Source organism: Myxocyprinus asiaticus, chromosome 47, assembly GCF_019703515.2.
Source record: "Myxocyprinus asiaticus isolate MX2 ecotype Aquarium Trade chromosome 47, UBuf_Myxa_2, whole genome shotgun sequence".
NCBI classification, from domain to species: Eukaryota; Metazoa; Chordata; class Actinopteri; order Cypriniformes; family Catostomidae; genus Myxocyprinus; species Myxocyprinus asiaticus.
The window spans coordinates 2,521,854-2,732,214 of NC_059390.1; the positions used below are offsets into that span (position 1 = coordinate 2,521,854).

Below are 210,361 nucleotides of genomic sequence, written 5' to 3' on the forward strand. Positions count from 1 at the left end.
CACTACAGTATTCTAGAATCACATGGTACACTGCAGACACTTTAAATACTCATTCTTACTCCATAACCCTTCTGCTAAGACACTCCCAAAGGAGGGTGCCGGTGTCTCCGCATGTGTTTTAGCTCTACGCTCGCGTCAGTCGACCAAAGACACACTCGCTGCCGTGTTAAGGTGGACTCCAATACGAAACTGTCTCTCAGAGCAGCTCTTGATGACATGTTGCAAATCTCACGTATAGGAAAGGTTGATTATGGAAACACTAAGCAAGTTCTAGATCATCAAGTGCATCAGCACGACAGTAGGCTCATTATGAGAATGTGAATAAGAGTATTTTGCTGTTTTTAGAGGGAGAATGTATCAGGTGCGGCGTCTGCCTTCCTTTGCATCACTGTGTCTTACAGGCAAATGTGATTTTATCATTAGAAGTAAGCTTGAATATTCATAAAGGTTTCCAAACAAAGGACAAATCTGTTTACTGCAGACTGTTCTAGACATCCCATTTATATTGTAAAATTTATTGTACGCTCTAATTGAATTATCATCATGTTATTTTCTACCTTTTTGAGAGAGAGTGTGCAAATATAGGAACATTTACGTGTATAAAACATTGTTTAGTTTTAGAAACAAACGAGTGCCTTTGAAGTAATCGTAAAAATCTAGAGTATTTGCCAAATCCTTTTTTAAAGGACGCAAGCAATTGAGTGATTGATTCAAATATCCCTCAAATGAGTCGGGTTTCTTTCAGAAAAGATGCATTTTGTGCGAGAGGTTACATTCCTATGCGAGTATGCCACAATTTATGGACATTGTACAGCAACTAGTTTTGATATTTGCATTTGATATATTGGGTATTGATTATCACTTTAGTAAAAATTTTTGTATTTTAAAAAAAGACAAAATATTGTGTATTTTCTGATATGTACACTGTTACATCCTCTGCCATCAGTGCCAACTGTTTTTGTAGCATGGCAAAAAATTATTAAAAAACAAAAAACAAAACTTCGGTCTGTTTTTATTGTTTGAAATCAGATAAATAAGTTTGTATTCAGTTTCTACACTCAAGCACTGATCTTTCCTGTGAAATAAAATTATTTTACACATTGTGCAACAGATGCATGGAGATGACAAGCAAATATAAGTGTGTAGTTGACAAACAACATGACCGTGAACCTTTTTTCACAGTCAACATCTAGATTTTCGGTACATTATACGTAACATGAATCATATATACAGTTGTGCTCAAAGGTTTGCAATTGTGAAATTTTGCATTGATTTTGAAAATTTGACTGATTATGCAAATAATGTGTCTTTTATTTAAGGATAGTGATCATATGAAGCCATTTATTATCACATAGTTGTTTGGCTCCTTTTTAAATCATAATGGTAACAGAAATCACCCAAATGGCCCTGATCAAAAGTTTACATACTCTTGGATGTTTGGCCTTGTTACAGACACACAAGGTGACACACACAGGTTTAAATGGCAATTAAAGGTTAATTTCCCACACCTGTGGCTTTTTAAATTGCAGTTAGTGTCTGTGTATAAATAATGAGTTTGTTAGCTCTCACGTGGATGCACTGAGCAGGCTAGATACTGAGCCATGGGGAGCAGAAAAGAACTGTCAAAAGACCTGCGTAACAAGGTAATGGAACTTTATAAAGATGGAAAAGGATATAAAAAGATATCCAAAGCCTTGAAAATGCCAGTCAGTACTGTTCAATCACTTATTAAGAAGTGGAAAATTCGGGGATCTCTTGATACCAAGCCAAGGTCAGGTAGACCAAGAAAGATTTCAGCCACAACTGCCAGAAGAATTGTTCAGGATACAAAGAAAAACCCACAGGTAACCTCAGGAGAAATACAGGCTGCTCTGGAAAAAGATGGTGTGGTTGTTTCAAGGAGCACAATACGACGATACTTGTGACGATACTAAATGAGCTGCATGGTCGAGTTGCCAGAAAGAAGCCTTTACTGCGCCAGTGCCACAAAAAAGCCCAGTTACAATATGCCTGACAACACCTTGACATGCCTCACAGCTTCTGGCACACTGTAATTTGGAGTGACGAGACCAAAATAGAGCTTTATTGTCACAACCATAAGTGCTATGTTTGGAGAGGGGTCAACAAGGCCTATAGTGAAAATAATACCATCTCCACTGTGAAGCATGGTGGTGGCTCACTGATGTTTTGGGGGGATGTGAGCTCTAAAGGCACGGGGAATCTTGTGAAAATTGATGGCAAGATGAATGCAGCATGTTATCAGAAAATACTGGCAGACAATTTGCATTCTTCTGCACGAAAGCTGCACATGGGACGCTCTTGGACTTTCCAGCACGATAATGACCCTAAACACAAGGCCAAATTGACCCTCCAGTGGTTACAGCAGAAAAAGGTGAAGGTTCTGGAGTGGCCATCACGGTCTCCTGACCTTAATATCATCGAGCCACTCTGGGGAGATCTCAAACGTGCAGTTCATGCAAGATGACCAAAGTCTTTGCATGACCTGGAGGCATTTTGTCAAGACGATTGGGCAGCTATACCACCTGCAAGAATTTGGGGCCTCATAGACAACTATTACAAAAGACTGCACGCTGTCATTGATGCTAAAGGGGGCAATACACAGTATTAAGAACTAAGGGTATGCAGACTTCTGAACAGGGATCATTTCATTTTTTTCTTTGTTGCCATGTTTTGTTTTATGATTGTGCCATTCTGTTATAATCTACAGTTGAATATGAATCCCAAAAGAAATCAAAGAAATGTGTTTTGCCTGCTCACTCATGTTTTCTTTAAAAATGGTACATATATTACCAATTCTCCAAGGGTATGCAAACTTTTGAGCACAACTGTACAAATTAATGGATTACTCTCTAAATATTAATCCATGGCATTCTACAATTTGGTTGATTTGATGTGGAATAACCCTTTTTTGTTTTTTTGCACAACTCAGTTACGTAGTCCTGTTGAGTGTATTTTAAACTAATTAAAGTACAAATACTCTTTCCATTAAAACAAAGCCATAACTGCATGTATAATAATTATACAAGAGCAATTGTTTGAAATATTTTTAAGACACACACATCATTTCAACTATACAATTACACTAAAAGTAAAACTGCTATCTTTCAAGAAATCAGTTAGGTAACCCCAAAACACTCACTTACCTTAAGTACATCTATTGAGCAATCCATAGAACAGCTTCTATCAGAGCCAAACAGGTGTTTAGAGTTATCCTTGTTATATCAGATGCCAAATGGACATTTTCAAGACTCACCAACAGAGGGAAGTGTCTCACACTAAATGAAAGCACAACTTGTAGAAAACATTTCATGACTGTATCATTGCTTTAATATTAATGGTATACATGTTTAAACCCATTTGTTATGCTTATATGTAACAAACTAACTCACAGCAACTATAACTGATTGTTTAATAAATGTTTATTAGTAAAATGAATTCACTTTTTTATCTAAATGAAATGCTACATGGTCCATGCCTATTATTTAACAACTAATCTTAAAGTATGAAACTATGCATTGTTTAAAAATTCGCCAAACTGGTCTCCAAGCTAATGACGTTTTAAACCGATCTGTTGCAAAGCATCTGATACAGTGTCTCACCGGTTATTGTTGTGCACCAGAGGCTGCAGTTCACTTGAATATTCTGTGTCGCCTCCTGATGTGTTTTGTTTGTAAGTGGCAGGAGTCAGATCAGAGCAGAGGCTCATGCAGTGCTCATTATCTCTGTACACTGTTACTCTGGCTGTGTGATGATCAGTGCTCGGCTCTGATCATGTGTTTCTGCCTTCATTTCTCCTGGTTTCTCAGTGTCTTTGGCTTTCATGCTGTGAGAATGATGTGGGGTGATTTGAAGCTGGACTTCTGTATTACTGACACACCAGCAATGGCAGTGTGTGAAACAGGGATGAAACTAGAAACTAACATGATGCAAGTACTGAAATGGATTTTTAAATTAGACTGTAAATGCGGCATATTGGTGAATTAATAATAGAACTGATCATCTAAATATTTAGAATTAAAAACACAAACTGCACGTTAAAAAATACCACAAATAGTTCATATAATACATATCTTTATATATATATATTGATTTAGGATCTAATACAATCTAAGATCTAATAAAATAAAACTCTTTTTATTATTATAGGACAATATTTACCCATGGCATCAGAATTTTGGGCCATTTTTAAAAATGCTGTGTCCTCTTTTTATTTAAAATACTTTCAATTGATTAAAATATGTTTCAAATTAATTAATTAAGGCTGTCACCTTTGTGAATTTGTATTAGGCTTGGAATAAAATTCTAGGATATATTTAAAAATTAAAAAATAAAATAATATTAAAAAACAGGGAATTCATTACAGGGGCATTTTTTGGATTTCGGGAGCATTTTTGTCACTTTCAGTGGCACTTTTGGTCCTAGCCCCCATTCATTTCTGACCATAATCCAAACATATTTAATAGTATTCATTTAATCTACAAAATACAATGAAATCTCACATAAGGAGTTTAGATTTCTGCGGATTGGATTTACTTGTTAAAAATGAATGTCTCGGCTTCTTTAGAGCAGTTACAATGAGGATCAGTCTGCAGTTTGACTGGCACAGTTACATCGTCTTTTGCCACTCTTAAGAAACACCAAACACGCCCTTTCTGAACTCTCAGGACCTCAGTATCTGTCACCTGGCAACCATCCTGTTGCTTGGATACAACATGCCTCTCCTTATTTCCTCAGGATCAAACGGGTTCCGAGAGAACTGATGCATGTGAGTGACGCCGGCTACACCGCACACGTCAAACGACACGGCAAAAGCACACAAACCCAAATCTATTAAGACAACGTCAATATTAGTCTTACAATAGGTCATGAGGAATTACGCATTCATCCCATAATATTCTCACAATATTGAACTAACTTACTTTTTCTCCTTCAAAATTCAGATTTCAGTTTGTGGCCTTACGATTTGAGCCTGCTAGATGATAACACGGGCAAAACTCTGTATTGTTTTAAAGCAGTTCATGAGCAATGAAGCTGCCGACTGTCTGATAATCTTTTTGTTTCCAGTAAATGTGTGATATCATTTATTCTGCCAGCACAAGGACATTTGCTCTTCTTTATAGCACAATGTCAGCCGTTATCAGGGGGAGTGCTTGATATACAGATCATATACTAAGCAGAGAATGTGGTGTAAAGTTTGCCTCCCATGATAATAGATAGTCCACGGAAGCCCATTATGAGTCCGATTCAGCCTGCAAGCCCAGATCATTTGCATACAAATAGTGTTCCTCAACAGAGATGAATGAGACGTCCAGATGCCCAGCGAGCCCACAGAACGTGCCCAGGGTAGACACCTTCATGAAGGTTAAATTTACACACTGGGGAAAAGCCTACTTAGTGTGCATGCAAGTGGACACATATACATTTTTCATGAACATCATCTGAGTTTAGTGTGTTAACAGTGAACAAATGATTCAGTTCAGCTTCTGTTCCAAAAACTTGTGAACTGCCTACATGAGACAGACGGCATCACCACATCAAAGGAAGGCAGCAACACTATATTGCCCTCTAAGATACTTTGTTTTGGCCAAATTAAAGAAGCCACTAGAACACCCTAGTAACCATATAGCAACATACCATAACTACTCAGAACACCTTAGCAACCACCTTGCATCCACACACAAAACCTTAGCAACCACCCAGAACACCCTAGTAACTGCATAGCAATGTAGCCTTCTAAAAACCACAAGGAACAACTTAGCAACCACCTAGCAACCACCCACAAACACCTAAACAAACACCTAGCATCCACCCACACAAAAACCTAGTAACTACCCTGAACATCCTAGCAACCATATAGCAATGTACTAAAACCCACTCAGAACATCTTAGCAGCCACCCACAAAAGCCTAGTAACCTTATTACAATGTACTAAAACCACTCAGAACATCTTAGCAACCACCTAGTAACCACATAGCAACCACCCACAAACACCTAAACAAACACCTAGCAACCTCCCACAAAAACCTAGTAACCACCCTGAACATCCTAGCAACCATATAGCAATGTGCTAAAAACTATTCAAATACCTTAGCAACCACCCACAATACCCTAGTAACCGTATTGCAATGTACTAAAAACACTGAGAACATCTTTGCAACCACATAGCATCCACCCACAATCACCTTAATAACCACCTAGCAACCACCCACAAAAACCTAGTAACCACCCAGAACACCCTAGTAACCACATATAAATGTGCTAAATCCACTCAGAACACCTAGCAACCACCTAGCAACCAACCACTAAAACCCTCGTAACCACCCAGAAACACCCTTATAACTGCATAGCAATGTGCTAAAACCAATTAGAACACCTAAGCAACAACCAACAAAACTCTAGTAACAGTATTGCAATGGACTACCACTGAGAACGTCTTTGCAATCACCTAGCAACCACCCAGAAAAAACTAGCAACAACCCAAAAACACCCTAGTAACGACATAAAAATATGTTAAAAACTACCCAGAACACCTTAGCAACCACCCACAAAACCCTAGAAACCATATTGCAAAGCTCTAAAACACTCAGACAATCTTAGCAACCTCCTGCAAAACCCTAGTAACCACCCAGAGGACCATAGTAACTACATAGCAACATACCAAAACCACTCAGAACACCTTAGAAAGCACCCACAAAACCCAGTAGCCATCTTACAATGTACTAAAACCACTGAGAACATCTTAGCAACTACCCACAAAAGCCTAGAAACCACCCAGAACACCCTAGTAACCACAAAAACATTTTCTAAAACCACTCAGAACACCTTAAAGCCACCAACAAAACCCTTATAACAGTATTGCATAGCACTAAAAACTACCGAGAACATTTTAGCATCCACCTAGCAACCACCTACAAAACCCAAGTAAGCACCCAGAAGTAGTAAGAGTTTATAACTGTATAGCAATGAGCTAAAACCACACAGAACACCTTAGCAACCACCTGGCAAACACCCACAACACCTTAACAGAGTTGCTACCTATGTAGAGCATTCCAAATCAGTGACTTGTGAGGTTCCATGACAGTTAGTATGCTACCTTAGAAGGCACCTGCCTGTGTAGACAGCAGCTAGATGCAAACTGCCTGAGCAATTGGCAAAATGTCCACATGTATGTTTTTATCAATAAGTTTCTCTCTTCCCCATGCGAGCAGATAACAAGAATGAAGCCTGATTGTAATGCTCGAGCAACAGCAATTCGTTCAGGTGCTCGGTCACGCGTTGGATAAAGACAGAATCCCTCCAGGGCCGATTTACAGGGAAATAAACCACACCACAACAAAAACACAAGTGAGAGTTAGACAAGAGAGAACCGCCAGCAGGGACTGAAGAGACTTAATCATGTTAGCGGAGAAAAATCACCTCAGAGGACAACTTGTTTTGGAGCTTTAACTCAGTGCTTCACAACTGGTTTTGCTTCAGGATCCAGATTTTACTTTGGACATCAATTGGCGACCCAACACAGTACAAAACTGTACTTGTCTAAAGTACATTTGAATGTATACATATCGGTGTTGGGTAAACATGTAATCTAATAACGTTTTTTAGTAAGTATTGTAACACATTACATTGTAAATTCAAGTATCAGATGACTGGCTTTTAATTAAGTTACAAGGGGTTATACATATTTCTCAATAGCATTATTTATGTAGAATACATTTAAAACATGAATTATGTTCAAATGTTTGTCTGTTTGCGTATCTAAGACAGTTGAAGAGTCACTAATGAGTCAGTAATGACTAGTATGTGACAAAGAACAAGAAGGAAATTAGTAAAATTTTGAATTTCAAGGAATTCGTTAATAAGCGGAAAATAAACTTTTCTGTGAAAAGTGTTTAAGAAAGTAACTTAAAAGTAAAATAATTAGTAATGTGGTTACTTTTTCCAATGAAGTCATGAACAGTGTGATCTGATTACAATTTGAGAGTAATAATTAATCATTTGTAGTGGACTACTTATTTAAGTAACTAACCCAAAAATAAAATATTACAATGAACTGCATAGGCCCAACAATATGGCAAAATGATTAACATGGCATTGGATGAATAATAATAAAAAAGACTTTTAACTTTTACATTGTATTTTTTATATTGTTTTTAATCTACGTTTACTTCATGCACTTGTTTTATGCACATTGTGGTCAGGACACAACCTGTTCATGTTGGCCAAGTTACAAAAAAAAAAAAAAAATAACAGTTGTATTTAGCATTGCTTTTTTCCCCCTCAATCAGAACAGACCTGCATTTAATTTTTGGGTCACGACCCACCAGCTGAAAACCACAGATTTAAACAACAGTTGTACAGCAGTAAACGCTGACAGAGAGGAGGCCCCTCGCTCTCTCTCTCTCTCTCTCTTCCTGCAGGCTTTTACTCCTGAGAACGATTTTCTTTCCGCCCCCTGTTCTTTTTATAGCCTGCTATTTTTAGCCCTGCTGGGGGAGTGAGGGGGTTTCCTCCAATTGCTTATCAACCGCGAGCAGACGCGTGATGGATTTCCTTCCGCCGGAGAGAAAACTCATTTCTGACATCACAGGTCCAGCTCTGGCCTGGAGGATCTGGCGTCTGTGTGATGTGGGTTTATCCCAAATATAATCTCTGAAGTGGCTTTGTTCTTTTTAGCTGGCTGAGAGGGCTTTTTGTCTCCGGGCTGCTTATAGACCAAATAGTCCACCAGAGAAAAGTTGGATAATTAAATGAGAACAGAATTCATACTCCTGAGCATGTTTGGGGAATAACTAGTGAAAGGCACATGATGATTTACCGCCTGATGGTTGTGAGTGTATTAACGCTCAGTAGAACGCCACCAAATCGGATAAGGCCCACAAATGGCATCATGGATGGAGATATATGGTTCCTATGGCAACAGATGAGGGATCTGTGTGTTGTGGTACCTTGAAAATGTTTGAAAGCAGTTCTGGAGGCAGCGGAACCCAAAAGCATCTTGTTGGATTTCACAGTGAATAAAAAGAGGGACCGATTGTAAATTACCATTTATTACGCACTGGGTCTCTCTCTGTTTAACTGAAGTTCGACCAGTTTGGTAGACCAGCTTTCCCAGTACAAAAAGCTGCACTAAATAAGCCTAGACCAGCATGGAAACTCAACTCTTTACAGCTGGTACTATCATCTCAGATCTAATAACAATGCCTGGCACAAGTATGGCTACTTCTCAGTGTGTCTGAACTTTTGATTTAAACGCTTCTGTAATACCGTCATTCTTCTGAAGAGTTTAAAGTTCCCTCTGTATGGCGAAAAAGAAGATGAGTAGGGAGAGATATAAAGGGTGATTTTCTCTGGTTTATACAGTCTGCGCAGAAGTCTCAGAGAACCAGAAAATCTGGACTCAGATGTAGATTAATTTCCTTCTCTGTCTCCCTTTCTGTGTGTGTGCATGCAACAGGATCATTCTTTCATTTTTCAAATAAATTGCCCATAATCCGTACAGCTCGTGTGTTAAACATTAATTGGTTCATTAGTGAAACATTTCCGAGCTGAAATGACACATTAATTCTTTCTGATCTAGTCAAGCGAAACACTTTAGTCTCTTGTGTGACTAAACGGAAGCTGCAAACGTGAGGTGGAAAGAGATACAATGGCTGTTTGGAGTAGAATAATAGTATGCATACTACATACTTCCTTCAATAATCACATTAGAAATAGAAGGTTAAATTGCACACATTGTATAGAGGGATACAGTATTCCACATAGTGTGCTCTGGTTGTATACTGCACACTTTTGTTCTATGCATAAAAACAAAATTGCATGCAGTGCACAGTATTCAATACATTCTGTGAAAATAGTATAGTATGCCTTTTTGACATCACATGAGGTATTTGTCACAGACATCCTGTTAAACGAGTGTTAAGTTCAGTACAAAAATATGAACTTTTTTTTTTTTTTAGGACAGATGCCACTCTTATAATTTTTTTGGTTTGCGCCCATAAATTAAAAAATAAAAGAAAGAGAAAATAATGATATAAGATGAAGTTCTTTTCATTTGTAAAGTATTTAATTTGCTGGATTATCCAAATATAGGCATTAGCACATGATTATTTGATATATAATAGGGCTGTGAATCGGTTAAAGATTTTAACTAATTAATTGCACAGTTTTCTGTGATTAATCATGATTAAATTATGGTACATGATACAACAAATATTAAAAAATCATCATAAATATATTTACTTTATACTTCATCTCAAAGAACTTTCAAAAATTATTTATTTAAATATGTACACAGTAAAATGTTCAGTTTTTTTTTTTTTTTTTTTTTGCAGATAGAGTTAATTAGACACATTTTCACAGGTATTAATCTTTGATACAAGTATATGTATATACATGCCATAAAATCAGTAGACATGTTGTAATTACAATTTGGGGGAAATCTTCTGGTGTTTTCCAGTGGACTTTTTAAATGATAGGATCAAATGGGCAGATTCAATTCATATCAAACTTTATTGGCAAGAGGAACTTAAGTGCATTGCCAATGCATCATTATATACTATACATATTGAATGCTGAAGTTTAATTTTCTGAAGTTTAAAATCTCACAACTATTATTTTCTCTGGCAGCCATTCAGTCTCTACGAGTATATTTGGCTGCAGTTTGCTGAACATCGAGGTCCTTCTCCGTCTGTTTTGCGTACACACCGGGTCTTACTCGGGCGGTTTCACTTTAGAAACTGGTTCAGATGAAAATGAGTGAGCGTTTTCGGGTGATGCGAAGAGATATAGCAGCTTGCCCGTATCTCTTGCACACCTGGTTCACCACTTGCGGGTGAAGTCTCCATTCTCTGTACTGTAAATCCGCTCCTGTGTTTATAATGCTCGGGACATGCGTCACGCGTAATGAATAAGCGTGCACTGCTCTACAAAATAAAAAAGTAAAAAATAACAGATACTGCATTAATTGCATATTTTATTTTATTTTCTTTTTACGTGTTAGGGTAAACAAAAAATATCAATTGCAGAAATTAACGTGTTAAATATACCAGCTCTAATACAGAGCCTATAATAAATGTTTTCTTTACATTTTAAGCAGAAATAAGTAGAAGGTAATTTTGTGAAATATACCATTACTGTCATATGAAATTACTCATACTCTAATAAAATTTTCGTCATTCCATCCACCTCAACAGAGTCTCATGACAACTCATAATGCTTTGCACGAGATGGCGAAATCGTAAGATATTGTACGACTTGGTTATCACAAAAAGATATGACTTTTAGTCCCATTTAGAATAATCAACAAGCATAATTTCAAATCGATGAAATATAGGCATCAAATTCCTCTTAAAATATGGTTAGGGATTCATTGGTTTGTTTATTTTTCTCTCAGGGAGTTAAAGTCGTACATTTGATTTCCCCACTTCGTACTAACTATTCTGACTTGCCACATATGCAGTACATTGGCATTAATTTGAAAATAACGAGGAATATTTCTTAAAAGCACACTGAATATCAAAGCTAAAGATGCTGAAGTATCGATACTTCCGATACTGATGCTGTATCGAGAATATCGACCCTTACATAAAAATATTGATTCTTATTTTATTTTTTTAAACTAGTGATTTTATTAATTAGTTACCATAAAATAAATGCATATCATAAACTTTGAAGTGAAAAAAAAATATATATATATATTAGCAAATAGTTGTGTAGAACATTTCACCTTCTGCTCATCTTAACACAGATAAATGCTAATTTCTTAAGTTAATTAAAATATAGATGTGACATGTGATGTTCTGTAACTGTTAATAAATGATAAATGAAATATAGAAGTCTAACAAGTTTGTGCTTAGGCCTACAAAATGTTATACCAAGAATTGGCAAACAAAACAAAACAAAAAAATCAATAGAATTATCGGTGTCTGTGATATTGGCCTTGATAGAACTTGGTATTGGGTCGAAAAGGAATTGGATCATTTCTTAGATTTAATCACCAAATATTTGAGGAACGTCCCCCATGTAGATCTATCCCGACAGTCATGTACATTAACTCTGAATTAAAGTATGTACTTGAGTGATGCTCTCAGCAGCATTAGTGTGCAAGCGTACGTCTCATTTCAGCAGCCGAGAGTAATGGATCTGCTCTGCCACTGAGATATCCAACATTTAAAATGTCTTAAAAACTCTTCAATAATGTAAAGCGCTCGCTCTCTGAGCCAGAAGTGGAAAATCCAAAGTGACAAATTATGTAAAGTAACACACATGGTGCATTTTTTAGCTTTTGACTGACTGCATCACTATGGCAACCGACCACCATAATAGGCCATGACTTATAGAAGCGTGAAATGAGACATATATTGAGTTTTTAATGCGATATTGGACACATATATGCACATTAACACTATCACACAGACATGTATAAGTATATAATATATAAGTAACTTGAAAGAATTCAGTTCACAGTTCACCATAGGAATCATCACAGCCCTCTCTAATGCTCTATAATGTATAATTATGTAATGCATAGTCTGAAAATGTAAATCCAAAACAGAATCAAACAATACAATAGTATCTACAGTATATCAAAGCACCAAATCTAATACCATAACTGAACCATTTTCACAAGGAAAACATACCATTTTGGATTTACCCATTATCTGTTAAACATTTCATAAACATAAACGACAATATTTCTAATATTTATAGTGTCTACTCAAAGTCAAGCTGTAACTGTGGCAACAAACACTATTATTAATTCAAAACACATTCATTTGTTTACCAATCACCAAAAACTGACAAAATCTAGGATGGCAGTGTACCACCCAGCTTATTTACAAGTCAGTGAAAGTAATATATTACTGTTGAGCTGCACTACCAAAAACTGAATCTGTTTCATCATAGATGTTGACTCATATTGAGGATCTGTCTGACTGTAAATGCTCTATATGACTTAAATATGAAGGTTAAACACCATACACACATTTTCAGGCAGAGCATGAAAAATTCTGCAGAGAGACTTGTGTAATAATTTCTGAGCGATGGTACAAAAAATCTTTGAATCGATTATTTAAAACATGTATATTTGAATCAGTATGAACTGATTCACGTAATAAACAGCCATTTTAATTTAAACATCTTTACTAAAACATTTTATTACACAAAAAGGTGCGCAGAAGAGCAGTGCTGAAACACGACTCACATAAAGTGTTCTTCCATAAATTGCTTGCAGTTTTAAGTTTCAACCACAGATGTCGCTAGAGAGCACAAAGTTCCGTAGTGCAGCTTTAATAAACAGCAATATACTAATATATTTAATATATCACCCTGACTTAGCAGGGAAAGTAGAAAATAGCTTTGTGTTTAATAACCCGAGTCAGTGTGTCAGCGTGTATGAATGAATAATAATGCTGCAACTAAACACAAGGATAAATGAGGGAGAACAACTTTCATTTTCTCTGCCAGTTTCATTTCATAAACTCTACCAAGCATTCAATGTCACCGCGTGACCTCTATCCCGATAATGACAGCAATCAGACGTGATCCTATAACAGCTGATGCAGGACCAGGCTAACCTTCCACACACAAGCACAAAGAGTGATTTCAGATTCCTCATGCACGACCGAATCGCCACATTTGCTTTAAAGAGCTGCGAGAGACTCAATGGGACTGTAAAATAATGACAGCACACCAAGTAATGAGTCAGATCACTGTCAAATGAGAAAATTAAAAAGGAATTATAATTGATATCACTCAGCTAATGCCAGCCATAGATGGGAATCTGTAAGGAAAATAGAGTCATTTTCAACCATTTCTGGTTTCGTTCTAATGAAATGGTCTTATAATGATTTGCTTAAATTTATAATGCAAAAATGGGTGTAAAATACATCAAATGAAATTTTAATTTAGATATAACAATGAGCTATGGTTTTCCAGCGTAATGCCCAGTGGCGGCATTTTTGCAGAATTTTGGAGAATTTACTTCTGCATTAGACACTTACCTGATGACAGCTATTTCATAAAGTGGTGGGGACAAAGTTGGGGAAGGCAAGAATAGTAGGGACATGTCCCACCCGTAAATTACACCTATGACTTTTTCTATATTCACACAACCGAGCCAATTCAGTAAATTATAGATAAATTATTCCAAATTATTTTTAACTGTTTTCGATGTTTTACGGTATTCATGTATCTTAAAGGGATAGTTCACCCAAAAATGAAAATTCTCTCATCATTTACTCACCCTCATGCCATTCCAGATGTGTATGCCTTTCTTTCTTCAGCAGAACACAAACAAAGATTTTTAGAAGAATATCTCAGGCCTGTAGGTCCAGATAATGCAAATGAATGGCAATCAGACCTTTGCAGCTTCAAAAATAACATAAATGAAAAATTTGAAGGAATCCTTAAGACTCCAGATATTAAATCCATATCTTCAGAACAAATGAAAATGTAAGTCCTTTTTTTACTCTAAATCTCCACTTTCACTTTCACATCTGAAAGTGAAAGTTAAAGCGGAGATTTAGAGTAAAAAAAGAACTTATATTGTTTTGTTTCTCACCCACACCTATTCTATCACTTCAGAAGATATGGATTTAAACACTGGAGTCATGTGGATTACTTTTATATTTCATTTATGTGATTTTCAGAGCTACTGTACAAAGGTCTGATCACCATTCACTTGCATTGTATGGACCTACAGAGCTGAGATATTCCTTAAAAATCTTCATTTGTGTTCTGCTGAAGAAAGAAAGTCATACATATCTGGAATGGCATGAGGGTGAGTAAATGATTAGAGAATTTTCATTTTTGGGTGAACTATCCCTTTAAGGAACTTTCACGGTTACCTTAAAGCCAGTGCAAATAGAAAGTCAAAGGTTGACTCTTGTGCGCTGAGATAAGAGAAACTGAGTTCATGTTTTGATTAGGTTTGTGGTGTGCTGTGATTGTGTCTCTATGTGTGTGTTTAGAAAGAGAAAGTCCTGTATTCTATACTGTCTTATCTTGCATACATTGGAAGGGTTTGTTGCAGATGCAACCACATCATTTTATGGTGCTTCTATGACACTTTCAGCTCATGTTTTGTCTCGTTTCCTGCTCTTCAGGAATCGTGATTTATGCAAAAGGGGAAAAAAGTATTTGTTGTTGTAGTGTTTCACCAGGAAACTGCACGAAACGTATAACGAGCCACGTAAAAATCATTTTGCAAAAATGTAGGTAAAGTATCGTGATTCTGTGAGATCAGGTTCAATAAGTAAGACTGATATATTTCACTTAAAAGGAATAGTTAATCTAAAAATGACTACTGTCTATGCTGTTTACTGTTATTTTTTAAGAGTCTTCATGCATAGCATAGTGACTAGTGGCTGTCAAGCACCAAAAAGTATCAAAAACACTGTAAATGTACCGTAACAGTAGTCCAAACAAATCATTCTCTATATATGAACATAGTATTCTGAAGTCAACAGATGGAAATTAGGTTGTTATTCACTGAAAATCTTCCCCTCTGCTCTCAAATCCCATTCGTGAATTTTCCAACATAACAACACACAAATATCGACATGTTGCTTTAAATTCATGTACTGTTAAATCAACCCCATTCGGCTGAATTACTAACAAGTGCTATCCCCCATTAGACATTTTGCATCAATTCAAATGTGTTTGCCTTTTCCCATGGTGCTACTGATGGCATGTTGTGCATGTTGTCTAAAATATTTTTTGGGGGGATTTGAGTTAGGGGGTATATGCATTTACATTTATGCATTGGGCAGATGCTTTTATCCAAAGCGACTTACAGTGTATTCAGTGTATACATTTGATCAGTTTGTGTGTTCCCTGAGAATCAAACCCTTGATCTTGGCATTGCTAGCGCCATGCTCTTCCGGTTGAGCTACAGGAAATACCGGTATGCATTTCTGTTGACTCTTACATTATTAACAACTAAAAAAAATAAAAATAAAAATAAAAAAAGACTCTCTTTTGTTGCTATTCTGTGGGCATTTCACCCAGAATCGGGAGCTCACATATGCTCATAAACAAAAACAAAACAACAACTTCAATAGGTGCTCCATCAGCAAGTCTTCTTGTGACGAGGAGGAGGGTGTGGCCGGGCCGTGAGGATGCACGCCTCGTGCTGAGTTGCCTAATCAACAGGAGGGAGATAAAGGAAGAGTCGGGGACGCCAGAGAGTGAAAGAGACACACACGTGGCCGCTCTGTGTGTGTTTTATGTTGCTGTGTTTTTAGTTTGATGTTGTGTTCTAATTAAAGTCTCATTGAATGTGGATTCAGCTCCTGCATCCTCCTTTCCCGAACTGTTACACTTCTCTTTTATCTTCATATCGTCATAGTAACCAGCTACTCACTAAGCACAATAATGTGAAATCTAAAGCCTGGATTGAGTTCATTTTTTATTTTCCATTCAACTGACTGCTTTGAAAAGACTGTGACACCATCACTAAACCCAACCCATAAAGGTTAACACACACACACACACACACACACTTCCTCTCCCTGGTTGTCATAGCGCTCCAAGGAGTGTTTTTGAAGGACACTGCTGAATTTAATGGTCACAGGTGGAGTGTAAGTGTATCTATTTGTATATCTCCAAGGATTTCTAAGAGAAACATCTGAGATGTTGTTGATGCATACTCCAGCACTGGGACGCCACTTTCAATAAAACACACGATGTCATGGCTCCGGTGAGTCAGTTTGTTTTGTTGTTTTTTCTCCCTCATGTCTCGCAGGCACTGCCAACATGCATGATTAGTGTTTCCATGGGAACATTGATTGTTCCCAGGGGAACGCTGATCATGCCACTAATTAGCGTGCTTGCAGCACCTGTTTCTCCACTGATTCACTCCCTACTTATGCCCTTTGTGTTCTCAGTATCTTTGCTAGGTTGTTGTTTGATGTGAAGTAACTTACTTCACGCTTTCTGCCTAGTTGGTCCTGTCTCGTGTTTGGTTGCCCGTCTCTGCCTGTGTGTCAGGCGTGTGGTTGCCTTCCAGTTTGCTGCACGCTTGTTCCCTGCGCTCACAAGTCTTCAACGGAGGACTCCTCGTCTCTGCCCGCATGTCGGTAGAGTGATTGCCTTCAGGTCTGCTGGCCGTTGTTCTCTGCACCTCACTACGCTTTAACGGAGGATCCCTACGAATCTGCTTCTGACTTCCGCAACGCACACACTCACAAACGCACTATTCATGGATTTGCCCATTGCTCGGCCACAGAGCGCACACATCCTCAAACTCCTCCCCGCAACTGCAGCCAGTGCTGGCATTCTCAGTCTTTGCCAGCACAGTGGAAGTTGATATTTATTGTTAATAAATCCTTTGAACTGTTCCTCTGCTCTTGGGTCTCTTTGTCTCGCTCTCTGACACACGATCGTAATGAAAACTCCTGCTCAAGAACTGGAGAATTTACTTCTACATTAGACACTTAGCTGATGACAGCTATTTCATAAAGTGGTGGGGACAAATTTGGGGAAGGCAAGTATAGTAGGGACATGTCCCACCCATAAATTACACCTATGACTTTTTCTATATTCTATTGTATATTTTTCTATATTCACACAACAGAGCCTATTCAGTAAATCATAGATAATTCCAAATTATTTTTTAACTGTTTTTGATGCTGTTTTATCATTAAAAAAATCTTTGTTTTATGGTATTCATGTATCTTAAAGGGACAGTTCACCCAAAAATGGAAATTATCTCATTTACTCACCCTCATGCCATCCCAGATGTGTATGACTTTCTTTCTTCAGGAGAACACAAAGATTTTTAGAAGAATATCTCAGGCCTGTAGGTCCTCACAATGCAAATTAATGGCAATCAGACATTTGCAGCTTCAAAAATAACATAAATGAACAATTTGAAGGAATCCTTAAGACTCCAATTTTTAAATCCATACCTTCTGAAGCGATATAGTAGGTGTGGGTGTAAACACAAAAGAAAATATAAGACCTTTTTTTACTCTAAATCTCCACTTTCACTTTCACATCTGAAAGTGAAAGTTGAAGTGGAGATTTAGAGTAAAAAAAGGACTTATATTGTTTTGTTTCTCACCCACACCTATTCTATCACTTCAGAAGATATGGATTTAAACACTGGAGTCGATTACTTTTATGTTTCCTTTATGTGATTTTTCAGAGCTACTGTACAAAGGTCTGGTCACCATTCAGTTGCATTGTATGGACCTATAGAGCTGAGATATTCTTCTAAAAATCTTCATTTGTGTTCTGCTGAAGAAAGAAAGTCATACACATCTGAGATAGCATGAGGGTGAGTAAATGATTTAATATGATGATTAAAATTTTTGGGTGAACTATCCCTTTAAGTAACTTTCACGGTTACCTTAAAGCCAGTGCAAATAGAAAGTCAAAGGTTGACTCTTGTGCGCTGAGATAAGAAAAACTGAGTTCATGGAGTGATCAGTTTTGATTAGGTATGTGGTGTGCTGCGGTGATTGTGTCTCTATGTGGGTGTTTAGAAAGAGAGTGTCTTGCAGTCATCTATACTGCCTTATCTCGCATGCACTGGAAGGTCAAACGTGCTCAGAAACCAAACAAACAAGTGCTTGGCTCAAACTCATAATGACCTTCATGGTATCTGACAGCGATTTCTCCCTGTCGGGTGTTCAGGGGTGGACAGGTGCTGAGGTGTGTGTTCTCTGGGGTTGGTTAAGACTTGGCAGGGTGCTGGGGGTATCCCTATCACCTTAATACAGCCTGACACACACACTTCAGGACGAGTAACGTGCTGAAATGCAATACTTTTTTCATATCCCTTATGCTAAGTATAACAGTGATGCTTGTCTTAACAAACATCACTAAATAGCATTCTTTTAAAAAAAATATATAATGCCTCTTCTTAAATGAAACTGACCTTAAATTCTGTACAAGCTCTGATTTTGACCGATAAGCGTGGTGTCGTGTCTAAGTTCTCAGTTCTGCATTCAAGCAGGCACAGAAATATCGAATGGATTCACATTGTGATTCTGCATATGGTACTGATGAACTAATAAACTCTGGAATCATGTGGCTGTAGCGCTGTGTTTGCACAGAGAAACGTCGTGCAGCAGAGGTTTGGGTGCGTTAAACTCATCTGTCCCGATTCTCTTTGCTATAAAAAGAAGGTGTTAATGACAGCGAGAGTGGAGGCAAGGCAGATGGCATCCTCCTCACGAATGGCTCCTCCGTATGGCACTGCTGAAAATGGTGCCGTTAGGATGGTATCAACAGAGGAGCTGAGACGAGACCAACACAGTGATAATACATGGCTACAAACTGACCTCAGTGAAGATCTAATGACATTTAATGGTGGACAAATGTGTTGAAACTATATTTACGCTAGTGACAGGTGATCTGCACATTTTGTAACAAATATGCCAGCAAAAAAGTTATTTAGTCAAAGTGACAAAATGTAAAAATATATGTACACAATGTGTGTTATATGCATAATAAATGCATAAAATTATATATATTGCAAAATATAATAAAGCTTATTTTTAGGACTACCAAAATTAGTTGCAATGTGACATTCTTTTCATATTTCCCCAAAATTCTCAGAAAAAAAAAAGCAAAAGCAATAAATAAATAAATAAATAATAAAATAAATTATATATATATATATATATATATATATATATATATATTATTTTTTTTTTCGTTATTTATTTATCTATTTATTTTTTGCTTTGCTTTACATTATTATTATTTTTTTTTATCTTTTTCACACCAAAAGTGATTGTGTCGCTTTAGAAGACATTAATTTAACCTCTAGAGTCGTATCGATGACATTTATGCTGACTGTCTGTGATTTTTGGAGCTTCAAAAGAGAATTCTCCATTCACTTGCATTTTAAGGACCTACTGAGCTAAGAAATGTTTCTATTTGTCTTCAAATGTGTTCTGCTGAAGAAAGAAGGTCAAGCACACTTGGGATATCATGAGGGTGAGTAAATAATGGGAGCATTTTCATTTTTGGGTGAACTATCCCTTTAACAGGTTTTGTGAGATTCACTAAAGGAGACTGGGAAATGTCACAAGCTGGAGTCAAACTGTGTCGTCCACAAGAGCACCACAGCTCAACATGAAATGTAAAACTACACGTACACACTACCCATGTGACTTTAATTTTTTGTCTCCTGCATACAGACCAAAATGCAACATCAAGCAGTTGGATTTTATTAAATAAGCAGTTTGTAATTTTTAAAGCTGATCTGATGTAATATATGACTGCTTTATTTTTAACTGACAGTTCAACACTCGTTTGTGCTCAGTCATGACGAACGATCAGTCTTTGATTTCTCTCGCTGTTGAGACTGATTGTTTAGATCTCGAGTGATGTTATTTTCAGTGGTGCTATTTTCTCTCTTAACACTCCTCATCAAAAACCCTTCAATCCTGATAAATGTGTGTGTGTGTGTGTGTGTGTGTGTGTGTGATTTATACAACACTAAAAGAGGGACACACAATTTTTCATAACTGTCATCACAATGGCGTGTGAATGAGTGAAGCATTGTTCTGTATGACCCCATTGATTGGGACGGTTCACACATTCAGTGTACTATGACACCACATTCTGCCTGTCACACTCACTCTTCTTCATATTACACATGTTGTTGTCTTTTAACCACACCAGAGTATGAGGGCATTGCTGCATTTATTGTACATTTATTGTTCAGAATAGCACACCATACTAATTGTACTATTTCTGCATTATAGAATGTGCAGTATACTGTGCACAGTATGCAGATTTTGCATACTGCAGCTAATGTTTCACATACTATATAAAAAGTGTAGAAGGTATACTGTGTATAAGGTGCAGTATGCAGTACACTAGTAGCATATCTCATTAAACATACACAAATCTCTCTCTGACCTCAGAACATGCCGGCATGATCTTGCAGCACCTTGCTTAAAGGACAGAATATGTATTTATAATCATTGGTGTTTGCCTACAGTACCTAAATGTATATTTAAGATGGACATGTGCAGCGGATATTCTATGGATCTGCAAATGCTGCGCATTGTACATGCACAATCTGTTGCAAAAAGCCAGAGAAGGGAAAGCAGAGGTATGAAAGGGTGTCTTCATGTGGACTCATGCCAAACACATTAAGTCATTTAACAGTGTTCTTACATGCGGCAGCAGCCAATAGAGATGCAGGATTCAGTGCAGATCTATCTAGCGCTCTCAATAAGTAATGACTGTCAACACACACACACACACACACACACACACACACACACACGAGCCAACAGCCAGTAGATGCAAAATGCAAATGTAGAGACTGAATGTTCACGTTTCACTAAAAATAATCATATTTTTTATTTATTTATTTTTTGTCCTTTTACCAGATGAATCTAATGAAAACAAGTCCAGGTCATATTTCACCCTCAAATAAAAAAAGACAAATAAGAAACTATATTTCATAAAGAAAATTTAATATAATGCATAATTTTTAGGACCATTAAGATGTTTTGTGTGACTTTATTACATTACAATTAAAATAACCCAAAATTCTCATTAATCGCACATCTGAACATTTTATTTATTTTTAAAATTCCCATTATTCTTTTATTACAAATAAAGTAATACAGATTTTTTTATGTATAAATACTTTAAATTAAAACTTTTAATTGATTATTAATTAAATTAGACTTCAATTACTGTAAAGTTTATACATTTTAAAGTTGAAAATTATTCATTTTTATTTATAATTATTAAAAATTACACAATGTACTGTATAATTTATAATAAATAAAATTTATTCAAATACTTTTTTCACATTTAAGTTATGAGAATTAATTTTATTGCATTACGATAACAAGAATTTGAGGGGTTTGCATTCATATTTAATACTAGCTTACCACCTACAAAATACTAATTTTAATTTTAAAATTAAATATTAAATAATTAAATTAAATAATACAATATTAATTGAAATAATAGGCATTATTCTATAATAAATGTTTGTAGTATAACAGTAGTATGCTATATTGATGCAGTGTGAAATCCAAATACAGAAACACTGTATGTTTACATTTGACTAAAATAATCATTTTTTTTATCAAATTTTATTTTGATCCTTTTATCAGATGTCCATATTTTACCCTAAAAGCAATACAAAAAATAAATAAAAGTATACGTAATAAAATATATAATAAATATACATAAATAAACATTAATTTCAAGATTTCCCCAAAATTAGTGTAATGCATCAACATTTTTTTTTTTTTTTTTAATTCCTTCAATCTCAAGTAATTTTTATATGTATAAATACTTACGTCAAATAAAAAAAATTCTAAGTATTACAGTTATGAGAATGTGTTTAATTGTCATAAAAGTAATGTCATAATGCAAAAATCTTAATGGTCTTTAAACAATTGGCTTCTTTTTCTTAATGCAAAATATAATTTATTTTGCTTTCTTTGAATTTTCAGGAGAAATATGACCTAGACATGTTTTTGACAGGTTTTGTGAATTCAGGCAACATTATCTTTGTAAATGTACTTTGTTCTCTATTGTTTCTTTCTAGAGCTATTTCAGCTTCAGGAATAGGTCAATGATCTCAGTCTTTGTCATTCCATTTTTTTTCTTATTTTGCACCATGCCAAAAGCTGGAAAAAGCTGGAATAAGAAAGAGGACACATCTAAAATGAACGCCCCTGTGTGTTTACCCCCTGTGCCAATGTGATGGATGCAGTGCTACAGGTCTTGTGTGAAGACATTGCAGACGTCTGCTTGAGAATTCTGCCGGAAAGGACGAACACATATTTGCAGTCTGTGAGAGTGCCGGCAGTGAAAACATGCTGCTTTTTCTCTCTTTGAATCTCTTTCTCTCAACTCACACATCCACAGCGAGCAGGAGCGACAGTTAAAGTATTCAAGAAGCTTCATGAAAGTTTCAGAGTAAGTCTGTTAAGGAGAGAAGCTCTTACTGAACCAGATATTCTGTCGCAGCACAATAGTAATGACTTCATGAATTTCTTTAATGATAAAATTGAAATCATCAGAATTAAAATTGGAACTATGCATTCATCTGTCACAGTACCTCAGAAAACCGTGTCTCATAATTTTCCTCACAAGCAACTTCAATCCTTCACTGTCATAGGTCATGAAGAGCTAAAAATACTTATCAAAAAATCAAAAGCCACAACATATATGTTAGATCCAATACCAACTAAGCTCTTAAAAGAGGTACTCCCTGTAATCTCAGAACCTCTTCTTAATATTATTAACTTCTCGCTATCCTTAGGACATGTCTCAAGAAACTTTAAAATGGCAGTTATGAAACCACTTATTAAGAAGCCACAGCTTGTGAGTCGCATGGCGCCATGCGAGGTTTGGACGTGTGAACGGCAAGCTCTACGCACTTTGCTAGTTTTAATACTTTTTGTGTCATAAACTGGTGAGATTCGATACACCCGGATTCTTAACTGTTCTAGGAAGACAATATGTCAAAGAATTCAAAATCCTTGGGCTCTGGAGATATTAAAAGACACTTATGTGCTCAAGCTGAAGCCCGGGAGTCAATTTGGACGGTGAAGTGAAAGAAATTCGGCATCAATTGATGAACGTGTCAATAATGCTGACGAAGGTCGTTGCTGACTTGGAGGATCTTGCTGTAATACGTCGATCGATCAATGCCATGGAGACGAAATTCACTGGGATGGATACAAGAGTGGCGGATGTTGAGAAACGGATAGATTATCTGGAGTCATCGTAGAAGGAATTAGCTGCTAACCCGCTAACAACCAAAGCAGACTTGGAACATGTCTGGGAAAAGTTGGAAGACCTTGAGAATCGTAACCGGCGAAACAACATCCAAATTGTTGGAATTCCTGAGGACGAAGAAGGCCATTTTTTTTTGTTCTGGGGGATGTTCAGGGTTTGATTGTTGCACCAATGTTGGAATGTGGTCTTTATAATTTTATTTTTGACAATCTATTTTTTCTAATATGTCAAAATGTCAAATGTTAATATGAGCGGATTGTCTCTCTCCAAGTGGAATGTGAATAGGTTGGGGCACCCCATAAAAAGAAGGAAGGTTATTTCTTTTCTTAAACATAAGAAATATGATATAGTGTTTCTCCAAGAAAATTTGGGAAGATATGGGGTGGGTATGTTTCTTTAGTGCTGGCTCAAGTAAGAGCAGGGGAGTCATTACATTGATAAATAAGCATCTACAATTCAAATGTCTCAAACAGATTAAAGATAAATTAGGAAGAGTTATTATTGTTTTAGCAGAAATTCAGGGGCAAAGGTTGATTTTGGCTAATATTTACACACCTAACGCTGATGATCAGGGCTTTTTTGTAGATCTTCAAGGGATGTTGCAAGCCGCTGGCACCCCTCATGATATAATATTGGGAGGAGATTTTAATCTTTTGATGGACTCAGTCCTTAATCATAGTGAAACAAAACTGTGCAAGCCCCCTAGAGCAACAGTGACGCTTCAAAGGATGTGTAAATATCTTGGTCTTACAGATATCTGGAGACTTTTGAACCCATCTGGTAGGGACTATACATTTTTTTCATCAGTTCATAAGATTTATTCTAGAATAGATTTTTTTTTTATATCTAAGTCCCTCATTTCATCTGTTGTTGATTGCTCAATTGGAAACATTTTAGTCTCAGATCACGCCCTGGTGAGTTTAGAGGTGTTGCCACATACGGAGGAAAAGAAATCATATAGTTGGCGCTTTAATGTGTCCCTTTTGCAAAATCCTGAATTCCAACAAATGTTAAAGGCCGAAATCAGTGTTTATATGGAGACCAACTGGTCCTCAGTATCTTCGGTGGGCATGGCTTGGGAGGCCCTTAAGGCGGTTCTTAAGGGTCGGATCATACAGTTTGCCTCATTCATCAAAAAATCCTATGCACGAGAAATCGTGGAGTTGGAAGGGAACGGCTTTTCAGCCGGGCGCCTTTCAGTGGCCCAAACAGGGCATCAAGTATTTGGGTATTTTATTCCCAGCAAATTTGTGTGCTTTAGTTAGAGTTAATTTTTGAGCGATGTGGGCAGGTGGGCTTCATTACATTTATCTATGATTGGGAAGGTTAATGTTATTAAAATGAATTGTATTCCAACATTCAACTACCTGCTACAGTCTTTCCCTATAGATGTGCCCCTCTCTTATTTCAAGCAATTTGATAGTATAGCGAAGTCCTTCATTTGGAATGGTAAACGTCCCAGATTACATTTCAGTAAGATGCATAGGCCGATTGACAAAGGTGGGCTAGGCCTACCCAAGATTTGTTTTATTATTATGCATTCGGCTCATTCAGACATTTGGCTCTTTGGTCGCTTCCACCTGAGAGAGCCCCTCCCTGGTTGTGCATTGAAAAGGAAGTTCTTGCCCCATTTCGCAATTGCATAGATAAGTTAAATTACACCCTGTTATCTCACATTTGCACTCGGTATGGACAAAAGTGTCCAGAGTGTTTAATTCTGACATTTATTTAAATGTTGCCTGGGGGTTAAGTATTGATTCTGTTTGTACATGTTTTGCTGTTCTTTGTTTAATATACGAATCAATAAAAAAAAAAAAAAATTAATCACAAAAAACAAACACCAAAAAAAAAAAAAAAAAAGAAAAAAAAAAGAAGCAACAGCTTGGTCCTGAAGAATTGGCTAACTACAGACTGATTTATAATCTCTCGTTTATGTCGAAAATACTAGAAAAGGTAGTGTCCTCCCAACTATGTTCATTTCTACAGAGAAATAGTATATATGAACAATTTCAGTCAGGATTTAGGCCCCATCACAGTACAGAGACTTCACTTATCAGAGTTACTAATGACTTGCTCTTCACATCTGACTGTGGCTGCATTTCTCATCTAGTGCTTTTAGATCTTACTGCTGCATTCGACACGATAGATCACAATATTCTCTTGAATAGGCTGGAGAGTTATGTTGGCATTTGTGGACTTGCATTAGCATGGTTTAGGTCCTATTTAGCAGACTGCTACCACTTTGTCTTTGTAAATGAGGAATTGTCAAATCAAACACAAGTTAAGTATGGAGTGCCACAGGGATCAGTTTTAGGGCCTCTGCTTTTCTCCTTATATATGCTTCCCCAGGGAGATATTATCAGGAATCATGGAATAAGTTTCCACTGTTATGCCGACGATACCCAACTTTATATTTCTGAGAAACCCAAGGAAAATTCACAATTCTCCAAATTAGCAGAGTCTATCAATGGAATCAAAGATTGGATGGCCAGATATCTCCTTCTACTCAATTCCGACAAAACAGAGGTACTAATTATTGGATCAAAAACCTCTAAAAAAAGCTGCTAAAATATAATTTGACTCTCAATGGATGTACTGTTACATCGTCTTCAACAGCAAAGAACTTAGGTGTTATATTTGATACCAATCTGTCCTTCGAAAATTACATTTCCAGTGTTTGTAGAGCAGCATTTTTTCACCTCTATACCAAATAATGCAAGTTACGATCTGTTGCTGATGCCGAAAAACTAATTAATGCGTTCATGACCTCAAGACTATGTAATTGTAATGCATTTCTGGGAGGATGTCCAGCAAGTTCAATAAATAAACTTCAATTAATTCAAAATGCAGCTGCCAGAGTGCTGACTAGAACCAAGAAATATGATCATATTAGCCCCATTTTATCATCGTTACACTGGCTACCTGTTAAATTTCGTATTAATTGTAAAATTCTGTTAACTACATACAAAACTTTGAATGGTCTTGCACCACAGTACTTAAGTGACCTTCTGACACACTATATTCCATCATGTTCATTACGATCACATATTGGCCTGTTAATAGTTCCTAGAATATCAAAATCCACAAAAGGAGGTAGATCCTTTTCCTGTTTGGCTCCTAAACTAAAAGCTGCTTTGAAACAATGTGTGTTGTGAAAAGCGCTATACAAATAAAAATTACTTGACTTATAAAACTCACATGTTGAGAGAGCAGAAGTAAGTTCTACTCTTTTCCTCAACAGACATTAGTTAATGTAGAGATGACGTGAGTTTGGTTCTCAAACCTAGTGAGCTGCCTACCAAGACAGCACTTTAAGGCATCACAAGCATGCTCCCAATGCAAAGGCTTTTCCAAATAGATATGTCTTTATGTCTTTGACTGTTGTGCAGAATCTCTCTGCTTTATTAGCGTCTTACGTAGGAGTGCCGTGTTATTAAGTCATCATGTCAAATTAAAAACAACTTAGACTTTAAAAAACTAAAACTTACATACAACATCTTTTGTGTTCCACGGAAAAACAAGAATGAATGTGACCTCACCTTCTTTTAGAGAAACAGGTGATCTCTCAGAAAAGTTGAGTGATGGGATCTTTGCAGATATCTCTGGAATGTTTCCTCACAGTCACTGGGCCAGGATGAGTGCTTACAGAACCAAGAAGTCGTTTACATTTAGCTGAGGGGCATACATCTAGATCAAACTCTTTCAGAAGACACAGAACATGTCAAATTCATCCTGAGAGAGGGAATATGGAATATCACTGCTTGATTTGCCTGATAAAAGACCTTGTTAGACCACTTCAGGAACACATCACACATCTGACTTCCTGTATCATTCTGCAGTGCACCCAATTTAGTTAAAGGTCACTTTAACCAAAACCCAAAATACAGCTAAAGAGAGATCAATCTTTCTTTTCTTTCTATCTATCTATCATCAGTCTGTCTGTCTGTCTGTCTATCTATCTGTCTATCGTCAGACTGTTCATCCGTCCATCTATCTATTTATCTTTCTAACTGTTTGTCTATCTATCTATGTCTATTTATCTTTCTGTCAGTCTGTCTAACTGTCTGCCTGCCTATTTATCTTTCTGTCTGTCTGTCCATCTATCTATCTTTCTGTCTGTCTGTCTGTCTATCTGTTTGTCCGTCCATCCATCCATCTATCTATTTATCTTTCTATCTTTATGTCTGTTTATCTTTCTGCATGTCTGTCTGTCTGTCTATCTATATATCTTTCTATCTATCTGTCTGTCTGTCTGTCTATTTATCCTTCTGTCTGTCTGTCTGTCTGTCTATCTAACTGTCTGTCTGTCCGTCTGTCTATCTTTCTGCCTGTCTATTTGTCTGTCTGTCTGTCTATCTGTCTGTCTGTATGTCTGTATAACTGTCTGTCTGTCTATTTATCCTTCTGTCTGTCTGTCTGTGTCTATCTATCTATCTATCTATCTATCTATCTATCTATCTATCATCTATCTAACTGTCTGTCCATCTGTCTGTCTGTCTGTCTATCTGTCAGTCTGTCTATCTGTCTGTATAACTGTCTGTCTGTCTATTTATCCTTCTATCTGTCTGTCTGTCTATCTATCTATATGTTTATCCGTCCATCCATCCATCTATCTATTTAACTTTCTATCTGTATGTCTGTTTATCTTTCTGCATGTCTGTCTGTCTGTCTTTCTGTCTATCCGTCTGTCCAGCCGTCTATCTATTTATCTGTCTGTCTGTCTGTCTGTCTGTCCGTTTCTCTGTCCGTCCATCCATCCATCTATCTATCTTTATGTCTGTCTTTCTGTCTATCTGTATATCTATCTTTCTGCCTGTCTATTTGTCTGTCTGTCTGTATATCTATCTTTCTGCCTGTCTATTTGTCTGTCTATCAGTCTGTCTATCTGTCTGTATAACTGTCTGTCTGTCTGTTTATCCTTCTGTCTGTCTGTCTATCTAACTGTCTGTCTGTCCGTCTATCTATCTTTCTGCCTGTCTATTTGTCTGTCTGTCTGTCTATCTATCCGTATAACTGTCTGTCTGTCTATTTAACCTTCTGCCTGTCTATCTGTCTATCTATCTGTTTGTCCATCCATCCATCCATCTATCTATTTATCTTTCTATCTGTATGTCTGTTTATCTTTCTGCATGTCTGTCTGTCTTTCTGTCTGTCTATCTGTCTGTCTGTCCGTCTGTCCAGCCGTCTATCTGTTTATCTTTCTATCTGTCTATCTATCTGTCTGTTTGTCGGTCTGTCTGTCTGTCTATCTGTCTATCTGTCTGTATAACTGTCTGTCTGTCTATCTGTCTATCTATCCATCCATATATTTGGTGAAGATTATTGCTTTGGTACTCATTTTGACTACAGGGTTTTTCCAAGGAGAAAAAATCTACTGTCGCTGCTAGTTGATATTACAGTTATTTTTATTTATTTTGTATTCGCTTGGTACTGTTTTTACAAGTAAGTGGTACAATTTCAAAACTGTTAGTACCAATATCACAACAGATCATCAAAAATTCAGTTTCTTTCAAATATTTCATCATATTTTCAATTGACTAAGTACAAAACACAAAATCCCAAAGTAGCGTTTTCACCACACCATATAAGTGTCTCATCTAAGTATACCTTTAATTGAAAGTAACTGCCTTTCATAATCCTATTAACATTAACTTTTCATTTGCATCTGTTCTTGTTCAGTTTAATACATCTGTCTTTCATTTGATCCAACTGATCTTAATGGTTAATCACTTAATCATTTGGTATATATATAGATTTTCAACTGGTTTGACTATTGTATGTGTTTGTAAAATGTCAACAGTAAATCACATGTTCAGAACAGGAAAACACAATTAATTTGTTACAATATTGCCAATATTTCATATGTGACCACTATTGTTTAGAGTATGTACAATATGCATTCAGTGTATGAACATTTGCAGTTTGACAACATAGTGCAGGATAGACTGCAAGGAAGAGGAACCAAACAATGAATTTGTATACTGGAGGCCAGTCGGAGAGGTCACAGGGGTGGGCATCAGAGGGAGGAAAAGGGCAGGAACAGGTGAGCCCAGTGACATCTGAGCCATCAATATCCACTATGTGATTCAGTAAACATAGGCCTAACTGCTGTAAAGCAAATTAAAGGACTGTGACAAATTTGAGTCTCTCTCATGCAAGCCACTTTGGTTACTAAAAGCGTCTGCTAAATGACTAAAAGTAAATGTATTACTCACTCCAATCTGAAAAGGTAAACTGTCAGTTCATTCATACTGTACTGTAAGAGTACGGTACAGTGTGGTACAACAAAAGACATTACAGTGTACATTACTGTACTAGTTACACAATTCTTACAGTATCATGTATTGACAACTTACTCTGTACTGTCAGAATTGACAGAGAACGTCATACTGTCTCTTCATTGATCACATCTTTTGATCACTCATTGGGTTGATGTTACAGGCACTATGAATTTACAGTAATGTCAATTTGGTCAGGCAATGTAAGTGTATTTCCTAATGTGACTTTACAACTGTAAAAAAAATGTATTTACCTGTAACATCTTAAAGGTTAATTTGAATCATGTATCTAGCATTGTTTGCTACAGAATGAACAGACTGATAAAATGACTAAATTGAAAGAAGATCACTGTGTTGTGTTTGGTTTGTCACTATAATCTTGTGTTCTGAAACAGTGCATGTATGAAAGGAAACATGTACAACCCGAATGAAAACTTGTTAGCAGGTTTTTAAAGAATGATTAGCTTTGTTACAAGCGTGATCAGTTTGGTGTTTTGTACTAATAGTTTTGAAAATGTACCACTTGCATGTGAAAATAGTACCAGAGCGATTAAAAAAAACATCTCTCTCTCTCTCTCTCTCTCTCTCTCTCTCTCTCTCTCTCTCTCTCTCTCTCTCTCTCTCTCTCTCTCTCTCTCTCTCTCTCTCTCTCTCTCTCTCTCTCTCTCTCTCTCTCTCTCTCTCTCTCTCTCTCTCTCTCTGTTCTGGGTGATTGTGGTCAGATAGGATCTAACATGGCAATTAGTTCTGGATTTGCCATGACTGAAAAAGAGAAACACTTGCAGAAACTCTCGAGCTGTAATTAGACACACATTTATCCACTGGCAGACTCACCAGCTGCAATGCTAACTAAAATGCAAAATCTCCCATTAACTTAATATTAAAAACATTCATTTAGAGTCAGTCAGGCTTAAGTGTGACTTTTGGCAAACCCAGGGCAGCCGTTTTGTTCTGGTTTGACGCCTGTGACACAACAGACTTTGTATCAGATGAGATTCCAGCTTATGTTGTGTTGAATGATCCATGTTTTTGTTTGCACAGTAATACAGTTATTAAAATCAAGGTTCTCAATCTAGCAAAAATAACATCTGTTTCCTTAATGGACATAATGGACATTCATTTTTGGCCTGTTACTTTTACTCTGTACACATGGGACACTAAACACTCCCCGTAAATCAGTCTGATTCATGCATCTGACCATACTGTCCTCTAGCGTGATGGTGGCAGGGACGGGGAGGTCATGTATGCAGCCCGCTGCGTAATTGCACGTGGAATAATAAAGCGATAAACGCTGATAAAAATAATGAATCTGGCCTATCAGAGCAGCTGAACAAAGCTAATTAAAGTCGTTACCCAGAAGGCTGGGCACGGCAGAGGACAAACATGTTTCTAATGGAACAAACTTCTACCCAATCTAATTACGGACTCAGTCCACTTTGACTCCATCAAAGGACGTTGCTCTAAATCCTTAATGAATGACCTCGGGTCTATAAGCCGAATGGCCACTTCATTTGCATGTGCTTTGTGTTTTGACGTGAAAGGAGAAATTTCTGCACGATTAACATTAAAGAACACGCCAATGCATCCAGCTTAGTCAGTTTATTGTCTTACTTTTGGCACTGGTGCTAATTTAAAATCAATAAAATGTCAATTGATTCCTTAAGAGTATTCAATGCGACTGTGACTGTTATCTTTGCATAAATACAAAGAGATAAAATGTGTGTTTGAGGGGGGGGGGGGGTTGGCCTGGCCCACCCAATCATGAACTTGGCCCACCTTGAGAACTACACCTACACCCACCCCTCCAACTGTTCGGCCCACCCAGCGGGTCCTATGGCCCACCTTACATCTTAGAGCTGGATCCAGGTCTGATTTGATCTAATATTTAATCATTTTTTAAATGTTGCAAATGTATTTATCTCATGAGTATCCTGGAAATTATCACATTTATTTTGAGACAGAATACTTATTTATCATTTTAAATTTTGTTCAAGGTGATTATTTCAAAACATTTTCAATAACTGTGCAATAAGAAAAGGACTGTATTTAGGGTAAAAAGCCCCCCATAAAACACATTGTTTTTCTTAAGATGGTGAGAATAGATTTGTTATGAAGAATGTTCAAAGTGGGCACAATGGAGATAAATATATTATAGAATACTTGAGATGCAATGAAATGTCAAATGTGATTTAAATATACAAGAAATAATGCATTATCCTATTTGTTACTCAAAAAAGCTCTTGCTGTCTCAAAAGTATTTGTTTTAGTTGACAAATTGTGCCCTGTAACTATTGCTCCGGTATCTACATGATATATACAGGACTCGAGATGAGGGGGGATGTGAGGGGATGACATCCCCCTTGTTGCAGGAAATACTAAAAAGCATCCCCCTTGTAAAACCACCATCCCCTTTAGATCAATTGTGTCATGTATTACTTAGAACTAATCATGCAAGTAAAATCTAAAATGTTCAATGTTTGATAAATAACAGACTTTAAATAACAGCGATTTGACGGTCAGAATTATATTTCGACATGTGTAAGGTTGCCAGATTTCTATAGGTGAAATCCCCCAATTAGATCCTGACACTTGTACAGTTTGGAAATATTCTGCCAGTGTGACGCTTTAGTCATGCAATCTGGCAATCTGGCAATCTTGAGCGTGCGAGTTCTCTTTCCACTGCAAAAAGACGTGTTTTTTTTTGCTTTTTTAAAACACTGGCAAACAGGTATGTCAGAGTTTGATTTGTCCTTCCTAGTGTTCACATGAAAGTACGCCACTGAAGGTAATGCAAGTTTTCAAAAGTTTCACGCACTTTCAAAAATGGCCAAGAGAGGGCCCTGGGTAGCTCAGCGAGTAAAGACACTGACTACCATCCTTGGAGTTGTGAGTTCGAATCCAGGGTGTGCTGAGTGACTCCTGCCAGGTCTCCTAAGCAACCAAATTGGCCTGGTTGCTAAGGAGGGTAGAGTCACATGGGGTAACCTCCTTGTGGTCGCTATAATGTGGTTCTCGCTCTCGGTGGGGTGTGTGGTGAGTTGTGCGTGGATGCCGCGGAGAATAGCGTGAAGCCTCCACACATGCAATGTCTCCGCAGTAACGCACTCAACAAGCCACGTGATAAAATGCGCAGATTGACGGTCTCAGACGCCGAGGCAACTGAGATTTGTCCTCCGCCACCCGGATTGAGGCGAGTCACTACGCCAACATGAGGACTTAGAGCGCATTGGGAATTGGGCATTCCAAATTGGGGAGAAAAGGGGAGAAAAAAAAATCTCCTAGAGAATATTATATTTACTTAATATTATTTAATACTATATTATATATATATTTATATATATTTACTAGTTCAGTTATTGGAGTAGAAAATGTGTGTATGTGACAGTGGGTGACCGATCTAGAAAAAACCCTTTTTCCTGATCATGGGTGCCAGCAGGATTTCATCTGAGGGTACGCACAGAAATCTGCCTTGTACAACCTTATATCTAAGGGGGGTCCAGGGGCATGCTCCCCCGTGAGAATTTGTTTGCAAAAACAACACCAAAGCATTCAATTCTGGTGACTTTGAGTAAGCATTCATGTAACTATTGGCTAAAGCATTTCTTCCAGTAACCGTTCAGAACAAAAAAGCAAAACGCACCACAATGAATAGAGCAGAATGCAGGTGTCTCGAGATGCGTTTTTATCAGTTGAAGTTCTTTTTTAACTTAAAGCAGCTTCTAAAAATGCAGCGCTCCCGTGAGAGATCCTGAAAACACAGTGAAATGTGACGCAGTTGTCAAAAGACATCCATCTAGCGAGTGTTTACATAGAAAACGATTGAAAAACAGCGTTAGCGGACGCAAAAACACGTTCCGTTTGAACAGCCCCTTGTGCGCATGACACAGCACTAGCTGAAGTTACCTCTCAAAAAGACAGACTTTTTTCTCAGTTGATTGTAGGTAAGTTTCCACTGTATCCAGCGCTGTTTGTTCTCTGTATACGTAAATATCCCGATGCAGTTTTCCTGTACGAGAAACCGTTCCAAATGATTTGTGAGAGAGCGGTCCGAACGGATTGTACTGAATCACGATTCGATTCAGACAGTTTTGTAAGCCCGTTTGGCCAATTCACTGAAAAGAACAGACTCAAAAGAATTATTCATTCGCAAACTGGTCATTGCTAGTTCTTTTAAACAGCCACGGGACACACTTCATGACTGATGAAATATTCTGAGAGTAAATATTTCTCATGTCAGTCGGAGCGCTGATGGTACACACAGTGTTCTTGATCATAACGTGGATTCTTTAAAAAAATAAAATAAAAATCATCATAAAATACAATAACGGAGGGTAACGGAGGGATTTTATGTCTTGCAATCATGACTTTATCTCACAATTGCAACTACATTTCTCACAATTGTGACTTTATTTTTCAGAATATGATGTTCTAAACGTAAATTTGGGAGGAGCTTGATCATCTAATCCTATCAATCATCATTTCAATGATATAAGCAACAATGATGCTCGCTCCAGCAACAGTTCTTCCGGCATTCTTCTTCCTCCCCATCTCCACCGGTATTTCTATAATCTAGATTCACCAAAATGAGTATTATTGTAACGTTCTTATCTATCATTTCATCGCTTAATCAGCTATTCGGAAACTTGCCCGAGCAGAATCTGCCACTCGAACCCTCCGTACACTGGACATCCCACCAAATCCATTTACCTTTATGGCAATTATTATATAAGCAATCGAACTCGTGAATGCAACTTTATTTCTTATGACTGACTATTTCTCATAATTGCAACTTTATATCTTGAAATTGTGACTATATATTTCTCTCATAATTGCAACTTTATATCTTGCAATTGCAACTTTATTTCTCGTAATTTATAGTTAATTTCCTTCAATTGTGACTTTATTTTTCGTAACTTCGAATGTATTTCTCATAATTGCTTTATTTTATAAATTTATAACTTTATTTTTCGTAATTGCAAATTCTCACAATTGCGACTGTTTCTCATAATTGCAACTAGAAATCTCACAATTACGACTTTATTTCTCATAATTTATAATTTATTTCTCATAATTGCAAATTGATACAGTATATTGCAATTGCAACTTTATATCTCAGTACAACTACATTTCTCACAGTTGCAACTTTCCAACAATCGCAACTTTATTTCACATAATTACAACTACATTTCTCACAAATTGCGCCTTTATTTTTTATAATTGCTAATTTATTTTTTGTATTTGCGGCTCTCATAATTGCGACTTTATATCCTGCAATTGCAACTTTATTTCTTGTAATTTATAGTTAACTTCTTTCAATTGTGACTATTTTTCATAACTTCGACTGTATTTCTCATCATTGCGACTTTATTTTTCATAATTGCAAATTCTCACAATTGCGACTTTCTCATAATTGCAACTAGAAATCTCACAATTACAACTTTATTTCTCGTAATTGAGACTTTATCATAATTGCGAATTTATACAGTATATTGCAATTGCAACTTTATATCTCACAAGTACAACTACATTTCTCACAGTTGTGACTTTATTTTTTATAACTGCGACTTTCCAACAATTGCAACTTTATTTCTCATAACTGCAACTTTCTTGCAGTTGCAACTTTCTATCTCACAATTGCAACTACATTTCTCAAAATTGCAACTTTATTTTTTATAATTGCAAATTTATTTTTCGTATTTGCGGCTTCCTCATAATTGCGACTTTATATCTTGCAATTGCAACTTTATTTCTAGTAATTTATAGTTAACTTCTTTCAATTGTGACTTTATTTTTCGTAACCGACTGTATTTCTCATAATTGCGACTTTCTATCTTGCAATTGCAACTTTATTTTTCATAATTGCAAATTCTCACAGTTGTGACTATTTCTCATGATTGCAACTAGAAATCTCACAATTACAACTTTATTTCTCGTAATTTATTATTTATTTCTCATAATTGAGACTTTATCATAATTGTAAATTTATACAGTATATTGCAATTGCAACTTTATATCTCAGAAGTACAACTACATTTCTCACAGTTGCGACTTTATTTTTTATAACTGCGACTTTCCAACAATTGCAACTTTCTGTCTCACAGTTGCAACTACATTTCTCAAACACATGCTCTTTTCTTATCTATTGTGAATTAATATCTCACAAATGCAACGTTATTTTTGTAATTGCGGCTTTATTTCTAAAAATTGCAACTTTATTTTTCATAATTCAATACACAGAGAGCAAACAAGCATTGACCAATTTTAGGAAATAAAGGGTATTGAAACTCGTTATTTCCATCTTCGTTACATATTATATAGTTTTATTTCCTTAAATCAGGAAGAGAATGCATTAAAACCGATACAATATCTTTTGAAAGTATCTAATATTTTTAGAAGCAAATTTAAAGATTTAGCATTTCATATCAAGATTTTCAGATTGTGTTTAGAACAAAACATTAAAATTAATCCAGATTCACTATTGTAAACTCTATTTAAGATCTTGTTGCTATCTAAATTCTTTACTGCTGTCATAATCAGGTATAATGATATGATTTCTGGGCCTTTTGGAGCAGATTATCTGGCTTTTTGTAATGTGTTTTGTCACCTAATTCCAACAATACAACTGTTGTTTTGCTATAAACACATTAGCAGTTTGATGCTAGGTTGCTTCTTCAGGCACAGTGAGTCAAAATCAGTTGCCTGCAGTGGTCAACGCACAGACAGATGGCGAACCGACAGACTGCTAATGTTGCCGGTGTTTTCTTCTATTTGAGACAGAGCGTAAACAAGCAGAGCCATTTTGAGATCAACAGAAGGTTTAGACAGCTCTGATTCTCTCTCTGTTTTCTAAGACATGTCTGGGAAGTCTTTAGTTGCTGACAGAAGAAAAAAAGAGGCTAAATCTGTAATATGACAGACATATTTAATACTTAACGTCCTCTGGAACAATCTCTGAAAATAATACGTGCCTCTTCATTGTACTCTGACTGTCCACCTATTTAAAGGGATAATTCACTCAAAAATGAAATTCTGCATTCATTTACTCACCCTCACGTCGTTCCAAACTTTCTTTCTTCAGTGGAACACAAAAGAGCTGTATATTTTGTATCGAAGTAAGCTACAGTTTGAAGATTCTTCCCCGACACTGGCTTGATATGTAAGATTTTAGTGTGTCAAAACCACTAACAATGGTGCTTTGATCCTGCCATGGAAAAATACAAATAAAAAAAGGTAATTCTGACTTTATGGGCCCTATTTTAAGACCGCTTGCGCTAAGTGCAGTGCTTAGCCATAAGTCATAAGCACAAAGTCAGTGGGCATTGGCCATGAAGTTTTGGTATTTTCATGCAAGCAAGTGCTAGGTCTAGGCGCAAGTGGGTTTGGTGAAATTGCGCAATGTGCTAATGGGCTGGGTCAAGTGCAATTTAATTCGGAGGTTCGTCTCCTATTATAGTCCATTCCCATAAGCACCAGCGATTTAAACAATGGGCACAAAAATTGCACTTAGAATTAGTACTTTCACAAAAATTGGAAAAGACGTAGCGCACCGCACGGTCATTGAGCGTAGTGCTGCGCTTAGTGCGGCCATGAAAATAGAGCCCATCATCTCAAAATTGTGACTTTATATCTCATAATTGCGAGCATATATCTTGCAATTGTGACTCTATGTCTTGTAATTTCAACTTTATTTCTCATAATTGTTATTATATTTTTCAATTTCGACTTTATTTCTCATATTTGTGACTTTAAATCAAGCAACAGCGACTTTATAACTTGCAAATGTGACTTTATTTCTCACCATTGCAACTATTTCTCGTAACTGCAAAAACGGCATTTCTCATTAATGTGACTATATCTCGCACTTTTGACTTTATATCTCACGACTGCGACTATACTGTATATCTCGCAATTTTGACTTTATATCTCACGACTGCGACTATACCGTATATCTCGCAATTTTGACTTTATATCTCACGACTGTGACTATACCGTATATCTCGCAATTTTGACTTTATATCTCACGACTGCGACTATACCGTATATCTCGCAATTTTGACTTTATTTCTCACGACTGCGACTATACGTATATCTCGCAATTTTGACTTTCTCACGACTGCGACTATACCGTATACCTCGCAATTTTTACTATCTCACGACTGCGACTATACTGTATATCTCGCAATTTTGACTTTATATCTCACGACTATGACTATACCGTATATCTTGCAATTTTGACTTTATACTGTATCTCACGACTGCGACTATACCGTATATCTCGCAATTTTGACTTTACATCTCACGACTGCGACTATACCGTATATCTCACAACTGCGGCTATACCGTATATCTCACAACTGCGACTATACCGTATATCTCACAATTTTGACTTTATATCTCACAACTGCGACTATACCGTATATCTCACAATTTTGACTTTACATCTCATGACTGCGACTATACCGTATATCTCACAACTGCGACTATACCGTATATCTCACAATTTTGACTTTATATCTCACAACTGCGACTATACCGTATATCTCACAATTTTGACTTTATATCTCACAAATGTGACTATACCATATTGCAATTTTGACTTTATATCTCACAACTGCAACTATACTGTATATCTCGCAATTTTGCATTTCTCGTAATTGCGACTTCATGTCTTGCAATTGTGACTTTATATCTCATAATCGTACGTTTTTAGTTTTCAGTTTCGACTTTGTTTTTCTTAAATGTAACTTTATTTTTCATAATTGTGAATTTATTTCTCATTATATCTCATAATCGTACGTTTTTAGTTTTCAGTTTCGACTTTGTTTTTCTTAAATGTAACTTTATTTTTCATAATTGTGAATTTATTTCTCATTAATTGCGAATTTGTCTAGCAATTGCAACTACATTTCTCACAACCGCATCTTTGTCATATTTGCTGCTTTATATTTTGCAACTGCAACTACATTTTATTTTGCATAATTGTGACTTTATATAGCCTGTAAATACTAGAAAATAAAGTTGCAATTGTGAGATATAATGTCAGAATTAAATTTTTTGGGAGATCAAGGCACCATACTAAACAGAATTCACCAAACTAAACAAATGAAAGAAGGTAGGTGCCAAAACATTCAAGTCTTTGCATATGAATTGTAAGTGAATAATTCAGCAGAACTCTTTTGCTGAAATGCACAATTAATTAGCCATATTAACCATGGTATAGTTATCTCCACATCACATACTGGCACTCAATTACAGATTGATTTGCACACAGCTCACTGTATTCTCCAAGGACCTGGAGTTATAGTGTCATTAAAGGAATCTATCACTGTTAAAGTGGAAAATTTGTTTTTGTCCTCAGGCTAATGCTATTGATCACTTGAATCTAAGTGCTTTATATGGTGTGGAGGTGTATAAAGTGGTTTTATTACATTAATTACATGTCTTTATAATATCCATAAAGCACTCCACAGGATGGATAAGGGCCATTATTTTCTGTTCATGCCATTCTGCTCTTATTTGTATTCATTCTTGTCGTTTATGTGGATTAGAATGTGTCGAGTTTGCCGACTGAAATCCTCGAAGGGTTTCAAACATTTTTGAACATGAGCAGATGTAAGAACAAATCTGTTTGATTACAGTAATTAGAGTCAATACTGTATCTCAGTTCTGTTTTTAAACCAGTATTGAGACACAAGGTACAATATCCTGATTATTTATAAATGGTTTGTGTGCCAGTCAGTATTGAATCAAATTCCTATTCAACATACTGCACAGTCAATACAACACAATTCAAATTCCAACTCATGAATTGAAAAGGAATCAATTCTTAAATTCTGAATTTTGCTTAACCCTGGTGTTGCACGAACACAAACAATTTCTTCATCATTACATTGCTTGCTGTAATGAACCAGGCCGTCTCATAGCAACGGATGTAGGTTGCCGAGTGAGCAGAGGACAGTGCAAGGATCCAACTGAGTTTCTTATGGACAGCTTTGTGTGAGGAACAGATCGATTTCAGCTGTTATTCAGTGAAAATCTTGCCCTCAGCCGCAGCTCTTAAATCTCATTTGTGTTCACTTATATTCAAATATGGTGTCAAGACTCGTCACTCCAGGTTTCACATTAATGACACCAAACATCATTGGTTCTTGCATATGTTGTTTAAAATCACAACATTTCATGTTTGAATATTGAGATGCACAAATTAGATTTTTTTGTCTTGTTTGCTGTCAAATTATCTAAACATACTTTTTTATTATTGTTCTTTTTTTTAATATATACATATATATACCCTTTTATCCCAATTTGGAATGCCCAATTCCCACTACTTAGTCAGTCCTCGTGGTGGCGCGGTTACTCACCTCAATCCGGGTGGCGGAGGACAAGTCTCAGTTGCCTCCGCTTCCGAGACTGTCAATTCGCGCGTCTTATCACGTGACTCGTTGTGCATTACAACGCGGAGACTCACAGCATGTGGAGGCTCATGCTACTCTCCGCAATCCACGCACAACTTACCACACGCCCCATTGAGAGTGAGAACCCCTAATCGCCACCATGAGGAGTTTACCCCATGTGACTCTACCCTCCCAAGCAACCGTGCCAATTTGGTTGCTTAGGAGACCTGGCTGGAGTCACTCAGCACACCCTGGATTCAAACTCGCAACTCCAGGGGTGTTGGTCAGCGTCAATACTCGCTGAGCTACCCAGGCACCCTTATCTAAGCATTCTTAAAACAAGATAAATTTAGAAAAAAGGGAAAACAAGTTTATTTTTCTTACACTATTGGCAAATAGTTTTTTCTTGTTTAAAGCATAAACTCCACCAAATTTTTTTAGGTTCCCCTGAAAATAAGACTTAATACCTTTTGTCATTCTGCTTCTCAAGTATTTTTATTATTTTTTCATATATATTGTTTAAATATTTTTACTGACAAAATATAAGAAAATGTTTTTTTGCAGAGTGTATCATTCTCCAAAACGTCTTGATATCATATGACAATGAAACATTTGGAGTAACATGAGCATGCGTTAATGATAACAACCTTTTCATTTTAAGGTGAACTATTCCTATAACCAGGGTTATACATGTAACAGCATTACGTATTTAAAATACAAAATATAAGTAACTGTATTCCACTACAGTTACAATTTAAATCATTGGTAATTACAATACAGTTACATTCAAACAGTATTTTGATTACCGAAGAGATTACTTTGCATTTTATTGTCATTTGTTTCATTTAATATTTAGTCCTTTCAGATGGAAAACATTTATACATATAAATGATGCGATCCAAAGTGCATTTGAACAGCGGTGAAACACTTTCTTATGATGTGTTACATTCATACGAGCAGACAGAGAAGTAAGTTTGAAGTAAGTTTGGAGCAGAAGAAATAGAAATAAACCTTGTGTAAATTGTCAGCTTTATGCTAAGCTAAAATGCTATTTCTAGCCATTTTACATGCACACGTTACCAGACACGATCATATTTTTTTATCAAGAAAATTCACGTTTGATCATAATACATTTTTTTCTAGTAAGATCTTTGATATTAGGGCAAAAATCGTATTCTTGATGATAATTTTTGTATTGTTTTCCTGTAAAAATATCTAAAAATCCTTAAAACAAGATCATTTTGATTAATCTTGTTTTAGAAACAACACTGCATATGATATTTCGGTTTTTCAGAGAATGTATTTTTAACATGTGTATTTTGTCTTACTGTACTGGCAGAGTTTTTATAGTCAAAACAAGTGAAAAAAAATCTACCAGTGCTGAAGAAGTAATCCAAAGTATTTAGATTACATTACTGACCTTGAGTAATCTAACGGAATATGTTACAAATGACATTTTACAGCATGTATTCTGTAATCTGTAGTGGAATACATTTCAGAAGTAACCCTCCCAACCCTGTCTATAATATGCTATACTGTCCTAAATAACACAAGATTTGTCAATAAACACTCCAAATAGACTGTTGGGAGTGCTGTTAAAAAGAGAGACTCAAATTAAACATCTGAAGACGTTTTTTGTTTTCATTGAGAAATATGAAAGCATTCTGGAAGCTCTATTAAAGTTCTTCTAGACATTTTAGTGTGAATCTGTACACATTTTCAGAATTGGCTTTCTTTCAATTCATAAGTTAGAATTTGAATTGATTTGGCCACACCCCACAGGAAGTTGAATTGGGATGATTGGACATGGAATTTAACGAATTGCAATTCAAAAAAAATTCAACAGTTATTAATTTACGTATCCTATTTATTTCCCCATTTATTTATTTTTTTTTACTTATCAGACATACTATTTCTCATATTAATATAAGACTATTAATCTAATATTTATCTAATATCTAACTAATTAAAATTAACAGCAATCACAACACCAATAGTTTTCAGATAACTAAAATGTAAACATCGAGTAAATTCGAGCTTTCTGGGAAATAAAGCACACTTCCACCATGGTACATAAAAGGAAAATGTAATGCAGTGAAATAAGTGCAACTCAAACCTCTATAGGTGGCATTTCAAACGTTCTTTATTATATTCGATTATGTGCAGGCTTATTACAGTATTCATATGTCATGGGGCCATGACTTAAAATCTGCCATCATGGTAACAATTAAAGGAATATTCCGGGTTCAATACAAGTTAAGCTCAGTAGACAGCATTTGTGTCATAATGTTGATTACCACAAAAATTACTTTCGACTCATCCCTTCTTTTCTTTAAAAAGCACAAGTCGATGTTCCAGTGAGACACTTACAATGGAAGTCAATGGGGCCAATTTTTGGAGTGTTTAAAGGCAGAAATGTGACGCTTATAATTGTATAAAATTCCTTAAAATAACTTGTGCATTATTTGAGCTGTAAAGTTGTTTAAATTGCCATTTTTACAGTCATTTTAGGGTTTGTTGACATTACATTGTTATGGCAATGAAGTTGTAAAATTGGCTATAACTTTACACTTATGTGGTTAGTAAGTGATTTTATCACAGTAAAATCATGTTAACACACATATTGTTTATGTCTTGTGTCTATACTTTTGAAACAGTGAGTATTTTAATGTTTACAGATTGACCCCATTGACTTCCATTGTAAGTGTCTCACTGGAACACACATTTGTGCTTTTTGTAAAGAAAAGGAGGAACGAGTCAAAAGTAATTTCTGTGGTAATTAATATTAAATGCTGTCGATTGAGCTTAACTCGTACTGAACCCAGAATATTCCTTTAAAGAGACTGAATTAATTCCATCATATGACAACTAAATCCTTCTTTCTTAATCAAATCACATTCAATTAAACGTTTTATTAAAATCTAAACATCACAACGGCTATATGAATTTCTTTCCATTTTATTTCTACTAATTAAACTGGCATTCTTACATCAATTCTGAATGTGCACAAATACAACCCTGCTTTGAAAAGCATATTCCTCTGTTGCCTGTAGGGATGCGGTCTGTAGTCAGGTAAGCGTCTGTTTTTACTACAGCCACATAAATGTGTCATTCATTGAGAGATGTGAATCATGACTGATATTGCAGAACAATTCACAGTGTAGCTGAAGCATCATATCAGATTTCCATTTGTGAGCAATCAAACGGCAATAGTACAACCTCCTACACACACACACTTGTTTTTATATTATTGTGGGGAATCTCCATAGACTTCCATGCATTTTATGGATTTTATACAGATCTAATGATTTCTATCCCCTAAACCTAACCCTCACAGAAACCTTTTTGCATTTTTACATTTTCAAAAAAACATTGTTTAGTATGTTTAATAAGCCATTTCCCTCTTGGGCACCGCTGGCTGGGCCCCACAAGGTAGGTGATCTGAGGTTTTACTATCCTTGTGGGGACATTTGGTCCCCACAATGTAATATAAACATGTACACACACACACACACACACACACACACACACACACACACACACACACACACACACACACACACACACACACACACACACACACACACACACACACACACACACACACACACACACACACACACACACACACACACACACACACACACCCACCCACCCGTCTGAATGGCTGTATTTGGTTTGGAGGGTAATTAAGCTGTGTTCTGTTGAAACTTCATTAGAGTTTATCCACACACACTGTCAGACTGCATTGAGTGAGATGTGTGTCTCGCACCCTTTAAAAGAGGCTGCATGCAGTGCTGTCAACGTGTCCCACATGTCTGTCTGAATCCGTCTCACAGCGCAAACAACTCTAATTCTCCTCGGCATTAAAGACCCTGTAAAACCTACAGTAAATTAGAGTTTTGTGGCTTTAAGTCCATGTGTATAAGCTTTGAGGGCATCCTAAGCTGACAAAACAAGCTATATAGCAGATATACACTTTGATTTTTAACAACTTATATATTTTGTAATATACTCTAGACTCTCCCCTTTATACATCAACAAAACAAAAGATTTTGAAGAAACTCGTGCAGCAGTTATCCTACTGTTTATAGCACATGTTGTATTGTCAATGCAAGCGTTTCTCACTTGGTATGCAAGAGTTGGTGATTGTGCAGATGCTGTGCTCCCTTCAGATGCATGTGTGTAGATCAGACAGTAGTTCATGAAGGGACTCTGTGATGCAATATTCATACCCTTCAGTTCAGCCATCTCAGAAGCGGGTTTGTGCACAGACCGAGTAGTTGTTATGGATACAGCAACTCCCTGGTCGCTATGGATACAAGCTCATGGGAGGTCTGCGGCCTAAAAAATACAAACTCACCCCCTGCTGTTTTGTTTCCCCACCATGGCAATGGTGCGCGTGGTGATGCGACAGAGGAAGACCTACATGGAGCTGTGTTGTTGCATATAAACTTTTGATGCATGTGAAAACATATGCATGGTTTAAGCTAAACTTCTATTCATATCTATCCATGTGACAGAAAAACCACAAATGAGATCTTTAATATCTCCGATGTTTCTCCTAGCTTACAATAAGGTTAAACGGACAGCAAATGGACACTTTTGCTGAAGACATACATGTGTCTCTTCTCAAGTATCAGAAGAGATCTGAACAGCTGTGCTCAGAACTGCAAACCAAAAACAAGCCAAATGTCAGGTCAAGAGATGCATTGTGTTTTCAAACAAAGAAAAGCAAGCTTGTTGTGTGTGTTTTTTTTTTTTTTTTTAACAAGGTTAATATGTTTATCTGACTGTCTCACATTGCATTGAACTGTACAGATTCTTCAGACGTCATCTTTACATCGTGACCACGGGTCTTTGCATGCACTACAAAAGGCAGACAAATGACTCCACAATACATGTTCACTCGCAGCACTGACACATACTGCACAGAGTGAATGTACAAATACACCGCTGGACTACAGAGACTGACAGTGTACTCTTTAAGAGACACAAAAATACAAGATCTAAATTCAAAAATATATACCTTTACATTGTTATCTATGTTGAAATGATGCCCTGACTTTATAAAGCAGCAGATAATATTAACTTAGAGAAGAATACTGTCCATTTAAGTTCTGTGGGTGGAGGGAAAAACACACACACACACACACACACACACACACACACACTAATCTCATGAAACCAGTCAAAACATGTCCACGTCATATTTTACCATAAAATTTGTATTAATGGAAGTATTTTTATTTAAATAGTAAATTAATCAAATTTTAGGACCGTACCGTTTTTTTTTGTTGTGCTGCGACATTATTTTGCTAAACACAAAATTAAGTAAATTAAGAACAATCTCACCAATTCAGTGTAAGAAAAATAAAAAGTAATTCTCATTACTGTATTCACATTAATGTGAACATAGCTGAAATTATTTAAACTGTGAAGTTTTTATACATCATGGTTGTATTTGTTGTTTAGCCTTTATTTTGTTAATTATTTTTTTACTATAACATTTTCTACTTTAATAAAATAAAATGATCACAGTATTACAGAAATAAGACAACTAATAAAAAAAATCAATATTGAGAATGACAGAAAACACAAAAGTAAAACAAATTTACACATTACAGTATTTGTGGGGAAAAAAGTCCAATGACCGATATGCAGGACTTATTTTAATGTGATGTGTGATGCATAACCGTTATCGGACACATTAACACAGTTGATATAAATAATCTGTATTAGTTACAATTACACATTTTTTTAATCGTAAAACAACAAATATTATGGTCAATTTTAAACTATTCGTCTTGTGTCTTAAAATGTTAAAGGGATAGTTCATCCAAATATGAAAAATTCTCTCATCATTTACTCACCCTCATGCCATACCAGGTCAGTCAATAATTAAGTCCTTTTTTACTATAAATCTCCACTTTCACTTTCAAAATATGATAGAATGTGAAAGTGAAAGTGGAGATTTATAGTAAAAAAGTACTTATATTGTTCTGTTTCTCACTCACACCTATCATATCACTTCTGAAGACATGGATTTAACCATTGGAGTATTATGGATTACTTTTTTGCTGCCTTTATGTGCTTTTTGGAGCTTCAAAAGTCTGATCACATCCACTTGCATGTTAAGGACATACTGAGCTGAGATATTTTTCTTTTGTATATGACTTTCTTTCTGCTGAAGAAAGTCATATACTGTACATCTGGGATGGCATGAGGGTGAGTAAACGATGATTTTAAATTTTTGGGTGAACTATCCTTTTACGGGATTGCTTAAAAGGCTCTATGATAGCTGACTAGTTAACTGAAATAATCAAACATTATAAGGAAATTGAAAACTGTAAATACATCTCAGCAATCACGGAGTCCAGTTGTTAAGGCATGTTGTGATAATATAATTAAATCACCATTATTAATAAAAATACGATAACTGGTAAAGCAAAAAATCTTAAATATTGGTACACCCAATTTTATCCGTCAATCTCTACTTATTTGTTTTGAAAACAGTATCATATGCAAAAATACTTAATGGTCCTAAAATATGGCCATTCATTTCCTAGGACCTTCATTTTCTTCATGCAAAATAATAAAAAACAAAATTGATTTTGGGGTGAAATATGACCCAGTCATGTGTTGACAGGTTTTGAGAGATACGCGCGCACACACACACACACACACACACACACACACACACACACACACGACACACACGCTCTAATCTCTCCATGGCTGAAGGTACAGAAAATTTCTAATTAGAGCGAACGTGTCAGCAGAGCAGAGCTGCAGCACGGGTTTGTTCTGCGAAGCTCTGCTGCGCATCTGTCATGCACTGAACTCAAATCACAGTGTGAATCGGTGCAGCTTTTGTTTTACATCGTTATTGCACATCACATCTGATTGTTGCACTAGGCAGATATTCCAGGAAACGGGGATGAGAGAGAGAGAACAGTAAAAAGCAACACACATCGTTAACACTTTACAATAAGGTTTCATTCGTTAACATTAGTTAATGCATTAGGTATCATGAACTAACAACTAACAACTAGCAGCATTTGTTAATCTTTGTTAACGTTAGTTAATAAAAATTCAATTGCTCAATCTTAGTTCATGTTAGTTCATAGTGCATTAACTAATGTTAACATATACAGTTGAAGTCAGAAGTTTACATACACTTAGTTAAACTCATTTTTTAACCACTCCACAGATTTCATGTTAACAAACTATAGTTTTGGCAAGTCGTTTAGGACATCTACTTTGTGCATGACATGAGTAATTTTTCCAACAATTGTTCCAGACAGATTGTTTCACTTTTAATTGACTATATCACAATTCCAGTGGGTCAGAAGTTTACATACACTAACTTAACTGCGCCTTTAAGCAGCTTGGAAAATTCCAGAATATTATGTCAAGCCTTTAGACAATTAGCTTCTGATAGGAGGTGTACTGAATTGGAGGTGTACCTGTGGATGTATTTTAAGGCCTACCTTCAAACTCAGTGCCTCTTTGCTTGACATCATGGGAAAAATCAAAAGAAATCAGCCAAGACCTCCACAAGTCTGGTTCATTCTTGGGAGCAATTTCCAAATGCCTGAAGGTACCACGTTCATCTGTACAAACAATAGTACGCAAGTATAAACACCATGGGACCATGCAGCCATCATACCACTCAGGAAGGAGACGCATTCTGTCTCCTAGAGATGAACGTAGTCTGGAGCGAAAAGTGCAAATCAATCCCAGAACAACAGCAAAGGACCTTGTGAAGATGCTGGAGGAAACAAGTATCTATATCCACAGTAAAACGAGTCCTATATCGACATAACCTGAAAGGCTCTTCAGCAAGGAAGAAGCCACTGCTCCAGAACTGCCATATAAAAGCCAGACTACAGTTTGTAAGTGCACATGGGGACAAAGATCTTACTTTTTGGAGAAATGTCCTCTGGTCTGATGAAACAAAAATTGAACTGTTTGGCCATAATGACCATCGTTATGTTTGGAGGAAAAAGGGTGATGCTTGCAAGCCGAAGAACACCATCCCAACCGTGAAGCATGGGGGTGGCAGCATCATGTTGTGGGGGTGCTTTGCTGCAGGAGGGACTGGTGCACTTCACAAAATAGATGGCATCATGAGGAAGGAAAATTATGTGGATATATTGAAGCAACATCTCAAGACATCAGCCAGGAAGTTAAAGCTCGGTCGCAAATGGGTCTTCCAGATGGACAATGACCCCAAGCATACCTCCAAAGTTGTGGCAAAATGGCTTAAGGACAACAAAGTCAAGGTATTGGAGTGGCCATCACAAAGACCTGACCTCAATCCGATAGAAACTTTGTGGGCAGAACTGAAAAAGCGTGTGCGAGCAACGAGGCCTACAAACCTGACTCAGTTACACCAGTTCTGTCTGGAGGAATGGGACAAAATTCCAGCAACTTATTGTGAGAAGCTTGTGGAAGGATACCCAAAACGTTTGTCCCAAGTTAAACAATTTAAAGGCAATGCTACCAAATACTAACAAAGTGTATGTAAACTTCTGACTTCAACAGCACAACTTTTGATTGAAAAAATGTGTTAGTATATTTTGAAATTAACGTTAACCAAGATAAACGCTGTAAAAGTGTTGTTTATTGCAAGTTCACGTTAACTAATGTTGTTAACTAATGTTAACAAATGAAACCTTATTATAAAATGTTACCCACACATTTAAAGACCCCACGAAATCAAAATGAGAGTACATCAACACAGGAAAGAAAACCTTAAATCATTCATGAGGTCTTAAAATGTACCATTTCAAATCAACATCCCCAAATATACACTCATCCACACACACAACGCACAGACGGCAATGAATCCATCAGAGATACTAAAGGAAATAAAAGCATGATTGACTGAATGTCACATTTATTAAACTTAGCATTGTTTACTCTCTCTCTACTCTGTAGTTCAGTATAGTTGATACACTAATACTTCATTTTAAAACACTTTGTGCCTCTACACATCATTAATACACTTATTGCAACAACAGAGGCCTTGGAAAGGGGTTCGAGGGGGTGTTGCTACCTGACACAGAGGGGAAGCCACAGGTGGGATGTGTGCATTCTTTATACAGATGCAACATTTAAATGGAGAGCCGACTTCAATTTTAAGCAGGAAACATTTCACTATCCATAGAGAGATTTTTTTTTTTTCTGGCTCCTGGCTTTAGTCCTCTTCCATACGGAATAAACGGAAAGTTCCAAAGGCCGTGAGCAGTCCGATCAAACGAGATGTCCATAAGAGCGTCCACTTTCAGAACTGTCCTATCACAGGCTTATTCTGTTCCACACTGTCCAATCCAATTCATCAAATCCATCCGAGTCTCTGCTGGCCCCGCCTTCGCCGTCTCTGGCCGATATAAACTGTACGTCAGCCAGCGGTGACACAGTAACTGCGAATGCAATAACATCCTGTGCATCAGTATTGTGAAACACTGAAATCACACAACAGCTTTTGAAAAAATATTTACAGACAAAAAAGAACATCGGTTAACAGGGTAATCTCTCGAAAACCATAGAGAAACGTCCAATTTAACACCCCTCCCACCCAAGTAAATAATTATATTTTATATATATATATATATATATATACACACACACACACACACACATATATATATATATATATATATATTGCATAAAAGAAAGGCTATTTTAAGACTTTCATGTCAATTATTATTTTCCCTCCTAATGTAATGCCTAATGTAATGCAAAAAATATATAATGTAATATTTAAATTGAAAATCACATTTGTAAAGTACTATTGTAATACAGTTATCTAATTTAGGCTGATCTTATATATAAAATAATAATAATAATAATAATTGTGTCCGGGTGGTTTTCATTACTGTTTTACAGTAATTATAATTTTTTTTTTTTTCAGAAAACAGTCTTGAAATTTAGGGGATTTAACACACCTCCCACCCTAAAAAATAAGTAATATTGCACATAAGATTATACCATTAAACCCCCCCCCCATTCTCATCACTGTAATGCTGCAAAAAATAAAGGTATATATATATATATATATATATATATATAGTATATATATATATATATATATATATATACACAGTTATTAAAATTTCTCATTTATAAACATACACCATGGTAATATTTGTTGTACTGCCTTTGCTGATTTTATTAAATTTTTTTATAATTGTGTCAGAATCATCCTTTCTGGACAAAAGATTTTATTTCATTTTATAAATATGAAATACTTGTGATTTAATTTTAATGAGATATAATGCAAATGAGATATTTTTCCATTGCAGTAATGAAAATTAGGGGGAAATGTGCTTAATTGTCATAAAAATAATATTGCAAAAAAAATAAAAAATAATAAAAAAAAATAAATAAAAATCTTTATTTTCTTTATGCAAACATTTTTCTTTTGATTTTGCCAATGTTTCTCAGTGAGATTCACCCTAACTTCATACTTCTCTAAATGTACATCTCTCAGTCATGTAATATAGATATTTCTACCTTCTATTCATACATTTACAACCAAACGTACAAGACATGCACAGTGAAGAAATAGCATTTCACAATTAAACATACAGTGCTCTTTATCAATGTGAAACATTTCAGGTAACATACAGTGCAGGGTGTGGACGCAAAGTGGTAAATGAAGTTTATGCCAAGGATGCGTGACAAAAATCTCCCTACACCAGTTGCTTAGCAACCTCCCCTGTTTCCAGATTCACTCACATGATGCTTAGGACAAAAATCTGAGATGTATCTCTATTAAAACATACAGTACAGTTTATAACACTGATATACAATGTATTGCACAGTTAAAAGTGTACAGAGGATGCAGATGAATGACTCAGGTGAGTTGTTTGTCTGTATAGTTAATAATGAATGATGCATTGTCTCAGCTCAGAGCATGTCTTCAAGCATGAATAGAAATGTATGACGTATTTATGTACAACAGAGTGAGTTAAAAGTCAACATGAAATTAAAATTGACCCTATTAAATTTCTTAATGTGTGTTCCTGGTCTTCCTTTGCTCCATTCTGGTATATAATATCCACTTTTCAGGATACAATCAATTCCCAACAGATAAAACTAAGACCTGCTGTTTATGTTTTCTCAAACATCCTGTTTTATTCTAAAAATGTGTCACATAATGAAAGTAAAATGCGAATGGCATTTCATGTTGACTTTGAAAAAAATGTCTGAATCGTGCTTAAGAATTAACTAACGCTGATTACGGATTGAACAAACTCAAATAATTTTGGCCAATCAGAGTCATTCTCTCTCCCCAGCGACATCACACAGCACGAGAGCATTACCTGTAAGTCTCGTGTGGGCCGTCCCCTCCCCTTAAGACAGAACGTTCCCCTCTGCTCGGCTGAACCCCGTGAACAAAACCTCTGAGCAGTTATCTGTGTGTATACAACCAGTGTCATGATGCTGTTTCAGTATGTGCCAAGAGAAAAGGGTGGAAGCAGACGAAAGCCATGCATCAAACAAAAGTGGGCAGTTCGCGTGTTCTCCACGAATGCACACGTGTTCTCCACAATGCACACACAATCCTTTGATTTGTAGTTGCAGGTGGAGACAGATGGGCCCATGCACACATGAACAGTGAGGTAGCAACACAGCAGGTCCATCAAAAATAAACACGTAGCCCCAAAAACATGCACATTTATACAGCAAACAAACAGACAAACAATTAAATTCAACCAGACAGTGTACAGACACATCAGCTCAAACTTGTCTTGTATTTGGAAGCACATGCCAAATATACCTCATGTTAGCTACCTCTACTCTCCTCGAGTATGTTTTCTGTCTATTTAGAGTGCTTCATACTCCAGGGACCCAGTCCAAAGTCTTTATGCTGGGCACTAGGAGGCAATTATGCGTAAGAGCGACTCATTTACACAGAATATGAGAAATCCACATGATGGGCCCTATTTTAAGAGGGCTTGCTCCAAGCGCTGCACTATGCTTTAAGTCATCAGTGCAAGGTCAGTGGGCCTGGCCAAGAAGTTTTCATATTTTTGTGCAATTTTCGAGCAAGTGGGTTTGGCGAAATTTCATGCACAAAGTGCTGTTTAATCCTGAGGTTCTTCTTCGGTTATTGCACCGTCTGCATCCTATTATATAGCCATTCCTTGTCAAACACCAACGATATAAACAAAGACAGCACATTTATAAGAAGTTGGTAGTGGAAATGGACTGAATGTAGTGAATTCGAAGAATAGAAATACTGTACAGTGTTACTATGACAGTGACATGCTCCTTATAGAAGCATAGAAAATGTGATTCTCGTCAGGATTTGCATGTACGTTTCGTTAAATTAAAGAGAATTTAAGTATTATTAATCTTTTATCTACTGACACACAAATCATGGCTAGTATTAACAGTGATTGTATCGGCACGCATTTTATAATTTATTTATTGAAACACAGAAAAAAAAAAAGGTAGCCAAACAATTGTCTAAATTCGAATTACACTTCAAACAAAACAAAAATATAATCTAAATAACTAAGTGGTAAAAAAATCATATCAAATCCAAACGATTTACTTTCTCCAACTCCTTGGAGGACTAAAAAATCTTGCAGTGACTTAAAAATTACTCTAAGACAACAGGTGGAAAATTACTAGTACAAATTAGATCATAAATGCAATTGTAAATATAAACACAATAATAATAATTATAATAATAATTGAAAAATAAACCATGACCTATAGATATTTGACACAAATCTAATAAATTCTTGTTTCATAAAACAGCTACAACAGTGATTGTCAGGGACATAATTTGATGTTCCGCTATATTTTCAGAGTTTGAACATGAACTTTATCACCACCTGCTGGTGGAATCTCCAAACTGCAAATGCAGGAACTGAGTTTAGACTTTGCGCTGAAAATATACCTGCTCATGAAACGTTTTAGCCAGTGACCTATTTCTCAGGAAAATAGCAAATTGCGCTTTGTGCCACTTCATTAACACACAATACACACATAGTTTGCATGCATACACCCACAGATAGCGCAAACACTCACACTCACGGCCACTTGCACTAGCAAGAAAATTGCGCTTAGAATAAGCGCACTCTCAAAAATATCTCCACTGATGTAGCTCATGATCTTTGCGCACTCACGGAATTATAACCCTTTGTTTCTTATTATAAAATGTCTTATTTCACTCTGCACACACACACACACACACACACACACACACACACACATACATACATATACATATATATATATATATATATATATATATGTATGTGTGTCCCGATACCATTTTTTTGAGAACAAGTACCGACACTTCCTTTTTGGCACTCGCCGATACTGTTTTTTTTTTTTTTTTTTTTAATTCCATATCAACAGTTTATTTAAAATTTTTATCACCAAAATGGTGTCTGAATACATGAATTAATTGAAACTTGAGTCTAATGAAAACCGAACATTTAATTTTAACATAATATTCTATTATTTTTATCAAGAGAAGTGCTTTTATACAGAACTTCATAGAACAATCCAAAATACAAAATTGTTGAGTTTTTGTCAAATAAAATGCTGAAAAACAGAGCATCACAGATGTGAGATATTGCTTAAATATTATACATTTACTATTTATTTATTATTACTATTATTATTAGTAGTAGTATTACAGTGAATACTACACAACTATACAGTAGTGATATATTTGTATCATACTTTTTTCCATTTAAATGGGGCTTTTATTTTGGCGGAAGCTTTTATTTTGGAGTGAGGCCCTTTTCATTTCTGTGTGTTTTTGAGGGTAGCTTCTCACTTCCGGAAAAGCAGGTCGCTATGTGACCCAATGTGCTTATTAAACTGCAAAAGGCTGCTTTTTAACTAAATATGTAGTTTGTATGTGTCTCGTGCAACAAAGTTAATTAGCGCTCTGCTCACTGTCATCCACTGCAAACAGAGTGCGCGATGCTCATGATGGCGTTTTCCATAAATGAGCCAAAAAGCTCTAAAATGTACGAGCAATTCGCATGAGCACACATCTGGCTCCACATATTCACAAGCGCTCACATTTGAAGAATGCAACACATGCAAACTAATTATAAGTAAACGTATTTATCTCATTAAAATGCAACCAGTTTAATAATCACACTAGAACATGGACACATAAGGAAGCACATTTATATAGTAAATGTGTATAGTAATCGCTAAATTGACAGGGAAGAGGTTAAAGTATAACCCCACCCACTATAGGTGGGTCTTTACAGTACATTTGGCTATATGAATAAGTGGGCGTGGCCTCAGGGGATTGATGGGATTGGGGAACGGGAGCGGTGTATCGAACAGGGCGACGTCACTGGAGAGAGATGCGGAGTGTTACCCGCCAAACCCGCTATGTTGTTTAAGCTTCTGGGATTGAGAGCACAAAGACAACACAAAACACAGAAAAACGTCTCAGGGACACAACCACAGGGGTGTTAGCCAAGACAGGCGAGCTGAGGCAGAGCGCTACAATTACCATGCGCACATATACTGTAGTCTATCAGACAATATCACATTCACTAGTGTCCAGCAATCAGAATGTGAAAGATTTAAAAACAGTTTTTAAACATGTCTAAAACATTTATAATAAAGGTTTACATGGGTTTATCTAGCTGTACTTCATTTAACAGTTAAAAAGAAAAATCTAGAAAGGGTTTTCTTGACATTTTGATCACTGAACACATTTTTTGTGTAACTGAATCAAATTGCTCAAGTTGTAATATCACTTTGCAAACACAATGATCAATATAAAAAGAGGGCATTTTAATATTTTAAACAAATTATCTATGATAACTTCTATCTTAAGAAACTAAACCACAACAGCTCTAATCATGATGATGATGATGATGATGATGATATTGAAAAAATATATCAAGATATTTTACAAAAGGCCAGACTGGATGGAAATAGCAACTAAAACTGTACAAAAGGTTTTTGTTTTTGTTTTTTTTTTACAAAAAAAAAGTTTCAAATACTTCCTCTTATGTAACTTTCTCTTTATTTGGAACTTGACAATGGTCAAAGTAAAAAAAAATAAAAACTAAATTCAAAATAAAAACCAAAAAACCCAACTTGGCTTTTAAATCATTCTTAACATAATGCTACATTTCACATTATGCCACATTTCAGTCACATACTGTATGTTGTTGACCATTATTATTATTATTATTATTATTATTTTCCTCAAGAAACTCAAGATCTTCCCAAATCAATGCAACAAAGAAAATAACGCATAAAAAATCCAAACAAACACTTGATGACTGAATTAATGCGGAGCACATCTTTTGCCTTTCATAATATTCTTTTGCATGCTTCATTTTGAGGAGGAAACAAATTGCTTGTATTACGAATGATTATCATCGCGCAACAATTTGCATATTATATTTTTCTGCTCTGTGTTGGCTTTTGTGAGCCTACACCACAGATGTTGCACCTGTTTTAATATGAAGCTCCTCTTCATTTTCTTGACTTGTTTGGGAGTCATCCCGTTCTGTGGAGATGTTTTTCTCAGGTACGAAATGATTGAGTGCGTGCGAGTGATCCTGCTCTGTGCTCTCTTGTAAATATCGGGAACCTTGACTCGTGCGCACTGAGATAGCGCACGCAACACTCACGTGAAACACAGATGAGTGTGTCAGATGAGAAGCATAATAAGTGCTTACGAAGCGCCGAACACAAGATGAATGTCATTGAATTTGGTTGGGCGGCCGCCAAAATTTTATTCATGTCTTTTTGAAAGACTGTCCACTGATAGATAAGCCACTGGACATTTAAATATCGTGATATACACAATATAGCAAAATCTCTATCGATTGACACTTTATATTGTCGCCATGATATACAGCATGTTGTCATATCGCCAAGCCCTAATTTAGTGTGACATTTTCATTGGAAAAGTCATAGATTAGCATGTGAAAGACCAATAAGCGTGTTTTAGCTAGTGTTGACCTTCTATGCCTTTTAGTGCTGGCTGTGGTGAGGGGACATCCGGCAGTGACAGAGCAAACACGACCCCTAGTGCCACTGAGCGGGACCACATTTAGTCTCCCAGGAGGGTTATTAGCCTAGCATGTGTGTCTCAAACCGTACAGACATGTGGCCACAGGCGCTAACATCTGTCTTGTCATGAGGTCAAACTGGTTAAGTATTCATGGTTTGTGGATAGAGTTTGGTCTTTAGGTCTTTAGTTTAGAGAATAACAGACTAGCATGAAGTCCTTTGCAACTAATAATCACAAATATAAAATATAATCTCATTAAAATCTTCTGAACAGTTAAAGTTGTCTTCATTTCCATCCAGAAGTGAATGCTGATGTCAATGGAAGATGATGATATTCGCTGGGCTAACAGTTACGACAGTATACTTTACCGTAGCGTAGCTTAGCTTGTCTTTGTTTTGAATGAATTAATGAGATGAGGTTCGAGTTTTAGAAAGTGCGACTTGTCGTTTAGGCACTGGAATGGTCATTAGGGGATCTGATTGGATGTTTATGCAGAATGGAGGGCTCTGATTGGCCGAGAACAATATACCTGTTTTACGCATAGCTGAGTCTGCTGTGCAAGTATAATCGCTGGCGGCCAACAGGAAGCACGTCCCTTCAGTATGACGGTCTTGTTCACGCATGCTAGAATGACGCATGGGTATCCGTTCCTCTGGAGACATTGTGATGTCACTTCCTGCGCTGCAGTCTCCTGACAACACTGGGGAGGAAGAAGAGAGTGTGTGAAAAACATCATCTTGTTATATAGGTCTTGGGGTGGTGTGACCATTATCTTACAGTAGTAGCTACACATAGGCATTTTGAGACATATAAAACAAAAATCATATATGGGTGTTTCTTCCATTTCGGCCACTTAGCACTGCAGATTTCTAGAAAGAAAATTCTCCTTGAAATACTTTTGACACTCTCTTGTTTTATTTCATATAAATATATTATGGAAAAAAAATGTAATGATCGGTTTACAAAAGAATTGCGCTTTTCTAACTATTTTTCCTCATGACTTATTAATTCTGACTTTTGGACAACCAACTTTCATGTGTCTTCTTTCAAAAAATAGAGTTTGTATTTTCAGGCTTGTGGTCAAAACAAGGGGCAAAGGTTAACAGGTTAATTTGCCTACTAACAATGTCCAACGGTGTGCTGGGAATTTACATGACTTTTCCTGTGATGCATGAACACACAGTGTCATTTCCAGCACATCTCAAATTCTGTAAATTCTGTGCTGGAAATGACGCTGATGGAAATTACATGTGACCTTTTTTTTTTTTTTTTTTTTTTAAATAAAATGGCCAACTACTTTGTCTTGCTGAGGCTAATTTCAGTTCTAGCATTTTATGTATACTAAATACACAGAATTAAATATTTTCACACTTTTTGCATAATTTGGCAAAATTACAGCTTGATTAGAAATGATGCCCATTAAAACACTTTGCTCAAGTGATATTAACCTCGATTAATTTGTTTTTCTTTTTTCAAACAAATCTCATTTTCATCTCATGCATGTTTTTCACTGACCCTTTTGTGCACTTGATTAACAAGTACAGTATTTCCCATTAATTACCTAGACTGTGGTGGCCCCCCTGCAGTACACGTGCATGCTCAAACACACACACACACACACACACACACACACACACACACACACACACACAGAGGAAGCAATTATCTAACGTTTACGTTATAACCAGCGGCTCTGACAACATAACTAATTCAGCATCTGAGGAGCAAGTTCAACACAGGAAACCAATTTTGCTTCATTTCTTTGATGGCTTAATGTGTTTGATTAAATTACTAATAGAGCACAAAATTGTTTACAAGAACACAAAGTTCTTCATAGATCTAGCCTCTTAATTTTGCACTCAAAATGCACAGGATTGGATGCATTTAACTTTAAAATGTATAAAGTTTTCTTACGGGGGAGCATGCCCCCGGACCCCCCGAGAGGGTCCGAGGTCCACCCACCACAACCTCACAAAATCCTGTATAGGTAAAAAATTGTTTGGTGTGGGGGAAATTATATCACAAATGAGGGACAGACATAGTTTTTGAAAAACTGATAGAAAACATTTTCACACAATAAACATTGATATGTTTTGTTTATTTCACTCTTTGTTTAGATGATCATAATTTTAAGTGTATGTTTATAGTTTAATATTAAAAGTTTGTTTCTGGGACAAGATTAAAACATTAAAATCTATACATAAAAGATGTTTGAAAAGTACCAAAAATAAATGATCAAGGCCTGGTAAAAAGTTTCCAATTCAGTTTTAATGTGACCTTCATATATATATATATATATATATATATATATATATATATATATATATATATATATATATATATATATATATATATAAAGCTGAAATCTGCTCATTTTAAATAAATTAAACACCTGGGCCATGAAAGTGCCCAAAGATGAATAACACCCAATAAATAAAGAGGTAATGTCTATCTTTGGATGATCAGATTAACTAAATGCTGTACAAATTAAAGGTTCATCAACTCATTTCACTATTTTCTCTTTTTAATTGGAGCTTGATGAATTCAAATCAAAATATAAGATAATTTATAACAAATAATTGACAAATATGGCATCAGTGCAAAACAGCCTCACATTATATGGTATAACACTTGAATGTAAATCAATAGACTCAAAAGAGTCAAAAAAAACAACTTTTAATTCAGATATATGATGATTAATTTTTCTAAAATTGCTGATAAACACACGACTGTAACTGGACATCAATTGAATTCTTTATTAATGCGGCAAGTTGCAACGCTGCTCAGCAACTGTAAACAACTAAACTTTGATTTCCTTTTTTCCCCAAGTTCTTCCTCATCTGGATTTCAGCTTTATTCATTACATTACTCCATGTTTCTTCATCACTCTCAAATGTAAATAACGAAAAGCTGTCCTGCCACACAAATAAATCTACCGCCGGCCTTATTTAGGCCACAGCCCAGCTAGAGACAAGAGGTGAGAGGTCAATCTGAGGACCAAAATAGGATGGAAATTAGGTCGATAGAATGAGTCATCAAAACCGCCGTGTGAGCTGGAGGTGTGTGTGTGTGTGTGTGAGAGGGAGTGAGAAGGAAAGCTCGAAAGAACAGCTGTGTTGGGACTGTGTGAGTTCCCTTGTGTGTGTGATCTTAAAGACATTTTTGTATCTAGGAATGTTTGTGATTTATCATTGTCTGCTTTAATGCTTTCCATCCTTAAGGGTTTGAGCTCATTTCCCAAAAGCATACAGCAAAATATCATCATTAGTTCACCTTGAAATTCAGTCATCGATTAAGGCCCTAGCACACTTGTGAAGTGATTCTTCGTTCTTTGTTCAGAGCCAAAAACAAGTTCGAAATAGCCGAGCAACAACATACTGTTTGTGAACATTCAGACAACGGCCACACTGCAGTGGGAGGCGTTTAGAGGAGCATTTAAGACTACATGTAAGAGACTACATATAAAACATCAAGTAATACGACATTAAAATGTGTTATCAATGACTTCATGCATCAGTAAAGAAGCTGTTTTAACTTCTCGATGATGATTTAAAGTAATATATATGCAGTAGATAATGTGTAATTTGTAATGTTTACCTTTTGGATTCATGGCGCTAATGTGCTAAAATGCTATCCGAGGCCATAATATGCACCAATTACAGTCTGTTTTTGTAATTTATGATGACACTGATACTACTGCAAAGATGGCTGTATAAAGGAGTGTTAATGGGTAGAATACAGACAAAAGAATGATGATTACAGGCATATTTTAGTTTGGGCAGATGTGTGAATGGCTTTTGGCTGCAGATGACACATGAGTGAATGGGCACTTAAGATTATTTGAGCAGATTTGATTCCATTTGTAGACAATTTAAGCAATAAAAAAATTGCATGACATGGTCTTGGAAAATGTCTATGCGAATGATTGTACAGATGTAGGTAAATTTGCACCAGCTCGCTCATGACTGTTCTTAACTGACTGAACGGGAATTCGTTGTCAGCCTCAAAGTAGGTGGAGTTCCAGGTCACACCTACCGATGACATGGACCAATGGTTTTCCTGAAAGTTCGCCCTGGCAAGCTGTTACAAACCACCAAAACGACCTCAAAAATACCTTCGTTTTGGCCTGATTTTGTTCTTAATGGCATCGCTCACATTCTTTCTTCGATTTAGTAGGAAGTGTGCAGGGGGCTTTATTCAACCTCATGTTGTCATGGGTGAACTAACTCTTTTATAAAATATGTATTTACATGAGCATGTTTGCAATTTTCTTAATAACTAAATGTATTAACTGTCACAGTACTTTCTGTTCATAGTAAACAACATTTTGAATGGCTAATGACAGCAATAATCAACCATGAAAACACAATCATTGCATGACTGGACTTTTTTTTACTTTAAATGATTTCACACTAATTGAAGTCGAGTAACTATTTGCAAGTGTCCCAAAAATGTACCTTAAGCAGAAATAAATGTACCAAAAATATTGATGACATCATCTTGCACCGCACATATTTTTGTCAAATCGAATGCTCAAATTGAGCAACAGTGATGATGCATTTCTGCGTTATAAGCATAAATCCTGCAAACTGTATTATTTATTATTTTGTGTTCATTTATAACATTATACTTTGTATTTATTTACCCAGTAATAATTACAGCAATAACAAATAAACTACAGGTGCGATAGGGTTTAAAATACAGAGTAAACTCATCATCTTTCTTTCTTCAGTCCACCACTTGCTGATTTTTTTTCTTTTAGAGAAAATGCAAATGCAAAAATTATATTTGCTATGGTCTCCCATTCACTGCTGTAGAAGTTTATCTCGCTATGCTTTATTTCCGCGTTCCAAACCAGGAAATGTGGAAAAAGGTGCATTCATGGTTCACAGATGTGATGTAATTAAAGCCTATTGGCCATTCCAAAAAAATGGGACAAAAAGGCAAAAAAAATAAATAAAAATAAAATACAAATAAATAAATAAATAAAAAAAGAATAGCACAGATGGAACTCGCTCCACCTCTTGCCCAAAATTACCAAAAATAGTAGTCATCCCTACACTCTAGACACTGACGTCTAATACATCTAATAAAGGCTACCTTTACTCAAATCAACTGCAGTTTCATATTCTCACTGTAGTCTCTACACAAGATTATGTCAGACTGATATATTCCACTGGCATCCGCTCCATCTTCAAGGTTTGAATGCTCCTGAATGCATCACACCCTTATCTCCGTGGCAACAGGCGAACAGCAAGCGAGCTGTGCTAGATCTGTGCCCTCCCCTATTCTCAGCTCTCTGAGGAATTTCTCAAATGCCATCAGCTTTTACCCTGTAGGAAAAAAAAAAACTCACATAACCCACGCTTTTCCTAATTGAATGGAATAGATAGCACAGCTTTCAGTTCTTGGGTGAATCACTTTTTGACACTAACATGAAATTAGCAATTGTAGAAATAATGACTGCTTCCAAATAGGTTTCTCAAACACTCCTACCACCCCTTCCAACCAACCCTGACCACCATTGTTAGGACAAACAGGTAGCCCTGCCCCAAAATCAAGCTATTGGTTGAGACAGAAGTTGATATGTCACTCCCCTTAATCAAACAATGTTCTGTGCTACAGTGTTTATGGGTGAATCTCACGAAAATATAAAGTCCAGGACACATTTCACTGCAAAATCATGAGAAAACAAAATAAGAAATTATGTGACAATATAATAAGTTAAGCACATGCCTACCTGTTTTACTAGTTCTTTTTATGAATTATTCGCATTTGTAATTCTAATTTCTCTCTCATTATTGTAATATTAGTATTATAGAAAAAATTACAGCATTAAAGGCAGCAAAACAAATACCACAATATATAAATCATTTACAGTTTAAATAAAAATAATAATAATAATAATAATAATAAAAAATTATTATTATTTAATTATAACAATAATAATAAGAATTATTATTATTATTATTTAATAATTATTATTATTATAATCATCATTATTATTATTTTGCATAATAATTAGGGCTGGGCTAGATATAATATATTAATGATATAATAGTGATTATATTTTTTTTGCATAACTTTAATCCTCAAAATTATAATAATTACGTATCATTATAATGATATTCAACTTGACTGAATCCCACAATAATAATTCAGTATCTCTAGAATTTACTAGAAAGGTGCCAAAAACCAAAAACATCCAGTGAGCGGCAGTTCTCTGGTTTAAAATGTCTTGTTGATGAGAGAGGTCAACAGAGAATGGCCAGACTGGTTAGAACTGACAAAGTCTACGGTAACTCAGATAACCACTCTGTACAATTGTGGTGAGAAGACCATCTCTGAATGATATTCTGAGATGCGGGTTGGCACTGTTTTGGCAGCACATGGGGGACCTACACAATATTAGGCAGGTGGTTTTAATGTTATGGCTGATCGGTGCATATTGAATATTGTCAATAGGCTAAAAAAAGTGGAGATTTTTTCTAGCCATATTGCCCAGACCTAATTATACAGTCTTACTGACAATGATATTTTTGCAATCCAGTAATGAGAATTTGGGGATAACGTGCTTAATTGTCATGAAAATAATGTCACAAAGCACACTTTTCAAAGTTAGTGAAAAAAAAAAAAAAATCTTTTTGATTCTCACCTGAGCGATGACGCTCCAGTCCTCTGCTCTGGCCCAGGCACAGTTCTCCCTGCGTGCTGTTACAGGCTGTACTGAGGTCAGTTTTGCAGTATGATGGGGATCCTGTCTGCACAGCCTGTGGGATGTGTTTCTTTCTCTTCTTGGGAAGCTTCTGTTTGGCCATGGCTAATGAGTAATACATGCCAAAGTTATTCACAATGACCGGCACTGGCATGGCTATCGTCAGCACGCCCGCGAGGGCGCACAGCGCACCAACCAACATGCCAGACCATGTCTGAGGGTACATGTCTCCATAACCCAAAGTCGTCATGGTGACCACTGCCCACCAGAAGCCAATGGGGATGTTCTTGAACATGGTGTGGTGGCTGGCCGTCGGGTCGTTAGGACTGGCCCCGATCCGCTCGGCGTAGTAGATCATGGTGGCGAAGATGAGGACTCCCAAAGCGAGGAAGATGATGAGTAGTAGAAATTCATTGGTGCTGGCACGCAGAGTGTGTCCTAGCACTCGTAGGCCCACAAAGTGACGTGTCAGCTTGAAGATCCTCAAAATACGCACAAACCGTACCACACGCAAGAACCCCAAAACATCTTTTGCCGCTTTGGAGGAGAGTCCGCTCAAGCCCACCTCCAAGTAGAAAGGAAGAATTGCCACAAAGTCAATGATGTTCAAGACGCTTTTCACAAACTCCAACTTGTCGGGACTGAACGTTACGCGCACCAGGAACTCGAAGGTGAACCAGAGAACGCAAACTCCCTCAACGTAGGTGAGCGCTGGATCCGTTTCGATCTCGTACTGCTGGCTCAGATCTGTGAAACTGTCGTTCCGAAAGACGTCCGTTTTGTTGATGATGGTGTTAAAGGCCTCGTGGGTCTCCAGGCAGAAGGTTGTGATGGAAACCAGGATGAAGAACAAAGAGGCGAATGCAATAAACTGGAAAGAGAAAGAAAGAAAACAGTGCAGTTTCACACAATGCCTTGCACAGACACTATATTTAAAAGGTCCACTAGTTTAGTTTGAAAGGGGACAGCATCCATTAGCAACTATTTGTAGCCTGCAAGCATTCAAACTGTAATTCAAATGTCCATTTGTATTTGTTTTTATTTGTCGAGTCCTAAAACAGCAGTGTTTTCATGGACACAGTGAAGTGAAAATGTTGAATATCTCAGTGAAAGCTTATTCACTTTGCCAAGAAGTGATAGATAAGCTACTTTGAAACTCTAGCAACAAGCTACTCAAGTAGTTTAACTACAGTCAAGCTACCCTTTTGAGAAAGTAGTTAGCTACACAGCAAACTACCAATAAAAAAGTGGCTTGCTAAATATATTGAAGCTATTTGAGTATCTGGCACAAAAAAATGAGGATCTCAGTTTGGGTGACAGCACTGAACAGCAGCTTAGATTTATTTACACTAACCATCAACTGACAAATGCACAAAATTTACACAAAATACCACAGAACATCAGGAGCTGAGTGGGGAGGGTACCGGCCGAAGTAGATGCACGCCGGAACCGCAACCTCAGAATTGGAGCACGCGTCATGGCCAATGGGCAAGGATGCCATGCTGTGTTCCTCTCACACTCCCTTAGGGAGGACAGGCCAACCAGAAGTCACCGCCCCTCGCGCCCCAGAACCAAAGGAGGATCCCGCTGATTCCTGGACCATCCTTTGGACACTCCCCATCCTTCACAAAGCCCTGTTTCACCGCAAGGACGGCAGATTCCCATTTTATTTGGACACTACTTCTCCATAGACACTTTTATTCCCTCTTTTGGACATTTATGTTTATTATTGTGTTCAATAAATGTCTCTCCGAGGGGGGCCTGGGTAGCTCAGTGGTAAAATACGCTGGCTACCACCCCTGGAGTTCGCTAGCTCGCTAGTTCGAATCCCAGGGTGTGCTGAGTGACTCAGCCAGGTCTCCTAAGCAACCAACTTGGCCCGGTTGCTAGGGAGGGTAGAGTCACATGGGGTAACCTCCTCGTGGTCGCTATAATGTGGTTCGTTCTCGGTGGGGCGCGTGGTGAGTTGAGCGTGGTTGCCGCGGTGGATGGCGTGAAGCCTCCACACGCGCTATGTCTCCGTGGCAACATGCTCAACAAGCCACGTGATAAGATGCGTGGGTTGACGGTCTCAGATGCGGAGGCAACTGGGATTCATGCTCCGCCACCCGGATTGAGGCGAATCAATACGCGACCACGAGGACTTAAAAGCACATTAGGAATTGAGCATTCCAAATTGGGAGAAAAAGGGAAAAAAAAATAAAAAAATGCCTCTCCGAGGCCTGACGCCACACCCTGTCTGTCTCTTGCTCACCCCGCCATAACACTAAACACCGGCAACAGACAAATCCACAAAATTTTACTCTAAATACACAGAATTTATACTGAATATACTGAATTTACTCCAAATACACAGAATTAACACTAAATACTGCCAACAGACAAATCCACAAAATTTACTCTAAATACACAGAAATTACACTAAATACACAGAATTTATTCACTAAACTCCAGATGTACAAATACACCAGATGTACACTAAATGCACAATATTTACACTAATTAAATTTTTTACACTAAATACGGCCAGACAAATACACAATTAAACACTAAATTCCCAAATTTACTCTAAATACACATACTTTATTCACTAAATGCCTCTAACAGACAAATCCATAAATTGTGCACTAGATACACAGAATTTACACGAAACACCAACAGACAAATTCACAAAATGTACACTAAATAAAAGATTACACTAAATACTGCCAACATACAAATACAAAAAATGTACACTAAATACTGCCAGATAAATGCACAAAATGTACACGAAATAAAAAAATGACTCAAAATACCGCCAGACAAACACAAAATTAAATACTAAATACACAGAATTAACACTAAATACACCGAATTTACACTAAATAACACCAGACAAACACAAAAAAACTAAATACTGCCAAAAGACAAATACACCAGATGTACAATAAATGCAAAACATTTGCACTAATAAAAAAAATTACACTAAATACCGCCAGACAAATATACACTAAACACCAACAGACAAATACACAGAATTTACACTAAATACATAGAATGTACACTAAATACACAGAATGTACACTAAATACCGCCAACAGACAAATACACAGAATTTACACTAAATACACAGAATGTACACTAAATACCACCAACAGACAAATACACAGAATTTACACTAAATACATAGAATTTACACTAAATACCACCAACAGACAAATACACAAATGTACACTAAATACACAGAATTTACACTAAATACCACCAACAGACAAATACACAGAATTTACACTAAATACCGCCAACAGACAAATACACAATGTACACTAAATACACAGAATTTACACTAAATACCACCAACAGACAAATACACAGAATTTACACTAAATACCACCAACAGACAAATACAGAATTTACACTAAATACCACCAACAGACAAATACACAGAATTTACACTAAATACCGCCAACAGACAAATACACAATGTACACTAAATACACAAAATTTACACTAAATACCACCAACAGACAAATACACAGAATTTACACTAAATACCACCAACAGACAAATACACAGAATGTACACTAAATACACAGAATTTACACTAAATACCGCCAACAGACAAATACACAAATTGTACACTAAATACCACCAACAGACAAATACACAAATTGTACACTAAATACACAGAATTTACACTAAATACCACCAACAGACAAATACACAAATTGTACACTAAATATACAGAATTTACACTAAATACCACCAACAGACAAATACACAAAATGTACACTAAATACACAGAATTTACACTAAATACCGCCAACAGACAAATACACAAATTGTACACTAAATACCACCAACAGACAAATACACAAATTGTACACTAAATACACAGAATTTACACTAAATACCACCAACAGACAAATACACAAATTGTACACTAAATACACAGAATTTACACTAAATACCACCAACAGACAAATACACAAAATGTACACTAAATACACAGAATTTACACTAAATACCGCCAGACAAATATACAGAATTTACACTAAACACAAACAGACAAACACAAAATGTACACTAAATATAGAATTTACATTAAATACCACCAACAGACAAATACACAAAATGTACACTAAATACACAGAATGTACACTAAATACACAGAATTTACACTAAACACCAGACAAATACACAAAGTTTACACTTAAAACACAAAATGTCCTCTAAATACACAGTTTATACAAAATACCACCAAAAGTCACAATTTTAATTTTAAATATTATATAATATTTAGTACAATTATTGTAAAAACATAATTTTGTTTAAAGCACCAAAAAATAAATAAATAGTAAAATGTTGCAAATCAGTAAATCTTTTTAACCAGTTCATTTAAATAAATGACCAGAATGAACAGATTCACTAAAATGAAACGTTCCAATGCTTCATATGACAGACAGAGGGATTATTTTATAAAAATGCATTTGATAATTGCTTCAGACAACACAACAGTAATCCAATAAGTTTTGTCACACTACACGCTACTCAGAAAAAAAGTCGCTTGCAATCACGCTACTAACGAATGCAGTTAGGCTAGTTTGTTACTCCTCAACACTGTTGCAAAGATAATGTGAAAGACATCTAAACAAACAGCATAGTCTTTCAGTGCCTTGGCTGGTCATCACTGTGTTATATTTTATGTCAATAAAGGATGGCAAATGAATGAGTCAGACTTCATAGCAGCTGCATTCAGCCCACACAACAGCACTAAAGCCCTGTCTGTCAACACATCACCTTAATGTTGACACACTTATTCTGAAAGCACAAATCAAAACAAGAGCCACGGGCCGCCATTCAATGACAAACATAACACACTCTGGTATTACAGAATAACTAAAATTACTCCGTTATGTTACAGAAGTTATTATACTCATTTCTCAAGCTTTTGGACTGGCATGTGGAAAACGGCATATAAATGTCTTAATGGGATAGTTCCTCCCAAAATGAAAATTCTGTCAAATGAATACACTGCTAAAGGCAATAGCAGTCACTAAAAAATGTGAAAAGTCAACCGAGCAGGATGGAGTGTGCCTCCTCAAGATAATGTCTCAAAGGGACCCGATTATCGCTTTTACTTGCTCTTTGTTTTAGCATCCTAATGAGGCTCCTCTGGAGGGTTTTAATCACCACAAAGCCAATAGAAATTATCAGGACCAAAGCATTATGGGATCAAACAATGAAAACAACATCCATGCGTACTATAATAGGGTCTTTGTGTAGGTCTACCGAGCATGCAACACATTTGTAAGCAGTATCTAATGATCTTGTCATCCACTTCTGGTTTTAAAAGTCTCCCATCAACACACAGCTGGCAGTACAGCTAATGTAGGGTTAAGTACTGTAGGTAGTGATCACTATGGGGTCTTGGATCATAATCGTAGTAACCTTGCTTTTTTTTTTTTTTTTAATGACATCATAACCCAGCTTGACTTTATTTCTGACTATGCATGTAAGGGAATGAGTCATGTGTGTTTGAAGGGATGCTGTCAGCGGTATTGATGTTCAAGGGGCTTTCTGTGGTTATAAGTAGGATTTATACTCCTTATTTAAATCTGTGGAAAATAGATTAAAAGTGAACTCTCCTTGCACTCCCCAAAGTATGTGCATGTGTGTTTGAAGTGCTATAGATAGCGACTTCTTTGCAACAAGCAGTCATTTTAATAAAAGCTTAAAAATTACTGATTTATTTAAGCTGTATTTACCCGAGATGGGCATTATGAATTCGGCTACGTGTGTTTGTGATTGTGTTTGGCAGTGACTGAAGGTCACCTATGGATAATTCTCTAAGAAACCCATGACTAACTAACTGCACACTTTCTCACAGATCATTGGAGATACATAATCAGAGCAAAAAACGAACACTCTACAAACGCCAAATGAGAGTGATAATGTTTTTTAAGAATTTCAACATTCAACATGAGGATTATGGCTACCTGATGCTGCAACCTGCAATGTTTGCAGAAAATAAAAAAGCAAACAAATTGCTATGTCAAAGGGACAGCAAAATACATTTATACTAGGGCATCGATTTTTACATTTTTAGAAGAATATGTGAGTGTTGCTTGCTTGTGCAAAGATGTTGTCCAAGATATTAGGGTGTTGTGGGTAACCAGGACGTTGATATGCGGTTGTTAAGGTGTTCCAGGTGTTAAGGTGTGTTGCCGCACAATTTGAGATATTGTTCATGTCTTTAGCACAAACGGTGCAGGATGAATACTTGGGATTCAAAGTTTGTTCAAGTCCCTTACCCTAAATATGAGCAATAGCGATGTTTGCCTTAATGCAACAAATATATAAAATAATGCAAAGTACAGTTTCATGGCTGGCAAGAAATATGAATTTTCTAAATTCACTCGCCATTGTCAGGTGTTGACTTTGGAACACTGTTGGCTTGAATTAGTGAGGTGTGTGTGGTTGAACGAGCCGATTTGCTAATCTTCCTGAAGTTGACCAATCAGGAGACAACGGAAACCACAAGAACAAACTAGCTGAACTTTGAGCAGCGAGTCCTGTACGATGTGTCATGCATGGTCTACTATGACAGGGCAATTAAAGAAGATATTTTACAGTGGATCGCTCAAGAGTGGAGTGCATTTTAGCTACTAGCAATGCTGTTTGTGATTTATACACTTTTTAGGTCTTGAGACACACTTGTAAGAATTGACATTCTTTTTTACCTGTAAATGGTGTCTAAAAAAACGTGGCATTTCTGCACGAAATGGTGAAAAACAGCTTGATGCCACGCAATGGTCAAAGACGTCCGTCTAGTGCATCTCTACATAGAAAAACAATGGGAAAAGTGCGTAGATGGACACAGAAATGTGTTCGGTGTCAATGGCCCCTTTAGCAACAAAAGCTATACAAACTCATATTCAAAGGTGGCAGTGAAATAAAACGCCAGTCAAACTGCACTCGACTTCTTCAACATAAACACATGAATGCCCCAAATTATAAATAGATTAAATCTGTCATCTAGTCTCACAGTAATCCCATGTACGCCCTGTCACGTCTGATTTTACACCCGAACCAACACCAGTGTAGTCATCGCTTTATTTGGAATCCATTATGCAGTTTCATTCCCGAGTTTACGAGATGATGCTGCAACGTTGTTTTTCACCATCACTTAAATATTATCACTGACAGCCACACACACACACACACACACACAACCGCGCAACAGAGTCATTATCCGACTAATGTGACTCGAAGTTCACGCTCTTGAGCGGTCTGGGTGTCAGCCCTTTGGAGAGAAAACGATGAATGTCACTTGAAGGGTAGAAGCGTTTTGTTAATTAATCATATCTACAGGTGTGTACAAGTCTCCCTTCAACAGCAGGAGCAGGGAGTCATTTCACACAAACATTACACACTTGCACTCTCTGCATGGATGAACTTATGTAGATCACTCACACACACACACACACACACACACACAGACACAAAGAGAGACTGTGGCTCCATAAGTTTGTGAGCTGCCTTGTTGTCTACTGCCTATATAGGCAGCTGTCATCTAAGTTAGATCACCATTAGCATTCCCGCTCATCTCAATGGCTGTTGCTTGGCTGAAGCATGCAGCCCCTGAAATGGTTTGGTTTGGAACAGCATTTGCAATGTGCTTATGATGCCTTAAAATGCTGCCTTTGTAGGCAGCTCACTAGTTTTAGAACAGATCCTGCATGTGTGTTGGCATCTAAGTGTGCAATCTGGTTTTTCTATAGCAGTGTGGTATGTTTTAGACAGTCATCTTGGATTGGAGAGAAGCACCACCGCCCGTATGAACTCACATTACAGTGACATCACAACATCATATTAAGTTTTCAGAGCTGCCTTTAAAATGAAAGCATGCTAAATGCATTTCTCTTTCTGTGCGATTGTGTGTTGCGTCTCTTCTCTGTGTTTCTAGCACACAGAGATCATCACCATCACGCTGTGAATGTGATTGTGTGATTGCGCTGATGGGCAAAAGCGAGAGGGAAACAGCAAACAGAGGTTTTAATATGCAAACAAAAACAGAGTTAGATCAGAATGACATGCTAAAGTTACACTAGGGGTTAAACTATATATTGAATATTTACACTATTTTCGTGATATAAAATTAAGCAATATTCCAAGTATTGCACAAGTTTTGAAGACAAGATTCCCAAGTAAATCCTGGCAAGTTTATATGCTTACAGAAGGCGGTATCATCTCATGACTATAGCAGGTATGAGAGCATTAAGATGAAGGCCACGTCGTTAATTTTGCTACGTTTACGCCTCTCATGCACACTAGAATGATGTTTTTCTCCAACGAGCATTTTGAAAGTGCACTCAATTATCGCATACTTTGGAAAACGGAGGTCCAGCTCACTGTACTTTGATTATAGCATTGCTACATTCAAAAATAAGTAAATAAATGGTCATTAAATATTGATTTGAAATTAATTATGTGAGAAGAAAGAGCGTGGAGAGATACGAGAGACATGAAACTAGCAGGGAGATTTTCAAGAAACCGGTCTAGAAAATGTCCTGATCATATTTAATCCCAAATCGACACAGAAAAAGATATAAAATTGTATTTTGCATCAAGAAAATCAAGCTTACATTTAGGACCATTTTTGTGCACATTTTACCCCACAATTCTCATTAACATAATGCATCCAGACAATTTACGTTTACTATTTCCATTGTTTTCAAGTATGATTCTCATTACTGTAACGGTCATTTACTGTATAACACTAGAAAAGATGCTGTTGTACACTGATGTTAACGATTTAAGTAACGTCATTTTTTCATGTTGTGGTAATGAGAATAAAAACTATAATCTTTTATAACATTAAGTGGTAAAATGTCTATAACTGTCATTAAAATAATGTCACAATGCAACATCTTAATAGCCTTAAAACTTGGCTTCATTTTCCATATGCAAAATATATTATCTCAGTCGTTTAGTTTAATTTTGAAGTATACAGTAATTGGACCAGGATGTTTTCTTGACAGGGTTTATGAGACAGCACAGCTATATAGGAGGTCAGTTGTCTGGGACGATGGTCAATTTTACAGTTTAGCGTTCATTCTACCAAAATATGTGACCACAGAATGCCACGACTGACCAATAAGAATCACGTATTCCAGAGAGCTGTGCAATTATTTTTTGTGAGATGATAACAGGACACCTCTCACTGAATTAAACATGCAATTCATTGAGGTCATGTGACAACAATGTAGCATACACTACTGTTTAAAATAATTATCGTTCCATACTGAATACTGTTTCACATACTATTTTGAACAAGTAAGAATTATGCTAGTATTGCACTCCGAATCTACTACATCTCCTGTCAAACTCCCCAATTCTGTCTCCCAGCAAGTCCGATGTGATCTCTTCTCATGGTTGTGTGGTCACAAAGTGCCAGCCATCTGTTTGTCTGTTAGTTCTCCTTCTGCTAAATGCTGGTGATGTCTTCAGCATGGTGCTTTCTACTGTACAGTCAGAACACTCCACGACAACAACATGACATCTCTAATGTGAGGCCTGTCTACACACACACACCACCGGCAGATGCCTTGATCACGTGTGTGTTCCCACGGTGGGATTCCTGCACTAATGACACACACACACACACACACACACACTTGCCTGAAATGTCACATGAAAGCGAGCTTTGAAAAACCTTCAATACAGCAAAACACAAACACATTAACAGACAAATAAACGCACAGATGCACAAAATCGGTGCCCAGAGAAGTCCACAGAATCTAAACGGCAAATATTCATCTCAAGTGAAATAGTCTGACAAGGACAGAAATACAGTGTTGCTGTATTTGAAGATGGCATACATGAAATAAACACACAAAATTCCAATTTTGATTACATTTGATTAAGTCAATGTAACATAAAAATGTATCATGTTAACTATTCTAATGCGCATTCCTGGTCATATTAAATAAAAATGTTAGTCTGCGTAATTTCTTGCTCCGCCACTCTGTAACCAATCCCTCTTATTTTTCAACCATCTGTTATATAAATTTGGATGGTGCATACACACTATACACCATCCAATCACTTCCCAAAGGATACAATTTACATTTGTTTTACTACATGTTTTCTCATTAAACATACAGTTCCACTCGGAAATACATTAATAAGATGGGCTGAAAACGGCGTTTCACGTTGAGTTTATATATTCTGTGTTAAAATGTTTTCAGCCGCCAATGCGAGTGTAGTTCACTAAACTTTTTTTAAAAATATATATATTTTACAAGTTCACTAGTTTACATAGTCCTAGAGCGTATTAAGGTAAATGGATTTGCCGTGCTGTCCATAAAGGAGGGGCTCGAGCACAGGACTGGGCCTGAGCTCTAAAATCCCCCCGTCTCCACTATCTGATTAAAGCAAGAAATATAAATACCATTTTGAAGTGATAATTGGTATAGTCGTTATGAAATGCAGCAGTGGAGATGGGGAGGTGAAAGAATGCCAGAAGAATCATCACGGCTGCGAGGGAAGCAGCCTCTTATATATTCTTGAAATATGATTGGCAGACCTAGATGAACAAGCTCCTCCTGAAATTACATTTAGAACTTCAACAGATTTTCACGCACAATTAACACAGGAGATGTGAAATAAAGTGCACAGATTTGGCACGGACCTGTCCATAATGAATAAAGACTATTTTTGTTTCCTTTGCCACTTTTGAGCGTGTTTACATGCTCAGTCTTACACCGATTATGCTCAATAAGCCGACAACGTGTGGTCATGTAAACGCCTTAAACGGTTTTCCTTGTTCGGCGTAAGGTCGTAAACGTTTTAAGGAAAATCCGATCAGCACACATACATTTTTGGCCATTATCCTGATTTCATGTTGCATGTAACACCTTTACTGGCATCTTACCAGCTTAAGAGGTGGTCACACTACACGTCATGCTCCATTCACTCCCATTTAAAAGCATTCGAATGCAGCAGAGCGGAAATGCAAGCTCATGCAGAAAAATGTCATACTATGCCGCATAAGTTCAAGCTTGGTGAACTCTGAAGTGTGAATTCGTACGACAAGAGGACGCACGACCAATAGGAGACCGAAACATCACACGCTGACCTCTTGGCTCAAAAGGATACATTTTTCAAAGCTACGAGATATATTGTTGCAGGAAAGTGAGTAGACAATATATTTTAACATTTATAATGAAATATTGATTTTTTTGCGATTCATTATTTACTTACACCAGAATTCCTCCCACGTGACATCATATCCTGGTTCGTAGCATTGTCCCAAAAAATTAAAATGTGTTCTCAAAGCCTCGTGTGACCGCCCCTTCATCCAATGTGCGCAAGTGTTGTGCACACATGCCTGTTTATGCTTTGACGTCAAAATAAGTGAATAATTAGATGATTTGACATCTTATGTAAACACGTGTTTCTTGCATTGTCTGATTTCTTGAATAAGCAGATTTTAGGTGGTTATCAGCATATTGGTGTGCATGTAAACTAGGGATGTGTAAAACTACAAATTTTCATAATCGACTAATCGGTCGGTTGTTTGAATGACTAATCGTCTATAGTCTATGTATAATTATGCTCCATTATAATCATGTGATGCTGATCAGACACGTTTCAGAGGGATATATGGATGCCAAGCGCAGCATTTTAACATGGTGACTAATATTCAACAAAAATATAGGATAAATAACATCATATTGCACAAAACTATCAAAGTAAGAGAAGAAATAAGAAAGGCTCCAAAACGGAGTGGCACAAAACCGCTTATGGGTATCCTGAACGCAGAATGACGTGCTTTAATGTAACCGGAGTGCTTCAGGGTGATCCTCTCTGCACATTCAAAAGTGCAGAACTGTAAGATAATGATCAAGTTCACAACATCAGGTAGTTTAAACCTTTTTTTATGCCACGATTTATTTAAGCAGTGTCAGACAGAATCAGCAAAAAGCTCTCCAAAGCACCTCAGAAATACAGGAACATCACTAACAGCAGAGGATTTAACATCCGACAGTGATAGACTTAAAGCATTAACCCTCCCTTGGACTTATGGGTCAATTTGACCCTTTTGAATTTTTTAACACTGATTTACAGGACATCAACTTAAGTTTTCAGCCTGAAACATTCTTTTTTATTTCATGTATTTATACACAAAGCTACAAAAAAAAAAAAAAAAAGTCCCTAAGTTGTCCTTAAGGGTCAGATTGACCCTTTTTAATGTTCAGTTTCAAAAGCTTATAATACAGGCTCTGTTTGCTCTCTCTTTCTACTTTTGGTCTTAAATCGTTCGTCTAGGTGCCAACTAACATTAGAAAAAATATTTTTTTCTCCATAACCTTTTATTCCAATATACAGCTCTGAAAGTCAGGGGACGCCCCAACACAGCTTAACAAATCTTGTTACGAAAAGCTTCAAAAGCTTGTAATAAATGCTCCGTTTGCTCATCTCCCTACATTTAGTCTTAGATATTTCCACAGATGGTGGCAAACACTAAAAAATATATTTTTTTCTATCACAATGTACTGATCTGAAAAGCAGGGGGCGCCCCAACGTGGTTTGTGACTCCGCTCATAAACAGTCTTTTTTTTGGGAAGCCAAAAAATGATTTTATCAATATGCAACATTCAAATGATGATTTGTTTATATTACTTTTTTTTGCTGAACTGCATTTTTTTCTGGACATTTGAGACATAACAGTGGATTATTTACCCAGACAAGCTGAGAGACAAATATAGACAAATTTTGAAGAAAACAACCTAAGGTAAGAGCTGATATATTGAAACTGGATGTCTATGGGCGGAGTTGGGGCTCCCCCTGCCTTTCAGATCTGTATATTGTGATAGAAGGCGATAGAGAACATTTTTTTTTCTAGTGTTAGCTGGCACCTTGACGAATGATTCAAGACCAAAAGTAGAGAGAGAGAGAGCAAACAGAGCCTATATTATAGCTTTTGAATTTCAACATCAAAAAGGGTCAATTTGACCCTTAAGGACAACATAGGGACTTGACTACGGAAGGGTTAAAGAGACAAAACTTCGCAGACTATTATTCACTGTTAAAGCACAACAAGCTTTCATCATGCAAAAACAATCCAAGAAGTTGCGTCTCCCTTTAAAACCACCACCACAAAAAAAACTTAATGTTAATAGTTGACACCACTTTTTGACTACTCGATTAGTCAACCATTGTGGCACATCAATGTAAACACACTCCCTGAGTCATTTACCATTAAAAGTGACTGTGTCATGGACAGGAAATGGGTACTTGCATCTCGTTAATCAAAATCTCCATCAGTCTCAGAGCTCTGAGGACGCCTGATGGGTTGATTTAAAACCGCTGTGATGAGTGTGTAATTAATGCGCTAGATGATTTTCATTACTGTGGTTCTTTAGAGGCAGCATGCCATCACATGACCTTATCAAATTGCATGTGAGAGCTGTCTAGTCTTATCTTGGAAAAAATACGGTTATTTTGCATTTTTAATTCAATTGAGTAAAAATGCTAACTTTCCAATCAAGTCCAATTAAAATAGACATGTTTAAATGTGTATTAGGTAAGGGAACAGGATCACGTTTGATGCATTAGCCAATCCGCTCTTCACAAAGACTCTCATTGTGTTTCTGCTCCTGTCGGGGTACCATAGTAACCACACCCCATCTCTCTCGCTGTCTCCCTTTTTTCTGTCTCCGGTAATGAGGACGAGTGTGGAGAAGACAAGCGGAAAGAGAAGAGTTGAGCAGAGGAAAACAAGTTTGTGTTTGGCATCAAAACGCAGGGATTTCCCTCCACACAGACCGGTGGATGTCTACTACACAACAAAAGGTCATCCGTAGTGTGTGTGGGATGAAAGCCAGGGATAAAAACACAGTAGAGATGGAAATAACAACAGACGGAGAGGAACTGACAATGAATGCAAATGACACACACATTCGACATCTCTCCCTCTCTCTCTCTCTCTCTCAATATTCCTCAGTGTTGAAGGGCTGTCCGGCTCGCTCGAAGAAGCCGGTTAAACCGAGCACGTTCGGCATATAGCCAGCAGCCCACGTAAATATAGAATATCAAACATTTCCAAGCCTTCTCCTCTCATCTCAATAATTCAGTGTAACTTCAGCACTCGCGAGGGATGTGAAAAGGCTCTCTTGATATCGAGCAATGCTTAAAATTCACTGACATCACACTCTCTTACACACAAGTCAGACCTGCTCTCATGAGAAGGTGTGTGTATGTGAGATTGAACGGCATGATTTCTTGTGTCTCTTAAAGTATATGTACTTGAAAAGAATAACTCGACTGAAAAGAACAGTTGACCAAAATATGAACAATTCTGTCATCATTAACTCTCCTTCCTGGTGGCCCAAACTTGTATGAATATGTTTTTTTTTCACTGGAACATAAAAGGAGATATTTTGAAGAATGTCCACACGAGATTATCAGGGTATTAAAAGAAAAATCTCTCTCGTCTTGACTGTTTGTCAAAAACTCACAGTGCTTTTCATTTGAAAGCATGAAGGATACGCTAGGAGGTGACATCCACCCCGCCGGAAAACAACAGACGGAGGAGTATTTAAAAGATAATTGGAGCTGGCATATGCAAGATGAATGAATTCAGATTTCTGCCTGATGAAAATGATGAAAGGAAGTGCTGTCATATTTCTCCGACACTCCAGAAAGAATGCCAGCAACGTGCCTTGTACAAAATTCATTAGCGAACTACAAAATATCTGTGTTTATCAATATTTATTTTTCCAGTAAAAAGATTTAAGCATCCATAAAACACGATATGTTCATGTAAACTGGTCTTATAGAAACACGTTGCTATACCTACATTTTTGCTAAATGTTTTTATGTGGCTCCTTGCACGTATCGGTGAAATGAACACTAGAGGCGCTACAACCACAACATATTTTCCCACAACCCTCTACGGACACGGAGAATTAATGGGCAGACTTTTGGCAACATGTAAGCTCAATTCAACTAAAAACTAAAAAAAGTTATTAAGAAACTGTGAAGGGGGCACCAACATGTATAATATACTGTATATATACTATATTAATTTTCAAATATATGATTTATAGTATGCAAAATTGTACATTTTATTTTCATATTTCGCTTTTGATCCTTTTAATCACATTACTGGCTATAAAAGGTCTACACACCCCTGTTAAAACAGCAGGTTTTTGTGATGTAAATAATTACACAAAAATAAATCATATCAGAATTTTTGCACCTTTAAATGTAAAAAGTACAACCTATGCAATGCCACTGAAAACCAAAGTGACACATTTCAGAGAAAAAAATAAAAAATAAAACCTAAAAACCTTAGAATAACCTAACTGCATTAGGTTATGCTAACTACATTGAGTTTACATTGATATGTTTAACAAGCGCTAAACTGGTATTGTCTCTTTAAGAAAGGTGTTTACAGACATTGCAATTTATTGCCCTGGCCACATCTGCAGTCCTCATGCCTCCATGCAGCATGCCTAAGGCACGTTCACGCAGATGAGCAGGGACCCTGAGCATCTTTCTTTTGGTGTTTTTCAGGAGTCAGTAGAAAGGTCTCTTTAGTGTCCTAAGTTTTTATAACTGTGATCTTAATTGCCTATTTTCTGTAAGCTGTTAGTGACTTAATGACCGTTCCACAGGTGCATGTTCATTAATTGTATATGGTTCATTGAACAAGCATGGAAAACATTGTTTAAACCCTTTACAATAAAGATCTGTAAAGTTATTTGGATTTTTACAAATTATCTTTAAAATACAGTGTCCTGAAAAAGGGACGTTTCTTTTTTTGCTGAGTTTATGTATATATATATATATATCAGTGTTTCTTTCTCACAGGCAAATAGTTTTTTCTCGTTTTAGGCATACACCTATCACATTTTAGTAAGGTTTATGCTTAAAACAAGTGGAAAGAATCTGATTGGGCTTTCTGAGATTTCAACTTTGCTGCAATCGTCGCACAACTTCTGCGCGCTACTTTGACATGAATTTTACATCTCTTTTCAGACTGCTTTTTTCATCCGTTCTTATCTGGGTGCATTGTCATCTTTCTCTTTGTTTGGCTTTGGGCATCACAAGGAGCCAAGGCTAGATATTCAGCAGTTGCTATGGTGACCGCATTACGCAAGTTGTCATAGAGATAGGCCGGGTAGACGAGGACAGGTGTGACAGCGCACGGCACAGATGCGCAGATCTGACCCTCTGATGTACACACACACAAATCACAAATGAGATCTCTTTAATATCTCAATTGTTTCTCCTTGACAGCATTGAGATATGAGAGAGCAAATGGAGACCCTGAAGTCTCAGATTTCTCTCCTGAGGCTCTTAAGATCCCAGTCGGCAATCAAAAGTCAGATCTCAATATGAGATCAAATTCTTCAAGACCAAATTATCTGATCAATGCTATCAACTGTAATTTTATTGTTCTATACTCTTGCTGTATGTCAACAAGGATGGGGTACATAAAAATAAAAAACCGATCCCAGCATTGATTCTTAAAATCACAAGATCAGTCTTTTAATCTATGCCAAGGCTGCTCATTACGTAGATCCCAATCAACCAGTTGATCGATCAGAAGACAACCACTGGTTGGTCACGTTAACAGGAATAAAAAGGAGTTGAAAAAGAAACTACACAAACAAAGAGTTTTCTTTTCCTAATTTCTGTACCCACGTGGTAAAGTGATAAATTACACTTACAAATTCTGTGAAAATGCCTGTCTTGATGAGGTATTAATGTAAACACAGTTATTTATGTTTGAAGTGAACGTTAAAGCGTGACAAAAAAGTAGATTTGCATCAAAATATCGGACATAAAGTGCAAATGCAGGCTAATAGACTCGCTGCTGTCTAGAATGTCGTTAATATTAGTCAAACATCAATAACAAGACAATGAGAAAACCACTCACTGCTCTTGGCTGGATAATTTTAGTCGCCTTAAAAAAAATTGTTCATGCATTATAATAGTACAGTTAAGACCAGTAATTTAAGTAGCTTTAAATAATAGATAAATATGAAATATAATACTTGAATACTTGATGCTGCTGTTAAAATAAAGCACAGTTTTCTTAATTTGTATCTTTATTCTATTGTTTGCAATTTGTTTTGTTCTTATTTTATAAACTGACTGTTCACTTGTTGTGATGAATTACTTGAGAACTTGCAATTTTAGTAGTTAAAATGTATTTTGTGGTATTATCATTTGTGAACAAAATGGACATTATAACTGATACCCAAATTTATCAGAAATGAATCAAATCGAAAGCTTGTGAATCATAATCGAATCGGGAAATCTATACGATACCTAGCCCTCAACAACTATAATTTCTTCACATAGGTCTTTTCACAGGCTACAAAAGTGGATTTATGTTACATTTCACTACTTTTTCCAATTTCTGAATGTTGAATTAAATACTTGATTTCTTTATTTGTTCTATTGCTTGTTTCTTTGTTCTTTATTACTGACTGTTTACTTGTTTTGAATAATTAGCCTACTTGAACTAAAATGGTCAAATTGGTTTCATTTGTAGCAAAATGGACATTAATGGCTCTTTTTTCGTGACTGTGCGCAACAACTGCACTACGTCTAATCCGATTTCGTTCCAGCACAAAGCGCTAGTGGTTGGGATTGTTTGTGCTATCAGTGGGTGTATGTGTGCAAACTGTGTGTATTGTATGTTACTGAAGTGGCGCAAAGAGCAATTTGCTATTTTTCTGAGAAATGTGTCATTGCACCAAGATGTCTGAGAACCATGTCTAATCTTGCACCAGCAGATGATATCAAAGAGCTATTGATCACCCCATGGAGTCGCGAGTTCGTATCCAGGATGTGCTGAGTGACTCCAGCCTGGTCTCCTAAGCAACCAAATTGGCCTGGTTGCTAGGGAGGGTAGAGTCACATGGGGTAACCTCCTCGTGGTCACTGTAATGTGTGATTCTATCTCTCGGTGGGGTGCGTGGCGAGTTGTGCATGGATGCTGCGGAGAATAGCGTGAAGCCTCCACACGTGCTACGTCTCCACGGTAACACGCTCAACAAGCCACGTGATAACTTGCGTGGATTGATGGTCTCAGATGCGGAGGCAACCACCGCCAACCAGACTGAGATGAGTCACTACGCCACCATGAGGACTTAGAGCGAATTGGGAATTGGGCATTCCAAATTGGGTAGAAAATGGGAGAAAAAAAAAGGGTTATTGATCACTTTTAATACTAACCATTTGTATGTCAGTAGATCAATAATAATAATAAAAAAGTTTTTCTATAGGGTCTGTCCAAAGCTCAAGGATGCTGTACAGAAATTAAACATAAAACATTAAACAGAGAAATATATAACAAATATATATTATGAAGACCGTCAAGACAGCAGGTGAAACAGGCTGATAGAAAACACATACTGCACATTGCGGTCCGGAGGCAGGGGGAAGCACAAACATCCTCTGTAGTTTTTCATAGCTAAACACCATCTGGAACGATGACTGACACAATGGGAGAGAGTTCACAGTGAGGAAGTCGTCATTTCCTAAAAGAACATAAGACACTAATGGTCCATATTTCTATTCTTTTAATGCACTACATGCAGCACATGCACACTACCAAATTCTTATGAATAGGCTGTCTTCATTTATAATCGATGTTGCTTGACAGGGAATCAAATTTACCTCAGAATTAAATTGCACTTGACCCAGCCCATTAGCGCTGTGTGTGCGGTTTCGGCATGCCCATTGACTTTGCACAGATCGAAAGTGCAGCACTTAAGACATAGTGCTCTTAAAATAGGGCCCTATTAAGAAATATACCCAAATTCATTAGAATCGAATATAGACAATATTTAGGGTTAGACTGCATTCCAGTGCTAATTCTGTCTCAAAATATATCAAGACACAAAAAAAGTAGAGAAATAATTTATTGCAATAATTCAACCTTTGTATGAGTCTCTGTCTTTTCACCAAAAAGCCTGCTGTCCTTTCTTACGGGTCGATCTTTGCAGCGGTAGAGGTGTGGCGTCTCATCGTGCTGGTTTCCGTGGCTCCAGCGAGCGTGTGTGTGTGTGTGTGAGACGTGAGGGAACTGATGAATCATGAATAGCGCTGTTTTAGCGCAGGATTGGGGGTAATTTGGCTAAATGGATATAGATTGTGCAGCCATTCTGTCTCTGCTCTATTATTAAGAGAGTTCTGAGAGATGAATGGTGAGATGAGTCCGATGGCTACAGTGAAAATCTACCATCCTTTCTTTCTACCCACTCCAGATGGAATTTCTAATGGATGGGAGTGTGTGTGTGTCAGAGGTGAGAGCAGTGGAGTGTGAAGGGGAAAATGTGCTCTAGAAACATTATATATATGAATAAAAATGGTTTGATCACTGCAGAGATAATAAAAGACAATGCAGATGTTGATGGCATCTATATCACATAATATTGCGCATTATAACAAAGAATCGCTAAAAAGCAAACAAAATGTTCTCCCAGAACAGATGAGGTTTTTAAAGAGTTTTAAATCAACAAAACTGACCTCCCTACTAAACCTTAAACCTAAACCTAACCGATAGCATCATAAAAATCAAATGGGAGATGAAAAACACAACCACATCATTTTGTGGTGCTTTTATGACACTTTGGGCTCACATGTGGACTTGCATACTCTTCAGGACTCGTACCCCGGTACCCCTTTGCATCGCAAGTGAAACACTATCAGTTGAGGTACCGTGCAAATTGATTGTGCTCAAACAAGCTTGTAAATGTTGTTGGTGATGTAATGCAAATGTTAAAATAAGTCATGCGCTACAGTAAAAGTGTTTAGATGTCATAAGATAGCATAGTGTGAGGAACAGGGTGAACAGAAAGTGTTTACGTACTAATAATATGCCGTTTTACTCGTGATTTGTGTGAAAGTGAATAAAAGTCATTGTCGTTGTTGTGCCTCTAGTGTTTATTTCACCAGGAAACTGCTGCAATACGTACAATGAGCCATGTTAAAATCATTTAGCAAAAATGAAAGTATAGTAATGTGATTCTAAGGCCAGGTTGGAAACGCCATTTACTGAAGTGATGTTGCAGATATTATTTCATAATGCCAGGAATGAGTTTCATATGTGAAACATGGCAGACAAACACAAAACATACACGAGCCACAAGCAGGCAGTTCTGACAGAATGAAAAGAGACGGATTAAGCATGAGAGAACAGCAGCAGTCTTGAATCAGAAAGAGACAGAATCCCTAAGGGCTTCACTAACTGAAGTTTTGAATCACTGATGCCCTTGCCATGGCCTTCTGAATTTCACCCCTGTAATCAAACCGCATGCATCTCTCACACACACTCAAATCCCTGGCGAGTTCAGGAAAGATTATCAGAATAACAGAGAAATGAATCCACCCGAAGATCACGCTTATTGTTCCAAACCCACTCAAGGTCAGCGGCTGGAACTGAGAGGACAGTAGAAGACGTGTAAGATGATATATTCTCACAGAAGATGTGCAAAAATTCAAGATTCTTAGTTTCTCTTTTTTACTGAAAGATAACATGGGTATTAAAGGAATACTATTCCCAAAAATGAATATTCTGTGACCATTTACTTAGGCCACATTCACACTAAGATGTTCACATTTAGGTTTATGTCTCTATTCACACTAAAACTGTGTTCCCCTTCTGTCACTCACTCGACGTTGTGTCGATGTAGTGACACTAGGGGTCGCACTTGAGAGCCCCAAACACCTCAGATCTTTGAGAAAAGGCCAATGAGAATTGTCGAGTGGAATTTGCATGCCACTCCCCCGGACATACGGGTATAAAAGGAGCTGGCGCGCAACCACTCATTCAGATTTTTTTCTTCGGAGCAGAGTGGTTGTACTATCAGCGAGCTGAATACTACAGCTGTTCCATTCACCTCTTAAGAAGCGTATGCTGTTGGATATACGACGCATTTCCAGCGGCATTCTCTCCTTCTGCATGACGAGTGCAGATTTTGCCCCTGGGCGCTTCGACAGCGCTAAGAGAGTGTATATTCCTGCTAAAGACTATATTTTCTCTATTAGAGCACACACATTGACGTTGAACGTCTTTTTAAAGACACGTCTTTATAAAGATGCCTTTCCGTCTTTGTGTGATTCCTGGATGCGGTCGCCATTTCTCCGCTTCTGATGGCCACGGGCGCTGCCTCGCGTGTCTGGGCAGCGATCATACTGAGGCAGCATTCGTGGATGGTTCATGTTCTCATTGCGAGAATATGACCATGGCAACGTTGCGGTCGCGGCTTTCCTTCCTCCGGGGGAAAGCCAATCTAGCCTCGCCTTTTACCTCTGGGTACGAGGCCGGCCCGGCTGGCGCTGTAGGCGATTTAGGGGGCTTCAATGGGCGTGGCTCCGCGGGGATTTACCCAGCGGAGCCACGCCCATTGAAGCCCGCTTGTTTGCCAGCACGCTTGTTTGCCCCCAGCGTGTTCCGAGAGGAGGCCAGCTTAGTGTCCCTTTCGGAGCTCTGGAGCGGGATGAGTGCTCGATACTGCCACCTTTGGTTCGGCCCGCCCAGTCTGAGGCTCACGGCGAGATGACCGCCATGCTTGCCTGGGCCGCAGCGTGTGTCCAGTTGGAGTGGAACCTTCCACCCTCCCCTGGGCCCTCGCGGCTAGATGATTGGTTTCTGGGTTCGGGGCGCCGCTCGCAGCCATACCCCCCCCCGGTTCCTTTCTTTCTTCCTGGAAGTACACGACAAGCTGACAAGGTCATGGATGGCACCTTTTTCTGCCTGAAACCGACCTCCCAGCTCACACATCTTGCCCCGGCACGGCTCAAGATCCCGTATCCCGTCTGCTCGCTGAGGGCATCCCCCTGTGGCGGCGAAAGCCCAGGTGGCTCCACCTCAGCCCGAGCCCAGTTCTCAGCCCTTAGCGTAGAGCCCCCCGCAGGAAGCTGACGCTCCCCACCTCACAGGCCGGCACGAGGACCCGGAAGGCTCCTAAGCGCCCCTGAGACAGACGACCCAGGGAGCGAGATGTCTGCTGCAAACCCGGAGCTGGTATCCAGACCACTCCATCCTCTATCTTCGTACGTCCGGTCGCACCACACTCACACCCACAGCCAGGTGGTTGTGCCGGACTACGAGGACGGTCAAAAGTTGCCGACCCCCCCGACGCCGGGTATATGGAGCAAGGTAAGTGCTTCGAGGGTCCCCTCAGTGCAGCCACGAGTTCGAGATGAAGCGAGGCTCCTCGACGTGGCATCCCCTGCTCCCTCCCGCTGTGAGGCCCCACCCACAGGTGTTTCGGTTACTGTCGTAACCTCCATTCCCTGATGGAGGGAATGAGACATTGTGTCCCCCCTGCCACAATGCTGTACTACCCGCTGAAATGGCCGGGACCCTGTCTCGGCGGCTCAGCACAAAACCTGAATGAGTGGTTGAGAGCCAGCTCCTTTTATACCGGTATGTCCGGGGGAGTATGTTCCAAATACTTGGAAAATTATGCAGATGTTATGAAACTTAGTGTGGATGTGGCCTTTGAGATGTACTAAATTAAAAAATAATTTTGCGTACATTTAAAAAACAAAAAAACAAAAAAAAAATCAAAATCTAATACCAAAAATGCTAGTTATGTTCTGCTTTCTGTCTGTCAACCAAACTGTCTGTCTATACACCAAACTGTCTGTCTGACTACCTATCTAGCTATTTTTCTGTCCATCTATTTATCTGTCTGTCTATCTGTCTATCCACCAAAATAAATGTCTGTCTATCCATCTAGCTATCTTTGTCCATCCATCCATCCATCTGTCCGTCCGTCCATCCGTCCGTCCGTCTATCCAAACTATATGTCTGTCTGTACACCAAACTCTGTCTGTCTGTCTGTCTGTCTGTCTATCTTCCAAAATAAATGTCTGTCTGTCTATCCATCTGTCTCTGTCCATCCATCCGGCTGTCCGTCTATCTATCCAAATTATGTCTGTCTGTCTGTCTGTCTATCCACCAAACTGTCAGTCTGTCTGTCTGTCTGCGTATCTATACACCAAACTATCTGTCTGACTGTCTACGTCTATCTATCCACCAAACCCACCTATCTCTGTCTATCTGTCTGTCCATCCACCTCTCTGTCTGTATTTCTGACAGTCTGTGTGATTATCTAGCAGCAGGTGTGTATGGCATGCTGAGAAAGAGCGGTCAAGTGTATGTGTGTGTGTGTGTGTGACCTGACTGTGGCCACAGGCTGACCGGTATTCCAATCGATTGGCTGAAGATGACACGGCAGCTATTTCGGTCTCAAAACTGACCCTCCAACTTCAATCAGACCAGTCCAGCCCCCTCAACGTTTGAAATGGATGGGCTGCATTTTGGAAAGCTATCAGAGATGTGTAATATACAGCTGGACTCTGTTTCAAAACACAGTGAGATACCTCGCTATCTACTGCCTACATAGGCAGCATCTGAACCAAGATGGATCGTCATCAGTGACTTATTAAAAACATTCTACACAGACAGCAACTCAGAAATAGCACTCGTCATAAGAGACTTGACTTAAAATTGATGAAATGTTTAATATCAGCATAACTACACACTACTGTTATAGGCAAAAACAAAATACACTACCATTCATTTTTTACATTTTTTGTTCTTGAAAGAAACTGATACTTCTCATCTCAGATGTGTTAAATTGTTTAAAAACACTACTAAAAACATGCCTTACAATTCAACCCAAGTAGGCAGCTCACTAGTTTAGATTAAAGCACTGGTGTGTGTGTGATGAAGTTTGTTAGTTTACAGAACGACAGAGAATGCGTGCACACTGCCAGGATGCAAGCAGGGAGAGAGAGAGAGAGAGATTAATGCAAAATCAATGTGATCTCATTCTGTCACTTAAAGACAAGTTTTATGACAGGGAAAGGAAATAATTGTTCATTTCATCCAAATAATCATCTCTCAATCTGTTATTCAAACTGTAAACATAGTAACATCAGGATATATTACAAGTATGGTTAGGTGATGTTGCTAAACAATAGGTCATGTTTTTTTTTTTTTCCAGCCTTTTATGTTATGTACATTAATGAGAATCATCACTGAAAACAATGGGAATAGTAAAAGTAAAATATCCAGATGCATTACTGTAATGAGAATTGGGGAGTAAATTGTGACAATGCAAATAAATCTACATGGTCCAAGGTTTCGTGAGAATAACCCGATCATTTTTGAGTGAAGACACAAACAAATCGTTGAATCAAGAGATTGGAATCGATTGACTGAAATGGACAGATTGTACTGATTCATGTAAATAATTGCAACCAATTCTAACAGTATTTTTGTTAACCTTCAAATCAGTGATGCGATTAAAACATCTGTCTTAACTCTCATACTCATGAGTCGCAAGACAAGAAAGGATCACAGAATTAGTCTATTGACACGCTCTTTAGCAAGCTTAATAGCCAAATCAATCATTGCAATATTCACTACTAATTTCATATCGCCAGGAGAATCATTGCAAATAAATTGTGGATATTTTATATATCGCCCGGCCCTAATTAGAAGCAGCTTCAAAGTTAGACCGTTAGACAAAAATAACACCATTGTGAATCATATTTATATTGTGTCTATAATTAGCATGCTATTAGTTTAGAGGTGAGACGCGGCATCAGGGAAGGGTAATGCAGTAAGGTTAGCAGGTTTACAATGAGAGCAGCATTTTAGAAATTCTTAGGGAGTATTAATAGCTCTAAACTGCTCAATTTACTGATAGACAGCTCACACACTGACCTATAATGATGGTTTAGAAACCACTAGTGTGTGTGTGTGTGACATGTGAAACCTAGCTGTAAAATTTGCATTAAAATTATACTAGTAAATACAATGTAAACTGAGCTTTCAAGAACATTGATTGTCAGAGAGTATGCATTGATTAAAAGTGTAATTTAAGCTCCGTTGCAAAACTTAGAGAGCTGCCATGCTGTCTACCGGCTGTTACACTAGAGTAACATCCGAGAACACAGTGAATCCATTGATTTCAAAGTGGACGGTAACAAAGATTTGAATTTTGCTATCAAAAGTTGAGAAATGTTCAACTTTTCATCAGTTTTTGGGGCAGTTTTAGAATGTGAATAACATCACGTTTTCCACACACAAAAGACACACTGCTGACCCAGACATCAAATGTATTATTGGAGGTTTCAATATGCAGATTAACACTTCAACAAGAACTGTACCGTCTGCGACCACATGACTGAGAGGTTGAAAGCCAAATCTCGCTTTTACACAGATGGAATCAAAGCAGGCCGCCACAACCACAGAGAGAGAGAGAACGAGAGAAATAAAAAAGGAGAGAGAGAAACTTCACAGTCCAAACTAGGGATGTGCATGAGTAGTCGAATACTCGAGTATTCGTTTTGCAATAAGTATTCGAAAAGTAAACATACTATTCAAGTTTCGCAAAGTTTTGCTTTGCTGGACATACTGTATATGCAGTGAGATGCATGTTAAATCCAGAACACAAACTAAAACTGGCGGTTATAACAGAATGCGCTGGGTGGTGCTGTTGAATGTGGACACAGGTTGATCACATTTGATGAGCAAACCGTTCTGTCAGTATGTTTAGATGGACACCATATAGCGGGTTATTGCCAGAATGTGGCTTATTGTGAGGAAGCTGGGTTTGTGTGTAAATGTACTGGATAAGCAGTGTTCTCTTTACTTCCGTATACGTGCAACTCTTCAGAAAGCAGCGTCCCCGTTGCAATGTAATCCCCGCGATGCTTCCGTAAACAACAAACATGGCATCTGAAAAAGACTTCACTAGCGGAGGGACATTCCATCAATTAAACCGGTGTGTATAAATGAGTATAGTTTACGGAGCATGTGGATATGCTTGTTTTTCTCAACAAAAACATGACATGAGATACAATATACACATAACTGTTATATGCCGAGTGTTTATACTCGTTCTGTACGTTAATTGTGTCAGTCTACTTTGTTAGCGGTTTCTTTTTCTCCACTTTGCATGAGCATTAATGCTGTACTTTGTTTTCACGCATTGCTTGTTTAAATGTTTTCAACAAAAAATAAAAAACACAGGACATAATAAGCTTGTTGTGGATGTAATTAGAAGCTTGTTTTTTTAAATAGTGATGCAACCTTTGACTAAAAAAAATATTTTACAATGTCTCTTATTAATTACCTTCACTTAAATAATAGAATATTCGAGTATTCGTTTTTTATTAGCTTAAATATTCGAATACCAAATTATTGATGAATGCCCATCCCTAGTCCAAACTCAGCATCTTATTTTCACTAAACTGCAGGTATGCAGGTCTACTATTTACGGTATTAAAGGAATATTCCAAGTTCAATACAAGTTCAATCCACAGCATCTGTGGCATAATGTTGATTACAACAAAAATTAATTGACTCGTCCTCCCTTTTCTTTAAAAACAGCACAAATCTGGGTTACAGCGAGACATTTATAATGGAAGTGAATGGGGGACAATCCGTAAACATACTCACGGTTTCAAAAGTATAGCCACAAGAAGAAACAATATATGTGTTAATGGTTTTAGTGTGATCAAATCACTTACTAACCTTTTCTGTGTAATAGCCAATTTTACAACTTTGTTACCATGACGATGTAATATCAACAAACCCTAAAATGACTAAAAATTCAAATAATAAATGAGTCTTAACAGAAGAATTATGTGATTTTATAAAATTATCAGCTTCAAATTTCTGACTTTAAATCCTCCACTGTAACGAATGAGGCTGGTATCCCTTCAGTCGACCACTAGAGGCAGCCCTCTCCCGAATACTGACACTGTACCATTTCTTCTGTGGTTACTTCCTGTTTGAAACATACAAATAGCCATGCTCTTCCATTATGATTTTGCGAAGTATTGCCAGTTTCACTGCCTTACCAAGCATTATTCTCATTGCCTGTTCATTACCTACTTGTTATGACCATTGTTCCTACTTTACTGGATTACCGATTTTGGATTACCGTTTTGCTCTTTTTGCCTGGTTGGACTGATTACCTGTGTAACGTCTACTTTGCCTGCTTCAACGATTATGTCTCTGCCTTGTGTCTTGAATTTGTCTGCTGATTGTAATAAACTTCTTGCATATGGATTCTACCTTCACCTCCATGTCGAGTCCATTACATCCACAAATTGGCCCCATTCACTTCCATTATAAGTGCCCCACTGTAACCTCGATTTTTGCTTTTCTTTAAAAAAACATTGACAGACGAGTCTAAATTTTTGTGGTATTCAACATCATGTCATAACTTAACTTGTAATGATCCCAGAATATTCCTTTAATTTACTTACTAAAATGACTATAATTAGTATTACTCAACAGCAGTAAGATGTAGTAAAAATGGCATCTGACATTTTTACTGACACATGTGATGCAGACAGGACATAAATGACAATATTCTAGTGAAATCATGTTCAAGGACGCTCAATAATATTGTTTGAATACAAATATCTTTAAATAAATGGAAATTTTCATAATAGCACATGTATTTAAATAAAAGCTTAAAAGTATAGTTCATCCAAAATAAAAATTCTGTCATTATTTAGCAAACATTCATGACAACCAATGAGGTGCACTGTTATTTAATAAAATACATTTTTATCCCCTTTTCTCCCAAATGCCAAATTCCCACTACTTAGTAGGTCCTCGTGGTGGCTCGGTTACTCACCTCAATCTGAGTGGTGGAGGACAAGTCTCAGTTGCCTCCGCTTCTGAGACTGTCAATCCGTGCATCTTGTCACGTGACTCATCATGCATGACACTGGAGACCCACAGCATGTGGAGGCTCATGCTACTCTCCACGCACAACTTACCACGCGCCCCATTGAAAGCGAGAACCTCTAATCGCGACCACGAGGCGGTTACCCCATTTGACTCTACCCTCCCTAGCAACCGGGCCAATTTGATTGCTTAGGAGACCTGGCTGGAGTCACTCGGCACGCCCTGGATTCGAACTCGTGACTCCAGGGGTGGTAGTCAGCGTCAATACTCGCTGAGCTACCCAGGTCCCCTAGGTGCGCTGTTATTGACGTACTGGTGCCATATTTGATTTGAAGTGTTTTGCTTATATGATTGATGATAATATGATTTGATTTAAGAGTGCAGAATGACTTAAAAATAATTTTATTCATAACAAAAAATGATTGTATGGCTTCTGAAGACTTGGAAAATAGTGCGCGAGTCATATCGATTACTTTTACTGTGATTTTATGGTATATTTTTTGTGTCATTTTTTGAGCTTGAGAGACAGGAGTCACTATTCACTTACAGTAAGTCAAACCTGTGATGCCTTTTTTTTTTTTTTTATTACCTTTTGTGCATTGAAAAAAGAAAGACATACGGATTTGGAGCATCATCAGAGTGAGTAATAATAAAGGATAAAAGTTTAAGAATGAAACATCAACATTAAGAGCTTAAACAGTTTTGATGTCACAAATGAGTAGTGAAAAGAAGTCTTTTTAAAAATAGTTTTATCTTGAAAAATGCCTTAACACAGGCCATTAGCTAGATTGTGTTTGACTGTCTTAATTTAGTCTGAAATTAAGAATGAAGGTAGAAACAGCATCCCAGCAGTTATACAGAGAATCCATATTCAACAGACAGACAGGTTGTCTAATAGATCTTCCAGAAACAGAGTCAGGCTTTGGATCTGCTAGACACCTCATTGCTTTGAGTGTCATTCAGATGAGGAGATCTTTCCCACTCGGCTGAAGTGACTCCTAATAGAGCCGCAGTTAAACCTGAACTAAGAGCCGAGCTCAACAGGATAATTACGGCTGCCAGCGTATGACAGCAAAGTGAAGAGACCTTCACTTACAGGAGTATATTTACATAACACAAGAGAGTGAAGGGCTTTAAATGTCACCGTTCAACATATGACTCATTCTACATGTAAACCACACCACATGATGACTATTACCAATTTATTACCATGTAACAAATATGTTATTACTATATAATTACCGGCCAGGATGTCAAAACTGTCTAAAGCAATAGAAAGGCAATATTTTCAGTTTATACACACCAAATAAAGCAAGTATGACATATCACATTCACAAAAACATCAATATTGCATCCGGTTGTACTAGTGCCTTGAAGGTGAAACATTTGAGAAGTGAAACATTATTCAGTTAATGGTAGGTTTGGAGCTTTGTGGGAGAAAGACAAGCTGTTTACAGCAAAGTGAAGTTGATTCAGCATCAGACAGTAAAGGACACGCAGGTCACTCCAATAAGTGAATGCAACACTTTTGTGTGAACCGGTTTGAAGTTTCAAAGTGTTACACTGTGAGAGGTGGAAATGTCCAGAACCCAACCTTCTTTTATAAAGGACACTGTGTCTAAAAAAACACCTCCAAAATAAGAAAATCAGCAATGTTTCCTGCTGTGCTTTCCTCTGTATCCACTGAATACAGTTAAATAAATTATTTTTAAAGAAATGTGACCCAGATTGTGATCTTACGGTTAAAATGAAATGCAATAAGATTAAAAAGATAGTGTACTGCAAAAAACACTTCTATTGACTGACTGGTCGAGTTGCCAGAAAGAAGCCTTTACTGCGCTAACGCCACAAAAATGCCCGGTTACAATATGCCCGACAACACCTTGACATGCCTCACAGCTTCTGGCACACTGTAATTTGGAGTGACGAGACCAAAATAGAGCTTTATGGTCACAAACATAAGCGCTATGTTTGGAGAGGGGTCAACAAGGCCTATAGTGAAAAGAATACCATCACCACTGTGAAGCATGGTGGTGGATCACTGATGTTTTGGGGGGGGGGGTGAGCTCTAAAGGCACGGGGAATCTTGTGAAAATTGATGGCAAGATGAATGCAGCATGTTATCAGAAAATACTGGCAGACAATTTGCATTCTTCACAAAAGCTGCGCATGGGACGTTCTTGGACTTTCCAGCACGACAATGACCCTAAGCACAAGGCCAAGTTGACCCTCCAGTGGTTACAGCAGAAAAAGGTGAAGGTTCTGGAGTGGCCATCACAGTCTCCTGACCTTAATATCATCGAGCCACTCTGGGGAGATCTCAAACGTGCGGTTCATGCAAGACGACCAAAGACTTTGCATGACCTGGAGGCATTTTGCCAAGACGAATGGGCAGCTATACCACCTGCAAGAATTTGGGGCCTCATAGACAACTATCACAAAAGACTGCACGCTGTCATTGATGCTAAAGGGGGCAATACACAGTATTAAGAACTAAGGGTATGCAGACTTTTGAACAGGGGTCATTTCATTTTTTTCTTTGTTGCCATGTTTTGTTTTATGATTGTGCCATTCTGTTATAACCTACAGTTGAATATGAATCCCATAAGAAATAAAAGAAATGTGTTTTGCCTGCTCACTCATGTTTTCTTTAAAAATGGTACATGTGTTACCAATTCTCCAAGGGTATGCAAACTTTTGAGCACAACTGTATGTATACACACACACACCCGGTCAAAAGTTTTGAAACACTTGACTGAAATGTTTCATGATCTTAAATCTTTTGATCTGAAGGCGTATGCTTAAATGTTTGAAATTAGTTTTGTAGACAAAAATATAATTGTGCCACCATATTAATTTAATTCATTATAAATCTAAAATTTAATAAAAAAATAAAGGTTTTTGAAATTGATGACTTGGCCAAATAATAAAGAAAAGCAGCCAATAAGTGCCCAACATAGATGGGAACTCCAATACGGTTTAAAAAGCATCCCAGGGTGATACCTCAAGAAGTTGGTTGAGAAAATGTCAAGAGTACATGTCTGCAAATTCTAGGCAAAGGGTGACTACTTTGAAGATGCTCAAATATAACACAGTTTTGATTTATTTTGGATTTTGTTTAGTCACAACAGAATTCCCATAGTTCCATTTATGTTATTCCATAGTTTTGATGACTTTACTATTATTCTAAATGTGAAAAAAAAAAAAAGAAAAAAAAAAAACATTATAATAAAGAATGAGTGTTTCAAAACTTTTGACCAGTTCTGTATGTGCGTGTATAATTTTTATATATATAATACACACACACACACACTATATACGTGTGTATATATATATATATATATATATATATATATATATGTATGTGTGTGTGTGTGTGTGTGTGTGTGTGTGTGTGTGTGAAAAACTGAGTACGGTCACAAAGAACGCATTTGTGCATGGAACTACTTTCTTATGTGACAGTTCAGAATCTGCCATTGCTGGTTCAAACATGATGTGTTGAAACCTCTCAAAAACATAATTTCAGAACTACTAGTATCACAGCTTGGGCTGTTTCTAACATGTTATTGGAGAAACAAGGGTGTGTGGGTGAGAGAGAGAGAGAGAGACACAGAGAGATGGAGCGTGTGCGATCACCGGTTGATGATGCTGTAGTCTGTTAGTCAACTTTCTGAAGATAATGTCATTTTGGTGAAATGCTGGTGCGCATGAGTCTTTCACTATAGAAACCACAATCTCCTCTGCCATTTTGTCCTCTCCGATGTGGAAACTCCGGTAAGAGGGAAACGCCATGAGTTTGTATAATTAATCAGCTGTGATTAATGCTTAATTCTGAAGTTGTTAGTTCAAAGCCATTTAAATTATTTCCTAGCTTTAGTAGTGTAGTAGTAATAACAGCGATCACAGAGAGCTGTTGAATATAAACACTGAGTTACGCTGACTCACTTCACGTCACCAACTGGCTCATATTACACACAAAAATCTTTTGCCTCCACCTGCTGGCTAAAATATGTAATGTCACAAAATTAAATGTAAAGAGAGAGATGGCTCTTAACACATCTGCACTGCTCTTACACTTTAGTTTAGAACGACACGAACACAAGCAGAGTGATACACACAGTGAAGTGTCTGAGTGATGATGGTGTGAGACCATCAGTACTCATGGAACGTCTCTCGCCAATCAGATTCAAGGACCAGAACTAACTGTTGTTTGTGTGTGTGTGTGTGTGTGTGTGTGTAAGGCATGTAACGATACACAAATTTCATGATACGATGCATAGCCTCGATACAATATTTTTTTACACCCCTAATATTATATATATATATATATATATATATATATATATATATATATATATATATATATATATATATATATATATATATATATATATATAATTTGTGTGTGCATTTAATTTAAAATGTTTAAAAAAAAATTTATTAAATACTATACAGTTTTTTTTTATTGCGTTTTATTGCGTTATTGCGTTTAGTTTAAAAACAAAATAAGTGGGTGGGTTAGTGGATGGGTGAACGGATGGGAGTTTTATTGTTTTTTTTATTACAATCTTTTTTCTTTTTAAACTATAATAATATTAATAAACAGTATAATATTACTTTAAAAAACTAATATATATATATTTATTAGACAAAAAAAAAAAAAAAAACTATAATTTAATACATTGTTACATCTTTTCCAGATAAGTAAAGTGAAAGGTGACTGAAACTATCATATCCTTTTGTGTTCCACAGAAGACAGTCAAATGAGTTCAGAACAGCATGAGGATTTGTAAATAATGACAGAATTTTCACTCTTGGGTGAGCTATCCCTTTAAGACAACTGACAGTCAGTCGGTATAATAACCAGCCCAGAGCTACTGGAGAGGAGATGATTTGCAATAATCCTGATAAAAGGGAGGACAAATCGAGTAAATGAGACAGAAATAGGTATGGACAGCACACAGAAATAGTGAAAAGGAAGAAAGACTAGATTAACAGAGAAGATGGAGAAGTAAATACACTGAGACATTGAGCTGGAAACCGGAGTGTGTGTTTCAGATCCCCAGTGAGTTTGAGTTGGGCACACACTGCCCTTGAGTGTGTGTGTGTGTGTGTGTAGAAAGCATCATATTTTAGCTTCAAACTGGCTATTTGTACATTTGAAGAGAGTTTTAGAAAAGTATACACTCTCTCTGCTTCTCCAAGTCTTTCTTGTACCTGTTATTGCAGGAAAGGTACAAGAGTGACCCCTTTATAACCTCCTACGAGGATTAGCGCAATAACCAAGAAAAAAAAAGAAAAAAGAAAAGAGATCTAATGCTCTATTATTACTCCCTTTTTGTAGTATTAATGTACGTGGGTGCACAAGAAAAGTTGACAACGAGAACACAAACCTGCAGGCAAGCAGACATATTTAAAGATAAAAGCAATACTTAAAATAGAAATGAAGGCATATCAGAACACTTCTGTTAATTTTACAGAAAAACACAAATGAAAGTCCATCATGTGTCATTGCTGTAATAGCCGACATTATCAGTGGTGTTTATAGCCCCTGGCAGGACAACAGCACATCGACTGCAAGGGTGATACACACCATAAAACACCAAAAATAAAGTTTGATTGGCCATTTAATGAGCGTTGAGTGAGAAAAGCATGTGTTGTGTGCGTGTGTGTAATTGGGCTGATGGTCTGAACGGCTTCATTAAGCTTGTTACTCGTTTGAAGCTGTGGTTTGGCTCAATGGAGGAGCTGAAATCAGCGTGATGAGACACAGAGAAACACAGTCATGCAATTATCACAGCACAAAAGACAGTCCTGCATTTCACACCGGACAAATGAGCACACTAATGCATGCGTATGTGTGATTGTACAGATTCAAACCAGTTTAACATGAAAACATGACCCTCGATCATCCACCAGTATGTGAAACAACCAGCGTTGGTGAGTAACTAACTAAATGTAGTGATGCTACTAACTTAACTACATTTTTGCAGAAGCACAGTAGCTCAGCTGTTTTCAAAAGTACCATTGTCCAATAATAAAAAAATCTTCTAATAGACAGACAGTATGTAATATAATTAAACTATAAATTATACTTATTTAAAACATCAAAAATACAAAATAATAAAATATTTAGTTAAATGTTGCTGTTCCCCACAGTCTTTTCATTTACGGGTTTTTCTTTAAATTCGAGCATTTTCATGTTCTATTGGTTTATTTTTATTAAAACGAAGAGATATTTTTGGTTTTACCCAGAAACAAACTTCCAGTATTAAATTATTACATGTTTAGAACTGATCATCTAAACAAAGAGTGATAAACAACATAAACCAATTCAATATTTACTATGTGGAAATTATTTTGATGTCACTTTTTCAAAAACTACGACTGTCCCACAGTTGTGGCGTCATTTCCAAACAATTTTGCAAATTTTTTCAAACGTTAGCGTACTTGTTAACCAAGTGGACAAGTGTCAGTGAAGAGCAAGCATGAGATGAAGGGCCCTATTTTAAGAGCGCTAAGCGCAGCACTATGCCATAATTCATATGCGCAAAGTCAAGTATTTTCGTGCAAGCATGCACAAAGTCTAGGCGCAAGTGGGTTTGGCAAAATTGCTAATGGGCTGGGTCCAGTGCAATTCAACTCTGAGGTACTTTTCCAGTTATTGCACCATCTGCGTCCTATTATATAGTCCATTCCCTGTCAAGCACCAGCGATATAAACAAAAACAGCACATAAGAAGTTGTTAGTGTAAATAAACTGTATGCAATGAATTAGAAGAATAAAAATATGGACTTGAGTTCATTTGTGCATTAACGGCATCCTTGTTGAATATCAGGCATATTTCAATGACAGTGACACACTCCATTTATACACATGGAAAATGAGCTTTAGGATTGTGATTTGGATTTATGCGCCATTAAATGATAATGTAAGTATTATTAATCGTATTGATCAAGTGACACAAATCATGGTTGTATTAACAGTGATTGGATATTCAGGTTACGCTGTGGATCAAGGGATAGTTTTTTTTAGTTTGCATGCTCTTCTACCAGTCAATTTTGCTTTAAAAATTACATTTAATATTTATTGAAACACGAAAAAACATTTCTAAATTGAAATAACATTTCAAACTAAAAAAAATCTAAATAATGAAGTGGTTAAAAAAAATTATTTTATTTTAAATTAACTCTTCCACCGGCCTCTTTTGCATTGACTTAAAAATCCGTCTATGACAACAGGTGGAAAAATATAATAAATACAATTGTAAATATAAACATAATAATTTTAGAAAATAAACCATGACCTATAGATACTGTATATGTATTGATTATAGTATTTGTTTTGTATATAGTATATACAAAATATAGTTCGTTTCAAAAGATATCGTTTCCCCCTAAACACTTGTACTATTGCCTTATTCTTGTCCAAATAGCTTCAATGTTGTAAACAACTTTTTGTAAGGTACTTGTATACAGAGTAGCTAACTACATTTGTAAAAGTGCATCTCCTTTTAATTATGGGTAACTTGCCCTTCATATAATGTGCCATTTCACTGTAGCATCCCCAACACTGGAAAGGACACCTTCTGTCTCAAATTGTTGCTTAACATGGCACCCTGCATTCTGTTTAATTCCTAAACCAGATGGAACGAATGCAACCGAGCAAACACATTTCTCTCTCTCGCAGTGGTTTCACAGTGTCGCTTCCACAGCAATGAGAGAGACAGAGCTGCAATTACAGCCTCGCACTAAAATGACACACAGCGCCTGGAAAGGGTACACATTAATAAAGATGTTAAAGTTCAACTAAAACATGTGTTGTGTGTATGTGCATGCATGCATTCAAATTCATTTTTGGCTGACATCACCTAGTCTAAAGTTAGACTACTGAATTGTCTATTTTTGTTATTATAATTATTACTACTACTACATAGAACTTTATATTAAACGTTAGTGTCTTATTACTCTTACTGCCATTTTACAAAATCAAAAACCCACTCACGGCCGTGATTTTACCACGGTTAAGGGTGTTTTAGTGTGCAAGAACACTGCTTAAAGGGACAGTTCACTCAAAAATGAAAATTCTCTCATGATTTACTCACCCTCACGCCATCCCAGATGTGTATGACTTTCTTTTTCTGCTGAACACAAAGATTTTGAAAAGAATATCTCAGCTCTCTAGGTCCATACAATGTCAGTGAATGGTGGACAAAACTTTGAAGGTCCAAAAAGCACAAAGGCAGCATAAAAGTAATCCATACGACTCCAGTGGTTTAATCCATGTCTTCAGAAGTGATATGATAGGTGTGGGTAAGAATTTATACTCACTCCCCAGTATGTGGCATATGCACGAAGAATGCGAATTGCTACTAACAAGAATGTGAAAGTGAAATTGGAGATTTATAGTAAAAAAGGACTTAAATATTGATCTGACCCACACCAATCATATTGCTTCTAAAGACATGGATTTAACCCCTGGAGTCATATGGATTACTTTTATGCTGCCTTTGTGCTTTTTGGAGCTTCAAAGTTTTGTCCACCATTCACTTGCATTGTATGGACATGCAGACCTGATATATTCTTCTAAAAATCTTTGTGTTCTGCAAAAGAAAGAAAGTCATGCACATCTGGGTTGGCATGAGGGTGAATAAATGAGAATTTTCATTTCTGGGGGATCTATTCCTTTATCGGTGATAAAACCACTGTAACACACAGACACTTGTGGCTTATTGCTTTATGTGACCCTTCTGCTCACAAATATTAATGTATCGTACAACACAGATACTAAAAATCCATGAAAACGCCTACTGACTGAACACACACTCAACCCAGCGAGATAATCAGTGCCTATGCATGATCTAAAGAAAATCTAACTGACTGACGGTTGAAGCTGAAAGACATCGCCTGCCAACATCACCAACTGGCTCATCTGTGCCCACATAAATACATTCTGTATAACAGTATTGGTGCTCCTAGTGCATGAATCATCCACTCACAAACTCAAACAAGTCACACACACGCACGCACACATTCATTTTAAACAGTGCCAAAAGAAATGATCAGATCCACACGGCACATGGGGGGTCTGGAGGCAGGTTTGTGCTCGAGTGAATTCCTGAAATCAATTGCTGCTCTGAATGAACATGGGCGGCAGATGAGCGATATGGTCACCATGGAAACGGTCTCAGCGCTGCATCTTCAGACGCGTGCCAGTGTTAACCTCTTAAGAAGCAACAGCACACTCGGCATCAAAACACACACACACACACGTCATCAGAACAATGCAAAGATCACATCACGCTCCGCTACATAAACAGATGTATTAAAAAAAGCAAAAGGCATCATGGGAGCACAATTAGACAAAACAGAAACCGCAAGATGAATTCTGAGAAATGTCTTATTGTAATTATATATTTACAATACAACAAATCCTATTTATAGACTTGCTCAGCAATGCAGTGAGCATTTGTATGCATGTCCTCAAGGTCACACTCACAGTTTCTCCTCGTTAAATATGGAGAAAGCAGACAAAGCCTGAGATTAGATGTCTAGAGCAACAATTAATAATCGATTAGATAAACAGTCCTGACGAGCAACTCATCTCCTCGTCCAGTCCATCTCTGTAGGTAAAAATCAATCAGGTTCTTATCCAACTCTGGACCACTTCCACTGTCTACTCACTGACCCAAAAACCCCTGAAATAAAACTCACTGGGCCAGTACTGCTGATTTAATTTATTTAGCCCTTATAGCCTTCAAATGTACCCAAATCATCATCAGCTTCACATTAAATGTTGAGATGAGGGTCACTTTCAGTTACTACAGCCAAAGTCTCATCCAGCACCCAGAAATATCACACACACATTTAAAAAATTTGAATTTAAAAAGTTCAAGAATATTAGGTACAATTAGTGCAACTAGATGAGGTTTAGACAAGAGCTGAATGTCTTGGAAGCACAGAATGGGGGGCTTTATTATTATTATTATTTATAATAATAATAATAATAATAATAATAGCTGGATCGATTACAAATAAGATGATCTGAGGTGATCAATTTGAAATAATTTATTTTTTTTTTTAACAGATGTGTTAAGATCATACAGTAGCAATGTAAACCTTGTGTTCATTTTTTTTACAGCATTTTCTACAAAAAATATTTAATAAATGAAAAATGTCACGTGGTGTAACCATCAAGTAAAAGTATTAAAATGCTTTCCTTGCACATTGAGTACATGAGAGTCTTGTAACATACTGTAATTAAACTATTCAAACATATTTCTCAAGATAATTATTTTTTTTTTTACAAATATCACAAATTTTGGAGTCAAGAATATTGAGAAATTTTCTCAGGGTTACTCCATTTGACCTGAGCAAAATGTGCCTCTACATAAAAATGTAAAAATACTGATATTCAATGAAATGAAAAAATAGAATTATATTTTCTTAAAACTTCACACACAGTCTTAAAAGGGCTCCTCTATGTTTTATGTTTTTTTCACATGACATGAAAATGGTTACCTACAGGTTGGTTACACCACATGACTTAGATTTGGTGCAGAAGTGTTTCAAATATGAATCATATTAAAGAAATGTTTCACTGCTTATTTTCAGCTTTTAATGAGACTTTTAATTCTGTCGCTGGAAGGTTACACCATGCACATGACATTTTTTGAACTTAAGCCCCAGGAAAAATGTATAGCTTGAATGCACTGCAAGTCATGTTTGGATCAAGGCATCTGCCAAAAGGAGAAATATAAATCTCACCACAGTGCAACTGAATCTGCCTGCAACAATCTCAATAATTAATCTTTTTCTATTTCACTGATTTTACCAACCGATCATTTACTGAGGACACTTTCCAGCTAGTAAACGAACTTGCATAATGTTTTGGAGTTGGTGTGACATAAGTGTGGGAGGACTGGAATTCTTTTCTCATCCTTAATCATGCTTTATTTACAATTTACAACTGAGGATAAAATGTCTTAATTGGAGATGTCTACTGGAGAGGATATCATCACAACATGCTCTAGTCTCTATCCTGATGTGTGACACCTGCCTCCTGTACATATCTGGATATGTGTCTCGCATATCACATTTACCTAATATACAGACTCACTTTCATGCATGCATGAGGTTTTGACGTTTAAGTTTCTTAATTTGAGAGGTTTGAAGCAGCAGAAACAGTTCTGACCCTTTTGTCTTGACCTGTCTCCAAAATATTTCTGGTTATTAAAAATAACTACCAACATATTTATGTACAGCCACCTGAATAACGTCGTGCATACCTAATTTATCATAGATATTTTTACATCTGTAGCACCACTTTCCAATATTACGCACGTTTAGATAATTTTCTCCCATCCTAAATTACGACAAACTGAACCAAGACCGTTTTAATTATTCATTTGATCGGTTAGACGGTTTTAGACGATCTGTAAATGGTCTATCCTGACCTGTCTCCAAAACATATCCGACCTTTACGCACGCGTTTAGATATATGCACAACCACTTAAATATAATATGGACTCATCTTTACGCATGCATGAGTTTTGATGTTCTTGTTATGTTATTTCATCACTGGAAAGTCCGCGCGAACGCGTCAAGGAGCCGCGCGTAACCGTTTGGCCACTCCGCGTGCTGCGCTCTTACCCGCGCGGCTCTGGACGAGTACGGGTCCTCGAACAGGTTCCAGATCACCGGCTGCCACTTTCTCCACCTGCTGACGGTGCCGTCGGCGGACACCACGTCCTCGATGCCCAGCCGCTTCCCGATCTCGTCCTCGTCGTCGTTGTCCACGTTCATCTCGAACACGTCCAGCGCCTCCTCGGCATCCCGGTGCTGTCGGTAGGTCATCCAGCAGCACGGCTCCACGTCCGTCTCATCGATGCCCCAGAAGGACAGCTCCTCCTCGAACAGCGGGCCGCACACGTCCGCCGGGCAGTGCAGCTTCCCGGTGCGGTAATAGTTGAGCACGTAGGCGAAAACGCCCGGGTGCCGGTCGAAGAAGTACTCGTTGTTGCGCGCGTTGTACTCAATGAAGCCCGGCACTTGTTGCAGCTGCTCCAGAACCGACTCGAGGTCCGGCGACTCCGAGGCGAGTAGGGCCAGACGCGTGCCCGGCAGGGTCTTCAATGTGGTCCGGTAGGTTTCGTGCCTCGTGCCCCCGACGTTGAGGATTATCCTCTCGTGCTCGTCGAACTTGCCCATCGCTCAGGGTGAGACATGACGCGTGGGGAGTAATGTTACTCGAGTGTGCCCTGACGATGCTGCTGGAGGTCTCCAAGAGTTCCACAAGAGGCTCATTGAACCTTCCGTTTATTCCCGACGCGTGAGAGAGATCCGTCTCCAACGAGCGGCTCAAATGAGCGCGCGGACAGGTGGGGAGAAACGCGGCATCATCGATCAATCATTATCATCATCACCTGCAGCTCGAGAGAGCAACAAGCTTCTCTCTCTCTCTCTCTCTCTCTCTCTCTCTCTCTCTCTCTCTCTCTCTCTCCCTCAAAGACACGCCCTTTCTCTTCAGTGAAATTTAAATATGATATCATTTGATTGTTGTGCTGTTACGTATGTGTCTCAACAGGTAACATTCTACACATCTCACAGCTTCAGATTTCAATTTATTTATTTTTACTACAGATGTATTTATTTAAATGAATGAATGGAATACAATTTATTTCATCAAGTAGTAATAATAATAATAAGGAATACAATTTTATTTGTTGAATTATTATCAAATATTTATTACTGTATTTATTATTTATATATAAATGATTAATATTTATTATTTATAAAAACATTTAATATTATTATACCAATACATAATATAGGCATAATATTAAAGGTTTTTGTCATAAAAAAATAAAAATATTAATAATTCGATAAGTAAATAATAATAATAATAATAATAATAATAATAATAATAAAACATTACTGTGTTTGGGAGACCTGTGCAAATAAGTCCTTTTCTTCCACATTTTATCTGTCACTACAGCACATATTGATAGGGCTGAGTATTGATACAGGTTTCCCGATTCAATTCGATTCTGATTCAATATCGATTCATATGGGTTTATTTCCATTATAATGTCCCTTTTGCTTATATATATATATATATATATATATATATATATATATATATATATATATATATATATATATATATATATATATAAAAGAAATGATCTCCCAGCTAATGTTGTTAATTATACAGGGGACCTTATAACAGGTACATTAGTACATTATATTTTATTATTTTTTCATCATTTTGGTCACATTTTGGCTTTTTAAAAATGAACAAATAAATTTATTTATTAAATAAATAAGATATTATATTTCATATATTATTTTTGTTACATATTTATTGTTAAATTGCATAATTTGTACTATTTACAAGTATTTACAGTACATTGATTTGTTGAACACGTGCTAAAACTGGTACTGTCTCTTTAACAAAAAACTGCATTTCTGTAAACAGCGCCTTTAAATGAGCGCATGTTAACTAGAGAGGACTAGAATGGCTTTACCTCATCTGTGCGATGCATGATTGGATTTAAATGTTTTTTGTAGCTGTTTTTGATCAACAACTGACTGTAAAGAACAGAAAGGGTATTTAAAGAGACAGTATTCAATGACAAATGGGTTGCATGGATCTCGTCTTTGGACACACATTACACGGAACAACTTTTACTGTCAACACGCTGTGAAAGGACCTCACTGCTGAACACTTCACGACTAAACTACACAATTACTGGTGAGTGAAATGTAAACATTTACCAGCCATTTGCCAAATATGTTCACTTTAGTCACATAGCGTGAAATTTGGTTTCAAATGCGAGTGATTTCCTCTTATTGTAGTGGAGGGTTGCGCATTGAGTGAAAGATCGATCTTGGGATTTAAGAATCGATATCGAGATCGTTCAAATGAAGATTGCAATTAATCATAAAAACTATATTTTTACCCACCCCTATATTTTATCAGGGACTAAAAATTGTTATTAATTTAGATTCGTTTTGAGCAGAAACAGTATTTTTTTGTTCCGGGTCCCGGTGTTCCACAGCCTTTTTTTTTTTTTCAAATGGTAGCCGGTTAGAACAAATAAAGAACGATTAATAATGTTCTTTTTAAAATAACAGTACAGTTTCCTGACTTCGCAAGGGAAACAAGGTTCCTGTTTTGGAAAATCAAGCTCAAAATTAGGGACTTAAATAAGCAAAAATAAGCGATTAAATGTTTTCCCATGTGGGGGAATTTTCAGGACAGAAATCATAACAAGCATAGTTTACAGTAGTCTATATAAAGTAATGTCTTTACAATAAATCTATTCTTAATATTAAATATATAGCCAAAAATATTTCAAATATTCATTTAGCCACCTAAAATCAACGAATAGCCTAGATCTTTCTCTCTCTCCTGCATGCATGCACACACCGCGTGGGTGCGTCTGGACTAAATGTCCCCTTTTGCGGGCCGAATGATTTAAAAAATTTTAACATTGATTTTTAAACTAGCGGTTTCCTTCAAAAGGAAAGTGGAAGTTTTTAGTTTTTTTTGGAATGCCCATTTCCCAGTGTGCTTTTTTAAGTCCTCGTGATCACGTAGTGCCTCAGTCCGGGTGGTGGAGGACGAATCTCAGTTGCCTCCGTGTCCGAGACCGTCAATCCGCACATCTTATCACGTGGCTTGTTGAGTATGTTGCCACAGAGACATAGCGCGTGTGGAGGATTCACGCCATCCACCGCGGCAACCACGCTCCACATTATTATTATAGCGACCACGAGGAGGTTACCTCAAGTGACTCTACCCTCCCTAGCAACCGGGCCAATTTGGTTGCTTAGGAGACCTGGCTGGAGTCACTCAGCACGCCCTGGGATTCGAACTAGCAAACTAGCGAACTCCAGGGTTGGTAGCCAGCATCTTTTACCACTGAGCTACCCAGCACCGCAAAGCGCATGTTAATGTTCTACTAAAAAGAGAGAAGCCTAATTTTGAGCAACAAAAGTGGGTCTTTTCTTTGTAAATTTGTTCTTGCAGTGACACAGCAAATTATTATTATTTTTTTTTATTCACGTATTTATTTATTTTGTAGAATTTGATAATTTTCCACTGCACACCTGACAATATTTCACGGCACACTAGTGTGCTGCAGCACAGTGGTTGGGAAACACTGGGTTAGGGCATATGGTTAATAACATATGCATTCCTCTTCACTGTATTACACCATTTAAACAAAAACAACTGGCTTTTGGCGCCACCCTATGGACATTTCATCCAAAAACTGGAGCTAACACTTCCAGCTTCGGCCACTGGAGGCAGTGCTTCCAATTTTGGAATCAACAGACCGATTTCAACAGCAAAACTTAAGAACTACTGTCTCTGAATTCACAGTGATATCAATCTGAAATGACAGGACAAGCTTCTTAATGGCTGATCATTTAAAGTTAACATTAAACAACAATCGCAAACCACTTATGTGGCACATTTACGGTGAAACAGAATATTCAGTGAGGAAAAAAGGAGGACAGGACTTGACTTTTTGTCCATCAGGAACTGACTGGATCGGGAAAAGTGGTCTCTATATGACAGTCGATTGGAGGGGAGGAGTTTAAGAGAGGGCTCGGTGATGTCATCCGAAAAGAAAAGTCAATTCAGAGGCAGTGCAAATTATTGTATTTCGATGAAAGATTATGTAGACACATTTTTTTTTTAATCTTGAGTAATGTGCATTTATGAATCATCATTTTTTTGTTTTGTTTTTTTGTTTAGTTGTCAGACTCAAATTAAAACATAACACTTGAAATGACGTTACATAGGTTATATATGGCAATGTGCTCAGGGACTGAGCTCTACTGTAGAAGTGAAGGAGGAAATGTGTTTCTATGGTAAAAGATGTGGTCGATGATTTTTTTGTGGTCGCTTTACACTGTGGCGCCATCTGCTGGTCACATCAGGAACTGCATCCTCCAGACAGACGAGAGCTGTCCGGGTCTGGTCTCATTAATCTTATAAACCTGCTCTGCGGGGTGCTGTCCCGAGGTTAACACAGTGCGAGTCGCGTGCGATCCATGAGACACTTAAAGGCTCTGTACTGAAGCTATAGGTGAAACCAGATTAAACAGCCTGTCATATTAAACTAGTGACGTGGTAAACAGGAAAACACCCTTATAGAAATACCTGACGGTGACTGTAGTAACATTAACTGTAGTAGGAACTATGGTTTTTGCCAGAAATAGTTTATATATTTATAATAAATGTTAATATTATTAGCCTACAAAAATATTAAATATTGTATATAAGGGCAATAAAAGTCACTTTTATGGAGGTTGTTTTTATTATTTCTACATGTGTTTTGGATATTGTTTTTCATTACAAATTTCATAGATTTTTAATTTATTTTTTTATTTTTTACAAATCATAATTACATCTAACCATGGTGATTTTTGTTTTTACCTGTGATTATCACGATCATTCTAATTGGATACTATGCACGAACAATGGTAAATTGTCATAAAGGCAACTACAAAGCAGAATTTAACAAAAAAACTTTAAAGCCTGGACACTCATGAATTAAGGATGAAGTTATTAGTTTTTCTCCTGTGTAAATATGTTCAGTTCTAATGAACTTTAATTGAAAAAATGTGAATTAAAGGTACACTCAGAAACTTTTTGCTCATGTCATCTTGGACTTACAGTGACACCTAGTGGTGTGGATGCAGCAGCATTCAAAACCAACAGATTTCATTGTAGAATTTCACTATTCACATTCAACCATAATTAATTTAATCCAAGAGAGAAAGTGTCCAATAACAAGACGGTTACTGAGTTTAAAGCAGTAGTATTCCAGCTGGTCATGTGATTCTAAAATGGCAGCCCCCATGAGGGTGCCCCTGCCCCATGTAGAATAAAACGGCTTTAATAAGGTTACTGATATGACTAAAGTCCTCATCTCATGTGAGAAATCATGATTTTATACATATGTTTCAAAATTATATTTCATATCTTTAGGAGTAAAAGGGGAAAAATTACTGAGTGCACCTTTAAATAATTAGGAGTCTGGCAAAATTAGAGCAAATGATTGTTTTGGATAATATTAATATGTAACAGAGTTAACAGATAAATTAGTTGTTAATCAGCTTTTGCTGATTTTTCTGTAGTTATTATGAGTAGATTTTGCTGCCCATTCTGTGCATTTCTATGTGACAAAAATTCAGTATTAATATTGTAAACAGCATTTGTGATTAAAAATTATTTCAGTATTATTATTGGTTTCTGTCCTTTAATTTTTATATTTAATTTTTATATATAGAATATGTTGCATTTGTAGGTGTAATTTTGGTAAAAGTCTTGACACCTCACTTGGACCTCACTAATTTTCAAATCCTGGTTACGGCCCTGCTTCAAGGGTCAAAAATGGTGTGCATTTCACCCCATAATTATAATTCTTTCATTATTTACTCAACCCTCTCAAACTCTTGAACTCACAAAAGAGACTGCACATGTCAAAATTTCTCTCGTAGCATCTCTGAGATGTCTGTTTAAAGGAACAGTTCACCCAAACATGAAAATTCTCTCATTATTTACTCACCCTCATGCCATCCCAGATGTGTATGACTTTCTTTCTTCTGCAGAACACAAATGAAGATTTTTAGAAGAATATTTCAGCTCTGTAGGTCCATACAATGCAAGTGAATGGTGAACAAAACCTTGAATCTCCCAAAAGCATATAAAGGCAGCATAAAAGTAATCCATACGACTCCAGTGGTTAAATCCATGTCTTCAGAAGTGATATGATAGGTGTGGATGAGAAAACGATCAATATTTAAGTCCTTTTTTCCTTTAAATGTCCACTTTCACTTCCACATTCCTCTTCTTCTTTTGTTTTTTAGCCATTGGCATTGCATTATTCATGCATATCGCCACCTACTGGTCAAAGGTGAAGATTTATAGTAAAAAAAGGACTTAAATATTGATTGCTTCTGAAGACATGGATTTAACCACTGGAGTCGTGTGGATTACTTTTACGCTGACTTTGTGATTTTTGCAGATTCCAAGTTCTGGTCACCATTCACTTGCATTGTATGGACCAACAGAGCTGAAATATTCTTCTAAAAATCTTCATTTGTGTTCTGCAGAAGAAAGAAAGTCATCTGGGATGGCATGAAAAAATGATGAGAGAAATTTCATTTTTGGGTGAACTATTCCTTTAAGATTGTTTCATCTGGAAAGCATCACATTCTACCCAGATAGCACACGTACATCACCTAGACGTCTATATGATGTGTTTACATCTGGAAGATGTATTCTTTAGGTTTGTTTCCTCATCGCCAACATGTCTATAAGACATACTGTACATCAATAAGTATGTCTCGGATGTCAAGAAGACATTCAGCAGATGTCTTTGAGATGTTTATGATTTGTAAATCTAATCATTTTAAGATGTTTAGCAGATGTTCATTAGATTGTGATGCTTTCCAGATGAAAAGATCTAAAACAGCCATCTCGGAGTGGGTATTTAACATCTGCTAAACATCTAAAAAGATCAGATTTGCAAACATTCTAAATCTTAAACGTCTCAATGACATCTGCTGAATGTCTAATTGACATCTGAGAGGAAGCGTCTTTTAGACGTATTGCAGATGAGCAAACAACCTTAAGAATGCGTCTTCCAGATGTAAACACACACATCAAATAGACATCTGGGTGATGTACATGTACTATCAGGGTTACAGTGAAAAGGGAGTTACATTTTGGTCTGTTTCTCACCCAAAACCAGTCATATTTCTTCAGAAGACATGGATTAAACCACTCAAATTATATGGATTACCTTTATGCTGCCTTTATGTCCTTTTTGGAGCTTGAAAGTTTTGGAACCTATTGACGTGCATTGTATGGAGATAAACACATCACACCTCCTTCAAAATATCTTCGTTTGTGTTCCACAGAAGAAATACAGTCATATGAGTTTGAGACGGCATGAGGGTGGGTGAACTACTCCTTTAACAAGTCGTTTGCACACAAAGAACTGCCGTAATTGTGTTCACGGTCGGAATCTGTTTCCCCCTAGCCCCAATAGGTTATGGGGTTATGGTTGTAATGTAAACATTTACATTTACATTTATGCATTTGGCAGACGCTTTTATCCAAAGCGACTTACAGTGCACTTAATACAGGGACAATCCCCCTGAGCAACCTGGAGTTAAGTGCCTTGCTCAAGGACACAATGGTGATGGCTGTGGGGATTGAACCAGCAACCTTCTGATTACCAGTTATGTGCTTTAGCCCACTACGCCACCACCACTTGGCATTATGGTTAAGGTTAGGGTAGTGTAGGTTAGGGTAGGCATGGTATGGTAAGGTAGGGAAGGGTTAGGCTTAGGTTTGTGCATGGGGGAACGCATTCTGACAACGGAGAATATTATGGTAAGATACTGTTCCCCCCATACAGATCTGCTGGGGGGGGGACAGATCCTGATGGGGAAAGAGTTCGACACAACACTGGAACTCTACGTTTAAAACCATTCACAGTGGCACACATCTATTGAAGACTAATATAGAGTTAGTATAAAAGCCAAGAAATGAAGTAGTACAGTATGTGTTTCTTACGAAACACCAGGAGAACACATATTTAATATTTAGTTTATTTATTTAAGGCTCTGAAGTTCTTCATAATATATATTCATCTATTGGTTTACACAGTGCATCACATACAAGGCAGAAATAATGAGCACAGGAAGTACATAGTGTATTATCACATGCTAATAATATACAGTGACCTGCAGATTCAAAATAAAGGTCTAAAGCATCACATGATTCAGAAGCCATGCAAAAGAATTCTCTAAATGTTTCTAGACCAATAGCATTGTTTTAAAAATGATGACCTCATCATACGAAACAGCTTTGAACAAGGAAATAGTGTGGGAATAATGTAGCTGTCTACTACGTGTACAGTATTTCTTAAAGTCTTGATTTAGGAATCAACCCCCATTTCATATTTAAGTAAAATATGATTCAAGTAAAAATAACATTGAAAAACCAATTATAAAGATATGCATCTTAAAACAGGCAATCTGTAACTAACATATCCAACCTAAAGAATAAAGAGATGAAACATTTATTCATAAAATAAATGGCTTTTAAAAAGTAGCGTTTAAGAAATGTTTTGAAAAGCTGACACAGACAGCAAAGACGTGCATGAACATTTTCTGATATGTGTTCATGTATGCATGATTTAACTTCAAAATGCACTTTAAAATGTAAATCTGAAAGCTGTAACAAAGTCAAACTGTTTAGGAAAATTCATCCACAATCAGAATTGTATCCAGCTTGATAATAAAAATGTCCTCAAAGTCTGAAAGGGTTTTGCACATATGATTGTCACTCACATGCAACTGATACAAACATTCTGCATAAATCCACAGACCACGACAAACATGCAAAAGAAATATGAACCACATGTCCAGCATACAGGTAGATGCAAAATCACTAGCTGCCTTGTTCATGTGGCCTTGAGCAAACCATCAAAGAAATAGAGAGAAATTAATAATTGATTATGACCAAATGGAACATACAGATATTCAGTGCACCCTTAAAGTCGATAAGGCATTCACAAGCCAGTTTACTTCCACACGTGAAGTATTTCTGAATGAAACAGAATATTCACTGAGAAAAAACAAATGAAACAATGTGTGAATAGCCATTTGGCTATTGGCTAATATTAATTTCTCCGCCACACAGTCTTGATGATATCAGCTGAAAAGGAAAATCGTTTTAGGATAGAGGAAGTTTTGATGATAGGTTACGACGACAAACATTTTTTTCTTTGGAATAACATGCACAGATGAATCATTCCCAATAAGACCACAAACAAGTATTAAGAAAGTAAGCAGGGTCAATTATGATTTCACGTTGACTTTTAACTACATACGACCACATATGTAGATACTAAATATTTAATGCACATAACCAGTGAATAGTGTTGACCGTTTCATCACACAAGGTATTAAATAAATAAATATGTATAAAAAAAGTACATCTGATTCTCGTCACAGTTACTCGGGCCTGTTGCGTCTTCGCAAGCCACCCGTCAGATCATCTGGAACGTTCTGTGCGATGGTGACGTCCTCACTGATGTTACTCGTGTCTTCGAGCGAAGGCATACTAGAGTCACTCTCATTATCAACCTCTTCCTCTTCATGTTCATCTTCCTCACCGTCCTCCTGTCCCTCTTCTACCTCAGAGTCAGGCCGGAGAGGTTTGTGATCATGTGACTGCATTTTAGTATCTGTTTGTGATTTTAGCTGTGTTTCTGGAAGTGCTTCCGCAGCAGCCAAAGACTCGATAAGTTTGTCGAGATTGCGCTCACATGCTGGCTCTAAAAGACACAACCAAATGAGAATACAACCCAACGACACCAATTCAAGAGTTCAACACATGCATATGCATATCTCAAGGTGCCAACATGCACATATCACACTTTCTGCACAACTCATACAGTTGTGCTCAAAAGTTTGCATACCCTTGGAGAATTGGTAATATATGTACCATTTCTAAAGAAAACATGAGTGAGCAGGCAAAACACATTTCTTTTATTTCTTATGGGATTCATATTCAACTGTAGGTTATAACAGAATGGCACAATCATAAAACAAAACATGGCAACAAAGAAAAAAATGAAATGACCCCTGTTCAAAAGTCTGCATACCCTTAGTTCTTAATACTGTGTATTGCCCCCTTTAGCATCAATGACAGCGTGCAGTCTTTTGTAATAGTTGTCTATGAGGCCCCAAATTCTTGCAGGTGGTATAGCTGCCCATTCATCTTGGCAAAATGCCTCCAGGTCATGCAAAGCCTTTGGTCGTCTTGCATGAACCGCACGTTTTGAGATCTCCCCGGAGTGGCTCGATGATATTAAGGTCAGGAGACTGTGATGGCCACTCCAGAACCTTCACCTTTTTCTGCTGTAACCACTGGAGGGTCAACTTGGCCTTGTGCTTAGGGTCATTGTCGTGCTGGAAAGTCCAAGAGCGTCCCATGCGCAGCTTTCGTGCAGAAGAATGCAAACTGTCTGCCAGTATTTTCTGATAACATGCTGCATTCATCTTGCCATCAATTTTCACAAGATTCCCCGTGCCTTTAGAGCTCCCCCCCCCCCCCAAAACATCAGTGAGCCACCACCATGCTTCACAGTGGTGATGGTATTCTTTTCACTATAGGCCTTGTTGACCCCTCTCCAAACATAGCACTTACGTTTGTGACCATAAAGCTCTATTTTGGTCTCGTCACTCCAAATTACAGTGTGCCAGAAGCTGTGAGGCATGTCAAGGTGTTGTCGGGCATATTGTAACCGGGCTTTTTTGTGGCACTGGCGCAGTAAAAGCTTCTTTCTGGCAACTGGACCATGCAGCTAATTTTTGTTCAAGTATCGTCGTATTGTGCTCCTTGAAACAACCACACCGTCTTTTTCCAGAGCAGCCTGTATTTCTCCTGAGGTTACCTGTGGGTTTTTCTTTGTATCCTGAACAATTCTTCTGGCAGTTGTGGCTGAAATCTTTCTTGGTCTACCTGACCTTGGCTTGGTATCAAGAGATCCCCGGATTTTCCACTTCTTAATAAGTGATTGAACAGTACTGACTGGCATTTTCAAGGCTTTGGATATCTTTTTATATCCTTTTCCATCTTTATAAAGTTCCATTACCTTGTTACACAGGTCTTTTGACAGTTCTTTTCTGCTCCCCATGGCTCAGTATCTAGTCTGCTCAGTGCATCCACGTGAGAGCTAACAAACTCATTGACTATTTATACACAGACACTAACTGCAATTTAAAAAGCCACAGGTGTGGGAAATTAACCTTTAATTGCCATTTAAACCTGTGTGTGTCACCTTGTGTGTCTGTAACAAGGCCAAACATTCAAGGGTATGTAAACTTTTGATCAGGGCCATTTGGGTGATTTCTGTTATCATTATGATTTAAAAAGGAGCCAAACAACTATGTGATAATAAATGGCTTCATATAATCACTACCCTTAAATAAAAACTCATGAGAAACAATTATAAAATAAACTGCATTATATGACAGTTTTAACATGTCACAATCTTCACTCCTGAACATATTGGATTGCCCTCTCCTCTCCTGACCAGCATGACATGCGTGATGTTGGGGGATTCAGAGCTACTTTGTTTATCCCACTATAATTTGCTTATGACACATTTCTTTCAAAGATCTGCCACCTGTTTTACCAATCGGGGTCGGTTGCACCAGCTGTGAAAAAGTAAAAATTCAGCTTAAAAATTAAAAAGGAGTACACTGCACCCCTAAACTTTGTTAAAACGTAAACCCATATATAAACAAAATATTTATGGATGCATCATAAAATGGCAGACCAATTTTGTTTTCACTGACCTCATGTTTTGCATGACAAACTTGCAGACAAACGTAATGATTGTTTATTATATTTTATGATTATTTAATATATTTTCATATATTAATATTTAATATATTGGTTTATTACTACATTTTATTGTATTACTACATATATCTTTATTATATGATTATTTTTATATTTTATATAATGTCTCTGTTATTAAATTAATCTCAATGTCCTATGTATTCAGTGAAAATGTTAATTATTATTATATACATATATATGTATGTATATACAATGCCAGAAGTTTGGAATAATGTACAGATTTTGCTGTTTCAGAAGGAAATTGGTTCTTTAATTCACCAAAGTGGCATTCAACTGATAGTATAGTCAGGACATTACTGATGTGAAAAACAGCACCATCACTATTTGAAAAAAGTCATTTTTGATCAAATCTAGACAGCAGCCATCACTCCAACACCTTATCCTTGAGTAATCATGATAAATTGATCATTTGGTACTAGAAAATCACTTGCCATTATATCAAACACAGCTGAAAGATATTTGGTTCATTAAATGAAGCTGAACATTGTCTTTGTGTTTGTTTTTGAGTTGCCACAGTATGCAATAGACTGGCATGTCTTAAGGTCAATATTAGGTCAAAAATGGCAAAAGAACAAACAGCTTTCTCTAGAAACTCATCAGTCAATCATTGTTTTGAGGAATGAAGGCTATACAATGCTTGAAATTGACAAAAAACTGAAGATTTCATACAAAGGTGTTCACTACAGTCTTCAAAGACAAAGGACAACTGGCTCTAACAAGGACAGAAAGAGATGTGGAAGGCCAGATGTACAACTAAACAAGAGGATAAGTACATCAGAGTCTCTAGTTTGAGAAATAGACGCCTCACATGTCCTCAGCTGACAGCTTCATTGAATTCTACCCGCTCAACACCAGTTTCATGTACAACAGTAAAGAGAAGACTCAGGGGTGCAGGCCTTATGGGAAGAATTGCAAAGAAAAAGCCACTTTTGAAACAGAAAAACAAAAAGAAAAGGTTCGAGTGGGCAAAGAAACACAGACATTGGACAACAGATAATTGGAAAAGTGTGTTATGGATCTTAACCCCATTGAGCTTTTGTGGGATCAGCTAGACTGTAAGGTGCGTGAGAAGTGCCCGACAAGACAGACACATCTATGGCAAGTGCTACAGGAAGTGTGGGGTGAAATGTCACCTGAGTATCTGGACAAACTGACAGCTAGAATAACAAGGATCTGCAAAGCTGTCATTGCTGCACGTGGAGGATTTTGTGATGAGAACTCTTTGAAATAGTTTAAGAAGTTCTGAACATGTTTTTTCAAATTGTAATAGTAATTTCTCACATTATTAATGTCCTGACTATACATGGTGTATCAGCTGAATGCCACTTTGATGAATAAAAGTACCAATTTCTTTCCATAAGAGCAAAATCTGTACATTATTCCAAACTTTTGGCCTCCAGTGTGTGTGTGTGTGTGTGTGTGTGTGTGCGTGCACACGCACACACACACACACACACACACACACACACACACACACACAGATCAACCACAACATTAAAACCACAGACAGGTGAAGTGAATAACATCGATTATCTCGTTACAATGGCACCTGTCAAGGGGTGGGATATATTAGGCAGCAAGTGAACAGTCAGTTCTTGAATTTCATGTGTTGGAAGCAGGAAAAATGGGCAAGCGTAAGGATCTGAGTGACTTTGACATGGGCCAAATTGTGATGACTAGACAACTGGGTCAGAGCATCTCCAAAACGGCAGGTCTTGTGGGGTGTTCCCGGTGTGCAGTGGTTAGTACCTTCCAAAAGTGGTCCAAGGAAGGACAACCAGTGAACTGGCGACAGGGTCATGGGCGCCCAAGGCTCACTGATGCACGTGGGGAGCAAAGGCTAGCCCGTCTGGTCCGATCCAACAGAGGAGCTACTGTAGCACAAATTGCTGAAAGACTTAATGCTGGCCATGATAGAAAGGTGTCAGAACACACAGTGCATCACAGCTTGCTGCTTATGGGGCTGCGTAGCCGCAGACCTGTCAGAGTGCCCATGATGACCCATCCACAGCCGAAAGCGCCTACAATGGGCACGTGAGCATCAGAACTGGACCATGGAGCAATGGAAGAAGGTGGCCTGGTCTGATGAATCACGTTTTCTTTTAGATCATGTGGACGGCCGGGTGCGTGTGCGTCGTTTACCTGGGGAAGAGATGGCAGCAGGATGCACCATGGGAAGAAGTCAGGCCAGTGGAGGCAGTATGATGCTCTGGGTAATGTTCTGCTGGGAAACCTTGGGTCCTGGCATTCATGTGGATGTTACTTTGACACGTACCACCTACCTAAAGATTTTTGCACACCATGTACACCCCTTCATGACAATGGTATACCCTGATGGCAGTGGCCTCTTTTAGCAGGATAATGTGTCCTGCCACACTGCACAAATTGTTCAGGAATGGTTTGAGGAACTTGACAAAGAGTTCAAGGTGTTGACGTGGCCTCCAAATTCCCCAGATCTCAATCCGTTTGAGCATCTATGGGATGTGCTGGACCACCAAGTCCGATCCATGGAGGCCCCACCTCACAACTTACAGGACTTAAATGATCTGCTGCTAATGTCTTGGTGCAAATTGGTGTGTGTATATGTATATGTATGCACATGTATATACAGTATGTATAAATATATACATACACACAGTATATACATACATATATACAGTATATACAATTGGAAATTTACAGATTTCACATATTTTTTTTTTTTACACCTATGACCTGCTATCCAAGTCTTGCGTTAAAAACAAATGATACAGCTAAATTAAGTATTGAGTTAGTTACAAACCAACTACTAATTACTAACCCCATAGTGTGAAGTTCCAAACATCTGGTGCAACCATTCCCAGGTCAAAAGCACTTCTGCTGTACAATTAACTGTACAGGACACTTTTTCAACGCTGCTATTTCTAAGTGTGTTCTCAAGTGTTAGAAGAACACACTGGCGCTGTACTGGGAGGTGTGAGTGTGTTAATGACGCGAGTGTGTACAGGAGCAGATGTGTGTTACCCTCTATCCTGATGTTTGGACACTCCATGCCTCTCTTCTTCATTAGATGCCGGATGCACTGCAGCTGCGACATGATCTCGTTCTTCTGCTCCATAGCAACAGACTTCACACTACAGCATAATAAGGACATCACATCAGATAAAAAATATGCTCAACACAAAAACAAACCCACAAGCCTGAATCACAATGAGAAGCTGGTGTGCTAGAGGGTGCAAGAAAGTTTCCATTTGAATCCCACAAACCCCACGTTGTGTGTTTTTTGCATAGCAAAGAATTCAGGGTACGAGTGTGTGTTTATCAACTACTATATAGAATTTTTTGTATTTTTGTTTTAACCTTAATATTTGAAGCGATGATGATTTAAAAGGGATGAATACAAAACATTTTTTTTGTGAGTATTACAATAGTTTTGTGCAATAAAAGATTATTAAATCAATATCATTGGCCATTTACCCTGTTAAAGTGCTGTGCGTTCTTGCATTCAGTTTGTGCTAATTTGTTTTACATGCAGATGGACATCTTTGGCTGTTGCATCACATCTGATTGGTTTATGATGGACATGAATAAAAATCAGCCAAATTAAACAGGGCATCCTTAAGACTGATTAGTCGACTAGTCGTTCAGACAACCCACCGAATAATTGATTATTAAAATATGTACATTTGCACATCCCAACTGATAACGGAGTCTCACCAGTTTGTGAGCGGGTCCAGTTGGGTCAGTATAGAGTTGAGCATCTTCTCGGTCTGTGCTAACCTTTGCTCCAACTCATTCAGCTGATTCTCTATGAAAAACGAAAAAAATAAAATAAAATAAAATAAATCAGTTCAAATGAATGGAGTGATGGCGCCTTTAAAATAACACACATACACACACCTGTCTCCTCTGATTTTTTCACTCCTCGAGCCGTTTTGGCTCTCTGAGATTCAGAGTCACTCGCAGACTTTATCTGTGAACACACAAAGACGTGAATCTTCATACACAGGTGAATCTACACAAGTGAATACTGTGCAATTTAAACAATATATAATTACTTGATGATTGTTTGATTTTTTTTGTCATTTCACAAATGAGAATCTGGGGGGAAATGTGCTTTACTGTATTGCAAATAATTTTCTACAATGCAAAAAAAACAATTATGGTTTTTAAAATAGACTTCTTTTTCTTTAAGCCAGATATAGTTTTTTTCCCTTTTAATTTTGAAGTGAAATATGATGTGGACTGTCAGTGTGTGCGCATATGGGTATAAAACTAGTACAACTGCATGTTAGGACATATGTCAGTACCTTCATAAACTTATAAGCAGCGAAGAGACCGACACCGATGGCATAGATGGGCATGAGTGTGAAGACGTAGCCCTTGTTGCTGTTGGATTTGTATTTATCACTCTTCAACTCCTGCTCCATCAGTTTCTTCATCTGATGCATGTTCTCCACATTCTGCGATTTGGGTGGTGCACCGTTCACGTGGGCCTGCTGCTGACTCTTCATACTGCCAGGACCAAGACCCGGACCAGGACCTGCAGAACACAAGACAGACACTCATAATGTTATAAATATACTGAAATAATCTGTTCATTTATGTTATGTTGAGTAATAAGCACTGTGTATAGGTGAATATTAATTTTATCTCATTAGTTACATTAACTGCCTTTCCATGTATTTGATTTTGCATAAAATAATACCATTTTGTATCTATTCTTATTACAGGTCCATGCATTATAAGAGGTAAAGATCTCTAGTCAACAAAATGAGTAAATAAACACCAGTAAAGAACCCAGTTTAGACCAGTAAGAACTCCAGTATAAATACAGAGCACATAAACACCAGTATAGAGTCCAGTTTAGACCAGTAAAAATACCCAGTATGTAGAGAGTAAATAAACATTAGTAAGGAGCACAGTGTTGACCAGTAAGATCCCCAGTATACATACAGAGAAAATAAACACCAGTAAAAAACCCAGTTTAGACAAGACAGTATTTTGAGTTAATAAACACCAGTAAAGAACCCTATTATATAAAGAGAATAAACTCCAGTATAGAGAGTAAATAAACACCAGTAAAGACCCCCAGTACAGAGAGCGTAAATAAACACCAGTAAAGACCCCCAGTTTATAGAGAGAGTAAATAAATGCCAGTAAAGACCCCCAGTACAGAGAGCGTAAACACCAGTAAAGACCCCCAGTTTATAGAGAGAGTAAATAAATACCAGTAAAGACCCCCAGTACAGAGAGCGTAAATAAACACCAGTAAAGACCCCCAGTACAGAGAGCGTAAATAAACACCAGTAAAGACCCCCAGTACAGAGAGCGTAAATAAACACCAGTAAAGACCCCCAGTACAGAGAGCATAAACAAACACCAGTAAAGACCCCCAGTATATATAGAGAGTAAATAAATGCCAGTAAAGACCCCCAGTATATATAGAGTAAATAAACACCTGTAAAGAACCCCATTATATAAAGAGAATAAACTCCAGTATAGAGAGTAAATAAACACCAGTAAAGACCCCCAGTACAGAGAGCGTAAATAAACACCAGTAAAGACCCCCAGTACAGAGAGCATAAATAAACACCAGTAAAGACCCCCAGTTTATAGAGAGAGTAAATAAATGCCAGTAAAGACCCCCAGTACAGAGAGCGTAAACACCAGTAAAGACCCCCAGTTTATAGAGAGAGTAAATAAATACCAGTAAAGACCCCCAGTACAGAGAGCGTAAATAAACACCAGTAAAGACCCCCAGTACAGAGAGCATAAACAAACACCAGTAAAGACCCCCAGTACAGAGAGCGTAAATAAACACCAGTAAAGACCCCCAGTACAGAGAGCATAAATAAACACCAGTAAAGACCCCCAGTATATAGAGTAAATAAACACCAGTAAAGACCCCCAGTATATATAGAGAGTAAATAAACACCAGTAAAGACCCCCAGTATATAGAGTAAATAAACACCAGTAAAGACCCCCAGTATATATAGAGAGTAAATAAACACCAGTAAAGACCCCCAGTATATATAGAGTAAATAAACGCCAGTAAAGACCCCCAGTATATATAGAGAGTAAATAAACACCAGTAAAGACCCCCAGTATATAGAGTAAATAAACACCAGTAAAGACCCCCAGTATATATAGAGAGTAAATAAACACCAGTAAAGACCCCCAGTATATAGAGTAAATAAACACCAGTAAAGACCCCCAGTATATATAGAGAGTAAATAAACACCAGTAAAGACCCCCAGTATATATAGAGAGTAAATAAACACCAGTAAAGACCCCCAGTATATAGAGTAAATAAACACCAGTAAAGACCCCCAGTATATATAGAGAGTAAATAAACGCCAGTAAAGACCCCCAGTATATATAGAGTAAATAAACACCAGTAAAGACCCCCAGTATATATAGAGTAAATAAACGCCAGTAAAGACCCCCAGTATATATAGAGTAAATAAACGCCAGTAAAGACCCCCAGTATATATAGAGAGTAAATAAACACCAGTAAAGACCCCCAGTATATATAGAGTAAATAAACACCAGTAAAGACCCCCAGTATATATAGAGTAAATAAACGCCAGTAAAGACCCCCAGTATATATAGAGTAAATAAACACCAGTAAAGACCCCCAGTATATATAGAGTAAATAAACGCCAGTAAAGACCCCCAGTATATATAGAGTAAATAAACGCCAGTAAAGACCCCCAGTATATATAGAGAGTAAATAAACACCAGTAAAGACCCCCAGTATATAGAGTAAATAAACACCAGTAAAGACCCCCAGTATATATAGAGTAAATAAACGCCAGTAAAGACCCCCAGTATATATAGAGTAAATAAACACCAGTAAAGACCCCCAGTATATAGAGTAAATAAACACCAGTAAAGACCCCCAGTATATATAGAGTAAATAAACACCAGTAAAGACCCCCAGTATATATAGAGTAAATAAACACCAGTAAAGACCCCCAGTATATATAGAGTAAATAAACACCAGTAAAGACCCCCAGTATATAAAGAGAGTAAATAAACAGAGTAAGAAGACAGCAGTGCAGAAGCGCAGTGTGCAGCCCCGACAGAAGCGCATGATGAGGCGTGTAGCGTGTAAGTCTTTATCCGCACCTCTCCTGCTGATCCGCGGGTCGAATGACTGACTCTCCCGGCTGCCGAACATGCGTGGAAACAACACGAAAACCAGCAGAACGGCGGTGAACGCCATCACGACCTGCTGCGAGGAGGACAGCACCATCACTCATTCACTATAAATACTGCACACTACACATATGAACAACGCTTCCGCACTACTATTGACAACATTACTTTTGCGTGTTGATGAAACCGTTCGGCACGAAACAGCGCCATCTGATGCCATCTACAGGACCGGCGCGTCATTCCGCCTTTGCCCAAAGATCATTTAAAGGGCCATTAGAATATTAGATTTTATAATTGGGTATTGGACTTTTTCTTCAAACGAACAATTCAAGTTAGGGTGGGAACATCTTACTCTAGTACATATCAAATTGAAAATGGAACACCACAGGGAGGTGTGTGTAATCCGCTCTTATTTAATATCACGATTAATGATATCTTCTAATATGGGAAGATCATTGTATGCTGATGATGGAGCATTGTGGAAGAGAGGGCGGAATGTGGTTTTCACAGCTAACAAAGTTCAGACAGCAATAAACCAAGTCGAAGAATGGGCTATGAGATGGGGATTCCGGTTGTCTATAGCAAAGACCCAAGTTATATGTTTCACAAAAAAGAAAAATATTCCAGTTGGTTTGACACTTTATGGTCATCCACTTGAGCAGCTGTCAGTGATTAAGTTCTTGGGAGTATGGCTGGATAAAAAAATGCAGTATGCATATAGAGAAATTAGTGACAAAATGCAAGAATGCCCTTAATGTCATGAGATGCCTGGCAGGATGCGAGTGGGGTGCAAGCCGCAACTCACTCAGAAACATCTATTGTGCCCTTGTTAGATCTGCAATAGATTATGGTTGCATGACCTACGCTTCAGCATGTAAGACACTTCTAAAGAAAATTGATGTAGTGCAAAATCAGGCACTTAGAATATGCTGTGGAGCTTTCAGAACATCTTGAGATGGGTGAAATGCCACTAAAACTGAGATGACAACAGCTCTCCATGGTGTATTGGGTATCATTAAAGGGGCACAAGGATGTACATCCTACCAAGTCTGTGTTCAATGAATGCTAGGAGCATACTCGAGGCAACAGCCGAAGTCTTGGATGGATAGCGACTAGATTAGCCCAGGCAATGGGATTGGACAATATAATAATTACCAGACTTTGTATAGGACATACAGGGTTGAATGCCAATTTACATAAAGTCAATAAGCATCCCACAGGAATGTGCAGTAAGTGCAATGAGCTAGAAACAGTTGAACACATCCTTATACACTGTACAACATATAACAATGAAAGGCAAGTAATGCAGGCAAAGTTGCAGGAAATGGAAATTAATATTATGTCTCTAGAAACTCTTCTGGCTAAAAAGCATGGAAGAATACCAGTGAAAGATGCAGTTTTGGGCTTTTTAAAAGCAACAGGAGTTGAGTCTAGAATATATATATATATATATATATATATATATATATATATAGAGAGAGAGAGAGAGAGAGAGAGAGAGAGAGAGAGAGAGAGAGAGAGAGAGAGTAATAATTTTCATGTCCCATCGATGCTCCACACTCCAGTTCAGTTGGTTGCGGTAATGCACCAAAAGCTGGTTTGCCAATCGCCAATAAACAGAAAAGAAGAATAATAGATCAGCAGTGATATGTACTGTATATTGAGATGCCATACTTAATCTTAAAATATATTTTTTAAATGTGTTCTTGTATAATACATGCAGCTTTTATGACATCATATTAAAAGAGAGAAGATGCATCAGGACAATTGAAAGGAATAGTTCACCCAAAAATGAAAATTCTCTCATCACTTACTCACCCACATGCCATCCCAGATGTGTGTGACTTTATTTATTCAGCAGAACACAAAGAATTTTAGAAGAATATTTCAGCTCTGTAGGTCCAATGCAAGTGAATGGTGGGCAGAACTTTGAAGCTCCAAAAAGCACATAAATGCAGCATATAAGAAATCCATACAACTCCAGTGGTTTAATAATTATTAAATTAATGTTTTCAGAAGCGATATGATAGCTTTGGGTGAGACACAGACCAATATTTAAGTCCTTTTTAACTATAAATCTCCACTTTCAAATTTTTCTTATTTTATTTGAGTCGATTTGCATTCTTTGTGCAAATAGCCACCTACTGGGAAGGGAGACGAATTTTTAGGAAAAAAGGACTTAAATATTGATCTGTTTCTCACCCACCCAATGTAAAAACAAGGCAACTGAAATCATTATTTTAAATTCTACTTTCGTACCCCAAAAACAGACTTTTTGGTATAAAGTTTATGTTCATAAGAAATTGCACAGCTGCTGTAGTCCTTATAGAGCAACTTGTTAGCAGCTTATGTTTTCAAAGCACACATGTACAAAATTCATATTTGAGGTATGACTGTGTCTGATCTATGTTGTAGAACAAAATGGGAAAGTCTCTTCATAATGTCAGCCATAATGACATATATGAGAAACTTTCTGTGGAAGTCAAACAGGAACTACTGAGGTACCACATCCAGACAACACTGACTTTTAATCGCACATGTGTACATTAAGAAAGCATATAAACAATGACGTTTTGCACATGCACTATAGATACAGAGAGTGCTGTTTGAATAAGCACCTCTGCTTTAAATCTAACTTAAAAAGCCAAAGAAGATCGAGCATTTCAATCTGTAGCCTATAAATTTTACATTACTACATTACATAAAATGCACATTACTCATTCAGTGCATGGCAATTAAGACTAAGCAAAACCTCTGCATGAAAGCACATTCAGATGTTTTCAAAATACTCGAAAGACTGAACTAGTTGTGCCAGTTTTCTAAAATGTTTAAGAAAATGGTCAGCTTTAACGGCTCCAAGATACTTTCTGATGTGTTGATGCAACATTATTTAAGTCATCCAAAAAAAAAAAAAAAAAAAAAAAAAGGATCATTGTACTGTACATGAAATGTGGCTTACATATATTTGTTTTATAATGACTAATTTTATCCTCAGAAATAGCAAAAACTCTCCATTTAAAATAGGTATTGTATTGTTACTGATATCTGTGATATTCGCCTTGATGGTATCAGAAAAAGTAAATAAGTGGCATCACCCATTTGTTCTGAGCAGATGTCCTGCAGTAAACATGGATTTGTGGTTATTGTAACACAGTTCCGTGGAAAGGCGGAGGAGAGATCCGGCTTGACGATATAAATAATATTTTTATGAGAAACTGAACCAAAAGACAAATACACACAGGTGTCAGGCAGCTGCCCGTAACTCTCTCTCTATCGCACTGCCGTCTGCCGGCAGGTCATCCATGCCTTCCTGGATCTGGGAGGGGACAAGGGGAGGGAAACAACAACAAAAAAATGCGGTACTTGTATGCCGTAACGGCGATGGTACCAAATTAAAACACTATTTAAAAAGAGAGGGAAAAGGCCAACGCGGAGCAGCAGCGGGAGAGAGAGAGAAAAAAAAATGTACCCACTGGTTCTCCGATACGCCGTAGCCTGGTAGCACTCCTCCACCCTCTAGCAGACAACAGCCGCGCCAACACGGACGGATTGGAGGCAGTCTTCCGGCCCCTGGCGGACTGGAACGTTCCAGTGGACAGAAGGGGTCTCCCCCGTCCCTGGCAGCAGTCCTCCAGCTCACAGTCGGTGGTCTCAGACCTCGCCACGTTTCAGCTGCTGGTAGGGGTCTCCTCCACCCCTGGCAGCAGCTCTGACCACTTCAGGCAGTTGGTTAGGAGCCCCTCCTCCCCTCGCGGTCGGCGGCCGTTCCTCCGCTCTCAGGCAGCCGGGCTTCTCTGTCCCCCGGCGGATGGCTGCGGCTGCTCCGTTGGGGTGGATGGTAGTTGCGAGGACTCTACTACGGCGCATCCCTCCTCCTTCCTGGGTTTCGGCACCAGTGTAACACAATTCAATGGAAAGGAGGAGGCGAGAACCGGCTTGATGATATAAATAATATTTTAAAGAGAAACTGAACCAAAAGACAAATACACACAGGTGTCGGGCAGCTGCCCGTAACTCTCTCTCTGTCGCACTGCCATCTCCGGTCGCCTTTATCCCTCTCGGGCTTGATCAGCCTGATTAGGGGCCGGGTGTGCAGAATCACAACCCGGCCCCACCCTCCGCCCTGCCACAGTTATTGTCTGTTTATTCGAAGGTTTCCTTTCCAGGAATATCTTGTCTTATGAAAACTCAAATGGTCACAATGGTGACTGAGAGTATTTTCACTGCTGTTAATGTGCACACTATGATAACATTAAAAAACAACAATATTAACATGATAACAGTTGCCATTAAGATCCTCTATTGTGCAGCACACATTTATCACATCTGCAAGAACGCTTCTATCTTCAGAGAATCATCATGCATTTTTATTATTGCTATTTTCAGTATTTTCGAACTATAGTGAAGGTTCACTATGTTCAGCTAGGATCAGCAAAGTAACCACAGGCTGAGTTCACTGCATTAACTATCCAATGTTTGACAACCACAATGTGTCACAACATTTTCTGTCGTCATTTTAATGTATTTTTTTATCATTTCAAACCTAACAAATGTATTTTTGAGTGAAATATTTTGCTTGAAAAGTGTGCTTATGCTGGGTTAAAATGCTGGGTTAGTTTAACCCAGCGTTTGTTTTGTCCAGTTTTTACCGAGCGCTGGGTTGCCAATTGGGTTAGTTTTACCCCAGCCATTTTTAGAGTGTTATCGAAAAATCACTGTGGACGAAGTTTGTCAACAACCCACTAATACTTTCAGGTACACATTAATGGGAGGTACGAATCGGCACTAAAGTGTTTCCTTTTCTTTCATCAGAATGAAATTTATGTTTTTGTCTTGGAAATTTACCTATTTAAATTTGTAAAATATGCAGATAAGACACCACATTATTAAAAATGCACATATTTGCAATTTTGCACAGGCTTTTTTAAAAAAAGTGATATAGACTCCACAGAGAATGTTATATCTGAAACAACAGTTGGTTGCTGTTTTTTATTTGTTCTAATAATAATATTTATAAATAATATTTAATAAAATACTGCAAATCAACATCTATATGAAAGTTTCTTGTCTTTTTAAAAATACAATATCCTTTAAAATGCTGAGTGGAAAAACACCTAAATTACTAACAACATCATATAAGAATCACGTTTAAATTTAAGGCTCTGTACCTATAATTAAACATGAGATTTCACATTTGCTATAGCCCAAAACTTAGAAAGAGAACATGAAAGTTGGTCAGTTGTAGCGTGTTTAGCATTGAAATTCCGATTCATTCTAGTGAACGGACCTCGATCTCATTTGATTGTAAATTCTGACTAATTCTAGTGAATCGGTTCATCCTGAATGGACCTCGCTCTCATACTGTATGTGGCATTGGAAATTCGGACTCATTTTTGAATCGGTCCATTCTGAAAGGGCCTCGCTCTCATATTTAGCATTGAAAAGTCTGATTCAGTCTAGTGAATCAAACTGTGCTGAACGAACATTGCTCGCATATGTAGCATTGGAAAGTCGGACTCATTAGTGAATCGGGTAGTACTGAATGTGCCTCGCCCTCATGTTTAGCATTGAAAAGCCTGATTGATTCTAGTAAATCGTTTTGTTGTGAATAGGCCTCACTCTCATATGTGGCATTGAAATTTCTGACTCATTCTAGTGAATCAGTTCATGTTGAACAAACTCTTTTCATATGTAGCATTGGAAATTCCGACTTATTCTAGTGAATCGGTTCGTCCTGAACTGACATTGATTTCATAGAGTATTTTGCCTTGTACTGTATGTAGCAATGGAAATTCTGACTCATTAGTGAATCGGTTCATTCAGAATGGGCCTCTCTCTCTCATGCTTAGCATTGAAAAGTCTGATTCATTCTAGTTATCAGTTTGTTTTGAATGGGCCTCTCTCTCAAATGTTGCATTGGAAATACTGACTCATTCTAGTGAACTGGTTCATTCTGAATGGGCCTCAGTCTCAAATGTGGCATTGGAAATACTGACTCGTTCTAGTGAACTGGTTCGTTCTGAATGGGCCTCTCTCTCTAATGTTGCATTGGAAATACTGACTCGTTCTAGTGAACTGGTTCGTTCTGAATGGGCTTCAATCTCAAATGTGGCATTGGAAATACTGACTCATTCTAGTGAACTGGTTCGTTCTGAATGGGCCTCTCTCTCTAATGTTGCATTGGAAATACTGACTCATTCTAGTGAACTGGTTCGTTCTGAATGGGCCTCTCTCTCTAATGTTGCATTGGAAATATTGACTCGTTCTAGTGAACTGGTTCGTTCTGAATGGGCCTCAATCTCAAATGTGGCATTGGAAATACTGACTCATTCTAGTGAACTGGTTCGTTCTGAATGGGCCTCAATCTCAAATGTGGCATTGGAAATACTGACTCATTCTAGTGAACTGGTTCGTTCTGAATGGGCCTCTCTCTCTAATGTTGCATTGGAAATACTGACTCATTCTAGTGAACTGTTTCGTTCTGAATGGGCCTCTCTCTCTAATGTTGCATTGGAAATACTGACTCGTTCTAGTGAACTGGTTCGTTCTGAATGGGCCTCTCTCTCTAATGTTGCACTGGAAATACTGACTCGTTCTAGTGAACTGGTTCGTTCTGAATGGGCCTCTCTCTCTAATGTTGCATTGGAAATACTGACTCATTCTAGTGAACTGTTTCATTCTGAATGGGCCTCTCTCTCTAATGTTGCATTGGAAATACTGACTCGTTCTAGTGAACTGGTTCGTTCTGAATGGGCCTCTCTCTCTAATGTTGCATTGGAAATACTGACTCGTTCTAGTGAACTGGTTCGTTCTGAATGGGCCTCTCTCTCTAATGTTGCATTGGAAATACTGACTCATTCTAGTGAACTGTTTCGTTCTGAATGGGTCTTGCTCTCATATGTGGCATTGAAAAGTCTGATTCGTTCTAGTGAACTGCTTCGTTCTGAGTTGTTTTCTGGGCTGTTCTCTGAATAGTTCTGTGAATTCTTTTGTGAACTGCAATGTGTATTCATAAAATTTCCTAAATACAAGGATGCTTTGGTCATTGTTGACTAGTTTTCAAAATACTTAGAAAAGTGCTAAGAAAATTGCTTAGGAAAAGACAAGGAATACATTGCTAATTTACTGCTAAATCACTGGTTTGAGACCTCATTACCAGATGGGAAATGCTACACTGATTCATACGAGGCACATATTTTACTGGTTAGGTTGATGAAGAAGTTTGCTAACTTCTGGGTCTCAGTTGTATCTCCATTGTCTAGGATAGTCATCAGGCTTGGTAGAAAGGGTTAACCACGCTTTTTAAACATGATTTGTGAAATATGGACTAGCATGAGTAGATGCTCTTACATTAGTTCCATTAATATACAGTATGTTCAGCTTATAATGATTTGGGCTGAGTTCTTTTGAGGTTATCAAAGTTTAACAAATGTTGTTACAGGATTTTTCATGGTTTTTACTGCTGTACAAAAAGATTTAAAAATGGGTTTAGGATGCATGGAAATACACTACATTGTAGTTTTATTAGTTACTCTTTCATTTCAGATGTAAAATAAATAGGAAAGACTAAAATGGATAAGTATTAGTTCCTTTAAATGAGCTCAAACTTAAATAACACTGACTGATAGTTATGAGGAAGTACCTTGTGTTTCAATGACTTGGTAGCTACCCTCATGATGATTATCTTACACCACACTACAGCTTGGTCACCAGAACAAGAAGAAAGCGTGAAGAAGATGGTCTCTGTGGAGTGTTATCTTTTTTAAGATAGTCAAAATAAAGTCCAATTCCAACATGGATGTCTAAATAAATGTGTTATTCCAACAGAGGACAGACTCTCATTTTTTTTGTTTTTGCAGATTGACGATGTCATTCAAATAATTTGCTGAGAGATTTGAATCTTATCATACAGAGGACAATTTGTGATAACCTCTGGCAGACAGACAAACAGGAACCGTTTTCAGATTCAAGATTATTTGTCTGAAAGAGAGGACTATGAAGATTTTGTGAACTCTGGTTTGGTGTTTGCTGTTTCATGAGACATTCTGAGCAACAAAAGTCAATTGGATGCTTTAAAATTGACAAGATGGGTTTTTATCAATTCAAAGATTTATGGGTGAAAGGAGCCAAGTTAAATTCAAATTATTTTTAAGTCCTTTTTTTTGGTTTTATCAACATACAGGAGTAGTGTCGTCATGATACCAAAATTTCAGTCGTCGGTATTGATACCAGTGAAATTTTATGGTTCTCGATATCAGTTTCAATAACTCAGCAAAAATGTGCTAATATGGTAATGTGTAATGTGTACGTCATGGTCGCCGAGCCAGGGTCCCACGTCAGGGTCACCGAGCCGGGGCGCCACGTCATGGTCGCCGAGCCAGGGTGCCACATCATGGTCACCGAGCCAGGGTCCCACGTCATCGTCACCGAGCCGGGGTGCCACGTCATGGTCGCCGAGCCGGGGTGCCACGTCATGGTCGCCGAGACGGGGTGCCACGTCATGGTCGCCGAGCCGGGGTCCCACGTTATGTTCACCGAGCCGGGGTCCCACGTCATGGTCGCAGAGCCGGGGTCCCACGTCACGGTCGCCGAGCCGGGGTCCCACGTCATGGTCGCCGAGCCGGGGTCCCACGTCATTGTTGCCGAGCCGGGGTGCCACGTCATGGTCGCCGAGCCGGGGTCCCACGTTATGTTCACCGAGCCGGGGTCCCACGTCATGGTCGCCGAGCCGGGGTCCCACGTCATTGTCGCCGAGCCGGGGTGCCACATCATGGTCGCTGAGCCGAGGTGCCACGTCATGGTCGCAGAGACATGGTCACAATAGCCACATTAGGCTATTCAGTTCTGAATACGTTTATTAGTTTTAATTCTACTAGAAGCTGGTGCGACTTGGGTTGACGGTGTTTGTGTAATTGCATAGTCCTATATATTGGCTAATATTCAAAATATTTATTTGAAATTTCAGCGCATTGTTTGAAATCATGTTACGTGCCGTTCACATGCTTGAACTATTTGAATTTATTTTTGCACTAAAATTACATGCAGCGCCACAAAAGAGCAAAATGTATGAGTCTCAACTCGAGACGTTTAACAGTTTAAGTACGTTTTAATTTGACATGGTGTCTAAAAACACAAACAAGCCATCAAAGAGGTCTATCTAGCGCATGTTTACATTGAAATCATTTATAAAACTGTGCAGACGGACACATAAACATGCTCAATGTGAATGGCCCCTCAGTGTAAGACTAGAACTCTGTAGAAACGTTTGATCATACTTGTTTATTCTTTATTATTTGTTACTGCACATCTTCACCCTCCATGCTGAGAATGAGACACAAAACCCACATTTATACAAAGAATCTCTAACATTCACTTAAAATCCCCATTAGCTGTGTGATAAAATGTGATTAGAATTTGAAGTGCTATTAATATAGTAGGCTACAAATCTGAAAATGGTAATATATGCTGAACAAAATGACAATTATCATATATGTAACATATTTTTTAAACACTTGTGGAATTTAAATGTGTACATAAATGCTCAAATATATTAACTCTAATTGTATTTGTTCGATTTCTCAGGGCCAGCAAAGCCTTCTCTGCTGACCTAACATGCCAAATAAATGATGGTGAATTGAGCGTGGTTGCCGCGGTGTATGGCGTGAAGCCTCCACACACGCTATGTCTCCGTGGCAACGCGCTCAACAAGCCACGTGATAAGATGCACTGGTTGACTGTCTCAGACGCGGAGGCAACTGGGATTCGTCCTCCGCCACCCGGACTGAGGCGAATCACTACGTGACCATGAGGACTTAGAACACATTGGGAATTGGGCATTCCAAATTGGGAGAAAAAGGGGAAAAATCCCCCAAAAAAACAACAACAAAAAACATTGTGTACCAAATGGTATTATCCTTTGAACAATGAGAATTTGGGGGTGAATGGGTTCTTGACTTCCTGGGGTTTAACCTTGTTAACATACAGGAGATCATTTAAATTGTAGGTCAAGGAGGGGGATAGACCTCCAGAATTATGCAGTATTTGGCCTTATAAAGACCTTATAACTTTGTCACCATTAGTTTTACCAACATGGGAAAGAGACCATTATACCAGTCGCACAGAGACCTCTTAAATGATATCAAACACATACAGTTGCATTCTTTGTTTTCATGGTATTTGTTATATTATTACAAATAAATCTTGTGTCTTTGTATTGGTCCTGAGCTGTCGAAGGGGAGAAGGGGGAGAGAGAAGAGGGGGCAGCAAGGTGATTTGCAATTTATCACATGTGGTGATATTCAGGTGAAGATTTCAGCTTTTGTGAGAGAGTTCTATGACGTTGATTCTCGCAGAGCTCTTTGACTTTTACCGGAAATGGCGACATCCTTGTGCCAGCCTTACGCATTTGTCATCAGTGTTTACACACAAATCTGGACACAGGCCCTACAATTCAGAATGAAATGACAGAAAGCTTAGTCAGATGTTTTATCACTTTTGATTTATTATATGTTGCTTGATGTTATTTTTCTTTCCAGAAGTTCTATAGTCACTTAATGCGGTCATCCAAGTGTATTAGAGTTATAATGTATCAGGGAAGTTTTGTATAGATATTGCATACCACAATTAGCTCAAACACAATAATGACATATTTACTACAATAAATGTCGCAAGGTTGTGTATACATAATCTTTAAATTTCATAACAACTAAACAGAAACTTGATAGTGTTAATTATTGAGATGTAATGAAATGTGCCCACCACCAGCACATATAAATAGTGGTAACCTACAGTCACCTTAAGGATCTATTTAGTCTACTTGATCTAACCCTTAAAAATAACTTTAGTTGGTGTATCCTGATGTAATGTCCTACAGTTTGTCCTGACTTGAGCATCCTGTAGAGCATGTAAAACACAATGTGAGTCTTAAATGTCTGTTCACTGACATTCTGTTCTGTTCTAAAGACCCACATTGTGTTTTACATCCTCTACAGGATGCTCAAGTCAGGTAAAACTTTAAGTTAAGTGACTGTAGATCTTTGTGAAAGTGAACTTCTGGAAAGCAAAATAACATCAAGCTTTATATAATAAATCAAAAGTGATAAAACATCTGACTTTTTATCATTTAATTCTGAATTGTAGGGCCTGTTTCCAGATTTGTGTGTAAACACTGATGACAAATGTAAAAGAAGAGATACTATGTCCACACAATAGCAAAAATAAGAGATAAACTCATCATAGAAAAAAGCCTTAACTATGAAGTTATTTTAAAAACATGAGTGTCAAAGTAAACTCAGCCTGTGCATTTGTGTGTGACACACCTCTGACTTAGGACCATGAATGTATAGTTTCAGGGTAATAATTAGAGTTAGGATGCCTTATGTGTGCGTAACAGAAGTCATTTGATTGTTTTCCAGTATGCTAACATCCCATTTCTTTATAATGTTCACACTTGAATTTACATGGGATTTTATGATAACTGTGTACAATATACAATACAAAACTTTGAAAAAATCTTCTTTAGCCACATATACTGTGAACACATGTACAGCATACCTTCATGGAGCACTTAGACAAAAAGAAAAACTTTTTTTGCTTGTGTTCTCTAAATTAAAAATATTCAGTAAATTTATGATATAGGTAACATACACAACAGAGCCTACCCATGTCACGGTATTATTATTCTTAATTATATCTCTGTTATTTGTAATATGACTAGCATTTACTACATTGCCTGATCATCAGTGTTATCACTTTACTACTGTACTAAAACTGTTTTAATGAATGTTTTCGTGTGTAAAATGGATTTCCCCAGTTTTATGAATTGGTAATGAGGAATGTACAGCTTTAATAAGATTGAAATGGCTACCATCACACACGTATTGTTCAAAATTGTGTTTAAGTTCCAAAAATTTCAGATAAAGTACCCCTTTGAAATAATAAAAAAAAAAAACTTTTCAAAACACTGTTAGCTTAATAAGTTTAATTGTAACACCATATGAACCATCACAGACTTCAGAGATTTTATTCTGCATACAGTTGGGCTCCTCTAGACGCAGTGGTCACTTCAAATAAAGATTTCTTTGGAGATATGTGATTATTCAACTCTCAGTTTTTACAAACCAAATCTGAAAAGACTTTCTACTTTAGAGACCTATTTTAGTCTGTTTGTTAAAGATGCTGCAAATCTGTTATTGTACTTCTCTTGCTGATGTCAATTTAACACAGCAGCTTATTGAAGACATGCATGTATCAAATACAGAGCCATGATGAGTAATAAAATACATGTTAACAGAAACAGAAAACCATTGAACAATGTTTTAAAACAGTTTAATAACATTTTGCTTTGAAGAAAAAAAGAGGGGGAAAAGACATTAAAAACTCTTCTAAACACTTTTCTCTTTTTTTTTCACATGTTTGGTTGTCACAATGTTTTTACAGTGAAAAGAAATCGTAAAAGGCCAGGAAACTCATCGCACTATCTTGTTTTCCTGAACAGGATCACACAAGACCCCGTCTGGTCTGATGAAGGTGTGAACAGGGGGTATGTGCCTAACCTGAAACCCCTCCCACCCCAGGCCTCTTGAGTGCCCGTAAGAAATCATTATGGCTTGGAAGCTCTTGTGAAAGGACTTTGATCAGAAAAATGTACGATTCTTTGTGCTAAAGATACATTTTAAATTGAAAGCATGATATTTTATTTAAAATAGTGTTTGTTGAAATAAAAAAGTTAAACACATTTAATGTTAAAGCTTTTTGTTTATTATCTTTAAAGTGTCTAGGTTAGTAATGTGCTTGACAACGTAATGCATTTTGTTTCAAAAATAAAATTTTCTCCTCTGTTAAAAGTAAAAATGCAAGACAATTTGTGTTAAAGCTACATCTAAAATTAAACAAGATGTTTTATTGTTTTTAAATGACATAACGAAACACAAAACTTTATTTTTGTTGAACTGTTCATGTTTAAAGCAGATGTGAGTTTTGCTGCATAACAGTTGTCTTTTAGAAACACATTTTATCTCACTGTTAAAAGTAAAAAAACTTTTGTATTAAAGATACAGCTAGAAATATATAAAATTGAATATTGTGTTGCAGTAACACAAACCAGTTTGGTAAAACACTGGATTGCTAAACTTTTTTTTACCTTTTGTTCATCGTCTTTTAAGTGACAACGTTAGAGATGTGCTTCACAATCTAATACCTATTGTTTAAAAATCACATTTTCTTCTCTTTTGTTAAAATAAAAATGTAAGACTATTTGTGTTAAAGCTACATCTGCAATTATATGAAATGCATTACTGTGTTATAGTAATAGGGGTTTGATTACATAACGTTATGTTCGACTTTATTTTTGTTAAACCATTTGTTCGTTATCTTTAAAGTAACTGAGTTTGTTGCACCATGTTCACCTTTTTTGTTTTGGAAACACATTTTCTCCTCTTTGTTAAAAGTAAAAAATGAACAAACTTAAAGATACAACTAGAATGATATAAAATCGTTGTTGAAGTAACACAAACCTGTTTGCTAAAATACTGTAACGCTATGTGAATATGTGAATTCGTTTGCAGCACTTCCTTATCATTGTAGAACGATACTCTCTTATCTTTGATAAATGTAAAAATGTAAGACAGTTTTGTGTTAAAGACAAAAGTAAAATTAAACGAAAGGCATTATTGTATTTTAGTAACATAACCCTGTTTGTTAAGCTAATGTTAAACTTTGTGTTACTTAACCCATTTGTTTATCTTCTGTATAGTGACTATGAAAGTACGTTTTGTTGCACATCATCATATTTTGTTTTAGCTATATTTTTACATTGTGTGCTCGGGAGAGCGACAGCAAATAATGTATGCCTACCTTGCAGAACACCTCTGTTGAGAGTGCCGCTCTGATCCGTATATGTCTATTATTATTAATTAACGGACCAGACACTAAAATTAAAATAAAATTGTCACATAACATCTACACACTTCTAATAACAAATATATAAATATAAGAAAATTATCTTTATGTAAACTTACACAGTTGATCAATGCAGACCAAGTTTTCGCGTTCATCGATATGTCCTGAATTGCATACACACAAGATTTTTTTCAAATACTTAATAAATAAATAAATCGTACAAACAACACATACTTTTGAAAATAAATGCCATTTTAAAAGAGCAATGTTACGCGTTAAACAACCCGTCGTGGTGTTGCGCACAAACCTCAACGCAAACGCCGCTACAGTGATTATAGAAAACGTCTCGGTTACTGTCGTAACCGTCGTTCCCTGATGGAGGGAACGAGACGTTGTGTCGATGTAGTGACTCTAGGGGTCGATCTTGAGAGCCCCAGACACCTTCAGATCTTTGAGAAAAGGCCAATGAGAATTGGCGAGTAGAATTTGCATGCCACTCCCCCCGACATACGGGTATAAAAGGGAGGCTGGAATGCAGATTCATTCAGGTTTTTGCACTGAGGAGCCGAGACAAGGTCCCGGCCATTACAGCAGTGAACCAAGATGTTCCCCTTCTGTCACTCACTCGATGTTGTGTTGATGTAGTGACACTAGGGGTCCCTATACGAAATGCCACAATGGCTGAACTGTGTTACATGAACTGCTGATGCAGGTGTAGGCAAGCTATTGTGAGCATAGGAACAGATGCACTCAGAAAGCATTTCTATTTAAGGGGCAATATTTGACTCCTGGAGTTGTTTTTCATGGGCAATTTTACATTTTAGGAGGGTACTGTTGGGCCATTATCTGGCACAACAATTCTAATTCATGTTTCACCTTTGTGGTTTTAATAAACTATTGTCACACACAAAAGTGCATCATGAGTTACTAGGATATATAATGAATATATTAATTACATTTCAACAACACAACGGCTAGGGATGTGTAAAACGGCAAAATTTCAAAATTGACTAGTCGTGGGTTATGTCGATGAGTAGTCAAAGCCCTGTATAATTAGGTTGGAGTAATTTCCACAAGACACCAATCAGATGTGTTTTTTAGACACTAAGCACAGCCCTTCAATAGGATAACAGACTCAAAACTCAAAACTTCCTCCTCATGGGCCACAAAGACTCTTCCCCACAAAATGTCAGTGCCCTTGCCTGCCAACGAGCCGACGGCCATGCCTGCCATGGCCAACGAGCTGGAAGCTTCGTCCATCCCAGAGCCAGCACTGTCAATCTCGTCTATCCCAGAGCCAGCGTTGCCGCCTCATCTGTCCCAGAGCCTGCGTTGCCAGCTTCTTCTGTTCCAGAGCCTGCATTGCCAACTTCAGCCTACTGCAGGAGGAGAAGGAGAAAGGCTTCCGTTTCCAAGTCTCAGCCCATGTTCACAACCACAGAGGTCGTCTCCGAGTCTCTGCCCATGTACACGACCACGGAGGTCGTTTCCAAGTCTCAGCCCATTTTCACAACCACAGAGGTCGTCTCCGAGTCTCTGTCCATGTTCACGACCACAGAGGTCGTACCCGAGTCTCTGCCTATGCCCACAACCACAGAGGTCGTACCTGAGTTTTTGTCTACGCCCACGACCACAGAGGTCATTCCCGAGTCTCAGTCCATGCCCACGACCAGAGAGGTCATACCCGAGTCTCTGTCTATGCCCACAACAATAGAGGTAGTTCCCGAGTCTCAGTCCATGCCCACGACCACAGAGGTCATTCCCAAGTCCTGATCCAGTCCCTACCCTGAGGTGGTCTCCTGGTTGTCCGCCTGATATACTCTGGTCTTCTGGGTCTTCTGGCTGTCCACCTGATCTGCTCTGGTCTTCTGAGTCTCCTGGCCGTCCGCCTGATCTGCTTTGGTCTTCTGGGTCTCCTGGCCATCCGCCTGATATACTCTGGTCTCCTGGGTCTTCTGGCCGTCCACCTGATCTGCTCTGGTCTTCTGAGTCTCTTGGCCATCCGCCTGATCTGCTCTGGTCTTCTGGGTCTCCTGGCCGTCCACCTGATATACTCTGGTCTCCTTGGTCTCCTGGCCGTCCACCTGATCTGCTCTGGTCTTCTGAGTCTCCTGGCCGTCCGCCTGATCTGCTCTGGTCTCCTTGGTCTCCTGGCCATCTGCCTGATCTGCTTTGGTCTTCTGGGTCTCCTGACCGTCCACCTGATCTGCTCTGGCCTCCTTGGTCTCCTGGCCGTCTGCCTGATCAGCTCTGGTCTCCCTGGTCTCTCGGCTGTCCACCCGATCTGCTCTGGTCTCCCTTTAAAGTACTTACTTTTTTAAATATTGCAATTTTAGATAAGTAATAATTTGTTGTGAAGTGCTTTGTTTGAGTAACTTACCCAACTTCTTATGAGAAATGTAATCTACGTTATCAAACGTTGCACGAAAGCACATTTTCCAAATGCTTCCAATACTGAAGAATTTAAAAAAATCTCAGCTTTAACATTTTTAAGATCCAACACTGTTTGAATAATTGCTTTGAAAAAATAAGATTGCTTCTGTAGAATGTGGCTGTTTGATATAAAATATTTGTTTTAGAATTACCCATTTTATCCTCAGAAATGGCAAAAAAAAAAAAAAAAATGGTCCATTTGTAGAGGTATCGTATTCACACTGACGGTATCAGATCGAAAAGACAATAAGTGGCATTGCCCATCCCTTCTGTGCAAATGTCCGTCAGCAAACATAGACTTCTGACCAGTGAGATAAGTTATTATCTGTTTATTTGTCAGTCAGCCCTGTAACAAAACTCTTGCCAGGAATCTCTAGTCTTGAAAGAACACTGAAACTGTCACATTGGTGATCGAGTGTATTATCACTGCTGCACTTAGCACACACTGAGATAACGTTAAAAAAAATAAATTAAAAAAAATAAAAATAAAACAATACTATTCATATAATAACAACTGCCATTAATTAACATGTGTTTTATCCCACATTCGCAAGAACGTTTCTTTCTTCAAAGAATCATCATCATGCATTTAAAATACCAGTTGAAAGATTGCAGACATCTTCACATATTATTACTATTTTATAATGAAGTCAAGTGAAGTTCCTGCACAGCAGTGTAATGCCACTATTTACAATAAGTGTAAATGTCACCTACTGTACCATACCTTAATTTGGTAATTTAATTATTTCTTATTCATTTGCACAGACTTTAATTAAAGACACTTATTAATTTGTGCATGTGATGTGTGTGTGTGTGTGTGTGTGTGTGTGTTTATAGTAGTTATACTTACCTGTACATATACCTGTGCTGATAAACTACAGTTGACAGTTTTGTATTTTTAAACGTTATGCTTTTGACTAAATAGACTTGTTTATTTGCATAGTTTTAAACTTGCTTAGTTATTGATGTTGGGTGTGTTTGGATAGGTGTACTTGTAGATAGGGGGCCCCATTTTGAAAATCTGCATAATCCCCCCAAAATGCTAGGGCCATCCCTGAGTGTAACCACAATTTTATTTCAACATATTTACTACAAACATGTTCCACTAACTTTTGGGTTAACACTAACTAACAAAATTTCTGCATTTTGATGGATTACTTAATCATCTGAAACCTAACAAATCTTAATTTGGTGAAATGCTTTGCTTGCAAAGTGTGCTTGTGTGCTACCTTTCTTTGAAATTAGTGACAGCATGATATTTTGTTATATAATGCAACAACATTTGTTCACTTTTAAGTATGTGTCCAATGTGCAATGCATTCATGCAAAATAACTTGAGTAATACATATAGCTGTTGTTATATTAACCGCAGTCATTCTGTCTGCAACTTTTCTTCCTGTTGCTGTGAGATAAGAAATGACACGCCCACAAACTCTTATCGAACAGAAAGGCAAAATATATTACTGTTGAATAAAACTGCAACAAATACAGTTCATTCAATGGATATTTGTTTTAAGATTTTAAAGTTATTCACTGACCACTTTTTAATGCACTATCATGAAGTGGCTTCAGAGTAATAACTACAGTAAATGGATACAAAATAAAGAAACTGTTGTTGTCTGGTAATTGAAAGTACGGCTGTAAATAGGTGACAACAGGCAAATAGACTGGTCTCAATAGCAATTTTCATACTCTAACGCCACTGCCACATCACAGCTTCTAAAACAGACAAACTGTGTATGAGGAACTGAAACATGTCAGCTTTACCCAAAAGAGATAATGCAGATCATTTAGAAATACTTCAACTTGCATCTTTCAAAGTAACATGGTTTGTACCTTGCTAATACCATGATATATCTGACATGAAGATTCACCTAAAAATGCTAATTCATTTTCTCACCATCATGTTGTTCCAAACCCGTAGGACAATCTTTCATCTGTGCAATACAACAGAAACAATTTAAAAGAATGTTCCTTGTTCAATACAAGTTAAGCTCAATCGACAGCATTTGTTGCATAATGTTGATTACCAAAAAATTGGTTTTGACTCGTCCCTCATTTATTAACAAAAGCAACAATTGCAATTACAGTAAGGCACTTATAAAAGTAAATGAGGCCAATCTGCAAATGTTACAATACACACTGTTACAAAGGTTTAGCCACAAGGTGTGAACATAATGTGTTAACATGATTTTACTGTGATAATATTGCTGTTCTACATGATTTCATGTGTTGAAATCACTTACAAGTTTTACTGGCATTATGCAATGCCTTGTCATGGCAACAGAGATGTAATATTCTATATAACTTTACACAGATAAGGTTAGGAAGTTTATGGACTGACCTCATTCACTTCCATAACCCGTGACTTTTGCATCTTCTTGTTTGGTTTTTATTGACGAGGAACAAGTCAAAATTATTCTTTGTGGAAATCAACATTATGCCACAAATGTTGACTTTTACAGAATGCTCCTATCCAATTTCATTCTGTGTAAAAGAGCAGCTTGGACATGTTAAATACTGATAAATTCCTCCTTTTGAGTTCCACAGGAAAAAGAAACTCATTTTTGGGTAGGCGTTCCCTTTACTACTATTTTCATCTACTGAGAAATGAAAGGAAACTGGACTTTTTGCTTTGCTTAAAGCATTCTTAAAACTTGTTTTCCAAAATGAAATGTGCCAACAGTCTTTAATAGAAGACGCTGAATCCATTCATTCTAATGACCGAAATGAATGATGAATCTCATGACATTTTTCTGACTCATCTGATTTGTTTTCCTGCACTGATGAAAAAAGACCTCAACAGCACATTACAAATACATTTGCTCCACCCAAAACGTTACTTTAACTGCAAACGCACACTGTGAGCTCTGAGATCTCACATCACCCTCTTCTCATTTCCTTAACTTTATACTTGAATTTAACAGTGCATGACAAGGTAATGTTCCACTCTCTTTATATGCATGTATAAATAAAATTCAATAAAAAAATACTTATTTGTTATTAACTTTTGCAAATGTTCTGTATATGGTTTTCCATTCAAAATATTACTTTATCATATTTTTAACTCAGTATTGAAAAGAAGCTTAAATATCAATATGTTGGCTTTGTCAAGCCAATAATACTGAAACTATTGAAACTGTTACAAAAGGACAGAACTTTATATGTGTCCATTCTCTAGATCTAAGGCTGCCAGATCAACATGCCATCTCAAGTTGCACAGACGGTCTTGCGACTGGATGCCGAATCAGTCCGGGCGCTGAAAGATGGAATAAATTTTCAGAAAAACCCAGAGGATGGGAAATGTTACATCATTTACAAAGAAAAAGACAAACTCCGTGCGTGCAGGAACCAGTGCAAGCACCAGGGTGGACTCTTCATTAAAGACATTGAGGATATTAATGGCAGGTCAGTGAATTTGAGCTCATATGAATATTTTTCTGGAAGTGCATGTTCTTTGCATTTTTAAGAGAAAGACAAAACGTATAATTTCCAGGGAACATTTACTGATAAAATGTATAACTTGTGCTTTGGATAAAAGTGCTTGACAAATACATAAAGATAAATATTAATGTTCAATAAGCTTTTTATAATAATAATAGAGCAAATAGTGCAACAAGAAAAAGTTATAGAAATAGAATTTAGGCTACAGAATGTTTTTATTTATAATGAAGAATACGTATTCCGAAATATATATTGAGAAATATACAAAGTGTTAAATGCAATAAAACCTGGAACCAGAATACAATTATTTTGAAATATATACAGCATTAATGGACAATTAAATTACTGTGCAATGTATGTATGATACAATGTACAATGTTAAGTACACTGAATTGCATATTTGACTTCATTTTACTTCTATTATTATGGTAACATTTTACAGTAAGGTTGCTTTCGTTAACATTAACTACATTAGTTAACATGAAAAAACAATGAACAGTAATTTTTCAGCAATTATTAATCTTGGTTAATGTTCATTTCAACATATACTAATATACTGTATATTTAAAATTAAAATTTGCGTATGTTAACATTAGTTAATGCATTATGAACTGAAATTACAATACGCAATTGTATCTTATAAATTAACATTAACATAAAATGATTGTGTTCATTGTTAGCTCATTATAGCTAATGCATTTACTAATGTTAACAAATAGAACCTTATTGTAAATTGTTACCCTTATTTTTATTACTCATTATTATTTTTATTCAGCCGACAGCCTTATTACAGAAATGTACTACATTTACTGTATTTCAGATCATGCAGTATGTGTACACTTGTATCATATTTGTGTTTTTGTAACAGAACAGTGCGCTGTACCAAACACTACTGGAAACTTAACGTGGCCACAATGGAGTACGTGAACCCTCCTGACAGTTTCATGCAGGATGAACTTGGTAGGATCATTATATAAAACCATCTGAAAACGAAAACAGGGGTTTCTATTGTCAAGGGTAAAGACCTGTAACTACAGCATTTACTAATCCTGAACCAGCAGTGAGGACGTGCATTTTATTTGCATCAAATTCCTTAAAAACTGCAACAGTTTTTCCTCATATTTCTCATGTAAATTAAATTACTACATCTCTGCCTTGAATCCCCTTATAAAAAAACGTTCTGATCTTACATGAACTTTCTTCATAATGTATTCCATATTGCTGCATATTTTGCCTTTGCATTTAATTTTACACAAGATCTCTTATATCTCAAATGTAATATATATATATATATATATATATATATATATATATATATATATATATATATATATATATATATATATCAGCATCTTCCCCTTTGTATCACTTTTTTAATTAACAACATAAGCAATGGATCTTAAAGTGTTTTTCTTCACCAAATATTTACTGTTATAGGCTGTTATTGCTGTGAACTGCAGTGCACCCTGTAAATATGGCTTTGAATCAAAGTATGAATACTAACATCTTTGTAAATCGGGGGTAAAAACCAAACTATTTGTTCCGATGTCAGATTCCAATAGAACGGCCCCTTGAAGGTCTCTGCATTGTTCTGTCTTTTCTGAGCACTGAAGTAAAGCAATTATTGTTCATTTACACTTTACAAATTGATTCCGTTATTCATTTTATCTGACTCCAATTTTATATTAATCTGACTCCAATTTTAAGTTGACCTCTAATTTACATTACAGCTCTAATTAACTTCTGATCATTCTTTTAATTTAAAATTTTTAGGTTATTGATTACTCTAAATCCTTTTCTATTCATTGTCCTTTCGATCTTTGGAGTCTTACGCCGGCTGTTATTAAATTACGTAAACCTCCCAAAAATGGATAGCCAGTTCTGTTCTTAGTCAGCAGGTTGTCCTACCTGGTTGTCCTGAGTGGTTTCTAATGAAATTCAAACTGAGAGTCTTTAAATGGATTCCTCCTATATTAAAGCTCCAGTAATGATATAAATGATTTCGGATGAATTTAGAATAAATCAAATAATAACAATTTATTTGTCAGGTAGGATATAAAACATTGTTGCAGAAATTCAAATCAAAGCCAATTTCACATGATCAGAATAAACAAGCATTACAAAAATAAGATAAGAATCTAGAGACATACCCGACACTTGGAAAGCTACATGCAACGGCAAGGCATGGGAGATCTATTTACAGAATCCCCGAGCTTCCTGCCAACTTTCCTTAAATACCCAGACAGAATAAACATTGTGTACCAAATGGTATAATCCTTTGAACAATGAGAATTTGGGGGTGAATGGGTTCTTGACTTCCTGGGGTTTAAGCTTGTTAACATACAGGAGATCATTTAAATTGTAGGTCAAGGAGGGGGACAGACCTCCAGAATTATGCAGTATTTGGCCTTATAAAGACCTTATAACTTTGTCACCATTAGTTTTACCAACATGGGAAAGAGATCATTATACCAGCCACACAGAGACCTCTTAAAAGATATCAAACACATACAGTTGCATTCTTTCTTTTCATGGTATTTGTTATATTATTACACATAAATCTTGTGTCTTTGTATTGGTCCTGAGCTGTTGAAGGGGAGAAGGGGGAGAGAGAAGGGGGGGCAGCAAGGTGATTTGCAATTTATCACATGTGGTGATATTCAGGTGAAGATTTCAGCTTTTGTGAGAGAGTTCTATGACATTGATTCTCGCAGAGCTCTTTGACTTTTACCGGAAATGGCGACATCCTTGTGCCAGCCTTACAGTATCAACAACAAACTTGTCATCGCTGCTGCAGCTTATAGAGGAATCCATTTGGTTTTCTCTCTCTGCTTGCTAGAGAACTCATTTGCTTGTCTTGGTTGTTTTGCAAAATTGTTAAGTAGCCTAGTTCTTTTCTCACCCGTGATAGGCAAAAGGCAGACCACCTGAAAGGTGCTTTGCGCCTCCTACTGTACCAGCGCATAAAACTGCTTGTCGATTAGAGCCACCTATTGTAAAGTAGGGATGCAGGAATGCACACTTTTTCTCTTTTGAGCCGATTCCGATACCTGAAATCTCCAAAACGGCCAATACCTTTAACTACATATAATTGCAATATATTTAGCCTATTAAGAAAAACTTTATTGTTAACTAGTCTACTTGATAGCCTAATGTAGAAACAAAATCAACAGTAATTCCAGTGAAGGTCATCAGTAGAAAAGAAGTCAGTTTTCATTGCACAATTTATTCAGCTTGTATTTGGACTTAAAAGAATTCTTTAGTGGTAAGATATCAGTCCACTTTTCATTTACATTTATTTTTTGGAACCCAGTCAACTTAAATATTGTTGTAATTTGCAAACAAATAATAATTATAATAATAATAACATTTTATTATTATTATTGAATTTTAGAATTTATAATACAAGATTAATAGACTCCAGCCAAGTTTCCTAAGCAACCAAATTGGCCCGGTTGCTAGGGAGGGTAGAGTCACATGTGGTAACCTCCTCGTGGTCCCAATAATGTGGTTCTCGCTCTAGGTGGGGCATGTGGTGAGTTGTGCGTGGATGCCACGGAGCCTCCACATGCGCTATGTCTCCGCGGTAACGCGCTCAACAAGCCACGTGATAAGATGCGCAGGTTGATGGTCTCAGACGCGGAGGCAACTGAGATTCGTCCTCCGCCACCCGGACTGAGAGAGCATTGGAAATTGGGCATTCCAAATTGGGGAGGAAAAGTGGAGAAAAAAAAGATTCATACTTTATTTCCGGTTTCCCCCCACCCAACCACATATGGATATTATTTGTATATACAGTATGTGTGATCAGAATTTAGTACATACATTTTAATTTATTGTGTTTGTGTGTGCAGAGGTGTTATCAGATACAGATGGTGGTTTACAGCTGGTGGAGCTGAATCCTCCAGATCCTTGGACTTTGGAACCCAGAGAACAACAAAAGCTACAAGTCAGCGAGTTCACGGTAATATATAATGACAAGCACAATCAATAATTGCTCTGTAAACTCAACATACCACCAAATGGAATGCTGAAGCACCTAAAACATTGTTATTCATTAACACTGTAAACATTTCCCACTGAAGCCATTGAAAAGAAAAATCACAAATGAGACATGTTAATATCTCCGTTATTTCTCCTTGCCAGCAGTAAGATTAAATGGAGAACAAATGGATAATTTTGCTTAAAGCAATAGTTTACCTAAAAAGGAAAATTCTCAGTCATATTGTTTCAAACCCATATGTGGAAAACAAAAGGAGACAAGACACCAAGAATGGTGCAAATATATGACTTTATCTGCCGTTTCTCGCACACAAATACACACCCGTGTAATATATTTGTCACATCTCCTTTTTTTTTTCTTTTCGCAATCATTACTGAAATAGGTGGGTAAATAAATTACATTATTTTAAATAATCTTTTGCTGCGTGTTTCAGTTGACGTACATTACGCACGCATGCATGGAGCTTAAAGCCGGGAATAAGCGGATGATGTTTGACCCATGGCTGACGGGTCCGGCGTTTGCCAGAGGATGGTGGCTTTTACACGAGCCTCCGACTGATGCGATGGAGAGACTCTGTCAGGCTGATCTGATTTACATCAGCCACATGCACTCGGATCATCTCAGGTTTGTTTCTCATTCACCAGCACGCTTTTGTCACACTAACATTCTCCTCTGTACTGCACGCTGTTGTTTCCTCATTATATAATACATACATTACAGACCGTTGAGTATTTTTACACTGCCAAATTAAGTTACCTCCAAATTCTTGAACTGTAATGCCACTTAAAAATCTAAAATACTGATGCAAGCAGCAATTACACGGCCCATTGTAAGTTTGAGCAGATTGTTTTGGTCATAGCAACCCTGGTGGTGAATTAGGAAAAAGTAGTGTTACTACAGTGATGATTTCTCAGGATGGCTTGATTTTTTTTTTAAAGCTTTTTGTCCTTTGGTGCCACACAATTTTCAAAGAAATATTAGATTAGATGCTGCTTAGCGAAAGCATTCTGTCATGTCACACATTGCTAATTTTTGAACAAAAAATCTTATTTTGAAATAATGCATGGTTGCATGTGACAATAGGTGTGCCAAAAAAAAAAAAAAAGGAATAATAATAATAATAATAATAATAATTACCATTGGAATGGACACCCGAAATAACTATTAAAATATTCCCAACTAGGGCAGTCTTTCATTTAAAATTTTTAATAGAATTATTTACATGATATGCTGATTAATTAATCAAATTAATCACAATTTATAGCATATAGATATTTGCTGAGATAGGCCTCCAAATAAAGATAATTCAATGTAACTAACACATAATAATTAAAATAATTATAAATATAACATGTATAATTAAAAAAATGTGATAAGTGAAGCAAATGACTGCCCTCTTCTGACACCAGAAATACATACTTTTATTATTATTCTCTCAAGGGGCATGATTACTTGCGTAATTTTTTTTTAATGTTATTTATTTATTTATTTACAATTAATTCCCAATTTAATTTTTTGATTGATTATCATTCATGTCTGTATTTAGAATAAAGCAAGGTCATATATTTCGTGTCCCTGGAACATAATTGGGGTCTGAAAGGGTTAAAGTCTTGACTGCTTTAAGCTATTAAACATTGTCACTGGGAATAAAATAAAACGTTAACCCCAGTGGCAGGGTGAGTTGTCACAATGGGAACCTTCCTATTACTACAAATATTATATATTTGTTATTATATAGCAAAACAAAATATATGGACATAATTGTAATTCACATGACTGGCTATTTTAGCAACAGGTGTATAATATCAAAGATAACATTGAGCCATGCAATATCCTTAAACAAACATTTTTAGTGGAACATGACCCTTTACTGTTCTGGCATGACAATGCACCGGTAAACAAAGCGAGGTCCATAAAGAAATGACTTGCTGAACTCAAACTTCAAAAGCTCACATCTGAAGGTCATTAAGCAGCTGTGGGATGAAGAAAGAAAAAGTGCTTAACCTGACGTACACTGCTGCTCTTGTGTCTCTAAATGGAAGTAAGTCCCTGCAGCTGCTATAAATTCAAAAGGAGGCAGACTTCCTATTAATGCCTGTATGGTTTTGAATGTAAATGTTTGAAAAGCACATATAGGTGTGGTGTTTGGTTGTTCACACACTTTTGGTCCTGTAGTGTAATACATAATATTTATATAATAATATATATTATTTTAAAGCATATTATAGGCTTTTCAGCAATATTTAACTGGTGAAACAATTATGAAGCATCACATTTCAAAATATTACAATATATTTATATTGTATTATATATACTGTAATTAATAAACTCTATAAAATTATATCTTTTCCCAAAGAAAATGTGACATTGTTTGTTTTTTATAATCACAAAAACAAACACAAAAAAATATTATATTGTTGACACTTGCCTTAATGTATGCCAGTGTGGTTTTATTTTTATAGCAAAAACATGAAAATATTAATTTTATTTTAGAAGATAGAATTCCCAAAAACATTTTAACTTATTAGAGTTTTGACCTTTGTGTTTGAAACTAGCATGCAAAAAAGTATTTGTGTAATTGCACTTTTGACTAAACTTTATAGTTACTGAGATAACGCCCTTGTGACAACTAGCCCCAGTCTCCCCTTCAGATGCAGCTTCTGTGCCTCCTTTGCAGTGTTAAGAAGATGCTGTTATATATCTGCAGTCTCTCGTTTGGCACATAAACTATATTTAAAATTGAACATAACATCTCTCTTTTTTCAGCTACCCCACATTGAAACTTCTTGCCGAAAAGCGGCCAGATATTCCCATTTATGTTGGAGACACCTCACGGCCGGTGTTCTGGTAAGACAAACCTCTAGAGGAATTAACAGATCCTGAGTATGTTGCCACGTGGGCACGAGTGGAAAAACAAATTGTGTTCCACTTTTCTGGCAGGTATCTGGGGAAAAGTGGCGTGAATTTAACAAACATCAACGTCGTGCCGTTTGGTGTATGGCAGAATGTAAGTAAATCTCCTAAAGTCTCTTGAATAATTCTCACGTGCTGTATTTGTCATGATATTGTGAGTGTTTTTTTGAATTATTCAAGGTCGATGAAAACCTGCGATTTATGATTCTTATGGATGGAGTTCATCCTGAGATGGATACCTGCTTAATCGTGGAATATAAAGGTATTTCATTTTGTCATCGTCTTACTCGTCTCTTTTAAATCTAAGTGTTATTTGACCATGTTTTGTCTGAGAAACTCATACTTCAATCTGACTGAATTCAATCTTAATTTAATCATCTACAGACAGTTCAAACATCCGTTTAATGACAGGCTCATAGTTTATATGCCATTATATTATAAAAATGAAAAGATTAAAGAATCAAGGAAGCCATGTGCAATTAATCAATTAATATCATGTGCAGCTGATCTTGATCACTGTTAATAGAAAGAGGTTTGGTAGCATGTTGCAACTTAATCTGTATACTGTGACAGTACAGATTACATGTAAATCAACCCTTTCACAGCTTGTCAAGTCACATTTCAGATCTCTATTATAGTTTTGTCATTCCTATTAACAATACTGAATCAAAGTTCATGATCAGATCTGGCAGCGACAGCAAAGATATTGTTTGTTTGCAAAGTGTAAAAGTGCATTTCAACACTGTATACGGTCTATTTGTGTCTATAACTTTAATAGTTCACCCAAAAATGAATATCATTCCAAACCCGTATATCTTACTGCTTTCTTCTGAAACACGAAATTCTGAAGAATGTTTACACCACTCTTTTCCATACAATGACATACAAATGTTCAACATAAAGCTTCATAAAGGAGAAAAAGCACCATAACAGACATATAAAATTAGGTAATACGATTTGTGCTCTATATTCCAAGTCTTCTGAAGCCATACGATAGTTTTAGCTCACAAATCTAAACTTGAGCATTGTGTTTGATTATGATACACATGTGATTTAATAATAATTGGTCATTGACATCAAACCTGGTGCAAAATTAAAAGAAAAAAATAAAATTAATCATGTGCTAAATCACATACACTGAACCCTCTTCCAAGGTCACATGATACTGAATACAGTCGACTGCACCAGACCAAACAACGGACGTCTGCCACACGGTGTCGACTTAATGATGAGTGACTTCGCCGGTGGTGCATCTGGATTTCCAATGACATTTCATGGCGGCAAATACACAGGTGAGTTACACACTGAAAATCTGGGATTTTTGTTTTTATTTAAACCTGGAAATAAGCTACATTTTAGGATTTTGAAAATGTTAAAACAAAGAAAGGTTATGAGGTGACATGAAGATATACTTAAGATTCTGCACTATTTCTAGGTCACTAATCAAATGAGCAAATTTGTGACATTGACCATGTGAACTCTTTTTAGGGGTTTATTTTACGATAATGACCCGCTGACTGTAGATTATCCCACTTACTACAAAGCTACCTACCAAATAAATAAATAAATGGACATGAAATAATGATATGAGTTGAAATTAAGTTATTATGTGAGAAGAAAGAGACTGCGGAGTCTCCAGAAACCGCTGAATTCTACCTCCAGTTTTGAGTTCTGTAAGGTGTTTATTTGGCAAAAATGACCATTTGTCTGCTCATTATCATGTTTAGTACCTGACGACTTGCCAAATAAATAAATAAATGGACATGAAATATTGATTCGTTATTTAATTATCTTACATGTAGAGATAGGAGAGTGATATGAGAATTCGAGACTCGCAATACCTAGATGACCGGTGAAATATCACTTTATCCCCAAATGTGCGGTCATCATTCAGAAATATCAGACCGCTGAATGGCATGATTGACCAATCAGAATCGAGTATCAAAGAGAGTCGCGTGATAATTTAGAATCATTTTGAATTAAATTAGAAAATATTGTGGACATTTGGACGATGCTGTAGTTTATTAAGTCAATTTATGAGTTTAAAATGACTTTAAGTTATGATAATGTAGTACTTTCGGTTTGTATCATCGTACAAAATACATTTTTGTTTCTTTGACAGAAAGCTGGAAGAGTGATTTCATTAAGAACGAAAGGAAGAAACTGTTAAACTATAAGACACAGCTGGTGAAATCCCTACAGCCCAAGATCTACTGTCCATTCGCTGGTTACTTCACTGAAGCTCACCCTTCAGACAGGTCTATTTAAACTCTTTGCCATGAGAAATTCATCATAATGTTTAGCTCATGCATGCCATATCACATTATTTAATAAAGGTAAAGTGATTTTTATCCATTATGACATACAGTAAACATTCATCCATGTTAAAAAAATCGATGATGATGTAACAGGAACATTTGAACGTGACTAACAGGTACATAAAGGAGACAAACATCAAGAACAATCCAGTAGACCTGAACGAATCCATAAGGAAGAGATGCCCAAATACCTTAACCTGGACTCCTTTACCTGGTTCTGTGCTGGATTTGGCCCTCGCTCTGGCTGACAAATCCAACAGGTCCGTTCTGAGAGCTTTGAATTAGCATTAGCATGTAGCAAGAATGCGCTAATTTAAGTAGAGCATGTAAATATTGGTATGTAGCATGTGCACATTTATGTTGCGCAAATGCAGTAGTATAGGCCTATGTAGAGCATGTGAGAATTAGTATGTAGCATGTTAGCATGTTTATGTAGCATGCATTTATTAGCATGTAGCAAGAATGCACTAATTTAAGTAGAGCATGTAAACATTGGTATGTAGCATGTGCACATTTATGTTGCGCAAATGCAGTAGTATAGGCCTATGTAGAGCATGTGAGAATTAGTATGTAGCATGTTAGCATGTTTATGTAGCATGCATTTATTAGCATGTAGCAAGAATGCACTAATTTAAGTAGAGCATGTAAACATTGGTATGTAGCATGTGCACGTTTATGTAGCATGCATTTATTAGCATGTAGCATGATAGCTTAATGCTGCTTTTAAGTTGACTTAAATTGATAAATTACACAGATAAAGCACCTAATGTAAATTGTCTGCTGATCACTTTGCATAAAAGCGAGTCTTGACTTTGTCGGCAGGTGTAAAAGATTTAAAAAATAAATACAATTACCTAAAATCACCCATTTTTTTACGTGAATGTAAACAGAGGACTTGAAGACAGCATTAGTGTGTAGCATTTGTAGCTTGCAATAATGTCCATCAATTCTTGTTACTTTCTGCTATTATTTCCATCTGGTATTTTGTTAAAATTATTTTCTTTTCTGGTTTGAATACCACAATCGTAGGAATGCCATCACTGAAACGCCAAATGGTTCAAAGATCTATAAGGACAGTTGGGACTTTGACTTGTATTTGGATGAGCTGAATGCTACCATTTCAGCTGATATCTTTAAATACAAAAGCTGGATCCAGTATTATTATAACTGGGCGGGATTTAAAGGCTACAATCTAGTCATTCGGGTAAATAATGTTTTCATTCCCAAACTGGTGGTGGATCTGAAAGATACAGCTGTTGTTAACGCAAACAAACCCAAACATACTTGTTAACATACTGACAAATGTTTTCCCACCAGGTTATTGAGACCGATGATGATTTCAATCCATTGGATGGTGGTTACGATTACCTTGTGGACTTCATGGATCTTTCATTTCCAGATAAAAGACCAGAGAGAGATCACTCATATGAGGAGGTTAGTGAGACGAATAGACTGAAACTGCTCTGAATCTTAATGAAAATGAATAACTAGAATAGTTTAGGGGTTCGTTCAAATCACTAACCATAACAATGAGAAATAGTAATAGAGATAGAAAATAGTGATACACCAATAAAACTCCACTAATAAATAAAGTGTGTGTGTGTGTGTGTGTTAGATTAAAAACAGAGTGGGGGTGATGAGACACGTTGTTCTGAATGGGCGATTATGGGACGATCTGTACATCGGCTTCAATAACAGAATGAGTCGAGATCCTGATGTTTACCACCACAAGTAAGATACTCACACATGTATGCAACCATCATAGTAATGCCACATTACTTTTTGGAAAAGTACACTAACATGCAAACGTTTTAGATCACTAAGACATTTTTTTGTTTTTGAAAGAAATTGATGCTTCTGTTCACCAAGGATGCATTCAGTTGATCAAGAATTACAAATACCAATGTTTATAATGTTACAAATGGCTTTATTTAAATAAATGCTGTATTCTCCAAACTTTCTGTTCATCCAAGAATCCTCTACTTGCAGCAATGCACGTGTAGGCATGTAATGTTCATTCAAGCTGCTAGTTTAGGACTGTGAATAGTCTGTTATTAATCTTGAGACTTTGACATACTTGTCCTCTTGTGGTTGTGCATTTTGGCCATCCATTTCCTTCTCTATCCTGTTTAAACCCAGTTTGATTTCCTCTTTCTGTAGCGCATTAATAGCCTTCATCTCTCAAAGAATAATAGACTGATGAATTTCAGGAGAAATGTGTTTCTTTTCAGCAACTATTAAAACCAAAATTTGACTTGCAAGCGTTAAGCAACCTGGAAAAACACTGTATTGCTGTATATGTTCAAATGTCATTAAATAGCACAAACATTTTCAACTGTTTCAATAATAAGAAAAGACTCTTAAGTACTAAATTAGCACAGAACAATTTCTTGAAGATTATGTGACAGTATAATTATAGTAGACTGGAGTATTTTTGTTCAATTTAATACACCCATTTCTTTCAAAAACAAAAATGTCTTAGTGTTCTGAATTTTTTTAACAGTTTTGTATATCTATAGAAATGTCTAGACAGTTGTAATTTTCAAAATTGTGTTTTATTCAAGCCCCTCTATGTATTTAGGTGTTAATAACTATAACTAGATAAGTTAAGTTTGTCAAGACAAACTTTGATATTGACTTGACAAAGCCTTGTCTGAAAGTTTCAACTAGTTTCAAAGTTTGAGGGACATTACAGTAAGACAAACAGCCAGTCAACTAGAGACAGTTGAAGTCAGAAGTTTACATACACTTAGGTTGAAGTCATTAAAACTCATTTTTTTAACCACTCCACAGATTTCATATTGGCAAACTATAGTTTTGGCAAACTGTTTAGGACATCTACTTTGTGCATGACATGAGTAATTTTTCCAACAATTGTTTACAGACAGATTGTTTCACTTTTAATTGACTATATCACAATTCCAGTGGGTCAGAAGTTTACATACACTAAGTTAACTGTGCCTTTAAGCAGCTTGGAAAATTCCAGAAAATGATGTCAAGTCTTTAGACAATTAGCTTCTGAAATGAGGTGTACTGAATTGGAGGTGTACCTGTGGATGTATTTTAAGGTCTAACTTCAAACTCAGTGCCTCTTTGCTTAACATCATGGGAAAATCAAAAGAAATCAGCCAAGACCTCAGAAAAATAATTGTCGACCTCCACAAGTCTGATTCATACTTAGGAGCGATTTCCAAACACCTGAAGGTACCACATTCATCTGTACAAACAATAGTACTCAAGTATAAACACCATGGGACCACGCAGTCATCATACCGCTCAGGAAGGAGACGCATTCTGTCTCCTAGAGATGAACATAGTTTGGAACGAAAAGTGCAAATCAATCCCAGAACAACAGCAAAGGACCTTGTGAAGATGCTGGAGGAAACAGGTAGACATGTATCTATATCCACAGTAAAACGAGTCCTATATCGACATAACCTGAAAGGCTCTTCAGCAAGGAAGTAGCCACTGCTCCAAAACCACCATAAAAAAAGCCAGACTACAGTTTGTAAGTGCACATGGGGACAAAGATCTTACTTTTTGGAGAAATGTCCTCTGGTCTGATGAAACCAAAATTTTACTCTTTGGCCATAATGACCATTGTTATGTTTGGAGGAAAAAGGGTGAGGCTTGCAAGCCGAAGAACACCATCCCAACCGTGAAGTACGGGGGTGGCAGCATCATGTTGTGGGGGTGCTTTGCTGCAGGAGGGACTGGTGCACCTCACAAAACAGATGGCATCATGAGGAAGGAAAATTATGTGGATATATTGAAGCAACATCTCAAGACATCAGCCATGAAGTTAAAGCTCTGTCGCAAATGGGTCTTCCAAATGGACAATGACCCCAAGCATACCTCCAAATTTGCGGCAAAATGGCTTAAGGACAACAAAGTCAAGGTACTGGAGTGGCCATCACAAAGCCCTGACTTCAATCCGATAGAACATTTGTGGTCAGAATTGAAAAAGCGTGTGCGAGCAACGAGACCTACAAACCTGACACAGTTACACCAGTTCTGTCTGGAGGAATGGGACAAAATTCCAGCAACTTATTGTGAGAAGCTTGTGGAAGGATACCCAAAACTTTGACCCAAGTTAAACAATTTAAAGGCAATGCTACCAAATACTAACAAAGTGTATGTAAACTTCTGACCCACTGGGTCAGAAGTTTACATTCTTAAAATAAAGTAGTGATCCTAACTGACCTAACACAGGGAATGATTTATATGATTAAATGTCAGGAATTGTGAAAAACTAAGTTTGAATGTATTTGGCAAAGGTGCATGTAAACTTCTGACTTCAACTGTAGGTACATAGTCAGACTGTCACATAGGTAGTCAGATAAACCATCAGATAGATAGATAGATAAATAAATATATATATATATAGAGAGAGAGAGAGAGAGAGAGAGAGAGAGAGAGAGCAATTTAAAGCAAATTAAAGTCAGATATTATTTAGCAGAGACGGGCCACTTCTATTAAAATAAATGGGAGAAATTGGAACGCTCAACCAAGGAGCTCTGAGCACCCAATGGTCAACGGATGTAGAAAGGAAGTCCCGCCTTACAGTTAAAAGAACCAATCATCTTTTAGATACAGACATCACCTGTCAATCAACTCTAGATCACGCATGCGCATTAGCTATACAAGCCGTGAAAATTTCGTTTTTTAACGTAATATGAGGTAAAGAAGCACAATTTATGATTCCAGTATTGTCAGATTTTATTGCTGATTTGAAATATGTTCTTTGATCGTAATCTTGACCAACCGTTTTTGAGATTTTGGTCTTTCTCCATTCAAGTAGATAGGAGCTGCACTGGCATGACTGGAGCATTCCAAATATGGCCAACAGTTACTTGTTAGAAAGACTTTGTTTAAGGCCTTTTGTGGGTTTGTTTACATTTTAATTTTTTACAGTAGGAGTTTGAATAGACCTTTTTCACAGACTGTGATGATGCGTTTCTGCCATATTTATCAGTGTAAATCTTGCAGATTTTTAATATTATACATGTTTTAAATATTGAGTGTAAATTTATAACATTATGCTTATTGTTATATCACCCTGGAATTAGTTTTAAAAAAACAAATTACTACAGCTGTGAGGGGGTTTCTTTGACAGCTGCAGAGAGAGTGACAGTAAATTTGTCATGTTCTCCCATCTGACTTGCTTAAACCACTGCTCTCTATTTTATTCCTCTTCTGGAAAGTCATACAAATGTAATAGTGGATTTTTTCTTTTGGTCTTGGAGCAAATGGGTAAGTGAAAATAATATTTGCTGTGGTCTCCCATTCACTGCTATTGGAGTTTACCCTGCAAACTTTTACTTCCACGTTCCAAAACACGGAGTGTGAAAAAGGTCTATTAATGTGCATCCCGTTGCCCTGTTTGAACATTCCGTTAATGTAAGATTCCACATTTCCACATTGTCAAAAAAACAAACACATTTTTGATAGTACACTGTGCGAAAATCGTAAGCCTGATCTGTTCGAAAATACATAGCACACTATTCCAGAACAGTCTCAACATCTGTGCCAAGTTTGATGGATGTACAGTGCATCCGGAAAGTATTCACAGCGCTTCACTTTTTCCACATTTTGTTACGTTACAGCCTTATTCCAAAATGGATTAAATTCATTATTTTCCTCAAAATTCTACAAACAATACCCCATAATGATAACGTGAACAAAAAACAGAACAAATCACATGTACATAAGTATTCACAGCCTTTGCCATGACACTCAAAATTGAGCTCAGGTGCATCCTGTTTCCACTGATCATCCTTGAGATGTTTCTACAACTTGATTGGAGACCACCTGTGGTAAATTCAGTTGATTGGACATGATTTGGAAAGGCACACACCTGTCTATATAAGGTCACACAGTTAACAGTGCATGTCAGAGCACAAACCAAGCCATGAAGTCCAAGGAATTGTCTGTAGACCTCCGATACAGGATTGTGTCGAGGCACAGATCTGGGGAAGGGTACAGAAAAATTTCTGCAGCATTGAAGGTCCCAATGAGCACAGTGGCCTCCATCATCCGTAAATGGAAGAAGTTTGGAACCACCAGGACTTTTCCTAGAGCTGGCCACCCGGCCAAACTGAGCGATCGGGGGAGAAGGGTCTTAGTCAGGGAGGTGACCAAGAATGGTCACTCTGACAGAGCTCCAGCATTTCTCTGTGGAGAGAGGAGAACCTTCCAGAAGAACAACCATCTCTGCAGCACTCCACCAATCAGGCCTGTATGGTAGAGTGGCCAGACGGAAGCCACTCCTCAGTAAAAGGCACATGACAGCCCGCCTGGAGTTTGCCAAAAGGCACCTGAAGGACTCTCGGACCATGAGAAACAAAGACTGAACTCTTTGGCCTGAATGGCAAGCGTCATGACTGGAGGAAACCAGGCACCGCTCATCACCTGGCCAATACCATCCCTACAGTGAAGCATGGTGGTGGCAGCATCATGCTGTGGGGATGTTTTTCAGCGGCAGGAACTGGGAGACTAGTCAGGATCGAGGGAAAGATGAATGCAGCAATGTACAGAGACATCCTTGATGAAAACCTGCTCCAGAGCGCTCTGGACCTCAGACTGGGGCAAAGGTTCATCTTCCAACAGGACAACAACCCTAAGCACACAGCCAAGATAACAAAGGAGTGGCTACGGGACAACTCTGTGAATGTCCTTGAGTGGCCCAGCCAGAGCCCAGACTTGAACCCGATTGAACATCTCTGGAGAGATCTGAAAATGGCTGTGCACCGATGCTCCCCATCCAACCTGATGGAGCTTGAGAGGTCCTGCAAAGAAGAATGGGAGAAACTGCCCACAAATAGGTGTGCCAAGCTTGTAGCATCATACTCAAAAAGACTTGAGGCTGTAATTGGTGCCAAAGGTGCTTCAAGAAAGTATTGAGCAAAGGCTGTGAATACTTATGTACATATGATTTATTTTCTTTTTCTTTTTTTTTTTAATAAATTTGCAAAGATTTCAAACAAACTTCTTTCATGTTGTCATTATGGGGTACTGTTTGTAGAATTCTGAGGAAAATAATGAATTTAATCCATTTTGGAATAAGGCTGTAACGTAACAAAATGTGGAAAAAGTGAAGCGCTGTGAATACTTTCCGGATGCACTGTACCTTGAACGCTCTAAGAGGATTTAGTGTTCGAAATTTTGGTCTTGGTTTTGGGACCTTGTAAAAACCCTAAACAAAGTTTGTAGAATAACGATATGTTGGCTTTGTCAAGACAACAAAATTAATTATTGTGATGTTTGTGTGCAATATCATTTGTTTTTGTCTGACAGGTTCTGGAATCATTTTCAGACAGAACTACCATTATTAGCGCCAGACTGGGACCATTTCCTACAAACGGTCTCTGAAACAGACCAGATATAGGACAGCAGTGGCGCCTGTGTGCAAGTATGGATTAAGAACTGAGAGTCCTATGGGCCGGTACACTATGGAGGCCCCCCATGACGTATCATGTGACTACATTCACCTTTATGCGCTACAGGACACTTGTGAGATTTGGTTGGATTTTTCAAATTGAAGGAAGAAATGTTTTGAGCAATGCCTTACACGGCCAATTATATGTACTTTATGAACTGATCCAAAATCATGCGTTATTAGTCCTTCATACTGTTGCACGAATTCTGTCGCTTATATTAATTTAAATTATCAGCTTTGTACACAGCCAGGGTAAACTGCACCTTATCTTTGTGTCTGGAAGCGTTTTGTAAATCATTTCTCTGTAATCCCTGAGCGCGCACTCGTGTGTCTGTGCTCGCGCTGCTGTCGTCCAGCACGCATTCGGCCGAACAAATGGTATTTCACATAAGGCTGACATTTACGTGGATTTATAATAGATATCTAAAAATAAATTAATAATTGATTTAGAGCTCGGGGCCCTTTGGGTTTAGAGGCCCCTGGGCAATGGCCCAATTGGCCCTGTGGTTAATCCATCCCTGCCTGTGTGCTGCGTTAATACAAAACATTTTTTGCATCAAAGTCGAGTCATTTTTCTAGCAAACAAAGGTTGAAATGGCATGTTATAATGTTTTATGAGTGGCTGAGTGGTTAGCTTAGTGAACTGCTTGTGTTTTGATGAGAAAAATTTAACTTGAAATTTCTGATTAGTTTCAAATGGAAGATTATTTATTGATTACTATTTATACTGTATGATTTATTAAGATTACTGGCAATGCTGCATAATGATGTGTGTGTGTGTGTATATATATATATATATATATTGTAATTTTATTATAACATAATCCAATAAATATCAATCAATATAACATCAGGATTTCATGTTCATTTATGTTCTTTTAGAAAGGGGCGTCTATGTTCTATTGGTCATACAGTGTATCTGCAAGGTCATATGAAAGACACAGGAAGATATGACTAATCGTACCAATGCATGATGTTTTATTTCTGCTTTTCAGTTGATCTAAGCACATCTACAGTACTAGATTTGACATAGATTCATGTGCTGATATGGTCATAAAGTTTGAAAAAAATCTCTGGACTATATAATGCAACCACAGTGCCACAGTCTGTCCAGTTTGTGAAGTTAAATTTGTTGATGAACCTCAAAAATACAGTAGCTGTAAAAAGTTAACACAAGTGGTTTTTATGTTAAGGAGCTATATTTGAACGTGATCTGACTTTCATCTAAATAATCTAATGCATTCGGGCTAATTTAGTCATAATAAGTAATATTTCTGAATTCAATAAAGCCATTTAAAAGGATGGTTATAGCATTTGAAAATGTGGTCATCCTTTTCTCACCTTTCTCATTAAAATCATCTCACTCTCAACTCATGAGAGTATTTGTGTGTATGTAAAAGGTAAACTAGTGAATGTGTTAAAGTTTTGCATAAATGTGAAAGATTAACTTTGAATAACATGTAGTAGTTTAGTGGTGAATATGGTAATATAGTTTAACCCACATTGGAGTGTGTTATGCAACTTTATTGAGAGAACTGTCATGCAATATGTGACTGAAATCAACTGGAACATCTTTGAGTATCAAAATAAGGTCTTGTAATGCTGATTTTCTGGCTCAAGTGGTTTTGATTTCAGACCTAGATTTTACACTGGATGAAAATCTCAAGAAGTGACCCAACACAAGACCAAAATTGCTTCAACTGTACAGTTTTGGAACATTATGTATCGTGAAAAGCCTGAAACAAAATTAGTTAACAAGTGACAGGTGAATTTGGAGCACTGAATCTGATTGGACACTCAGTCTTTCACAGCTGTAACTAAAGGGAAGGGTTGACTCCTCCCTTTTAAAAGGTGATAGTCTATTTATTTATTCTTTCCTAACTTTTTTGCATGTATTTGTTTTTTCACTTATGTCTGTGACTCTATTAGAACAGGCCCATGACCCATTTTTGGATTGTGACCGACCAGTTAAGAATCACCGATTAGGGATGGGAGGCGACTCTAAAAAAAAAAATTGATTATTTGATTCCGAAACATTTGGAAAAGAAAGTCGACTCCACTGCAGGGAAATAATTGAGCTTGTGGCATGATCTTTTGTCATTCAAACTATCATTTATATATATATATATATATATATATAGTATAAAGTATGCTTTATATTACACTGTTAATTGTAAGATTTCACTTTCACTCCCTGACCACTAATATGAAATATAAGATATTAGGTTAAGCTACTTAAAGAAATATTCTGGGTTCAATACAAGTTAAGCTCAATCGACAGCATTTGTGGCATAACGTTAAATACCACAAAAATGGGGGCCAATATGTAAAATACTCACTTTTTCAAAAGTATAGCCACAAGACGTAAACAATATGTGTGTAAACATGATTTTAGCATGATAAAATCACTTACTAACCTTTTCTGTGCAAAGTTATAGCCAATTTTACAACTTTGTTGCCATGACGATGTAATGGTAACAAACCCTGAAACTCAAATTATTGTAAAAATTATGATTTAAACAACTTCACAGCTCAAATAATACATGAGTTTTAACAGAAGAATTAATGTAAGTGCTTTATAAAATTATAAGCTTCACATTTCTGCCTTTAAACCCTCCAAAAATTGGCCCCATTCACCTCCATTGTAAATGCCTCACTGGAACCTCGATTTTTAAAGAAGTCAAAATTAATTTTTGTGGTAATCAATATTATGCCACAAATGCTGTCGATTGAACTTAACTTGTTTTGAACTCGGAATATTCCTTTAAAGCCATTATGCCCAAAAAATCTGGAATCATTTACTTTGTTGTTTTAATTTTTATCTACATACTGTTTACATATATACACCAATCAGCCACAACATTAAAACCTTGTGCCGCCAAAACAGCGCCAACCCACATCTCTAAATAGCATTCTGAGATGATATTCCTCTCACCATAATTGTACAGAGTGGTTATCTGAGTTACTGTAGACTTTGTTAGTTCAAATCAGTCTGGCCATTCTCTGTTGATCTCTCTCATCAACAAGGTGTTTCCGTCCACAGAACTGCCGCTCACTGGATGTTTTTTGTTTTTGGCACCATTCGGAGTGATGAGATCAGCAGTTACAGAAATACTCAAACCAGCCCGTCTGGCACCAACGATCATCCATGCGATGATCTAATCAGCCAATCGTGTGGCAGCAGTGCAGTGCATAAAATCATGCATATGCGGGTCAGGAGCTTCAGTTAATGTTCACATCAACCATCAGAATGGGGAAAAAATTTGATCTCAGTGATTTGGACCGCAGCATGATTGTTGGTGCCATTAATTTTCATGAGATCAGGCTCAATCTACAATAGCATTTAATTTCAAATCCAATTGCATGTATCTGTGTGTAGACATGGGATGAAGGCCTTGCAATAACAGCGCACGCATGGGCGAGAAATTGCATCTTTAAACACAGCGTTAACCTTCAGCAGCCGAGCAAGATGCACCCTTCATTCACTTCGGTGGGTGAGAATATCTGGGCCGGCGCTCCATACTACACATTCGCTGTGAAGTCATGGGTGGAAGAGGTACAACATTTCGATTACTACAGCGCCAAGTGCTCACCATGGCAAGTATGAGGCCACTACACACAGGCACATCATTCCCACTTTATTCAAATACATACAGTATAACATAACCAAATGGGAATGAACCACTGGTTTAAAATAAAATCTCACTGTATCGCCTGATTTGTCTAAAGGTTGTCTGGGCGGATAGTTACAAAGTTGGGTGTGCCACCCAAACCTGTCCGAATGGTCAAAAATGAGATTGAGGCCAGGGGAGTGAGGTTTACATACTGCACAGCTACCTACCAGCTGGCTCCCGTTACACTCACCCACCTAAACCTCACTCCCATCTGGGACACAACACCACAGTAGCAGGTCCTGCCGACCTGCTCCGAACGGGATTTCGAACCAGGGCGGATCTGTTATACCAGTGGTGCTCATACTTCTATGGAATAAGATCTACTTTTTTATTTTGTTATTATGGTCATATAATATAGCATTTGTATAAACTATTTGGTGCACATTTTATTGCATCAACAACCTGCAAAACCTGCTTTCCACACCAATGCAAAACCTGGATTACACAGTGGCAGAGGTCTGAAAGTTGAAGTAGAATTTTTAGACCATCGAAAGATCAAGGAAAATTTGATTCTCATGATATGTTACATAACTGTAATAATTACAGTAGTACATAGGTAATCTACACACCCATCATTACATAATCTAAACAAATTCACAGTGAGAAGTGGAATAGTTCTTCACTTGTTGCTGATATTATGCAAAGTTCAATTTAAGTTCATTTAATTTTATTCTTAGATTAAAGCAGCATGTGAATTAACAGTGCTTTCAATATTTCAGGTTCTTTCATATGTCAAAGGTTTGCCATTTCAGTTAAGGACAAAAAAGTCCATAAATCTCATTGTCTAGTGATCTGAGAGTTTTTTATTTCTATTCATTTTTAAAATCATACTTACGGTTGCGATTTAGTTGGTGGATGCCAGTTCTTTACCAAGAACAAATCATTATTTTTAAAAGTTTTCATGACACATCACACCCAATCATAATACAGGTTAAGCTCAATCGACTGCATTTGTGGCATAATACTGATTACCACAAAAAATCATTTCGACTCATCCCGCATTTTCTTAAAAAAAAAAAAAAAAAAAGCAGCAAAAATTGAGGTTTTTCAATGGAAGTGAATGGGACCAATTTTTGGAGGGTTAAAAGGCAGAAATGTGACACTTATAATTTTATTAAAGCACTTACATTTATTCTTCTGTTAAAACTTGTGTACTATTTAAGATGTGGAGTTGTTTAAATCGTCATTTTTATTTTCATTTTGGGTTTTAGAATTTACAGCATCATGACAACTTGGCTATAACTACACAGAAAAGTGTCAAGTGATTTTATCACAATAAAATCAAGTTAACACATTGTTTCTTCTTGTGGCTTTACTTTTGAAACAGTGAGTATTTTAATATTTATGGATTGGCCCCATTGACTTGCACTCTAAGTGCCTCACTGTAACCACGATTTTTGCTTTTTATAAAGAAAAGGCGGGACGAGTCTAAATGATTTTTTGTGGTAACAGCCATTTACTCCTCTGCGGAAACGGGCTTCCATTGGGAAAGGGAATAAAGTTCTGCCTTGTGTTTACGGGCTTACATATTAATCTCACAGACTTGGATTTCCAAAGCCATGTAAAAAAATTATATAAGCTCACAGTCTGTCACATGACAATGTCTGGATGTTAAGTGCTTCGTTTAAACAAATCCATGCCAATTGGTGGTCATTGTTTTTAATTGCTCCTGACAGTACCAAACTATCAATCTCTACACATTATTTTAAAGTGAAAATAATGTGACAAATTTGCATTAATGTGGTTGAAGGGACATTTTTGTTGATCTTGTGTTTTCATTCAGTTAATTCACATCATCTCATATCGACAGTGCTTGAGTGTCTCATCTTCAAGTCCCAAATGTTTTGAACAGTTTGAAAATAATGTTGAAAGCAGATAAGCATGCAAAACAGACCTTTTTATACAAACACATCTTTTATAACACATTTTATATAAACCCCAAGAGCTCATGATTCATCATTAATTGATGGTGGTGAGAATGTTTCACCAGGGTTCGCAAAAGTCCAATAGAGTTCAAACACAAGTGAATCAGGTTAGTTCTTGATATTCTTCTGTTTCTTGTCTTTAACTGAAGGCGTTTTGAGGTTCACCGGAGAAGCACCAAGCTTTTTAGATTTTGCCTTCTTCACTTTTTCTTCGATGATTTGAACATCTATTTTGTTTTCTGTTTTAGCTGCAATGAAGAGATCGAAAGATCATATCAGGTTATGCATCAGAAATCTTTGGTGTTCTTCTTCGTTATTGTTGCCGCTCAGCCCTGATTCACTTTCATTGTATGGAAAAGAACGTTTGGTCTTCTTCAGCGCTGGTTTCTCTTTAGGAGGAATAAAAGCTTTCTGCCGCTCCTCTTGTCTCTTTGATAAAACTTCAGCCTGTTTCTTCTGCAGTCCAGGAAGACAGAACATCAGCAGTTGTGAGTGATATACAACTATATCTGTCTCTATCAGTCAAGTTGTAAAATTGATAGTTCTACATGTAACTGAATTTTGAAATGAGCCAGGCTGTAAACTGCAGACAAAGACATGTGACTGCACATTCTATAATAATACACAAAGTTAAAAAAGTTAACATTTGGGGGCCTGGGTAGCTCAGCGACTAAAGACGCTGACTACCACCGCTGGAGTCGCGAGTTCAAATCCAGCACATGCTGAGTGATTCCAGTCAGGTCTCCTACGCAACCAAATTGGCCCGGTTGCTAGGGAGGGTAGAGTCACATGGGGTAACCTCCTCGTGGTTGCTATAATGTGGTTCTCGCTCTCGGTGGGGCGCGTGATGAGTTGTGCGTGGATGCCGCGGAGAATAGCGCGAAGCCTCCACATGCGCTACGTCTCCGCGGTAACACGCTCAACAAGCCGCGTGATAAGATGCATGGATTGATGGTCTCAGACCAGTCTTCATATTCAGTTGTGGCCAAATAACATATTTTTCTTTCCTCATGAGTGTTAAGGTTTAATCTGTCAAAGTGATTTTCCTCTCATTTAAGCCTATTATAAAATAGATCGTTCCAACTGAATTCTGATTGGATGAGCCAGGTTGTAAATTGCAGTTAAATACAAACATGTAATCACGCATTCTAAATTAATGTGTCAAGTTCAACTGCTACCAGTGTCAAAAATGCCACCAGAAGTGACAAAAACGCCCCTGAAATTCTGTTGGGGCAAAAATGCCCTGTATGTAACATGACGTATTTCTAAATATTCTTATTTAAACTACACCATTTTACAGAATTTGTGTTTCAGATTAAGAATGTCTGTTAATGAATTAATATTGCAGTATTCAACATGAATAAAAATGACAAAACAGCATAAATGTATATGGTTTACACCAAAACAGGCCCTCATAAAGGTAAATAATGCCCCTAAAAAAATTGAATCCAGGGGCAAATATTGCCCTTCATTGGGAAAGGTTCATTTCTGACACGGATTACTAGGTTGCTATATTACTGGATGAAATTTTTTTATCCCAACAATTAATATGAATAAATATTCTCATATGGTTGTTGCCACTGTTTTCTGCCAATACGCTACATGAGGTTATGTGTTGCAGTGATTTCACCACGATTACGATCACTGTAACAAGCGACCTCTCGTGGTTTATTGCTTTAATAAATTCCTCTCACAACGAATGATTTGACGTGTTTTGAAAGTGTACACTCTTACCTTGCACTTGGGCTGAGGTGGGGGGAACGGCGTGTACCCCTTCGCCGCCTTCTTCTTGAGCTGTTTGCATTTTGGATAGACTCTTATGAAGGAAGTTGGGCAGGAATCTCTTCCAGTTCTGAGTGCACAGCTCTGGGTCGTTCACGAGCTCGCGTTTGATCATTAGCGTCTGAACGGATTGAATCGTGTGTGTTTAAACAAACAACACGTTTATAGAAAGTGACGTATAGTTACAGTACATACAGTATTATAGAAACAGTTCATTTAGAGTAACATGAGGTTAAGTGTCTTAATCGTTGGCAAACAAAGAGTTTATTAAAACTAGAGGTCAACCAATAGCGGATTTTGCCGATACCCATAACTAAGATGATGGGAAAGGCAGATAACCGATTAATCGACCAATAGTTTTCAAAAATCAATTTATAGAATGACAAAAAGTTTAATTATTCTTTCTTTACTATGACGAGCACGGACAAAGAGTCAAAAATGAATATAATCCCAGATGCAGTTTATTGTTCAACCAAAATCCCAATAATAACTAGAAAAAATAAAGATGTGACGCATAACACGGGACTCAGTATAAACAAGCCTAAAATACACCGGGGACTCTTATTTTGAAATTACAAAATTATGAAAAAACTATCGGTATAGATTTTTGCCGATAACGATAGTTCCAAAAAGCAACTATTGGCACGATTAATTGGTAAAACCGATATATCGGTCTACTTCTAATTAAAACCACTCATGTGGGGTTTGAACCACCAACCTTTCAGTTACAAGCCCAGACCACAGCACATTAGACACACTTTACAAAGTAATGCTTGATTTGCAAATAAGATACTCAAGACTCCAGCGTTTCTATGTACCTTTATGTTGTAAATGGGGTGAATGTTCTTCATCGTGTCCAGTAAGACTTTCCATACTTGTAGAAAAGAGCGAGAGCGCTAAATAATTATTAGGCCAACACAAAACCATTTTGCCATGTTTAAATCTACTCTGCAAAATGCAGCAGTTTTTTGTTGTTGTTGTTGTTGCACAAAATCAGTGCAAAACATGTATAAAAAAAAAAAAAAAGGCATATATATCATCTGCGCTATCAAGCAATCAACTAAACACAATGTACTATTTATTAGGAAGGTACTCATTGAGGTAAAAACACAAAGAGCTTAGTTTGATCATGTGTTTGTCAACAAATATGGACAGATGTTCTCACTTCTTTTAAACCGCGGTACGGTCCCAGAGCAGAAACCGTGTTTCTCTGAACCATAACGTAACAGTTGGTGAGAAGCTCCAGTGTCTGAAACAAATGAAATCTTTTCTTGATTTTATTGTAACTTAACATTTTATTATATCATCTTTATTACATCAAATGAAAAGCTACACCTTACATACAAAACCTAATAAACGAATCAAAATAAACCCCAAACTGTGCCATTAAATCATTTCTTAGAAACTAGCTGCAAGAAATCAAATAAAATACATAATCCCTCCATATAATTCGTCAATAAAACACAACAATTGTTATCAGTATTTCTGCTCACCTATCATCTGCTCAGTCTCTGTCTTCTCTTCACAAAACGCTCTCTGTTTCACATTAGAGTCCCGATTTTTATATCACATGCCATGTCATCTTCAAGTATCCTAACAGCCTGAAATGAAAATTAATATTTAACAAAAGATATGTTGATACAAAGATATATTGTCCAGCTGGTTAATCAGCCAACATGTGGCCATTTCGACCAATCAAAGTACACACTCTGTGCACGATTAACTTAAGTTTTGGTTGGCGACAGCCTTGTCCATTGATAATAACATACTGAACTATTTTCATACAATTTAGTTACATTTATTGAATTACACAGTTAAATGTGATAGATATTTTACCTGTTGAAACGGCACACTTCTTGATGAGATCTCTCACTCTGAGGATGGCGTAGGGCTCGAACGACTTCTTGGTGGTGTTCACAGTCATACTGCCTTCAATCTGGTCCAGTGTGGCACTGATGAACTACAAAAGATGAATGGAGATGAAATTCATGATGTGACAGTGTGAGATATAACATATTAAAACAAAACAGTTAGAACTGCATGTGTTTTCAAAATACTTACAATATCTCCGAGTGCTTTTTGCACCAGCGGCCAGCATTCTTTCAGAAACGCTTCTCTGTACTTGGGGAAGTGTGGCAAAGCTGCTCTCCTCCAATAAACCTTTTGGATTGTCCGCTTGGGTGAACGCAGGCTCTTTCCAGCCATCTGGCACTGTCAACAGTTCAGTCTCTTCTGCTACATTACAAATAAAAATTCAATGTATAGTATTAAGTCAGTTAGCAGAAACTTTATTTCAAAGGTGACAATTCTCTAGAGACACTTGGTTTGGTGCACAACACTAACAGTACTATGCTTTTACCATGTTTCTTTGGACTTAATATCATAATAGTGTCATGGTTTTTGGACATGGTACTAAAGTAACACGTTTTTATGGAATGTACATGGTAATAACATGTTCCATGATATCTTTGAATGAATGACGTACTGCTTCTAAATGAAGCAGTACGTCAAGCATTTGAATTCTATTTTATTTCAGAACCGGATTCTGTTTTGTCTAAATGCAAATACATATGTATGTTTATTTTAAATATAAATAGACACGTGCTGCTCCACACATAAACATCTCGGTAATATTCGATTATCTGAATATTTATAACAAGTGCAGTGTCAATACGAGCTCTGAGGATACTTTGTTGTATATTTGAGGGTTTGCAAGGGAAACTGTACCTTGACTTTTGTTTTTTTTTTGTCTTTTTTAATTTGCTGGCGTTTCACCCACGCTTTCTGTGGGCGCCGCCATTGTTTCTGTCAAGTGATGACGTCAGGCGCTGCGCCAACACGTCATGAGCGCTCAGAGACCAGAGCGTGTACTGCCGCCTAGTGTTCATAAGGTAGAACTGATCTGTGAACAGGCGCCTGTAGATCTTTATGAAGCAGAAAACTGTTGTCACAAAATACACCAAATTTAATTTAGTTAGAAAAATAAACAATTAATTTATTTTATTCTATTCCATGAAAACGCAATTCTTTTTTAAAACACATCATATCATCTTTCACAAAACTAGCATCATAACTTTTTTTTTAGAAAAATCTTGTATTTTAAGACTAATTTTAAATACTTTTATTATTTAAAATAGTTTCTTTATTATTCATTGTTAAGTATTATATCTATAATCATTAATGATTGTAATTATGTATAAAGACATTTGATTATATGATTATTATAATATAATTTTTATTATATAATCATATATTATATAACCATAATTAATGATTATTTTATAAGAAACGTTTGTATTTATTCACTACTTATAAAACAATTATTTATTATTATTTAAAAATTATTATTTGAAAAGTGAATTATACTTTATAGTAAAAAATGTATAAATATTGATCTGTTTCTCACCCACACCTATCATATCACTTCAGAAGACATGGATTAAACCACTGGAGTCATATGGATTACTTTTATGCTGCCTTTATGTGCTTTTTGGACCTTCAAAGTTTTGGTCAGCATTCACTTGCATTGTATGGACCTACAGAGCTGACATATTCTTCTAAAAATCTTTGTTTGTGTTCTACCGAAGAAAGAAAGTAAAATGCATCTGGATGGCATGAGGGTGAGTAAATGATGAGAGAATTTTAATTTTTGGGTGAACTATCCCTTTAAAAGGATAGTTCAACCCAAAATAAAAATTCTGTCATCATTTACTTACCCTCATGTAGTTACAAACATGTAAGACTTTCTTCTGTGGAACACATAAGGAGTTATGTTATAGCAGAATGTCCAAGCTGCTCTTTTCCATGGCATAAATGTGAATGGTTACAACTGTCAAGCTACATTTTCAGTGAAAAACAGCTTAAATTTCAATATGTTTCACGCACAAAACTATCGCAAGGCTTCAGAAGGCTTGGATTATAGCATACAATTTTTATGGAAAACTATTATGATGCTTTTATGATGTTTTTTTGTTGTTGTTGTTGTTGTTTTGTCCTTTTTGGAGCTCGACATCCCCCATCCCTTATGCACTTTCATTCTATGAAAGAGAGCAACGTGAACATTATTCAAAACTTCTTTTTTGTTTAACGTAAAAAAGAAAGTAATACATGTGTAGAACAACATGAGGGTGAGTAAATTATGACAATTTACTTTTTTTTATTAACTATTCATTTAAGCAACCCTTTTACTAAGACAACAAATAAAAAACAGATATAAGGTCACAGTACAGTTTCAACTCAAAGCTGAATGTCTTTTATAAGAGACAAAATCGTTGACTCAACTTGTAGTATTCTGAAACTGAGTGAGAATGTGAAGGGAATTAATGTTATCTAATTTTCTTAAGTACAGACAGTATGCTTTTAATTTAACACATCATGGGCCTGCATAGACTCTGTCCCTCTTGTATGCACTGAAATGAGTGTCACAAGTGCTGAGACAAGCCAAACCAGTGAATTCTGGGACGCTACTGTCTTTCTTCGTCCATCCAGTCTCACCGGGCAGCTTCAAAACCAGCCTGAATTGAACAGAAGTCCCATAAACTCAGACTGGCAGTAAATATGCCAACATACAAGTGTTTATTGGAGCTGTGTGTGGTGGCGTTTGTGTTCGTCAGTTCTGGATTCAGCTCAGAGGAGGATATGAACCTGGCCGCCCTTCTTCGTAGTGTGTCTTCAGGAACGCTGATTAGAGATCAGCCTCTCGTGGGCAAGTTTAGTGGGGACCTTCAAACTGAAAAGGACAGCTATAAGATCCTTGAAAGGACTCTTGAATCTGGTACATCTGTCCGGTCTGGTTCTGTTGGACCCAGGTCGCTCACAAAAGACGGCACCGTTCAGGGTCTGACGCTGGATAAGTCTCACGTTTTCTATGGGATCCCATTCGCTGCTCCACCTGTAGCAGCGTACCGTTGGAAACCACCCCGTCCCGTCACACCGTGGAAGGGGGTGTACGATGCCACCTATCCCAGAGCGGCATGCATGCAGGCGTGCATCGGACCCATTTCTGATGAGTGTCCCAAGAAGGTGAGGAGTGGAGGGATGAAGAATGACATAACTTTTCTTTGTTTCTTAAATATTAAACAAAAAACAAAAAAGGGTTCAAAGATTTTCAATGTGGTGTTTTGGACACCACTGTATATTAAAGCATAGCAAAACCATTATTGGTGCTAAACAGAATTGGTTTTTAAGGGGGTTCCATACAAACAAGAGGTCATGAACTTTAAACTCTCAACACACTTTAAAAATGTATGAATGTCTTTGCATTAGATAACAAAATATCAAAAAAAAAAAAAAAACAATTAAAAAAAAACCGAATCAAGTGGCAAGTTGTTTTTCCAAAGAAAGTCACTGTAGCACGAGCACACTTTTCAAGAAAACCATTTCACAAACAGAAGTTTAAGGCCCTTTCACACCCAACGCGAATATTCGCCGCAGTGAAGATTTTGAATAGAGGGTGAATGACGTGATGCTCATTTTTGTTCTGGATCTAATAAGTTATTCAAAAACACATTAAAAATGCTATTCACACAAAACAATGACGTGAATACACGTCTACTAGTCAAGTCATTTTAAAGCAACCTAGTCTCATAGAATGAATGTTACTATAACTAAATTGCTGCAAACTGACTTTTACTTGCCTCGTTCTACATTTCATCATAGTTCCTGGTGCAGTGAACACTAGGTGCTACAACAACTGTGCATTTTATTCACTTTCACAAAAATCACGAGTACAATGGCTGATTATGACTTTATAGACACTTATTTTTCACTCACTGCTATGTTATCATATCAAAGCACTTTTACTGTAACTCATCATTTGAAAAACTCACCTACATTTACACACTTATTGCAATGTGAATAGCTTCCACGGTGGCTTATCTGATTAAAGGTGCAATATGTAAAAATGTTCATGTAATATTCACCTATTTTTTGCCAATGTGTGAACGGCTTGTAACACAACTTAAAAAATGAGTCCTTCCCGGACTTCCTAGGTTTCCTATTAAAATCCTGTAGACTGATTTTCATGCAAAGGGAGCGGGTCGCTTTTGCCGGGAAAATCCAAAGGATGTGAGGTTTATGCACGCTCCCGGGAGCCTTGCCTCAGACAGTAATCGCTTCTCTTCCGCTATTCAACAGTGAAAACAAACTTCAAAACAAAAAAATCCAGCAAACGTCCGGCTCCCAGCACAACACCGACTCCTACACAAACTCAGAGTAAGCCAAAAAAACATTTATCTACTGAATCCCGTCTGGCTAAGCGGGAACGTGATCGTGGTCAAGCGAAAACTAGAGTGAACATCGGCAGGGCATTTGATTCCTGGAAGGACCTTTGTTCGGTTTTGAGGATCAAAACCGATCCTGAATTGGCGTTCTTCTTATTGGACAGGTAAACTTGCATAACTGCAAAGCATGTGAAATATAGTGCCATAAGGATTGATCTGTGTTATTTTAGCTAAACTACAATAACACATGAAATGAATGCTAGACAATTACTTTCGGTTGGTACAACATTTTTAACCATAAAACAGTGGTCAAATATTGCATGTTAGATACTTTCATATTACATGACACTAACACTCTTAACCTAAACTGCTGACACTGATGTGCGGCGTTGGAATAATCCACGAGGTTCCCGCTTAGCTACTGAAACTTGAGTCCCGCGACTCCTGCCTTCATCGATTTGATTGGCTATCTCAGATGACATTACAAGTGGTGTTTTCTACCTAAGCATGCAAAAAATTTAACTTTTTAAACCTATATGTAATTCCTCCCCCCCCCACTGTTCAAGACTTGATTACGGCCTTGCTTTGAATCTCCAAAAAGAACAGACAGTCAGCATAAACATAATCGATACGAGTCTAGCGGATAAATTAATGTCTTCTAAAGCAACATGATCACTTTTGGTGTGAAAAAGATCAATATTTAAGTACTAAATGCTAAGTGCTATTTAGTGCTAAATATTTTTTTTTTTTTTTTTTTTTTTAAATAAGCTGTTAAACAATTTTGTTTTAAATATGATTAATTGATCATGTTTGAAACACCTTTTTCCACCAAATCAAAGGTTGCGATTTTGTTATTGTCATGTGACTAAAAAAACCAAAAAAAGAGGACCCCTTTTGCCATCATGGTTGTGTGTGATCTTTAAAATTGTATATATATATATATATATATATATATATATATATATATATATATATATATATATATATATATATATTGACATTTCTATGTAAAGGGCACCTTTTAACAGGTCATATGGAGGAACCCTGAAAAAACTCTTGATATTCTTGACTAAACAATTCCTGATATTTAATTTGTTTTTAATAAAAATACCTTGAAAATATGTTTGAAAACTTTTATCAATTAATGATTAAGTTGCATACACATTTATGCAATCAAGGTGCAAGGAAAGTATTTTTTTTTACCTTTTACTTGATGGTTACACCACATGACATTTGACACAAGCCATTCAATCTTTCTTTTCTTTTTTTGTAGAAAATGCTATAAAATATATGTATTTTTTTATTTGAAACCAAACTGGACACAAATAAAACATCTCTACGAACATGACACGTGTTTCAAACAACATTTTTATCATCTTGGACAACCTTATTTTTCAATGACCCAAAAACACTGTATTCTTACATAGTCTTTCACACCCAGAGCGAACATAAAAAGTCACTGAGCAAAAATGTCTACGAAAAGTTACTTTAGTGCAAATTCAAGTGTTCCTTTGTAGTCAAAATACTTTTAGGGGCCACTGTAAATATATTTACCATTGTGTGTTTGTGTAGAAGTGTAATATTATCATCTCTCCTCAGGTGAGTGAAGACTGTTTGTACCTGAATGTGTTTGTTCCTCTGAGTGTGAACTTCACAGCTCCGCTGCACAAACCGCTGCCAGTCATGGTGTGGATTCACGGCGGTGACTTCATCGCAGGCTCCGCCTCCAAACTGCTTTACGACGCACGCTTCATCAGTAACTTCACACAAACGGTGGTTGTGAGTGCGGCCTACCGCCTTGGTGAGATATTTAGTCGAAGAAATGACATATAAGACTCACTATTTGTCATGGCTGTGATATACCTGATACTGGTCTCTCTCTTCAGGAGCGTTTGGGTTTCTGGTGTCAGGAAAGGACCCAAGAACATCAGCGGCAGGAAACTATGGGATTCTAGACCAGCAGATGGCTTTGCTCTGGATCCAAAAGAACATTGCGGTGTTTGGAGGTGACCCAAGCCGGGTAAAAACTAACTTACCTAAAGAACTTATCCTCGCAGAAACCTAGACCAGGTTAGACCTTCTAAGTCTAAGGTGGTTTGCTGATTTTTGCACGTTTAAGCTGCATGATCAAGTGCCCAAAACCCCTCTAAAACCATCAAAATAGACCAGCCGAACCAGCTTGGGCAGGCTGTAAGACCAGCTAACCATCTTATGCTGGCTTAAGCTGGTTCTCCAGAGAGTAAATTTCCCACTTTGACTGGAATACTAATTAAAAGTATTGCTGTGTTTCTGTATGTGAATTCAGGTGACAATTTTCGGAGAGAGCGCTGGCGCTCAGTCAGTCAGTCTGCATCTCATGATCCAAAGCAGCAAACCACTTTTCAAACAGGCTGTTTTCCAGAGTTTACCCTTCTCCATTCCACTGAAAACACGGTAAACACTCATAATTAACATGCATTCGTATGGAGCAATTTGATGTTTTTAATCACAGTGATGTGTGTCCTTAGGCACGAGTCTCTGAGGTTGGGGAAGGACTTTGCGAAGATGTCCAACTGCTCGGTGAAGGACATTGTATGTCTGCTGTCTCTGAGTCCTCAGGCGGTGCTGACCGCTCAGATCAAATCCAGTAAGAACCTCCACAGCGGATCATTAACATCTCCATGTCTGAGAGATGGAGAGAAAATAATTAAACATAGTGGTTGACCAATATAATGCTTTATTACACGGTGCTCTAGAATACTTAATTTTGATAAGTCAATGGCGCCAACTAGTGTTCTGATATTTCTGATATCTGAGTAATAACCGCACATCTGGGATTAAGACATCAGCATGCTCATCTGGTTATTGCAAATCATCTTTCCTACCTCTGGGGTCACTGTGTGATCTCTACAAGTAAGCTAATAAAATAATTTCAACTCAAATCAATGTTTCATGCCCATTGGCAAGTAGTCTTGTAATAAGCTGGATAATGAGGTGTCAGACGGTCATTTACACAAAAATAACACAATCAGAACTCTGACGCAATCCGGAGGTTTAATTACATAAATTCGCATAATTACATAAATTCAGTGCAAATCAATATTTTATGTCCATTTATATATTTATTTGCTTAGTAGCTGTGTAATAAGAGGGATAATGTACAGTCAGACAGATGTTATCGCAAAAACAAACCCCTTCAGGGTGATACAAGAGTCCTTCGCTTCACATCTTGGTCCTGATCACCTTGATAGGGTTTATTGTGCAATAACAACCGGCTTACTGTACATTATCCCTTACTTATTTGTTTGGTAACACTTTGCAGTTAGGTTTTATTCATTATGAATTAGTTAATGCATTAGGTATTATAAACTAACAATGAACAAGATATTTTTTTACAGCATTTAGTAATTTTTCTCAATGTTAGTTAATAAAAATACAATTGTTAGTTCATGTTAGTTAATAGTGCATTAACTAATTTTAACATATACAACTTTTGATTTAAAAAAATTGTTAGTATATGTTGAAATGTACATTAACCCTTGTGTTGTGTTCGTTTTGTGCTAACACATTTTGTGTTCCCGGTCAAAAATGACCGGCCCACTAAGATTGTTTATAAATCTCTCATATTGCTTGTATTCATATTGCAAAATATTGCTTTCGATTTTTTCATCAACTTTGTTTTTATAATTATGACAGGTTTTGTTCTCCTTTTTTGAACATATTTAAAAAACATATATTTTTATTGCTAGAAGTATTTATTGAACTGAACTTATACCAGGCCAGTGGGGGGCACTCCCTGCAGAAAAAAATAAATAATAATAATTACATAATAATTAATAACCACTTGCTTGATCTGAACAAATAGGTGTCATTGTAAAGCTTAAAATCTGGACTTTACATTGGATATAGCTGATCCTATCAATTCCTTAATAATGTTTTTTTTAATTTGCCTATAAATTAGAACTGTTTCGTTACATCATTTACCAATTTGTTATCACAACAATTATATTCAGAGTTGGTAAAACCATGAAAAAGATGAGATCGTCATGTGCTATATATAGTTGTAAAGGTCTCAATTAAATTAAATTAAAAAAAGGAGTGGCTTTTTGTCACGTTATTCCTTATTACTTCCTGAAACATACAACTCCGGGGGACGGAGGAGTTGCTGCCGACAGCCTGGACGCGGAGGAATAGTCGCCGTCCGTGAGGGGAGGAGGGGCTCGCTGCCGGCCTCCTGAAGCGGTGGTTCCCCGGCCTGAGGCAAAGGAGGGAGGAGTGTGACAAGGAGCAGGGCGGGGCCGGGTGTGCGATTGGGCTAATCAGACAAGGAGAGGTATAAGTGCAGCGGAATGCGGCAGTTCGGGAAAGAGAGAGCCACATGCAGCTACCGTGTGTGTATTTGTGTTTGTGTCTGACACTCTCTCCAGTCTGTCGCTCCGGCGGCCTTTTAAAGCCCGTCACCATCGTCACTGAAACAAGACACAGGTGTTTAGTGTTAACAATCACCAGGTGATGGCGCTTACCGCTTCCTCTCTCCCCAGTGACAGACACACGACCACGTCCCACTCCACATACCCCCACCGCCCGACTTAGGCCCAGGCAACGTTCGGGCAATGTCCCCCCCATTCCTGGAGAGGAAATCAGCCACAACCATCTGCGGCTCCTGCCTGTGGACCACCTTAAATTTGAAGAGCTGAAGTGTGATCCGCACGTTGGCATCCTTCATGCGGTGGAGCCACTGAAGTGGGGCATGATCCAAGTGGAGGACGAAGGCCCGCCCCAGCAGGTAATAGCAGAGGGTTAGGACCACCCACTTGATGGCAAGACACTCTTTTACAATCGTGCTGTACTTAGTCTCCCTCAACGAGAGCTTATGACTAATGTACAGCATGGGGCGCTCCACCCCCTCCACCTCCTGCGAGAGCACGGCCCCCAACCCACCCTCTCCGATGCATCTGTCTGTAACAAGGTTGACATGGGAAAGGAGGAGGCAGGAACCGCCTGAACCGTCAAAATAATAGTTTAATGAAAACTTAAATAAAAAGACACAGAACACAAATGCACACACTGCAGCTGCATGTGGCTCTCTCTCTCCCGAACTGCCACATTCCGCTGCACTTATCCCTCTCCTCGGCTGATTAGCCTGATTGGGGGCCAGGCGTGCGTAGTCACAGCCCGGCCCTGCCCTCCTCCTCGTCACAATGAAGTTTACACATTAGTTTATACAACTGTTCTGTAAATGAAGTAGCTGTTTTGTATGTTCAATTTTTTTACTCTTTTTTGTTTTAATTTTTAAATTTTTTTTATTTATTTTTTGCCAGGCTCAAAGGTGGTGAACCCATTCCGTTTTCTGGAGGTGTTTGAAAGCTGGGGGCCATATATTGATGGAGAGCTGATCAAGGAACAGTCAGTGAGCGCGTTTCAGAAAGGACATTGGCAGAAGGAGAAAGCAGTTCTGCTCGGTACACTGAATCTGAGTTTTACCAGACGGATGCTCATTTGCAGTTTGGAATGTTTAAACAACAAGGCACTTAAATAATTTTTTAACGTTCAAATTGCCATCTGAATCTAACAACAGTGTTTTGCAATGAACAAAGTTTTATTTAAGTTTTACCCAGGATTATATAGCATTGCATTTTTCAGTGGTAAAATCCTTTCTTTTATCCCAGCTTAATATGCATACAGAGACTACTATAAGTGAGCTATTCGTAGGTTAATTTTCCCAGAAACTGTGAACACTGTGTTTCTGTGGTGCTATAAAAATTCCTCTGTTTGTTTTGAGCATCGACTCAACCAGTGGTGTGACTTAGAGGCGGGAATGTCTTTTTTATTCGACCAACAGCAGACAGAGGGTGCATTTGGAAAGCTCTTTGAAAACAGTGTTTAATTTTGCAATTCCGTACGGTAGCGCAAAATTTTCTTATTTTCCCTAAAAAATATGCAAATATTTTCTTGTTTTCAGCATTAACCTAATTAAATTGTCTTAGATTTATGCTTAAAACTGGAAAAAAAAAAAACTTGAATTAAAAATTTAAAATGTATTCAAAATATATTCTCTAAAAACAAGTAATCATTGTGCAATATTTCTTCTCAAATAAATATAACTTTTTAAGGATGTTTACATATTTCTACTTTGAAAAAAAAAGACGCACAATATTTTATTTTTATTTTTTTATTTGTATTTTTTTGCAGAGTACATATCAAATTGGGCCAATGTCAAGATTAGGATGGAGAGAGAGATGGTCTCAAAAGCAGAGTAGATGGGCTTTATTAATATGAAAAATAAACAAAAACACAACAGAAACCACCCATAGGAGAAAAACAATATTCCACAGACACAGGAACTTGGTGGCAGGGCTGGAGAAGGGGAGCCTCAAAGTCTGGGCTCAAAACAAGAATCTCCAGTGGCACAGACAGACAGAACACCTATAACAGGGAAACATCCACAACAAACTGGCACAAGACAAAAAACATAATGGGGTTGAATAGGAAAGAAAACGTGGATGGTAATAAGGAAAGCATATGAAGCAAATGAACTAATAAAGAGGTAATAAGGGGGCGGGGTCAGGATGAGAGACAGGAGAGCACAAATTAATCCATCATTGGATATGTGCTCAAACAAAAAGACAAGACATGGAGCATGAGTGTCCGGATTCTGACTCAGAAACAAGACAGAACCAGACCAAAGAGTCAGGATCCAGACACCATGCTCTGAACATGAATCACAGACTAGACAGAAGAGCAAATGGCCAGGAAAACAACCAAAGCCATGCGCTCACACAGAGACATAGAACATATGTGTCAGGATCCTGTCACCACAATAAACCAGAAAGGAAACATCAAACATAAAACCCCCCAAAAGGGAAACATCAAACATAAAACAAGACCAAACACAGACACAAAATCAAACTAAAACAGGCTGGAAACACAGATCAGGGTGCAACAGACAGAACCAGCCAAGGGAGGGAGGGTGGGGGAAACCAACGTAGGCGGCACAAGGTAAGGGACGGGGTTCAGCAGCCTCGGAAGAGGGTAAAGTTAGGGGCGGGATCCGGAGGCCTGGGCGGAGGCTTGAGAAAGGAGGTGGAGACCGGCAACCTGGGAGGAGACTCCAGGTAGAGGGTGAGGTCCGGCTGCTTCGGCAGAGAAACGAGGTCAGGAAGCCTCGGAACCTGGATGAGGAAAGGCAAGGTGACGGCTGCTGAGCAGAGGTCAGGCACGGCGGCAGCTGCTGGTGACTGGTCAGACTCGTCGACATCCAAAGGGAGCTGGACAGGCTTGTCAACAACCACAGGAGACAGGACAGACTGGGCGGCAACCGTAGGGAACTGGTCAATGGCACCTGGTGAATGGACAGGCCTGTCGATAGCAACAGGTGACTGGACAGGCCTGTCGATGGCAACAGGGGACTGGACAGGCTCGTCGAAGGTCACAGGGAACTGGACAGACTTGTCGACGGCCACAGAGAAATGGATAGACTTGTCAACGGCCAAGGGGAACTGGACAGACTCGTCGACAGTCTCAGGGAACTGGACAGACTTGTCAACAGTCTCAGGGAACTGGACAGACGACGGCCACAGGGAGCAGAATAGGTTCATCGACGGCCACAGGGAACAGGAAAGACTTGTTGAGGGCCACAGGAAACTGGACAGGCTCATCAATGACCTCAAGCCCCACCGCCTCCTGGCGGTCAACAGTGGGCCCATCTGCCTCCTGGCGGTCAACAGTGGGCTCCTATACCCCCTGGCGGTCAACAGCTGGCTTCTCCGCCCCCTGGTGGTCAACAGCCGGCTCCTCCGCCTCCTGGTGGTCAGGAACCAGCTCCTCCGCCTCCTGACGGTCTGCAACCAGCTCCTCCACCTCCTGGCGGTCCGTGGTGGGCTTCTCCACCTCCTCGCTATCAGCTGTGCTGAAAAATGAGCCAGGACCATTCTTCCTCCTCCATCTCTTAGAACGAGTCATTAGAGGGCTGGGGATCTGGCTGACCAAGGGTGGGAAAGTCCACATGGGGGAGCTCTTCCTGGAGTGTTTCAGGATACCCACGATGGAAAATGTGGTAAACAAAATCCCAGAATCGCAGATTCCCCAGCTTTTCCATCTCCCGCTAGCTGAGAGGCTGATTGAAGCAGATGTTGAAAACCTCTTTTGAATCAGTCTTATTATAGTCCAGCTTGTCCACTGCGATGAGAAAATCACAGGCAAAGTCCTTCACATCAGCCTCCCCGAAGGACCTCGTGGAGGTGGACAAACTGGGCCATATGCTGCCGGATGGAGTAGGCGGTGGTGTGAGATGGAAAAAGGAAGATGCCCATTTTCTGCCAAGTCTTCTGTTTAGCCAGTTCATTCTGTCAAGGTTGGGTTGGAGAGAGAGAGGGCGAGGACTCAAAAGCAGAGTAGATGGGCTTTATTAATATGAAAAATAAACAAAAACACAGCAGAAACCACCCTGTAGGGGAAAAACTACATTCCACAGACACAGGAACTTGGTGGCAGGTCTGGAGAAGGGAAGCCTCGAGGTCCGGGCTCAAAACAGGAATCTCCAGTGGCACAGACAGACAGGCAGAACACCTATAACAGGGAAACATCCACAACGAACTGACACAAGACAAAAAAACACAATGGGGTTAAATAGGAAAGAAGATGAGGACAGTAATAAGGAAAGCATGTGAAGCAAATTAACTAATAACGAGGTAACAAGAGGGCAGGGTCAGGACGAGAGACAGGAGATCACAAGGCAAATGAAGCCATCATTAGCCATGTGCTCAAACAAAAAGACAAGACATGGAGCATGAGTGTCTGGATCCCGACTCAGAAAAAAGGCAGAACCAGACTGAAGAGTCAGGATCCAGTCACCATGCTCTGAACATGAATCACGAACTAGACAGAAGAGCACACGGCCAGGAACACAACCAAAGCTGTGCGCTCACACAGAGACATAGAACATACGTGTCAGGATCCTATCACCACAATAAACCAGACTGACAAAGGTGACAGGATCCTGACAGCCAAATGTTTGGTCAATGAAGTGTGTAATTTCTGCGCTACTAAAAATAAATGATTGCTTTCAAACAGCTTTCTGAATACACCCCTCATCTGCCATTGGTCAAACAAAGATATAGTCCCGCCCCCAACTCACGCCATTGGTCCAGTCAATGTTGTCGTGTCTGTATGGATGGGTCGCTCAAAACAAACAGAACAATTTTCATAGTGTCACAGAGACACAGTGTTTACAGTTTGCAAGAAAATGAACCTATCAAATGGCTCACTTACAGTTGTCTTTGCATATTAAGCTGGGATAAGAGAAAGCATTTTTATAAAAAGTTACGCACTTCAGATTTAACTGTTGGTATAATAATTGAGGGCTGGTTGTTATGTGTGTGTTGTGTAGGAACCACCTCAGAGGAAGGAGTGATCTTTGTGTACGGGGTCTTCACTAAGCCGGTGTCACCTGTCGAGTGTACCATCTACACAACGGCCATATTCAAACAACACGCCATCAAAATCCTGCGCAAATACCTGCCAATGTACAAAGACGCTGACCGCAGGGACATGCTAGCACAGGTCAGTGACACTCTAGGACTGAGATTTTCTGTGTGTGTGTGCATGTATGGACACAAGAGACATATTAAAAACTCTGAGATTCCAAATATACCTGCTAAAAGTACTATGGACAAAGTTTAGCTGATGTCCACAAGAGAGCGCTGTAACTCTAGTGTGTCATGTGCTGTATATTCCTCTGCCACTATGTTTCACCCAAGAGATATCAAAGGCCACCACGACCTGTCAGTCAAATCACTAGAGCCTTCTGGGGGATAAAAGGAAAAAGCATTCAGCCTACAGACAAGGAGACATTCAATATCACTCATTGTGTGTGTGTGTGTGTGTGTGTGTGTGTGTGTGTGTGTGCCTTTGCTGAAATTGATCCATGCCCGACTGCAGGCGGTGGATTCTGTGTGGGCTTTGGCCTTGTGTGTGTTCTCTATCTGATGCGTGTCTGGTTACCAGGTAACAGATAGAGATACTTAACCTACAGTAAGATGAAAAGCTCTAAACAAACGATGTTCAGCCTCCACTCAAATCGCTTCACAGAATCCCTAAAAACTAAACACATTTCAGCACATATTCACTTCACAATTATGTTTCAATTGTATAATGTGTTCTCTAAGAAATTAAATTCATCATATGACATTTTCTAACATTCAAGTGCAACTATACATGATTTTAAATATGAAGACTTGCCTAGAGGAATAGAGCGCACCAGTCGGGTTCTGGAAATAAAAATCCCATTCATTTTCTCTGTAGGTGGATTGATTCCTAACGATAACTTATAAATCTTTAAAAACGGACCTACTGTGAGCTCTGAGGTTGTTGATCAATGGTATTTGCATCTACTGAAGGAATCAGTCCGGATTATTTCATTTTCATTTTTTAAAAATCATGTTTAATAGGAGAATTCCTAGTGAAGAACTACACTACCCTTGATCCTGAAGCGAAAGATTGACCAATCAGAGAATTGCGGCAAAAACAAAGTGCTGCAAAAGAGCAGCGAACATCCACTCCCATGATGCACTGTAAATGGCTCAATCAAATCTACACTTTCAAACTATTTATATATTTTCAAATATCTGAATATTTTTGCATTAAAATGTATTATGTCTATACTTAAAATCAGCTATTTTAAATCAGTACTTTTATTTATTACATGGCGCTCTGGAATACTCAATTCTGTTTGGTCAATGGTGCCATCTAGAGGTCTGATATCTTTGAGTAACAACTGCAGATCCACGTATCACCTCATCCGAGTATTGCGAGTCATCTTTCCTGCTTCTCGGGTCACTATGCGATCTCTACAAATAAGCTAATACAAAAACATTAACTCAAATCAGTGTTTCATGTCCATTTATTTATTTAATTGGCAAGTAGTCTTGTAATAAGCTGGATAATGAGGAGTCAGATGGTCATTATTTACAAAATAAATACCAACAGAACGCTGACGCAAACTGGAGGTGGATTTCAGCGATTTATTCCTTCTCACAAAATTACATAATTTCAACGCAAATCGATATTTAATGTCCATTTATTTATTTATTTGGTTAGTAGCCATGTAATAAGCGGGACAATGTACAGTCAGCCGGATGTTATCGCAAAATAAACCCTTTCAGGTCCAAGTCCTGATCACCCTGTCGGGGTTTATTTTGCGAGAACAACCGGCTGACTGTATATTATCCATTACATATTTAGATAGATTTTAATTTAAATACGTTACTAGCAATGCATCATGGGATTGTAGTTAATTTCCTCATTAAAGACGTTAAGTACACAGTCATGTACCTTTGTCTTTTGGTACAATTTTTAAATGCTTTTTTGCTTCAAAACAAAGTTTATAACATTGTGAATCACCTCAGAGCTGGTTGGTTTGGTTCATGATTTAGAACTCTTTTATGAAAGACTATGAAATACTTCTGGTACCAAGATGACTAAAAAAGAGGGCGGGCACAGTTGCAGGGGTTCGGACTTATTTACGAAGTATCTCTGCCCATCTCTTTTTCTCTTTCAGATTGTTACAGACTACATCTTCTTGTGTCCGTCCCGAAGATCAGCACGTGCCGGGGTGCTCTCAGGCAGTTCTGTCTGGATGTACGTGTTCGATCACGTAGCAAGTGATCCACGCGTGTGGTCAGGTTTGACGTTCTGTTACAAGCACGTATGTCACGGCGCAGAGCTGCCCTTCCTGTTTGACTCCGCCCCTGTGGCAAATTTCACCCTGACACCACCTGAGCACCTGCTGTCCAATCGTATGCTGTGCTACTGGGGGGCGTTTGCCCATGCGGGTGACCCGAGATCACATACTGACATGAGCACATTCTGTCAGCAGCAGCGCCCCCCGTCATGGCCGCGCTACACGGCTAACAGCGGCTGGCTAATCATGAATCTAACGGTGCATTTGCACGCACAGGCGAGCTCGCGCGACGACATCTGCGACTTCTGGGACAAACTTGGAATCTACCCTTAATGAAGGAAAATCACATATGAGTTCCCTTTAATATGTCAATTGTTTCTCCTAGATGGTAATGACATTAAATGGAGAGCAAATGGAGACTTCTTAAAGGAACAGTTCACGCAAAAATGAAAATTCTCTCATCATTTACTCACCCTCATGCCATCCCAGATGTGTGTGACTTTCTTTCTTCTGCTGAACACAAAAGAAGATTTTCAGAAGAATATCTCAGCTCTGTTGGTCCATACAATGCAAGTGAATGGTGATCAGAAATCAAAAAGTCCAAAAAGCACATAAAGGCAGCATTAAAGTAATCTATATGACTCCAGTGGTTTAATCCATAACTTCAGTAGTGATATGATAGGTGTGGGTGAGAAACAAAAATAATCAATATTTAAGTCCTTTTTTAACTGTAAATCTACACTTTCACATTCAGCTGCCTACTGGTCGGAGCTGGTCAAAGGTGGAGATTTTTAGTAAAAAGGACTTAAATATTGATCTGTTTTGTATTCACACCTGTCATATTGCTTCAGGAGACATGGATTAAACCCCTGGAGTCATATGGATTACTTATGTGGTGCCTTTATGTGCTTTTTGGACCTTCAGAGTTCTGGTTACCATTCACTTGCATTGAATGAGTGCTGAAATATTCTTTTAAAAACCTTAATTTGTTTTCTATAGAAGAAAGAAAGTCATTCAAATCTGGGATGGCATGAGGGCGAGTAAATGATGAGAGAATTTAAATTTTTGGGTGAACTGTCCCTTTAAATCTTCTGATTCTCAGATGTTTCTCAAGTGAAACATAATCTCATATATGAAGTGTCTCCTGTAGAGTTTCAAAAGAGAGCTCAAATGCCTCAGACTGTGCTCAGATTTGCCAAGGTCCTGAAGTCTGCAATCAAAGTCAAATACCTTAAAATGAACTCATCAAATTCTTCTAAATCTAAATTATCTGAGCTATGCTATCCACATTCATGTTATAGCTCTGTACTTCTACAGTTGTCTCATTTGTGTCTGTTTTTATTTCTCCTGAGGATTTTTAAGAGAAAATGAAATTTTCTCTTTGAAAGAGCAACCCCAAAGTAATGCAATTTTCCTTAGAGAAGTGCATGAAATAATTCCTACAGAATTTATATTGTTGGTACCAAAAGGCTGGAAAGTTTTTACCTTTTTTTAAAGTACTGAGTGTATGAGCTGTATATGACGAATAAAACTGATTTATACAGCATCTGTTTTCATTTGTTATACAGTATGTACTGTATATCAAAATACAAACATATTGAAACACTGGAAGTATAATTTTTAGGGCTGTCAATAAATAAACATTTTACAAGATGCAGATCATTTAAATTAATCGCAATTAACCACATATATCAATATATGCTAAGAAAGGCACCCAAATAATAATTAAAAAAGATGATAAAAAAGATAATTTGATATATAATAATCAAAATATTAAATATATAATATTATAAATATTATAAATTATAATATAATTAGTTTATATAATAATATTAATATTATAAAGTATATATATATATACTGTATGTTGTATTATATATAATTTTTCATTATAATTTATTTATATATATATATATATATATATATTATTTATTTTGTTTTGTCACTGTTTTGCTCAGTAATTATGCTTTAAAAATGCACAAAGAGGCACAAAAGCCATTTTATTTTTCTAACAATAAATCATTTCTATTGAACGTTTGGATTTCTTGAACACATTATAGGCCAGAATGTTAAGAGAGCCACAATAAATGATTAGTACAATGAGAAAAAAAACGATTGACGATTGACGATTCGGGGGCAAAAGGATCCGTTGCACTTCTAAAACATTTTTGTACTTTTGTTTTTGCAGTTCTAAACAACAGAACTCACATTGTACATTCTTATGATGCAATATTACAAATCCATTTCATGCATCGACATGCTTTTCTTTTTTGGATTTCATTTATTTGGGTATTTCTTTAAATTACTTTTATTGCCGTTTTTGTGCTTATGACCGATATGCAGAGGGTTTTAATTTGGTCAATAATTGGCTGATAAATATAGGTGGCTGACACATCGGTGCATCTCTAGTGCTTGTGACCAGTATTCTTTGCTGCATTGGAATGCTAGCATACTGCATTCTAAATGTATTATGTTGTATTCAGTATATACAGTGTACTCCATACTATAAAATTTTTTATGTGAAACAGCATGCAATATGCAGTGGTAAACATTTCAAACAGTAGTAAGCTTTATTGTTGTCACATTAATACACATACAGTTGTGCTCAAAAGTTTGCATACCCTTGGAGAATTGGTAATATATGTACCATTTTTAAAGAAAACATTAGTGAGCAGGCAAAACACATTTCTTTTATTTCTTATGGATTCATATTCAACTGTAGGTTATAACAGAATGGCACAATCATAAAACAAAACATGGCAACAAAGAAAAAAATGAAATGACCCCTGTTCAAAAGTCTGCATACCCTTAGTTCTTAATACTGTGTATTGCCCCCTTTAGCATCAATGACAGCGTGCAGTCTTTTGTAATAGTTGTCTATGAGGCCCCAAATTCTTGCAGGTGGTATAGCTGCCCATTCGTCTTGGCAAAATGCCTCCAGGTCATGTGAAGTCTTTGGTCGTCTTGCATGAACCGCACGTTTGAGATCTCCCCAGAGTGGCTCGATGATATTAAGGTCAGGAGACTGTGATGGCCACTCCAGAACCTTCACCTTTTTCTGCTGTAACCACTGGAGGGTCAACTTGGCCTTGTGCTTAGGGTCATTGTCGTGCTAGAAAGTCCAAGAGCGTCCCATGCGCAGCTTTCGTTGCAGAAGAATGCAAATTGTCTGCCAGTATTTTCTGATAACATGCTGCATTCATCTTGCCATCAATTTTCACAAGATTCCCCATGCTCACACACCCCCAAAACATCAGTGAGCCACCACCATGCTTCACAACCTTTTATTCTTTTTACTATAGGCCTTGTTGACCCCTCTCCAAACATAGCGCTTATAGTTGTGACCATAAAGCTCTATTTTGGTCTCGTCACTCCAAATTACAGTGAGCCAGAAGCTGTGAGGTGTGTCAAGGTGTTGTCGGGCATATTGTAACCAGGCTTTTTTGTGACACTGGCGCAGTAAAGGCTTCTTTCTGGCAACTCAACCATGCAGCTCATTTTTGTTCAAGTATCGTCGTATTGTGCTCCTTGAAACAACCACACCGTCTTTTTCCAGAGCAGCCTGTATTTCTCCTGAGGTTACCTGTGGGTTTTTCTTTGTATCCTGAACAATTCTTCTGGCAGTTGTGGCTGAAATCTTTCTTGGTCTACCTGACCTTGGCTTGGTATCAAGAGATCCCTGAATTTTCCACTTCTTAATAAGTGATTGAACAGTACTGACTGGCATTTTCAAGGCTTTGGATATCTTTTTATATCCTTTTCCATCTTTATAAAGTTCCATTACCTTGTTACGCAGGTCTTTTGACTGTTCTTTTCTGCTCCCCATGGCTCAGTATCTAGCCTGCTCAGTGCATCCACGTGAGAGCTAACAAACTCATTGACTATTTATACACAGACACTAACTGCAATTTAAAAAGCCACAGGTGTGGGAAATTAACCTTTAATTGCCATTTAAACCTGTGTGTGTCACCTTGTGTGTCTGTAACAAAGCCAAACATTCAAGGGTATGTAAACTTTTGATCAGGGCCATTTGGGTGATTTCTGTTACCATTATGATTTAAAAAGGAGCCAAACAACTATGTGATAATAAATGGCTTCATATGATCACTATCCTTAAATAAAAGACAGTTTTTTTGTTTTGCATGATCAGTCATATTTTCAAAATCAATGCCAAAATTTCACAATTTCTGCCAAGGTATGCAAACTTTTGAGCACAACTGTACAATACGAGTTGGTTCTCAAAGATGGACATACCCCCATAAGATGGTGCGGATTAAAATAGATTGTATACATGTCAAGAAGACTAAATTATATCTGCAGTGAACAAATTTGTGTGTGCGCATCTTTGAGCCCTGCATTGAGGTCTTATGTTATCTGTACATAAGTAGCCAATTAAAAGCAGATGACAGAGCTCTCAGCACGACCAGCGTCACAGTTAAATGGTTCCTTGAGAGCCGTGGGGAGATGAGACCAGCACCAAACCACCATAAACCTTTCTGGACCAGCATGGAAGTCATTTCAGCAGAGTAAACTGACCTAAAATAACCTGGCTGGATACACACAAACATAAATGAAGAACCAACAAACCAACAAACCTCACAGAGATGTATGAGGAAGTTGAGACTTCATAAAACAGAGTGCAGTCAGCATGGGGACGACATTATTGGCTGCTGTGAAGACGCTGCATGTTTACACAACTGCTAATTTCTCTCTGAATTCGCAGGATAAGTGATGTCCTCCATGTGTCAGAAGTCCCCACGGCAAAGATCAAATCAAGCAGTTAATGCAGCATCTACAGCAGCAGCTCCAAGCAGTTTCTTCATCTCATCTCTTAAACTGTTAGATTTGCCAGGTTTCTCCATTCCCTGCAGTCAAAACATCCTCTTGAATTTCAATAAAATACAAATGGGGAACAATATGAGAAGGATGAGTACAGAACAGCAGAGATACAGTGAAAGTCAAGAGATTCTAAAGTAATTTCGTTTGCAAGCTAAAGCTGAAGCAGCCACATATTTTCAACTAAAATTTCCTTTAGGAGTAAATGCATTTATTAATTTTTGCTGAACTTAAATAGTTGGTTCCAAAACATGCAAAGTGTTAGATTTGAAGAATAAATTGGACATAAGCAATACTTGATGGAAGTAACATACATGAACCTGTTTTTCAGTTAAAGAGAAAACCATAACCGTCAATATTATCATGACTGTTATGCCAACTGATCTTAAAGACCTGTGTAAATGTACACAAACACAAACCTTACGTTATTGTTCCTCCAGTGGCAGCCACCATGTCTTGCTTCTGTGTGTAGAAAGTATCGCTACTGTTTATTGCTCAAATAAAAAGGAAATTCCTGTGCAATGTTTACCGACAAACATGATCTGTCTAGCAAACACTGAGCAATTCTGTCGGGAAATAACTATTCCTGTAAAAACCAGCATGAATGAAGCTCATTTACGCAGGTATGCATAACTTTACATTCTGAAAAAATTCATTTCAATTTTCACTAAAATGTTTATGCCTATATTATAATTAGCAATGAAACGTTGTGCAGTAAATCAGAAAAATGCAAAACAGAAGCATTTTCACCAGTGGTCTCAGACTTCTGGAACCCACAGTACACTGTTTTATGAGGTTTTTGAGAAAATCTAGAAAACAAGTAAACAAATATGGCAATGCATGGCTGATTTTGTTTGCCAACAGTGTGTTTGCGAAACACACACAGAAACAATGCAGTGTTTTGTGCCATTATTAAAGCCGGTCAGCTAATTAAATCTCATCCCACTGCTGGCATCAGTTCCAGCCGAGACTCGGAGGACACACATACTGCTGCCTGCATACTAATCAATCCACAGCAGCTTGTACACCACTGATTCAGGGCCAGTTTCTGCAAGGTAACACCTCATTTATGCCATTATTAGAGGAACAAATAAACTGATCTCAGAGCAGTTGATTAGGGTGGCAGCTATTCTTTTTGGTTTGATATAAAGCTTCTTTATGCAGCTGCCCTGTCTTTATGGGAAATAATTATATATTCGGAACCCCACCAGGAATTATAATATCATCTCTCAATTTTTTCTATCCTCTTCACTTCACTAAAATTCAATTTTGGTGATCTTTATCGCCGTGACTATGCACACACATATTTTATATAAAGGGTTTTATGCTGCATAGCATTGGATTTTATTATGACCTCCCTGATAATAGTAGAGAGTGAGAATATATAAACTCTGAGGTCTCTGAAAACCCAAAGGAACAATTGCAGCATTGCAGAGGCACTTAAAAATGACACACATTGCAGCAGAACATGTTTTAAACTCTTCAGTCTGCAATTAGATCGCCACTTAACCACAGGTTCAGGCCCAATTGAGTAATTAAGCCACTGTTGTTGTGATGAACGGCATTAATGACGGTGAACTTCCTCCGTTCCCACCAGGACATTAACGCAAGCCGTTTGCTATGCCTAGACACACACACACACTTGATGATTCACACACACAAACACTCCGAGCCCATTCAAGTTCAGTCCTGCAGATAAAATTGAACACTCCTATTATAACAAACAAATCTGTCTACACTGTAAACAAAGTGACGCAACAACCTAGAATGCCACTGTACCATTATAATGAACAAAGCTGTTTAAAAAAATTAAGATGTGGTTCATAACGCTGGACTTTTAAATATATACAAGCCAGAAATACACAGGGGGCTCTTATTTTGAAATTACAAAATTATGAAAAAACTATCATCAACTATCATCATAGATTTTTGCCAATAACGATAGTTCTAAAAAGCAACTATCGGCACGATTAATCGGTAAAACAGATGTAACAGTCTGCCTCTACTGTCTGCACTTGAAATGATATGACGAAATAAACTGGAACGCAACCATGATAGTCAGTGAAGCTGTCTACACTTCAAATGAAATGACACGACAAACTAGATCACTAAAATTATAATCAATAAAGCTGTCAACTAGAGGTCGAAGGATTGTGGATTTTGCCGATACAATAACTTCGGTGATGGGAAAGGCCGATAACCGATTAGTCAACTGATATTTTTTAAAAATCGATTTAAAGAATGTAAAAAAAAAATCGTATTCTTTCTTTACTATGACGAGCACAGATAAAGAGTTAAAATGAATAAAATCCCAATAATAACTAGAAAAAAAATGTGGATGTGATGCATAACATGGGATTTTTAAGTATAAACAGGCCAGAAATACACCGGGGACTCTTATTTTAAAGTTACAAAATTATGAAAAAACATCGACAACTATCGGCACAGATTTTTGTCAATAACGATAGTTCCAAAAAGCAATTATCGGCAACGATTTATCGGTAAAACCGATCCATCGGTCTACCTCTACTGTCTACACTTGAAATGAAATGACGTGACAAACTATAACGCAACCACTATATTAAACGACTCTATCTATTCTGCAGATCAAATGATGAAATAAACTAGAATCCTACGATTATAATAAACAAAGCTGTCTACACTACAAAAGAACTGACGTAACAAAAACAAAAGCTACTGATAAAATGAACAGCTGTCTCACTGCAAATGAAATAATGTGTCAGAGCGCTACAGTCAACAAAGATGTCTACACTGCAAACAGTGATACAAACTAGAACTCTACCATTATAGTCAACAAAGCTTCTAATGTAAATGAAGTGATTCAGCAAACTAGAATGCTACCAGAATAATCAACAACGTTGAAAACTTTAGTCACATTGTGTTGCATGTAGTGCAGATAGCTTCATCTATTATAACGGTTACATCGCAATGCTTGTAGTGTAGACAGCTATGTTGATTACAAGGGGAGAATTCTATTTTCTTGCATTACTTGAAGTGTTGAAATCTTCATAAAATAAAATCTGTTTTATCGTGATGTGTCGCTTGCAATGTAGATGTTAATACATTATACAAACTGTACCGCCCATGTGTAGATCAGTTACTTCACATGTAACCTATAAAAACATTACACATTAAAAAGCAATTTAAAGCTTGCAGAACCTCGTCGGTAGCGTGTGGTTTGTTTTGTTCTACAGTTCTCAGGGAGTGTGTTGAGACACATTCAGCAGTATTGAGGTGATAAATCACAACAGCGCAGAGAGGCGGCCAGAGAAACTCCACGAGCATCAGTTCATCTCTGTCCTCTAGAGCATGATTACACATCCTCATTTCTGCTCGTTTATGAGTAACTGTGTCGCATCATCACTCTTGTGGAGTGCACAATAAAATCACTAATGCAACTAAATCTAGTGAAAAAGACCACCAAACACATCAGCATGTAAGAAAACATAACATAATGTAAATGTTGTATTTCAACAAGACCTTTATGAGATGAGATGATCAGTTTACATTCATGCTTGTGTGTGTGTTTTTCTCATTTTTGTTTCTTTCTCTATTGTTGTTGCAGTTTGGTCTTGTGTCGTGACCTTCCCTGAAGCATCCTCTGTGTATATGACAGTGACAATCTGACTGTAATGCTCGTATGTCTCTGTAGGGTTGTCTTGAAGCGGTGTCACTCCACATACATTCACACTGCACCATCATTGGAGAACAAACCAGAGGAATTCTAGCTTCAAGCATCCAAACAAACGTCCTTCCTAATAACCTTTAGATCAACCAACCCTTTGTTTGAAACTTTGGTGTGTGTCATATGTCTTTTAAAAAGAAATAATTTCTGGCATTTTGTCAAATGAATCTGAAACTGAATTTGTTTCAGGTACAACCTGGGTTGAAACTTTTTTTTCCTAAATAAAACCATGAATTCATTTCATCTGCAGACTGCTGAATAAGATCTCTATGATGGACTTTAAAAAATAAATAAAAGAACGAATGAGTGAATGTGGAATGCTGGTCCTGAGAAACTGTTGTAGCCTTTACATTTCTGAAAAATATAAATCATTTAATCACTCAGTTTTTCTGCTTATCCTGTCACATCTTCCAGACCTTTCTCGACTTATGTGCACATCCCTCACATCCGTGCATATGCTGCGTGTTGCCATGAAAACCTGCAGTAAGCGGTGCGAAGCTGCTACCTCATTTCCTGCCGTCACTATATGGTCGTCAGCTGGCTCTGTTAGAAGACTGGCAACACAGAGCTGGCAGTGCCCGCTGTGCCAATATTATTACTAGTGCTATCTGTCTCAATCTGTCTATTTTCTTTCTTTGTTTCCTTTTTTATTGTTCTACGGGTGATTCATACTTTGTTTTTCTCATTTCTTTTATCTAATGCTTTCTTTTTTATAGAGTATAACAAAAGAAAACATTATTTCCCTTGATAGTTTGGTATAATTTAAAAACATAAACTTGGGGATTTAGACTAGATTAAATGTCACCTGTCTCTCTAAAGGGATGGTTCACACAAAAATGAAAATTCTGTCATTATCTAATTTTCTCTGGAATAGAAAAGGATACATTTTGAGGAATTTGCTCCTTTTTCCCATAGAACAACTTTTCATAGTACAGAGCCCCTTAGAGAACAGGGTTTTGCGTTCTCTCGCAATAAGTTTTGCGTTCTCTTGCAATAGTTTGCTTTCTCTCACAATAGTTATGCATTCCCTCGCAATAAGTTTTGCGTTCCCTCGTGATAGTTTTGCGTTCCTTCGCAATAACTTTTGCGTGCTCTCGCAATAAGTTTTGCGTTCTCTCGCAATAGTTATGCGTTCCCTCGCAATAAGTTTTGCGTGCTCTCGCGATAAGTTTTGCGTGCTCACGCAATAGTTTTGCGTGCTTACACGATAGTTTTGCGTTCCTTCGCAATAAGTGTGGCGTTCCTTCGCAATAAGTTTTGCGTTCTCTCGCAATAAGTTTTGCGTTCTCTCGCAATAGTTTGCGTTCTCTCGCAATAGTTATGCGTTCCCTCGCAATAAGTTTTGCGTTCTCTCGCAATAAGTTTTGCGTGCTCTTGCAATAAGTTTTGCGTGCTCTCGCGATAAGTTTTGCGTTCCTTCGCAATAAGATTTGCGTTCTCTCGTAATAGTTTTTTGTTACCTCACAATAAGTTTTGCGTTCTCTCGCAATAGTTTTGCATTCCCTTGCAATAATTTTTGCATTCTCTCACAATAGTTTTGCGTTCCCTCACAATACATTTGCGTTCTCTCGTAATAGTTTTGCATTCCCTCGCAATAAGTTTTGCATTCTCTCGCAACAGTTTTGCGTTCCCTCACAATACATTTGCATTCTCTCGCAACAGTTTTGCGTTCCCTCGTAATAAGTTTTGCGTGCTCTCGCAATAAGTTTTGCGTTCTCTCGCAATAGTTTTTTGTTCCCTCGCAATAAGTTTTGCGTTCTCTCGCAATAGTTTTGCATTCCCTCGTAATCGTTTTTGCGTTTTCTTGCAATAGTTTTGCGTTCTCTCGCAATAGTTATGCGTTTCCTCGCAATAAGTTTTGCGTTCTCTCGCAATAGTTATGCCTTCCTTCGCAAAAAGTTTTGCATGCTCTCGCGATAAGTTTTGCGTGCTTACGCAATAGTTTTGCATTCCCTCGCAATACATTTTGTATTCTCTCGCAATAGTTTTGCGTTCCCTCACAATACATTTGCGTTCTCTCGCAATAGTTTTGCGTTCCCTCGTAATACATTTGCGTTCTCGCAATAGCTTTGCATTCCCTCGCAATAAGTTTTGCATTCTCTCGCAATAGTTTTGCGTTCCCTCGCAATACATTTTGCATTCTCTCACAATAGTTTTGTGTTCCCTCGCAATAAGTTTTGTGTTCCCTCGCAATAAGTTTTGCGTTCTCTCGCAATAAGTTTTGCGTTCCCTCACAATACATTTACATTCTCTCGTAATAGTTTTGTGTTCCCTCGCAATAAGTTTTGCATTCTCTCACAATAGTTTTGTGTTCCCTCGCAATACATTTGCGTTCTCTCGTAATAGCTTTGCGTTCCTTCGCAATAAGTTTTGCATTCTCGCAATAGTTTTGCGTTCCCTCACAATACATTTGCGTTCTCTCGTAATAGCTTTGCGTTCCCTCGCAATAAGTTTTGCTTTCTCTCGCAATAGTTTTGCGTTCTCTCACAATACATTTGTGTTCTCTCGCAATAGTTTTGCTTTCCCTTGCAATAAATTTACCATGGTTTTAATACAGTAACCACATTTTAACCTTGATATTTGTAGTAAAATCATAGTAATAACACAGAAAAATAAAGCTGGTAATAAAAACCATAATGTTGTGGTTATTATGGTTTTACTATACAAATACTATAGTTTAACTATGGTTTTACTAAAGTAACATTGTAGACTGTAACCATAGTTTTTGGCAGAAATAATTTTTCTATAGTAATATTGTAGAAACCATGACTGTTGTAGGCTAACCATGATTTGTTTTTTTGTTTTGTTTTTTGGTGTAAACCATGCTTTTACTATAGTAATATTGTAGTATTTCATTTTTCATTTATTTGCTTATTTATTATAACATCATCTTACTTCAGATGTCCAAAAAGGAATAAGCTGAAGCCAAACCGTATTATGTCGTACTTTTTACCTCTAGTTTTATATTCTCTCTTTAAATATTTCCATTTACAGTCCTATTTTCAACTCATTAGAAGTAAAAAACAAAAACAAATACAATATAAAGAAAAAAAATAAGAGCAAAATGGCTATAACATTTATAAATTTAACTTAACATATAAATTATTTGAATCAAAATTAACTTAATTTAGCATTTGCTTTAACTGCTTAATTTTTACATGACACATGTACATACAGTATATACAAACATATCTACATAATACAATGTTCCTATCAACCCATTCTTTCATACTTTTTAAACACCTCAATTTTAAACATTCTCTTAATTGTTTTACACAATTTTTATTATTATTTTTATTCGATTTTTAGCTTAAGTACCATTGTGTTTGTAGTTAAACAATAATAACCACAAAATTATGATTTTCATTGCCATAGTTTTCATTTTTCTGTATTATTACTATGATTTTATTATGAATATCAAGGTTAAATACGGTTACTGTTGTAAAACTATGGTAAATTTATTGCGAGGGAACACAAAACTATTTTAGAAAAAAGAAATCCTGTTCTGTCCTCTTAGGGGCTCCGTATTATAGTGACCACATCTGTTGAGCCCCAAAATGAGCTAAAAAAAAAAACACCACAAAAGTGTCATAAAACTAGTCCATACAACTTCTGAAGCAAACTTCTGACACAAACTGACCAAACTTTAAGTTGTTATTTTATGTTCTTTATTGTACCATGTTGCCTCTGGGTAACAAACCCATTTTCTTCATTTTGCAAAACCATGATGCATATAAATTGGCAAGAAAATGGTTAATAATGGTGGGATGACTTTGAATTAAACAAAAAAGTCTTCCTAATGGTCAATCTGATATCTTTTTATTATTATTTCTTTACGTTTGTTTGCATAAAAATAACTTATTAGCACTGTGTGGCAGCTGCATGCTTTTGCTCTTAAGAACTGCACTGAGAAAAGCAAACAGTTTCTATACATGTTTTACTCATCAAAAATGTACAATAATACAAACTCGTTAGTGAGTAAACTTCATTTTAAAACATTAAGTGTCATATATATTATTTGCATCTTATGATGAATTGCTTAAATGTGTTTGCTGCCTAGAAGCAACATTGTGCAAAGTAAAATGGACATACATATTGCTCACCTGTGCAGTGATGTTACATGCAGCCACTATAGAGAATATTGCAGTTGTCAAGTCATGTTTTTATTTGTCCATGATTAAACAATCATCCTTTTTTAGAATTTACTTAACATTTAAATAAAACTTAGCTTATAAGTTACCTACGAGACTTAAAGTGTAAAGTTATCACACTAATATTTAGCATAATAATTGTTTAACAGCATTGTTCTTTGCTGTTTTTTTACATTTATTCTGACATCTACAAAAAATGTATACTCATTTTCACCTCAAGTATTTAAATAAAAACCAACAAAAATGTATTATATTTCATCGATTTGAATGCCTCCAAGCAACATAACTCAAATGATTTTATTGAGTTTTGATTGCCGTGATGAGGTTATTTTGTGCAAGAAAAGTGTAAAAAATATTTTTCAAACAATGATTTCATAATGTGTGAATAATGCACAGAAGTTTTTAAAAATCCTTTTAAAATCATTGTTTTGCAATATTTTTCCTGTAATAAATCTAATGGGAATCACCACTGAGATTAATGTGTTACAAAAAATTTCAAATTAATAGTTTACACTAATATCAATTTGTGGGGGGGAATGTGCTTAATTGTCATGAAAATAATGTCACAATGCTAAAAGTGCCTCATTTCCTTGATGCAAAATCTATTTTTCATCTTTTTATTTCGGGGTTAAATGTGATCTGGAATAGATTCACCCACTCCAAACACTTCAAATTGCAAATCATAAACATTGCATTCATATAACGCTGGTCAACAAATGTATATTTCTACTTAGTATAATTATTCCCAGATCTCTTCTTATGAGATCACCAACACACATTCTGTTTAAACAAGTAATACACAGCAAAGGCCCGACTCTGAATAACAAACAGCTCCATAAATCACATTCTTCTCTCTTTGTCACACATGGATGTGATGTGCTGAGCAGTGAATAAATCACACTTCTGCTATTAATTCACATTTTCCCTGCGAGCATTTCAGAGCAAACATGATCACACATCCACCATTAGTATGAATGAAGTGAGATTCAATGGCTGAACGATGAATTCAATTAGTTCTGGCATAAATCATTCCATCTGCCACCAATGTGGGTAACAGAGGACTTCAGACATTACGGGTTTGGATGCAAATCGTGTACGACTGCAGGAGCGATGCATCGGGAAATTACAAGGCGTGTTGTCAGGGCTGCAGGGCAAATGTGCTGAGGCTGCTATATGATCGCATCTGTGTGATTTTACACCAATATTGTTAGTTACGTGTCTCATACACTGCCAGTCTCACCTTATTATCTTCCTCTCAAAACAAAAACAGTAAAAAAAATACTACTCAAAAAGCATTGAAAAACTCACTATTATATTGTTATAACTGTGTTATTACACAATAAAACAGATTCACCTGTAAGTAGGACTTTTTCCACTTAAAAATGTTTCTTTTTCTAAACATCGCTGTCCCACTTACATCTTAAGCGACTTGAGCTGGTAATAAGTCTTCTCGCCCATGCCACTGGTCTCTAATCACCCTTATGCATGTTTAATATTGGTGTTTCAAATAGAGCAGTGGGCAAAACGTATTTACCCACTTTCTCAGCAGAAAGAGAGATACTGTAAACAGACTTTGAATATCAAATGATTGTCTTGCGATTGCAAAGAGTTCATTACATAAAAGGCACACATTCTGTATTGATGATTTATGTGCATATTTGAATATGTGCATACTAAAGGAATGCTAAGCGTTGAATACTAATTTTAGTTTAGTTTGTGAGTTTTGCACAAAGGTGCAAATGAGGAGAAAATGTCTTAAAGTTGGAGTCCGCTAATGTTTAAACTTCAATTTTCCATACAAAATGAGTGAATGGAGACAATGGCCATCACAGTCTCATGAAAACTCATAATATTTTGTACTACATAGCATACAACTCAGCTAGTTCAAGAAGCTTTTGACTAATCAATCGACATGCAGAATTGCAAATCGATACAAAACAGGCATCAAGTTTGAGCTATTGCCTCCTATCCAACACATTATTGTAAATGAAATGTCAGTGAACAATATGGTTACTCATTACATACTTATTTATGTAACGCAAATGACTGATGTACTGTACGTAAATAGCCTGTAATACTGTATAACAGACTCACTTACATTTACACACCTATTCCAACGTTATTATTTTGCATGGTAGCTCAGCTGATTAAGTGTTGGACTTTGGAATCAAAAGTACGTGGTTCGAGCCCAGACAATCATGCAAGCTGATACGTGAGACGAAAGTGTCATAAAAGCAACACGAGATAACATGGTTGCTTCAGAAAATGTGCTTTTGATTTTGCATTTTGTTTTTGGCCACTATCGGTAAGGTTAAAGCGTTTGTTTAGGGTAATGTTAAAGTTAAAGCCTGAGGTTAGGGAGGTAAATTTGACTCATTAAAACATTTACCTTAAAACCTCGTCTGATTACGACACCACTTCACTCGATTTTGTCGCCCCCTGCTGGACATTCCACTGGGAAACTGCAGCTAAACGTGCAATTAGGCACATAATTTCATTTAGCAAAAATGTTGCCATGGCCACCTAATGCTCATGAGAAATAACTTATCACTTCTCGAAAATTTTTATCAGATCACACTATTGATTACTTCATGAAAAAGTGATCATGTTACTAATTACACTAGTTTTAAGTCACTTTCAAAATAATGTCTATGTATATTTTCTACTATTCCTCAGCACAGCTTTTCTCCCTTACAATGACTCGTTATAATGACTCGAGCTATCGCATAAAATCTAAAAGACACACATATGAACATACAGAAATGTGCAACCCAAGTAATGTACTCAAAAGTAATTAGGTAAAAGTCAGTAACTGTGATCTGATTACTAATGTAATGTGTTACACTATTTTTTGACTAAAAGGTAATTGGATTGCAGTAACTAGTTACTTTGTAAAAACATTACATACAACACTGCTCATACTATTATTATGACTGTCATGAGACCAAGTTGCAGTAGCTGTCAAGCTTGATTTTCAAGGCAAGTTTATCTGTGAATAATGTTTGGGTGAATTACTCCTTTAAGACCCTCATCTAGGGGCTACGTGTTTTCAACCATTTCAAAAAACAAAAGGGATCCAACTACACCCCAGAGTGTGGAGATTTCCATGGAAACCGCATGGATTGCGACCACACCTGCTGAATCCTATATTCCTGTGTCTGGTTGCTCAGTGGCAACTGAGACAGAGGCAACGTCCTTTAAAACCGTTGCCGAGGAAGACACTTACCAGTGCACCCCATCTCTCCAGAACATATCTGATCGCTGAGGATTGCAGCTAAAGAACATCAAAAAGCCCACAAATTCCTCTGAGTGTAATTGAAAATTCAGTGTAATTACATAGCTTATGGATTGACTTTTTTCCATATGACTACAGGTACGGACTGTAATATCCTGTCTAGTAGCCAACAGAGGGTTCAGAGCAAGTGAACAGCATTTAAATCCAGACACATCTGTTTGGAGGTGGGGTAATGGTCCTGTGGGGAGAAAGATATGGAATACTAATCATGGCTTTTGTAGCAAGATTCTCTTTATGAGTTCCTGAGAGCTTCAGTAAAACCGCCTTGTAGTTTCATGAACTCAAGAGAATACATACTAACATTGGCCACATTCACTCAAGATTTTTATGAGACGTTTGAGATGCTAAATGTCACATTTAGGAGGGTTTTATGCAAACTAACACCTAGCAACCATGCAAAACACCCTAGCAACCACTCGGCAACCACCCTAATTGCCTTTTAGTAACACAGCAACCACCCTAGCAACCACCCACAACAACTAGGCAACTGCAAAACCAGTGCAACTGCATAGCAACGCCCTGGCAACCACACACAACACCCTAGTATTGCAGCAACCACTCACATTTTCTTCAGAAAATCTGTTTTCGTTCTGTTTTTGGTAGCTTCATGCAAAAAAAAAAAACAAAAAAAAACATGTTAAACATTAAATTGCAATATCTATCTGAAAGAACATTAAAACAATGTTATTATACACTTCAATAGTACATTGTACATTTTTAAATCGAAGTTTTGATCATTAATGCAGTCTGACAGTAATTCCAGAGTGAGCACTATTAGATTTGGCTACATATCAATTTGCCTAAAAAATATATTTTCTTTTTATAGAGAAAAGTACATCAGGATTAACAGAGTGACCCGACCAGCCCTGATTGGATTAGTATCTAAAACATGTCAGAAACCGAGGGACAGACGTTCTGATTGGTTAAAAGGATTAAAAGCTGGACCCATTAAATGCTGCCCACTTTTTCAGCCGTCTTGGTTCCTGAAGTATTTTCCGCATCCATTTCCTCCATTCAAAAACATCCTCAGTAAAGAGTTCTAATCCCTGAACCAAACCAATCAGCTTTAAGATAAATCACAATATACAAACTTTGATTTGAAGCAATAAATTAATTGAATATGGGGAAAAAAAGAGACAAAAGGTACAAGACTGCACTTAACATCTTGAACTACGCATTCGCAAATGACAAAATCTAATTAAAAGCAACAGTACAATATAAAAAAAATTGGCTTATTAGTATAAAACAATATATTTTAAATTCATTGCAAAATATTTAAATATATACATGTTTAAAAGTAGTTTAAGAGTGTACAGAGAACAACTCGATTCTGTCAATTGAAATTCTTCATGGGATTTCTGCAATTAAACATGATTTTTTTAAATGAGATCGACTTCAACAGAACTGTATATTGTTGCTGAACAACCACAGAGCTCACGGCAGGTCTTTCCTGAAAGGTTCATATGTTATTATCAAAAAATCTATCTCTACAGTATGGTTTTAACTCCTAGCTAAAACAACAATACACTAGTTCACAGAACTTCAAAATTAAACAGTTTATTTTTAGCACAAAAGTCAAAAAGTCCTATAACTGTCTGCTCTGTCTCCATATAGCATTGCAGTCTGGCTCAAATGCACAATTAAGTGCACAATTAATGGTGTGAGATGCTTTGAAAGTAATTTGCCATCTTCATCACATTAGCTCAAAACATACCTTTTATCATCGGAACTCGCTTTACTCCATGGAGCCGGATGAAACATCACATCCTCTTATGAATTAATAACATTAGACGCAGATGTTTTATCAGTCACAGCCTGAAGGAAGAAAAAGCTCAGAGTCCCAATTAAAGAGACACGGTTAACACTCGGGACGTTCAAATTATGTTAAGTCTCGGATAACAAAGACAAAGACAGCTTTATGTTCATAAGTGCAGAAATTCTCTTTGTTGTGTGAATACATGTGTTTTTATAGTTGCGAGTTGTTCAAGAAAGGCCAAGTCTTGCCGTAAGCTTACTGTTAGCATGCTACGGGCAAAGGAAGTTTAATTAGCAGCAATACTCAGTTGCTAACTCCCAGGACGGATTGAAGGTACAGTTGGAGAGAACAAGAACTAAGCATTTGATCATACAGAACTATTCTGTATGAAGCTTTCTGAATAAGTAACAATTAAAAACAGCCATCAAGCAAAGTAAAATTGCTATGCTATGCTAACGTGCTATGCTAAGGTGATACCATATACAGGTGTATAGCTGAATTACTGCTTTTGGCTTTAATTAATGCATGTAATTTATGACAGGCCTGCTAGAGTCAAGCCATTACACAATTCTGGGGGTCCCTGAGGGATGATATATTCCTGTGGCTAATTAACTCTGTGTTGTCTAATGAGTATTTTGGTGTAATTTAAAGGAATAGTTCACCCCCACTAAAAAAAAAAAAAAAAGAAAAATTCTGTCACTATTTTCTCATCTTCATGTTGTCCCAAACCCGACTTTCTTTCTTCTTTGGCACACAAACAGAGATGGTTTTATACAATGAAACACAACCCGGTCTCATGGAATCACATTACTACGTCTATATTTTTGCTAAATTATTTTTACTTCACTGCACGCAGTTTCCTGGTGAAAAGAACACAATAACGTTACAATAACAATGACTATTATGAACTTTAAAACAAAACACGAGTAAAATGACAGATTATCAGTTCATAAACACTCACTTTTCGCCCTGTGCTATCTTATGACATCTAAACACTTTTATTATAGCGCATGATTTGTAGGGTGATACATTTTTACGTTTGCATTACATAACCAACTACATTTACAAGCTTGATCAACTGATTAAAACTCGATAAAGCATTAACTTTAAAACCCTCATCTGTTTGAGAGAAAATTGTACTCGCTTTTAGCGCCACACAGTGGACATTTCACATCGGAACTGCCGCAATACATGTAACGGTCTAGGTAATGTCATTTTGCAAAAATGTCACCACAGTCTCATAATTTTCAAAAGTCAGGTTGGGTTTGGAGCAACATGAAGGTAAATGATGACACAGTTGCATTTATTTATTTATTTGATTGAACTATCCCTTTAAGTGTTACTAATCTCTGTGGGTTAACTATATTTAGATTCACATAGCGTTATATCACGATCAGGTTTCTAGAGCTGTTGGCTTGTTCATATTGCTTGTCATTTATGTATATTGGCAGCATGTCTGTAGCCTTTGCTTATTTTAGTAGCTTAGCTCATGTCAGCGGACCCCGTGAGAGAGAATCAGGATAGCGTTACTGTCACCACCCAACTTAGACATATTATCAGATACACCTAGAGACAGTAACACAATCTGAGACCTGCTCCAGAACACCCACACACTTTCCAGGGGCCTTTTTTTGTCACATTAGCTGGTTATCAACACAGCCAAGATCTGTGAGTGTGTGTGCTGTGAAGTACTGACTGTCTCTCTGCGGAGCAACTCCCAATTGTGCATCATAGTTACTGTTGTCATGGCAATTGCTAAATCCCTACATCCAGTATTTGCAGGTTTACAAACAAAATACTGAGTGTCAATGTCTCATTAAAGAAATAGTACACCATTTTTTATTATTTACTTTCACTCATGTCATGTCAAGTTCCAAAAAGGACAAAAACGCACCATAAAAGTACCATAACAGTAGTTCATATGACTATATGTGCTATATTCCAAGTCTTCTGAAGCTCTTCTGAAGCTCATATTCTGATTATGATGAGGAAAAGACCATTTGAGTCATTTGGATTACATTTATTATCCTTTTCTTTTTTTTTTTTTTTGGAGCTTGACAGCCCCTGTTCACCATTAACTTTCATTAAATGGAAAAGAGCAGTATGAACATTCTGCTACATATCTTCATTTCTGTTCTATGGTATAAAGAAACGGGTTTGAAATGTCATGGGGCTGAATAAATGAACTATCCCTTTAAAACCCACTTCAACCTCTCTCCTTTTTTGTGTGTGTCCAAACCCCCCCCCCTCCCCCAAAAAAAACAGGGGGTCCGTTACCGTCACTCAGACAGTTGCCGTGACAACAACTCATATGCCATCATTGCTATTAGAGTGATGTAAGATAATATCAGCGCATACCATGGGGCGTCCACACCCACTAATTTCCTAAAGGCTAATTTTTAAAGGATTCGTGTTTCAGCGCACAGAAAACAACTTTATATGCACACAAGAATTTAGTTGCCTACAAAGGGCTTTTCATTTGTGCGCACACACAAAAGAACAATATGCATGTGAACATTTCAAGAGTCAGGAAAGACTATCTTTTGCCCTGTTCTGTCTTGGCTTTCTTGAATGAGACATGTCACATGAATGCTATGGAATAAGGTTTCCTTGTGTTTTTCCAGGTTAAGCTCTATCAACAGCTGACAAATAGTCCACAAAATCATTTCGGCTTGGCCCTTAGTTTGTAAAAACAGACAAAAACACATTTACAGTACAGTAATACACTTACAATGGAAGTCAGTGGGGCAAGGCAATCCACACTGTTTTGAAAGCATTTCTGAAGGTATTTAAATAGCAATTTTTATGTCTCACCAGTTTGACATTATTCTATAAGATACGAAAAGTACAAATATGAAATTCAATTTCTCCGTGGAACCTCCTGGAAGGAATATTTAGGAAATTAATATTAAGTTAATCTGACAGCTCATCTCTCTGCACAGAGCTATTATTGAAACTATTAAACTTAGTTTAACGACAGCTTCTTTTTTTCATGGGAATGTTAACGTGTGTGTGGAGAGACAGGAAATGAAGTCTATGGAAAGATGCCATACTAGAAAAGAAGACGCTTCCCAGACCAAAAGGAAACCAAGTTTTTGCCTTAGAATACCCAGTTTCTTAAAAAATATTATCTTATTAAATTTTCTCATATGCAATCTCCAGTCTTGTGGACCCTGCGAGCAACAGGCAGCTCTGTCACTACAGAATTCACCTTGTAAGGAAACATAGACGTTCAAACAAATGAATGGAAGTGCTTGTCAAACAGACTCTGCGGTTGTACAGATAGTTTATTTGTATGATCAGTGTAACAATTATTGTCATGCATGCAGATATGAGTTCTGATTTAATGAAGCTGGATAAATCTGCCTCTGGCAACATGCTTGCATCTCAGTGCATACAAAAGACTCTTTATGCATGCACACACACTGTATGCCCACAAACACATACGAGCAACCAAAAAAGTAACGAGATGAATCTGTGCTGCGCTTTCCAGTTTTACGAATATGTAAGCTATCGATTCTATTTCAGTTCAGTTGATTCCAAGAACTAAAAAAAATACAACAAAGTAACAACTGAGCAAAATAATTTTATCACTAAGGTTGTGTTGCCTTGGATGTTTTTTAAAGACCCATGACAATCGCTTGAGGAGCACACATTTCCAAACCTAGTCTCATAGAATGAACGTTACTATAACTACATTTTTGCATACTGACTTTTACGTGCCACGTTCTACGATTTGTTGCAGTTTCCTGATGAAATTTACAACAAGTGTGCATTTTATTCACTTTCACACAAATCACGACTACAACGGCTGATTATAACACCATTTCACTCGCCTTTGACGCCCCCCGCTGGACATTTCATTGGGAAACTGCAACCAAATGTGTAATGAAGCGCATCATTTCTTTTTACAAAAATGTTGCCCCGGTCACGTAATGTTCGTGAGAACAGGCTGCAGATTTCTTTTCTGTGAATTGCTGTATTTCCTTTGGATATTAGAAATTTTAATTCACCTTAACTTGCCTTATTGTAACATCAACTTTTCCTTTTTTAAACAAACGAGCGAGTTGAAAAATATTTTTTAGTTTTTGTTGCTGAAATCAACATTATGCCACAAATGCTGTCGATTGAGCTTAAAGAGATAGTTCATCCAAAAAGGAAAATTCTCTCATCATTTACTCGCCCTCTTGCCATCCCAGATGTGTATGACTTTCTTTCTTCAGCAGAACACAAATTAAGATTTTTAGAAGAATATCTCAGCTCTGTAGGTCCATACAATGCAAGTGAATGGTGATCAGACATTTGTAGCTCCAGAAATCACATAAAGGCAGCATGAAAGTCATCCATACGACTCCAGTGGTTTAATCCATATCTTCAGAAGCAATATAATAAGTGTGGGTGAGAAACAGATCAAAGTTTAAGTCCTTTTTTAACTTTAAATCTCCACTTTCACTTTTACATCTGAAAGTCACATGTGGTGCCTGTTTAGTTTCACTTTCACATCTGAAAGTGAAAGTTAAAGTGGAAATTTAGACTTAAATATTTCTGAGGACATGGATTTAACCACTGGAGTCATATGGATCACTTTTATGTTTCCATTATGTGATGTTTGGAGCTTAAAAGTTCTGGTCACCATTCACTTGCATTGTATGGACCTACAGAGCTGAAATATTCTTCTAAAAATCTTAATTTGTGTTCTACAGAAGAAAGAAAGTCATACGCATCTGGGATGGCATGAGGGTCAATAAATGATGAGAGAATTTCCATTTTTGGGAGAACTATCCCTTTAATGGAACACATGTGGCAGTATACACTACATAGTGTTGGCCAGTACTCCAAACACAGCCTCTATTTCCATTTGATTTATTCCCATTTCACTCGTCTCTGTGTTCACAGCTCTCTGTATGGTGTATTATTTTATGGATCATGGCTATGAGGGTTTGTTCCAGCTCAACCTCTGATGCCCAGCTGACAATGGCCGTCATTTAGCTCTGTGTGTTAGTACTCAGCTCATCATGTGACACGGGCAGTGTTTCAGATCAGACAGCCGATTTCAGCTCACAGAGCTGAGGCCAGGTGCAATTAGCAAGAGGTCCAACACTGTACCGCTCCAAATGTTGAAGAGATGCAAGACTGTTCACTTCCTGATGGGCAATATAAGCTGAAATTAATTTTTAATCACTGTAAATATATTGATAATATTCTATATATCATCCAGCCCATGTACATAGTGTATTGTTTTGTAGCCGTGTGCCACTGAGACAGATATAGACAGATGAAACAGACTGCTGTGATAAACTCTTTTACCCCGAGGCTGCTGGAACAACAGTCTATTGTGTCCATATGCTTCCATGCATGTGGACGTCATGTATTAATGGACATATGCGTGTCTTTCTGATGTCAGACCAATGAGTGCAGGTCATTCATGAGAGAGTGATGCACACTGCAGTACGATTAATGAAAAAATATTTGGACATTTAAAAATGTAAGAATGTCATTAGACTAGATTTTTAAAATGTGAGTGCAAAAACTCACCGGCACAATCCCAGGGTGTTGCCAGGGTGTTGCTATATGGTTGCTAAGGTGTTACGGATGGTTGTTTACTGGTCCAAATCCAAATATAGCCCAAGAGTCTGAGTGTATTTGAGAGAAAGACAGAATATGCACAGCACACACACATTTACTCACAAAAATCTGTCTTAACCTTGAAGATCTGTTGAATGGCTTTCGCCATTTCCAATAAAACCTAAACCCAGCAGGATAAGCAACATCATCAGCACGTGCACACAAGACATCTCGTCTCGTACGCTCGTCTCCAGACAGCAAACAAACAATTAATTGTTGCATCTGCAGACAATATAAACAGCCAAATAGCAAATCTCAATTTTTTAGCTGCTTAAACACTCAATCAAGCTGAATAGGAGAGATTCATTAGCCACCACTTAACGAAAACTAATTGCCAGCAGCAACAGGGTTACAAATCTAAACAATTACAATGAATGATTATTGTTCACTGTGTTGATAAGTGTGAAAAAGAGATTACTAATAGGTAGGTAACACTTCACAGTAATGTTCTATATGTTAACCCAACAGTTGACTTGAAACTTTTGCAGAATTTATTAAGTACGGCTGATGTTAATTTCAATTTTAACATTAAAAGTTGTATATCTTAACATTAGTTAACCTGTTATAAATGTACATGAACTGAACACAATTGCATAAACACGAAATGCAGAAAACAAATGCTTAAAACTAGCATGCAAGTGGTTTGTCGGTCTTAGCACATCTTCCCGGCCTGGTCAGGTTTGATTTGATATTTTTAGAGAGTTTGGGCTACTTTGGGGTGCCAGTCGACCGACCAGCTAAACCAGCTGCTAAAACCAGCTATGACCAGCGAACCAGGCTGGTTTTGATCTAGTTTTTAATTTAGCTTTTATTTTATATTCAATCTAGTTGCGTTAGTTTTCACACTTTGTCTGTTAGTTTTAGCTTAGTTTTTATTTTTTCAGTGTTCTCTAGTGTCAGTTTTGTTTAGTTTTAGTATTTTATGGTTGCTAAAGCATTTTCTGGTATCATTTAAAATGTCTAAAGTCATTAAATTTCTCAGGGCAGTCTTGTGTCACCTCTATCTAGTGGCATTTTCATGTTGGATTGTAAAAACTGCAAGTTTTATAAGTTAGGGTAAAAATGGGTAAACTGGTGAAGCTTGACCGCTTCTGTATTTATTTGTATTTCCTTAATGGTTAAAAATCATGACTAATCTAATCTTTTTGACATTTTAAACGGATGATTTGTGTGGCAGAGCTCATTTCATGACCACCGGTGGGAAAAACAATGGTAAAGAAAATGACAGAAATTAGAGGCAAATCTGAAGTAAAAGTTGACTTAATGTTGCGTAAATGTCATAATATGATGATTTATGATGTGAAAGTGTGAAAATATAAAACAAAATATAAAGATATTTTCTACAGAATCAGTTATCCTCTGTCCCACTTTACCAACACTGCCTGAAAAGAGGCTCTCCAAAGCGGTGCCATTTCTAGCTATAATATTTAGGTATAATATTTATTTTTTATTTTTTAAATATACTAAAAGCTGCGAGCAAGACTCAACCAGCTGTTATGGCTCATTTAGACCCTAACTAACCCTATCCCTAACCCACCTCTAAGTAGGATTTCGCTTAGGGCCCCCATATGCTCAGAAACGGCCTTGCTCCAAAGGCTCTTCTTCCCAGTATTGAGTATTTCTTCATTTTTTATTTTGACTAAGGTATGACACTCCCTTAGCTTTCTATAAAGGTATAATGTCAGGTTATGAGGCATTTGGATCATAATTAAAAGTGACAACAAAAAAAAAAAAGTAAAATTTCCAAAACTGTCCCACTTTGCCCTTATTCACCTTACTATGTATAAAAACAAAAAAATAATTCAAGGTCATTTTTATTTTATTTAAGTTAGCCTTGGAGTTTATGAAAAAGTAATTTAGTTTAGATGTAAAAAAAAAAAAAATGTCTTTCTTAGATCATGACACCTAATGCCTGACTAATACTAACACATGTGAAGTGTTGCCAGATCATTTGCTGAGATAATTCATATGAAATGAGTACGTTTTCACTTAACCTCTCAGTACTGGCTGGATAAACCTCATCTAATCAACAGTCATAATGCATCGCTGAAACACTTCACATGTTTCCATTCATCACACAGAGGGGTTTAATTGCATGCAGATTCAATAATTGCACATAACTAATATTTGATGGAGCATTTGACAGGTGTCGAATCTCTGGAGGATCTGTCGTTTTCCGGTATCCTTCAAACGCATGGCGCAAAATATCGTGTTTAGCGGGAAAGGTCATGCAGCTTTATTACTAGGTGATACTAAGATGAGTAGAGTAGTAGCAGCGTGTAGAACTCTAGTTTAACTACCTCCAGAAAAATCCAGAAGCTGATTGCTTTAAAAAGAACAGGAAGTAAGATTCTGACTGGTTTTTGTGAAGTGTCCATGTGTGAAAGATTCTTCTAAAGAGATTGAACTCCCCGCTGGGCCTCCTCCATAACACCTGCAGAGACGAGGGATAATTACCTCTCTATCTGTCTGTCTTTATCGCAGTCTGTCTGTCTCTCTCATTCAGACTGAAACTCAGCTGTAAAATAACACTCATTTATCACTCGCCACAATCAAAAATAAAAAATAAAAGCATGAGTAACAAGAACAGCTACATAAAAACCTTTCAGTGGGGACTAAAAGTCTGAGTGAAAATGCTTCTGTTTTGCATATTTCTAAATTAATACAAAATTACACATTAGAAATTATATTGTCAGCATAACGATTTAAGAATTTCTTAGTATTTCGTACCTTGCCGTTTTGCTTTTATGACAGCATGCATTGGAGCTGGCATGAACAAAACCTGATGATCATGTTAACCAGCATCCTATTGCTGGGTCCTATTTTAAGAGCCATAAGTGATAAGTGCAGAGTATTTTTGTGCAAGCATGCGCTAAGTCTAGGCACAAGTGGGTTTGGCGAAACTGCGTGCACAATGTGCTAATGGGCTGGGTTAAGTGCAATTTAATTCTGAGGTTCTTCTCCGGTTATTTCAGCATCTGCGTCCTATTATATAGTCCATTCCCTGTCAAGCACCAGCGATATAAACAAAAACAGCACATTCGTAAGAAGTTGGTAGTGTAAATAAACTGTATGCAATGAATTAAAAGAATATACTGTATGGACTTAAGTTCATTTGTGCATTAACTGCATCCTTGTTGAATATCAGGCATATGCATCAGGATTTGGAGTTAAATTATCCATTAAATTATAGAGAATGAAAGTATTATTAATCATACTGATCAAGTTACACACAAATCATAGCTAATATTAACAGAGATTATATCGGCACGCTCTTCACTTCTACCGGTCGATTTTGATTTTGAAAAATTAAATTAATTTATTGAAACACTATGAAAATTCAAATTACACTTCAAACTAAACAAAAATATAATCAAAATAATGAAGTGGTCAAAAAAATCATATTTTACTCTCTCCAAACTCTTCCACCGGCCTCTTTTGCATTGACTTAAAAATCACTCTACGGCAACAGGTGGAAAAACACCAATACAAATAATAAATAAATACAATTGTAAATATAACATCATAATAATAGTATTTGAAAAATGACCTTGACCTCTATATATTTAACACAAATCTCATTAAATTTTGTTTCATAAAACGGCTACAACAATGATCATCAGGGACGTAATTTGATGTTCCACTATATTTTTAGAGTTTCGACATGAACTTTATCACCACCTGCTGGTGGAATCTCCAAACTGCAATTGTAGGAACAGAGTTTAGACTTTGCGCTGAAAAAA

The 210,361-nt window shown here is 37.4% G+C and overlaps 5 protein-coding genes across 10 annotated transcripts; 2 read left to right on the plus strand and 3 right to left on the minus strand.

Annotated features, from left to right (window-relative positions):
- Positions 1-49,340: 49,340 nt before the first annotated feature.
- Positions 49,341-103,336, minus strand: LOC127436522 (potassium voltage-gated channel subfamily C member 2-like). Of its 3 annotated transcripts, XM_051690777.1 has the most exons (5): positions 102,580-103,336; positions 63,127-64,057; positions 57,001-57,171; positions 51,769-51,861; positions 49,738-49,863 (listed from the first exon to the last, which is right to left on the minus strand). In XM_051690777.1, exons 1-4 carry the CDS (start codon positions 103,135-103,137, stop codon positions 51,800-51,802), a joined length of 1,722 nt encoding a protein of 573 aa, XP_051546737.1. In that variant the 5' UTR covers positions 103,138-103,336; the 3' UTR covers positions 49,738-49,863; positions 51,769-51,799. The 3 variants fall into 3 exon arrangements, with proteins under 3 accessions (XP_051546736.1, XP_051546737.1, XP_051546738.1); XM_051690776.1 differs by lacking the exon at positions 51,769-51,861 and having other exon boundaries at positions 49,341-49,863; XM_051690778.1 differs by lacking the exons at positions 49,738-49,863; positions 51,769-51,861; positions 57,001-57,171 and adding an exon at positions 61,754-61,804.
- A 7,214-nt stretch (positions 103,337-110,550) lies between these two features.
- Positions 110,551-121,739, minus strand: LOC127436537 (coiled-coil domain-containing protein 107-like). Its single transcript, XM_051690804.1, has 6 exons — positions 121,511-121,739; positions 118,687-118,919; positions 118,277-118,349; positions 118,094-118,184; positions 117,401-117,510; positions 110,551-112,301 (listed from the first exon to the last, which is right to left on the minus strand). Exons 1-6 carry the CDS (start codon positions 121,635-121,637, stop codon positions 111,979-111,981), a joined length of 957 nt encoding a protein of 318 aa, XP_051546764.1. The 5' UTR covers positions 121,638-121,739; the 3' UTR covers positions 110,551-111,978.
- Positions 121,740-140,650: 18,911 nt separating this feature from the next.
- LOC127436525 (cytidine monophosphate-N-acetylneuraminic acid hydroxylase) lies at positions 140,651-158,795 on the plus strand. 3 transcript variants are annotated; one of them, XM_051690786.1, is made up of 15 exons: positions 140,651-140,810; positions 141,054-141,280; positions 142,185-142,276; positions 145,171-145,280; positions 145,753-145,943; positions 148,086-148,166; positions 148,260-148,326; positions 148,413-148,494; positions 149,387-149,524; positions 150,355-150,490; positions 150,667-150,810; positions 151,580-151,754; positions 151,868-151,984; positions 152,166-152,281; positions 157,847-158,795. In XM_051690786.1, the coding sequence occupies exons 2-15, from the start codon at positions 141,075-141,077 to the stop codon at positions 157,935-157,937; spliced, it is 1,746 nt and encodes a 581-aa protein (XP_051546746.1). In that variant the 5' UTR covers positions 140,651-140,810; positions 141,054-141,074; the 3' UTR covers positions 157,938-158,795. The 3 variants fall into 3 exon arrangements, with proteins under 3 accessions (XP_051546746.1, XP_051546747.1, XP_051546748.1); XM_051690787.1 differs by lacking the exon at positions 140,651-140,810 and having other exon boundaries at positions 141,137-141,280; positions 142,190-142,276; XM_051690788.1 differs by lacking the exons at positions 140,651-140,810; positions 142,185-142,276 and having other exon boundaries at positions 141,143-141,280.
- Positions 158,796-162,832: 4,037 nt separating this feature from the next.
- Positions 162,833-168,169, minus strand: LOC127436543 (KRR1 small subunit processome component homolog). Of its 2 annotated transcripts, XM_051690810.1 has the most exons (8): positions 168,097-168,169; positions 167,431-167,604; positions 167,206-167,329; positions 166,863-166,970; positions 166,535-166,618; positions 166,188-166,243; positions 165,322-165,490; positions 162,833-163,835 (listed from the first exon to the last, which is right to left on the minus strand). In XM_051690810.1, the coding sequence occupies exons 4-8, from the start codon at positions 166,867-166,869 to the stop codon at positions 163,696-163,698; spliced, it is 456 nt and encodes a 151-aa protein (XP_051546770.1). In that variant the 5' UTR covers positions 166,870-166,970; positions 167,206-167,329; positions 167,431-167,604; positions 168,097-168,169; the 3' UTR covers positions 162,833-163,695. The 2 variants fall into 2 exon arrangements, 1 of the variants encoding a protein (XP_051546770.1); XR_007896421.1 differs by having other exon boundaries at positions 162,833-164,043; positions 165,322-166,618.
- Positions 168,170-169,106: 937 nt separating this feature from the next.
- On the plus strand, positions 169,107-183,740 carry LOC127436521 (crystal protein-like). Its single transcript, XM_051690775.1, has 8 exons — positions 169,107-170,391; positions 173,190-173,391; positions 173,477-173,610; positions 173,896-174,023; positions 174,098-174,216; positions 176,891-177,031; positions 180,958-181,130; positions 183,127-183,740. Exons 1-8 carry the CDS (start codon positions 169,927-169,929, stop codon positions 183,580-183,582), a joined length of 1,818 nt encoding a protein of 605 aa, XP_051546735.1. The 5' UTR covers positions 169,107-169,926; the 3' UTR covers positions 183,583-183,740.
- Positions 183,741-210,361: the final 26,621 nt, after the last annotated feature.

Excerpts from the sequence above, each read along its gene's own strand:
- LOC127436543 (XM_051690810.1), bottom strand. Across the intron at positions 166,244-166,534 it reads CGTACCGCGGTTTAAAAGAA|TATGGAAAGTCTTACTGGAC; the intron begins GTGAGAACATCT and ends CTTTTCTACAAG. Across the intron at positions 163,836-165,321 it reads CACCTCAGCCCAAGTGCAAG|CTAAAACAGAAAACAAAATA; the intron begins GTAAGAGTGTAC and ends TCTTCATTGCAG.
- LOC127436525 (XM_051690786.1), top strand. The coding sequence starts at position 141,075 with ATGCCATCTCAAGTTGCACAGACGGTCTTGCGACTGGATGCCGAATCA. Across the intron at positions 142,277-145,170 it reads TTTCATGCAGGATGAACTTG|AGGTGTTATCAGATACAGAT; the intron begins GTAGGATCATTA and ends TTGTGTGTGCAG. Across the intron at positions 150,491-150,666 it reads GAAGCTCACCCTTCAGACAG|GTACATAAAGGAGACAAACA; the intron begins GTCTATTTAAAC and ends CGTGACTAACAG.
- LOC127436521 (XM_051690775.1), top strand. The coding sequence starts at position 169,927 with ATGCCAACATACAAGTGTTTATTGGAGCTGTGTGTGGTGGCGTTTGTG. Across the intron at positions 170,392-173,189 it reads CTGATGAGTGTCCCAAGAAG|GTGAGTGAAGACTGTTTGTA; the intron begins GTGAGGAGTGGA and ends ATCTCTCCTCAG. Across the intron at positions 177,032-180,957 it reads GGAGAAAGCAGTTCTGCTCG|GAACCACCTCAGAGGAAGGA; the intron begins GTACACTGAATC and ends TGTGTTGTGTAG.
- LOC127436522 (XM_051690776.1), bottom strand. The coding sequence starts at position 103,137 with ATGGGCAAGTTCGACGAGCACGAGAGGATAATCCTCAACGTCGGGGGC. Across the intron at positions 64,058-102,579 it reads ACTCGTCCAGAGCCGCGCGG|TTTATTGCATTCGCCTCTTT; the intron begins GTAAGAGCGCAG and ends TTCTCTTTCCAG. Across the intron at positions 49,864-57,000 it reads CTCAGCTATGCGTAAAACAG|TTACTGTGTCACCGCTGGCT; the intron begins GTATATTGTTCT and ends TTGCATTCGCAG.
- LOC127436537 (XM_051690804.1), bottom strand. The coding sequence starts at position 121,637 with ATGGTGCTGTCCTCCTCGCAGCAGGTCGTGATGGCGTTCACCGCCGTT. Across the intron at positions 118,350-118,686 it reads CTGCTTATAAGTTTATGAAG|ATAAAGTCTGCGAGTGACTC; the intron begins GTACTGACATAT and ends GTGTGTTCACAG. Across the intron at positions 112,302-117,400 it reads TCCAAACATCAGGATAGAGG|AGCCAGCATGTGAGCGCAAT; the intron begins GTAACACACATC and ends TGTGTCTTTTAG.